At 38.4% G+C, this 277,494-nt stretch overlaps 1 protein-coding gene, 1 long non-coding RNA gene and 1 pseudogene across 4 annotated transcripts; all 3 read right to left on the bottom strand.

Moving 5' to 3' along the window:
* Positions 1-41,960: 41,960 nt before the first annotated feature.
* Positions 41,961-243,881, bottom strand: LOC139776783 (uncharacterized). Its single transcript, XR_011719175.1, has 4 exons — positions 243,144-243,881; positions 242,662-242,704; positions 155,080-155,209; positions 41,961-44,675 (listed from the first exon to the last, which is right to left on the bottom strand). It is a non-coding gene; the product is annotated as an uncharacterized lncRNA (long non-coding RNA).
* Positions 243,882-253,524: 9,643 nt separating this feature from the next.
* LOC139776782 (maltase 1-like) lies at positions 253,525-256,574 on the bottom strand (annotated as a pseudogene).
* A 186-nt stretch (positions 256,575-256,760) lies between these two features.
* On the bottom strand, positions 256,761-259,767 carry Hbg2 (alpha-glucosidase). Of its 3 annotated transcripts, none has more exons than XM_071713696.1 (4): positions 259,599-259,767; positions 259,409-259,514; positions 258,010-259,315; positions 256,761-257,427 (listed from the first exon to the last, which is right to left on the bottom strand). In XM_071713696.1, the coding sequence occupies exons 3-4, from the start codon at positions 259,254-259,256 to the stop codon at positions 256,932-256,934; spliced, it is 1,743 nt and encodes a 580-aa protein (XP_071569797.1). In that variant the 5' UTR covers positions 259,257-259,315; positions 259,409-259,514; positions 259,599-259,767; the 3' UTR covers positions 256,761-256,931. The 3 variants fall into 3 exon arrangements, with proteins under 3 accessions (XP_071569797.1, XP_071569798.1, XP_071569799.1); XM_071713697.1 differs by having other exon boundaries at positions 259,409-259,508; XM_071713698.1 differs by lacking the exon at positions 259,599-259,767 and having other exon boundaries at positions 259,409-259,530.
* Positions 259,768-277,494: the final 17,727 nt, after the last annotated feature.

The raw sequence follows: 277,494 nt of genomic DNA, 5'->3' as shown, positions 1-277,494 counted from the left end.
AACTCGCAGAAGTGACAGAGTCGGCGAATCCCGTTATCCTTCCTTTCTCTCTCGGACTTCTTTTTACTTTTCCTCCTTTCTCTCCTCAACCCTTCTCCAACGCTTCCTCCGTCCCTTTACCACCATTTCTCTTGCGTTTCATTCTTCTCGCTCGTATCTGACAGTTTGCACCCTCCGCTTCCTGCGCCTTATACGCGCCATTTTTTCCTCCACCAGCTCACTCTTTAGACACATTTCGCGATCTTTTCTCGGGGCGTCCTCGCGAGTCCCGACCCATCCTTTTTACTTTATGCGCCTCTTCAACAGCAACATGCTCGGGCGCGCGTAGACCGCGGAAAACGCAAAAGGATTATTTGCGCCGCAAAACGCCACGATTATCGCCGGAAGATATATTCTGAAAGAAGCTTGTGCTTCCTTTGATTACAGAGCGTGCGCGATAACGAATTTCATACAGAAATTGCATACAAGCATCAGATATGCATATACACACATACACACGCACGCAAACACATATATAATATATATTATATATAGAAAGTTTGATTTTAAAAAGGCTTATCGAAAGGTTTCTTTTCTTGTTTCACTCAACGTCGAAGAATGATCAGTTTGGCTTGATATCGTTTCGCGCCCTGAATATGATTTATTGCAACATTTTCACCGGCGATTTATCATAGGGGATCCTTTATTTCTGAAAAATCGTATTTATTTTATTGAAGATAAGATTATATAATGTTTCTCGATACCTATTAAATTTTTAACAAATTTACAAATAAAAGATTATTATACATCCAAATTAGTTTAGAATTAGGGCTTTTATGTCTTCATCCCGCGCTGCTGAATATCGCTCTGTGTTTACCTAAGTACTGTATTTTGTAACAGAATTTCCATAGAAATGATGCGAATGTACCGAGCTGCATTCCTGCAGTCGTACTGCGTAACTGCTGCGGATGCTTCAAATCGTGAGTGGACAAATTGTCTACCTCTGGGTGTACCAGTATTAAGGGTATTATCTTCGCCCGTAGAATAAGCGCGGAAGTAAATAACTGGTTGTGCATATAATCACTTTATATCGCATACGCGATCATTTTATACATAAAGTAATGTAATTATATTACTGTATATTTAAAATATCATGTAATTACATTTTGAATACTATTATAAATTATGGTGAAATAATTTACTGACGCTAATAAATCGTTCACTGATAATTTCATTATTTTAACATTTCTTTCATGAATTGTTTCATATTGTTAGTTTTTGATGTATCTATCGTGGAAAATCAGTAATATGTACTGAATATTTGAAATAAATTCCTTTTTTTTATTCAGCATTGGCAGAAGGACTTTATTGATGGAGACAGTAAATTTTTATTTTTGGTTAATATTTAGTCAAAAATAAATCGAGATAAAAATTGTTTTTAAATAAAAAAATCAATTTAAATGTTTGGACTTTTTGGAAATTTGCGAAGTTAAAATTCGAGAGCTTTTCTTGTCAGAATGAAGGATATTTCTGTACAGGAGATTTGTTTCTATATAATCTATCTACGTGATATTGTTATATACAACTTATATATAGTTATATTTAACTTATCTGACTCATATACAATACAGTTTCTAACAAACTTAACTGCCCAATAGCCTCGAGGACTTTGAACTTCGTGAAGAGAATACCTCCAGGACCAAGACTTGTGATAAACTAACAAGAAATCAATTACTACTATATATAGATATACATATATATGTATATGTATTGTCTCTAACATTAATCATCCATACTTTACAAAATTGTAAAAAAACTTCTATAAAATTATCGTTGATATAATTCTCGTTGCCAGAAAATTTTCGCGCATTAAATTAAAGTTATGGGGAACATTAAAAATACCTATGAATACAAAAAACATAAGATTTATAAATCTAATGGACATTTTTATAGAAAAGTGAATTAAATAAAAAATAATTGGTATAAAAAAGAAAAACGCGAAGAAAATTTGAAAGTCTTTATACAGTTTTACTGTTTTTATCGGGACCACAGTTTATTTCCGCAGTTAGTAAACGATCATGAATGCGCAATCACGACTTATACCTAAGTAATATCTCATAAAATTCGATATCGCAGATTGAGTTTTCCACTCAACACGCCAGCTTGGCTCGACTCATGGGGGTAGTTCAAAGTGGGCCAACAGGGATGAACGGTATTATGAGAAAGCTTTTAAAGGACTTATAAGTTCGGTTTCAAGGTGAAAAGCAATAGCGTACTGCATAATGCGCACATTCCAGTAAGAATAACTATTAAAATATAAGATTATGCTAATTAATATCAACTGCTAACTAATTACTTAATAAGATTCTAAAAAGAGAAATGAAACGAATTGTTTTTAAGCTTGAAATACAATTTTTCGATAAACACTCGTCTAAATTCTGAGAAGTAATTTACTTATATTATTACAGTTTTGTAATAATTGTAATTACTCTTGCGCATTTTTACTTTTAGATGATATAATGTAGAAAGTATACAACAATTTTTACTATCATTTTCAATTTATTTGCACAAATAAGCATGATAATAACATTTTGTTTTATTTATCATCAAAATGGTGAGTTGATACAGACGTTAATTTTAACTTTGCTATCGTAGCCGTTCACGCATCATTAATGCATACGCAGTTACTATTTCATATTGTTGTATTTTGAACTTTAGTTTAAAACAGATCTGTTCGCAGATGTTCCCATCAAATATAGCTTTATAACTTTCCATCCCAATGAGAACGATCTTTGAAAATGATAGTTGAAATTTCATAGATCGCTAGTTTAGATCAGACAAGATTTTAATTCTGGTGAATTTGCTCAGAACTTTGCACTTTGCTATAACATTGTTCTTAGCAGATAGTCAATTTCAAGACTTTAATTCTTTAGTACATTACTATTATTCGCTTTATTCACCCTTGTTAGTTTTAATAACAGAAAGATAAACGGAATTAAAAACGTTAATTGAAAAAGAAAGGAAAAGGAAAAATGCTTTAGCCGGATAATAAAATAATAATTGCTTAAAAAAATGAAAATAGAATTCGAGCTAAATTGTTTTTAGCTAACCTAGGTAGCTAATCTAGGTCGAGAACAATTCTGTATAACAATTCTGTTTAATAAATATATAAAATATATTAATACATTTTAAATGTACTAATATTAAATAAATTATATACAGAATAATAATATTTATAATAAATAAGAGACTATGTATTCCGCGTTGCGGCACATACCTTTTTTTTATACACCACTATTGGGATTTCCTTTGAAATTTCATATTTTTCTGGTTTGATACTCCCGTATCACATTCTTTATTACACGGATACATTTTGTTTGAGACGCTCTGTATTCCACATGCGTCGCAGTGTTATTATTCCAAAAATGTTCCGGATATATCGAAGTGCACCCTTCCCTTCAACCGCAGCTGATAGAAAAATCCGACATGACCGACCCTTCGGTAGATTTTTGACTACCAGCTCGCCCTTCTCAATACGCAGGTTCCCTCACATCGGGAATAAGGTAGAAGCTTTTAGAAAGCTCTGCAAGATAGACATCTTCTGGCATACGAAACATATGCAATGGTGAATAGCCTAGTCACATATCTCAATGATTATCTAAGATACCGAGAGAACGGCTTAAAAATGTTAAAATTGCTTGCAGAAAGAATATATCATTCGTGTTAATATACGATTGTTTTAAGATGATAATAATTTTTCTGTTTTTATAGTCGCTTTGTACTTTTTTTCGTAAAAAAAAAAACGTAATGTACAAAGAATTCTTATCTTGAAAAGTTATCAAAGTACAATATTAGCTTGCCACGTATTATGCGACGGTCTGTCTGTTGTTGGCCTATCGACGTGGAAATGCGCGTTGCGAGTTATCAAAGACAAGAATGTCAGTGAGTTCACGGCACGAATTTTCCATGAAACGCGGGTTGACTGAAAGGCTCGGCTGAGATTAGGTCGGTGGCCAATTTTCGTACTCTCTTTCGACTCACAACATCTTTAGCATTGAAAAGAAAATTCGTATTGCGAGTACTTTAGCATTTAGGAAATTTTTAGCTATACCATCAACATCGTCATTTATATATTTTCGAAATACAAATGAAATTCCATTAAATATTAGGATTTATATATCTTAATGATTACTATTTTTTACGGCCAATGATTTTATAACGACAGCACTATATTTATTATACATATATGTGTCTATTATATATTTATATTATAATAACACAAATATAATAAGAGTAAAGCAACGGTAAAAAAGACTTTAAGGATTGATGAAGGATCATATCGTAGTACGAAATATTTCAGACGATATCCTTTTCCAATCAAAGAACTTTTCATAAATCTTTTTCGCAAGAGTATAAAACATTTTTATTGTTCATTTATCCCCATACTCATTTATTTATAGCTTCAACATCGATAAAGAATGTTGTTTTTACAGACCGCTCCTTTATATTTCGCTTACCATGATTAAAAAATAAAAACGTAATGTGAACCGGTAAAAGGTAAAAGGTATAGTAAAAATATTATGTTGTTCGACTGAATCAAGGAAATTGCCGGTGCCGCGCGGAGTAGAAACGTTCGGAAGTTGCAAAAGCAAACATTCCAGTGCCTGTGCGCGAGTGGCATTTCGCGCTTATCTCGCGGTATTAAAGCGACCCTGACTTTTTCCCCGTCTTCGTACCCGTCGTCCTAGTCGCGTACGTGTCACGTACACGCAAAAACTTACGCCGCCGCCGCGCCGACCCGCCGGGAGCGGCTACGGGCTCATTCGGCCGGAAGTACCGGACATCGGGTGAAATACGATTGCACACCGGCAAACGTACGGCGGATGGGAAGAATGGAGACGCGGGATCGCGGAATATCGGGTGGTTGAGGTTGTAAGGTTGAAAGAGGGAAACTGAAAGAGATATATCTAGAGAGAGAGAGAGAGAGAGAGAGGGAAAGAGAGAGACAAAGAGAGAGGAATGCACGGGATGATCTCCATGCACGCAGTGGCACTTGCACTATTTTCCCCTTTTCGCTTTGTTTAACCGGATATCGCCGGTTCGGCCCGCAGTTGTTATTTACGTCGAGCGATGAATAACAATGAACGGGAACGTATATTAAACGTATCTATAAATTCGAGTACGGCGCGGCGTGACAATTTTCGCTAGCGTCGAAACGGGGAAAGATGGGCGCGTCGATGGCGGTGACGGCGACAGCGGCGGCGACCGCAGTGATGGCGATGAGAATGCATATAGCGCGAGAGTGCATTAAAAACGATCGACTGACGGAGCGACGGAGGAACGGACGCAGATAGTGCGCGGCCATTCGAAGGATCGTTTTCCATGCTCGCCCGTGTTCGCCCGCCCGTGTCCTTCGCCGCGTGTTCACAAGCGTTTTCACACGAACGAGCGACGCGTGCTGGCATTGTTCGGGCCAGACAAGCGTTCGCACACACGCTTGCTCCTTTTTCCCCTTATTTTTCCTCACCTCTGTATAATGTCGATTCCTGGGAAAACTGGAGTAATGGAAGGAAGCGCGCGGGGAAAATAAGAATCGAGTTGGGAGAGCTCGCTATTGACCATAAGGGTATACATCAGAAAAAGGGAAAGATATTGTGCCACAATTATTCGAAATATAATATCGCAAGACGATATTAAGGCTCGAAATCCTAAATAAACGATAATAATTACCGGTATTAGAATTCTTGTTTTTTTAAGCATGATTATTCCAAGTTAGTGTGACAAACGTCTGTAACTCAACTGCACATTTTCGAGGCTCTTACTGGTTCTCAGAATGTTCCAAGCACGGGATGAAATAAAAGTATAGATTGATATGGCAAAGTATGGTTATCTGAAATATTCTGAAATCAAGTTATAGAGAACAATCCTTACAAGATGGCATATTAAAAAAATATATGAGAGCAATTTTTTTATATTCATTTTAATAAAATAACAGTATATTGTAATTTACAAATTATTTGTTAGTATTCAGTGTCAAATATATGTAGCTTGACATTGTAAATTGGATCCGCGGTTTATTTAAACTTTTCATCTCAGAATAATTCACACAAAGTTGACATATGGAGATTCTATTGCCGGTCATCCCGCGTAATCATCGAATCCCCGGTATCGCCGGACCTGTTGTTGATAATTGCGAGCCATTGTAAACGTTGCGAACGTGCGAGGAAAGAGCAGCAATTGTTTAGCCCCGTTTGCGGCGGTCAGTATTCAAAATCGCCGTGCGTCCGAGGCTACAAAGCGAATATTAACTTGCACAATATTTTCGCAAGGTACTTCATGAACGTATTTCACCGTCCGCTAAAATCAGACCGATGAAATTTCACCGATCTCATCCCCTTTCTCCCTCCTATCCTCCCTCGATTGTGTCTCGTCGCGCGGCAGGCAAGCCACTCCGTTGAATATTGATGTAACATCGTGTGTTGTCGAATGGAATGTCACGGCAAAAGAACGTGCCGCCTATGTGTTCCACATATAGATTAGGGGGCCTGATTTTATTAACGTAAAAGAAAAATAAATTCTTTCTAATCTAAATTTAAAATCTTTATTATTTCAGCGTTTTTGTGTATGGCGCAACATCTCATACAGATTAACCGTAATACTGAAAGAGGAAGCTAATATACCCAGTTGATGGTTAATGTTATCTAGTTTAATTAGCTAGCGGGCAAAGTTTATTTTCCAGAAAAATTATGCAATACATCGTAATTCATATACCGCATAGTCTGCGTCATCACCATTTTCTTTTAACGATGAAACATGCAATTACATATAAAGTTTGAAACTTAGAGATGGAGATTATGACGTTACTCCGGAAGTAACGACGTCGTTACATCTTAATGCTATACGTATTCGTGTGGAGGCTTGGAGGCTTGTTTTTATTCTTTTATTTTATTTTTTATCCGGCACGGTATCTGTAGCGGCGAAGCGAAATAAAAGAAACTTACCAGATGAGATAATAAACGGCGCGGATTATCGCTCCTGCTGTAACGGTGTAAACATCCGGACGGACTTGGCTCCGGTCATTTTGTAACATTTATGATAGGTGCGTATATCAGGTCAAGAGCTCCGTGAAAAATTTGTTGCTAATGCACCGGTCATCTATCAAATACTGCGCCGTAACACGCGGGGATGACGCGCAGAACTGTCATTTCGGGTACATCGTGTGCTCTCACACGTCGTTTTACACGTACGTAAATTTCACGGCGTTGTAAAAGCACCCGGGATGACACGTAAGATATTAAAACATTAGTCTCCTTCGCCGTCGTAAAGTTAAACAAGCATTTTCGACAACGTTATCGTTGTTACCCGCGCGCGTTTTGTAACCCCCGAAAAGAACGATAATAACAACTTCGCTCTCGAGTTTAATGACACGTCGCATTCTTCCTATCGTCGACTTCACGCTTCGTCGTCTCACATGTCCTTTATCGCGTTACCCACTTGTTCCGCAGGTATCGTGTGAGATACTTTTCGTCGCCCGACTAGATTACCGAGTGGGTCTTAAGAGTCCTGTGGCAGTTCGAGCCGTACTTCCTTCGCTCCTGCAACAAAGCCCGAGTTTGGTGCGGAGTTTCTGAGTAACAAAACCAAGAGGAAAATTTTAAGAACTGTTTTACTGCAAGACTTTCGCTCTTTCACCCGTCTCCTCGCCTATCTCCAATTTTTATTTCGCAAATTCTTGCTTCTTCAATTCACTTCTTTGTAAATTCACGCATTCGAGGACTCAGAGGCAGAATAATAAGAATCTTATGCCTTAAAACAATGTTTTTTTGTAGTTCGCGCTTTTTAGAAGCTCGATTTAATCCTTTCCCTTCACGTACCCGAGGTACAGTTTCGGGCTTCCTCTTACGAAGTGAGGGCGAAACCACGCGACGTTACCCTCCTCATCTCGTCTCGCTTCTGTATCTTACTTCTTCACCTATATAGCGTAATGTCGAATAATAAGCAGCCAAAAGCACCCGGCGTAATATTACGTCGGATCGTGTGGTAGATAGTGCGCCGGTACCTCGTCTACTAAGTTCCTTTGCTTAAACGGGTCGTCTCGCCCGAAGGGCGGCTTATCGTGGCGGACTGCAACCGCTGTTCGAAATTTCTCGGAGCGCCTACGACTCTGCCGTACTCTCTCGTCGTTCGCAAAACCAAGTTTCCGTCCGTACAAACGCATCCAGGGAGTTTCCAGCGAATTGCGAGCGGGACGCGCTCCACGGATGCGGTTGTGCTTGCGAGGGCGGACGAATCGGTTCAAGTGGTATTTACAGGGAAAATACGAACGGAAAATATCATGTCTAAAAATATTTCACCGACCGGCGAGTCAGCGTTCCGTATCGAGTCCATTTCGAGGAAAGTTCAAAACAATTATTTTATTTTACGCGTTCGAAATTGACTATCGCCCAAATATTTCTGTAAATACAACGCGTATACGCGTACTCCTTTAACGCCATAAATTAAAACGATACAAATACATCGTGACATTTATGTAAAATACTTTTAATGCTCGCGTACTATGGATAATATACGCACATGGTTGTGCGAGCAGCCGTGCTTCTATGCCACATAAATGTGTCGCGTGATTTATCGTTAAGCGCATATACGCGCGTATAACGTATAGGCAAACTCATCGGCAGATAGGATCACATGATTACCTTGCTGTGGATCAGGCACAATACCTGGAAGCAATGATGCATAATACAAAGCTCTCGCTTTTGCTCGCATCGATCGAGCAATCGCGCGATCGTGTCTTCCTTCCTCTTTCCTTCATTCGCGACAGTATCGCGATACGTCCACAAATAATGCGCCCAATGGTTACAGTTTACCACAGATTAAACCGAATCGCGTAATTGCGCTATTGTGAATATCATTTATGCGCATCGTGCGAATGTCGCCTGTGTCACCGACACAAGTCACTTCCGTGACTTTAAGTAGCTATTATGCCGTATCTGAGGTATCTAAATAGCGTTCGTGTTACAAGGAGATTACGCGGGTCGCATTTTGAGAGATTGTGCGTGGCTGAATAGGCTCGCCCTGAACCCAGCAAAGTTTTAAAAGTTCTTTTGTCGTAGAGTTCCTTTGTACTCTCTCTTTTTTGGAGAATCGGAGTTTTACTTGGTGAAGGTATATCGATTACTTTTTAAATAGTATATTGCAAGAGTAGACTGAGTCAAAAAGGAAGAAGAGATGGAAGAAACACAGACTTCTAATGACTTTGACTTTTATTATTATCTCCGACAATTCAATTCGGTCAAGGTTTCGATTATATTTTTTCTTTAATGAATTATTGAAGTCTATATTTCACCATCGATTTGTTTCAGTAACGTCTAACAGTTTTTTGTCTTGTAATATTATACCGAGTGAGGCATCTAACTTGCACACCTTGAATAACTTGTAAATTATGTATGAAAAATTGTTACATGATTTCGAGAGGGTCATTATATAATATATGTGGTTTTTTAAATAAGTGGAAGCGTTTCAGACTGCGTATCACTTTCAGTCGGCAACATAAAAAATATAACATTCTATTTAAATAACGAAGTTGGCCTTCAAATCTCTGAGTTAGGTGCCTCATATATGTTATTATGCTACTTGAAATTAAATAATATATTTCCCTTTTCTCTTTCTTTTATATACATTTTATCTTTTTACATAAAAATGAGTTATGATGTTCTCCAAATCTCCGAAGTCTCATATATCTACATAATACTATTATGCATTAACAAAAAACACGTAAAGTACCACAATCTCGCTGACCAAGTTTTCGTTGAATATGGGATTAAAAACCGTTACACATAATACCTATCGATAAAGATGCGGAACGGCTACGTACAGCGTATCCATTAAACTCTCCCATTCTTCGCGTCGCGTATCTCCGCGTCGCGGTCGCAGCACGTGTTTCTCTGCCCGTTTTGCGATTCCGTTTGCGTGTTACGAAGCGCGTCGCTTCGGATCGGCCACGGTTCGATGGCCGTGCCCGGATAGCGACGCGAGCTGGACAGAGCCGCGTCGGGACATTCGTCTATCCGCTCGGGCCTCGGTCGCTCATGCGTGCTCGTATGTGAAACCCGGGACAAACGGGCCGCTTTGTAAACGCGAATTTCGCTTCGTAGCCGACGGTCGACGCGGTTCCGGTGGCTTCTGTTCTGTCACGATTACGCGCTTCCGTTTCGCACGGCGCGATCGTTCGTGCCTCACTGCGAGAATCAACGCGCGGTCGTTATATAGATACCCCTCTGACAGGGCGAGCGGGATACGCGATGCCTGACGATGGGTCGGGGGTTGAATGACGATGGAAGGTTGTAAAATGGAGGAAGGAGAGCAATTCGAGCCGCGCGTGGCCGCGACCGCAGACTTTTACGAGCGCGCTGTTACCGAGCTACTTTGATAAGTTAATTGAAGCATTCACTACGCATTTCGCGTTTTACTAGGTTCTTACGCTATCCAGGTTATGCTGATGCTCTGATGGCCTGATTGCGTAGATATAATAGGGACGTCCATTTCTATGAAGATTCCATGACAAGCTAGCAAGACCTAGCTTCCTGCACATCATAATTTTTTAGTTATAAGCGATCAATAGTTTAGCCGAAATATAAATTGATAATTATATTTTACATTCTATTTAATTTTTATATCTAATAGTAAGTTTTATTATTGATATAATTTTAGTTTATAAAGATTAAAAACTATCTAATATGAAGTATGAAAAAGAGTTATGATATGTGATTTTGATAAGAAATAAAAAATGTTAAGTATCTATTATTAAAATTTAATAGAAGTAAATAGAAACTTTCAGTTTTTAGTTGATATAAGGTTAAATTAATAAATTTCTTTGAAAAATAGAAAATTTTTATTAAATAAATAAGAGAGAATTTATGATATCGCGCGGTATGGTCTGTAATTAAATTCCTAATGTGCTTTTATTTTAAAGTTATTTCTGTAAATCTTTCACAAAGTGTTACCTTACTCTTGTTACATGGTCAATATATTTATAAAAGAAATTTAAAAAAAAATCACTGAAATAGCGCACCAACGATTATTTGTAGTTTTTTCTCTGTCTGGCGAAGAGATTTATGATAAAAGTTTCGTAGTGGGTATATGTACACATGTACAGAATCGTGGTATTTACTTCTATAGTGAACTTTTTGCTCCATTTACAGAAAAACGAAATTAGTGGTCCACATTATTGGCTCAGTTTGTAAAAAAAGAGATAAACGCAGAACTATTTTTTAAAATTGTAATATAAGAATTAATAATAAGTATATGAATGTACGCGCGCGAATATGTACAGAGTGTTTTTATCGTAACGGTTCACACGATTTTGAAGACACTTGTGACAATTTAAAAAAAGAAAAAGATTATAAGGAAAACATTTATCTGCACATTTTTCATGCACGCTACCACTTGCAATCTAATAATTGAAAAAAAATTTTTTGATAAAAATTCAAGATTACTTTGATTTCTTTAAATAGCACCGTAGGACTTTTCATAATATTGTAGGAAACATTAAGATGAATTCAACGCACTATCGAATATGTTACTTTTATTGATGTTTAATATCAAGTTTATGGAAAATAACAGTATATTTAATACGTATATTTGAAAAATATACGTATATACGTATATGGAAAATAACTTCCTCCGCCAGTGATTAAAACCAAAATATTATTTTATTTTTCGACTAACTGGCACAATGTAAAAAGAATGCACTACGTTTCGGCTCGAGGTTTGAGCCCTTCTCAAGTGCGGTCTAATCGTTTTGTATTATTATTTAAGCTCTGACTAAGAATAAAAACATTGTATAAATAAAATATGTCTGAAGACTGCTTGAACTGTCTGAAACTATTTGAAAACTGTCTGAAGTCTTTAAGACTGCTTCGCGAGAATTTCTTCTACATTTACCAAATAACGTGTCACATTTTCTCGAATTAGAATAACGATTCATTGCTATTGAAACAACGATTAGTATTCACTTCAAAAGAAGATTTGAAGAATATACTGATAAACCTTCGTTGATATTGTGTGTTCACAATTCGAACATTATTTTCAGACGATCTTCAGCATTTATATTTACAATTTTTTAATTTTATGATAAACACTTTGTGTGCATATACATATATCATTAAAAATTATATTAAACATCACAAGCAAAGAGCATATTAACGGTTTCTCTTAATGATACATTCGTGATTACTTTTGGCGCCTGTTATGTGATATGCTCTTTGATATCTCGCTTCGAGTCGTTCGTCAGCTATCTTATATTTGGCCTCGTAAAGTATTCGCTTTAAAATATCAGCAATTAATTTTCTTTATCATCTAATTTATTCAATACACGACCTAGAAATTTTCTCATTTTCAACTAATACAGAGACTCTCGTATATAGTGAGTTTCATCGCCACGAAACATCTTACGAGAACCTATCAGACAGGAAAATCGCAACGAAAGGGGTAAAGGATGGCGCGCAGCTACTCGTTCTGAATACCGCAAAGTCGAGGAGTTGACTCTCGCCGGTTTCTTCGTAATAACTCTTTTGGCGTCTACAATTAGTGGTTAGTCCCGGTTGCTTGCACGCCAAGCACGTCTGCAAATGCTTCATAAAGCGTTGCACTCCGCCGAGGAGAGGTCGAGGTTCCAGGCCCGAGGCGTGCTCCACTCCGTCGTCTTCTCGCAGGTTAAGCCGAGGTAGTTAAACGAACGAAAGTAAGACGACGAGATGATGTGGGCGGGAAAGAGAGGGAGAGAGAGAGAGAGAGAGGGTGATTAAACGAGGTGAGAAAGTATATGGTCCACCGAGGGGCGTTGGCGCCGTTGCAGGCAGGCAGGTATGTGGCTCTGTATGAGGGTACATTCGCCAGTTAGCTGGCGCCAACGTAGACGTTAACTGACTTACGCTGCCCGCGGGGCAAAGGCCCCTTCCACCTCTCGGCGTGAAGGGAATAACGAGGAAATAATTATGAGAATAACGTGTCAAGATTTTATGGTATCGCCCGCGGAGGAGAGACGCAGCTGCGCTGCCGTCTATGCGCGTAGTTCGCGCCCGGCACGTTTCTCAGTTCGACATGACACAACCGGATTTACGACGGTCGATTTGCGAGGCGCCGAATCCGATTAGGGATTCCGAGAGAGAGGGAGGAGAGATGTATATTCGATAAAAAGCACAAGTGCGGTTGACAAAATCTAAATCTTTTTTATTATTCTCGAATATCTCTGAATTCATCTTTGTTGCAGCATGAGATGTAAAGGGCTCGCGAGGTGACTCGATGGTTTGATAAGTAACTGACCTACTGAGAACGTTTTTGTGACTCATGAGCGAGATTTAGCGCTCTTCTTCACTGTACACGGAGCGATTAATATGCATTTAACCCTAATTCAGCTTTATTTCGTACTAAATGCGAGGTCGCGTATGAATTACAATCACTTAGAAGGGCAAGAGGGTAGGGCACTTAATAATAATTACCGTGAAAATTATGGGGGGTGCTCGCTTTTACTACCATAAATAAGTGAGAAGGGAAGAGGGAAGTCATTTTTGCACCCTCCTCTCGGCTTTTCCGCCGGCAGTTACCTTTTCCATCCCCCTACTTTTTGTAGTACCCTCTCGTTTCTTATTTTAATCTCATTTTCCTTTGTATTAACTCTAATTTATGTCATACACGTGCTTCTAAAAATCTCGTGTCTGCTACGATCCTCCTGAAACGTTCGTAATACGTATCCTCGATTCGTTTTGTTTATCCCCCCTGCGTTATATCATCTAACTTATACAGACTGTGTCACAAAAATATTGCCACTCCTCTCAACTGCAGATACGAAATAAGATAAACGGTAGTTGCTTCACCGTCGGAACAACGATAGCTTTTGACTTATAAAAGATATGAAATGTGAAGGGATTATGGCAACTGGCAAGCATAATATAATTTAGTTTGTGCAAATTAGATTTAACCGTTTAATACATTTCTAAAAAAATTTACGCGTTCTGTCCAAAGGACGTGTCTTTCTTCATCTCATATATATTTGAACTTCTGTTTCTTCATTTTTTCCTCTATATCTTCACATTGACTCAATAGCGTTATTTTCAATCAAATTCTCAATCTTACTTCTTTTAATTTATCTGAGCAACTGAGTTGCAATTTCTTTCGTTGCAATGTCGAGATCTTCATTGTTCGAAAATCACGCGTCTATCATGCCTGCGATTACGAAACGTCATGGATCCTCCCTCGTTGTCTCGATTTCTCGCGCGATTTCTACCCAAAGAAGCTCGTCTCTCCCGCCGCGGAAGGGAAAAATAATGAGGATAGAATGTCGGAAACAATCGTCGTGGCTCCGAGCATCTCACGTTTCTTCTTTACGAATGGTTTATTGTGCGGATAGGGGCCTGCCATGACGCGGCGACACCCTTAAACTCTCGAATTTCAATTTTTATCAAACGAGCATGACAGTTCATAAACGAATCAGTTACCGTCGCCAAGCACTGCCGAGTTGGCGTGATCATCTAATTGGTTTTACAGTCGACAAGTTTATTATCGATTTTCATACTGCGCGCGATATTTCGAAATAAAGATTATATGTAAATACGCTTGAATATTTAAAAACAGTTGTATTTAATTTAAAGCGTGCATGTTCTTTTAAAACATGCAAATAAAAGGCAAATATTTAATATAACTAAACGTGTAGAAATCGTTGCGCATTTCGGGGAAAAGTTTTAGATCGCGAAACGGTATAGGTAACGAATCAACGAGCTGAAAACATTCGATCTTACATTCCATCTTTCCTTCGAGAAGAACGACTGCGATAGATCGTGGGTGTTTATCGATCGATATAGGGATGCCTCATTGCGTTCGGGCCCAATGGAGGAAAGATCGCGCAGACAAAGCTATCGCGCGCTGTTTTGGCACAACGATCGCTTCCGTACCTACGAAGTTCAATTTAGCAGGACGTGTCTCGAAGTTGCACGAGCGAAGGAAGCCGGCGTGAGCACTTACAAAAGCTTCGCGCTATTTTACGAGAGAGTCGTGAGAGCACCATCGCGCTGCGAATGCCGGCAGTTTGAGTTTTGTTCGGCGCGCGCGCGAAAAACGTTCGTACGAAAAGCATATAGACGGATCAGGTGTACCTTTCGCGTTTCAAAATACCCTCGGTAGAATTTATGATTCCGCCGTGCGGTATTTTCACGCCTTGTTGAATTTCCGCGCGTCCTTATCTCCGCGCGTTTGACGCAATGCCGCGCGATCGGTCGCCGGAAGATATTGGCCGCGGCCGATCGCCGGTAAATCGAAAGCCGTTTTTTTTTACGGATGCGCGTCGTGAATATATTCCGGATGCGTGCGTGCAGCTGGCACGATACATGGCAATTCGTCGGAATAATATCGGGAAATATTGCTCAACCGCCGTGCTCTCTACGGGAATTGGGTCGAAAATAATCCCCCCCGCGTTTGTATCGCCAATTACGCGCGGATTATTTTCACGTGAAATTGGAGGTGCGCGGCGAATGGCGTTTGTGGGAAATATTCAGAGATACGCTTTTCCCTAACTCTCAGTTTGCGAATAAGATAAATAGATTTGTCAATTAAACGTTTTGGTACTATTGATGATATGTATTATTTATCAGGATGATAGGTAGATTTTACTTAATTCCTGTGCTCAGATCTTTAACTGATATAATAATGAATCCGAGATGAAAATATTTGGCTAATACAGATCAAAATTAGCGCACGATTTTTCTAACACTAACTTAATATAGTTCCTTATTTTTTAATCAATCTCAAAAGTGAATCACATATTATATATAACATCGTTGCAGAATCACGATGTTACATAATCTTGGAACGAACGGTTGCGAGGTCCATATTGGATCATCAGCGGTACAATTTTCACACGGCTATTCGCGATAATCGTTCTCGTCTTCTCTACCGTGCTGTTACGAGATTGGATGTCTGCGCTATCTCCCGCGAGGTAGAAAGAAGGAAGATACTGTCGTCACCAGCCGGTCGAGCGAGCGAAATGAACTTTATCACACAGCTGGGATCTCCATTGGAAAACGTGAGGCGCTGCGCGCGAGAGAAAACCTCTATACCTCTATCCTCGCTACCGTCGCCCTGTCCCGTCGCCGTCTTGTCATCCTAAGGTGCTCCACTTCGGCTTCGCCAACGTGACGCGCGCGCGCGCACGCTTCGGCAGGGTCAGCTGATGTAAAAATATTTATCAACTGCGTAGCCGTGTTAGCCGGCCGCGGCGACGACACTTCGCCCAGAGAAGGTTGGATGGTGCACTTGAATTTTGTAAAGTGCACTTAGTCGACAAGAGCTTTCTTTACCAGGCATGTCGGCGACTTCTCGGAATGATTCCCTTTCATTTCTTCCATCGTTCCCCCCTCCCCTCCTCCTCTCGGCGGAAAATCTATTTTTCTGCGATAGAACCTCTTTCTGTCTTGTTTCCCAATCTATCTATCCTTATCTCATCTCGCCGAGAGCGGGAAAGGGTAACGTTGAAGCAGACCCAGGTAGAAAGCCGCGGCTTTTCAGGGATAGTTATCAGATCTGAATCCAATTCGCCATTCAAAGCAACGAGAAGCGCATCGGAATGCCCTTTCTTTTTACCTATGTTTCGTTGCTGCAACATCCCGGTCTGTATCCCGGAATACAGAAACAATGTCGACGATGATCCACGCTCGAGGAACTCTCGATCCAGTGACACAATGGCCTCGTACCGCCGTGTCGACGCGTTGGTGACTGAATTCTTTTTTTTTGTATAACACTCCACGTATGGGAAATGAATGAATACACGTACGATGGAAACGAAGAGAACGATACGTCGACCGTGTCTGACCGTGTCTGACCGTGACGGATCGACGAGGATTTGATGCCAATCCAACAATATGACGACGAATTGTCGTCGGTTCCAACTGGGTTGTCTCACTTCGTAGATTGGTTCGCAGATGTGCCAGATATACGAATGCATTTATCTTGGAACTTGGAGATTTCTAACTAATGGAAGTTTACATGGAATAAAGAAATATCGACATTAATATAAGAAATGTACGCGTAAACCAAACTCATATTTTTCACTAGTCAAATAGATCGTAAGTAAAAAGAAAAAGCTAATTAAAAACCTTTAAATTAAAAACATATTAAAATTAACACCTATTAAAATTCTACCGACAATCTCAAAGCGTAATTATTTCCATTTTTATACATTTCAGATTGTTCTGACATCATTCATGCAGAGTACGCTCCATGTTGCGTTTGTAATATATAAAACGCAACACATTATATATGTTATCCAGCGTGTGTAACTTTCGTGAGAAAAGTGCATTAAACTCGGCACAATGACTGCCATCGTTGCTGGTTGCCATCCCTTTGAAACGGCCAGCTTTGAGCCTCCGACCCACGAGTCAGTCGACTATTCAACTTTCATGCAAATGTCCGTCGCGTTTAGTCGCAAATATCTCGAGCGACCACCCAAGATACCGTTCTGGCCGAGATATGCGCGCGTCCGCGCGAGTTCCGCGGGACAATAAGAGCTACGAGGCGAAGAAGGGACAGAGATAAAGCCCCAGGACGGAATTTACGCGGGATTCCGGATAGAAAATAGGGCCGGTATAAGTCACGGATATAAAGGTTAAACGAGACGGCTCTACCGGACTGGCGGAGTCGTTACTATTACTTCCGAGTCTCTAGGTTTTAGCCCGCGCGCGCAGTTTTCGGAGAGAAGCGATTCCTCTCCCCCGCACGTCGCTTGTACCTCTTCTTATGTCTCTACGTTTCTCGCCATCTACTACCGCGAGCTTCGTCTCCATCGTCCATCTCCGTTGATGTGCGCGGTAGCCGAGCCAGAACGACGAAGAGGAAAGCTACATCGCAGCGGCGACGAGGAAGGAGATAATGCGAATAAGGGACGGACGTGGGGCTCCTAGCCGGAAACTTTCGACGAGAAGTACTCTCGGTTGGTGGTTTTTGTAAGACTGGGAGAAAAGCGGGCTATATACCTTCGGAATATCCACCGTCTTCTTTCGCCATCGCCGTCGTCGTCGTTGCTCGCGTCTTCGTCGGCGGGTGAAGCTACGCGAAAATTCGGCACCGCTCCAGTTAACAATCACGATTAAGATCCTTCCGTGGGCACCGCCGTACGAGCTGCGGACATTAACGGGGAGATTAACGTTCGCTACGCTCGCCGTTACGAGCGTGAAAACCAAGGGGGAGACGAAGGAAGCGAAGATCTCGTTTCCACGGGCGATAAACGAAGTATGCTCCAACGCGCCCGGATTTCGTTCCGGCGAGGAAGACGACGGGTGTATTGGGATTAAGGGGATGTCGGCCGCCGCGCGGTTAAGATGGTTTAGGAAAAATAGAACGGTCGTTTGTGCCGATAATGACGGCTGTTTTTATCGATTAATGCGTTAGCCTGCAAATCGGTATTTAATAGATTATCTTCAGTTAGAGAGGTGGGGAAAGGAATTCGATACGAGAGATAAAATTTCAATAACGTTAAGCACTTTATAAGCGCTTATTATTAGCTTTAAATACTTAATATTCATAATATGTATTTGTAGGAGAGTAACTTTTTCCATTGCAACTTTTTCATTAGAAATCAAATCTTGCTTTAATATAATCTATTACATAGCAATTTTATATATATACATATAACAATTTTGTAAGTTTTATGTGCAAATTTCTTAATTCATAGAAATTACAAGTTTCTTTTAGTTTTATTATTTTCAAAATTGGCATGTGCGGTAAAATTTATCATTAGATTAATTAACAAATTTAAGAAATATGAGAAATACGTAATGTACGGCCATTGTTTGTAAATTGTACATATCGGTGTAGTAAGAAACTTAATTAAATTATAAATATTCTTAATATGTTGAAGACACAACTTCTGTCAAGTTACATCCGCACTACTCAGAAGTTGCTCCATTCTTCAATCCCAGGTCATATTAAAAGTTCTCATCCATGCCAGGAGGCACTAGGGTTTCATACTCGTCACTGCCACTTGCAGTTTCTCTGGTTCATGAACGTTACGAATCACGAATTATTATTCATCACCCAGGCCGGTCACGAACGTAAACGACTTTATAGGGCGGTACGAAATCTCGTAGTTTACGACAACCAGTAAAATTTCTCAGCTACCGCGAATACTTCTAATTTTCTTCGACATCTCCGCCGTCAAGGGAAAAACAAGATAAATTTTTTATTCTCCTACAAAAAAATCACGAAAGTAATCGAGAAAACTCACTTTGCCAGTTGAGACGTGTGTTCACGCGTGAGCTTCGTGTGGAATCGATCGTACGAGATAGGAAGGACGGTGACAAGGATGGTGATAATTCGCCAGAAAATCTGAGCAAGAAATATTCGTGAAAAGCAGGAACAGGCGGTTGGTTTATGCGCTTTTCGCAACGTGAATGTAATGCGTGTGCGTGAAGCACTCTAATACAACGTTCTCGGTTTGTTGATAGAAATTTGGCAAAATTTTATACCGATGTGTAGCAAACCATTGATTCACTGACGTGTACCGTTTATGTAAATGCTCGCTACAATCTTCGGAATATGAATCGGAGAATAATCGCCCGCCGGAAAATAAAAACAACCCGGAAGACTTTGTTTGATATCACAGCAAGTATTGCGTTCGCGATTTCCTGTCGACGCGAGTATTACGGAGTGTTTTATGATGAGGAAAAGAATTCTACTGCTGCATATTAAAAGATCCCCCTGGATTTACGTTGAATGTGTAAAATCACGAATAACTTCAATATTCATGAACTTTGAATCTCTTGGATAAATCGAAATGAATTTGTATAAGAAACAAATGCGCGTGAAAGAAAGGCGACGACAACTTTCGGAATCTTGCATTATAAAGAGAAAATGAATGTAAAATATTTACATACGAATGAACTATGTAGAGAGAACCGTGAGAATAAAAAATGCAATTCGGAAGATAGAGAATAAATCGCAGTTTGTGAACAATATACGATTAGTGAATCCTGAAAACTCATTTCGATAGTATCTTTTTAGTACTAAGAAAAAACCATCTACTTCGCTTCGACATTATATGTATAGTTTGCTGAACTCTTTATCGTAAAACCATCGGCACTCAAAAATTACGTTACGATTTTTACTTCGACTTCTGCAAAGCTGACATCATTCGGGAAAAGATCGAGAGAGGAAAGTAACGGCGAATTTGATAAAAGAGACGTGGGAGATGAAGAGGAAATAGGCAAATAGGAGACGATGGTGCCAGCGGCAATGCGATATACATAGCGATGAGGTAAAAAGGAGTAAGAGTCATATATTCTGACATGGTCAAAAGGAATATCTTTTGTTGGTTCGCGGCCGGTTTCAACGACGGATTGACATTTCATTTGAATAACGTTCATCCTGTTTTCATCGTTTCCTCCGTGTCTTCGTATACCCTGGTGACTTGCTCCATCGTATCCGTATAATCCTTCTCTGACTTACCACATTTTTTGAAGGCAGTCGCACGGAAGGTATCCTACTGACAATGAGTCGAATCTATTCATCGCCGTGCCACATCCCTCGACCTTATTCGTAAAGGAAGTTATGCCAGAGCTGGATAATTGCCTGATCGATATGTCATGTTCCCTACGAGGACATATTAATTGCTTTCACTAACAAATCTGAGCTACAGAAGACATCAATTTTTCCAAGATGTAAGGAGAAAAATGTCCGGCGAACTTTATGACAGAAATGTTACATGTTTCAGTTTTGTTAACATTAATAAATTAATATATATATAACAAATAATATGAAATTAATTAAATAAAGCCTGTTATATTTATTTATTAGGCCTATTTGTGATAACTCGATTTAAAATCAAAGATTACGTGACTTGATTCTTGGTGAAAATAGACTTTGTTGGACATGAGTGTCATGCAAATTAAGTTAAAAAGTGATTTAGGCAGCGCTCTTCCTGCGACTAAGGTATAACTTTCCTTTTCGTGTGGCAGATGCATTCTACGACCCCGATATATATATACATATATATATGTATACAGCACGAAGATTATGTATCGCATACACAACCGTATCGTTACGGCCGATTGTAGCACAGCTGCTCCATTTTCATATCATTCGTAATATCTACGCGATACATACCGCTTTCGATTTGATTTCGTTTGTATTAAAAATAATACAAATACAAATATGGAAAATATAAACATGTTACATTATATGGAATATATCTCTTGTAGAAAATATTTTTGTATATGAGGATTGTCCAAATGAAATAGACTAGCTGTTTGAGTGAAGTATAATTTATAAAACGGTATAATAATATGTACGCAGATACACACAATATACACTGTTGCTGATAGTTACATAATATATAGACACTTCTCTAACATTTAGGCAGGTGTCCCACCTCCAATGACATCACTATTCACGACGTACCAATCTGAATCTACATTTCATTTGGATGACCCTTATAAAACTGATCTCGGGAACTTTATTATATACATGCGCAATATATCTCATTGTAGTTTAATTACTTGCCGCGTTAATCGCGCATAATTTTTCCATAAATCGTCCGTAGTATTGCCGTAATTGCCGCATATCAAATTTATTGACTGCATAGGCAAATTTCCAAATGAGAGGCATGGAGCGTCGCCGTATCACAAAGCGCGACAGCTCACTCGTTGAATAAACAAATGTACTCTGGTGTGCTATGACCCACTATTGCCGTACTACGAAAATGCCGATTAAATCCGCTTTCGATTATCCTCTTGCGTTTGTCGAATTTACGTTAAGCTTATTATAATATTAATTCGTGCAGACCGCGAACTCGCGCCGGAGTTTTCTCGCAGCTATAAATCCTGACTCGTGTCCCGCTTTTGTGTTCCCGCCGGGCTAAATCGAGTTTTGTGCGTGTCGTTTGCATCTCGCGATCAAACTACATTTATCTCCATCTGGGGCAAATGCACGCTGAAAGAAGTCGAGGAAAACATGACACATATCGACTCATCCGTGTCACGTAATTTGAAAAAAGTGCTTCACCCTGATCGCTGTTTCAGAGCATATTTCTCTCTTAGATAGTCGTATATTATAAGAATTCAAATGTGAAGACACGCGCTGACACTCGAATGCGTACAGATATTAAAATTTGTCGAGGATTTAAAGTTTAAATAAGTCGCAAAAATATCACGCTAACGTTATTGCATGCTAAAATAAAGTAGTGATTTACTCATGAAAAATCATCAGCGCGTCATATTTTTATGCTCGAAATCTTTCTTTCTCTCTATCGAATAATCAAAAGTTTTATCCGTAGAAGCTAATATGATACGTTGTTAAACGTGGAACGCGAAATATCGGGGTGTGCGTCTAATGGCATACGGCGAATAACGTCTTGATCGCAATTGCCACGTGTGCGGTTAACGAGTTCAGGTATTCCGGCTGTATGTCAGAATTTTGATAGTGAGCCGCGCGCTCAACACGCACGTCCGGCGTGTAATGACCCTCGAAACGTGTCGCTGTCAAACACGACTTGACCTCCGTCGAGTGGTGGGTGACGGTCGAGAGGATGTAACCGCCCGGGATGACTCGGACCCTGGGACGTGCGCGTGATGCACGTGTGACACATGCAGCTTTGTCCGCCCGTATTCGTCGCCGCTGGCCGTATGAATCCGCGGCCGATCGGCCAATAATCGTTGGTCACGGACTTATAATTGATTCAACACGCGTGCTCGATCATCGATTCGCAATCAACACTGGGCCAATTGTCCGAGTTTGGGCCGCCCGCGCCGCCGGGCAGTTTTGTCTGATCTGGCATTATCTACTGCTGAGCCATTCATTATTGCTGTCCCGCGCGATAAGAAGCATCCATGGTTCACGTCGGTGAAAACGGTTGAGTATAAAAAGAGTAGCCTACAACTGCATACCGCGAAATTTATATTAATTGAAAATCAATCAGTTACAAAATTAAAATTTCTATAATTCATTATCGAATATTTTCTTTCGAAAAGTCACTTGCAATAAAGTTAAACGTGTGTCGCAGATTTTGTAAGTATATATACGTGTGTATACAACACATATATATGTATTCACGCGAAACATTTCCCGTCGTATTGCAGCGGGGAAAGTTTAATTGCCTCGATAAGCCCTTCTGAATCGACAGTTTCGAAGCTATTCGAGTCTCGAGGTTCTTCAAGACCGTCGGAAAAGAAGGGTGTGCTCGAATGCTTTGTCGGTTTGCAGCGTGTAGGTTCTGCAAAACAACTTTCCCGGCTTTTTCCACGGTTAGAAAGAAAACCGAGAAATGCCCGCTGTGTGAATCGCTCGTTCGCGAACGGGGGGAGGGGGCTATCGCTATTGGCATTTCGTTTCAGGATCGCGTTACAGCGAAAACGCGTAGGGGCGACTGTGATGTGGTTGATGCTTTAATTTACGCGGTGCTATCCGTCACGCGGACCGACGAGGGTAGTCGCGATGGAGATTTGGCATGCAAAATAATTATTCGGCGGAAACTATGCGCGGCGCGGCAGCCGTGGCGGCGGTGAGCCGAACAAAAAAGAACTCGAGGAACTGCTGACGAGCGGTAAAAAAACTGACTGGGAGAATCTGCGAATACCCCTTTCGGCCTAGCCGGGACGAGAAAGGAGGGAGCCTTCAATTTTCAAGCGAGATTTATGATGGCTGTTCGAGAAAATTGAACACGGACCCGGGAATCTATAATCTACGATGGAGAAATGGATGCGCTGGGTAGATAATAATCTACAGTGGACTTTATGTTGCCGATCAATAACGGCCATCGAAGGTATTTATCTCCCGGGGGGCAGGGGGGAGCGCGGGGAGAAAAGACGAACGTCATATCGATTCGGCGGACATTCAGGTATCAATTGGGGAACTTATTGAAAGTTTTAAGTGAATTTCATAATGCGGTTAAAAGTTTACCGCTTGAACGGCGGCGTTCGGTCTGCGGGAGACAAGTAATTTTCTCGGAGATACGGCCTTCAGGCCTCTGTGAGGGCGCGTAAGTTACAAATAAATATTTCGCAGATGAGATCAACTAGAATTATGGCGTAGCCAAGTAATGAGAAAGCGTAAAAAGTTTGATTCTCGGAGGAATTAACCAATCGCGGAGGCGACATCAACCAATCGCGGATTTAATTCAGTGCATCTCCATTGTCAGTTAAATTGTCGATTTTCGCGTGTACCACATATCGTTACAAAAAGTGACTAAAAGTGTAGTCGCAACAAACTTTGCTGCTTCGAAAGTAATAATCTTCCTCTAGGGAGAGACTAACGTTCAATTTAACCAACAGTCTTTAATCTTGCAAGTATAACTAAGCTTTTTTGATACTATTTTCTGCCACTATCGCGAAGAGGCTAGCGATTTAAGCTTAATCGACGTGAAAAGTATACCTATAGTTTCGGTAGACAAGAAATCGGGTCTTCTCCGTTAATTCTGCTAACCGTCAAAGGATCCCTTATCTTATCCGGAGCGTCACGGTATAATGGGGAACAGCATATCGTCATGACGTTTCGTCGTATCCAACCGATACGCAGATCTTAGGACGAAGGATCGAGTATTACCGACGCTCCGCTGGCTGCAAACTACCCCGAGGCGCTATTAGGACCAAGACAACAATCCCCAGTTCCGGTTTCTATGGTTCGAGAGCTTGTACTTTGGGTCACGAGCGTCCGTGAGATCGTAGCGTCGTTTCGGCATTGTACACGAAATTAATAATCGCGAAGCGGATAATATTGAGATTTCCAGCTGCATCAAATAGGAGCGCCTCTGGACCCCGCATAATTGCTCCAGCTAAAGTGCTCCTCCGGTCGTCGGTCGTGATCCTGCGAACGAGATCCAACGGGATTTTCGTTCTGATGCATGATATCAGAATGCGCTAGAGTGGCTGGAGCGAAAATAGCCGTATCCCTTGTCGGGAATTCCAATATTCTCGAATGATGATTCTTGTCTTTGTCGACGCTACTTGAATTCTTTACGTTATATCAAGTTACATTACTTACAACGCAATATGTTTTGGATGCGCAACCATATGTTTAAAATGATTAAGAACACTCCAGATATTCTATATATTTTGTTTATATTTAAAGAGAAATAACTATTAATATTTTTTGAATTTATTTCTGACATCTGTAATTGAAAGAATATCTGGTGAGTTTGCATACATAAGTGACTTTATACTCTGAATTCATAAATGACAATATATTCTTCTATATTATGACATTGATTAGTCGATTATTTAGTTACTGCAGCGCAAACATCATATTCTTTTCTCAAAAATGTATTATTCATTGAAATGCTCAGTGAACAATGATTCTTCGATTGATGCAACAAACAGACGTGTCTAGATAGCAGGTGTAATGGAAAAAGCAAAATTGATTTGCCGGCGCAAAGTTTGGCCGCGAGAATCAATCAAATCCTGGCATGTCTGATTTCTGCAACAATTGGAGCGTGTTGTTGGGATGCAGCCACAGTAATGTGGCACCTTCACTCTTTGTGCTTTTAAAGAGGTAAAATCAAATTTACAAAATTTTGTATTAAATCTAGTCCTCATATTTAGATAAACACACGTTGACTTAATTCTTTCAAATATTCTACTTATTAATTTTCCTTTCATGATTTCTGCTGATATATTTTTAATGTAAATTTTAGTTAACTCAGTTTTATCTTATTCTTTCATTGTTACATGGATTTCGGTAAAGAAACTTAAGTATTCGATAAAGATCCTCTTTGATTGAACATAGAACAGTCATGACAGACGGCCTGCTTTCTGTAGAGCGCGGCGCGGCGGGGCGGAAAAAGGATACTCGCTCTAGGGAGTCAACGCACCATTCCGACGATTTTATTCTCAACCGCGATGAAAGGCGAGCCTCGAGCCATCTCATTAAGCTCCCGGAACGTCCGTTTCTTTTTACGCCTCTTCAAGGACGCTAGCCTTTATCTCGCGAGGTTAGTACGACGATAAAAGCCCGTGCAGGACTCGCACCACCTGATTCGTCGTAGAAGAGTTGTTTAGAAAAGAAAGTACTTCGTTACGCGGACCATTGTAGTCGGCCCTTTTCAGGAACGGCGCCGTTAACGACGCCGTCCGTCGAAGGACCCGATACGGACTTTCGAAATCAGAGAGCAGCGATTGCTTTTTACGATGATTACATAGACGCGGTATATACTCGCGAATATTTTAAGTCGTCGCAAAAATTCCGTTGGTTTCTATAAAAATGGCGCTTAAACGGAGTGTTGTAAAACGCAAAAGAAGGGTCCGAAGAATCTATAATTCTTACTTTAAAAGTTAAATTAATTTAAAAGTTCAAAGATGAAAGTCTGAACATGTTAGTTTTAGACCAGGTCAAAGATGAAAAATTAGCGATTTCTGAATAAAATAATTTTATAAATAAAATGAATGAAGATGAAAATATAATCAAGATGTAAGGATCTGACTATCAATTTAAGCTATCTCTCATCAGAGACTCTCATCTGAGAGTTTTGTGCATTTTATGAGAAGCGCAGCTAATTTTTTTTAGTGCAATAATTTGATATTGAATATTTGAATAACGATACATCTTTAATGAAATAAACAATTTAAAATATGAGTAACTTAATTTTCTTCATATTCCAAATAAATTTATGGAATGTATTTCGAACTGATAAACTGATATTTTCGGATAAATAATCTGCTTCATACATACCGTTTATTAATTTCTCTCATTCGCTGCACGTGCTTTTAGGCTTTTAATAAATCCCCCGGATGTCGAAAGTATCTCAAACGCAGACACAATGTTGTTACGTTTCGTGTTGCATCGCGGGATTCTGAGGGCTGAAAGCGACGATAAATAAATAAATGCAGTTTAAATGCATTGTTTACGGCAATGCCGTAAATATCTCTTGGTACGCTCAATAGTCTTGGAGGAAATTGCCAGCAGCGTGCAGTTGCGCCTGCACGCTACATCGCCCGCGGCAAACGAAGTGGCGTACGAAGCGAACTTAAAAATTCTTGCAACGTTTGAGACGCGGGCGTGTAATGGACCGTAATTTCTCCTTACTACAGTCGATTACCTTATTGTGCACTTGTTGCTCTAGCCTGTGCTATTTGTTTCCCGGCTGTTAGCATACCGCCGCTAAAATAATCCCGCGATAAAACTCATCGCGATTCTTCGGGGATCGCTCGCTGCCGTTTTTATTCGCTTCGCGCGCAACGTCCGCGCGCGCGAATGCTAAATTAAACGGGACGGGCTTAATGGTCCGCGACACGTTGTAAAGCGCTTTTAATTCTTTACACCGCCGCAGGAACAGTCGGATTACCGTGGCGCGATCTGACTAACGACGCGGTACATCCCAACGAACGCAAAAGCATTCTAATCGGCGTTTGTTGTGGCGAATTCGGAAATTCTCGCGCGCGGCAAGACGGGGCCCGACTGATAAATGAATTGCTTTGAAATGTGCAAAACTGAAAATTCGCTCAGTACGCAGTTTTTAATTTGCCGGTCGAACGGGCAGCGCGTAGGAAAGGGAAAGCTGGAAAGCACATTGTTCCCGAGGAACAATTCATTCCGCGCGCACTCGGCTACCGTGGATTGATCGGCGAAACGGAGCCGAGTGTTCGGCGGAGGAACAGCAAAAAAGAGAAGATGCGTCGCTCAATGAACAGATCGAAGTGAAATATAACTAGCTGCGCGCCAAATGGTGCAGCGTTGCGCGTGACTTTTAATTTTCCACTTCGGATAGCAACCTCCGAACGACGGGCTGCACGTCACGATCAATATAAAGACGTTTTTTAGCTTCCTATACTATGAACAGTTTGTAAAAGATAGAAACAGAGGTAACAGTTTCTTGATTAAAATGTGCCCTGATTAAAGATTTCCGAGAAAAATCAAATACTTCTGACGTAGAAAGAGTATTATGATATAACTTGAAGCACGCAAGAAATGGAATTGATTTGATAAAAAATGTGAATAACAGCGTTTTATGAATGATATTTTATATATGGAAAATATGATCAATTTAAAAATACGTAATATATATATTGGAAATTGAGAGATTGCGAGAAAATATCACGTCAATAGAAATAATTGAGGTCGAGCAATAAATCAATTGCATGGCTATATCCACGTAATTTATCGTGGACGTCTGGTATTTGTAAAAATAAATATATTTTAACTTGATATAGGTACTCGATTTCAACCTGCTACAACCGTAACCTGTGAGAATTATGAAAATTATAACATAATAATTAACATAGTAGTTAATATAAAATTAAACGTATAATTATTCGTACTATGTTTGGTCCCAAATTATACGAACTTTAAATAAACGTTATTCATTATTTGACCATCATACGTGCAACGTTATAGTTAAACGGCTAAACAGCATCATTAAACAGCCGAATCTATTTTCTATATATTTCCCTCTTTTAATAGAATTACAATGACGATTAACCGAAAGTATCTTCATTATGGCGATAGAGATTCATTTGTAAAACGTTTACGAGGGAGAAAGACGAGCAAAATCGAGGGCATTGCGAGGCGGAAAAAAAAGAGATCTTTTTCTTTTCCAAATATAACCCCGTGGTCGCGACGTTTAAAGCCCGCCAATCTCTCGATTCCGGCTGTCCTCGCGATGTAGACGTCGCGATGTCGCCCGAACAGACAACGATCGAGGGGTCGCGCCGCCGCCGAGTTCTCGTGTCATGGAGCGAGAGAATGAAGGGAAGGTATAGTCGAGGGAAGGTCGCGCTTCTTACACGATTTCTTACCGGCCCGCTTCCATTCGTCTTCTCGTTCCCCAGAGAGTTCGATCCCACGGCCGTCCTTTCTCTCGTGAAGCTCACCTTTTTCGAGATCCTCCCTCCCGCCGATGCACGTCACCCGTGGAAAATTCTTACCGCGGGGAGAACTTCGGACTTGCAGTTCTCTCATTTGTTCACGTCCATCGCGGAAATGGCATTTGGATATAATTTCTCTTACCATTTTGACCCGCGAACCCCATCTCGAGGTCCCTTCTCCATTGTCTCGCAGGTCATCGCTAGTTATCGGGATTGTTAATTCGTGGTTGATGATATATTTGAATGTCTTGATAATTATATAATTACATAATTTATAATGTAGTTAAACGAAGTGAAACGACGTTAACGAAGGCGCCACGGCGTGGAAAGGTGGAGATTGATTGAATAAGGATAATCACCGATTTTGATCTGCGATATTCGACGCCGAGGACAATCGATGTACTGCTTCGTTTCCTCTTCACTATTTCATTTTTAATAAATGACTAGTAAATCGCGGAAGAAACAATCGATAAGATTAAATGCTGAGACCGCGATATTGCTGTAAAACAGAAAATGTGAATGGATATGTGCTATCGGACTTCTGACTTGAGGAATATAATTACAAGCCTTTTATGATAATCATTTTGCTATTTTTATATTTTGTTTGGCGTCTAATGACGTCGGCTGAGAGAAAAAGTAATGAGAATGCAGTAATGAATTAACATTGTTACATTCTCTACACACAGTCTTTAATATTCTTTTTAATAAAATAAAATAACAGGTAAAGCTTAGATGAAATGTACACCGCACGACATTGTGAGTCAACGCCATCCTTCGAGCAGATGCGTCAGAGTCACGTACCATACTTAGCTCTGTAAATTTTGCATGATTTTATTTTCTTTAATGACGAAGCGACAACAAGAAAGATTGGGCGAATTAACGAAGCGCGCTTGCATTGTTAACTTGCCCATTTGCGGTAAAGGGGTTGCCCATTTTCGACCGAGCGGGGGGGGGGGGGAGAAGTATGATGTGTTTGCACACGATGAATTAAACGAACGTCGCCGCCGTAACATTACAAGGACTATTTCGAAACATCGATTGCGTATCGAGGCCACGTCGACTAATTTATCACCGATCGTTTATCCCGCAGAGCCAATTTGTCGGACCGTCAATTACGAAACAATCGACGAACAATTAAGCAATCGCTCCGCGGAATCAATTGATAACACGTTCGGCGTAAGGCACGGGAATTTTAAAAATTACGAGACTTTTGTCTCGTTTGGCTCTAAATGGTTTTACTTATTGCGCCCGATTGTCTGAATTTGATTACGGATACGTCCGGGGGCGTGTTTTCCCGATGTGTGTTCCGCCTCGATAATTTCATCCCTAAAAAGGGAGAATACGCGAACTGGCGAATGATTGGATAATCGACTTGTGGAATAACGAGAAATTAATCCGATAAACTGCTACGGGAAGCGATTGTGAGCCAAAGACTTTATGAAAGCTGCTTTTGCTTATTTATATAAACAATTGTATATATTTAATTGTCATTGCGAAATGAGAGTATCCTGCCTTACAATCATTATGCGCGTACGTATTACAGAGAGAGAGAGAGGGTGTGTGTTGAGAACAGAAAGAAAATATGATATTTTCAAATTGGCAATTTAATTAATGATATACAACCAACAATGTGTGACGTTATGCAATCTATATTTTATTGTGTATAATTATACAAAGCGAAGTTTTCCGCGGAGGCGGAATCGGGGACGCTGATTAAAGAGGAACTCAGAGGATAGTGAGGCAGAAAGAGAGATAGGAACTTGTGCGCCGCCGCTATATTTCTGCGTAATGATCTATAAATTTGCAAGACGTCAACTCGCAGGCTTATCACACTTCACGACTTATCTAGCGTATTAAAATTCATTAGGACACATTATCCGCTTCGGTACAGAATAATAAAGTGAGAAGAACCATAAATTTCACTGAATATCCTCACAGCCGCCTACACAGACGTTCAAAGAAGTGCAGAATTGTATAATGCACTGGTAATTCATGTTATCGCAAAGAGTAATACAAAAGATACTCTTGTAAGAATCCTCATAATCAAGTTTGTCTGCTATAAAGAAAATGTTACTGTTTTATTATTTTTGTTTTATGATATTTATTTATACACATATACTTGACAAAACCAGCTGAGCATATTTGATATAGATTATCGGATGTGTCGCACGTCTTTGACGCGTGAACATATCCTCCTTAATATGTATATCTTGACCTTTCCTTTTCTACGAGTTACTCTTCTTTGTCAGGTTGATTAAGAGAGCCCCGTCAAGGTAGCCGGTAACTTTAGCAAGGCAATAATTCTGCCCGTTGCAAGTCTTGCACGTCTAGTATAAAAGGAAATAAGATCCTTTTATTTTCCGCGGTTCATGAATTTATGCTAAGATCATCAACATGACTTTCACGAAACGAATACTTGAGAGTACATTGATTCTCTGAATAAAAAGTTTTCTGTTCTATGACAAAGAGAGATAGAATATTATATTGTATCATGAGATAGGAAAATACTCAGGAAGAAAAATCTGATATATAGAACAGCATACAAATAATAATATCTGCTTTAATCGTTACATAGGTCTGTTATCGAACGACATGTGGTTTCTACGTGGATAATTACCTAAAATTACTCTGTTTCTAAACACTATGTATTATGCAAGTTATTAATGTGAATTATTACTACATTGAGCATATAAACATATTGTCAAATAAATAGTATTTACAAGTTATAAGACAAGTTTCAAAATTTTAAGATAATACTATGAAAAGAACAGGTTTTTTTCTTTGAGAAATTTTGTATCATTATTAGCTAAAAGTTGGTAGTTTGATACGTTGGAAAGTTGATGCGACTAAAACGCAATTTTTACGGATCATTGTTCGAAATTGAAGTAGAAAAACATATAAAATTTGCTTTGAAATCTGGGTTACACGAAAAGTATGCAAATTGGTTTCTGGTTTATGTATCCTCCGAAGAGCACTGAAACAGTTTAAGAGCGGATCCCTCTATCTTGATAAAATAAAATATCGAATAAAAAGCTACATATGATATATACTATATGTGTGTATGTCTCTCTCTCTCTCTCTCTCTCTCTCTCTCTCTCTCTCTCTCTCTCTCTCTCTCTCTCTCTCTCTCTCTCTCTCTCTCTCTCTCTCTCTCTCTCTCTCTCTCTCTCTCTCATATATATATATATATATATATATATATATATATATATTATATGTGTGTGTGTGTGTATCTATACAGATATACGTATTTAATTAGAAACATATTTTCCGTTATGCGTCTGAAATTATACGTCAGATTATTAATTAAACGTAAGGTTATACTTGATTAATACTACCCGCATATTTCTCCGCAATAGGATAATTCTATCATAAATATGAAACATGATGCATGTCATATTATGCTAAACAGATGCAATTTACATGCCGTATATGTATGGTGCTAAGCTAAATAGGATAAATTTTACAAAGCAACATGTTATTTTGTCATAGGAGAAAGAGAAATAATGGTACGTGCTCCACGAACCGCACTAATTATCAACATTATTTTAATGTCAGATACAATATAATACTGAAATTTAATATGCTACTATAATTAAATATTCTCTCAATGCTCACGATTACCATCGAAGTTTTCTCGAATCTATTTTTTCTTTCTTTCTCTCGTTTTGTTTTTAGTATCATAAATATTTAGTTAACAACTCAACTAGTTATTTAATTAGCTGGATGACTTATCGGGGCTATCACTCGCTGTTACTTCCTTTCTGCATTCTTTTATCGTAATTAATTAACTCGATTGATAAACTTAAAAATTCGCCATAAGACATACTCAACCTCAACACTACGAAATTAATCCCAGCGGGACTCATTTCGAGCTTCGCGCTAATAGTTCGGCGGTATCGTGTAACACCGTCATAAATTAATCTCGGACGGTCGTTACGGTACCTTCGAATGGTCCATAGCCACAGGGACATGATCATAAACGGCATATCGTGACGTACATGCCCCACGTGCATCTCTAACTAAATAAACAACGCACGTTCAGCTGAGAACGCTCTATTGGCTAAAAATTATAAGTATAGTGAGTAATAAGTACGCACGGAGTCGCTTGCTATCTTTTTATCGACAATTATTCAGATATTAAAGATGTAAGAAATCAAATTACAGAGATTATCGATCTCAGTGAGTTCAACGAAGTTACATTAAAAATTGCGTTGAAAGTATCGAAGATAAGTGGAAGGTAAGCAATAGTGAAACTTGAATGACCTATTGTAAAAAGGTCGCTGCTGGTAATACGCCATTCGCGATCACATATAGCTGAAAACTACGAGTAAAGTACGAAATCACGTTTCGTAACTTTGCTGAACACATTCTGCTATAAAATATACTGGTTCGTATAGAGAAAATACAAGTTAGAAGCTATCGCTCACCAAGATTTAACGTATACGCTGATATTGCGTGTGCAGCAAGATGATTGAATACAAATTTGGACATATCTATTGCGAGCTGCAGTGACGTCGCCAATTAAGAATCATGCAATAACCCGACGATAGTTGATACTTTTGATGAGAACCGTATCGTATCATTTAGTGAGCAAATATTTGTACGGCGTGAAACATCAATAGCGCGTGCATTTATAACGTATACAGTGCTGCACACATACGTTACGATCGAACAATAATATCTCCATATGATGAAAGAAGCGAGTGCTTTCTTCTTGCGATCATATACACCTACATGCTTATATGTTACAGCTATAAATCTACATCCTGATATAAACTGTCATTTACACAATTTGAACAGCTTGATTTTCATTATATTACACTGCAATATTATTATTATTATATATACTTATAATAATGTTTTCCAAATAAAATTTTAAATCTTTATTTCTTTCTTTAAAAACGCTGTACATACAAGTACATATTAAATTATAATGTTTTTGTCTTATCTTTTCTCTACTTGAAACGTTTAATAAATAACGAAGACAAATCGTTGAGTTGAGAGAAATAAATTATTTAATGATATTCGCGCCCCGACTTTTTCGCGCTCAAATCTCACATCAGCGAGACGGGAATGATTAAAACTGAACAATGTACCCCCTGTCTCCTTCGGTCGTGGTTTTTCCCCGGCCCAAACACGCAAAAGAAAGGGGGAGAGGGTTCGCGAAAAAGTTTCCGGCTGAAGGCAAACATAAGCGGCATTCTACGTAGCCGGCAAACAATTCCGAGGGAACACCGGTGGGCCGTTTGCATTACTACTCCAATCCCCTTGAATCCGCGGGGTAAGAAGTTCAGCGATATCTCGAAACTCGAGGGAAATATGCTTATAGCGGGAAAACGGTAATCGAGCGACAACGCTAAAGCGAAATAGAACCCCCGGCTCCTCGTCCCTCTCGCGTATCGTCGCTCTTGTCGTCTCGTACCCTCTTCTTCGACGGTGGCGGTTCCGCCTTCGTCGAAAATCAAGTCGTTTGAAACTTTTTACGCGTCTCGCGGTCGAACGGTCATAAATGTTGAAGCTCCTAATCAATTTCGTCCATAGGAGGTAGAAGCCGCACTTTGCGTTTCGCTGAGAAACGCATGCGCGGTTAAGTGTAGCCGAAACTTTCTCATGGCTTTCGCTAAATTGCTTATCGACTCAGCATCTTTTTCTACGAAACCGCTGGATAGCCGAAACAAACGCCATAGATTCGGTTCGGTGGCGGTCTATCCTATTAGAGTTAGAGCGAAATATTATCGAGTGGAAATTATTGAGTACACGATATTCAGTGCTCGAGGCGATAAACGTGGCACCTGATCCGTAGATCGTACTTCTTTATTTTTCAGATATTATATTGTATAATAATATTTAATTTTAGAGAGTGCATAATAACTTATCGAAAGTACATGCGATTTAATTGATTGTAAATAATAACGACAGCTAAATCTGGAAACTCGAGGGAACGTTGGAGAACATTTTCCGAAAATGTTGTGGAAGTTTTCTTTACGTAGTCGCGTAAAGAGAGCGGCGTCAGCTTCGCGACCGAGGAAACTATATTTTTATTTTCGCAAGTTCGTAAAACGCGGAATAAACTGCCATCAAAGCCACGTGAGGTAGGCGTGATACGAGAAGCCTGTCTAAGGAGTAAACTTGAAAAGTTTATTTTTCGGAGCAGGGGAAGAGATGTTCGCAGCTTCGGCTTCTCCGCCTTTGCTATCGGCGATTGGAGGATAAGACGCGAGGTGACGCATTCACACTTGAGAAAAAAAAGAGACGAAGAACCGAAGAGGAGAAGACGTGCGGCAGTAGTACACACGCTTGATAAGAAGACAGCGAGAGAACAGCGACGGCGATGGACGCGTGACCGAAATGGCCGGTTGCCAATTCCATCGCGCATTAGCGAAGGGGTGGAGAGTGTGATTTGTGAGCGTGGCGGTCAACGATCGTGGACGCGCGTATTTTCCGATGCACGTACTGCAAGAAAAACGCGCGACTCCCACGCTTGCCGCTCCGCGCTTTCTACACACGGACAGCAATAACGAAGTTATACTGGCGCGCGGGATAGACGGGATAGACGGGTGTGTGTGGCGGGTGAGCAACGTCGATGATGCCGACGTCGAGCTGCAGACCCGACAAACACATCAAGAGCGTATACCGTGGGGATTAACCCGGGGAATTTATGAGCTCTCTTTTCGCGTGAAAACGTATATCGACTTGCCGAAATGCTGAGAGAGCCGGAACTACCTCTCTGAACGGGCGAAAAAATCACTACCACCCCCGAATACGCTCCCGTGGGAACGTCGGGAGGATGTACATCGTTCTGGGTAAAAACACTTCTGACGATTCGCAAGCTTTGTATTGCTTCGCGCGATGCGCATAATGTTATAGAAAGGATCGTTATCCTAATGGTGGGCATTTTTGCAAAACGTTTCCTGGAGGGGGTTCTGTTGTTTGTCGTTGCAAGTATTTCCGTGCACGGATTAAATACTATGGAAGCTATGACAGTTTTATTGAAAATAAAAATTGCCGAAAATAAAAAACAAGTGACGTATAGCAAAAGTTGTTTATCGAGCACAATCGAAGCAACTCATGCGTTTGACTTTATAAAAAAAAAACTGTTATCTATTATGATACCTTTATGATGCCCTCCTTTCAATAGAGAAAACCGATAAAAACGTACAGTAGAAAATTTTCGAAACCTGCTTTTCATCATTTTAGATTCAGAGGCTGGAGATTTCCTAAATTGATAAATTTTTATAAAACAATGAAGAATTTAGAAAGTAAGAATACCGCATACTTTCCAATGTTTTAATCGTGCGATAGCTACACGAGGTGCTTCAAATTTAATGCCACGATAATGCCTTATCGACACGCGCGTCGAAATGAAAAAGTCAATAACAGATATTTCCTTGCGTGACAAACATAACTTACGTTTACACTTTTTCCCGGGACACAGTCCACAAATGGGAATGCTAGAAAACGCGTGTGCAAACATAAAGGATGAACAAGAAGGAGGAGACGGGTCGCGGGAGGATAGCCGCGCAACTGGCGATAGCAGAAGAGAGATATACTCGCGTCTCGCCGCGCCGCGAGAAACCCGAAGCGATCGGTATGAATCCTGTATCGCCGAGCGGGGCCTACTACGAAGTCTCGTCATGTTCGGCACGAAGCGTGGAAGACGTTGGGAAAAGGGGGAAGGGTGGCATACCAACGAGACCCCGCGGTAGCTCGGTATCGTAGACCACACCAGCGTACCCCCATCCCACCATCCGCCGTCGTCTCCTCCGTATCCTCCAGGAAGGATCCTTGCGGAAAGGATCCTTGTGAGCGAGAGCGGCGAGCGAGAGGATTCGCTGGCCCGCTCCATCCCGCGCGCTCACGCTGGCGCTTAATATTAAAACCCCTTATATGTCCTTCGTGTGTTCCGCGCTCCACCGACGGCATAGATTTACATAAAAGAAGCTGCAATGAGAGAAAGAGAAAGAGAAAGAGAGCATCACAAAAGGATGCAGCGCATCCTGTGTGTTGGTATGAGGCTTGTCTAATATAAAGTTAGCACCGCAAAACCGATAGATTTTTACCACTAAGACCAATCATATGTGAGATATCATCATGAAATTCGTGAGATTCATGAGATAACGTGGACGTTATCGTGCATTCGGTCGCAATGTCCAAGTTTCGCAACATTCGCACCATGTGACCGTACTTTTTAGAGTACAGGATAACGATGCACTTTTACATCCAACCTTAACAAGAATAAAGAAAGAAAATTGAAGTTATAGTATGTTATATAATATATGTTTACTACAAAACGGATAAAACCATGAATTATATTATACACGAGGAAATCACTAACATTCAAGTGGGTTGCTGTTGCGCGTGTTTGTTTCAGCACTGACGTCTGCACGTTCGGAATTCGCGCCATACGCCGTAACAGAAGGAAAAGTATATAACAAAATCGAATTCGCGGCAAAACAGAAAACGCCATTTGATGGGGAACACTCGCGCTCCGTAGCAAGCTGCTTTCCCGCTGAATATTGGAGAATGAACTGATCCGTTTCATTTAATTTGCCGGCTTCGGATCAATACGTATATACGTTAGATTTGCGTCGAAATATCAGAAAACGAAAAATTCGAGCGGGTAGATGGGAGAAGTTATTAAATTAAAAGAAAGTCCCATACATATAAAATATTGCAGACAAATTATATTTTCTGGAAATCACTTTTCAGTGATAAAAGTATTGGTCGTATCAGCTATTGGTTTGCGGTTTATTGTTCACTTCTACTCTGATAGCAAATGGTTATTGATCTACTATCATATTTTCGAAATCCCATTGAAAATACATATAAATTTGTTAAAATTGGAAAGTTTGCTCACGATAAAACTGTGCGCAGTGTCCGAAGAAAATTATATGTTCTATTTTGATCGTCGATATAACAATTCATATTTATATCTCATTCACAACTGCACGTTAGAGCAGCGAATTTTCAAAACCCAAATACAAGCCATATCGGCTCGTTAACGCGTCTCTACGTTGAACGTGGAAAAAGACGGACTAAACTGTCCCATTTACTTCGCGCCGAGTCAAATCGACGCGGAGAGGGTGACAGGTGCATCCGTGATGAAATTTCGAGCGACGAGCGCGCAAGCCACGGCAGCTGCCGGAATATAAATTCCGCGTGATCGCTTCGTGCCGACGCAACGTCCTACGTGCGCTAAGCGCGAAAAGTCTAGCCGAACCACCGTTGTCCGATCGCCAGCCAGCCTCTGTGCCCGCGACAGCGACCGCGGCGCGGCGGGCTCAGTGACTTAAGGGATTACAGGATGCCGGATTACATGCCGTGCAAATAATTCAAAGTGCTGGATAATAAATTCTGACGATACCGAGCGGCACGACGAGCTTGTCGCGCGTGACAAAATGCGTAGAAGAAGCACGATGTACATTGGATGTCCAAGGATGCATCGCGCCAATCTACAGATTTCTCAGTTTGAAGATTTTATTTTCAGGAACAACTCAATTAAATCTCGTTTCTTTCATAATTTTCAACGGAAAACTTTTTAGTATACCGAAATGCGAATAAAAATCTCGTTGAACAAGTTTGAACTCGTTTGAAATTAAATAGAAAATGGAATTTTATTTATTAAATGTTACATAGCGTTAACTCACGCGCAATTAACCACGTTTGACTCTTAAAGCCTACTTTTCCTTGTTACTCGTTAATTTTTGATATCGAGAGTCTTTATATAGCTAATTAACTATTTAATTGAATTTTTTATACATTTCTATCTCTGCAGCAATAAAGTGCTTGTTTATTACTAAAAAATCGCCGAGACAATTAAATCTATTTCTATATGAAATCAGTGGGCCTATTAGAGAAATTGTTCGATAGTCGCAGTAAAGGGAAAATTTTAGAGAAAAATTAGTGAAATATGTGTAAACAATAATTCTACTATATTACATTGCAAACGTATATTTACCGCGCAGAGAAAAATTGCATTGTCGCTACGCTTCTTTCTTTTAGGGATGGTATTTGATTTACCATTCGCAACTCTGCACGTTGCAAATTCCAGCCTTTGAGGATTTATTGTATTAATGCTTGTTACGGAGATTCGTGCGCGTGCCCGTACCACCCTCCATATTCCTGCAGCAATATTAACGTGTCCTCCTGGGAAATTTTTTTCCGCGTACCGTACACATCCACACTCGTAAACGTTTGCCGCTCGTGAACCATTGAAGGGTTGTTACGTTGGTATGTTTGTTATTAACTTCCGATGGCGGCCTTTGAGAGACACCGCTAGCCTCCTGCCTCCACCGTGTTTCAATTACAGCGCGGGAAAGTCTGGACCGTGCCATGCATTCTAGCTAAATTGCATTATACGTATTTAGGAGTTTTGCCATCAGATACCTAATGTTTATTAAAGACGATATTTGCCGGTTTGCATGCACCTCGCCGACTCTAGCTGATGATAATTCGATATACTGAGTGCACGTAATGCGGTTAACGTTCTAGCGCAAAAATCTGTTTTCCTACTGCGACTGCGCGTTGTTATTAAAGTTGTACGATCGGCTGCTCTTTCCTTAATAAAATGCAATTTCGTCTTAATTTGATTAAACCAGCACTCTTATTCTTTTATCGTTGCTTTTTCTTTTTGAAGAAAAGTGGCATTTTTAAGCTCGTTAAAGAATATATAATCAAGCTTTATTGAAACTTTTAAATTGCAACACGCTTTGTAATAAACATTATACATATATATATACATTTTTTTCTTAACTTGATTAAAATTTTCTTTGCCTGGAAGATGATATTGTACAATATTTAACGTTTTATGACACCATCTTCTCTTCGTGTATACTTATGATTACGTTTATAGCATTTTATAAAAATAAAAAAGATTCTATGATTGTAAGGTTTAAAAAAAAGCGCGTTTTTTTAACTCGTTCGATTAAATGATTTATTTTCTTGCGAAACAATGTTACACTATTACGTACTATTACGAAGTTTACGTACTTTCGCTTCGAAAATTGCTTCTTCCCCGCTACTTCCCGTAGACTATCGTCGTTGTCGAAAGTATACTTAAACTACCGAGCAACTGCTCCCAGCACTTATAATTACTTTCCGCCAATTAATATCCCCTCGAATTAGTTCAACAACTTGCAAACATTTTGTATATACCGCCGCGCTTTCTCCATCGCCCTGTTCTCTCATTTATTCCGCAACCGACTGTCTACCGTCTCGCATTCCATCCGAGAACTTCCGTTCACACGTTCGGTTCAATTTAGCAAAACGATCAGCAGGAGACGCTGAAAACGTACCGAGACGGTGGATGCGCGAGCTTATTCCAAAGAGAATTGCCAGCGACTCGATAAATATGGAATGACGTATAATCGGGCGTTTCTTGTTTTAGAATATTGCCATCGCGGATTCGCAAATAATAACGCGAACAACCGTTACACGTTATAGGAATAATTATTATTAATTATTGAATGTTATTATTCCAGTCAATATAAAGTCGAATGCAATCTACATCAATTATACGTCACACTCTTTGCATAACATTAATATTGCGTCGGTAATTATTCAAACGTGATGATATTATTGATCGCAGCTGTTTCAGTAAAATAAATGGAATATAGGTATCCGGTATCATCTCTGATAAAAATAAATAAAACGTAAAATAGAAGTATAGACTGCAGCAGGTCCAATCGACCTGCGATCGATCGATTGCACGCGTTTCTCACGCGTATACGTTGATTATTTATTTATTTGACAACATAATTTTAAACATTATTTGATTTTCAAATAATGCAAGCGTCTCAATTTGAGCAATCCCGGCTCCCAGAGTAAATTGTTATTTTCTGTATAAATACGCAATGCGTTGTATTCGCATTTTATATCGATAATCTTCAGTAATTTATCGAAGCAATAGTCAATAGTCAATAGTCAATAGCGAAGCATAGCGAAGCAATACATCCTGCGGATTTGGCAAATAAATCCCACGTAAGCGTTTCTCGTAATATTTTAATGTATGTCAACGAGAGTTAGATTTGTTTGCAAATTGCTGTTCAAAGAGTCGAGAGAAAATATTCAAATAATATACATGTTGATAATCTCGTGTATTATGCTGCTAAATGCTGAAGAAAGGGATTATATAATATTATGTTATTATTTACTACGCAATAATCGATTCGTACTTTTATTCATTTCGCTAAAACGAAACTCGCACGATTAAAAGCATCATCAAAGATTACGCGGAGCGCGCGTAATAATACCTTCTTAATTCCGTACGGGAAACTCCGCTCGGTTTTATTAGTTTCTTACCCGTGTTAATATCCAATTATCGCCACGGGCAAACTCCAGCCGGTTGAACTTGCCAGTTCCCGTTGCGGCCATGGAGGACACGTTTGTAGAAACTTCGTCGACGTACGGAAACCGCGAGTGCGTGAGCTCTCGGTGTATACGCGCGTAGTGGTGCAGTCGGCCGCAGCATACAACCCCCTCAGGCTGCGCACCGCCACTCGCATCCCTCTCTCCGGGTATCCAATACCGGGAGCCGTGCTACCCTAGGACTTCGTTAATTCAGAATTAATACCCCGGCCGGTGCACCCAACCCGGACTTGAATCCGCAAAGGAAAGCGCGATTCGGGTTTTGCGAGATTTGCGAGGGTTTGAGTGATCGTTAAAGGCGGGTTCATTACGGCTGCTGTACGGCGTGAGTTTAACGTGCGAAAACGCGGGGGGGGGGAGGAGTAGGAGTATTGATTTTAATTTATGCGTTTTAATATTCGCCCTGACCGTTCTCCCTAGCGCGATATCGTGGAATGGCAAATGTTATGCGAAAGATATTCTACCACGCAGTTTCCTCACGCATCTCTTCCCCGAGCGTAAAGTTTCGTATTCGCTTTATATCGAATTAGAAGTTTTCAATTGCAGAATTGTTTGGAATTTACAATAGTGAGATACATGCAAAAAATACAAAAATACGCTTGCAGTCGTTATAACGTAGTTGTAGTATTGTCATGTTTTTTTGTAAACTGACACGTGTTGCCGAAAAGTAATGAGATAAACGTGAAGAAATTTATGTCGACAAGATAAATTCTTAACATAAAAATCTTTCTCTGTAGGATAGGATAGGATCCGTAGATTTGTTATTCGTGCATTTATATCCTCGGTGGCATTTATATATTTTTGTCTTCTCAACACAATTGCTCTAAAGAGATATACGGGAACGCGGCGAGCAATCTGCAGAGAAGAGTCCATCCTTATCCGCAGAAACAATTCCATCACGAGGGAAGCACATCTTTCCTCTCCGCGCGCGCGCACACACACATACACACATACACCCGCACACACATACGCTGTTTAGAATGCAGATAAAAATCTATTGGCTAGTGTTCTTGTTCCATATTCGTGTAAGCTTTCACCGCGATATACCGCAGAAGAATACCGCAGACTTTTATTATATTTTTTTCCCACTTTCTTCTCTCTTCTTCCTTCTCTGCTGCCTCTCCTTTCCTATTATCCTCGCACCGCTATAATTTCGGTATTTGAAAAGGACAACCGACTGACGGAAATTTTCTACATAAGCATGCTCGGGAAAACGCACGTCAGCATTTTTCTCAGTTTCGCGGAGATTAATGTTTAAATGTTAAACGACGCTCGAGTGATAGCTTTAATTAAAGCCAATTTTAAGCTGAACTGATAACGGCATGTATAAAATCAAATATAACTTTAAAATATATATGAATATATTATAAAATGCAAAAAATTGTTTGTAATACTATCGTGATAAATTACACATACAAGGATAGAAGTTAAGCTTACATGAATAAATATATGACTGTGAATAAATGTATAAAAATGGTTAAACAATGTCACTTTCGATTTAGGCATTTTATCTCTTTCGACAGACAGACACATTATCATACCACAATCTACTTTAGTTATTCTGAATTTCTGGCAGTTCTCCCTTTCGGTACACCGCAGTCGTCGTAAATTTCGCGGGACGTCAGTAATGAACCTAACACCTTGCCATAGCATTAAATGAGATTATATGAGATTGCGGCCCGGACAGGCTCGGACAAAATCAAATTTCTGCTGAAAGGACCGCCGTGTGTACCGATAGTAACCGCCGGAATCGGAACAAGCTTAAAACGAACACCTCGCTTGCACGTCCAACCACGTCTGGGCGCGGCGTCAAGCTTCTCCGCTTCTCTCTCTCTCTCTCTCTCTCTCTCTCTCTCTCTCTCTCTCTCTCTCTCTCTCTCTCTGCGAGTAAATATTGGTCTCTATTCCGTTGTAAATTTACGCCCTATTATCGAGCTCGTGACGTATCTATTCTAAAGTGTACGATGTTAGGTAGCGATTTATGCCTGACTCTATAGCCTCCTAAAAGCGAGTGGTTAACGCGGTCTGCCGAGCTCTTAACTCGGAATTACTATCGGTTTTGTTAGTTCGCTTTATTAATACGCGAATTTCGATATGGATGATGAATAATGATGTACAACAGCAACATGTGATGAATAATCATTCAAATGCAAATTAATGTAAAACTTTCACTGTTTTCGTTTCTCTAAAATAATCATTTAAATCATTATTAATTAGTAACGCATTTCATTTAAATGAAATACTCGAAACGTCACCAAAATGCAGCGGTCGTGAATTCGTAATCCGTAATTCGTTTAATTAGAAATAATTTCAACGTGCATTTAATGTATTTTTCCTCTTCGATTCGACATTTCGCGTTTGAATAACACGCCGCGTTATCGAACGAACGTGAATTTTCGATAAATCGAACGAGCTACGCGGTTTTTCGCGGTGCTAGCGCGATTATGTAATTCCCGTTACTAAGTTACTTTATTCCCGCCGTGATTTATCGTTAACAACAGTGGTGAGTACCGCGAAATATAAACATTCGTTCGTCCTGTGATACGCCGTCAGTAAATCATCGTCTACGCGACATTTTCAGCTTCATTTCTCCAGGATTCCCGCGCGTTGTAAGCGTAGGCGATACCGGAGCGCATACCATCGGCCTCGCCATAATACGAGAGGCGAAGTTACGGGGCGGCTTCGTGAGCGGCAGGAGTGAGGCACCGTACACACTAAAATATTCCCAGACCGGTTTAGTCCACGTGCCCGCCGGTCCGGACCCCATTGTTTATTACATCCCGGATGCGTTGTTTGCTGAAAAAGTTCGCCGCCATGAATCAGGCCGCTGCCAGCGACCATTGTTACCGCCGTACTTATCCAGCGCGAGAACGGAACGATGCATTCTCTCCAGCGAGAGTCTCCACGCTTCTCGTTTCCTTTTTTTCTTATCTCAGACGTCCCGCCGAGGACCTGGAAAACGGGGTCACCGTCAGGATATTCCGCTGTTAACGAGCATTAATTTCTACCATTCCCAAACGATTACGATCGAGGAGCGATGCTTGAAGGCTATTGACTGACAATGATTAAGGTGGGCGTTCAATAAGAAGGGAACGCGGTTTATATATCGTACGATCGTTTTCGAAAGAAATTCGGAAGATGCCTTTTCCTTTCGTTTCCGTTTGCCTACGCAACAGAGAACTTCCATATGGTTACGAGAGGAGGCTGGAAAATTAATCGTTCTCGCGGCAGAGTCCGACCATAAAATCGAAAAGTCGTCCCATATCTTAGGTATTAGCTTGACGTATTATTATGGAATTGCCGTCACGTGCGCGTCGACGGACGATCGAAAACGCATCAGGCGACTTCTCCTTGTCTGCGAGTTAAGTCACTCCGACGACTTGGTAACAGCCTTCTTGATCGACTCTAATCCTAAAGAGTTTCCAATATCTGATAGTTCGCGGAACGTCCTTGATCGGCATTGTGCTTAACTCTCTTCCTTTTTTTCCCGTCCATCTGCAAAAAGAGAAAATTCACAATCTTAGCTGGGATGAAATTTTACGCCGTGCAATTACGAATCATATTGCTCTCGATCAAACTATTTTATCGAGAGCAATCGCGGGCAATCATTGTCTGTGCGAAATGCTCCATTTTGTTCAAGTAATGAATTGATCTCACTCGCTGTGTATATTCCAACAATGATCTCTTCGCGTTTGAAACGAGATAATTTCTGGGACGAATTATTATATTTTATGAAATTTCACTAAATTGATTGTATTTTATGTAACCGGTCGTATAATAAGAAATTTTATCAAATTAGCGTAATATTTCTACTTAGCTTAATTAAAAAATAGGAAAACAGCGATTATTTTACACGGTAAATTTATAATTATAATATCCGATAAATTTTGATACGTTGTTACATCTGAAAGCTGCCTTTTCTAGTAAGAAACAACGCAAACTAGTCTGCATTGACCTCCACAACTGAAACAGTATACTATATATATTAGACAAAGCGTTCTACTTAGCACAGACATCTAACACACTATTCCTGACATTTCCGGCAAATGATTTAGACAGTTCGTGTTAAGATCCCGTGGTACCCACGTAATTTAGGTCTAATTAACATCGCTCTCACAACGTTGCAGTATATATTGATATATCGTAAATGTATTATATAACATACAGAAGAAGTGTGTACACGTGCCTGTAAAAGTAAGTTTTCGTTTATTATATCTTATATTATAGATAGGATATACTCTTTCTCTATGAATCACAATTTCACAATATCAGAATGTATGACGATCATTGTATTGCTAATCTGAAGAGACGATAGCAATATCAAACGCAAGAAAAAACGAGGGCATGATTAATATTATGAACATATGCTTTAGGAAATATCAACACCGAGAGGTCAACTCAGCGAGGACTATCTCGACAGAAGGATCAGCACATGGTCGTTGGTTGTGTAACAATGATCGATAGATCGATCACGCAGTCTGTTTGTCGGTTTGAAGGGTCCGTCATTTCTCGTATTCCACGAAATTCGATAGGATTTGCCCGTCGCATTCGTCGGCGAAATCCGTGGAAAATCCGTCGGGGGAACTCGCCGGAAAGAGAGAGAGAGAGAGAGAAAGAGAGAGAGGAGGGAAGGCGAACGAGGAGAATTGACCTCCTCCGCCTGAACATTTTTTTCTCGCGCCAGTGGCATCAGTCAACAGTGATTTTCAAGGTATGTGACTGCGGTAACCGGGCACGTCGGCGCGCCCGTGTATTCCCATGGGACAACCGAACGAAATTGGACTTCACGCCTGGCTTCAGAAGTGCGTAGCGTAGAAATATACGACCGAAGAGTCTGTCGATTCAGGCGACGACATAGACTCTCGTCCCCGGCTTTTGTTTCTCCCAACAGCTCTCCCACTGTTTGGTAACTCATCGTTTTAGGACGAAGCTTCGCTCCGTGGCAATCCGATCTTAAGATTTCCCTCGACGGGATACAGAACAGAATTTCTAAGAGTTTTACTCGAACACGCGTAACTTGGACTTCCAGTGCTATGCAGAAATCGATCTGTAATAAGTTGTCGCGGATTCCTTGTAATTTCCTTCATCTACAAATGAAGGAATCTTTCATCTTTAAATTCATCTCCGATTTGAGCTTCATTTTCGCCTCGGGGCGAAAGTTTGTCCAACTTCTTTAATATAATTTTTTGACGTTCAACTTTCTCTGGACATTCTTGCAATAAATCTGTGGATAAAGACCCCTGTTAAAGTAAAGTAAATTTTCATTCCTGAAGCGCTTAGATGGCACGCGAGATTGGGGGACACCATGTGTCTGCTGCGTCTACGCTTAATAAAAGGTCATATTTCGAATGCACGTTGACTCCCACTATGCCGTCATCCTCGGTGGCGTACGTATATTCTTGCGATCCGCGGAAAATGAGAAAAATGTGAGTACCCTGTTGGCGCAACGCGATGAATTCTCCGAACAATTCCACGTTCGGCGAAGCTCATCGGCCTGTCTTTTCGTGCGATCTTGCGTTAGCGGGATATCGTCGGATACGGTCGACTCGTCATCTTAACTGAGATTATATAAATAAATAACGACGCGCACTGTATGCTGTTTTTAACTTTGCGAATCCCTTCTCGTTTTCGCAAAATGCATCTTCGTTTTTCATGAGGTGAAATCGAGAAAGCATGAGCACAGAATGACGAAACGTCGGAGACGTCGGAGAGAGCAATGTGCGGACGATCGCGGAGCGAGCGCGCTGCATTTATTCATGTTCGTATTTATGATCCGCCGCGGTAACGGCAACCGAAGAAGAGCTCGCCGACATCTACTCGCTGACGTTTTCAACGTATCGGCTTTGCGATGCTGAAATTTTGCGAGAATAAATCCGCACTGAGGAAGAAACGGCCGCGCCGGTGTACTGGTCTTCCACTGCGGGGGGTCGTCGGTCGCGACAATGTCCCGAGAACAGGCGACGAGATAGACAATGGCCGGGTTGATGAAAATTACAACTCGAGACCCGCTTGATTTATGCGAATAATTTCGAGATAATTGAACGCGCCGGCCCGGCCGGCGCATCGTTCAATCGCCGGTGAAATTCGGTGCGCAATATTGTGAGCACGTTTAAGAGAGCAGAGACCGTCGTGACGGCAAGATTGAAGGGAGGGAGGTTATTGGTCCTGATACCAGGTATGTTTACCTGCAAAATTTCGAGCGACAAACAGAGGAAACGACTATCCGTTGCGACTATTTGTACCGGGCGTCTTTCTTTCTCTCTAGAGAAGCAAGCACGAACTCGTACTAGAGACGCGAAACTATCAAGACGACGCATGCTATCGGGTATACAAAGCAATCTCGAAATCCGCTTCGTCGAAAATCCCACTCGTCGAGTTTACCTGTAGAATGTCACGTCTGTCGGATATGTTTTCTGCAGGGGAAATCCAACTTCTATGTATATCGAACTACGTTTTCGATGATAAAACGTACGTCGAGTACATACTCTGGCAGAGGAGGGAAGGGGTGTACACAAGAGACGGCGAGAGAACAGGGAGATGCTAACGGACTAGAATGAAAAGCAGTACAGCAGAAACATAAATCCACGAAACGATCATATTGCGCTAAAGTAGTGACGTATTGTATAATTGTAATCGATACTTTATGACAAAGTAAAGTATGTCGGGGATGATTACGACGACAGGCCGTATGAAAACCGACGAGGAGAGTCGCTGTAAAAATTTTATAGGGCTATAGATCGCGGTTGAGATTTCTCGTTGAATTAGATAGGGACGAGTCAGGTCGTAGTTTCAAATATTGCCAGTATGAACGACCCGGTCGGAGATATTCAATATCTTTTGAAGAAATATAAAGTTTCATTTATTAAAATTAATCCAGCGAAATGGGAATTTTTGTCACCACATAAAAAATCGGTAGGGAAGATGATTCATCTGTGGAGGGCGACAATATATCTATGTAGTTTGTGCTCCGTGCGGCTTGTTCCGGGTTTTTGTAATCAAGTTTTGTGATACAATTGTGATACAATAAATGCGATACGATTGACACAATAGATAAAAATCTATATTCCTTTTGTTACAATGTATCGCATTTATACGATATTTCCATACGGCATGAAGAGAGAGAGGGAGGGGGAGAGGGAGAGAGAAAGAGAGAAAACTGAAGTCTTGTAGTCGTGTCAAGAGAAGAGATGCTCTCGTATAATTCGACAAAGGGGAAACTTCCCTCGTTTCTCCGTTTCAAAGGAGAGAGTCTAATGGAGAGGAGAAGCGATGGGAAATACTCGAGATCGTTCCGCAAAGATGAGACTCCGCGTACAAACCGGAGGACTGATTCGAAAGTTTCGGGAGCGCGCGGGTTGATGGGGCAAACTTCCTCGACCCTTCCCGTCGCCCTCGTTCCGATAATTAACTTAGAAAAATGTGGTCTGCCGTCGTTGAACTCGCATGAAATCCACCCCTAACTTCTGCCTAACTTGACCCTTACCTCTCTCCCCTCCTCCGCGCCGTCATCCCTTTCTCCTTCGACCTCTCGCCTTACCTTTATGTCCTCATCAAGCGCCGTAACTTCCGCAGCTTTAAACTTAAATTTACTTCGGGTGACCTGTACGCCTCGTTGACCCTACTCGCGACTTCCAAGCGAAGTTCTCTCATCAAGCTCCCATTTTAGTCCGGGTTCACGCGCATTACCGCCGCCTGTCCTCATTTTATCCCCCGTTTTATCACTCGCAACAACTTCGCGTGTATTGGCCGTATCAGGAAAATGCTGTTGGCACAAATAACGCTCGATAACATGTCAGCCTCTCTCTAACGTTCTTTAGCTCCTTCTTGGGAGAATCCTGCTTGCCTAGAACTCACGAAGAGACGCGATATAAATGCGCTTCTTGCTTTAGATAACTCACTGACATAAATGCAGGTTTCCATAATGGGCGAAGCCAGCACACTCGACGGTGTACCGCTTATTATGGTGTCACCAACCGATTAATAGCTGGTATAAAATAATGTACAGTTACAATGGAAAAGGCAAGATTTTACAACACATATAAGTACTAAAGTGTACTTTATCTATGTCACAAAAAAGGTAGTAAAAAATAAAAGAAGAAAGAAATTAAGAGAACGTTATTATTTTCAAAAAGATACAGATTATGTAGATATTATAAATCGCAGAAAATTATTTATTTTTTGCAACAAATATAAATATTAATTTATAAAAATATGGCAAATATCGTGAGATATTACTTACTGCATGATAATGATTGGTATTTAAATGGAATACGTAATTTTCGATAAATATCCCTGAAAATAACTCGATAAATTATGCAAAATTTATATTGCAGATTTATATTCGCTTCCTATAATAAATATTAACAAATAAAAAATTTAAGATAATATACTATATATCCTCCATCAAACATTAAATTTGATATACTAATAAATCAGAAATATATAATTCTCTTGAAAAATTGATAAAACTGAAGATTTTTAAACAGAGATTTATTTTTCCGATAAATTAAGATATCATATAGCATCGTATTTTTATTTCAACTTTTTTATAACTATCAAATCCTCATTGTATACACGCGGCGCTCGTGTAAACCGTGCATTCTTTTTCCTTTAGTGCAATACGAAGTTATATTTAAATAATTTTAACGCGCTCGATACCATGTCATGCTCTGTCGAATAACTTTTTTGCTCCGCGTATTGTTCGTATGAAGCGTATTGTTGCCTTTGCAATTTTTCAATTTCACGGATACGGTCCACCCCCTTTTACGCCCGCGATGAACGACGTGAAATTTTGTAGCTCCTGCTGCCGCTGCTGCTGAAGTAATTGGATATCGTAATCTCGTTATACTTCGCTAGCTGGAAGGATCGTATAAAATGTCGAGGTGAGTTTCTAAACGAGATTAACCCGCAGATCGTGCGGATTAGCGTGACGGGGTTTGACTAGTGACTCTCGATATATATATGACGCTGGGCATCACGTACGCCATCATATTAATTTCCTTCAATTATTCACAAATTATTTTATTTACAGTCAAATATGCATTAACGAGTATTATTTACAAATTATTAAATTTGTAATATTAAACACGTATATTTATAATATTTTATAATATAGATATATTTATTAATGTTACATGCCTCCTGCAGTTTCCAGTTATTACTTCTTTTTTTTTATCTAAAACTTTGCAAATATTGTTTAACTTATGTACACGCTTCTTTGCATGTAAATACAATCTGTGGGAAAAGATAATTTCAAAAGACGTTATCTCCTATTACGAAATCGATTACAATTCGTGTACCTCGGTGATATTTTTATCTGCATGCATTCTATCGAAAGACAACTTATTGTCTCGCGAGTCGAGGCGAACATTGGCCAATGAAGTGCACGAAAGTACCTGGCAGAAGAAGGAGAGCTGTTCTTTCGGTAGACACACCAATAATTGCCTGCCTGGCGAATCTTCTTCGAGAAGATGTTCCGGACATAATTGCCTTTGTGCTAGATAGATACAAGACATTTGCGCTTGAAAACTTTCAGTTAAAAAGATTAAAATCGATACAGCCAGATGTGGGATATTGAATGTTGAAGGATTTTATGTAAAAAGAGGTCTTTCTTTGAGCACGCTGTTTTATTATCGTTATTGCAGTTAATATTAAATGTGATATAATAAGTTTCTTGTGAACTTGTCATAAATTATAAGAAAATAGAAAAGATTTCAAACTGTGCATAACGCGAAATGTACAAAATTATAACTCATTATGTTACTAATTAGTGTCATCAGTCTGTTTTATGATCTTTGCAGTTTAGAGTTTCGAAACGTGTAGCTCTCTAAATAAGATTCCGATTTAATGTCGCCAGTTTTTACAGCGCTCGCATGTGTCTCTGGCTTTAAATGCCCGAAGGAGACGAGACAATCTAACGGACAATCTTTTCTGTGAGGCTTGTGAAAGCGACGAAGCGAGCGGATATAAATGGGCGGCTCGCGCGTGCGTCTGTCCGCGTGAATTGTCTTGAAGAGCGTGGAAAAATCTCTAAGGAGATCGCGCGGCGCGTACACGGCGCACCTTATGGCCCCGTAAGGAGCCGGCGTCGCGACCCTACAAGCCACGTGAGAATTCCTCTCCCGTCCGACAGAATTCCACGCCACTTTTCCCCGACGTTTGCTCGCCCGCGTCTTTCCCTGCGGCCCGTGCCGGTGGAGAGGCGAAGAGACGTAATACGGGACGCGCCTCATCCTCGGTGCTAACACTCCAACTGGGATTACCTTGGGACTCTTTTGCCGCTCAACGTAAAAGATATTCCCGAGGAGACGAGGAGCCACTGCGCGTGGGCGCGAAGCCGCTGTGTATTTGCGAGACCACTAGAACGAGATTCGGACAACGGTGAATTAATTGCATAACCGTCTCGTCGTGTGTTGTGTAGCGCGCGGACTTAACCGGGACAGACATGAGAATGGGTCTTTTCAGCGGAATTAGATTGGACTGACAATGATGGGATTGTACCCGCTGGTCTTGAAGAGTAGCTGGATGATTCAGCCCACGACAATCGTCATGACGGAATCGCGACAGGAAGAAAAGGTCATCGACTGCTTGATAGATAGGAGAAGGTATAATTAACAGGTGAGATCGCGGATCATTATGATTCTGACGTCTCCATTGGAAAAACAATAGCTCGGTGGAATACAATTAGATGCTTCGTATGTTTCTTGAAAGATTTTGATGATTTGACATCGTGCGTGGGTTACTAATCGCTTGGAGTATAATATAGTTTCTTATTAATTGTGATTTTATATTGTGTTAAGAATGTCTTAAGTTTTAGTAACACAAAGATTTAATCGATGTCTTTAATATTTCTTATGCATTTTGCGTTTTCGTCAAACACTAGATTTCTTTCCAATTATATTAATTTTAGTGGACGTAAAATAAAATAGGAATCAAAATCACTTGGATAATATCAGTCCAACCAACACGATGACTCAAACGGAAATGGAAAATGCGTTAGGCCATGAGCACGTAAAAAAAAAAGTTACATAAATCTTTGCTGTCGATATCGAATAGTCGAATAATCGTCGACGAGCACTTCAGGTGGAAATACATCCTCTTCGGAAATCGTTATTTGAGTGTGTCGTTGCGCCTGGTTCCTCGTCGCAACAGGGAGATACTCGGGGATGATAGTACATGTTCGAACAGAGTACCGGGTTTCAAGCACGAGGCGTCTTTTCCCCCTTTCTAGTAAAAATCCAGTCGAACAAAGGGCGGAGAGGAGCGCACTACCACCTCCTCTTTTCTCTTTTATTCGGAAAAGTGAAGAAGCGAAGCGCACGCACGTATATACACGCGTACTCACACACGTGCGCGCACACGACGTTGACGCTGGTGAGAACAAATGTCAGAAAAATGAAGCCGCTTGCCGCTTTTCCGAATCTCAGAGGCCGTAGACAACGCACAGTTTGACTCGGCGAGTATTCGCGTGACAGGTCGCCGTAAATAATGGACGATAGGCCTCCGGAGGTGCGCGCGAGGTACGAGCGTCATCGTCGCTTTTTTTTCATCCTCCCATCTACCTGTCGCCTCCTCCGTCTCATGACCGATTTCTCTTTTTTTCCATTCCTTCCTTCTCTCCTTCACCGTAAATACCCTCCCTTCCGCTTTTCGCACCATCTATCATTCCGCTCTGTCCTACAAGGGTGTCCCCCTTGAAATGCGGGATACACGTTTAACATCAGGAACCAAAGCCGCTGTGTGTGTCTCTCGGGGGACAGCCGAGAAACGGTCGTCAGCTGGCGAAAATGTAGAAGAAAAGTGGACGCGCGGCCGGGTCACCTCGGCGTGGCGTCTGCTTCGACGTGTGTCGCCTCCGGGATTTTCTCGGGAGAGCCCACGTTCGACGTGTTATCGATCGAAGGAAATCGCTCGTGCACTAAGGTGTTAAGTAATATCGTTTGTCCCGGTTAGCTATCACGGTGTCATTTTTGATGTCGAAGATATTTTCGGATTTATGTGACTGTGCATTTCTCCAAAGATACGTTTATTCTTAATTTAATCTCGTTTAATCTCGGATCCGAAAATGTACTTTTTTTCGTATGATCACGTTAAGTTTATCGCTTGAAATAAAATTTCAGAACATACAAACAAAGCAGACCGATCAATTATAGCCGAGAATTAAAATAGTAGTTTTACGTTTTTGACCATTGTGATGTTTTTATGTAATCATTATATTGTTGAGGATAAATAAAGAAACATTCTCTCTAAAAAATACGAATTATTCATCTTGCTCTGTATTTCGTTTCGCTCTTCGACGAAATCAAGATAAATCAAAAGAATATCTCTCAAGAAATCAGAAATCACCGATGAACCTCATCATATTACATCGCTGCAAATAGTGTATAGGTAATGAAGTCAATAAAATGTAAAATTCGATTACGTATTATCGAGATGTTGTGAGTATATATAACAAAAGTACAAGGAAAACCGCGTAATTATTTACTTAGCAATGTACGATATACAATATACGTGCATTCGTACATAAGTACATTCGGTATCGATGTCGAATTGCAGTCGATTGGACAACCAATCTATTTTCCCTGGCGAAAGCAAACGTATTTCGAATCCTATGCTCTCGTACATGCGGACCCGATTAAGCTTAAGGATACTCTCGGTGTACCCGGCTGATTTCACCAATCCGTGAACCATAAATCTTACGTACCTCGGCGGATTAAGTAGCTTGCTTTATCGTCGTCTGGCGTGAGATCTCAGAGCTGGAGAGTCGCCGATTTGGGATTAGCTTGGCGGCATTAAATCAGGAACACTCGAATCGGTTCCGTATATCGGACTGCTAAAGCTTCTTCCGCAAGCAATAGAAAATAAAGAATGGCGCCGATTGCTACGTTCCTTTTCCGCGTACAGCATACCGTACCGTTAAATCTGCAAGCAAGACTTGCAAGCACAAGAAATTACGCGCCCGGGAAAAATTACTTTGCACAAATAAAGGAACATTTCTAGCAATGAGAGATCCGAGATTATATTCGCGTAAGCTCAGGATATTGCGGAGAAGCGGCGCGAAACCGAGATAGACGATTGGAGGGAACCGAGTCAGAAGGCGAGGGCTTAGGCGAGGCTCATTTTGTTCGAAATTACGCTCTTCTGGCTAATTATCTGGCACCGAAGTCATTAGTATTGCGTTTTCGCGATGGCGAGCAAACCGGTAATACAATTTACATCGCGGGATTCGCCGGGAACGTACCGAGCACTAACCAGGAATCTCGACGGTGCTCGACACACCGTGACACGCCGGGGCTTAATATAATGGAGTCTTGAGGAACCAGTAATTACGGGGGAATCGAGGTCGAGAAACGATTTACGGCTGAACGAACGGCCAATAGCCTTCCTTCCGTGGGAATACGAAAAGGGGTGTTGCATTTCCGTCTGGCCACGAAATGAATCTTCGCACCCGGCTGCCGCGATCGATCTTACGGAACGATTTGAGAGCACCTTTAAGGATTTAGGAGACAACGAAGAGCAGGGGCAAGACACCGCTTACGGAAAGCCGCCGGCTTTCCTCTCTGATCCGCTTATGTCGCTTGGTAAAAGTACCAATTCGTTTATTATGGATGAACGAAGAGATACGTTAATTTATATATCATTTTATGTGAGCAGCATGTTATTATAATCTCGTATCATGTTTCTTCATCTTAAGTTATCCACATTTTAAAATTTTATAATTAAATCTTATAATTAAATAGAGAATATGCCATCTTCGATCGGGCTGAATTTTAGTAGCTTAATAATAATACACAATTCAATTCGTAGTGTCAAATTATACTCAATTTGAGTCATTTTTAATTATTCCTATAAGTCGCCACTGCTCCTGCTCAATATGTCGTTAATTTAACTAAACCAATGAAGTTAAAATAATATTGTTGTGTATTAAAATAATAAACTTCGACACACATGGCAATTAAAAATAACAAAATGTTATTCAACTCAAGTATTGGTTTTTTTAAATTTTATCCTTTAATATTTAACAGTGTATTTCTGTGTGAATTTTGTATACTTTTTCTAATTCCGCGCCGATTATTTGTCAGTCTTGACATAGTTTTTTTATTGGAACAGTAAATCCACATATTTAAATCGATAATTGATTTAACTTTTGATGCTAAGAGGTATTGCTTTTAAATTGTAAAGAATTTGTTGTAAAAAATATCACCTCAACCAGAGTTCGAACTTGGATCTCCTTACAATTCATAATGGGCATCTTTACCAAATTGACCAGTGAGGCATGTCTCAATAAGAACTGTGAAATCGGCGCGTAGTTTGCTAAGTTCAAAAAAGTATACAAAATTCACATAGAAATACATATATCATGCATTATTAGGCTACTAAGATCCAGCCCGACCGAATATGGCAGCTTCTCTATTTAATTAACAAAATATTTCTTTAATTAACAATAATATAAAGTCAATTATAACAATATGGGAGTTATAATTACCTAATTAAATATTAAATAATGTAAATTTAATTATTAACATGTTATTACATCATACAATTTCAATCGCAAGCAAGACGCAGCCGAATAGAGAGTGAGATCACAGGTTGATTGCCTTTAAAATTGAGGGAAAAGCATTATTTATCATCGCGTAAGTTTCTCGACGCGGACATCAAATATCACATACCGAGAGAATCCAGGTCAACCGAGGAAAACCATTTCCGCGCGTATCGATCGCGGCGCGCCGTTATATCGTTATTGTTAATCTCACTATAATCGTTTTTCGACGTTGTTTTCAGAGCGCGGGTGAGCTTCCTTCCGCGAAACGGCAACGGGGGTGAATTTGACGCCCGACAAACTGGCTGCGAAAGATTTGACGATAAAAATGAGGTAACAAAAATGGACGCCATCTCGGCGAACAACGCGCAGATGAAGAGACGGGGAAGGAAGAACGACGGGTGGAATAGGTAAAAGAGAAAAAGGCAGGGCTTCTCTGGGTTGGGAGTAACAGAGCAAGGATAAAAATGAGAGAAAGAATGCGAGCAAGAATGCGAGAGAGACCGGGATAGCGAATAGACGCATCGGAGGAGCTTGAAACCAATAACTTCGCGTTTCGGGCAAATGGGCCTGCATACATGTGCCAAGGCACAGATTTCGGTGCTACTAGTGGCCGAATCCGACTTTTAAAATTTACAGCTGCGACATGCGAGATCGAGTTTTGATGGACTATGAAATCGCGATTTTGCCTCCACTACCAGATTCGATTTGTGCACGATGCGAAGTATTCAAGGCCAACGTGGCGTAAAAATCGTATGGATTAGTTTGGCTATCGTATCGAAAATACTGATAATAATATAATTTGATAATTAACCCGGTAATTTAATGTTAATTACACAAATTTTTCAAATGTCTGATTAACTCGTTTACAATGGTTATCTGTAAAACATCAAACATATTTCGGTAGTTATTATAGTCAACTGTTCCATTTGAGATTCGAGGTACCATAAGGGTTACTCATTTGATGGATACGGTTTACAATAAATGTGACCAACAAATCTGACAGATAGATAGACAGAAGCTGAAAAATCAAGAATCGTGAAAATCGCGATTCATGTGTCATGAATGCCGCTTTCTTCTCACTCGATGGCAACATTCGGATGTTGTACCATCAGCGACATTCGATGCAAAAACGGAAAGTCGGCGAATGGCGACGGGCCCCTTCCCCGCCGCGGTCGCCAAATACAGCTCGGTCCAGCACTTGCTCATCTACCGTTCCCCAAAAGCATCGTTCGATCCTGATTGCTCTGGTGCGACCCATATTTCGACATCGACATTTTGATGTGACGTATGCGAGCGACGGAATAACGCGGGAGTTAACAGCGGAATAGGGAATAGAGAGGATAGGGGACTTTTTCCATCGGCTCAACACCAACCAGAATATTGCATCCATATATCCATATCTATCCGCAAGGAAACATTTTTAATTTATTTGTATAATTGTAAACGCAATTTTGCTACAATAGTTACGCTCATCCGTGAAACTGTTCAGATATTGTACACTGAGAAAAAAATTTTTCTGCATTTTAGTAAATATTAGTATGCATACAACTGTGACTCCATTTATTAAAATAAAGAAAATTTTTCTTTTTGTTAGTATATGTGTATTTATTGAGAAAAAATATACTAATAAAAAGGAAAATTTTCTTCATTTTAATAAATGGAATCACAGTTGTATGCAAACTAATATTTACTACAATGCAGAAAATTTTTTTCTTAGTGTATTAATTCATCAGACTTTATCTTATTTTAGATTATTATTTCCCTATTATTATTTCTGTCTCTCTTTCTTAATTCAATTGTTCTTAATTTCATAGTGTTTTACAAATTTACAATCGCTGTTGAAAGATATTTTCTTTTAATATTATAAAAAAATATTAAAAAATTAACTTTTTGAACTGCAAGTGCATATTTATCAAAGAACCATGTTTCTGCATTTGTACATTCAATTGATTCTTGCCAGTATGACGAAAATGTACAAAATAATTTTTTAAATGAAACACGCACATTTAGATTGTATATGTATGTAAAGAATTCGCACATTGCGCTTTACGCGGTGCATTTCTGCAGCGTGGAGTTTGTTTACGGGAAAACTCTATTTTGGATATTGGCAATTTTACGTTGGAATGTATTGTGGCCGCGGGCTGATTCACGGAATATTAAATTTCTCGTTGAAAAAAAAGAAAAAAATGTGACGACACAAGTGATAACTACGATGGCCTATTTCCCATACAAATTATCTCTTTGCTACCAGCCACTACTAAAATTCGTTTGAAAAGTCAGCGTTTTGATATTTTTTAAATTAAACTTTTTCTTTCCTTTTTTACCTTCACCGTACGCTTTTGCGCTACGCGTTTATTGTTGCCGAGTAACTTGACACAACGCATCTTTTTTGCCTGCGTATAAGATGGGAGGATATACTCGACGGTCAATAAATTAGAACAGAGATTGCCGTCGTACAACAAGCAATTTCCTCCCTCTCTCCATAGTCTGCCGTTGCACCTTCGTATATTCACCGTCTAACGCCTTAGCGAGATAGTTAACGCGAACGTTGCGATACAAGAGGGTCATAAAACCTGGTTATTGCACATCGTGCATAGATTATAACGATCGAGCATCGCTCGACCATATCGGAGACGATAACATTTCTTCATGTGCCTGATACCTAACTGCTGATGCTCTTCCCACATGAGATATGATTAATTTATTTTTAACAAGTATTTTGTCTTTAATAGATCAATTTCTTTAAACACTTTGACTTTTGTTTTACTTGATGAATCGGTAAAAGAGCTTGGAAAATATTTTAGAAGAGAAAATAATTTAATATGTTGCAAAATATATCACAATAATGCATAAATCAACGGTATTATTGTATAATAAGTCTTTCGATATTTGGTTTAATGTATTTCTTTTAGCTATATGCTGTCGTTTCCGTTATTATTCGTTATCATATTCTTCCGCTCAATAATCTTTTATGATACGTGCATTTTAAACTAGTGGAAATAGCCGTGGTATGGAAATAGCCAGACGTACGCATTTAATCCTTGTACAGCACATATTTACAGATGCGTTTTCACAAGCGTATATCTGTTCGACTGCTTCGTAATTAACTGTAATATCCGCACGGGGATCCAAAGCTGAATGTAATCGCTACGATTAAACTTGGATGAACACAGAGACTGATATTGGATACCCGCCGTCATTGGACGTAATGAGATGGATTGAGGGAAACTTAGGAAATAGTTTCGCATCTATTACTTCTTAATCGGGGCTTTGGCACGTCGCGGTTGCGAGTCAGTGATATAGAGCAAATTTATCGTCATCGCGTGGAGTTGTCCTAATCTATTTTAGAGCTCTACTATATATCTCTCTCTGTACAGTTAATCTTTATTGTTAATCATCGATTTTCCTTATTAGAATGTCTTTACTTTGCCCATCTTTAAGTATACTGTGTATTTGCAATTTCTCTTAATAAATTCAGCCAGCTAATGGCGTGGCCATGACTGTCGAGTTTGAGCTAATCTAATGGTTTCTAATCCCTTAAGAGTACGGGACACGCGATGATATATCTCAGTTTGCAAGCTTGGAATTGCGACTTAAATCATGCAAAATAGCATCGAGAAACGTACCTCGCAAGATTAATTATTTTCCTCTCCATTTCGGTGCTATATTTATTGTTAGATTATTATATACAGATTTATCTTTCCCTTTTACGATTAAAGAAATTTTAACATCAATAAGGAAACCATATTTTTATTTTATATATACATACTGATATATCTTGTTTATTACATATAAAAAATGCGACACATTATACGCGGTAAAATAGGTTTGTATATGGTGTTCGTAATAAAAGTGCAAAGAAATGGTGTAAACGCCGTGAGTAATATTGTTGTCAGCAGTCACGCCGAATGCAGCGGCGCGAGTCTATATATTCTTACTGCATATAACATGTAAATATATAAATAAAAGCAGGATAGTAATGATAATGCATGTTCAACGCTTTCAGCGCGCGCCAACGCGAGCTAACGCGAGCGTAGAAAATGTCAAGCCGCATTATAGCACGTAGAAACAACAGAAGGCAGATTTTCCTCGTCTTTTCTCTAAATCTGTATTCATAATGTTTCTTCTTAATCAAAAAATTTTAATTCCTACATAGTGAACATAAACAAAGAGATAAAAATAACAATGTTATGACCAGCTTCTCTAGTGCAGTTTGCAGAATTATTTTATGCTACGTTTACATAGGTTACAATAGGGTACATTGTAAATATTTTGAATGTGCAACACTATGTATTTATAATGTCGAAATGGTCGATGACCTTTATTGAATACCAAGAGAATCAATTTCCGCTTAGACATAATAGCCGCAGGCTTTTACAGGGCGACACGGTAATTTTAATGCTTCACGTTTAATACATTATATTGAAATCAATCTATGAATAGTATATTATAGTTGGTTATACAGAGATGTGTTTACCCTCATTTTATGTTAATATAGATTTAAGAAAAAATATTTGTATTATGTTAAATAACTTTGAATTTTTTAAATCAAAATATTATAATAAAAATAGAAAATTTACTTAGTATTGCAATTCACACTTGTTAAATGAAATATATTAATGTTGTTAACGAATCTTTAATTAAAATTTAATCTTTATTAATAAAAAATAAGAAAACGGTATACAAGAAAACATGATATATCATGTAATTAACAATTACTATACTTTATGACAATATACGTTCTCGTATTGTTTTATTATTAAATAATTGGTTCCTTTTACATAATTTTTCTATTTTCTTAATTAGCCAGGAAATGTTACACAACGGAGATAAGACTAAATAAATTATTTTATCGAATTATTTTATTTTTCAAATTTGCAATATTTGCTTTAGATCGCGATACGCTTTAGATTAACAATATAAAATAGAAAAAATGGATCTCTCTCATTGCTTGAAGTGAAAAGACACGACATAATACATTTGTCGTTGTGTAAATCTGTAAAATTGATTTGGTAACTCTATCCAATCCGCTATACACGATACGATACAGACTTTTGAGAATTATCCGATTTATCTGTAATCTGGCAAAAAAGCTGACTAGTAAAGCTGGTAAAATTGCACTTTTGTCTACCTATAAGCTCTCCGATATTGTAGACACATATTGATTATATTTACTGACTATTATCTTGTTTTATATCTACACTCAACCCGTGGATCGAGTTATAGGAAACAAGATTTTTTATTCAGAGCAATCTTACGAATTGAAATATAAAGGTGATTCCAGACGATAATATTACAGTAATTTTAATAATGTAAACTTATCAAGAGCACTTTTAGCTATACATATCTTCATGTATTAATTATATGTTAATTAACCACTGAACATTACTATACTTATTTTTCTCCTACACTTGGAGACCACTTTCAAATAAAACCAATTATCTCATTCTGATACGATAAATCACGTGCAATTTCTTCATTTTAATTGTTTTCGGATGAGTCGTCCGTGCTTTTATTTTTTAACTTAGTCATTTGCAAGATGACAACATCACGAAAGATTAGACGTTCATCCTGCAATAACGCGCACAGGCAAATCGCGCGCACGCCGAGCACTAATCACATCAGATATCGGGAAGGACAGCGAGCTGATCAGATTGGAGAACGCGGCAGGTAGCCAGAGGCAGGTAGCAAGTTACGTACTGCCGCCGCAAATGCGGCCCATTGCGGAATTTATGATTTGTAAGTGCATAGCTCCGCCATTAACCATGAAATAGTTTCCGGCTATCTGCTCCGTTCCATGCAGCGCGAGGCAGCGCGTGGATGCGCTCGCCGAACCGACTGGCGCATAGCCGACTGTCCTCTCGTATTTCCATCCGGTTCACTTATCGGCGTTGGCATTATTCGAATTATTAAGCACCCTACGCCGGGCTGCAATCGACGACCTGCTCCTATCCCCCCGCTACGGTGTTCCTATTGTGCGTGCAACGCACCAGGTTTTTCGCTGATCCATTATACGCTGCTTTTCACCAGCTCTTAAACATTATTTCCCTGCGCCGTTATTACCCATTTGTTTTGCCGTTCATTATTTTACCAATGTGAATGTAAAATAACGCGGCAATTAAGAGATCGTAAATTGAGCGAGATTTGGAATCGGTTTAAATATGCCACAATTAAAAATTCATGTAGGCGGAACGGGATTTTTGTGCTAATTGATGCACGAAAATTTATCAGTTGGAGAACAACAATGTGAATATCTTATAAAATAATAAAATATGCATATCGTAAGAACGTGTTAGAAATAATATGACCTTATTCTCTTAGAAAAATATTTGGACTTTGCATTAAATTACAGAAAATGGAAATACACCGAAAATGCCCGCTTTAATTAAATATTGAAAAAAAATCATCGTTTTAATAGTTAAATATTAACAAACGAAATAAATAATAATATTATATACTGAAATGCGAAAACATAAATAATTTTTATAAAACATATATTCATTGCCTTATTTCTATAAATAAAAATTGTAACTAAATATACAATACGAGAATTATATACATGTCTAATTTTTTTCAGACTTATGATATTTTATGAGACACAGGCCGCAGGGCGAACGACGAGATGCGATCGTAGGGATCGAGGACAAGGGGAACGGGGTAAGTCGGCGGAAGTGGCAGCGAATGTAGCGTGAAATCGTAACGGAGGAATCGCAATAACTCTTCCAAAGCGGTTTAAAGCCGCTCGTCCTGAGCCCGCTATGGCTGCGGGAAAGTCGGCGGAGTCCCCATCGGTGTATCGAATTTTTTTCTCGCGCCGTACCCTCCGCGTACCACCCTTTCCCTCGTCTCTCCCTCTAACCCTTTCTCCCCCTTCCCTTTCTCTTTTTCCCTATCATCTCCTCGCCGTTTTTACGATATTGGCGCAATCCTTGCGTTCGGAGGATGGTTGTATTATATTTTCGGTGAAGATCTCGCAGCCTCGCAGGAAGGTCGAGGCGGGTACGCGTTGCAGGGAGGATGTCGATGCAAGTGCGAACACATCGAAATTGGAAAACCTCGGTGAATTTACCGCGGTAAAAAGCGAGTACGAGGACGACCGTTTTCCCCTTATGACCGGCGCGGCGGCGTCGGCGGTGGGCGATGGATCGTAAGGGCGAGACGCGAGGGACGGTGGTTCCAGCCATTAGGTACTGACCATTGAAAATCCTGGTCACGTAAAGCATCTCACGGTCGGGAAGGGTAATCATAAATTCTGAACGGAGATTGCACAGCAGCGGCGCAAGCTTGCGACTGACGACGCTTTTCTTCATCCTGTGTGTTGGGAAATCGCTTCGGAATTTTCTTACGCTCCGTACGGTCTGCACGTGCGACAAGAGCACAATGCATTTATACACTTGTATACCAAGTGATTCTTTTAGCACGAACGTTCCGATGTAGTTATGTAAAAATATACAAATACGTAAATATAACACGGATAAGCCTGAGATTATTGAAACTAATGATGAAAAGTAATTAAGAGCGATCTTTTAATAATGGCCATTGTAACATTGGTAAAAAAATCGTTATTAATTCACGCATTGTCCCATTTATTCACATAAATTTAGATTTAAAAAAGTAATGTCTAATATTTTTAATGATAAGGATTATATACCATCAAATTAATATCATAAAAATATTGTTAAAATACGATATCCATAAAAATGTAAGTAATTATGAAAATTAAGATTACAATTACAAATACAGATACCAGAAGTATATTGAACTAAATATCTTGTACGAAGTTTACATTTAGTAATGCATCGATTTGCGTTCCCGCGAAATCACAGCTATTTGCCTGTAAGCGATTCAGGTCAAGTACAAACTAGAGATGCAAACTTGCACCTAAGTGAGGCACTTCGTAAATGCAAATATCCTATAGTCCCGATCGAGCACCGCGCTAGTTGCCTCTAACAATGGAAACTACTTAAGCGCCCGATTATTGCGATAATGCGCTGGAAGAACAAGTTCGCTTAAACTTAACTGCAACGTTAACACGTTACGGGTTGGCATTGGGATTTAGTAATGCAATGTACAATGCAAAAAAATACAATTTGCCAGGTTATGTAAAGCTGATCTCTGTTTTTAATGTCGGACTGTACAAGATCTCCAGTGACGCGCACGCACATGATTGAAATACGTTTCTATCCAAGCGAATAGAATCTGTATCAATCTGCGAATGCAGTGGTCGCGGGGCTCGTGGTCAAAAAAAGGGCTCGCAGTTTCACCAATTTTTATTTTCAATTCTCTATCGCTCAACCAATTCTTCGGCAACTGACGGTTTCGTTTGCGTCGATGCCAAGTTTTGGCAAAACGTGATTTTTACACAAATCAGAACTTTTTGAATAAAAAAATAGTTTTTCTCTTGTATAAATATGTAGCCTCATAATGTCTTCTTGTGTTTTATCGCTAACTAATACAGAAACTTCATATGGCCAGTTGAAAGCATTTTATATGTATGTACTAAAATGCATGTATATCAAAACTAAATATTTCTGATACGTATAAATACATATTCCATTTATTCGCGTACAAAAAAGGTCTTTATGTGCTTTAGAAAAAGAATACCGGAATCTGCATGCGATTCACTTTTGATCGGTGTCTCAGCAATTCTATATCATTCCCTTTAATACTTATCTGTTGTTCCCGTTGCATATTTCTCTTTAGCTTCCGAATTGCATACTTTTTTAGATTACTACCGATCTGTCTTTTGATCAGTCAAGTACAAGTAAGATATTATTTTGCAGCTATATATATATAGTTTTACCGAAAAAAAAAATCAATATAACAGAGTGAGAGAGGCGGAGGAGAGGAAAGGACTTTATGAAATTTCATATATGGGCACGTTTGAACAATATTTTCCTGAAAGATTGCGCTTTAATCTTTGGAAGCCAGCAGCATCAGGCGACTGCTATCCTTGTTATTTCCGTATTGTTTTAATACAATGCCAAATATTCTCGTTTTAATATTCCATCAAAAATTGTTCCCTATATTATAAAATCTTCTGTTGGATTTTAAACGTATTATTAACTAAACATGATTTCATGAAGTTTCTCAATTCATGCTGTTTAGAAATTATCTCTCCTATTGCAGGGGAATGATTCAAAACAGGACGTTATAAGTCACGAGTGTTTACAATGCCGAGTAAACGATATTTGTTGTCCGTTGATAGCGGATAACAGTAGCTAGCAAGTGTTTGATATCCATAACGAGTACTTGTACACCTGAGACTATCATCTGAACGGAAATTAATCGTTCATAGATCGATACCAAGGGAGGGCCCAAGAGGCGGAGGGAGGGAATAGCGGCTAGTCGGTTTAGCGAACATACTAATCCGATCAAGCAATCTCTGCGATCTCTCCCGTTGCCGGACCCACCAATTGCATCTATACACCTGCCGGCTGTGCTACCCCTTGGCACCACGGACATCCGTTAATCAACGCCTAATTAAGTGCGTCAGCAAAGTCCAGTGGTTCATGCTCGAACCCAATGGAACCTCATGGCGTTTATGTCGACCGTGTATTCTGTGTGTGATATCGAATCGCTTATGGTTTATAAATCTTATACTGCAGCTATTGACACAATTTTATATAAAGAAGACACTTAACTATAATTAATATTAGCTATTTTCTCATTAATTAAGTTTTTCTAATACGCTTCAACAGTTAATAAAACAATCGAGAATAGTACGGTATCGGATAACATTTGTATTGTAATATAAATCCACAAATGTAAATTATTCGCGATATATATTATTACTCTTTTAATATAAACTGCAGAATTAGTTCCTGCGAGACCTGGAAAAACTTCGGTAAGGTACTTCTTGTTCTATCGACTTTTAGAGAGAAAAAAAAGATTTATATAGATTTAGCTCCAGAAATACTTGCTCGAGTAGCCCTCTAAAACTTTATGTTTGTGTATCAGAAGAAGTACTGCAAGTGTGTGTGTGTGTGTGTGTGTGTGTGTGTGTGTGTGTGTGTGTGTGTGTGTGTGTGTGTGTGTGTGTGGCCTTCCTCGAACAGTATTTTAAGCGAAGATATATTATACATACATTTTATACGTACTTATATTTTATTGAACGCAATTCTTTCACATAATTGCTATATAATATATAACATATAAAATTTGTAACTTTCTCTTATACGTGATATACCAAAGAAATAAGTGTTATAACCCGGATTGAAAATCTTTGCGCATCTACGTCTACGAATTTATTTTCTTTGGAGTTAGCAAAAGTTTGGTCAAATCTTTTAGGAACACACATTGCAGGATATCCTCATAGATATTTCAAAACTAGGACAGTTAATATGATTTTCTAACTTGGAAATAGAAAGGCGTGTCACGTATATTGACATATATAGCACACATATTTTTTCATCCTTTCTTAGCCGCCAATGTGATATTGATTGTTCCTATTAGAAGAATCAGTAATAGATTTGAGGTTTGAAATGTTTACATTATCGTCAGAATCATATTCGCTTTTTTGCAACGTGAATTTGATGACAAAGTCGTTGCCGTTCGTTATAAAAAATAACGGGTTGACCGGGTTACATGATTTTTGTCGCCTATCGACCGACGTCGAGACGAGTGCTAGTCTTATTACATGCAACCTTCCGCTACTACAAACGAGACGCCATTGCGGTTTCGTCGCGCCGCCGCCGCCGCCTCCGCTCCGCTCCGGAACACGAGGTGGAGGCGAAAATTGTCTTGCCGACAATCGCAGGATGTGGTCGATTAACTGCATCGTGACGTGCATGTCGTTTTCGTTGTCGACGAGGTACTTCCACGGGCTTCCTCCGGAAGTAGCACTGATGGGAAACGTCGACCGGGCTCAGAAAAGATAGATGCCGGGATATAAGCGGGCGACAAAACAAGGCGCGAGACGCCAAGATGAGAATGGAAATCTTATTTTGTCTTATCAACGTCTAACAGCGTCGGCGGTGGCGGCGGCTATTAACGCGTAATTTATGTCCGGAATTACGGCGAAATGTCTTGCAAAACATGCGGGATATTTCCGAGATTGTCGCGTGAAAAACCGAGATTCTTTCCTTTTATCATACATAATGTTCAAAAATAAATATTAAGATACGTAGATAGGAGAAAAGCTAATGAATTGTCAGGTTTTCATGCCATTTCTTTTTACACAGCATTAGTTTAGATTTTATTTATATTGCTTCGAGAGTTGCGTCAAAAACGGAGATTGGTGGAATTTTCAAAGATATGAATTACCTACATTTTTCCTCATGCGCATATTTTACCTTTAATTTTCAGATTTTTCCGGTACTTTACGAGTCTCCTCCACTTCGAGGAAATTCAGTGTACGCAAACACAAGGCGACGCGCAAATTTTTGCTCCGGAGCGCTCTCGTTGCCCTCGCTTTCGCGTTGCGAATCTATCAAACGTTGCTAACAATGTATTGACATTGCGACGTTATTGATTTATCAATCTATCTCGGGACCGAGAAATGATTAAATATCGTTTCCTCTCTCAAAGGAATGGACGGAACATTCCGTCCTCTCTGGTAAACGAGAGATTTAACTGCGCTATTCAAAGACCGCAACGAGAACAGCGCGGAATTTGAAGAAAGTTGAGAAGAGGACAATCGCGCGACATTCAATTTACTTTTTGCAGCGGTTTAGCGAACGTAACTATAATTCGGAGCGAGAGAAGAGGTTGAATTCAATCGTAGCGTTTCTCAGATGATTAATCCGACACCTCTATTCGAGATGGCCACGAAGTTCTGATTGTGACTTTAGTCACTTGATAGTCTATGCATCTACGATAATCCGCGGTATTCTGTTTCGATTGCCCGCGCGTTACACAGTACTGATATATACTTTCCTAAATTTACGGGCGCTGTTAAGCCGGGTTTACACACGTTGGGCGTGGAGCCTGTATGTCGACGACGTTTATAGAGCGAGAGGCTATTGAAAACAAATGATGATATTACTTCATGAAGGAGACTAATAGGAAGTCTCTCTCTCTCTCTCTCTTCTTTTTTCCCCTTCTTTCTCTCTTTCTGAAATACATTTTATCCCCCTTCCCCTTTGTATTATTTTGCTGTAAAGTATAGGCTGAATCTCTCACTGACAATAAGATAATTTCAAGAGATGCATTATTATAGATAATTTAGCATTAATATCATATAAAATTTAATAATCAATAAACACACGCCTCCTAACTACTTCGTATTTTAAATTGACATCATTAAATTGCTATTAACTTTTTCAAGTAGTTTTAATAAAACTGCTTGAATAATAAGCATACATCTCGCGAATATGTTCGTAGTTACTGCGTGTTTGAATAATAATAATTTCATTATATTTGATACGTGATATTAGCTGACTCTGTTAATTAAAACAAAAGTTATTAAAAAGAACTCGTGTAATCATTATTGGATAATCATATAGAATTTTTCAATATATTATTACGTCGCTAATAAATTATTTTTAAAAATCAGTACATATATCTTTCACATAATAGTAACCAAAGTATTGAATTTTTACGTAATTTATCATAAAAACTGAAGTAGTCCATATACTAAATAAAATCTACATTACAAAACATTACAACATACCACTCAAAGATCAACAACATCGGATTTCTAATTTTAGATTTTTCTATGCCTTTGCTCTTTCCTGGAAATGCTGTCAACTCCGCAATACATTTGATGTAAAATCCGGATTTATAATTCCAGAAATCCAATGCAGATACTCGTTATATTATTCAAAGAATGATAAATTCAAGAAAATAAATTCAAGAAAATGAAATCAGCAAATAGGCTTTGATTGATCTCAATATTGTTAGGCAAACTATTTCAATTTTGAAAGTAAAATTCAATTTAGCGAGAGAGAGAGAGAGAGAGAGAGAGAGAGAGAGAGAGAGAGAGAGAGAGAGAGAGAGAGAGAGAGAGAGAGAGAGAGAGAGAGAGAGAAATGCAAGAAAGTATCTAGACCAATCAGCTGTGTACGTTGGAAAGAACGGGGACTTGATAAAGCGAGACTGCAATTTTCCTTTATTTATATAGCCAGTACATTGTATCGTAGATGCTCTATTTTCACAATGTACAGTTCTTCAAGCTTACAGACGCTTTACATTAGCCAGGGTTTAGAACACATTCACTATTTCGCTAGTCGGACTCGTATTACCCGCAGGCACGCGGACGGCGCCCGCCGCCCGCGCCCGCGCGCACAATTTGTCTCTCTTCCTGCCCGTAATCTGCACATCTCGTGCTCCCTCATTCTCTCGGCACCGCGGTATCAGGAAACCAATTATAAGTGTCCCGGAAGTTGGAACGAACTGTGGAAGTTGTGTGTAGGAAATTGCGAGGTGGGACCAACATCGCCACAAGCAGGGACGGAGACGCGAAAAGAGCCCGATGCACATCGCACACGGTACGCGGCGCGGCGCGGACACGAACACAGGCGCCAGTTTGGACGAACAAACTCGGACACTTCGGGGGACCGCTGTAATTTGCAAGCAGACGCCGCCGGCCGAAACCACACGTACAAGATTACACCGCGACGTATCCCATCCGGAGATTACTCTTCAATGTTTCGCCCGACGCGCGACGTGGCGACGCGACGGTGAAGAAAACGGCATGCGAACAAACCTTTGCGGCACATCACGTAGTTGGTAAATTCCACCCGCTTAAATTACTTTCCGCTTAAAACGAATAGTGATTGCAAGTTTATATTAGTCATCGACCTACCGACATCCTTCTTGAGTTTCGTACTTTTGTAATATTCCTGTTTGTAAATTATTCATTTTTATTTTTATCATAAATTCTAATCTATTCTATTATATGTCTATATGATAAGAATTATCTTGGCGATGAGCGATTTTTCAAATTTACCATTAAAAATATCTAAAAAGCATTTTCCTGCACAACTTGTGTAGTAACATTAAAATAAAGAAACGTTTCTTTTCAGGTCATCAAAAATCTGAATTTTTGATATTTTATTTTTCAGTCATAATATTCTTTCTTTATTAAATTTTTCGACACGAAAACTAACAATTTGCAAACGTGAGCATCTTGAAAATGTTCATGGAAAAAGAAAGACCATAGTTCCATCTTTTTGTTTACGGAGAACATATGGATGCGATTGCGCGGCGAGTTCGAGTACATATGTAGACAGGAATTTAACTGTATTATTTGTATACAAACGTAATTTCTAAATCGTCATCAGAAATCGTTTGATTACTTACCATTAGATTACGGTGGGATAAAGCGGATTTCGCGAATCCGTGTTTACGCACGCACTGTGCTCGCGTTCTAATTCGTTGTGCTACGTGAAAGAGCAGGCGATCCATCTTGCCTTCGTTAGAAGTCGTTCATCGTCCCAACATAAATCTAAGGTCGGATGTTCCAGCTTACCAATACTCGATAAATCGATTTTATCCTCTAATTCGGATAAAACGGATGAACGACATGTTCCTCAAAAGTGTGTTATCACGAAAGTGTAATGCAGTTCTATAAAGATAAAAATATAACTGAACGTACCATTACATTTTTACTTTTATCACAATTTCTAATCTATTCTATTATATGTCTATCTTATAAGAATTATCTTCGCGATGAGCGATTTTTCAAATTTACGATTGAAAATATCTAAGAAAACATTTTCCTGCACAACTTGCGCACCAAATTTTTAACATTTTATTTCAAGAGAACTGTTTTTCCGTAAGTAAATCGTATCTTTGAAAGTAAATTGCGTCGAGGTGTAAAAAAGTTACGTAATAAAATTATTGCATTTTCCAACCAACCGCGCAATATCTTCGGAGGTGGCAATCTTTGAGAGGCTATAACTTGAAGTGTTCATTAAAGCAGCAAGAAATGCTTTCCCTGATATTTCTGGAACGTTGCACAAGTCGAGGGAAAGTTAATACAGAGGCGACACAAAGTCCCCCTGAGGATATCATGTAGGTAATACTTGTCGTAATATAACCACTCCCTTAGGAGCAATTTTGACTCACTTATAGAAACATCCCTGGAAAGGAAATATCTCGTTTACGATGTAAGGCGGCTTTGAGTTGTAAAATATTTAATTCCAGTTAGTTTTGTGAAGTCTACGGGAAAATATCATTACGATTTTAACTTAATTACACATACATCATTCATACGCCGTTATTCGTCTGTATACTGTCATAGGTATTTACGTAAAGTGACATTTGTACGGAATTGCAAACGGTTTTTGATTGTAATTGTTAATATCGGAAAACGGGACAAGTTTTCATTCTTTATTATTTTCGTGCGGAAGCATAAGTAAAAACTGTTAAGGCTCAAAGGTGCAAACGCGAATGACATCGTATGGCAGTTGAGAACCTTCTAAAGCTTATGGAGTACAGTTTCAGCTTTATAGACGGAGTTGGATTAAGCCGCTTTAAGAGCCTACAAGTATATAATCCTACTATAGAAATAATTATGCTCGTAATTGTCATGTCTTTGTGTTGCGTGTCTCCTCTTCGATATAATAGCGATTGCATTTGTATAGAGAAAGACGAATTGCAGATATAAAATCGAACGATATCGTGGTGCGAACAATAAAAAATATAATAAAAAATAACCGCTTGCACGGATTGATTTTAAAATAGATCGCTCAATTGATATTTGTATGTGACACGATATAAATATTTCTGTAGCCATATCAATTTCCGTGTGAATTAAAATGGTGCAATCGTCATTACAGTCATCGCGAGAATCTGTGAAATATTTAAATACTAGCACATATTGAGTGACTGATTTTAGATGATAGTTTTACGATATTTTGCGTATGGCGAAAAGACTATGTTGCAAGAATTCAGACATAAAATGCACGCATATTTTTATTTCTCAAACTTTGTTAGACTTTTTAAAGTTAAATTTTCTGAAACTCCACTTTCTTGCTTTTTTAAAACTTATCCCTCTTACTACTTAAGAAAATTTCGTAACCGTGATAAAGAAGAAGTAAAATTTTGTAAGGAGCATTAATAAATTGTAATACAGTTGGCTTCAAGCTATCATAGAAATACAGAAACTATTCTCGTGTCAGTTTACATCCCTGTCGATTGCAGCAAATTGCATTTGGCCGTTGCTTGGTGTAGGGAAAGCAAACGATAAAAATATATACATATATACTTGGCCTATACTATGCAAAGTATACGAAATCGAGTGTGACGTAACCGAGGAAATCGAAACAAGTTGTTCTCAGGCGATGAGAATTATCGATTACATATAGATGCATAGGTTGCTGGTCTATTACAAATAATAATGCAATTTGATCTAGAAGTACCAATAGAAATACTAATTGTCTTCTAATTTCTTACAGCATTTTATATTACGTTTAAATTCAACAAATTTCTGTTTTATTTTTATTTAATATTTTTTTGTTTTAATTTTGATTTATTTTTTTATTTTGCTATTGTCGATATTCAGCGAATAAAATATGAAAAATAAAATATAATCCATTATTTTTTAGATCTTTATTTATTTTAAGCTTCGTTTAATCGACGTTTATTTAGTTTCATTGAAAAGCAAACATTCCTTAACGAGAGCATACTGTGAAAAATCAAGAGATATTAAATACGGCAGCTTCAAAGAAATAACGCCGACAAAAAATGTCATGTGTTTCAATATCGGTGTTCAATATTTTACAATAAATAAGCTAAATATAGTTCTTTTATATCTGTATATTTTCCAAATACATACTTTTATTTCATGTTGTATGTATTTTTATATCGAATCAGCGAGGTACAAATTTGTGTAGAAAAATTGCTTTTCAGCACGATTTGTTCCCGTTAAAATCATCCAATATAAAGTCAATATCTATTTTAAAACCCGACCAGCTGCGATTTGACCAGGTATGACATTGGCGGCCGCATTATTCACGCGCCGTAAGTGATTCCATTCGTGTAATTGATTGTTGAATAGCTCTGTACAGATGATACGGCATCACCGTTTACAGACGCCGCGTAATACACGCGAGGGAAGTTATTTGTCCGAGAGCCGAGCTTGTACGCTGGCTTTCGCGTCAGTCAAGTGATTTGAATTTTCGCGAAAATTAATCCCGACTTCTGGAAGCGCACTTCTGGAATATCGGGCGTGTTTCGCGCGATTCATTTTCTATCTGAAAACGTACCGCAACAACCGCGCGAACAATTACGATAATTAGATAATCAATAACCGCACCGCCAGCCGGATCTCGTTGTTTCCGTTCCCCCTCACCCCTCTCGTTCGGTGCTAGAGCGCGTCGCTATCGTCCGAAAGTTACGGACTTTTAATGAATTACAAAACAAAGCCCCTCGCGCTATCGAAAAGTTTCGCGCTTGTCTTCGTTTCGCCCGCGCGCACCGTCCGCCCCGTTTCCCCGATTTTGCTCCAGCGAATTACGCGGGATGTGGTCCACCACTCGCGCCGTTCTCAAAGTTGTTCGTCGCGCCGCTCCGTCTGAATTTTGTCTGAAAATTCGTCAGGGAGAATCAAGTGCCAGATGCAAGCGGGACCTACGGTGAAGTCGCGGGAAAAAATTGACTATGATAAATGAGAGGCGATGTCGGCTCTCCTTACAGATTTTCTTGGCTGTATTAATACCACAGAGCTGTCGCTGTTACAATGAATTTTCTGGAACGACATTTCAGAATACAGCGAGGAGAGAGATTTAGGTTCTTTTACGTTATGAATATGTGAAGCACACTTGTTCAAAATGTGCAACACGCGTAATTCTAAAGACTCTTGTAGTCTTCTGTGGTAATTTATTAACTTCCACGTTTCCATGTGAGATAGTGCCTCGCGCGCACGTAATACTTTTACGTAATGAAACAAGAATAATATATTTCTGATAATGTAACGAAGTCTTTTTCACAAATTTATTATACCTTAAATATAATACCTTAAATACCCTAAATATAATATTATCTATTTTGCACATCACGTGAATTAATATATGTTGGAAATGTATATCGAGCGGGGATTAAACCTAATACGATTATGGAGCATAGGGAGGAGACACCGTCGCGAAAATAGGATGTTGACCATCGCCAGCCCGAGTAATCGGTCCGTAATTAATTAATGCATCACCCATCAGCCCCTCTAATATTCTAGACCGCGTGAGAGCTGCGGACTACTGATAACTGAAACAATTCGGCGTTCATCCTTATATAACGTACATATAAGCCGAACAATTCGTTCCGCTTCCGTTTATTATCCTTTGATCAAATATTTGATTCATTTGAGAATAGAAGCTCATAATAAGATATCCTTATATATCTTCGTCATACTCTTACTCAATTACTCGTAATCACTAATTGATTCGCATAATTAATTTACCACCGAAAGAGAATCAGTTGCCATAAGTTAATATTTGACTTGCTTTAAATATTCTGTTATTTTATGGTTATTATCATAATTTCAGCTTATCACAGATTTATCAAAAGACTCGAAAAAAATAAATCATTCGTGAATGAATCAATTTAAAGTACAAGAACTAATAATAAGAAACTGATTGATTCGTATAAGATCTCTTGATTAATTACAGAAACATAATTTAAAGCCTCTTATATTCAAATACAAGTTTTTGTGAATTAAGTATTGATAAAGATTATTATTTAATTATTATATTCCATGTATTCACAAACGAAAAATCATCCTTTCTCTGTGATTACTTAACATTATTTTTTAAGCGTTACAGAACAAACAGTTTAAACGAGAAAATGCAGACATGTGAGTAAACGGACGTATCCGATATTTAATAATTACACAAAATGTAGTTTATTTTGGTCGGAAAGCATAATGCTTGTTTCTTTATGTTATTACAGATACATTAAGACCGGAACCCTTACGCGCGCAATTAAGCGTGTTGTTTTGAGACGTCCTACCCGCCGCTGTCGCACAACACACCCATTGTATACGTTTAATTAAGCACAGCTGTTTTGACACCGGAACAGATAGTTTCTGCGGCGCGCGGCGTTCGAAGGCAGTTGATTTAGCTGAAACATCTGCCGCGTACGCTCTATAAGCGTTCGAGATGTACGAGCGCTGTCGGTTTACCGTTGATTTAAAGTGCCCGGACGCCGCGCAAATTAAATTTTCAAATTTTTTTTCTTCTATACAGCAACCACTCGCCGCCGGTGCCTCCGCGCATAATTTATGCAGCACCGCGTGCACGTACGCCACGGGGCGAAATGTCCGCAAAATGCAAAGCGTATGCGCCCTTCCCCGTCGCGTCAACAAGCCGCCGATCAATTGACACGAGAAATGGAGATGTGTTCCGGACTTAAATGCCGCCGTAGGGCGCGCTTGGCACGTTTAAAATATATAGTTAAATTGTACAAACAATGTGTGCGCTTCGAAAAAATTCATTCGGAACAATTTTGTTTGAAATTTGCAAAGACAAATAATAATGTCAATCAATCTATCATCATTCGTTGTGGAACGAGTTCTATTATTCTAGAAAAATTTGCCGTCCTTTCTGGAAGAAGAATATTACTTTTACAGATCTCATTAATATGTTATAAATAATTAGTATTCGGTTCTACCGCAAATTAACGATTATCTCATATACGTTCCTCTCTTACATACATGTTTCATATATCTATATGATATTTATATAGGAAATAGTTTTTAAATTAATGTAAATTTCTGACTGTTATATTACGCAAAAGACGTAAATATATTAAATTATTGGGATATCGAAATTATTGTGTACGAATCTTGCTACAATGATAATTGCGAGTACGATTGCCATTACGATGATTACATTACAACACGGCGGTAATTTTAGGGAAATTCGCGCTAACATTATGTGGTATCGAGAGAAACTAGTTGTGAAATTCGACTAGTTGTACGTTAGTTGCAGCGTTTCTACAATTTCCCGACCAGGTTCGACGAACTTGCGCTTGAATAGGTTACATGTAGCGACGAATGTATGGATGAAGAAACTTTCGGTTCTCATGATCGCTTTGCGGACTTGAAAATCCGAAAGTTCTCTGAGCGCAGTAAAGCGAAAAGCACTTTTATTATGTTAACGTGGAAACTTTTTACTTATATCCATTTCGGTACATATATATAGTAAGATCACGGGTTTTAAAGAATACAATTTAACTAAATAAGATAAGTATGCACATTTTAAAGGCTTTCTCACAAATTTCATTGAAAAGTTCATACATTTTATACGTAATGTATATTTAATATCTTCTATTCTCTTATTTCTTAATCTTATCTGCGAAATTGTAATACCGAATAATTTAACACAAAATTGAAACTTGTTTGAATGATGTGAATATTATTGTGTGATATGCCATCTAATTTGAATTCAATATTAATTTTATATTAGATCATTTTATCATTTATATATTATATTAGAAAATTACACAAGTGTAAAAATATTTTATCGACCGTAAGTATTAATGAAAATTTATTCTATTTCAAGTTTGTAAAATCGTAGGGCAACGACATCAAATATTAATGTTCGCCAATAGATGAAACTTGGCAATTTGTATTATACTATTTAAATCCAATTTAAATTATGTAGGTACAGGAGCTGTGTCTCTTCATCCCCGTAATACTTCTCAGATATCACGGGTAGAGGTAAAGTAAATTTAAAACGGGCGCGATAAAACGGGACATCTGACAAGACGGAGAAAGAACGAGAGAAAGAGAGAGAGAGAGAGAGAGAGAGAGAGAGAGAGAGAGAGAGAGAGAGAGAGAGAGAGAGAGAGAGAGAGAGAGAGAGAGAGAGAGAGAGAGAGAGAGAGAGAGAGGGGGGGGGCGGTGAGGGTACGTCTTAAATCTTCAAAAAGCTCCTTTTAAGTTTGGCTCTTCAGTTTCCGAGTGAGTTTCCGAGTATGCGTCTGAAGCGCGGTCTGATTAAAAGCCTCGTGCTAAATTGAATACAAGAATTCCCGCTTCCCGCCCTTGCTGTGAGACAGGGTCAAAGGAGTCACAGGACCGATCGAGGGAGAAAGCGAGGAGACGACGAGCGGAAATTATTGCAGTATATAATGAAAGGATGTTCTCGCTGTTATCTCGTGCACAAATATTGTCGTTAAAAAGACATTTATTTTGCAAATCACGTGGAGAGCGTTTAATTTGCGATATGCGCGATAAAAATATTCTGCTAAATCATCGATAAATAATTTATGTAATCTAAAACTATACAAACAAATGTTTAGATATAATTATTGAATTAATAAAGATAGCAAAGAAATATAATGTTCGAGTAAACATTTGCACTATTAACTTGTGCTATTTTTGTTAAGTCGATTAGAATACAGAGAATAGAAGCGATGAATAGAAAATTCGATACGCAGATTAACCAAATAATGTATTATCAAAATTGCCCGAAATCGCGAGAGACAAGTACGGAGAATATAACAGTATCTTATTTCATTATAGAATATTTTCTGGTATATTTATCCTTCGTCGAAAGATGAATAGTGCGTTAATACAAATTAAATTTCTGCTACATAATGAACTTTCATGTCACGGCGGCTAAATTGTTTAAGTATATTTACCGTTTTATAAAGTATGTACACCGCACGTGCAAAGATGGGTGTGTAACTGAAATTGAGGACAAATAGGGGAGTGATATTACACATGCTATTTTTAGAGCATTCTTTACTACCGCTATTCATCGAAGATCCTTGCTGCGTAACGATCCTAACGCGGAGGAATTTTATTGTCGGGGGAGAAGCAAACGCAATTGCTCATGCTGTGATATTACATTTACACGCGCTTTCATCATGATACGAGGGAAAAAATTTTCAATCGGTCGTATATTCTTTTGCGCCTCTCTTTTTTTCCTGTCAATATCATTCAGGGATGCGCGGATGTAGCATTCGACGCGTCGGAGGGGAAGGTGGGAGGGGAGGGGGAGGGAGAGTCGCGCTGCAATGCTCTTGTTACTACACGTCCCGATAGATGCTCGTAAAACAACTCGCGGACGTGATCGAGCGAGTTTGGGCGACATGTGGGTATTTTTATGATCCTTTGACGAGCTTTTCAGACGGTCGAGATTTCACAGCTACCGTGATAGGAATTGAAAATATGTACTGTGCTAGATGCACTAATTCACGATCATTTTTCAGAACGGGTGTAGAAATACACTTTCAAAAACATTGTATTTTCTTCTTTCTATTGTTTGGATGGTTTGTTATATTAATGAGTATTACATACAAAAAAGAACCACTAATGATTTTGCAATAAAAAGATTAGTAATTGCCATTCTTTTTCTTCTTTCTTAAATTATTTTCTTATGATATATCTTTTTACCCGCATGAGTTTCAAATTCCACTGCAATGAAACTAAAATTAATTTCTTAAGAGTTTTTATAATATAATCATATTGTAAAAAATTTTATCACATGCAGAATATATTTGTTTGTTTCCGCAATTATCTATTAAACAGTCTAATCAGCATAATTATCATGAATTTATAAGTATAAACTGTAATGCATTCTATCATGTTGAATAGACTTAATTAGGAGACTATTAATTAATTATATTTTGCTTTAATACCTTGGATTATGCATTTATACCCTTAGTCCCATTATATAGACGTGAAAATATACATTTTAAATTTCTGTTTGTTGAATACTTTATTCCTCGCTAATTTCTATCATAAGGCAACTATATTCCGTCATAAAGCAATAAAATGAGCTGCTTTAACAATGCAAATTATTTCTCAATATTGTAAATTTCTCAATTTTATAACATATTTTATAACGCATGTTTTTGTACATAATTATACATATTTCAGTTTGCAAAATTTCATTAAGATACCAAACTTATTACAAGTAGGTTAATATTTCTTTTAAAAAAATCCTACTGTGTTCTTAACACAGTTAAGAAAGGAAACGAGGAAAAAATAAATAAATTTGGATACGCGAACATGTTTCGTGATGATGTTGTAATCCTGTAAAATGTCAGCAGTGTGAAGCGGAAGTAAAAATTCATGTTCTATCTGCGGTACACGAAATCTCCAGTGTAAAAATCAAAACACACGTACTCATCACGGCTTGTAGTTCCGTTTGCAGTAGTCACGTACTACAAAGCACAATTGTATACATGTATATATACTTTGCGAATATCCGGGGCAGCGGATATATTTGGACCAAATTTTTCGGTAAAATTTTACTATAATATATATATAATTGGAACACTGATATGTGTGTGTGAATATTGTGCGAAGAACAAATTTAATTCATACTTATTACGGGCAAGGAAAAGGACTCGGAGAAAAGTTATACTCGTTTGTCAAAAGCATCAATTCGCGATTGCGCGACGAAATCCTTCAAGAAACAGTTTCAAAGTGAGAGCACGAAGTACACTCTATATTTGTCCGTTGGCCAGTGGTAGACTCACCAAAAGTGGCACTAAGTTTAATCCCGATTTACGGCCACGGATTACACGGAGCCTCGAATCGCATCAAACGTAGAAGCTATGCAGGAGTGAGAGCCGAGAACGAGAAACAACGCGTCACTGAAATGCTGTGAGAGCCTTTAGTGCTAGACTGCGAGAACTGTTACAATTAACGTCGAAATAACGAGATATAATGCACCTAGTCAAGATTGAATTTGCAACAGCAATTTAATCATATACATTAAAAATATAATATATTAAGAATGCTCATCAGGTATCTTGTTTAAATAGAAGATTATTTTGGAAAATGTAAGATATTTTATAAACAATAACAGCAATAAATTTTCTTTTTATAAAATAGTATATACATATACCTATGGTACTCTTCCTTTTAAATATATTTCAATTGGCATTTTAATATGAGAGACTAATAATGTAAAACCTAAAAGTAAGTGTTTTAATAATCGTAAAAACAGAAAGACATAGCAGATACCGCAATAGAAGTGCACTCTCGTGAGAGCGACAGCTGTATTAAAGCAGCTGCTCTTTAAAATATCAGCGTACTTTTCCAAGGAAGGGTCGTTTTCGTGCGGAGAAGCGACCAAGTGAAATTTACGGGTTTGTGCGTTCGAAAGTAAAGGGTTGAATGTCGGGCGAGAGCTCAACGACCGACAGTGATGGCTAAATTATTGCGATGTGCAAATGTTCTCATAGTCAGATATAAAAGAACTATATAATTTTCTGTCTCAATATATTATGTTGGTGTGGAATCATGTAATTTTAATCACTCACATAATTTTAATTACTCGGTTAAACTGATTATTACTCACAAAAGCTATATATTTATGTACGAAAGTAAGATAAAACACCCTTAAAACAATAAAAGTCTTTGGCGGATCGCAAACATCATTGTATATATTAGTCGTTATTCTTTGTATGTCAGAAAAAGTAGGAATAATATAATCGCTCGAGCAAGGACGCTCGCAATCTTGTAAAAACTACTTTAGACAATAGGTAATTGTGTTTCATGATTATGCTCTGAAGGAAGATATTATCATTTGATAAACACGTTGAGCTGCATTTTATCCCAGAAATTATTGTTACGTAAACCGAGAGGATAAGCCTTGTTCACAGCGTATTGTGCTTTAAAGTAAGCACGTTTTACGTGAGAAATGGAAATAATGCACGTTTATTGCGCACAACGGCAACATGCTGTATACTATATTATATGGGATATTTCTCCGGTTTGTATAGCGGTACATGTATGTAAGTTAGACTTGTCTGCGAATTTAACGGATAGCTATACTCCTAAAGCATAATGTAACCAGCTATTTCAATATTCATGAAAGATGCATAATGAATTTCGCGACTATGCATCAATATTTCTTTCGCATATATAATACACACGACGCTATATTTATTTATGTAAATGTAATATATAAAAATTCAATGTGTGTTTCGCCGATTTATTTTAGTGCAGGGAAATTCTCATCGTTTGCATTCTTAATTACAAAATAAATCAATATCTGTATCGTCGCTCGTTTCTATATATAATGGTATTCTCATTTTTCTTTTTAGTCTTTTTAAATTTTATCCCAAAAGTTAGTTAAGTCTTATTTAAAATTAAGTAATGTGAAAACCGCGCTATATCTGCTATACTATATAATATATGTGAATTTCAAGAATTACCTAGAATATATATTGTTTATAATCAATCCTTTTGAATCTTATATGCTGTCACGATATTGAATATTTACAAATCGGCTTTTAGAAAAGTGGCTGGCATGATTATATCAAGCACGATGCTCTAATGGAGCAAAATCTCAAACATCTATTACCAAAAAATTACTTTCTCATTTATTCGCGATATAAAAGGAAAATGTTGAATTTACGATATATGATATTTCATCTCGAAATCACGTTTTCTTAATTATTGTCAATTCTACGATTACAGGATTTATCATTTTATTATTATTATATAAGTAATTTTATCTAAAATTATCAAGCAATTATTTAATAATCTCTAATTTTGGGGATATTTGTGGTGAACAGAATTATGGCTTTACTGTTATATATCGTTACAACACAAATCAATCCTGAATACTTGGCATACCATTCACATTTTAGAACGAGAAGAACACAGATATGCATTTCGTTGAAACATTTTACAATGAAAACTCCGCTGCTGCTATTCATTCCAAATGGTTCGATAATGAAGGATGTATAAAATGTGTGGATGTTTTAACATAACAAAATTTAAATGCGAAATAGAAAATGAGATGGGAAATGTGAGTTCAGCGAAAAATTTTTAAATCCCGAATTGAAATAGGATCTCGAAGTTACGAGATATGAAGTTATCGAGAATAATGTATAATAATAATCAGCTCTCTCTCCCTCTTTCTCTCCCTACGCTGGTTTTATTTTTCCCCTCATTCCTTTTACGCGCTACCGTCAATTGATCAGATTTGTCGCAGTATCTATATCAGAGATTTTTGAAAAATTCTGCATGAGAGATGTGGCATGTATCGTGCTGAGATAGAGACAGATTGTCGCCGAGAACATTCGTTAGACGAATATCCATCTACGTCGCTCTTTTTTTCCCTTCCGCCTACTCTTCGCGAGTGAGTCTGCACGCTCTCTAGTTTTCTGGACCACTGGGTCTTAGACAAGCGTGATAGAATATAAAAGCAAAACGTATCTCGATCCCTTGCTCTCTCCTAGATTAAATGTCGGGCCTCCCGTTCCCTTCCTTCTTCTATCGCACTACTTAACCGCCCATCCACCCTACCTAAGCGCCAAGTTCTCTTATCTGTCCTGTATACCGTGGGCTTTTCGCCTCTGTCGTCCCCTTAGTCGTTCTCTCCCTCGATTCTTTCTGCGCCTATCCGACTTTCCTCTCATTTCTCTCCTGCGACGCTTCACGTAACGTCGTATAACCGGACCCATCGTACAGCCCATTTTAAAGCCTCAATTATCCTTCAAGCTCTCACATTGTCATTGGAGACACGAAGGTCTATGAAGGAAAAAGGGAAGAGAAAGAAAAGAGAGGGGGAGGGGAAAAATGAAACGTTATGCGATCATTCGTCGCTCGACGTCTTCGAGTCGCTTAATACTTCCTCGGTAGCATGATTCGTTTCGACGGGATCTCAAAGAACTTCCGACCAGCGTGGAATTACGGGCGACGCGAGTCGTAGATTAAATTCACTTCTGGGCAAAAGCAATTTTTCGCTTCGCTCAGTGTCGACGATTTAATGCAATTTGCACTCTAATTAATATAAAACGAAGTCTGAATTTACCGATCGTTGGCAGGACTACCGGCTGAGACGTAAATTACGTCAATTTTGTATGAAAAATTGTTTATTTCGTGTGCAATTAGTCTTACTTAATGCCGCGTAATTAATTAAACGCACCACTTCTGAGCGCCATGTTATTCATTCATTTTAAGAGACTCTTTAAACGTTATAATTTGTAAAAAATCTCGCGTCATGATTTATGAAAAAAAAAATAGGCCGTTTTGCTAGTAAAAATACGTACACTTTATGGACATAAGTAATTTAGTATTATTCGAAGTATATTAGATTAGTACACATAGTATTTTTTCTTAGAATATCTAGTGAAAAATAACATAATATTTGCGCGAATGTTTGGTATCTCTCGTTCAAAACATTCAAGGAAAACAATTTCCAATTATACAGAGCCGTGCGTTAAACGTAAATTTTTTTAACATAAATTGAAAAAGAATTACTTTTTCTTCTGCAGAGGAGTGTGTGAGTTTACAATTCGGTGAATGCAAGAGCGCGCGCGCGCGCGAACCGGAAACGGGCAATGCAGGAAGACAGGGACGCGCGCGACGAGCGACGGTGAAAAATGCGCTGCATCTGAGATTCGTCTTGGCTCCTGGACGGGAAAAATTTTCTTTGCGGAAACTTTAATTACTTCCTAGGGATTCATTACTCGATGCTAATAGACACGTGTTAAGTTCCTCTTTTTTAATTTTTAAAGTTCCGTGTCATGAATATTGAACGTCGCGTGACAGCCGCTTTCTTTTTGCGTTTAGGAAAATGTGTTACTGTCCGGCAAATAATTTACGATCTTATCCTGGTGGATAATTTGCGGCGAAAGCTACGTGGAACTGTCCGATAAATATCTAAAGTTCGTCTACAAGTTTGATAACGCGATGGAATGTAAGGCATGCCTGATAGGAAAGTCGAGAACCGATATAAATCGATTGCCGTGTATATGCATACATACGTGGATCATCTAAAATTAAGTTTCTCTCGGTCTAAAGTCACACGGGAACGCATAATGTATAATTAAAGATAAATAAAGAAATCGTTAGCGGGTCTAATTTAATGATCTTTGTGGCAGCAAAATTTAAAGCAATTGACCAGAAAAATCACATATGTATGCAAGATACAGATAACGATTTAATTATATTCATATAATTTTCCTTTCATATTTCGATAATACGACTAGGCGATGACAATCGATATAATTACAGAGAGTCGAACTTGCGCTTGATACAGATGAGTAATACAATCAGATAATTAAGTGGCAGTCGCGTGACAGTGCACAAAGGGTTAACCGGCCGCCACGTGTTAATAGCGAGTGCACGTTTACAATGCGCAATTACCACAGTACAAACCAATGCGCTTATTGCAACAGATAAATGATGTGTAATCGTTAGCTAACGGCTCGATATCAGCTTCTGGTCTAACGATTACGTGCCGCTGTCGATTTGCGAGCGATAATATTGAACGGTCTACGAATGAGAAGAACGAGGAAACGATAACGATCTAAAGTAGAAGGAACTTGGAAATCGTAATTACGCGGAATCACGCGCAGCTCAGCTTGCAGCCGCGCGATTGAGACGGGATATCGCGTTCCCGGTATACGGTCAGTTTCGATCGGCATGCAAACCACACTTCCGTACGAAGTATTTGTAATGATTTGTAATTATTCATTGCGTCAATAATGAAATAACCGTATATACATCGAGTTACACTACTTGAAAACGGTAGCACTCGATTTCATAAGTATTTCGTACATAGTAATTATGAGTTATGTCGCAAACTACATATAATAAACGGAATATATCACATAGATAACAAGAAATAGTGAATAAAGCACTGAATTTTTTTAACAAAAGGAATTTCTAAAGATTATGACAAGCTGAGAGTGCAAGGAAGACTCTGTCTTCCAATTAAAGAATCATATATGATGCAGGGCATTAAACATGTGGAAATAAATTACAATTGTTCCTCTTTGGGGGTCTCGAGCACGGGGAAGAAACCGAACGGTCGAAATCACGTCCGACGCGTTTATTAATTCCTGATCAGTCGGCTGTGAAGTATTGTACACCGCGCATTTGCATACTTCGATAATCCGTTATTCGACGAAGTGCGGGAGTAATAGCGGCGGGCGCGGCGATAGTCCGCATACCGCAGATCCGATCGATCGATTTTCAATTAGCTTCAATTAAACTGCCGTGCCCGCCGCCGGAAATTTCGCCTAGTGAGATCCCGCGCGATATACATCTCGGCGGGGTCAAAGGTTGAAAGTGCGCGCGTCGAGAGCGGCGGCGGCGTCGTTCGATGGGGTAATTAGAGAACGGCGGGAAAAATCCCGGCTGCCCCGAAAGAGAGTCCCGGTAAATGTGGAAGCCCGCATTTGTTCTCGCGTTTGGTCGCACATTCGTATTTCTACGTTTTAAGCTCGCGCCCCCCCCAAAGCAAGCGAAATGCGTGAAATGCTCCTGCTGGAATACGCCCAAGAAGTTTCAAGACCGCGTGCGTAACGACAGTTTAACGTTTTCGAAGTAACCATAACTCTTTATACTTTCGCGGAGAGCCGAGCGTTAGCACAATTTCCCCGGAATTTATTGCAATCATAAACCTGTAAAATTTCGTAAGACACGTCAGAATTACTCCACTTTTCCCAATTCTAATTGCAATTAACGCCAGAATGAAATAGTATAATTATAAAATAAGCACATTCAATATACTATTGTATATCACATTCGTTACTATTTATTCATTGTTTCTAATTATAATTAGGAAATATATATACATATATATATATATACACGTAATTATTTGTACTGTCTATTATCGATCAATTCTTAAAATTTGTTAACGCGTTTCATGCATTATTTCACTAATGCAAGCTTATGAATGACTATAGAATCACGCAATTTTGATTTGGAAGACCCTCTTCGAGTTGTCAAAGAAAAATACGATCGTTTGAGCAATCAGCTTATATTAAAGAGCCGATAGAGCCGGAAGGAACGGACGAACGTGGAGCTAGTTATTCGTAGTTCGACAGAGGATTCGGATGAAGTGGCACACTAGCTGCAGTTCAGATAATGGCAGGGCCAAGTTCATTAGCATGGCCCGGTCGAGAGCGAGTCCTATCACAGTATCCTGGCGAGCATAGTCCGCCTGTCCCTAGCTTATGGCGGCGCTTCCCGTATTCGGTAATAATGGGCCGCGTCCAGGTCGAACATCGACCGTACATCGTTTGTCTGGATTGTACCGGTAAAATATGCGCTAAACATTTCCGCAAATGCGTAGCTGCTATCACATACGTTGATTTCTGGAGAAACGCTCGAAATAATACGCAATATACATATAAATGTAATACATAAAATTTCAGTTTTTAACACAAAATTACACGTATTGAAATACCATGAGAATTTCAACCCGAAAGAGCGACACGCGTACAGCGAGCTTCTAATACATCTCATGACGTTCGATTTTCAACGCTCTGCGGAGTCAAATCGAATCCTCGGATTTTCGTAAGTGGATTGCAACTCGGGGAAACGTTACTTACTCGACTATAATTACCGCTTTCTACTTTCGTCTCCCGTCACTCGTTCGTTCCGCGTTACAGTCGTAGACGCCGAGCGGTAATTCGCGAATTATTATCGAGCCTGTTGTACGGCACCGCGTGTTCGTCGTTAGAAACTTCCATGTGGATGCGATTAATTAACACAAGAAGGATATCTATCCATTATCTACTCTCGGATTATGAGGCGCGGGCTCACATGTGCTATTGGTTATTGTAACGTGCTACGTCCATGTACTGTCGTCATGATGTCGGCGGATCCACCTCAGTCATGTACGTATACGTATACTAACGCTGTGTATCAAGTGATAAATGGTTTCGCCTGGCGTTATAATAGATGCTAAGTTTCATGAAAACCTCATTTTTCACGCGAGGAGTGCGAACGTTCTCCGGCGGCTATAGCGAGCTTAACGCTCGATACCGAAGTTACGGGTAAGTACGATAAAGGCGAGCACACGCCAAATTATAGATTGATTAATCTAAATCAATATAAAATCACGTCGCTTTCAGATTAATGGCGTTTCAAGATTTAAATTCAGAGATACTCAATCTTCACCTTCGTTAACAACCCGTCTTTAGAATTTTACTATAATTGATATAGAGTCCCGGCTTCTCTTCCCGAGGAGATGCGTAAAATTTCTAATACGTTAAAGAAGAATTCTCGCAATTATTGCACGAAACGATAAAAGTCAATTCCGTTACATAAAAATGTCATTAAATATTAAATATATTAAATATTGTATTTATTTACGCGCTAAATTTTATATCTGATTCTATGAATATCAGTATCTCAGAATACAGAATTTTATACAGAACTGCAATCAAATATCAGGTGGGATCTTACGCTGCGCGTAAGATATCTAGCATTTCGGAATTCTTGTAAAGACTGCATCAATTGCATCGTGTCGAAAGGCTCGCGACGAAGACCTCACACTCGCGACAAGCTGGCTCGACATCGAGCTTCTTAATCGTTGACGCGTGCCTCGGCGTCGCAATATTGCCGATCGCTCTCCTCTCGCCACCCTGTCGGAGGGCTGTTCCTCGTGGCGCATCGCTGCACAAAGGGAAACTTCGAACAATACGTTCCATCGACGCGAAGGGGGTGACACCGTGAATCGCGTCCAGGCGTTTGTTGGACTTTTCCACTTATCACTGGCGTGCTTCTGCAGGCTCCCACAGGGACGCGACAACGCGAGTGGTTACAGTGGATGGACGCTTGCCTACAGTCACCGTCCTGTGTAAAACGTCGCGACGAGACTCCGCGAGCTTTGATCTACCGGTGTCGATATCACGCGCCACGGAACACTACGCGCTTCGCGTTCACGCGAGTTTCGGACGCGAAGACCGGAAATAAACAATCGACGTACAGGAAAAGGGGTGCCGCGAGAGGTGAATGACGGCGAGAGAAGAACGCCGGAGCGTCGGCACGTACGCGGGTTAAAAAGAGAGTACTCTCCTCGGTGCCGCGCAATGAACGCGCGCGTGCCAAGCCGGACGTGCTGATTTCCAGGGACTTTGATGAATTCTCCAATTCGTGCTCATTAAGCTTCCCGAAAGCGTCGATGTTTTAACGTGCAGTCGACGGCACTGATTTATACCTATCGCAATGTTTCATTTTCTTAACATGTCTTAAAGCTCAATCGTACGAAATCACGGAACAGTGGTAGCTTGAATTCAGTGAACAAGCTATTTTATATGATTGAACGATCATCGGAAAATATTACATATATATCTTGTAAGAGCTAGAATTGAAAATTTTCTATAGATCGCACAAAGCTGATATTAATAATTCAATTTTTCATTCCGATAATTCAATTCGTTGATAATTCAACAGATCATAAATACTTCTAAATGTAATACTCTGCCATTCGGATTAGATATATTCATACAAGAATCTCTTTTTTTCCCATCGATATTTTTTTTATATTTATATTACAACAGTACAAAGCGCGCGCTATTTATTCTTTTACACTAAACATTTTTAACGATATATAATTATCTACTCTCTCAAAAATATTCTTATATAAAAATTTAAGAAAGAGAATATTTTGCGTAACCTTCTAATTTAATATTCGGACAAATTGTTAAATGCGAAACGAACCTCGCGCAATGACACGTAAGCAAGATGACCAGACAACATCGAGGAAAAGTGGCTTCAAGACTTCGATACATTCGAGTTCGAGGTTTCTTAAAAAATTATCTAGGAGTAAGAATAATGTAAGTGTCCAAATAATATCAGACGATTTGTCTTCCATCAGCAAATAAGTGGAAAAAGTCCGTTCTCTTTCTGTTTTTCATTTTAAAGTATCGCAACGGCACAATGAGAAATGCAACGGAGAATGCAATCGAAGCTAAAGCTGGGAGAGACCCAGCTTGTTTAAAGTTTCCGTGAACGGCGGAAATCTTTGGAATCTCGATGAAAACTTCTCACCTGGAAGCACGCGAATCCAAATATCGCACGCGGCGCGCGCGAAAATGACACGCCGGCGCCGCACCCTACGGAAGTTCCAATTAGAGTGGCGTATCGTCCGCTCGAATGAACAAAACTCCTCAAAACTTTTGCCACGCGCGGGATAATGTCATATTAATTAGCGCACTTCCATGCGGGGAAAGCACGGTGGCGCAATCGTTCGAGCAACTCCTGCAAAATAACTCCTAGTTATTGCTAATGGGAGAAACGTATAAATGCAACTTGCATAACTTGTTGAATATCACTTTATACAGAAACTTTCGTTTTGAATTCAAATTATGCGAAATTTAATTTTCAGGATAAACTCGGGGATATAACTAATCTTCCGTATGCAGCTTTTACTTTAATCGTTCACACAATGGCGCGTACACGTTGTAATATATGTAAGCTGAACTTTTCACATATTTTTGTACGCGCGAGATCACGCGTAATTGACAGCGGGATATGCAATTCTTACTTCTTGGAAATATCGATAGATTTGAGAAATTTAATGGTCGGATCAGACACGTCCGGCGCACAGAACGACAAGCAGTTACTGGCGGGGCGATACGTCGAAATATATGTATAAAGCTTAACGAAGTATTAAGAGCAGAGCACTCCGCGTAAGCCTGGGATATGCGCGATGGCGCATACAGATGTGATGCAAATTAGCGTTTAGTATAAGCCGCGCTAACTTCGCGAGCAGCATAGCTCGCTCTTTCTCTCGATAACCTTTGACTATGCCTTCGACATCTAACGCTGTTTAATATTAAGTCAGTTTCTAGTTTCTACGGTTTCCTGAATGCGGTAAATTAAGGAAAATTTCACGATATGTTGCCATGTTTATGGAAACGAGCGATTTAATCACAATAAAGATATAGTTCTAATTATAAAGTCAAATGTCTCTTTAGTTTATCTATATCCAATTATTTATCCAGATAGTCAGCATTAAAACAATTATTTAAAGGTAGGCTTACATTAATAAAAAAAAATATATGAATATTTGAACGTTAAGATTTCCGAATACAGCAAAATTTTAATACATACAATATTATATCTCTATATATAAAAATATAAATATATTGGTCATATCAAACGTCAGATATTATTATTTAATACTTTAATCGCTAAGCGATTTTAAAGATAGGATAATCCAGTCTCTATAACTATTGTACATCAGTCGAATTATATCGTAATGACCACATTACGATTCATGTGCATCGCATGTACATTTGTCATCTTCGCATTACAACAGGAAATCCTGAAGTTTATACGGACGTTCGACAAGTTTCCGTGAGATTCAAATTACGGCAAGCCATTAGCATGGTTTCACTAATGACATACTTATCATATGAATGCATGTCACAGAGACTAGGTCAGTCGTAATTTCGGGCGTATGCTACATTATGTTGCCTACTGTGTACATGTACAAATACTATTACAGGTATATTAGAGGTATTACATTTGCGTGACGCATGTATATCTCTGAAAGCATGTCGTTCCTCCAGATGACAATCGAAAATATTACTTAATGTATAACGGAGATACTATATGTGAATAGTATAACGATCCAACAATAATCCCAATATTTACAAGTTTGATATTAATGAGCACAATAATATACATATATGTGTATATGTATATATACAGAAAAAATAATGTTGTATTAACAACATTAATCGATTAATCTATATAAAAAACTTTATTAATTTAATAACAGTATTAATGAGACAAATCATATTTTATTAAAATAAAAGCATACTGTGTTTATTTCATTAATATTGTTATTAAATTAATAAGATTATTTTCAATTAGTCTGCTGTTAATATATTATTTTTTTGTGTGCGCACGTGTATATATGTTAAAATAATACATATATGAGTGTTACGGATCACACGCATTCATTATTCAAGTTATTCGATTTTATGAGATCTCTCAGTCTTTTAAATTTGTTGCCACTTTCGGGAAACATCGCCCATAAAACTTTATTTTCTATAATTACACTATTTTCTGTTTTATGAAAATTATTATAAAATATAAAATAATATCATTTATTATTTCAATCATATAGCGTTATAGACATAAAGTAGTTTTGTTAATATTATTTTATAAAACATTCTGATTAATGTTCTCGATTTGGTTGTACAATTCTCTTAATCACGAAGTAGAAATGGGGCTTACCGATGTACAATCAATGGTGAAATGGAACTCTAGAGGCAGAGAAAGGGAGCTCATGCATATATTTACGCTTGAAAAATTGCACGACAGAAGCAAACATACGGCAGCGATTTAGGTGCGGACTACCGAAATGTACTGACTTTGATGTCGCCTGCCTTTGATTTATTTTCAAGTACTGCGAATCGATGCGAATAGGCTTACGGGAACGTCGAAAATTGGAAGGAGGAAATCAGACGGCTGATTGTGGAAGAGGATATTCGACAGAATGGGAGTACCTCCGGCGGTATCGCGGCGGAAGGACGGTTTCGCAGGCAAGTGCACTACTATAGACAATGGATTCATCGAATGCGAGATTGCCGAGTTTGCAGGTAGTACTTCGAGATTGGCTGCTTAAGAGATAGTGCCTCCGGCACTTACCAGCACCAACACAAAGAAATCAAAGTTAAACACGGACTGTCGCGCTGCTTCGATATTTCGTCGTGGCGCTTTGTCATGCAAGCGTGTGTGACAGAGTATGTCGTGGCGTAAATTCCACGTTCTCATTAAAACACGAATAAATTTCACGCTCTCCATATTTTGTATATAAAATTTTTTAAAAGTTCACAGTTTCCACATCTTTGATAATATATCGCGTACACTTTTGAAATGGGATATTTTTACGCTAATTAATCATTTTAAATTTATTAGATACGCGTGTAAATATGGAAAATTGATTTAAGTGTACAAACTGTTATTTATTAAAAATTTACGAGTTTGAGATTTCATTTTTTGTAGCACATCCACGATATAAATATCAAAGCTTGTTCATACGATTCCACGTTATTGCACAATAACGCCAATAAATTTACATCAAACAAGATACGTGCGTTGACCTGGATAGCCAATTTCGGGCTGAGTTTGGTTTTTATTATCTGCGTATGCGCATAACTAATTGCCACTCGAACGAAGCGGCAGCTAATAGCAGGTGCGGTAGAAAGCATACATGGACGTATCCAATTTTCCGATTGAAAAATGGAATTTCAAAATCCGCGACCAAACTACACTGTTGGATTACACGTATTTGCATACGCCTGAAATAACCAGCGCGATTTATATTCGCGCGAAAAACAGATCCGAGAAACGGTTACAAAAGATTGCTTTGTACGACTCCGAGTTCTCCGTGTAATTCAAAGTAAATTGTATGAGAATGCAGTTGTTGAGAATGCATCTGTGTAGCGTTTTAAGGTGAAATCCGCAGGGAAAAAAAATAGCAAAAATATTTTCGAGATAGCGCCCGTCCCGAAATTACTGTACCAATGTAATGTAATAAGAACATTCTATGTGCGATTCCGCAGTGAGCACGAATTTTACTATCGCTCGATTAATCTAAGTCACGTTGTCAAACAAGTATCCCGTTTCCCCGGATTCGCTGGAACTTTAAAATGACGCGGACGGGGGCAAACATTTTCGTAGAGTAATTACGAAGAGTTCGTGGAGCGTAGATAACCCCGACCGTCGCAGCCAGGAGAGTCTTTTTATCCTGAACTTGAAAGAATTTACTCGCAATTAAAAAGATTGAGAGAAGGGAGACTTAATTTATACATTCATTGTCAATAATGTCAATAAAAGTCCGTCATCTTTTTATGGTTTGTTCATTAAATTAAACAAATCTTTCCGACAATTTTATCACTTGGGAAGCCACCGATGTATAAAATTTTTAACAATTGTAAATTGTTTAATTCAAGGGAGACTATAACTACTAATGAATCAGACTCGTTTTGAAATCATTACAAATGCTGAGATATAATTCGCAGTTGTTGTAACTATGTAGTGTGTACAATAGCTTCGAGATAATTGTCGTATTAGCATTTACGTCTTTGGCATTATATTCGTTGTTATAATATCCACATTATAATCAATTCTCTGTTTGAGAGATTCTACATTGACACGAACAATCGGCTTCGTAGCGATAATAGACGCCGTAGCGTCTCTATTCAGCCGGCATGTTTAATTCTAAATGTTTGCGTTCAACTCTTTGTTTACTTCGCGTGCATATTACACATTACGTAAAGAGAAACTTTAGGCAGCCACACATCCTGCTAAATGTTTGCCCGTACGTTTACAAGCCGATTGAACAATGGCAGTTCTGGAATTATTCGCGTATACGTATTCGAGTCGGTCCAATTTTTGCGATATAAATTTTCACCGACCGCACCAGCATTTTATCACCAGGCGTATCGCAGAGACGACGCATAACGGGTAAAAACGGATGGCAGAAATATTTAATCGGAGCGACAGAAGTTCTGATATTTTTCAGAGACGAAGTTTCCTCGGGGAAGCGACGGCCGCGACGTTGACTCGTTCCACTTGTACATATATATATACGCGCGTATAACGGAGTGACAGCAGTCGGGCGGAGGCAAGTCGGTCGCGCATTCTCCAGCGACACGGCTGCTTGTTTCTGACACTATCCACTGGACAAGGGAGTCGTCGTGGTGCGCGGGGGAACCGGCGCTTTGACATTGCCCGGGGGTAACTCTGTAAACAGCGTACGCGGGACTTTCGCGGTGGTGCACTTAGGAGAGCTGCGCGACGGAGTTACCCGACGGGCGGGGTCAGGGGGGTAAGACGGAGCTTGGGCCAACCAACGGAGGTGGAAGAGGATCGCCGCTGGAGTTGAGCAAGGTAATGGATGGCTCATAACCGAGTTACTTACGTATCACGGGCTCTACGTCTTACACAACCGCCCGCGCCACCGCCGCCGCCGCCGCCGCCGCCGCCGCCGCCACGGGATCGTCACGGAAGACCCGCACCGGTATCCAGTAGCGTCTCTGGTCGGAGCGGAAGTAAAAATTCGTATTAAAGTTTGCCCTTCCCCTCTCGAGATAATGCGAGTGTTTCATCTTCGTTCCGCGCGGCGATATCCAAAGGGGGATGTAATGGAACGAGCGCGCTTTGTTCCGCGCTTCTTCTGCTCGGCGCGCATCCGGCACGAGCAGACAACTTCCGGAGTTCCGCCGTTACGATTTGATGGAAGACTCCGCGGTCGTGTCTCTATCCGAGGCCGTCTTTCGTATCTGGGAGATGATTGAAACTGCGACTACTTCTCAACGGTATTGCGTATCGAAGGATACAACTTACAATACGTACTTTCTTATAGTTATTATTGTGAAAACTTCCTCCGAAATTAATGTACGCTGCGCTGCATATTTGTTAAGGTTTATAGGTATAAATCAGAGAAGAAAAATTTCATTTTTAACTTTTACGGCGTTCAGTACATTTTTTTAATTACCATGATATAATATAAAAATACTCGATGTTAATTTAATAATATATCAATTATATATGGATTAATGCGTTTGTCAATATTTGAAAGTACCATTTATTTACTTTAAAACGATATAATTTGTTTGTCTCTCATTTATCATTTCCCGCGTTTTATGGACTTTTTTAACCAAATTTGTTTTTTTTTTTCCAATAATGGTTATGAAAGGTAAAGAGTGCGGTCGTGTAATTAAAATAAAAAGCATTTATGAGTGAATTGGTGAACATTAAATCAAAACGACGCGTCCAATTCTAGATTATAATTTCTTTCAACTTACGATTGCCGTCACGTATCCATAGTCCATACGTCGCTCCGCGGACTTCCCATTTTCCCTCGAAGCAATCAGTACATTAGAAGATTGCCATTTAATTTGCGCCGGTGTGCGAACGGAGTTGTTTCATCAAATGAAGGGCGCCTCCGTTCTCCGCCGCCACTAGACGCGCCACTCGCAACGTGTCCACGAAAGCGTCGTGTCCATGTGACGCGTTCTCTCTCGGCCGCCTTGACTTCAAAATCCCGAGTCCGACTGCAAACTTCATCTTCTCATGCAACATTTTTTAGCAGCGCCACGTCAAGCGTGCAGTTTAGACATCGTCCCTTCGCTGGGATACGTGATCACTCTCCCGAGAACGGCTGGTTCCTCTCCATCTGTTGCAACGCAGGCAAGGGCGATCCCGCCTTCCGCGTGTGTTCACCGCACGCAGCAACGCTACTTCCTCATGACATGTTGAAGGTGTATATATGTACGGCGCGGCGGGAAGCGGAAGGCGAAACCACGGAAACATGGGAGATGGTCTGCATGAATTCCAGGTTTCATGTCCGGTTGGATTCTACGTATCGCGTTCACGCTAGCGACCTGATTAATACAACGAATAATGAATGCGATGTATAATGTATAAATTCGAGAATTTCTCTCATTTCACCGTAAAACACACACGGTGTCTTCCTCGCAGCAACTCTGCGCGTGTCGATCCGTTTAATGAATTATATTTTTAATTTATATTCTGATACGGTGCACAAAGTAAAGTATACATAATGGGTTTTATTTTATATAAACTCCCAAAGAGAGAGAGAGAGAGAGAGAGAGAGAGAGAGAGAGAGGAGAGAGAGAGAGGAGAGAGAGAGAGAGAGAGAGAGAGAGAGAGAGAGAGAGAGAGAGTCTTGCATCATATTTTTAATATATATGGTAATGTTGAATAAACGTCCTATAAAGTTTTCATGTTTCGGTAATGCAATTTGCTTTCGAATAATGAACACCAATCAATTTTTATAAAACCAATCTATATCGAAGATAAATGTCATCAATAAATTATCAACTTTTGGAAAAGCCACGTTTTATTTCGAACGCTTATATGACATTGATGTCAATCTATATATCACGTGACAGCTGCAGATACGCAACAAATGTGATATGCATACGCAATAAATGACACTCTTTGAGTGTATAGTATACTATGTACTATTAAAATATACCTGCAGCTTTTCATATATTTGATAATATTACATAATAAAATGTAATTATATTTTTTTATTTATGTTATTATTATAACAGTATGCTCTGTTACTTAAATATATTTACAGATTAATATAATCAATTTCATGTAGAATTAATGAAATAAATAAATTGATCTTTTTTATAAAAGTCTATATAAAAGTCTATGTTTCAATTTTAAGCCTTCTTATGTAAGAGCCACATTAAGATTCAAGAATACGTAAAGGCGTTATCACAGACGAGATATCATTATCGTGGTGACACAGTGAATACTTTCATCGTCTGCATCAGCGCGGTTGCCGATGAAGTTATAAAGTATACATAAGCCTCGCGCATCTCGAGACCGTTGCTTAGATATTCAGTGCGGCGTCGAGAGAATTGAACGAACGATCTCTCGTCAGGAGTAAAGTAAACTTAAGGCGAATAGGAGCGAGCGAAGTCGAAGCATCTCGCTCCGTAAGATCGAATCATAAATCAACATAACGAATTGGTTGGCATGAGAAAATATAACGTTCCGTTGGGAAAGAAAGAGAGGATTATCTCGATTGATCTTTATCTTGAGGTATTAATCTGTCATGTAAGTACAACTTTCCGATGATTACGATAGAAATGAAAAAAATAACAAAGATATATTATAATAAATTTGTTTTGAAAATGTATGTCTGAAACACGTCAGTTTTACTTTACTTATTATTATTAGTAATCAATAATTAGTGATTTAATTCTATCTTCCCACACTTCCAAATTTTTACGGGCTTCCCACACTGGGGTACAGGCTACCCCACGTCGTATATTTAGCTAAAACTATATGAAAAAATCAACTGATTTTGTCACTTTTTTCCATCGATACGCCAGACATCAAGGAATATGCCTATGAATAAGAAAATATGAAAAAGACAGTAGTTTGGAAAATATTCGCTTGTAAAGAAAAAGTAAATTCTCGAAGTAGCAAACTAGAGAATTTTACCTGGGGTTACAGTGTGGGAAGCTAGGGTTAAAATTATTAGTAGATATAAGAAATTTGGCGACAGTATTAAAAGATTTTATTGCACATTAAAAAATGTTGACGCAATAAAAGTAAATATACTGATCGAAAATTTTATGAGCATACATTTAATGGAGAAAATGGGCTTAAAAGTATTTAGATTTGAAGAAAGGTCCGGGATATCGATGAACTACTTCACGGTTAAGAGAATAGACGGAGAAACGTGGCAGAAACTCGATTTCTTAGCAAATCCACTTTGTTCCGAGCTGGAAAAACTATTAACTGGCTGTTAAAGGGACCACGGCGTACGCACCAACGACGGTGCAATATAATTTATCGCCCACTATCCAGGAACTACTTTTTCTGCCGCAGCCACCGTTGCTACCGCGGCCGCCAAGTTTTTTTCCGACAGCACAGGCATGGAATATTAAATCTCCAATATTTCTTCATAACGCAGACGTACTCCGATCGCAAGTTTCACCCTTTCCCTTGGTACGTGCAATTTGTTGAAGTTACTGTAGCATTTCTCGATGGCGAACTCGCGATTACTAAGTTTCGCCTGGTATTGTAATTAATCCCGCGCGAAACGGACAATTAAGAAAATTATCTGTATGACTGTGCGGTAAGGGAGAGATATGTACAATACTCTATTTGACATAGAATCCCTATATACATACGTTTAAAAATGTTTGTATTTTCTTTTTCAGGATTTTCTGTCGAATTACTTTTATTACTTCTCGGCTTGAAAATCAGATAATATCGATTCCTCTCAATGTTAATTTTCTTACACAAAATAAAGAAAATATTATTTAATTTAACAGTTATTGCTGATTACAATACAAAGTATAATATTGATAATAGACCGTAATTATTACTATTTACTACGTCAATCCTTCTAGCGAATATTATTTATATAACGAATGTTTGTTGACTTCAACATTTCACCTTCGTTTTCGTGCCTTTTGCCATGCCTTTATTCATCTCAGCAAAAGGAGGAAAACGAGTTTAGCAGGTGTTACCCCTTGTCGCTAGAGGCAATGAGGCAGATTCAACGTTATGGCGGTCCCGACTTCCATTTTCATACATCAATGGAGGCGCTAGCCAAGCATCGAAGTAGATTCTAATGAAATCAATTTAGGCGACAATAGCATTAATTACGGACTGCATAAAGGTAATTATCGATTATTTTAATCGACTCGATCTTTCGCGCCGATAAACTTATAATCTAGCTGCGACGAAAATAAACGATTACTTACAATAATCGACGCGCCTTAGAGAAATATTCTTTATTAAATTTTTAAAATTATAGAAAAAATGTATAATAATTATAAAAGAGTAAGTGTTAATTATATTTTAGTATACTGTGTAAATAAATTTAACGTTCGTAATTCTTCGGCAAGATTAAGAAATGTAATTAAGAAATTGTAAGCAAGTTTCATTTTATGTACTTTTAAAGTACTACATATAGAAGTTAAATGCAGTAACATTATAAGGTATTATCTTATTATACAGGTATTTCATCAATTAACTCCAAACGACACTTTAAACTTTAAAACTCATTTTACTTTTCCAATCTACGATTAGTTTCTTCATCCACTTTGTCCCATTTATTGCATATCGCGTTAATTATAAGGAAAATAGTGAATATACATATACGCGGTGCCGTCCTCGTGCCTCGTAAAGTAAGAACCGATTTACGATGGAATACATTTTGCACGCGAAGAATGCAATTAGCGAGCTTTAATCTTACACGTTTTAAAAGAGAGTAAAGGCACTAAGACGATCGTTCCATTGAAATATTCCTCGCGGAATTGCTGCGAGTCCAACCATGCAGTTGGTTTGTAGTTGGATACATTGCTGCAGTTACGGGCTAGCGTTTCGAGCCAGTATTTGAACGGGAATGTACCTGGTATTTATTCGAAATAAACGCTGATGATACTGGATGTGTTTTCTCTTTCTTTTCCTCTTTCTCCCTCTTTCTTTTATCTTTGCCTTAGAGCGTAATGCGTAATGCGATGGCATATAGCTGAGTAACCCGAGCGGAGAAACGAGATATAGCGGTAAATCTTTGCAATCTTCGTCGGATCTTAATAAGACAACTCTTCGGGCGATGTTGACGACTGCACGCATAGGAGAAAATAGTAGACGGATCATGGGAGAGAAGACGGTGAATATGGAAGCGAGTAAAGCAGAAAGACTATTTCCCAGGTGGAGGAGCAAAAGCTTTTATCCCGTTAATTTTATGCAGACGGAGCCAGCCTCTCCTTCGATTCAGTGGAAGAAGGGTCAGAAAGAAAGAGAGAAATACAGAGAAAGGGAAGAGAAGAGAGAGAGAGAGAGAGAGAGAGAGAGAGAGAGAGAGAGAGAAGAGGGGGAAGAAAGGAGGAACCTGTGGTAGAAAATGGCTCTAACCGTTAATCCAATTGGCTTTTGCGAGAATTAAGATCGGTCGTTCTCATTGTCGCATATATACACGCACATTTTCGCACTTGTAGCGCGAAAATGTTTTTACTTCGGCAGCAGTCGTATTGTAATTAGGTGGCAATTGCATAAAACATTTACAAAGCTCCGCGTGGAGAATTTACCTCGCGCCGTAAATGTTTCACAACAGGCGTTACACAAAAATAATAGTTCTCTTAATTTCGTCGGACCATTTTTCTTCTAATTAATCGAGTAACGCGGATGTATATTCAACTCGTGCGTAAATTTTTGAAAATATTGCGACGATAATGTGCAAAAGTTATAGAGTTTTTAATAACAGATGGCTATTTTTCCGATTAGCCATTACAATTTCATCGGGGACGTTTCGCGCGTTCGACGTTTGCGCCAGTAACGAATTTGGGCGATGGGCGACGTATGCTCGATACGCAAAATTCGGGACGGATTTTGCGGGAGTTTCGAGAAATCGCACGAGATTAAACGACAAACTTTTAATTATTTCGCATTTCGTAGCGAAATGTTTAATCAGCGAAAGTGGAGCAATACTGCCGAGTCGCATGATGTATTGCGCTTTTCATCACGATTCACAGCTTGGCGTAATGCGCTCAACTGAACGTAATTACAAATTGCAACACGTACCTCCATTTTAGGAGCAAGTGTTTTTTTTTCGCACCTGCTTCGCGCGCACTGGGGACTAAATGTGCTGTCAGGTTGCACGCCATTTACAACGCTGCAGAAACATTGTCGTCTTACTTTCTGCTACGCGTTATAAGCGAAAATACAGTATACTTTATTATAATGAGAAAAACATATTTTGTATGTTACTGTTTCCCTACACAGTAAAAAATAATACGTAATTTTAACATTTTTTACATGTCCCAGAAAGTTCTCTCTAAATTTTAAGTTAAAATGACTCATTCATCGTGTGTTACTTGTTGACAAATTAGAAATGTTAATTAATTAACACTATACTTTACATTTATATTTGTTCTTTTGACTTTATTTTTCAAGTTATATTAACACATGATATTAATTATTTTACAAATTTTACTTGAATTATGTGTAATAGAAACATTTAATTTTAGTAAATTTTAGTAAATTTATTTATTTTGTGTGTCAAAGTTTACGATTATTTGAAAATTTACTTTAACTTTTGTTTATGTGTTAAAACAACTTTAAGACGTGTTGATTTTTTAAAGTAATTGTGTTAAAAGAACTCAAAATAATATTCAATTTCTAAATAACATGTATAAAGTATTAAGTTATCACGTTGACATAAATGTAACACATGAAAATGTTAAGAAAAAAATAACATAGTTGTTGTATGTTAATTTTACATTGAAATAATAATCAAATCTTGGTAACACAAGAAAATTATAACTTATGGACCGCTATGTACACACGATTTTTTACTGTGTATACAAGGATACTTGCATCAGCAAATAAATCATTGTAAACGATTATTGAATGTTCGAATATAAACTTTTCCGCAGATCACTTATTTTCTATTCCTCTTGCGAGAGTTACAACCATATTTGAACAACTTTTATAAAGTTCGCGAAAATAGCAAACTTCAAATATCTTCACTTTCTGATAATAAATACTCGATCATTAAAGATGCGTGCCATTCTAAGTGAAGAAGTTAATTCACTTCTCGATGATGAAAACTTCCAAACAGCCCAATAAGATACGAAATCGAAATTGCGTTTAGTGGAGAGAAGCGCCGACTCGCTTATACGTCGACCGATTCAATAAGAGCATGATGGAAAAATGTATTGGCAGCCAAAAGTTCGAAACGCACGAATGTTCGGTCGACGAAACTTTTAAATATCCATTAAAACCTGTTATACTTCTTCCGTGCTGTGAGCCGTAAAATCAAGTGCGCTTACAATTTGCGGTCTGTTGACGTGCAACTCGCGCTGCCGTTAGCTTCGGCAAAAATTAGATTTGGACAGCCATGTGTAAGGAGAGAACAGATCAAGATACATTAGATTATTCGCTTAAATGTATTTTACGCGAGAAAAGTTTCTTGTTTACCTATGTTTTTTATTTGTTGTGCTTTTTATTTACTCAATTTAAAATGATAATTTGAAAAATGTTCAAAGACGCGGAATTTTATGGCGAGACGCAGCGCGAGGTCTCAGAGTGGCGTTTAAATGCAAAAGCGTCGTACAATATATATCAGGGAAAATATATCAGTAACCATCGCGTTCTCCGCTATAATTGAGATTTCTTTATCATAGCATTCGCGAGCGAGAATGCTCGTTTCCGACGCCCTTTGTTCGCGCACGATGCAGTGGAAGAGTGCCGTTATCTCGCGACTGGTAAATTTTCCTGAGTTACAGCCTCGAATCCAGTCGGGCCGACCCGTTAATTAGTGACTGAAAGAAGAATAGCCGTGAGACTCGTAAATTAAGAACAATAGGGGGAAAATACGTGGTAGACACGGCGCGGGCGGCGAGATGGCGGCGGATTTTCGTCGGCCAGCGCGCGCATCCCTCGAACAACGATACAAATTTAAAAAAGGGGATGTCGATGAATGCGACGCACGCTTTACGGGATAGACCCAGTGCATGCGGCTCTCGAAAGCGAATAAAAGCATAGTCGGGACAAAACAAGGACCTTTTTGTGTTTAGCGACAACTGGAAAAGCAACAGCTAATGACAAAAGTATGTAAACTAGACTCCCTGTTGATTCACGTGTACCACAAAAACCCAATATATCTGCGGATGATGTGACCATTAACTGGCGCATACAAGTACCTAATATTCGTATAACGCGCGCATCAAGTTCCGTACGAACGTGTAATCAACTGTCAATAATAACGGTGTAAAAATCTCTTATTATGTTCGCGACGAGGTGTCATAAAAATCGATAACTCTCGCTCTCAATTCATCCCCCGTCAACGTCGCTGAAACCACGATGTGAAAATTGCACGTCTCATGAACCGTTGGTGAAGAGTTATTTTTGCGTCAAGCAGCTTGCCACTTGACGTCGGTTCGCCGGAATGCTGAAATTTTCTGTTAAAGACTCCGGCAGCGGGGCACACACGGCGCCTAACCAAATATTTATCGCGCGATGGCACGGGCGCGACCCGGAGCGAAACGAAGCATGTAGATTAGTCGGCAGCCGAATCAGTAAGCTCAAAGTGGCAGACCGTACTTTGCCGTACGAGAAGCTCGGGATTACGTGTGCCAGGAGCGTGAATCAAATGCGCCGGGCTAACTGAATGCATCCGCAGTATTAGATTCGAGCGACGTGCGCACGAAACGCGACGACGGAACGAGCTGGCGAATTCCAGCTCTTGTGTTCGGGCACGCGAACGCCGAGCTGCTCCCTTTCCCGCATCGTCGCGAGATGGATTTCTTTCAGGAGCGCTTTGGTTAGCCTTGTCGACAGATGGAATAACATATGAACACACGGTGTCTCTCGATTTACGAAGTTTGACGGTGCATTCGCGATTCCCGTCTTGAATTTCAAACGGAACCTCTTCTTACCTCGCGCCAACGAAATGTCGCGATATCGATTTCCCGCAAGCGAAAGAGAACCGTGAGCAATATTCATCTAAATTATCAATTAATAGAGTCTATTGATTAACTGCGTAAAAAATTTCATATTCATCAAGATACACAGCGACTTTGATATAAGGGGAGAAAGGTTTTACATTTTATAATTATAAAGCAAAGGCAGTAAACAAGTTGGAAGAAAATTATAATAGTAGCATAATAAACAAAGTTCCGCTCGCAATACAACATGCAGATTATTTTCGGTAAGTTCTGCGAGACGCGCGGAATATTCCACGCTCGGTTCAGAACGATTTCGGATATATCGAGGAACGGGAAAATCGGATGATTTCTTCGTCGAGGAAGCGCGGATGTGTTCCGGAAGACAAATATTTATCTCCTTTGTGCAGCTCGCTCGTGATATATAGGGCGGGGTACTGTCGAATATTTTCGGCCAGCGTCGAATGGAGAGAGCACCGTTACGGCAAAACCGTTCGCCGCGATGTTAAATAAATCGACCCGGCTCGTGTCTTCTGGGACGCGCATTCTTGCATCAGCACATTTATTATGAAAGTTAATTACCTCGCCCGCGCGGAGAACGGGGTAAATGTTCGTTTGCGCGCGGGGAGCGCCGAGTTAATTACACCTTAACCGTATTCGGTATCGTAATAATGTGTGGAAACACACCCGGAGGATATTTGCTCGAGTTGCTAAACTGTGCGAACCGTCTAAGTATAATGAAACGCTCTGCATTGCGAGATTAGGAACGAACGGTAAAAGCCATTCCCCGCCGACTCGAGATTGTTAAGAGTCCGGGGGTCTGTTATTAGCCCCGCGGCGACGAGCGCACGTATGTGTCGCATTGCGCGAATTTGTTTCCGCGTTCATTTGCCGTGAATGGCGAACACGCGGACGCTAAAAACAATGCGGTCGGATAATTATCGTATGCGTGATATAACCGAACGAACATTCGCGGTGCAAACGGCGGGTACAGGGTGCTGTTTAATTCACGCGAGATATTAAAGCAATGTGTCATCCGCGTTCGAGTTCACTTTATCCAGGGCTTTATCTCAATTTCGATAAATTCCCGAAAGCACACGTTTAAATAAAGGAATCCTGAAGGGACTCCCGCTTCCTTTGTGTTGGAAGAGTCGCAAACGAGACGTTGTAAGTATCAGAAAAGAAACTTTTCGAGAGACGAAGAGACAACTAACAGATGTAACGATTCTTCCACTAGAGATGCTCGTGTAGATGTTCTTTACAAACGATGCGTCCGTACTACTTTCCGATTGCATAAAACGAATTTAAGAGGCACTTGTAACATTTTGTACTTGCGCATTGTGTGTAACTTGTCATTGTATGTTCTATTGCGTAGCCAGAAGCCACATTAGTAAACTCTACGTACACTAGTTAAGTCATCCACCTTCTTGGAACTCATGAGTAGAATATGTAAATCGAACCTTTATGCGATATACGAAGTACATAATCCAACTTAAATTAAACTTCAGGAATACAGACTGTATTCAGAAACGCGCCTTTTCATTATGTTATTCCCGCAGGGAAGAAATATGCTTGAAACTCGTTAAGAATGTTCGAATCTACGTGTAATTTTATCACGGTCGTGATAAAGCGTTGATCAAATGAGATATTTTTTTATCAAAAGGTTTAGAATGACTCTCAGAGACGCGTATTTCGCCGTTACAATCAATCTAATCGCCAGCGACCGAAAGCGGTCGAGATGAGAGGGTTGGTTATCACCCTCTCGTGGCGCGGACACCCAACGTGCTCGCCACTTTTAGCGCGCCGCGTGTGAGCACTCGGTCAAATGTCGCTGCATTATTTGTGCGCTGCGGAAGAAGCGAGAGGCCAGAGAGGAGATCGCGGGGAACGGGACGGGAGAGGTGCTTCATATAACGGATATACGAGGGGGTACATCGATCCAACCGCAGCTCGATTGCCAAACCGCCGACTGCAATGCAGCCGTCCGCCGCCACGCCGCGCCGGTTGCAGTTGCATCAGTTGCATCGACGTCGGGTAGCAGTCGGTCGCGCCGTTGGGAAATTTAATTTCGCGTAGGCTTTGCGCTTCACGCTCGAAATGTAACCACGCCGACGATCGTGCTCCGTCGCTCGCGACGGATACGCGAGTACGACGATACTCTCGTGATACTCTCGCGACGGATACGCGAAATACGTGGAAAAAAGTCTCCGTCGACGCCGTCGCGGCGAAACGGAGGATGCGCGGCGCATTAAAGATTCCTCTCGCAGAAATCCCGCTCGCTTCCTTCCGTCCTTTCCCATTGCGTTCAAACGCAAAAATACAAATTTGCCTCGAACAATCTCCACGTGAATATCCGGTAGCGCTTCCTCTTCTGGTCGTCGATTAATATTTACTCTCTGTTTTGCGATCTCCGAACAATTAATTGTTAGCTACAAACGAACAAATACGTATAAAACCCGTCGGAAATTCCCCTAAGCGTTCAACCGAAAGCGGAAATTAGTAGTATCCGCAATCGTTATGCTATCCTGGCTTCGTGTACGCGATAATTAGATATTTACTTCTAAACTTGGTTTAGTTTAGCTATCACAAAATTAGAGCACAAATACGCTAATTACATTCATTTACTAATTATTTGAATTCCAGATAGATTGGAAAACAATTGAAATCACATTATTAGATCGCGCGAAAACATATGATCCCTTAGCAAATAAGAATATTACTGAAGATGTATATTATAGCTAAATGATGAATATTGTAAATTCTTATTTCATTCCTCGATTCTCTGTTTCTCTCCCAATATTTGTATACATCGCGTGCACTACACCCCAGAAAGTTCCCACTATTCTTTACATGCAAATCAGAGATACATTGTATTGCTTTCAATTCGCCACTTCTCTACCGATCGCTTTTTCTGTTAACTGATTCATTTTGTCTCTCCTCGCATTTATTTACCACTTCTGTTCCACATTCCACAGTTGCAATCAAGTCGCAAATGTAAATGTAAATTGCAGAATGTAAATCGTATAATTAGTATCAGTATAATTCTTTAAGTTTCATGTTACGACCTTTGTCATTAAACGACGAGATATATTTAACAAAAGAAGACGTTACAGGTTTGATAGAATTTCTTGATGGTACAATTATATATTTCTTTGGTACAATTATACTTTTCCGTAAAATTATAGTGTATATAATATGCCATTTAAAAATAAGACATGGACTTTTCTACCGATCGCTTGTTCTATGGGCCAAGTCGTTTTATTTCTGCCTGCATTTATTCGTCCCACTTCTGTTCCACATTTTGCACTTGCAATCAAATCGCGAATGTAAAATGCAGAATGTAAATCTTACAATTAGTATCAGTATAATTTTTCAGTGCTGTATTATGAACTTTATCGTTAAACGCAATATATTTAACAAAAGAAGATATTGCAGGTATAAAATTTGCATTGTTCAATATAATTGACAATATATGTACATAAATCGTATAAAAATAGGGCATAAATTTCTGCATAAAATGAACAATTTAAATGCAGTCTATTTTAAAACTTGCATGAAAATTAGGGGATTCTTTTAAAAAGAGTCATATAAAGAAGGGATTAAAAATTTATAATCACAAACGCAATAGGTCGATCAGGCAGTAATAGGTTGACGGGGAAACAGATCGCAACGCCCTTTAACTTCAAGCACGCGTAACAGATAGCCAAGCGCGCGAGGCGTATCGCACGGGGTGAATTCGCGAGAGGGTGGTAAGGGTGGTTTGTTAAAGGATAACAGAAATTTCACCTGGAGCTTGCACGCCATTTCCGACAGAGGGAAGCAAAAGTATGATCGATAGCCGGGGTTGATGCTGCACAACGTTCTCCAAAGCGCCCTCCGAAGCGCGAATGTCTTGAATTTCAAATTGCTCCCGTACTTCGTCTTTGTTCTATAAAATATTTTCAATTTCAACTGTATAATTATATTTATATATTTAATATAATAATAAAATTAAAATTATTGTACAAATATAATTATACATCTGACAGTTATTTCGCGTAGTCTATACTATTACACTCGAACAGGATTATTTGAACGTTTGACGAAGTGATACCGAAGATGACAGATAAGATTTAAAAAATAAAAATATATTACATGCACGTTTTGAGGCACACGAAAAAAACGCGTTAAAGTAATGAAGGCAATTTTCGATGAGGAATATGCACATTCTCGCCGGATAGTCATATGGATCTGCAGAAGCGGCTGACTAATTCGATGAAACCGAAAGGGATCCACGGGGATTAATGGACTATCCCGCAAGTTTTACGATCACGCCAGGACGACCTTACAGCGTCGATTAAATTACAATAAGCTCCGTTCCCTTTCCGATCTCTTAATTGAATTGCGATGGCGGTGCAGGTGAAAGTCAGTGAACCGGGCCGCATTAAAATAACTACCGCCTCACACGGCTGGTACGTAATTGCCGTCGATAATTACGTTCCACACGGTATATTACACGTCAGCTATGTCGCATTTCCGCGCCATAGAATCCCTGGGTTAATTCGATCTCCGTGGTTACCGCGAGAATTTGACCGGAAATTTTACGAGAGTCCTTTTGAAGGGAATGCACGTTATCGATATAAGGAAATTGGTTGCAGCGATAAACCATGCGACCCCGGGCTGATGGATTCACCATCTACCTGCTCCCGGTTTCTTGTTCGTAAAAGGATTATTGATTGCTTTATAAAGCTATGTTATTTTGAAGCAAAATAATGTATTAAAATTTAGAGCGTAAAATTATATTTAATGTGTTTTTAATGTATTTTATAAAGATTTTTAATGTACATTTTATCACATTTATTCTGTAACAAGATAAAATTTAAAGAATATAGTTAAACAAGTTTACATTGCATAATTTTTATTTAAATTAGAACGTAAATAGTTTTCTTAATAAAATAAATCAACGCGTTCTCCAGCTTTAATTTGTTTAATGTTAAGTGCTTGTGTGTGAGTTATGAAAAATGATCTAGGGGGAAGATGTTATTTTTTCATTTTGAAGTACAAATTAAGTTTCGAGTCGTTAACTTAAACGTAAAATATATTATATTAATAAAAATACAAGTTAAAAGTAACGCAAATAATACATTTAAAGAATGAATTAATTTCGTTTCGGATTATTTGATGCAAAAGAAAAACTTATATAAGAAACAAAATTATTTCTAATGATTAAATATCTCAGTAATCTTTTGCTAAAATATCTTTTTGATGTCTCTTACCTGCGTATTTTTCATGCACTCAATATCCGGTGTCGAGATTTATTTCCTTTATCGCTTTTCATTTTAACTGCACAAATAAATTGTAGAGATAATACAATGAGATAACATCCAAGTGGAAATGTGGGAAGAGGATACGGAAGGCTCGCGATGAATAACATCAAGGAGTTATTAAATTATCTGAAACTCAATTACATACTCCGCGGCGGACTGCGTCTGTACGCGCACTGCCTGTATTCGGGAATTCAACCCTGCCCTATTTTACGAGCGCTCCGTGCCGTCCAATTATATCACGGAAAAACTAAGATGTTATTACCATCAGGACAGCGACAAAGGAAAGGCGGGGGAGATACTTGGGATAGGAGTGTCAACTGTAGTGTACACAGGCGCGTTCGGCTAACGAGACTTCCGCCGCATTTTCAACTAACAAGTCTCCATCTCGAGTAACTGGCTCAATTTATAAAGAACTTCAGTGATTGATAGACGATAGCAATTCAGCCGTTTTTGAGGAACTTGGGATAATTTTAGAGGAAGAATCGGACACTTCCATGACACACAATCGCGCGCGCATAGCCGCGTTTCTGCCGGAGGCCTCGTTACAGTTTCGACGAATGACAACTGGAGTATCAAGATTGCACTTCTGACTTTTCATGATAATGCTGAACCAAGATTTTCGATATCGGACAAAAGTTGCGAGCCAACTTCCGCGAGCAGTGGCAACGGTCGGAATGGCCGAGATACGTAGATATACGAAAATTTAAGGGATCGATCGACGGGTACGAATTCAGCGGACTTCCAAGTTCTTGACTTCATACTCTTTTAATTCGGGCATTACGTAATTCCCTCGAAAGTTTTGGGATTTTGCGCGAACCCGGATATCTCGAGAGAATAAATCCGCGATAAATTTCCGAATATACTTTATTATTTAAATAAAGTACTGTATCGTAAAGTTTTATTTCACCGATTCAGCAAACAAAGTACAATGAATTAATAAAGAATAATAAACATTTACTCATATATCGCTGTTGAATTTCGCATTCTGTAATAACTCGAATTGTATTTTTTAATTAGTGAACGCATTTTGAACGTAAGAATGTTTTTGTCCAATGTAATTAATCTTTTATTATAATTTATTGATTCTCAATTACGAACAATGCGATTAAATTGTTGGAAATGTCGATTACAAAAATATAAAATATAACTTCTCTATATTTATAATTAAAATTTATAATTACTTATTCTTATGCTCTTGCTTCTCTTCCTTGTTACTTTTTAACTACTAGGTATTTCAGTCGCCCGCAACTTCATGTAAAAGTACACCGCACAATGCCGAACAGGACTTTCAGTCGCAGACATTACAAACTACTGTCTTTTCAGAACTTCGTATGAATTGCTTTTATCTTATACATTACAACATTGAGATCTTTTTGGTAAGACGGGAGTGGGGTAAAATTCTTATCGTTCCAAGATTACGCGACATCTTGAGCGCTCAATAGAACGATGCTTCCTTGAATTTTGAAAGAGAGAGACTCTCTCACGTCTTTATATTAAACTTCAAACTACACGATACTTCTAAACTTTTCTTCTCATTATATTATACTGACTAACGAAATTTTCATGCATCAGCGTTGCTCGATTTCCATGCCGAATTTAAAAACAATTTACTGCGATAAATGTTTTTTTCCCCAAATATTTTGTACTTTTGCTGCTTCTTTGCATTGCAGTTTTATAGAGCACACAACAAAACATGAATCATTAAGAAATATCGAATGTAAAATTTTGGACAGAGCCATTTATACATCGACTGACATATCTGATATCGCGCGAATCCCACCTCGCGGAAACACAGTAAACTGCAGTAATTAAATACTCGGAAGCAATGCATTATTCGATTCGCGGAACGCGTTCATCGTTCGTGAGACCATTCGCTGCTTTCGAGTTGGATGAGCGCGGGAAACGCAAATACCAGGTATCTAGCAGACCGGCGATCGAAATGTCAATAGCTCTCGCGCGAAATTAAATGTCAGGCTGACGCACGAAGTAATCGAGAGAATGGCGTCTCTTCTATGTATTCGCTCCTTATTCGAGTACCACCGTTACTTCAAACGCAAAAAGACAGATTGTTCGGCTCGCTTTTTCATGTCGCGACAAATTTTCGCCCCTGCGCGTAATCATATCTTTTTTCTTCAACGCCTGCCTCGTTTGAGTGATTCGATGAGTGATTCATGAGAGACAGACATCAGGCAAAGAAATATACGATATAAAGTTCTATTTGTTATCCTCTAAATAATAATTGTTAGTTATATTTTTAATCTTTTTCATATCCATCGAGGACAGTAGTTATAATAGTATAAAATGAGATTGTATTATAAATCATATCTTTTGCATAAAAAATGCAAATAAAAAAACATAAAGGTGCTCGAAAAAAGTAGTGATAAAATAAAAAAATTACGTTTGTATTACGTTCGCTTCCCTTTTTCCCTTGGATAAGTATTATCGATGTGAAAAGATCGCTGCATTAAAGTTTGCTGCAAAACCGATATTGTTTTCATCTGCGAGAAGAACTATGTTACGTTATATTCTTGCGAAATGTTTACCTGGAAAATGTACAACCCATCTTTTGAGAGCCACCCTATTGGAAGGTGTCTTGAAAAAGTTGTTCACATCGCCTTGGGAGCATCGAGATCCGTGCCGCAAAGAGCGATGGCTTCGCGGCAAGAAATCACCCTTAAGGCTTCCATATAACCTGCCTGGCGATTTATGTCAAAGAAAATAAGGAAAGATTTAGAAAATATGTCACGCTATAAATATCACGGTCTAAATTTAGCTTAATGCTACGTTGCCTTTTCGTTTTGTGTATATGTCACGGTAAAGCCGCGTGTATAATGCAATTATGACATTTATTTATGCCTATCTGTATTGATTTCTCAATACTTCTATTACGTGAATTCTAGTAAAGATATTAATGAATATAATAGAATATAATAATAAATGTAATGTTGAAATCTATATGTAAAATATATATTATTTCTTTATATCTATCTACAATTATTTATTAAAATCTATATAAAAATATTTTTGTTTACAGTTATTTCTTTCTTAAAAAAGACGGAGACAAATAAAATAGAATAATCGCGACAATGTCTTTCGTTACGAACTAAAATTATCGAAAAAAATTGATTTTACATATAAAGATTATTATATTTCAATCTTCCTGTGGTATAGATACAGTATATCAACATATTGATTTTTTTATTTCACTACTAAATATATTTAACAAACTTAATTTGCATCTATAGTAACGTAATTAAACCAAAGAAAAGATATTAAAGATTTTTTTTTTGTAGTTTTTCTTATTCCTTATTGTATATCCTTTTCATGTAGATGCATTAGTTGTATTTGCACAAAATGGGGAATATGAATAATTCGCATGAATTCACTGAATACAGAAATAAAGCGCAAAAATGTTTTATTGCATAAACGATGGCGCCCTAATTTCTCAAAAGCTGGCAATCCAAAGGAGGTATCATACTCAGTAAAATAACTCCAACCTAATTCGAAACCTGGCAATCCTTAACAGCCAGTGATAGCTGCCATTTACAAAAGAGCTCCGGACCAACGTCCGAAGTTTGGCACTTTGAATCGAGCCATTTGGCCCATCTTTCCGTACATTTGCAAGTGGCCCCGGCCACGAAGCCGCGATCGATGCTATCATCGTTTCCGAGGAGAGGTAACTGCAATCCCATTCATTATACGTGCTATATGCAGTACGTGCATACATATGGCCGAATCTAATATAGAAACGTGGATCTGACGATGAAATTGTAGTCCCGTAATAACGCGAAATCTTCCGAAAAATTCCGGTAGAAAGTTAAAATAGTCATAATAGCATTTAACTAAAATTAATTACTACGTTGAGAATAAAATATGCTAATATATTTCTAATTAATGCAGAATCGGTGGTTTCTTGAGATTTTATTTGATGTATATTTAGATGCTAGAACTATTATTTCACTAATTTTAACATACGCTAAATGTTTTGATATTGATCAAATTAAAATTTTGTTAGTAAAGTAATTAATTTTAAACATTATAATGTCAAATCTAATTTCAAGTTTCCATTATTGTTAAGGAGAAACGTCTTTTTCACAGGACATTGCATCGTCTTCGTAACGTTGTAAAAAAGATCGAGTGACGTCGGTACAATATAAACAATTCTGCAATGAGATAAAAACAATTCTGCAAGTTTCTTTGATGCAACTTTTTAAAAGAGATTTTCGATCTTCCGGTCTATTTCTTTGCTACTGTTAATCCTACATCAGTTCTAACATGAAACGAAGACCAGCTGTTTACAATTTCAAAGAACTAGCGGCAATCATCGACATGCGAGTGAACACGAGTTACGGTACGCTTGCGACAACGACGTCGTATCGTGTATCTTGAAGGCGTTTTTCTTATATTCATCATACCTTTTGTCACAAAAAGAATTTATAAGCAAGTTAACTCTTTGCTAAATGAATGTTGGACGATCTCGCAAACTCACGAATTTTTACCTCGCCGTTCTTTCTAGCAGATAATTTAAAAAGCATTAATTCTATAATTAATTCAGATTCCAGAGTGTCATCGATCGCAGTCGCCATTAAAATGTTGAGTGCATGTTAGAAAATTTGATTAAAAAATCCTCGTTGGGAAATTAAAGTTTAATGTTAATAACGACTAAAATATCTCAAAATCGATATTCTTAAAACTTAAAAAGTTATTTCTTTCTGTGGATGTTATCATGCATAATACGCAAACTTGGTAATCTAATTGTGTTATTTTATAATTTACATCAGAGTGAGCTGATAATTATTTACGGACGGTGTGCTTGCGAATAAGTGCATTCAGTTAAAAGCGTTATACTCTGTACGCTCTACATTCAGTCTGCGTGCAAACTAAATTTTGCAACTCCATTTATTTAAATTTTCCAACTTCGACAAGAGGTATCGTCGCTACTAACGCAAAATTCGTTTCATTTTCCATCACGTATGCCCTCATTTCGTCGCGATTATCGCATCGATTATACCAACATGCGGGCGTTTTTATTTCTTCATTGTGTTCGACGTAGCCTGGCCCGCTATTTTTCTAGAGATACACAATAGTGATCGGTTTTAATTTCCTTTGCCTTTTGGTCGCGCCGGCACTGCGGAGTTTTCTCATTCCGGAGCTTTACAGCGAGCAGTCGTACACACGAGTTCGTGCCGTGGAGCTGTGATTCAAGCACTTTCGTGTCCAGCAATTTGATACCAGTCACGTACGGAATACATTTCGAAAGAATGCAAGAGGCTGCAGGCAGGAATACTCGCACGTGCAAGAAAAGGCGTGTGCAAGTAATGAGGCTGCGTTTATCTATGATAAAACAAAATTGTTCCGACATTATACGCAATGTATAATGATACTACTGGTATTACAAAACATATGTATAGCGCTCATGTATTAAGAATTCTGCATTTCAAAGAAAGTTAGATTATTAAAAAAAAACAAAGTGACAGATACTGTGTGTTGTGTATTAAAATTAGTTTTTAAAATTAACTGTACAATTATTAATTCAACAATTTTTTGTATCTATTATATTTTTTAAATTTTTTCCTCCACCTCGCTTGGCGATAGAGAAGGGAAAACCTTTTATTTTTGTAATTGTGCTATTTTGAATAAAAACTTGGACAGACCTGATTACAAATTAAACGTACATATGTATATAAAAAATATATAAGAGAAACAATAAAATAAAATACATGCTTCTTTTTTGTAATGCTTTATATCGACAAGCTTTCTTTATAACGCTTTATATCGAGTAATATATCAAGTAAATCAAATAAAAAAGATCTGTCCAGCAATTTATATTTTAATATAGTCTAGACAAGTACTGTTTATTTATTTAGTAAAACTTAACCGTCATATAAATACATTTTTCGAATTTAATTCGCTATTCATCGTCAGTTGACGGCATCGTTGGTTGACGGCTTAATTTTTCATATCATCTGTGTGACCTGATCTCATTTTCATCTTAAGTGGTCTAGACTTCAGGGTTTAGCTGCGGTATAAAATCGTGAATTTTGAATGAATATGAAAAAGGAAAGACTTGGTATAGTTAGAGAGATCTAAATTTGCTGCACTTTTGTTGCCGTTACTTTGATAAATCCTATTTAAAATTTTTTTCCAAGGTATGTATTTGAACTTCTTAACGGATAATCTTGTAAAAAGAGGATAACCACAGAAACACGATTTCGCGCATTGAACTTAAATTAAAAAATATCCTTTGCAAAGAGCAGATAAATCCGCGCATTTATAAAGAAATACTGGCTTTAGTTCATGACTATTTCACGAATTTCGGTTTCTTTATAATAATGGAAATTAATTTCTACAATTACGTAATTTAATTCTCTTAGTTTTCATGCATGCGTTGAAATGCGTTACAATGCGTCATAAGGCGCATTTTAATCAATAATAATATTAATATTTGTATAAACGATGATTAGAAGTGTAATCAAATTAATTAAAATATATTGACAAACTGAGTTTTTCTTCCCAAATCTTTATTATACTATCAAAAATTCCGGAACGGCCAATTATTTCGGAAAGTATTGATTTATTGGAAAAATGTTTCAGATAAAAGTTGAAGGGTTCAGAGGGGTCAATCGACGATAATTATAATTATCGAGATATCGTAAGCTAAATATTGAAAAAGTTACCAAGTTTTCCTTGAATATCTCAAAAAGTATTAGGCAAATAAAAAAATATTTCAGACAAAAGTTGTTCAAACTATTAGTAGAAAAAGATGATATATTAAAAACTAGAGGTTTCCATTTAAAAAAATTAACTTGAGCTCTACTGGGCCCAACACGGTCCCCGGACCCAAAATAAGATCATCTATTAGCCCCCTTTAAACCCTCCAACTTTTATCTAAAACATTTTTCCAGTAAACCAATACTTTCTGAGATAATTGCCCGTCCCAGAATTTTTGGTACGCATAGTATATTAAATTATGTGTTTACATTGGTAGCTTAAACGTGTGAGCTGTCACATTTGTACAACGTGCGCATGAAAATGTTATTGCGCGCGCGTTTGGCGCACACTAATAAGCGATATGCATGCATAAAAACTTTAAAGGGGCTTTACTCGATACTTCATATATGTGGTTCATATAAGTGATACTTCTGTTGTTGTATACGTTTTTGTCTCTTCTTAAAATATTAACTGTGATATTTTTTAAAAACACATATTTATTTATAATTAAAAAATAAAGAATAAAATTTTATGTATAATATATAGAAAACTTTTCAATTTGGATTTAAGAAGAAGAATACATAATTTTATTTCTTGAAGTCCGACTGCATTTTAGCCTACCCGTATCGTGTGTGTGTCCCTACTGTGACATTTTCAAACACCGAGATACACGAGCGACTTTCTCCGTAAAGTAGGTACTTCCAGTTCGGGTTCCTCATAAACCCTGCCTAGAAACTCCTTGGCAATTAAGCCGATTACGGAGACCCGATTAACTAAGGTTTCACGTTAAAGTTTTATTCTTCACTTTTCACTTTTTAAGTAGCAGTTACCAAAAAATGCATCGATTAGATAGACGATAGCAATAATTATAGCAATAATTATAGCGATAAAAGCATATTATTCTTTCACACGTCAATATTATTACAAAATATATTTTAACATAATAGCTGTCATTGCTTTATTAATAAAACGTGTATCTTGTGTTATTTAAATAATAATTGGAGCTGTGCATTGTACATATACATATAATAAAAAATTTTTTTAATGTAATTTTTTACTTTAGTGCATATTTTGAAAATTTAAGACGTAAGATATATTTCAATAAATATTGAGTACTAAGTAAGTTAATATGAAAGAATATTTTATGATTACCAAAATTGAGAACAATAATTTTCCTTATGTTAGTCACAATCACCAATATAGATTTGTCGAAAATTTAACGGTAATGTAAGAAGATGCGAGAGCACGCATAAAAGATGAAGATTATTTCCAGGATAAGCACACGTTTCCCCGGCCACTGTTTTAGTGAACTGCATTCTAAATAAGTCTTTGTAAGAGTGTATTCCGGAAATTATGTAATCAGGATAAGAGAAGGATTTTCCTTCCTTAATGTATATTTGAAGACATCTATTTTAATAGAAAATATGAAAATCCATTTATAGAAGAAGGATGTACGTTAGACTTAAATCAACATTCAAATTATGACTGAATTAAATTATCTGCATAAAAGACATTGTTATAAGTTTGGCCTTTACTTTAATAATTGCAAAATAGCTGGGGTATTAAAACAGGTTGACTTTTTCAATCTTTTGACAACCAGTCGATTGACAAAATTGGTCGAGAACGTAATATCTCAATCTTGTGATGCACCTCTCTAAATTAGCGCTATGTGTTATTTAACTGTCGACGCTCTCAACTGATCTGTTGTAATCAACGTAGCTCTACAACCGGGCGGCAGAATGTGACAAGTGAAATGAGAGAATTCGCATAGAAATGTGAAACGATGGCCGTCCCTTTGATCTTCCGCCGGCGGTTGGATTAGGTCGATTCGATTTTTAGGTCGTCTCCACTCGAGCCTCTCGCTTTGAGCTTCGATTCCTCGTACTTTGTGTCATACGGCGCTTTCAAGGTATCGATGCTTTTCCTAGCTCGATCCCCCACGACACATACCTTTGCGTTCAGCGCTTTTCATTAACGGCGAAAAGCATTCCGCTACAGAAGGGCTCCCGCAATTACTCTGAGACCGTAAGTGCACCGTGCAATAATGTGTGCTTATTCTGTGAAGCATGCGTACAGGAAAAAGGCGCTCCGACTCTCTCGCGACACTGCATAATATTTTGAGCGTTTTATAATAATATCCGTAGCGGCGCAGAGCACGATGCAATTTCAGTTATCTTGCGAAGCGCCGGCGCCGTGTACAAGGAAGGGATAATATTAAAAATCGTTAAACGTGCAAAGCGTAGTTTTGAAGAAGAAGGTATATTAACATTATATATTATTTCAGACGATATATATAATATATTCCGAAATCAAGAGAATAAACACGCTAAACTTGCTTTGCGTGCCGACAAGTAAATACAAACAATCAATTGTTGATGATCATTCATATGATGCAAAACATGCATTTGATGCATTGAGAATTAATGCAATCCCGAACTATTTGCAATTGAAACTAAACGATGCGCATGTATCTTAATTAAGATAATATAAGATACACTTTAATAATATAGTTGTTTGCATCCTATGTGGGGAACAGTTACGCGAATAGTTATCTATTTTTATTTAACTGCATTCGAAAATCAAGCACCGAAGATCAGGTACTATATCCGGCGCGCAGAAACGTTGAATTGTCCATTGTCTATACATGTTACGATTGTTTATTGAAAAGTAGCGAGTAATAGATCCCGTTGAATAAAACACTTTTATTCGGACTGTCTATTGACACGTGCCATATAGCGACGAAACGTGGCTATTATTTTTTTTTATCCAGTGACGTGCATCCCTACGTGACTGTCCACCTTTAGCTTTGCGTGTTCGTCTGCCATCATCTATATCTTTGAGTGTTTTTACATCCAGCGCTAAATGAAATTTGTCGTTTGTGCGAAAAGTGTGCAAAGCTACACGATCAATATATAGGTACAAAGAGAAAGAGAGGGAGAGGGAGACAGAGAGGAAAAGCGAAAAGGGGGAGGAAAAGAGAGAGGGAGAGAGGGAGGGGGAGAGAGAGAGAGAGAGAGAGAGAGAGAGAGAGAGAGAGAGAAGAGAGAGAAAGAGAGAAAGAGAGATAAAGCCAAGGTCTTCTCTCGTAAAAAAATTTTTTGCGCGTACAGTTTATTCCGAAATTCTGTTATATATCAATGCATATGGATATACCACATTCTTTATAAAATCCAATAATTATTTAAATATCAGCAATGCAAACAATTCTATTCTGCAAAAATTCATTTGTGAATTCAAAAACCTGGTTTAAAGTTAATATATATAACGTTCTATGGTATATTTTGACAATATCTAATAAATCTTAAATACTTTTATATTTCATGTGAAAAAGCTATTAAATCTATTTGATAACTTTATCATGAAATATTATCTACGTCCATTTGCACTATTTTTTAATAATGTATACATTTGTACATGATCAATGAAACTTCCCTAATTTTATTCAACGTCAATATAATTATATTTTTTTCTTAGACAAAGGTTTATATTAGTACAAAGTCCACTTGCATTTCCGAAAAGTTTCTGAAGGAAACTTTGTAAATGTTCAGCGAAATTACGGAGTTTGATCCTTAAATTTTCTCGCCTTTGGGAAAACGTTTCTAAAGTTTCGGCTTTGCAGAATCTTTCGACGATCTACTGCATTGCATTCAAAGTGGTCCAATCGTTCACTTGGCTTTCAACACTTCTAAAATAGCTATCGGCCTTATTCCATTTGAAAAACCGAAAAATTTCCACGCTTTAGATACTGCCAATTCAGCGGCATCAAACAAATAACGTGGTTAACATTGAAGTAAAATTTTATATTGTAATTCAATATCTGTTATCTAAACCAAATGACATTACAGCGACGTGCATTGTAAAATACCGAGAATAAGTCAATAAAGGTTGGCATACCGACTGAAACAATAATCGTGTTTATTAAGTGAGATGTTTGATGTACATCGTCAAATGTATGAATAGCTATCGTTAATTGAGACAGATTAATCAGCGTGGTATACGATCGCGAGGTATCGCCACAATAAAAGGGACAGATATAAATAGTGCGATTTGATTGATGAATTAATCTGATATTCTGATATTCATAGACTTTAAATTTCAGCACGCGGAAAATGCGAAATGACAAATAAAATGGCCTATTGTGTTTTTGCGCCAGAGGAAACGCGTCAACGTGGAACTGCAGTGACCAATTGTTAGCAGATACCACGGAGTCTGGCTGAAACCATTTTTCACGACGGGACGGCTCATTCATTTACACTCTACTCGTAACAGCTTTTGTCTCGGAGTGGCGGCGCGATGCTCAGGCATAGGCGTTTTTGTAACTGATCGATAGAAAAAGTCGAGCAACTTTAATAGCCGCCGACACCGGATATAAAGAACCGAGTGGCGCGGCGGCTGAATTTCTGCTTGCTCACGCAAAAAGAACGCTCGCCCCAGAAGGAAATGACTCGAAACGTGACCTTAAAGTATCTTAACCGCGGTGAGAAATCGCACGAAACGTCATGGAAGATCTTTCGCGCTTTTAGCCACGTCAATAATAATTCAAACACCCGTTCGTGCAATCGCAACGTACTAACCACGAACTATCACTCCAGGGACTAATTGGTTTCCTTAAGAAGCCATATCGAACACGGTGACGACTGGTTGCCCGAGAGCCTGCCATCATTAGAACAACTACATCCCTTGTGACTTATGCTGTCCGTTTCAGAAGGGATGGGTCGTCGGGTGGAATCGAAACGCTAGCTTCACCGCTATCGCTCTCCGCACGACACGGCGGTGGTTATCAGTGACTACTTGCCGGAGCGAGCAAACCCAACGCGGCGGATATGCAAAGTTTGACGTTCGTAGATGCGCTAATGGCCGAGCTGAAACGAGTCTCTCTCAAGATGATAGCGCCATTTAACTGGGTGTTCCCAGGGATAATATTCCATTGAAGATTCTCTAAGGACACGGCATCTTGCGCCAGAGCTCCAAGTAAACGCGTCGTCGCGGAACTTGCGCGTTACGAAATGGTTCTATAACAGTGTTACATTATGCTACAGATGTTACAATATACGAGAACATTAATTAAACGGAACGCGGCGCGCGGGAAGTGGGAATATCGGAAACAAAGCGGTTCGTGAAAAGCAAAGAGATGGAATGCGCTTGATTTAATGTGAAATCTACTATAAATCGTTCCGCGGTATTTATTAATGTAAATTGTTTTCAGTGCTCAAAGGATTTAATTAGAAATTTCGCCGTGGGATTACGTGCACGGGCAACGGTCACGAACGGTCCGTACGCGGGACGAGGTATTCCCAGTTCATTTTCATTTCTGGCAGTTATAAAACTTCTCGCAGTGCAGAGGAGCAAATTCGCACGGGTCTGTCGTAGACTCTCGAGCGTATCAAACGTCCCTATTCAGATTTCATCGGGCACCCATCTTGATTTATTCGCGGCGCAAAGTATGGTTACATTTAGAGACCGGCGGCAAAGGCGTAAATGACGATCGATGGTTAAGTTAAGCCTTTCCGGAGCGCTTTCTTTGAGATGTAAATCACGATGCACCCGTCGCCTGAGAATGAAGACGCGGCGACCAAGTTAAATTGCGACGAAGGACGGTCTCAGGTCTCATTGCCAACCGCCTCCATAACGGGCTGTCGATTGAAGCTGCCGCTTAATGAACTGTAATTGTCGCGAGCCGTCATCGATCGAGGATTGCCCGGGGAGCTGCGCCGGTGGAAAATGTTAAGTACTTAGTCGATTCTTTCGCCGTAACTTAAGAAGTCAACCACGAGAAATCTTCACGCGAAACGCAAACTTCGTCGACTTTATCGTTCCTCTTAATTATCTTTATTGCAATCGCGTACGAATTGCGTATAGAGTCTCAAAAAACCCGATCTCGATTTTAAGAATATAACTTGTTCAAATAACTTGGAATCGAAGAGATTGACTTAGATTTTCTCTGCAAAAGGCACAATAATAATATAAGAATTAATAATAATAAAAATTTCTAATATAAATTTCTAATATAAATTTAGATATAATGTAAATATAGATTGTTTATAAAAAAATTATTATATGTATATTGTACCGTGCGCATCTATATTTTTAGTCTTTTATCGTTTAATAAAGTCTCGTGAACTAGCTGTTGTGTGCCGAGCATAAAAAAGGTGGTGACCGCAAGCGTGATGAAAAATTTGAATTTATATTGGATGACGTCGTTCGCTATGGCCTCGATTTTCAATACGTCTGTATAAGGAGCCGCGGCTTTATAGCAATGAACTCCCGGGCGGAAGTCGACAAAAGATACAAGAATGAATTACAGTTCCATTCTTCGCGTTACGTTAAAAATCGCTCGCGCTACGTTTTCAAGATACAGTACGTCAGCTTCAATGAGACACCTGTTATGCCGCGATATTAGATGATTATCGCAACCAGCATCTGCAACCAGCAAGACAATAGTTGCATCTGATGTCGGGACACTCGGGAAACGTTATCGTTGGACACTCCAGTCGCATCCTTTTATGCGAACGACCATGCTATGCATACGAGATGTACTTATCAAAAGCTGCGTAGCAATAGTCTTGACGTTTAGAAGTCTAAAAGTGGCTCTCCCCCCCTCTCTATCTCTCTCTATCTCTCTATTTTCCTCCCTGCTGTTTATCAAATATAATTCTTAAAATTGAATTGTTATAATTTGTATAAAACTTTGAAATAAAAATTATTTAAAGAATTGTGTACAGTTATATGATTTATGTGATTTTGTTAATTGCGCGTATAAAAAACTGAGAAGTATTACATCATCGTACCGTGCATGTTTATCAGATGACGCTAGCGCAGACGCTGTTTTTCAATTATTTCCCCTCGAAATTTATCTAAATTATAATAGAATTAAATTGCCACAATATTTGCATGCAGAATGCGCATACCTGCGTATATTGCACTTTTTGTCGCGTCAAAGGCAATCGCGCGACCATTTCTAAAAGCAAGCTCGTCCAACATTTATGAAAACGTTTATGCAAACTTTGGAATTTAAATGCAAGCGGCAACCAGTTTCATCGCAAACATACGTGTAATAACTTCGCCGTCGCTCACTTGGATTGATCGCGTTATTAACAACTCTTACTTAAAAATGCATTTTTATGCATATACATACATGACCTACATATGTGTTACCCTGTTATACTTTTTATAAAAGGTCGGCTAGTGACATTAATACACAATAATAACGTGTAATGATGTGCCTATAAGATAATTGTAACTAAGAATCATTGTATGAGGCATTAAACTAATGCACCATCGTGAATTTAACAAGATATACTTGTTTCTATTGTTGAAAAATGGCGGTATTTCTGTTAACAAAAGAGAAAATGTGATTTACCTGGATATCTACCTCCTGACTAACAGAATGCGCGTAGTTCAGCTCGTTACACAAGAAAGTAAGGAACAGAAACGTAGAATAGAGAAAAACGATGGAGAATAAAAAAAAAGTAAAATACAGAATAAGAATAAAATATACGATCGCGGTATTCGCGTATAGGTCGAAAGCAAAATAAAGTAACCGCAACGTTTTATACGTTGGCGTTTATTTCCACGATTCGACTCGATGTAAGTTATGAAAGCAATTCCGTTTTCGACGTTTAAAAAAGTTATTGTTAGAGTCTAAAATAAACATAAATTGTAGAACTGTTATATAATAGTTTTAGATTTTTTTTTCATTTTCTTAAAAGTCCATTTTTCCCCGCTATATATTAAAAAATACAATTAATCTGTACCAATAGAGTACTTAAAAACTGGCCTATCTATAAAGTCAAAACAAGGTTGACGTATCTAACGAATTTGAGTTGGCGTCCGAACATGGATTTGATTTGTACGGAACATTAAGCCTTCTGCTTCGACATGATTTGCAGACGAGAGACAGCACATCAATCGGTCCCCGCGACATACGCCTATCGTGGCATTCTTCATGGAAAACATTCCAATAATTCACACAGGGACAGATCGAGGCGCGCGCGACCCGTTTCGCGGCTTCTAGAAATATAAAACGCGTAATACATCGTCACTCTTTCTCGTTTACGGCTCTAATTTTGCAGACGATACGCGCCGCTATTGACGAGGTTTGACAGGAGATGCCGTGGCTCGTGGTACCACCAAACGTGAACGTTGCGTGACACGGAAATGCTTACGTCATAAAGTTGAGGCCGTGGTGGTGATCCACCGATCGCCAAGTCATAAATATCAATCGGACAAATGCACATAAATTCGACGTATTGATCAACGTGTCGATAAGAAAACAGTTTCGCCTAAAAGCACGAGAATGAAATCGAACTCGTTTCGGGGAACCGATACTGGACGGAACGATATATATCGATAGTTCCGGGAATGATGCGCTATAACAAATAACGTAGAGCCGAAAATGGCGTGTTTCAAGAGATTAATGCTATGCGTAAAATTGTTTGAAGGATCTCGAATAGAAATTTGAAAGCTGTATTCCTATAAGAATATATAAAGAAGCACATTACGATGAACAAGTTTCTAATTTCTATTTGTATAATACCCTGAAAAATTAGAAACATCTATCTACTTCATTTGCGACAAGCGTGTATATTAAATCAATTAATGGAATTCATGTATGCGAATCAACAACGCGAACCAGCAGTAACAGTCGACAATCACAGATGTTAACATCCCTTGAATATCGCGTGCAACAGTCAAGCTCGTCGATCTAATGCACGCACTCATCATTTAGAGCCATGATCTGATGACAAATTGTATCCGCTTATTATCGAAAACACGAAGTTGCAGCTTGTGCTCCAGTAATTTACACAGTGCGCTGTCGCGTTATGTGTCAGTAATCGCTGTATCTGAGAATCGCCATATTCCGGCAGCATCTTCACTTAAATCACATCAAATTTTTTGCCAAAAGTATGCACACAAAATCCTATCTAAATCTCAGCGATACAAAAACGTACGAATTTTAGAGGATGTAGAAAGCAAGCACTCAGGGATTCAAGAACTGTACAAGGATTCACGGATCTAAGGATTGAGGGAACATCTCTTGGATTTCGAGGAACGTTGCATCGCAGGAGCGCAAGCATTTGTAAGAACCAAAGATATCAAAATCTACCGAGCATCTTGGATCGATGCCAGCAGATTCTACGAGCCTTAAGGGCTCATTTCGAAGCATTTCTTCCTTCGGCTAGTTCTTACATAACAAATACGTGATTAAAACGAGATTTATGTTCACGTACGGGCAAAGCAGTACGGAAGTATATCTTACACCAGCGAAACACAAAGCAATCTAAGCACTTTCCTAACACCAGCGAAACACAAAGCAATCTAAGCACTTTCCTAAAATATGTAAATTCTGAATATGAGATATATAAAATGGAGATATACAATGTGTATAATCCACGTGCGCAACACATGTACTTATATGAAGAGAAGTCACCACGCTCGGACACGAGTAATATAGGACTGAGGAGGAGGAGGAAAATGGAGATACCTACCTGATGCGGAAAACTAAACTGGATCGCGAGCAAAAAACATGGCATGAAAAAAAAGTTTTCCTTCGAAGTAAGAGATTTCACCGTACACAGGCACTGAATTTTCCGGCGGTTCTCAGATCGCAAGACAACTTCGTAACTCTTTTCTACGGGGAGTAAAACGACGTGGTTTATGTTCCGTTGTTCATCTAAGATCTGGTAGAATGCACATTGACTGGTTGGACGTGCCTCTCTATCTATGTGTCTTCAAGAATTCCGCTTTACCTGTCAGCCAGGATATCGCCAGTGTCTTGGCACCGCCACTAAACGTGACTCGCATTCGCGCCTCTTCTTCCATCCCGCACTTTCGCTTGTCGCGCGACATTATCCAATGTCGTAAAACTGAAAGTCCCCGCAGCTTCGAGATATTCCGCGAACGGCTTTGCTAGCGGTCTTCCAAGATAAACGAGAAACGCGGAAAAGCTACTGCCGTAAAATGCAGGCTGACAAAACAGGATTTAGAACACGGTTATTCCTTTCTCTTTGTAACGAGTGATTTTTTTTTAAACTTTATCGGCTTTTCGTTTATTTCTTACTTCTTAATCTTGCACCGACATTTTGCGTAACTTGTAAATTAATTATTTATTCGTGAAACTGAAACAACTAATCGGATACAAGATAACAATTTTCTTCATATGAGAATACTAATTGATTAGAAATTCGATCATGTCATAAATTAATATCATGACGAAGAAATCAATATTTTCAGTTGGAAATCTAATGGAAAATCCAATAAATTACTCTGCAAATTATTCTGCAAATTATTCTCCAATTTAATCAGACAGAAGAAGAAAGAACTTGCAAACTGTTATATATTATTGGTATATATATATATATATATATATATATATATATATATACACCAATTTATCTATATCTTTACATCTATAAGACTGTATATATCGACAATCGAGTATATACAGACAATCAAGTTAACATGCTTCTATGTAAAATATCAAGTAATTTAATCAGATAAACAATCAAATTGGTATATATAGAGTAGTTGTCATATTAAAATCTGACTGTAATAAATCGTCAGTTAATTTTTATTTTTAGAAAATAAAATGCATATGCTACAAAGACTAATGTAAGTCTTTCTGCAAAATCTGAGAATTCTGAGAAATTCACGGGATTAATCGGTTGTCTTCAGAACATCTCAGATTTCAAAATGCAACTGAACAAAGACGAAATCAGATAACATGATGTTCTTTGAACAAATACGTAGCATGTAATCGCCCGAGAATATCCTTTGATGCTAGCTTAATACTAGCGTGTGCAATCCGTTGTGAAATCGATTCAGTACGCGATTACATCCGTGGTCAGATCGCGAGAAAATTGCCATAGGAATTTAACGTATTTAAGAAAACTTTTTATTAAAAATTCCTATTTATCTTATAAAAAACCGTGTTAATTTTTAATTGTTAATACATATGCAAAATTTTTGTAAAAGTTTTCCATTGTACAAGACAAATTGATATTATTTAAAAATGGTAAAGTCGTTGGTAAAAATATCACTTATCGACAAACAATAGCTATTAATAGCTACATGGCTATTAATAACAAAATAGATAAATTATATATAATAAAAATAATATACAAATCACACAAAAAGTTTAAAATAACATTTTTAACAAAAGCTATTTAAAATATCTTAAATTTTTAATAGTAATATTTAAAATATTGCTAAAATATTACGAAAACCTGTCGGATCATTTATTTTATAAATAAGCATGACACACTTAAATGTACTTGTATAGTTGGAGATTATTCAGTTAAAACTTGGCAACGAAATTTCAGTCACGAAACTCGGCAACGGTCATGACAGAGACCATATGGAGCACAATGTCTGAAAGTGCCCTCAACATCCGGCATCTATTTTGAATTTATGGCTGCGTATGTAGCGGCGCCGGAAACAATATTGACTTTTCCGTCGGTGGAAATTTAAGGGCTCTCCCGCGCTGTGTCCCAGCATGTAGCGAACTTTCACCGATGCGTCCCGCCGAATCGCGAATGTACTCTCAGCTCGCTATTTGGGACGCCGGGTAACGGCAGAAAGTTTTCCCTCGGAAACGAAAAGTGCGACCCAATACGCGGTAATAAATGCGGCATGAGTCCACGGGGTAGGCGCGCGTTTAACGTTTTCCAACTGGGTCGCTTGCGCGAGTTTTCAAGCTTCGAGTTTGCGAGCATGACGCGAACTCGATACGTGAGTGCGCGTACGCGTTACTATACCCGAATCGATACAGGAGCACATATCCTCGCAATAAGAAGTCACAAAGTTTTAACATTACGGTTATGGGCTATCAGGCACTTAGCATATTAAAACTGCTCTGCGGCGAGCTGCCTGCGAACCGAACGATCGTTGGGAGTATCTTATCCGGTGTCTGTCTGCGGCTATTCGCGGCTATTCTCGATAAATTCTCGGACGCAAACGTGCCAGAAGCAAATTTGCGGCTGTATTAAAAGCCGACGGTTAATGATAATTGCCTCGCCGCCATCGACTTATTCATCAGCCAGTAAACTTCGGCTCACGATTTAGTGACGCGCGTAATTAATCCGGGGTACTCGGCGTTTTCTTCTGAAAGTCTTAATGAAGCAAGTTTAGCATGCAACGACAAGTCGCCTGCCATAAAAAAAAATAGCATCGAAGTCCTAATTGCGTACATACTTTGTTATTTATGAAAAGCATTGGTACACGAAGTTAATAATCGATGCTATTAGTATCAGCTACGGATTATTGCTAGGGCAATAATTTAATCAGCACGAATATTTTATATTGTCAAGGGATCCTTATATCACATAATTATTCACGATATGCGAAATGTATAAGCTATCTCATTATTTATAGTATATTTTCTACTACTAGAGTATTGAATTCTGGTGATTGAATTGCCGATGCAATAAATAGATATTCAACCATATAAATACTTAATTATATATATAGATACTTAACTATATATAAACGAATAATTGATTATATAATGGAAAGGCATCTATAAAAATGCAATTTAAAATCTTTCTGCTACATTTAATATACACATATATTTGGGAGATATAGGTAAAAATTAAACTCAATCTATTAAATAATTAATTTTAACATATAGGCGCCCCCGAGCGTTTGAATGTCCGTTACGACATTTTTCTCCTTTCAAAGGCATTCTTCCGATATTGGAGCACCGCGGGCGGATTTTTATTTTCGGGACTGTCATCCACGCGCGAACAATAGCACTTCCTCCCCTGTCTTTGCCCCTCAGTTTCCAGATGAGCGATTCGCGCCGGGATTTATTTCTTCCCCCGTGCATTGAGAGCAAAAAAAGACGGACGTATAGATACCCGCCATTGCACAGGGACCGCAAGGTTATACTCTTTTCTATTCTGAGTCCTATCCATCTTTTGTCTAGATATGAGCTATGAAAAGATAATCGTTACAGGGAGTTCGATTCTTCGTATAGATAAAAGATGATTTAATGCTGGTAAGTTAATTATGCATTAAATTTATCAACTGATGTAAATAAAAATATAATAAAGTTATTATGTCATGCGTACACAACAATTCTTAACGCAGTACGAGCAGTATAGCAATAAAAAAATAATAAAATTTATGATGAATATAATTAACATTGCTATGCATTTATAATACAATAATTCGCGTTTTATTTGAATGCAACTTGTACGCATTAATATTGTTATAATTATCATGTCAAGAAAAATCTTAATGCTCAAAATTTCCCCTTTAATGATTTTTCTTCTCGTTTGTCTATCCTTGTTTCAACTTTATAATTATCCGAGAGCATATCCTGGATTAAGTACGTAGCGTGTATACTACTGGGACCCGATGAAGATTGTAGAAATCCTTGGTAACTTTGGACGGCGTACTATTAAGAGGTAGGTGCAGCTAGATTATCAAGGCGTCCATACGATGGTACAGTTAAACCTTCTTGCTATGGGATTTCAGCTACATAGCCCTCCGGTAAAATTATCCTATCGTACTCCGTGTCTAGCGGAGAGTCCAGGTTTTCGAGATTTTGCTCGACCTAATCTTCGCTGAAAATTGTTTCTGCAAATTTCCAAGACCGACAGAATAACGGTCGGCGGATGGAAATAGTAAATTTTCATTATTTATTCAAGGATCGTCTATTCAATCCAGCTGCCTGCTACTTACCGACGCTTTGAATGGCAATATTCAAATTGATATGGATATTATAGAGATCATAAAACCGAAAAAGTATGGAAATATCGAAAGCCGTTAATGCAAAAACGAGAAATATCGTTTCCATTAAAATTGGCAAATCAAAGAAAAAACTGTATAAAATTTATTGATGAATATTGATGAAATCTCATTTTTCTTTCATATTTAAAAGAATATACGTTTCTTTATTATCGAGCAAAGAAATTGTCAATACTATTCTCAATAATTTTTTTATTATTAAATAAATTATTTCTTCGAGCAGTTCTATTAAATATTATATTTATTTATATCGCGTGTATTTACGCGATACATGTATATACGTATATTCAATACGATATTTAATAAATCTCGAAGCACTGTTAAAAAAATATCTGAAATAAATTATTAAACGCACTTCTTAAACATATGTCGAGAGAAATGAATATTATCCATTGAATAAATTGCAGAGGTATCCCGATGGCGGAACTCTGGAAGACCCGGTTTGCGGCCTGCGAAACTGCCACCCTCAGCTTGCTTAGACACTGTGCAAATAGTAAACAATTAGCGATGCGTCCAAACTTCGTATGCGGATTTAGGGTAAAGATGCTCGATGGATCTATTTGCGTGAGAGTTAGCGTAAGGCAAATCTGTGCTGAGCTGTGTCTTCGCATACCGATACGGCGGCGCCTACGTGATGATTAATACTTATCAGTTACACAAGCTCGAAAATGCGCACGGAGATGGAATATGCATCAGGCTGTACGAGGTTTCCGAGCGTCTTTGAATACACATTATCTCCACGAGGTAATTTTCCATATGTATAAGCGTTGAGCGACAAGATCTGTAGCAATCAGATGCAAGCGTTTGAATTGTAATATTTTAGCGCGAGGAAAGGAGGACGAGGGTTGTCATCACATTTCGCGGAGACTAACACACGGAAAGTACGGTCGCCAAATTACACGCTTGTTGATACGTTGTGCGGTATCGCGGGCGTAATACGTCACCATTTTGCATTGAATGTCACACGGCGTGATATACTCGAATAAAATTTAATATATATATACATATATACTCATATATATGCGTATATGCGCACCAAGTATTCAGTATGAAGTATCGATTTCCAACATTTCCAACTTTCCGTACTGGTCACGGATAATTCGCGTAGAAAATATCAGATATTATCGCCTTTAAACTTGTTTCCATCGGAATTGAGCTTGGCTAACGTCGAAGCTTCGCGGGATATGCATTTCTCGTGATTTGACAGCTGTCGAGTTTTTACCAAAGCTAAAACGGAAACTGCGCGAACGCGACTGACCCTTTTCTGCGACAGAGATATGTCATCTAAAATTAATAAGTATTGAAAATTAATAAGTATCGAGAAGATATCTGTGTCTCTCAGCTCGAACGATCAAATATAAATTATTCAAACTCTCACATATTCAAATTATTGGTTACATAATAAAATAAAACTTATAAAACCACGGTATTAATAAATGTGCCTTGCGTTAGTCACATGATTACAGACGATTTTAGCAGAGAAATAGCCTTTAACTTTAATCATAATAAAAAAGATATAAGCTTTTAGAATGAGTAACGCGAAATACCGTGTAATTTCGTGGCTTTGCGACAAGTCTGTGTAGAAATTCGGTCGTTTGATAATCTTGCTTGTTGTTTTAATGCGTCCGCATTCAATGATTTACAAAGGATGTCGTACGTTGAAACAATATCGTCTAGTCATGCTGGCGCAATGCGCATAATTAACATCGTACGTGACTACGTGAGCGAATGGTACATCTTAAATGTATATTTATCTTGACAGGGAGCTACGAATGCGAAATTATATTATTGTATTAAGCGATTAGTGGCGTGCCGCATGTAACGCAAATACATCCTGTCTCACGATTATGCACGTCCACCGTGCATTCCGAGTACCGAGGGGGTTGTGATTTATGCCGTATGCAGATGCGGCCGAAGTCACTCCTCTTGAATGCCATTGACCAATGGAACAGTGAGGTGATAACAAAGGTAACTTGATCAAAATGCATCCGCACAGTCGTAACAAATTACTACTCGAATATCTCGAGTATATTGCGGGAATTCATACGCCGCACGTATTTCCACGTGTTAAGAAACGTGGTACTTATGTAGATTACCCTGTGTCAGCTTACTGATACCCTTTTTTATCTACAGGCGCAATTTTCAACCAGTCTACTCCGACGTTATTATTATGTTATTACCTCGCGTGTAATTCTACTCGTGATTCTGAACGCTGCGAATTTCCATATTCAATATTCAGTCCTGCATAAAATAACTAATATGTAGAGACGCGCGCGAGAGTTCGATGAAAAGAGAAAAGCAAGCAAAAAAAAAAAAAGACAGAACGCATTCTCAAGCAAATTACCATTTTAAACGTGAGAGCTAATCTTGCTCACGTAAAACATAACGACGTGCAATTAACATTTAGTCAGAAGTAAGATCATGTGCAAATAACCCGGCAATGCCTTGCGCTTTCGCATCAATGTGGGTTTCGCCCACGTCTCAATCTCTTGCGAATGTAATCCTTCAAGTAACGGAGACAGTTTACCACTTTGAGAGTGTCGGCAATAATGCCGCAATCTGCTGAGCGCAGAAACAAACGCAGCGAGTTTGCTCACGGCCGGTCATTCTGATGAACGGTTAAATTGAAAATTAGTCCCACCTAGCTGTTTTCCACGGAGGATTCCGCGCGCTTCTCTCCCCGGACAGTTCTCTCTGCCGTACAATTCAATTTTCCGGGAACACTGCCGGAATCTGGGCCGCGCCACAATAGCAGCTTCAATTTTCATTATAATCAGTTTGAACTCAGTTAGGATACCGTCGGATAAAAGCCTAGCCCGTGTTTACGAAAAACAAGTGATACATTGTCGATACACCAAGGGGAAATGATGGCAAAACTCTGTCGCGCTACATCGTTCTAATGTAGGAAAACTGATAAATACTGTTTAGCTATAAAAAAAACAAGCGCAATTTTTGGTTCGTTGCTTTTATATCGTATGCTTTTACAGCGTAAAATATAAAAATAGCGAAAATAAGAGATGCATGATATACACGATATGCAGGAAAAGAATATAATATTAAAAATTATTTATTCATCAAATTATTTGAATATGAATGGATTAATGTGTAATTTCGATATTAAATCCACATTTGCTTCGATAAAAATATCGCTGAATAATTGTTAAAATGTTATAAATGTTCAACATTCAGAAAATATAAATAATGAGATAGATATTAACGCAATTTTTTACAGAAAGCAAATAAAATGTAAATATTTTATTATTTTCTTATAATTATACCACTGTTTATTAGGACTAAAATAGATATATCTTACAAAAATTTACGTAAAAGTTCTCGAGACTTTTTTCATAGATTTTCATAAGATATATTATGTGACTTGGAAGTTATAAGTTTATACTTATCAATTTTAATTGTTCTATCCTTATTAATTTTTTTTCCCGCACCATCAAATATATCGCGCGTGTCTAATTTTCCTCATTGAATTTATATGGTTAGCACCTAGTTATTCCTGTCCAAAATTTCTAAATAGTTTCAAATGTTTAGTCGCAATACATATACATATATCACAGTTAATTTAGAGCGGGGAACAGGCTCCCAAATGTAAATTGCTTAAATGCTTCATGAAGTTTGTATTATGCACATTATCACGTGACTAAAGATAATCCCAGCGGTTTGATGGGAATATTACAAAGCGCAAGATTATTATTAGAAAAATATTATCATTTTTTAAATATATATCTCATATGCGTTATTATCATGCGCTTATTATTTCATTGCGATATACATTAAGTATATATTAAGATATTGATTTTTTTATGTTATTATACATCTCTTATTACGTATATAAAAATATTACTATTATGTCGCTTATCGAATATTATCATTGCGGTATTCTGCAATGTAAAATTCATTCTGTGCAATTACGAGCTGTACATTACTACGATAATAGATCTTCGTGACATCCTTTAATTTTCCATGTCCCGAATATTTGGAAGCCAGTCTCATAATCGATATACCGTGCTCGGTCACGATACATAAATAAGCTTTGGAACATCGATATACGTGTATATGTAGCTACATATATGTGGCAAGATGTAAAGAAGAAAGACCAGGCAACACACGATGACAAACTTTTATAATCATAAAAATTAATGCAAGATTAATCAACTCGGAGTTACATTAACATTGTACAATTATTATACAAATATTAAAACCCTGTAAGCTCTTTTTATTTAAATCTTCACGGCAATTAAGTCTAGTGCGTAAAATTATTAGCTTCAATTTTACTTATCCTTGAAATGTCGTTATAATTTTTAGGCACACACAAAAGGTGCCTTATTACTTGGTGGTACGAGCGAGTTTCTGCTTAATTATTCAGATTATTCTAGTCACACGCATATCATTATCGCGGAAGAGCCCCATCAGAACTTTGAAGATCTACCGAGAATCTGCTCACTACGGCCAGGGTCGCCCTACTTCAACCCCAACTTGCAGAAGATGTCTCTACCCTCTATAATCTTCAATCGTTACCGTAGACGCAGCTGACCTCTTGGACATTCATTGCGTAAATGGAGTCTGTAAAAATCTTCTGTCTTCGTTTTTCAATATCATTTCAGCTGTTCAACGGTCCTCGAAAGCACGTATTTCCCACGCGCTTGCTAATGATTCAATGCACCCGAAACTTCTCTCTGTTTCTATTACAGTCAATTTCACAATCTCTCTCCTCTCTTAAAGAGATATCTCGTATACTCATACATTTTATATATGTTACATGCGCAACAAGTTAATGCTTTATGGATATCTATCAATAGAGACTTCGTTTCTATTGTATTCGCTCTCCCTCTCTCACTTAAAGTGTAGCAAAAATATTAAATAATATTTAATATATGTGTGTGACACCCTCTTCTTTAAATTGTAAAAGATAGCGTTTTTTCTGATGGCGAACTTAGGGATAAAATGGGGATTTAACCTGAAAAAAAATCGCGACTACATTTTCTCGGATTATCATATCACGGCTAAGCTCGACGTTCACGATTCGTATAGCATTACGTTGCGACGTCCGTCTTTGCGTCTCGCGGATTTCGAAGCGTGCGTTATCGCCGGTCCCTCGTCCTTCAGAGGATTCAAGCTCGCGCAAGGTAAAGCCCGCGCGTGCTGCGCTGCGAAAGAGTTCGCGCCGCAAGGGTATCGTGATACCGGTATCTCGCAGTAATATTTGATATACGAGACCGGAGCTATACGGTTGCCATATTTCTGCCGACTTTGCGATCCGTTTTAGTTTTTCGTACCATTTGGAAGGCTTCCAGTGGCGAGGTACCTCGCGTTGCTCTGCGCGCGCGCATTGCCGCCGCGCCGCGGCTAAAATATACTCGCCTCAACATGTGCGGAAAACGTACGAGCGGATCGTACGTTACTCGCACGACCGGGTAAAGGTAGAATACTCGTGCCTCCCACACGGGCGTCAGTTTACGTTGTATTTGTCCACGTAGAGCTTTTGTGTATCTGAACGGCTGCCAAAAATTCCCCGATCTTACAAATCTGTTTCTCAGCCTAACTAAACAGTTTTGGTCACCGCGTCTCCCCGACCTCTCTCCTCCAATCCTGTCTGTCGGAAGTGACTCGAGTTTCAGCTTCCTCCATTCGACAATCGTTCGTGCGTTTTACGCAAATAGCAACTGTCAGGTTTCTGATGAAGTCTCTCTTCCTGCAGGTTCTTTAACAAAACGTGATTGGTTGGAATAAAACTTCCGATTTAGTGCGAGATTTAGCGTGCGTAACTATGGAGTAACTTGGACATTATTACGTTCGTTGTTTAATTCCGCGGCACGGAATTCATTTTTCACCGTATCTTAATGTTCCATCTGCCATGAAATAGGCTAACGATTAGATTCTTGTATTGTTCACGCAACGTAATTCAACACCGCTTTTAATCCGAAAATTTTATACGGTAGCGATATTTTCCAACCTTGTAATTTAGGATTATTTCTCTTGGATATAGATCATATTGTCTCGTACGCGGGTGCTTTTATCACTGTCTGATAGCATCGTTGATTTTCCTCGCGCAGTTATTGCCGAGTTTCCTACGGTTTTCTCGTGTTTCGAGGCAGTTACCGGTGGCTCGCTTCCGCAACAGGCATGCCCGAAGTAATCGTCCCGTGCGGCTCGTTTTTCTCGACTTCAAGCCATCGATCGTGGCAAGTCGCTCTACTGGCGATCGTGAATAGGCGATGAGGAGAGGCACGACATATTCGAGTTGCGAGTATCATTAAATAAAGATGGATCAGAAACAACGTCTAATGTGCTCCCGAGATACCAGAGAATCGATATAAACTCACGTTATTATGCGACATTACGCAAATGTTGTGCGATTAACGCTTTTACATGATTATCGCGAAATACATTTATCATACGCACGAATTAATTCCGTTTATCGTGCGGAATGTACAAGTATTTTATAGAAAATATAGAAGGAAGGAAAAGTATTGCCCTTCCCCCGTTGCAGTTCCCGTTTCTTTTCTTTTCTGCCCTAGATAATCAACGTAGCAAAGAATTATATTAATGATTGTTCAATGATCGTTATACACTTTGAAAGAAGGGAATATCGCTCCAGTCACTAACATTAAAACAAAAGAAGAAGATTAGCAGACTCGTTATTTCTGTTATAAATAGGAATAAATTTAAAATACGTTGACGAGCGTATTTTCGCGCCGTTTGTAAATTAGCGAGACGTGCACGAGAAGCGAGGCTCATGTTTTCCTTAGTTCATTGGTTACAAAGCTGATGAAAGGACCGTCCGCCGCAGGCGCTGACTTCTCGAGTCACTTTGATTTAGACAATCTTGTTTCGCAGGCAAGCTCACTCAGAAATTTAAAATAGTCGGTACGAATAAGAGAGAGAGAGAGAGCGAGAGAGAGAGAGAGAGAGAGAGAGAGAGAGAGAAGTTTGCGCGTGTCGGTGAAATCGGGCGGCAGCAAAAAAGAAAAGTTAAAGTGAGAAGCTACCGCAGAGCGAACACTTGCAGTTGCACCGTCTGAAGTATGTACTTGGCGAATACAACCCGCCTATCTCGAGCGCAAGACATTCGTAATTTGTATCGTAAACTCACTCAGCCAAGTTCTCAGGTAACTTGATTGATTCACCTGCGGGAAATATTACAAAAAATAAGATTGTATCGCGGCGAGTTGGTTCGATTACCTCGACTTATAGATGACAGCAAAATATTTATAAGGATCGTCCGTCTGTATAAAGCCGTAAATTATAATCTCGTTAAACGTACTTATTTCAGACCGAAATAAATGTATCGAGGTAAAAATATTGAATATTTTCTCCAAAACAATCTGTCAATCGTGGACAATTCCCGTAGAGATATTGATGTAATTAATATCAAGTAATATCTAAAATTAATAATAAAAAACAAGTTCCTCGTGTTTGTCCGAAAGCGGAGCGTTCTATAAAATTTATTGAATTCTCGATCAATTCTCTCTCTACTTCGTATATTCTCAAATTTACTCGGTTTATATATTTTTGCTGTAGATTTATTTTTACAACAACCCATCGCCGTTGAAAATAGGGCGCGCTCGCCTGTCGCCGGTTGCCCTTCAAAAAGTCCTCGCAAAATGAGTTCGCCCGAGTCACACGCCGGTCTCGATTAGAATTTCATCATGCCCGCGGTTATGCTGTTCCCTAATGGCACAATGCACGGGCCTCGCGCTGCGACAGCGCGCGCCAGTACCTCGAAATAGAAATTTCTCACGGGTTGTCTGGATGGCAGGCATTGGACTCAGGTGGTTGCACGCTACATCGATTATCGAGGCGGTACACGTTACCTCTCTCTACTGTGGCCGCTTAAGGCCGCTTTCCTACTGTTGGTAGAATGACAGAGGAAGGCTGGGGACGGGGGAGAGGGGGAGAGGGGGGGGAAGAATCGCCCCTATTCCTAAACTCCTCAGAGACGATCGCCCGCATCTAAAGGGATGCATCCCCGCGCGCGGCACGTTATCCCGTTAACCTTCGCACAGCTCCCCCCATATCCCCACATCGGCATCGTACCGCAATCCCGTTTAGCCTCCGTCCCCGAGAACGCCAATTGTCTATTGGAATTTGATAATAGTTCGTCGCCGCGATGTAAAATTCATGAGGCGATCCTGGGATTGTAACAATTGAGTATTGCCGCGGGTTACGCGCGCGCGAAGTTAGGGTTTGTATCGGATTCCAGAGCGGGCGCATGACATTCTCGTCTAGCCAAGGGGCAGAGGCGGATGGGAAACCAGGTCGAGCCATGTAACCCGGCATTAACCGACTTTCTTTGACTTTTTTCCACCCGCGAGGAAATGCATGTCGTGTTACACAAGGCGTCGGTACGTGTAAAACGCGTCGGATTTCGATATATTCCACTTGAACGCCGTGAAACGGCGAAATGTATGTATCTCCTGGAATTTCAATGCGCGCGGAAACTCCTCAGGGTGCATTTCCGCTGAGAGAGACTGGTCGTGAAGTCAATGAATTCATAGATTCGGTAAAAATAAAAAAGAACGTTCGACGTTTTTGTGCATTTTGTATCGAGATTGAATCTGACAACGAGATGAGCTTTCGGTACGATACAAATATTCGGCGCAATACTTTCAAATAACATATATAAGTTAATTAAAAATATTAAATTATATAATTCTTCATGTTGTTTAAATTAGGGTGACTTAATGCCAAAAGATGTAAAGATAAATTTTGTTCACTAACTATTAATAGAAACAGGAGAAAATATCATATATTGATAACGATTAAAAATACTATTATATTCGAATAGGGAAATGCAACTAATTGACCATTCATCTATATTAATTAGCGGTAATAATCGGATTATTGGGTATATTAAATTTTGATTGACGTTGTTATGTATTTAGAAGCTGTCTAACATCGAAATGCATTATGCGTCACGTTTCGTCGATAGAAGGGCATTTTGGATGAAACCGCACAGTGTCTCATTCCACGCTATTATTATACGTCAATACTTTGCGAAACTGCGGTTGGAACGGTTCGATGTTTCACATCAGCTTTTTCTAAAGAACTCCATTTCTACCTTCTAATTCCATCAATTTCTAAACTTCCTATATCAGTTAAATCATTTTCGACGTACTAATTTTCTTCGGAACGTCGGTAATCGTGTATAATTTCATTAAAGCGAATAATAAAGTTTTAGAGGTATTATTACTCTGCGCACAGAATGTAAAATATGTTTTTGACATTCGAAGCTTGTGAAATATTATTACACAATTTTAATAAGCATTTTTATTGTCGTTTTCCGTGATTACAATTGTTATAACAACTTAACAAAAATAAATCCTTGCCAAGAAAAAAACAAATCGATTTCGTGATAAACGCGAAGTGTAAGATCATTACCAGCGCCAAGTAATAACTTCGCGCTTATGGAGCCTCGTGCTACGATTAACTTTTTAATTCACGACGAAAAGTATCTGCTCTGCTTTCGATCGGCCCTTCGCCACGCCGCGCGCCGGTGGGTGCCTCGAAAACGCGAGAAAAAGGCTCTCTCGACTTCGCGGTTCCACTGGCGGAACTACTTCCCAGGAACCGCTCGTGCTATCGCAAAAGAAGGATCGGCGATCGCGTGGCGAATACACTTTATGTACAACAAAAAGTACTCGCGCGCGCGAGGATGAAGAACCGGCGAGAGGGCGGGGGAGGACGAGGAGGGGAAAAAGGCGATCGGAAAAATACGGCGAAATTGCGCTCCGGTAGACAGACCAGCCCCGGTAAGTTGGAAATAGCGAGAATACCAATGTGCAAAGCAGCTAAGGCCTGGCGCTCACGGTCGTACCGCGCCTTCCGAGCTGCTTCCGGGTGGGTCCCGCGATGGAAGCATTCGGGACACGTAGAGTTGCCAGGCAATACTTTGCCGTCGGCGAAACGAGGAATTCGGTCAGTTTGCAAGACACCTCACGCCAATGCCTCTCGCTCTATCCCGTGCCTATCCCTCGAACGGTCACTTGTGGATCCGCTTGATGCCGGGAGATCCATGCAGCCATTAAACTGATAGCACGAACCTGCGCTTTATCGTCGTAACAAGTTTACAACTAATTCGTCGTTGGCATAAGGCGACTAATAAATATTTCGCAGATAACGTCGCAACCGTCAGCTTGTATCTTACGACGCTTCGCAAGTTACACGGGTCTTGATTACAGCTCCTTTAAGACAACGAGGATCGTGAATATTTCTATCAATTTTTGAGCGATAATTTTTTTTTTCAACGAAAAATAAGTGATTTATTTTTCTGGCGCACGTTTGTAAAGAATAGAGCTGTCTCTTCCACGGCAATCAATTGAAGTGGAGACAACATTTTACGTCAGGGTACGTTACGTGGTGCCGGCGGATTACGTGCTCCATCGAGTTTGTCATACGAAGGCGTCAACCGATGCTGAATTTGGTTACACGACGTCAAGCTGATTAGCGCATAATGCAATCAACACCCTCATTGAAGCATCATAATTCCCGATATAGGAACAGCCGAAATCGAGCCAGTATTACCCGCGTCCAACCCCATGAGCCAGCTGATAACGCTTCATAATGCCAGTAATTATCGCCAGGCTAGGCGCCATCGATCATACACAGCCTTACGCGATGAAAGCCGGACGTATCGTCTGTAAATTGTCCTGTATGAAAATCATAGCGACACGAAACGAATCGGCTTCGCTATGCACACACGCGCATCAATCATAACTCGTGAGAGTGGTAAAAACCTGTCAAACTGGCTGACGTATCAGCTGTATTTAAACCCTGCTAATTTCCTCCAGCAATCACATCTCGGAAACTTGAGTTCCCTCGGAGTTACTAATTCCAACAGAAAAAAATGAGATGATTCGAGCAGTTCAAGAAAATGGAAATGACAATCGAAATTATGATAAGATATGCGATATTTTCAAAGAGAAATCTCCCCAACGAAATTATAAAAATTTTAAATACCGCCCGAACACGTATAATTTACATTAAATCTACTTAGCTGAGAAAAGTTTAATCTTCGCGGCGCGTGGTCTTTTAAATTAATCGCGTTATTTTTTCATTTGTAAACTCATAATCTGTGCCGCGCGTGGTACTGAAATAGAATATTATAGCCGGACCATATATTCCCATAATGTGCACCGCGCACGGAAAAGTCCGAAAATCACCCTTGTACACAGGCATAAATCGTCAAAACGGTCGCGCACTTATCCCCGTTGCCCTTCTCCGTGTATAAGTCAAAAATCGTCGGTTACAGCCGACGCGCATTATCGTCAATCGCACGAAACAAATATTTTTCCACGGGCTTCGAGAGGAGGGAATTCTTTCTCGAAAACACGCGCGGCGTTTGACATTACGCTCGAGTGTGGTGACAATCTCTTTTTGTCGAACGATTGCAAATATCGACGGATTTGCGGAATCGTCGGTTAAATTGAATTGCAAAAGAACCTGTCGTCGTGGCAGCCTTTCTACCGAAAGCGTGCACGCCGGCACGCGTGTTTGCGCACATGCACACGCACATGCACGCACGCACGCACGATCGCGATCGCGGTCGCGATCGACGAGTTACTCGTCACCGATCCTCCCCCGTATTCGACAACAGAATCGGTCTCCAAAAAGCCTCCGCTTTCTTGCGCGAACCTTTCTCCACCCTATCGCCGTTCTCCATTACCGAACCGACGCCATTTGGAATTCAATCAGTCTGTATGTCTTTCCTATGAATAATATTGGCAGTGTATCAAAGTCGTGCAGATGGCACGATCGCGACTCGAATAATCGGACGAGAACGTTGTGGCATCGAAAACTGTTAATACTACTGCTAGACCGCCGATATGAAATTGATTTATAAATCAATCGGACGTATTCAACATGCTATCGATTTAATCCCTTAACAGTATTTTTATAATATATACATGCGTACACACCCGGCAATAAGAATTAAATTGCGAATTTATATTCTTGTTTGCTTTGTTGTGCAATTAACTATCTGTATTAAAAATATAAATCACAAAAATGTAAAATTTTTCCACGCGTACATTGGAGATGAATAAAAAACACATCCATAACTGAAAACGGAGTTTGAAGTTTTTGAATATCCTTCTATATTGAGAAAATTATTAGAAAATAAACAAACTACTAACGTTTATTGTATTGTCAGCGAATAAACAGCGGAATATTTCTCTAATAATTATTATATTTTATTCTTAATCTTTATGCATGATATTAATTAATAAGGATCGATAACAAGAGGCTGCCGCATTAATTATACGTATAAATGAAATTTTAAGCGAATTAATATACCTCTTTAGAAACGTTACGATGGTCCTGGTATGGTAATATAATAGCGATATCATCAAAATTTACGGGAATTTAACTCCGTGAATTCAAATTCGTGCCGGTTCATTTCTCAAATACGGGCCACAGCAATGACAGCCATTAATCAGCAACGGCGGAAGGTCAATTATCCAAATGTCAATGATTATTAAGAATTTTAAATCAATAGAATCGTCCCGCGGCTAACGTTCCATATAATTGCTTTATGCACTCGGTAATTAATACGCGCGCGATGATACAACGTTCGAACCAGAATGTTAAAGAGAAATTCGCATATAATTATATAGTGCTATATGTACATTACAACGTTACATTATTACATTTAGAAACGGATCACGCAATTTATGATATACAAACTATCATCTGGGTTTACATTGATATCACTATCTTTAAAGAATAATCGTTTTGATATTTTTATACTAAAAATGGCGAAAACAAGCGATTTGTGTAAAAAAAATATCATATATTTTTATGTAGGAAAAATAAAGATTTATCTTTTGAGTCTCCGAAACGTATATTTGCCCAGAAATATTTCGTGTTTGCTTGATCCACATATTTTTCTCTAGATATAATAAAATCGATAGAAACCAAAGTAATAACATCTGTACCTGCATAATGTGTCGAATATGTACAATATCGACAGGATCGTCAAGATTCTTCACGGTAAAATAGATTACGTGTTACAGCCATTGAGCAGTTTTTTATATATTACGTTACATCCTGTAAAGGTTCAAGCTTATATTCCTGCCGCGTTCTCGACGGATCGTCAATCTTCTTCGAGCAGACGATAACTACCACGTCTAATATCCCATCGTTCACGAACGAAGACCCGCTCTTATCCATTGAAACAGTGGCCATCTCGTCAAGCGGCGCTCTCGTAACTGGCTGACTGAGTGCAGAAGGGCGTATTCCAGTCCAGGCGTTAGTTCGCGATATCCGATCGGGACATCGCGCTCGCACACAGTGTGAGCGGGAACGCATGACAATTATGTGAGATTAACGGTACGCGTAATTTTCCCTCCGCGTCCCAATCTTCCTGTCCCGACAGATATCTGCCGAGTACCGTTGGATCCTTTGTCCCTTACCGCCGTACGATCGGTTTTGCGAAACCGTAGATACGATGAGAGGGAACGACGGCGGTTTCTGATTTTCGATCGATTGCACCGCAAATTGTTACCGCAAGCTATACCCCGCGCGTGGAGTGAAGAAGATTGATGTTCAATACCGACTAAAAAAAGGCGTGTATATATATTGATGTAACTCGTATGTACATATAAACCACTCGTTTTACGATCGCTTTGCGATCACTTTGCTTTACGTTCTACATGAATACGGAACACGATATTGTCTCGTTCAATATCCACTTAATAATTTCCGCGTTAAAAAATTTCGCGAACTATTTTAAAGCGCGTTCTGCCGTTTCAACGCTATTAAGTCTTGGACTACCGTCGCATATTATGTGCTTATGTAAATTATATCTTAATTCATGAGTGGAGAATTTTTTAAGTGTCCGACTGCAAAAGCGCTGCATACTTGATGTGAAAAATTCTAAAACGTCCAGGACTACGGAAAGTGGAGATAAAGTCATGTCTGTGAAATAGCGCTTCTTAACGCGAGATTATTTTTCCCCTGGCACACGATAAGTCGCGACTCTCATTGAATTTGGGTCCTCGCTATAATTAGTCAGTGCTACAAAGCGCTCGCCGCGAAAATCTAATGCCGAGCGTCGCGTCGGTCGTGTCGAAACAAAATCCGCCAATTTGGATGAAAACCGCCGGAGAGGGGGCCCAGTTTACGTTAAAGCGGATATATCATCGCGACTCCGAAACGTCCAGAGACGCGTCCTTCTTTTTCGCTCCGTCGCGATTCGAATAGCAAAGGAAGATGCAAGAGGGATGTTTTCCACACCCATTGCCTCCTGCACGAAGGAGTCCCCGGCGAAACTACGGCGTGTGGAAATAATAAAGCGAACGACAACGAAGGAGGCAGAAGGGCGCGTTGGCTATTCACCACTCTCCGCAGTCTCCGCGTTCACATTTATTACGCCCCCCCCCCCTCTTCCTGTCGCAACCCTTTTTCTCGCATCGTATGATGCGATATCTACGTAGGTGCGAGCGCAAACGTGTGCTTTACGTGTTCATGCATATGTTTATGCCCGAGATTACGAGCGTGTCTCCAAGTCGCGACAGACTCATACGTGCATTTGTACGAGTAAGCAATATATCGTCACTTTACGAAATTAAGAATTCCACTTTGTAAGCTTAAAATCCATGCAATGTCGGATAAATTCTGTCCGCTAGATGAAAGGAGCGACGTTTTTACTGGAACAATTTCCAATGGTCCAGCGGGATTCGAACCCGGATATCCTATATAATTATATCCTATATAATTTGCATAAATCTCTAGAAAGAGTACGCATTAATAAGTTAAGGAGTAAAACTCATTCGGAGATGACGGAATATGCTGACGAAAAAAAAATCTTAATCCAATGAAATTTTGGAGCTTCATATTGTTGGATAATTGACGGACGAGCGGTGATTAAAGAACGCCGCATAATTAATGCGGCGAAACTTAAAAGTTTCTCGTTCGAGACGTAATATGCATGTATAATGTGACGGCTAAGTGTCACATGCCGCCGTGACTCGAAAGTGGTGAAATTTGCACCGGCTGTAGACGCGACTTTAAATTTACATTTGAGAAATCCCCGTCGCGAGAAACGAAAGCCAAACGACGGTGCACGTCGGCTAACTTTTCCGCCGCACTGACAGCTCGACATTCGAATCCCTGAAAATCCTGTGTAAACCCTCCGGCAGCCTTCCTTCAAAGAATTCTAATACGCGAAAAGCAGGCTACTAGTGTACTGACAACATTCTATCATGAGCGTCATACATGTGTGAGCGTTCGCACTCGAAACATTTTCCCTTCCATCCCTCTCTCTTTCTCTCTTTCGCTCCCTCGTTCTCTCTCTTCTCGCTTTCCTCTTTTTCTCTTTCTGGAGTCTAAAGTCGCCTAGACAAGATCTGAGATTTACAGAAATAAAATATAAAAACAAAACTCCGTTTTACAGAGAACAGCATAAAGTTTCAGTAACTGCTTAACTTAGTTTGTATGACGATTCCAAAGATACTGTACAGGTCAGATTCCTCGATAAATCAATACGCCGGACTGTATGAACAAAAGCTGACGTGCAGGATTGTAAGTTTTCTATCGTCCAACATAAATTTCTCACATCGTAAATCGTACATCTTAACGCCCTAAATCCTAAATCCCAAGTTGTGTATCTGTACAATAGAAAAGAGAGGTTCTACATAACATCGATAATAAATTTTAAAACAAATTGTAAAAGTTATTTATATATAATTGCCATTCTCTCTTCTCGCTGCCACGGAAATTATTCAAGATTCAATCAAATCGCGTAATTCAGAACCGCACGTTCAACGTTTAGCATTTCCCGACTCGGGGAATTAGGAGAATCAGAGAACGGATTATGAAGTCATGATAAGTCGCGGAATATCCGGCGTGTTGTTACCGAATGATACCGAATGACCGATTTCCATCGCGAGGCAACGAGCGCATAATCTCAGCTTTCGTTGGCGTCGGTGCGCGACCCCGGCGTGCTTTCGAATGCGCGAACCAATTGCGCGTCGTAAGCTCGAGTCGCGTGGTCGAGAGCTTTGAGAGTTAGTCGCCGTCACGGCAACGTAATGCGAGTCGCTACCGCGATGTTATATCACCGGCGTGGATGTTCTCCGTAACTTGATCAGCGACTTTACAGACGACGAGTGCGGGTATTAGTCGTTAATAAAATAGAGATGAGATCGATCTGAGTCGCGAAAATCTCCGACCTCCTCCCGGACAAAGCAACGTAATCATTAAAAAATTTATCCCTATATCGAGAAGCTCGTTTTCACCTTCGATTGGTACAGGATAGTTTTGTGGATATAGTTTCTACCAAGTGACAAGAGATTACCGCTGGAACGGGGTACCGGAAGCGCGTCGATACGTGGGAACCGGGTGAGTACTCGCATGATCGACCAGAATCCTTTTGGAGCCGCGTGCCGGCCGGCTCTTATTTGTCAAGCTCGCGTTTATCCTATCAACTTTCATCGGAGCTTAACGAGAGCGTACAGGACGTGGCGGTCGACCGGCCGTACATATCGATCAGTCACCTGTCACCCGTAGAATTCAATTAATATTCACGAGGGCGGCCGACACGTCACAGGTGCCATTCGACAACCGACGAAACTATACGTTACAGATTGAAATGAAAAATATCGCGGGGACGGCCGGTAAGGAAAGCTCGTGCGGGGAAGCGCAATTTTATCATCGCGAAAGAAACGCGGCTAACGAGAACGAGCTAGATGGAGAATTCACATTCTGAACACGCATTTGAGCCCCGAAATATAAAAAGAAACTCTTCGAGAAGCAGTTTACATCTCTCTCGCCGCACCTGTTTGTCGTTTCCACACGTCTCGAGACTTCTTTTTCGAGACTCCTCTATTTTTCCTATTACACTTCAAAACCGGCCAGCGTCTTAAAAGCGCACTACCGGTTTGCTTCAGAACGTGAAATTCTCTATTGCAGTTCGAAACGGTTGAAGCTAAGTGATTTCAGGGCATGTTCAGAGCGAGCGTTGTAGAGAAAATAATCATTTTTGCGAAATTTCGACGAGCTAGCCAGCAATCTAGTGAAAACCCGTTGTTCCGGGCACATCTTGGACAACGGCACTACAATACTCTCTATGCATTTCGGGCCAAGACCATTTCAGGCAAGTCCTTATAATACCCAGCGAATCCGTTTTCGTATAACGATCCCCAGAGCATTCGGTACGGCGAACGGAAACGAAGGAAGGGAACCGGGGGGGGGGGGGGCAGGATAGATCTATGTGCCGCGTTGTGGGTAAGTCGTTTCATTGACTACCGGAATATTCCGCTCGGGCTTCAATTTGCGAAAGTTTGGGCTCGGGCGGCTTGGCTGGGGATAACTCGCGATTTCAAAGGCGGCATTCGTGTTAACATAGCTCTCCGGTGGGTGACGGCGTCGCGCAGGCTGGCTGTATAAATTGCTTTTCATCTTGCAGACAATGTATAGACTGTGGACATTTAATTTTGAAAACAAATAGCCGAGAAACTTTTCGCCGCGGTTTGCGACTCGCGTGCGAAATTAAGCTTCCTTTGTACCGCGCTCTCCACTGATCAATTAAGCGCGAGGGGGGTATCGCGTTGTTGTGACTTCCATTAGTATCGTCGCGCGTCAAACCAAATTTAGGGTACGAGCGAATGGTGCTGGTTTATAAACTGTAGCGCAACAAAACTGATTGCGAGCGCTTCTCTTAGGGCGCACGAAACATTTATATCGAAACATTTCTATCGAAACATTTCTATCGAAACATTTCTATGTGTAGAGTCATTGTTTACTGACGGAAGAAATAAAATAAACCTTGCGTCATTACTGATTATTTCATGACGCATTGATTGATTTTGTGATATTATTTGCACGATAATATATGAGTCGCTGACGTGTGCAAAGAAATTTGAAAGTGAAGATGAATATTATATGCACATATCCATTTTCTATTATGGATGGAGGTAATATAATCTTCAAAGAGACTTGAGAACACATTATTCTATTCTCTAAGAAAACGACAAAAAATTTATTACGTCGAATAGTGATGAAATTCGATCGTCGACGTCTATGGAAATCGTTTTAATTCTGATCTCAGCGAATCGATACCGGGAGTGACTGTGTCCACTGGTTAAATTGGTTCCGGTCCCGAATATAATGCGGTCCTGGAATTCGATATCTGAGGAATCGATTCGCCTGTTTAAAGACTAGTAGGAATGAAATATTAACCCGGCGGAGGGGGGGGGAGGGACTCGGCTATTTGAAGATCGAAATTGTAATTCCAACGATTGAAACTTCTCTCCTGCGGAGAGGGCGGAATCTGTGCGGCCCGGCGAGGAATGGGAGGCGAAGAAGATCAAGACGCGGAAATTCCATTCCCTCCGTCGTCATGTGACGGCCGAGTTCGCGTTCGAACTTCAGGCATTATGTAACATCGGAGCTTTTTATGAATTCCCTAGTTAAAGAGTAAGTACTTCCTTCCACGCGACTAAGTTGCCCGCCGCCGCGCCGTGGGTCATGAACCTTCGCGATTGCTCCCTGTATTTGTACCCAAATTGTCTTCGTCGGTTAACCGTCGTCGTTTGCGTGAAACGTTGCAGCCGGCACCGTACTAAATATCGTACTTCGGCTTTCGGCTGTTTACGCGCAGTCACTCGAAATGCTAATTTACATGCCGGGAACAACAATGAACGCGATACATCATGTTCCAGAAATACACTACGGAAAACCCGAAATGACGTAGCAAATAGTGAAATTCAATGAAACAGACCGATACTTTGTATCCAGCGCACGCGGGGCTAATTGTCAACATTAACAAGAGTTAAATTAATGGCAGGGGGGGTTGCGAAAATGTTTCGCGATTAAAATTCCAGCATGCGCGCGCGCGTTTACGCTCGGGCGTACAGCCCGCGAAGTCCGGAAATTCGCACGGGGAGGGAAAGGAGGGAATCGGCAAATATTCGACTTTTCATCTCGGTAACGCAAATTGCTACCCTCGACAGGCTGGACATTTCATTACCGAATTCCCCGTGTGATACGTGCATCGCGCGTGTGGTTAAACCGGGACCTCACGAGGATAATTCAGTCATCCGTTAATCGAAAAAGAGACAAAGATGAATTGCCGCGGAGGATCCCGTCCATCCCGATCGTCACGCCTTGTTTCCAGGGGCTGTCAGGCCTCGTTACGCGCTCGCGATTTATTCGCATCTGTTTTGCAGCATGTGTATCGCAATACAGACCTCGGCTATATACTATATAATATATAGCACGCCAGATAGCTAATATCTATATACAAGCGATAATATCATCGCAGATCAAGAAGTGAAAATTGAATACCTACAAGTAGTATAGGAGATATGGTTGATATATATTTTCAAAATTTTAAAACAATTCTTATCATTGTTTATACATATGCGAAGATTTCGTTATTATTGTTAACTATGCAAAATTAATATCGTAATATTTACGTAAGAGACCTTTTGCTTTTCTGCTCTCCATACGTCTGTCTGAATTTCCACAGTTCTTATTTTTTGAAGATATGATAACATAACACGAACTCATCCGGATATTGGACACAAAAATACTATCAGTACAATAGTACAAAAGTCAGTGATATGTAATATAAGCACGTGTCCAATAATCTTCGAAACTTGCTAGCTATGTCAGCGCAAAAAAACAAATTGCATAATTGAATTATGTAGCTAATAATAGAACTAATTATTTAGAGAAAGAATTTCAAAAAAGTGATTTTACATATATTGTTATTATAAATTTTATTCATATTGCCTCTCTTTCGTATAGTCTTCTTTTTCTTTTTTTATATTGATGTTGGATTGCATAAGGTGGCTGGTATATTTTTCAGCAATGGACCTCGACGTTATTATGTGCAGTATTCGTATAATTGAAATAAAAGTTTAAAATTATTTAAGCAATTTTAATGCTTATCAGAGCATTTAAAGGGTATACAAAAAGCATAAAGCTTTTAAATACATTTTTATTTTAATATTTTACAAAACTAATATGTAGATTTCAAATACAATGGAAAGCTGAAAAACACCAATTTTTTTATGCAAAAATACTTTATTAAATTTATACAAAACGCGAATTAGAATTTGATGTATATCCAAGATGTAAATATGAATTCGGAAATATGAATCTGACTTATTAGGTATGCATACCAGTTATTCAATAGGTTTGTTTCAAAAAAAGCTTAAAGCTTTCTATGTACCTACAAAACATTTTTTTTATAAATCTGACAAAAAATAGTTTAAAATAGTATAACTGGTTAAATAATATTATTCCACAATGTGTTTCGAAATAGGGCTATTATTTAAGTTTGAAATTTACTGTTGATTAATGATGAAAGATCGTGATTGAAATTAACTGTCAAGTCAAATGATGAAAGATCGTGATAATGAATGCATTACTGAATCAATGGAACCTTAATACACTTCAATGAGACCTTAAATACACATTACGTTCTTCGAAAACACAATGACTATTACACGATACGGACGGAAAATATTTAATGAGAATACCGCAGTACGTTCCAGGCATTTCTACGAAACAAATTATATCTTGAATTTGTTTCGCTTGCATCCATCATAAGAATAAGGCGTTTAAGTCTTATAAAGGAAACATTTCATCATCGCCGGGTATGCCACCATCGCACCCTCGTATTTCTACAAAACATTTTCTTCCATATACAGCTTGACGGCTGCAGTAACAAGTTTTCTTTCCATCCCTTCATCTTTCTCGCTCTCGCGGCGCGAGATGATTTTATTAAATCCGTCTCGGATATCGTTTGTGACATTCGAGTATAACGCAATCTTGCGCGTTGCTCAACGAGACAAGCAAGTTCTTCTACTACTTTGATCTTATTGCTTTGATCAAAGATATTATAAATCGCGCAAAGCAACTCTACATTCCAATCAAAGTTGATTTTATCAAATCTCTCCACTCTTGCTCTCTCTAAAAAAAAAAAAACAGAAGGAAGAAAGAACTAGCGAGATATTTGTGCTACTATAATATATTCTGAACAATACAGATAATCAACAAACGTTTCGGCCATTACTGTGGCCTTCTTCAGTGTCATTATTTTTATATAGATCTAGGTATTTATTTCTGCATCTTTTCTTATTATTGTAGAAAAGACTGAAGAATATAATAAAACAATAAGTATACGAATGTTTTTATAAAAATAAGTAAGAGAAAGATATGCGTTTATTATGAAGGAGTACATAATTTTAAGAAAGAATTGGAGGTTTATTTTCGATATTTATTATATTTCGAGATTTAATTGGTGTCGTTTGTGATCCCATCGTTTGTACGTTAGTAAATTCGGCAGAAATAAAATCTTTAAACAGTAGTAATGTAGGTCGTCTCTAGGAATCTGCTATATATATTATTGCGCAAATAATTTCTCTTTTAGATTCCGCAAGAATTTCTATTTGACCAGTCATAAATTTTACTCCTATCGCTGGAAATGAAAAATCTCGAAAGGCTACTATTGCATGCGGTTGGGCAGGAGCAAAATCTAGGAGAATTTGACGACATATTTACTCGACATGATTCCTCTCACCGCACGTACCACTCTTTGATCCCGTTCGCTTCCCTTTCCCCGCCATTCCCCCGGTCCTCCATCTCTCGTATCCCTTTTTCGCCTTCGCGATTTGGTTCGAGCCTCCTCTCAGGAACGCTGTATGAATATCCCGCCCCCTCGAAAAACCGAGGCAATCCAGGCCAAGAGCTAAACCACTCGCGAGCTCGTCTGACAGACGTGTTCGCGAGCAATGGCACGGCATATTCTCGGCAGCGCGGTGCAACGCAGTGCTCGGGCGCGATAGTGTGCAGTACGGAAATGGGAAAACTTTTAAGGCACCTAAGGAACACAAAGTGCTTTTGTGAGCGTTACCTGTTCGCGCAGGTAACATCGCGCGTCTCGTGTAACATTCGCGGCACCTTCGGGGATACGTAATTCCCGGTGCACGAACGCCCCCCCTGATGAAAAATGGCCCTCGGCTTCATCAGGCGTTCGTTCACTTGCGAATCGCACATGTGTCGGAATGGAGCATCTCTCGCGACTAGCGCGATGAATCTTGGAAAATCCATCAGCGATCTACTTATATAGATAAGATCTTGTCTATCGAGTTGCACAAAAGTGCTTAGGTGCAACAAAATTATTTTCAGATCTGTATCTAGCTAAATTTTTAGATACTTCAGCAAAACCGTTCTTTCCGTGCAGACTAATGCGCGGACTGCGAGGTGATTTAGGATGCACCGAATTCTCTGAGAAAATTTAATCGATCCGACGTTCTCTTTCTAAAAACCCCTTGCATCTCTCTACTTAAAAAAGCAATTTTTCGGCACGTCGGCTTACGCCGTAACTACGCCAAGGCGCGAGTTATGACATTCGCGAGAACTCCGGGGGGCTTGCATTTAAAATATTTCATAGTTTAAGCAGATAGCCCCACAAACCCTTTAACTTGTAACCAGCCGCGGCCGTTCGCCGCACACCGACGTAAACTCTCATGAATTCGCAAACAACCCCACCGGCACTCGAAACAAGTTTCTCCCTCTGGTCCGGTTTCACAACGCTTCTTTCTGCCGCGGTCAAAGAGAACCATCAGACATTTCGATGCAGTTCCACTATCGTGCTTAACGTCGGCGAGGGAACGAGCGGAAACTATAATACTAACGGCGAAGTTTTCGCGAGCCGCATCGCTTCATTACTTCTCGGAGTGGTGCGAGCTCTCGTCTCCTTGCGTTTACATAAAGGCATCATTACGCACCCGCTTGCTCCGAATGGGACGAAATCGCGGCAGTCTTTCGTTTAGACTTCTTTTGTCTCAGTTATCCTGCTTTGCGCAACAAACGTGAATTAAGATCGGCTTACGGTGAAAGCTCCTTTATGGAGACGCGTCTCTGTCGCGAGGGTAAAGCGAAGTATCGCGGACACCCACGTCTGTCTTTTTGCACGATCTTACTTCTCCACTTTCGTCCTCCCTAGTTTTCCTCTCCTGTCACGTCAACATCCATCTCGATTCGATACAGTTCGCTGTAAAATGTGATTTATCAGTTACTCGCGTGAGCGAACGTGTCGAATCGAGTCCGCTCTCGCTTGTCCAAGCTTTTTCCCTCTCGTAGAAACAAAAGTATTGACATAAAATATTAAGACCATTCGGTGAGACACGGCGACGTCGACGGATTTCGCCTGCACGGGAAATATTCCGAAAAATTGCAGTATTCTCTATAAACTGACGAAAGACGTTCTTTCTTCGCTGTAATTAAAAATGAAAATAATGTATAATAATTATAGAAGGAGAGCGCTCTAAGATATGACATATAATAATATGACATGAGAAACGACGTGTGAGAATGATGACATAATCCATTTTAAAATATTTTACTAAATATAATATAATACTTTTAAAAAGCTCCACTTAATATATTTTCCTTAATTAAAATGTTTCTAAAATCAATGCATCTTGTCATGACATTTTCATTATTTTTTTAATTAGACGCAAATCCATAATTATTATATTAATATATAATTAAATACAAGTTAATAAAAATCTATTAAAATTGAATATTTTTATATGTATAATCTTTATGTGAAAATTTGTTCATGTCTTTCATGCTGAATCGCGAAATAAAGTTATAATCACCTTTAGTTTGTGATGCACTTCGAGACAATAGTAAATGATTTGTAAAACATTGATAAAATTAAATCGTACTATATATTGTATAAATGTGTTTTGCCACCTGCACGATCGCCTCTCTACTCATTGTACAGCATTCCGCATCTACTCAGCAGCAAACTATCGGATATTCGATTGAGGTCAATCAAGAGCGGCGCACTCGTATAACGGTTTTCTGTTGCAGTTCTCCAATTTTGCAAAGGAAGAAAAACGACGTTTTTAGAAAAACGTGAACTTCCTCTTTATCCCGAGGCAGTAGCGCAACTTTCCAATTGCTTTTCGAGATTAGTGATTCCCAATATTTCTTCGTTCACTATTCGGAATTTAATATCACTTCTTCTTAAGATCGAAATAACGGCAGATACAATATAATGGAGTTGTATCTTATCGTATTTCATTTATTCTAATCAATTTATATTAATAATTATACATTTTGGAAAATATTATTTATATCTTCAAAGAGATCTAGATATATCAATAAAACAAAATAAATTATTGTAATTTGCTGCAAAATTTATTATATTTTACTTGCATCCAGAATAACCGAATTATTCTCAGAATCTTGATAGGTACTGACGCGTGGAAGTGAATATTACGCAATGTGAGGCTCGAAATAATCAGATTTGCCCACATAGGATCGCGAGAACAAACGAGGTAGATTTTGTCATCGAAGGTGAGAATCATATGAAATAGTCCTTGGTGGTGCCCGAAGCTCCGCAATTCGATTCCAGCCATGTTGAGGGAAGGCAATGCTAAAGCCGCAAGTTGGCATGCAATTTAATACCGGCACGAAATCCTCGAAATTATTCGATTACGTGGCTTGCTCCGAAGAAATTTACCGATAATGCAGGACTGAGTGCATCTGCAGGGAGTAAAACCGCATTCCAAAAAAATATGAATGCAGATAACGTAAAATGTGCCAAGTGCACGCTTGGAAATAAAATTATACACGCAAAGAACCGCGCTCCTTTTCTCTTGTCCCTCTTTTTTTCGGTCCTTTCCTCCGCAACTTTACGAAATAATTACAGGCGTTGCGGAACAATTCCTCCGCGCCAAGCATGCGGACCGCGCGCTATGCTTCGCCGCAACATATTGCGACAATTGTAATAAGGCTATAGGGATAAACGATTGTCCGTGGTATGCGATATGGGCCGCGGAACGCGTTTCTAGCAGGGCGTATATATAAACAGAATTTCAGGGAACGTAAGTGTGTAATGCATGCCATAAAGCGGTTACATACCAGCGCGCGTACGGTAAATCGAGTTTAGTCGAGAATATATCGACATAAGTGTTGCGATGTGACAAAGCGGTTCCTGTGGCAACCGATTATTGCAAAGCTATTTACATCATCCTCGACACGCCATTACTTGCGCTACAAACTTCAATAATATCGATATAATATGTAAGTGATGGTGTGGGTTTCATCCAACTTGGCTCCGCGTTTAAACGGTTGCGGTATTATCGAATGTAAACTCGATACCTTTCGATGTAACTCGCTCGTAACTAAGAATGAAATGTCTTAAGACGGAAATCTCGCAATCGTTACGTTATCTAATCGCCTTTATTTATAATCGAGATGAAAATTATCGACATGTGTGTCGCTTAACGTTTAATATTATGATTTTTTAATATCTTTAGACAGCATGTCGATAAGATACAAAAAGAACGTACGTTTTTTAATACAAATTGCTGGCTGAACAATTATCGTACCTTTGCACGTATCGTTGCACTGCAGATCTGTCTCGCGTTGTTTCAAAGTTTCGGTATATTGGCCGTGACATTGGGTCACAGACGCGAGCTACGAACGTGTCGAGTTCGATATCATCTACCTCGGAGTGAAATATATCTAATTTGCATGTAAACGAGCAAGAACTAGAACTCTCGGCACTTACCAAGGCTGTTCCACCACGTTAACTTTAGCGTGGCTACAATGAAACGCGATCGAAAAAATTTCACCTGTAAATTTGTCCTAAATGCGATGGCTCACGCCGTCGTGCGATATTACATTAATAAAGGAGAAAGTTTCTTGAAAAGATTTTGATATAGCTATAGCTATTAATAAGATAATAGATACTTAATAACACGATGAATATAAATCAAGACCATTCCCCTTTAGTTATATATAGATGCTTTTATTAATTCAGAACTTATTTTTCCTTAAGAAATATTTAATTCTGAAAAAGAAGCGACATTTAATTAAATCTTTATTCAAAATTAACTTTAAATTACTCAATAAATCAAAGTCTCAAATAAAAGAAATAAAAGTAGTCTCCAAAAAAATATTCTAAGAGAAGTATGTTTTATTTTGAACTTTATCATATACGTCATTTCATTGCTCGAGTCAATTTGTAAGGATTTCTCGTAAGAGTAAATTATTTATTTTGCAACTATATATATTCAAAGTTATCTTCGTGGTGATCTTCCATTGAAGATCAAAGTCGATGTCAGGCATATACAACCATGGTTCCGTATCACATCCTGATTATATGTAAGACTTTCCCGAGACGCGATATTAGCAACGCTCTGTTACCCGTAATCGTGAGACTACTTGTAGTTAGCGCCAAATTCCTATTCAGAACAGCTAACATAGTTCTAACATCACATAGAGCGGCAGAACAAGCCGGAAATGCCAAGGAACCGGTACAAGATCAATATCAAGATGGCGGTCTCTTATACCTGTTAGCTCGGAAATTTCGCCGTGCTGTATCGGCGAGATAGCCCGAAGCCAGAATGCTCGGCAAATCCAGATTTATTGGACACAAATTTCTCGGAAAACGAGACGCGACAGCTGGAAAGACTCGCATCGATAAAACTCGGACGCGTTATCGAGTCGTTACTGCCGCCATGTATCCAGCGCATTGTTCGCACTGAATAGAGATTGCAACCAGTGTGAGCTTAATATTAAATATAATATAATAATTATATTGACAATAAAATAATAAATATTCTTTATATATATATATTTGACGTGGAACGTCCCATATATATATCTACAAAATTTATTTAAAATATTATACAATAAGAATATTAATATTTGTGTGTAGATAAAACACACTCTCTCTTTTCGTATTTATTTACATTACTTGATACAGCGAGATTTTGAATAAACGTATGGAATTTTCGCGGATCTCTGTATCCGTTTCTCGCCGGCGAACAGTTGTACAAATTAGATTCGTAACGCGTCGCGAGAATATCATCGACGTGTCTGCGTTGCAATCTGTCAATTTACGCCAAAAACATGCGAGTTTACCTTGTCGCGGGAATTCACGATACGTATTCCTGTGGGAGATAAACAGGAGTTCGTGACAGTACCCTCATCGACAAGGGTTGCTTTACAAAGATGGATCGACTATACTGACCTACAGCGATGATCGACGAGCCGCCCGCAACCGCGCGCAGCCCATTCTCCCTTCGCAGCTTCCGGGATCGGGCTCACCTGAGACTCCTCGGGAAAGGGAGGCCAGGATCACAAGGAATCGCGTGTGCATCCTAGAAAAAAGATCGAGAAATGACAGATGTGCATCTTACGTAAAAACCTATGTATTTCGCACGATACTTTTTCTTTCGACGAGCGAAGGATGACAATCGATTACTGTGTATTCGCGTGACAAATACTATAAGTGAACAGCGCACAGTGTATAACATTGTTCGCGTAGTCTTCTAGAATAATATAAAGATAAAACAATTATATATATCACGTCTAACATAATAATTTTCTGCAGTGTTCACGTAGTAATTATGAAATTCCAATAAAATAGCTTATTATAATTAATATAATTAATAATATTTGATTATAATTAATAATGTTTGATGTAATTAATAATATATAACGTATAATATTAGATAATTGAATAGATATCTCAGAATTAATACGAAACAAAATTAATTAGATGTTTAAAAATAAAAATAAAACTTTAAATACATTTTATGGATTAAAATTATATACATACGCGATGTTCTTATCAATATAGAAAAATTTTAAGATATCAGTATACGATGTCGCATTGCGCAGGAATTCTTTTCGAAAAGAGTATCGAAACAATAGTTTACTGTCTAGTTTTCTGGACAATTCAAAGCTATTTATACATATACTTGCTTTTTCAGAAGATTATATTTCATTCTACAAGTTCTTTTATCGACCTTTTACTATCAACATTTAAAACGGGGTCAGCAAAATGTTTATTAATCAAATTAGAAAATATAAACTGCTTTGCTATTAAGATATTCAAATCTTCCATATTTTATTATTAATAATTTTTAACGAAGTTAATTTATTTAAATATAAAATTAGAAATTTTATAGTCATTATTGTATTATGTTTTCCGTTCTTTAATATATTTATTTAAAACCTAATTATTGATTTCTTTATTTTTCTCCTTATATTTGTTTCAATTACGAAAAGATTTATTATTATCGATTTGTGAGTAACAGTTTTATTTATTCTATTCGAAATTATACTATCAAATATATACCTACTGATGTAAAAAATAAAAAATATATTTCTTATATTTATTTATTTATTTTGTTGACATAATTTATTTTGTAATCTGACTCTACATATTTTATAAATAACCGCATATTTCTCGATTTTGAGTCTCCCATGGCACAGCCCAATATCAAACTCCCAGTCGAATGCCAGTTAGGCAGTCAAAATGTTAAATATAAATCACGATAAGAAAAAGAAGAGAATGATTATTACATAATTGGATAAAAACACATTTGTATATGTGTATTCTGCAAATAAGTAACTTTTTTTTTTTTAATGGAAACACTTCATGTGCTCGAGACATTTATTCCTGGCTACTCAACTTTTGAGACATTTTACGTTAGATATAACTTCCGGCATATATTTATGTTTCGCATAATCAACGTGGTATTTCAGAGACACGTCGTGTAATAGGTGCTGTAGATGAATGCAACAGCGTTAATAATATAGGCAATTATGGATCACGCTAGTATTAAACAGAGTTGTGGTTGCAATTAATAAATACCAAATTACATTGACAATGCCTAGTCGCAATCACAATTACCATATTCTAGTTACACTTATGCTCACAATAGCAATAGCAATAATGAACTTTGCGGTAGCAATTTGTAATTGTAATAGTATGTGAATTTTTTAGTGAAATGAGGAGCCAACAAGTATAATAAATAATATACATTACGAATATTTCTGCATGCCCTTTAGAAAATAATAGAAAGTTTAAAAATGTGGTGCTTGTTTTATAGAAAACGTGTCAACAAAGATTATACAAACTTTTGTTAAATCATGTTTGATTTAAGGAACATGCGTGTTTAAGAAATAATGAAATTCACGTTATTCCGTAACTTTTTATCGACTAGGGAAACAACCTCGGAAACGACTGATAAGAATACGAGAATCTCGACGATTGACGGTACACTAACGAAGCACATTCGCACCTTTGAAGTTGAATGTACCACGGTACAATGCGATGACTAACAAAGTAGCGATTGTTTCGCGAGATAATGCAGTATAGGGGCCGCTTTAAATGCCACGGAGAGAAGAGTTAACGAGTAGCGGTGTGCGGCGCGCAGCACAATGCGGAACTTTCCACCCTATATTCAAAACTGTCACATTCGGATTCACGCGAATGGCGACGTTGCTGCAAAGTTTACGCGCTGCTACAAAGTTTCGCAGCCACTCAAGCCGCTATCGATAACCATTGAGCGCAAGATGCGGTAAATCTACTCCGCATATCGCGCGTCTGTCTTGCGATCGTGCCTCCTTTGCTTCTTTCTCACGCCATTTCTTTTGCAGATCTAACTCGTACTTTAAAACAATACAATTCTCCCGAGGCGTGGAATATAAAATGTGCTTTTAAATGTTACCGTCAGCTTTTGTGTACTTTTTCTCGTCGGGACGTTTGTCTGTTTATAGAGGAAATATTTCCTTCAAATTATTCTTCTTAGTTACCTCGTTATTTTGATATGCTCTGTATCAAGGTAATTCAATAGCATTTAATATTCCTTAAAGTCGTCTAAAGTTTGATATAATTGCGCATTTAATCACCTAATACACAAACGGATACCAATCGATACATTATCGCTGTTATCCGACTACGTTTTTCCGCTGTATAGAAATCGCTCTTCCACGCTCAATTTTCAGGCGTTAGATGAAAAATACAACGAATCGTGATCACCTACTGTTGCGGGCTGTATCTCCGGGAAATGAGGGATTGAAGGCGTAGAAAACGATGACTTACGCGAGAAAGTATAGAAACGTAACATCGGGACGTATTCCACGCACGCATATTACTCCGGCATCGATTCCCGGCGCGCAATATACGCGCGACCTTTCAAAAGTTACATAATGTCGCACGCGAAAATGCCTCCGTGAGAGGATATGCATCAACAAGTCTGTAGAGAGTGTGCACTCTATCGGTCTCTGAAAGCGAGCGCCGACGCAAGTAACTCTCGACGACGACGGCAACGACGAGCCAAACCCGTGCTCCAACTTTCGCGAGCACGTACGATACCGACGCCGCCTGAGGCGTTGCCGCCACCATTCACCCCCCTTAAGAAATCGCGGGGATCTCACTTCATAATTTTACAGTCCCGTCTTTTCTCCTTAGCGAGTGGCCGTCACGGTAAGGCCGCAATTCCGACCGGCCGAATCCAATCTGGCGCGGGACAATATCTGAGATTACGTCTGCACGGAGCTCGCCGCTAATACTTCGGCAGCGTGAAACTCCGCGACGCGACGCCTCGTAAAACCGTCTTTGTACCGATCGCGCTTTCCGAACCAGCTGTGGCCGCGCGTCTACAATCCTACGACTAATTTCGTGAGATTTGATGCTTGGCATTCCATAGCCTGAATATTTTCAATTGCACACACTGCCTATATAAATTTAAAACATTAAACATATCAATTATTTAGAGATTTAATAACACTGTTCAACAAAAAATGCACAAGAACCAGAATAATTGTTTCCTGTAGTTTTTTTTTGGACGTTGAATGTTAATTAACAATATCTTTTTAACCATAATCGACACAAGAAATTCCTTTTAAGGGCTGAAAGTCCTAACAACATACTTAATTTTGATTGCAATAAAACTTCCCCACACTTCATCCCATATAGGGTTTTACAATCGGCCCAATACTGGGCCAGTATAACTAATACAGTATTAGTTATACTGGCCCAGTATTGGGCCGATTGTAAAACCCTATATGGGATATCGTAATTACAATATCAGTGAAAATACACTAAAATAGCCCTTTTTACAACTTTAACTGCAAAGTTCTTAAAATTGTGACGTGATAGAGCAATTTGGTAAACGGGATCGTATTCAGTATCCAAAAAACTATAAGACACGATTATTTTCGTTCTTGTGCTCGAAAAAAGAAATAATTTTTGATTGAACAGTGTAACATATGATAATATTGATATTTAAGAAGTTTCACACTAAAGCTTTATATTATAATGCAAGTCTTCTTGAGTATTGAGATTAAAAGGATATTAAAGAGACATTAAAATTTGAGAAATATTTTAGATGTAGTCCGTTCAATATCCCGCACATGCTATGGATTTTTAATATGCTTGCGCGAATAACATATTATTCAGGTGTGAAGAGAGGAATGTTCGGATAATTACGTGCCTTGAATATCAAACTTCTCTCGGGACATTCTTCGCACCAAGGTCATGCGAAACTCCAATGTTGGAAATTCCAATAGAAATACCAATGACACCCGCGAAGTAATTCGTGGCTACGAAGAAGAGTGATTCTGCGGTACGTGCTTGTTCCGATACTGTCAGCTCTTATATTGATACTATCCGGGAAAGATAGAGATAGCCACTTGCTTATTTGCGTGATGGACATTATACGCGAGGATTATTTACGGGGGATAACAATTTACTGATCTCCAATACCGCGCGATAGAGGTTTCCTGTCGAGTCAGGAAGAGCATTATCGCCACTCAGCATTGGATATTCAAAATAATCCGAGTTATTTTTCGCAATACTCGATCAATACATCGATAGTACAAATTAGTTGCCTTATCACGTCAGTTAGTATACCTATATACTGTATACAAATTTTAAATTCATAAATTATAAAAAAAAACATAATTAAAATTATTTGCAATTTTATCAGTAATTGTGCAAAATAGCATCGCTATTCACATCGCTGCTGCTCTACATCGTCTTCTTCGTTTCTTAAATAATAAAAATTGTTCTAATAATTTAAATTGTTCCATTCAAAACTTATCGTAATATAATTCCTACTTTGATGCCTTTTAATATGTTTATGATGATAGTATATCGAAAAGAAATGTAACTGTAATCAAACATAAATAATCAAGCAAATTTAACTATTTGAAATGTATTATGAATAATGTTGCAAAACAATTCTTTCGCATGCTAATGCTGACGAGAAAAGGCGACTTTTCTTGCATCAGGTCTGCCACTGCATATATTCTTTTCGAGTGTAACTCATAAAAAATCGATGCGTTGCTTAAAGGCTTAAAAAATAAAACTTTGGGGCACTTTATATCAGGCACGTTCGCCAAGTTAGCGATCTGTCGTTACATCACTCCACACTATTAGGTGTGTGACTAAAAAGTAGCACGGGGTATACACCTCGTTGATGCATAAGGAATGCGCTGTAACATTTTGCAAGCTTATATATAGCGTACTCTGAAATATCGAGCACTGGCGGGCGCAAACTACTCTTGATGACGTTACAGAATCGACTCTACAAGAAACCATTTAACTTACACGTGTAGTGCAAAGATGCTGACTCAGGATTACGGAAATCTTCGTAGCAAGCAAACCGTGTGTCTTGAGAGAGAACAAAAAAACGAAACAGAAAACTATAGAAAGTTTTCCAATTAACTTATTCTGAAAGAATTCGGAGCGACACGATATAAAAGCGTCCCGTAAACTCATCCAATGGATTCGATCGATCCCCGCGCCCTTTAAGTCTCGATAAATATAACTATACGTCAATACTGTAAATGAGAAAACTTAAAATCCGAAAATACATCGTGCAACGTAAAATATAGAATTTATACAAGTCTACACAAGAAATGGAAAATGTTTGTACATGAGATATGTTGTATATAAAATAAAAAAGTTAGTGCAAGAAAGCCATAGCAGTGTTTATGGGAATACAGATTTGCTGCATCTCACATAAAAGTACGAAATGATTAAAAGAATAATAAATTGCGGTTCTATAATGCACGAGCGGGAGAAATAAATTTGCAACAAAGATTTTTCAGTTCGAAAATGATATACGGTGTAACGTCACCCGAGCTTATATTTCTTGCGAAATTGTATTCAGCTGGGCGTAGAAGACACGGTAATGCAGTTAGTGTAAATTTCATAAAGTGCGTCCGAAGAGTGCGCGATACTGTAAACTCTGCGGCAGCTTATATCGAATTTTCCCGTCTCAACGGCAACCTGTCTCATCATATAACGCGGCGCGCTTTCTTTATGTTGAGACACGGATCTTAAGCATAAGTTTCCGGGAATATACATCTTCTCTCTTAAGCTATTCGCAGTTGCGCATAGAATTGCGCGCATTTGTACGCCTCGTATAGCGCATTTATACGCGAAGTCGGACGTGTACATTGATGTATTATCATTACGCTCGTAATATACGCGGCGACGATATTTTAAGCGTAGAGACAAAATCAATTTCGTTCAATGATAATGGAAAAAAAAAGAAACGTGAAATTACATATGAATTTGATTTTATGTGTCATGCACTTTTAACGAATTATTGGGTACGCGCGGTCGCGTATCGAGGGAGTGTCACAAATATATAAACCCGCATTACAAAATTTCGCTGCGTGTGGTATAAATCTGCCGTAATAATCACCGCATCTTGGAACCGCACGCTGAAATTAATTAATAAATTCTACCATGATAATAAATCGCGCATTAATAAAATGATGCATTTGTGCTCCAGCGTTTTGCACACGGATAATTTTAACAACATTAGCCGCGATATAATTATCACTTTATCATACATTATTGTTTTACAAAAATAACTTTGTACGAACTTCTATTATGCACACAGTGCACACTCGATGGATAAAAACCGTCCATAATCGGCAGAATTTATTCACGCCGTATTTATTAGTGCGAAAATTGAAAAAGGTATCAATAATATATCCAATCTTTTTTTTTCAACTCAATGGAACTATTTTGCAATTCCATGCGATTTATTCCACACGCTGCCGTTCAACTTTTTACATAACATCCAAAAATATTTTCGCTTGTTACATCATCACTGCATTTAACCGAGAAACGCTGCGAAAAGTAATTGGATTCAATTAACGACAATCATACAATGTCAAAAATTTAATTGTCCCGGAAATATCACGTCGATAGTGTCTCTCTGGTCCGTACGGTGACACAAATGGATCACGAAGCTAAACATGTCGAACGGCAAAGATTAGTATTTGTAATCCTCTTAGCTGTCGCGCGCATGTTTTCACATAAAGTTTAAACTCAACACCCGGGCCATCAGCCGGGGCACTGCCTTTTTCGGCACTGTAGATATTTCACATGCCTATAACGCTATGAATTTTTAAAACGATATTTCGCCGGACCGTGGACGACACGACGGCCGACAGCGGCGTACAAACACATCGATATTGCGCGAAACTCGTCGCGCTGCAATTTCGACCGGACAGCAGAGAAGTTTCAGCGATCGCCGGATGTGGAGCGTTTAATCGCGAGATATCAATGCCGGCAAATTGGTCGATAAATTATTGTTGCCGTATCGTTGATCTACCCGCGTCCCTTTCTGTGCGTGTAACCGCATGTTCCTCGATTTTTTTGAAAATGGGTCACAGTTTTCACGCCGCTCAAACTTCGCCCGCGAAACAGGGTGTAAAGCCGACAGGACGGTGTCTGCTTCTATCTCTTTTTTTTTGTATTTTCATAGTTATACTAATCTCGCGGGAGCTGCGCAAAATGAAATCCGCTCGACAAAATATAATGAGACGCGATAAGGCACGCCTAAGCGTTTCCGTTAGCAACTCGAGAGATTAATAATGCGAAAGAACATCACGTTATAACATCGATCCGTTTATAACAAGCCGCTGTATATTTGAAGCAATTCGTGTAAAATGCAAATATGCCAGCGTTCCAAGTTCCTTTCGTTTAAGTCAATAATGAGGTATAAAATGTATTTCGAAAGTTCAAGCTTTTTCTCTCATTTAAAATAAATTTTAAAGCGAAGCAACAGCAGAGTTTGCAGACGTAATTATAAATTAATGGTTGATCTAGTTTTACCAATAAACAAAATAAATATAATAGAATTTTGTTTATCCACTTTGCGAGTAATAAAAACCTCAATTTCATAACTTCTGTAAGTTGCTGTTTACAATTATCGAAAAATCGATAAAATATTGCTAAACAACCAAGTACAATTTTTGAACGTATTTATTACTACTGTTTATTTCACACTTCCTGTCAAAAGATTATAATAAAGAAAAATTGTAATTACATAATAATATGTATAATTTTTATAGCAAATCTCGAAAATTATACAAAGATTATAAAGTAATATATATATTTAAAATAAAGTATATATTTAAAATGGCGAATAAATGTGCGGTTTATGTATTTATTTTTTACATCTGCTGTACTAATACATAAATGTAAATTTGTGGGCAGCAGTTAATCAGATGAGACACTTTCATGAATCGCTTAAAAATTTAATAACTGAATATCCGGTTAAGCTTCCATTAACGAAAGGCGCGACGCTTCTCATGCATTATGATCGACGTGTTGATCCACGCTTGCCGTATATTATCATCAACAAATATTATCGTTATATTTGCATCAGCTTCGATTCCGCTATCCGTTATTATAAATGACTGAAAGCGCAGGTCATCGCAGATAAAAAAGTCAGACGCGTGGCGAAATAAGAGCGCAATACCAAATATTATATTTCCCAAAAATATACGATTATAGATATCCGTAATTTATTTTATTTTACACAGTAATAAATGTTTAATCTTATTATGAAAATTTTGAATTACTTTCTACAAATGTTCTGTATTTTTCTGTCAGAATAGCATCGCTGTCACGAGAAAAAATGTCTCTGACAACGAAAGTCTTGCAAAAGAAAAATATGACACAAAATTTGAACTGTCTAACAACATTCTTTTATTGTTTTTTTTTATTGCCGCATCTATTTCAATGGTAAATAAACGCGGAAGCTTTTTGTGGATTTTTGTAGAACACGCGCGGGATCAATTTCGCGGTGGAGAGATCCCGTGACCCGCCATCCGAGTTCTATATATTTAATTTTACTTGGAATTCGTCTGTCACTGACGCCTGTCTGAATATAGCTTTCTGCGGTTCGCATTTACGCTTTCAGTTTTACTGGAGCCGACATATATCCACGCAGTCAACGATAACAACCTCGGTTGTAATCGCGAAAAGCTGCACGCTCCCGCGAACATCCCGCATGGCAAATCTGTTGGATTCTCTAACGAGTAGGTAGGTACCTGAGTTTCGCGATAATCACCGAAAATCCACCGGCCGAAACGAAACTCACGCGCCTCGTGGCAGACAACAACGCGCTTATGCAGATTGTCGCGTAATTGGCGATGCGAAGCGTGCGATCGTTTTGGCAACATATACCGGCAACGTATAACGATTGCCGCATGGCAATTTGGGAAATAAACGGGAACTAACAATAAATAGAGTCGCGTTGGCAATCAATATATCGCGAATACTGGGTATAGGATAATTGAGAACTTATTTATGCGATATTAAGACCGTTTTCTTATTGTCAACTTTCTTATAGCTTAATTTGAGAAAATCCATACGGAGAAACGTCAAAAGAGGTCATCATATATCGTAACTTTCTGCGCATTGCGAGATCTAGGTCAAACTAAAGACTTACATAAATGAACTTCCATCTATATATGAACGCTGCTTCGAGCCCAACAATTTTGGAACATAATTAAATAGCCAGTTATACGTACGTCATAAAACTATTGTTTCGTGAGCGAACCACTCGGTCCGTTTGCTTATCGATCACCATTATCAAAAGTAAAAAGCAGGCGGTCAGCCTCGTTCAAGGTTCTTATCGGTCCACGATATAATAGATCATATTTTCCGTTGCAAATTAGATACGAGCACCGGTATAATCCTCTAACGTCCTAAGCCGTTATTACATATTAAAAACGGGTCGGCGACCACGCGCTCTATCGTGTTCGCCTTATCGCGCTAATTCGTGAATCGATCCCGTTTCAGCCTAATTGCAAGAAACGCAGACCGCACGAACGCGCGCGAGCTTAATTCTCGACGCGCGCATACGTCGTTAGGGCGCTCCTGCTCCTCGCACCCTCCACCTCCACCTCCTCCGCCTCCTCTAATATAATACATATTTACGGCGCACTTGTACGTGATGTGCTTTATGAAATCCTAAGGATTTCACAGTGTCAGACTAAATGTGCTTTAGTGCGGTGAGATACGAGCGCGAGGCTTAGGGATGTACAAGGGCATCGGACGGTGTTACCCGTAACAACCGGACGGCGGTAACGATAGGGAACCGTAGCGTCGAAGAGGCTGTTAAAATGAATAGTTCGTGGATATCGTTTGGGACCACGCCGCCGCCATTCCGTCTGTACGAAGGTACCAGGCTCTGTTTCAATTTCAGCCGCTCGGGTCCGGCGCGTACAACCGCGATTGATTTCTACGCCCGCCGTAACAAGTCCTTTCGACGTGTTTTCGGAAATTGGCCGACGCGACCGTAACTCGATAGAACGCCACAGGTTATTTTCGCGGCCGGTGACGTCCTATTTGAATATCGACCGCGCCTAATATCCGTGGGACTTTTAGCCGCGAGAAATAATACGGCGCGCCGCGTGCGCGCCTCGCTTCTCTCTTTCAATCTTCTCCCCGCGCGATTGATATCTACTTTCGAGAAAGACGGACCTCGATCCACTCAGCGTACACACCTGTTTCGCCCTTTTAACTATTTCATTCTGTTTGACAGTGCCATGAAGAAGCTTGAGAAAGCTATTTTTATAGAATTTTATATAACCGGAAAGAAATCTTAATAATCCACTAACGGTACCGTCTCACGGGAGTTGTCCGTGTAAGTGGTGGAAATCACATCACCAAGATATTTAAAAGGGTGCTAGCCGGACTTTCAGAGCTTAATACTCCATCTAAATGCTGATTCTTTCAAAGGTTCATTATTTGTTATAATTGTGCGCTTAAATTGTACTTAGAGGAAGGTTGGAGGGTACCCAACCTCCGAGATAGCAAGTGCCGGCACGTTTGTTACTCCATTTTATAGTCTACAATGAAGTAGAGTGCGGAGGAAGACGCCAGTTTCATGGAGACTAATCACTTTACCAACAAATTTGCCCGCTTCCCAACTTGCTGTTCCAAAATTGTACCCGTTCCACAAAGCAATTGCATAATGCGAAAACGGAGCGATAAAGCAAACGTAAGTAAATTTATAGTATCGAAGTGCTACGTGGAGAGAAATGGAACGTTTGTCGAATTGCGTGTAATAATAGAAAGTAAATGTATATATTTTATTTCCTTCTCTCTTGCAACGAATTACGTAAGGTTTAAGCATAGCTCTTAAAATTGAGAAAATGAGAAACTTCACGCGTTCATGAAGATCGATCGGTCTACGACCAATTCTAAAACACTAATCAAATAACTTCTTTGAAAAAAGAAGAGTGTACGCTTTATACAGCTTTCCAACGAAGAGCGCGTCGTACTCGCAAACACTCAGCCCGGAGTCTCTTCTAAATAAACGATTCCAATCAAACAGCCGGTATTGCTGCTTAAAAGTCCCCAGCAAACATCGCGGCAAGTGCAGCGACGCGTGAATGTGAACATCACATATATCGAATAATAGCAACGCAATCATCGACTAGAAAGCGCTACGCTCGACTTTCGTTTCCCTTTTAACGTTTGCAAAAACTAACGAAAATTACGTTCATTTCCAGACAATAAAGGCAATTGCTCTAAAGGATATTGTAAGAAGATTTTCTAATCCACAGGACGTTCATTACAATTAAACTATTATTTAGGATCACTTTATTATACATTTGCAATTTACTAAATCAGAGAAGCATTTTTGATTTTTGAAAGCGTTTTAACACTAGAACTAATAAAGCAGCCAGAATGATTGCTTTGTAATGTTTTTCCAAATTTACATTGCACATTCTGAAGTTTTCCGTTGCAATTTCTAAATGATAAAATCGATCAATTTAACTTTCCCTTTTCAGAGATATCTCTTTTTTAAATATATACATACATATGTATAGTATATTTAAATAGTAGAAATATATACGTTAATCGTCGATGATTCTAGTGTTAAGGTATGGAAAAAAGTTACTATCCTAAAGAAGTATCTCTAGTACAAAGTACCATAGAGCTACTTGATTTACTTTATAGTACATACAGAACTTTAGTCATAAATATTCTGTGCCTAATCCCTAGGCACTCTCTACATTCGATTCTTGAACGAGATCGACGATCCTCTCGCACGAGGCGCACGAGTTCGTTCATCGAGATCCATTTTCCGTCGCTTCCATCTCGTTCTGCGCCACCCTCCCCGACGTCCGTCGAGTCGGTATCCTTCCCGTTCACAACGTAGGACTCCCAATACATATATGTATCGAGCACGGGAATAAATCAAGAGGCATAAAACACGTGTGACCGAACGCGATCGAACGGCCTCATTCGCGAGAAACGAGGGTAGTCCGGCCGATGCTCAACCTTGCGAGCAACGCGGTATGGTTACACGCGAGGCTGCGACCGAGCAATTAGGCGATATTCGCTATAACCGTACCCTAGCCTTAGCATAGTTTTATTCTTATTATAGTCTCGCGTCTCGCGGTCTGAGAATCCGCGCCGCATTAGCTCGTACGTTTAGTCGAAATCAACCACTCGCGCCGCTTGATCAAAGATCCATGAAACCTCGAATCCACGAGTATATCGTGAGCAGATCTGCTCCTATGCATCGCGGCGGCATGCCACCGAGGCTTGATTTATCGCGCGGGAAATATTGGCCGCATCGCGCTCGCCGACAGCGCGGAAATGTATAATACATCGGAGGAGGAACGGCCGCTCATTCTCCACGGACGATATAAAGCATGGCGAATACCGATAGAACGGCAATGATGCATCGAGGAAACAATGAGTATTTATACGATAGTGATGGTGATTCATTTAAAGAGAAAAGGAGTGCGCGCGCGCGCAGGAGGAGAGAGAGAAAACAGAGAGGGAGATTATGTCTGGACTGATCCGTTCGGAAAGCGTTTACGTTATTTTACCTAGAGTCGTCGAAGTTTCTACTAGCATGGAGTAACGCACTCTTATGCATCCGTGTTTACATTCGCGGCCGTGAAGTAATAAAAGCAGGGCGCAAGTGGAGCGTACCACTTTCACGGTACCCGCGCTTCTAAGACTGATCGATACGTCGTCGGAGGCCGTGACACCCTCGCGAAGAAGTATGAACCTCTTTTTCTCTTCACGGGATCAGGCGAAAGAAACATCAATCCGCATATACACCAATGCACGCCAGTGACGAAGCAATGGTATTTAGGTAAATGGATATTTGACGATTGTAGGGCGCTAACCGGTTTGCCAAACAGTTTACGTTCCATCTGATTCCATTTTATTACATAAATTATTTTTATTAATTTCTTATTATTACATAATTCTTTTTAATTGTGGATAAATTAGAACCTCTTATTATATTATATAATAATTAATTAATAAAGTAATTTGCATAATTTAATAATTTATTAGATCAGGATATTCCTTATTAGGTCAGTATCTCATCATCTAAAGGGAATTTAAATAATTAAGAATCTAATTAAAACTATAATATAATAAAACAATCGATAATGTTTTACAAAATAAATATTTCCATTAAATAATTACAACTTTTTTATAAGTATTATTTAAATTATATAGTCTATAGTGAAATTATAAGCTTCAAATAAATCAGATTAAAGAATATACTGTTAAAGCATAAGATTTAATATAAACGTATGTTAAAGTATTAATGAATTCAGTAATAATAAATTTAGGGATCTGGATTTGGAAAGGATTGTAGAAATTATATTAATAATTAAAGCTTGGTAGTAAAGTATAAATGACTTACTTTCACATAAAGTATTTTAATCGATTGAAATCTGGTTAACAAGATCTTTCTTCAAAGATAGATTGGAATTAGAATAGTCTTTGCACCAAGCGATCTCACGCGAAACAAAGATTTTAAAACGGAAACTTTGTAACTTTGTTGTTCAGTCTGGAATGACGCTATGTAGATTTGCGCGAGTCATAGCTGCACAAATGACGAAAGTTATTTTTCTTCGGAATATATTATAATAACTTTCGCGATTGCTTGCGATACAGCAGATTGCGTACACGTTGTACAATAAAAATATTTAATAGTCTTTATTCGCCTCTGTTAATTTATTTATTATTAACTCTTCAAGTTTGATCTTCGGAAATACGCTATTAAAGGATGATATAGCGATCGTAAAACAATTCGTACATATAAAAAAAATGTTCACTGATATAACATCAGAATAAATAAATGAACGAATTAATATATAGAGAATATCCTACATATATTTCACTCTTGGAATTGCCATTTAAAAGGCCGCAACTTTCTTATGATAAAGAATATATCATTCGCCAAAGTGGCGTAAAGAAAGAAACTTTTGTAATGTCATAGTTTGCCTTCTCAAATATGGACATTCTTTATTTGCGGCCCCATTTTCTACAACCCCATAAACCTCCACGAAGATAGCGGGAGGTGAGCAAACCCGCGGATATTTCTTGTAAGTGATATGTACAAAAGGGGAGGTAAGAGTAAGCCACACACGAGTGAACGTGTACACGAGCTAGTAAAGGGTACTTGGACGTTTTAGGATCCATTAAATACCGCAAGCAGGCTGTAAACGTAAAACAGCCTTTCCCAGACGCGAGTAGGCGAGGATGGAGAAATGTACTGACGGTTTCTTCAACGCGGCAACCAACGTCCCTTGGGAGCCGAGATAAGGTTTAGGTTCGGTATCCAATGTCATCATATCGACATTGGAAAGGTACTTTTCCTTTGTGCAGTCCTGGTCAAAGATATTGAGCAACAATAGAATGTCCTTGCTTATCGCCCCTCTCTCGACATGGTGCTAAGAATCGCGCTGTCTGACTCGAGAAGTTATCCTCCCAGTTTGCGGTGGATCGCGTCATAAACATCAGCAAGTCAATCTAAAGCATATCGTATTGACTGTACTATCGCAACTCGCATTTACTTCGTCGATCGTGAAACAGAATCAATGAACAACGACACAGGCTACGCCAGATTTTGCTGGATATCCGCGAATATCCATTTCGCATCACAAAGTTCATTTTTAAAATGATATAAATTTTTTACCGAGCATTTTTTACCCTCTCGCTCAAACGTCCGTGGCGCTCGAATTTATGATATTTAAAATTGTGGAAATTATCGAGGAATAACACGACGGTAAACTTACTCGCGGAAATTAATCTTGCATGAATCAACAGTGGAGAAAATTTAAAATTAATAATGTTACATTATCTTGTCGCGAATATGTATTTTCTACAGGATACGCTTAATTAAATTTGTATAATCTGCAAAAATAATTGCAATGTAAACATGCAAGTAATTATATTAATAGAGTCAGTTATCTTCTATTCATATTGAAATTTTGTAAATTAAATGTCTTAAAGTATATGAAATATAATAAAATTAATCTGAATCCTATATCACTTTAATAAGTAAGCTCGAGCCAATTAAGAATAAAAGATTTTAAAGTATAAGCGTCAATACTAATAACATAGTTTTCAAGCCAAACGTTATTAGTATTGACATTCCATTACTACCAGCATATTTCTTTTAGTCAAATATAAAGTGAATTAAGGCCTTATTCCGATAAAGTCAAAGATAGAATATCTGGGTCTGTGTGCCGTAGAACAGACACGTAACCGAAAAACTGACGCGCTCCTTTTAATGAGCAAATGAGTCTCTTTGTTCCCTCGTCTATAATTACGTACGTGACACATGAACAACGTATGAAATGAATCAGCGAGCCACGAATAAAATGCGTTTGACGTATTATCAAGAGCTTAACCATGTTACAATGAGAATTAACTATATCTACATATAATGTACATCACGAACACAGACTGATTCTTTACCGTTTGCGTTTCGAATTATAATCTTCGCGGCTTTTGCGAAGCCAGAAAACCATAATTTATGGAATAATAATCATTTTGCATTCATCACGCAACATTTTCATTTCCTACAAACAATTAACATCAATTACAATCCTTTAATTAACAAATGTCATAATTATCACATAACCATTATTGTTACTAATGTGTGATTGAAAAAAAGATCAGATACGATGGCAGAGCAACAAAAAGCGAAATATAAAAAGAGCTTGTTACGTCAATGGCAATTAACCATCTCGACCGTGTTGAAACACGAACGTGAATAATTGTGCCGGTGCGTCTTTATTATCCACTTCTAATTTATCTAAAAAGTAACGCTAAAATAAACCAAGAAAGAAATATATCGCAAAAATAAAATTGCAGTAATCCCGACAGCGATCGTTTCTTGACGCAAGAGACACTGGAAAAAGCATAATATGTCGACATGTGAGTGCAACATTATTCATTATGATGTACCGAAAATGTTCCACCAGCGCGCACGTTCGCATCGATCTCAATGAGAATTAACTTTAACCGCGTCGCGGTAATGCATCGAATGACGTCGCCGGCAATTCTATGCGTGATACAGAGCGCGCATATAAATATTCCACGGTGCTGTGAATAAATTCAACGAGACCGCCGGCTACATCACTATTGGTTTCTACCATAGTCTAACAATATCTCGACCCTACCAGGTTTAACTACGTACCAGTTCCAATTTCCGAGGTGAGAGCACTGCAATGCGACACTCACGTGCTTGTCTTTAACCGGTGCGCGCCGCCACGCACCACTCGTGAGAAAACGACAATTCGGAAGAGATAGAAAATTATTTTCCTTGCCTCGCCTTTCCGAATATCTATCTTTTCTTTCCCTTTCTTTTAAGCTTCATGAGGAGTTTGCAGTCTCACGAAGAAACGTAATTTTGTTTTCTACAATGCGCCTCAAAAAGTCTAATGATGATAAGGCAACGTTCTCCAGTGAATTTCTGCACAATTCTTTGTTCAAAAAATAAATGTAAATTGAATTAACAAGGAACGTCCAGAATCGATTTGATTCTCCTGTGAAATGTGTTATTAAACATAAAAATCCAAAAGACATATATCTTATCACTATTACAGCCCATTTTGTGGTTAAAAGGAAACAAAGTTACCTAATGCTTATATTTGATACTAAGCAATTAAACGATAAGATAAAAAGATATTTTAGACAAAATTTTCATGGTTTTTCGTATACTTTATATCCGTGTATCTAGATTTTTTAAAATAGTTTACTTCCAGTTTCCAAAATTACATTTTACAACAAAAGAGCGATATAACTACAAAGGAGCGATGCATATTTTCAGCTTATATCTCAAAAATGCAATAAAAAATTACTGTAAAATAATTTTATCATATATAAATAAATTTGGTATAAAATTGTGTTTAATTTTTATTCATAGAAGAAATGTAATTTCACAAAAATAGTAATTAAAATAGCAGTACTTTGAAAAATATTAAGTTTTTGGAAAATCTAAATACATAGTCATAAAGTACATAAAAACCATTGAAGTTTCGTTTAAACATTCTCTTATTGAGAATCGAATATAAGCGTTAGCTTTGAGAGATTGTTTCACTCTTTAAATCTCAGAACAAGAAATAAAAAAAATATCTCTTAGATTTTTATGTTTAACAACATATTTCATCAAGAAAAATAAACTCGATTCCAGATAATTGTAATTTCTCGTGTCAGTAGAAAAATATATGCATATAATAAGTCAGAGATACGGATGGCAGAAAGGAAATTTCGCGATTGAAAGTTGCGTGATATACCGGTAAATTGAATTTCTGATGGAGATACATGAGAAGCGAGATTTTATTAAAGCGTGGATCTCCATAACTGTGAAATTTTATTCCAAATGGAAAATATAAAAATATCGTTTATAATTATAATTTACAAATAAGCAGCTTTTCTTCTCTACTATTAACCAAGCGTTGTTTCAGAATTTGTAACACAAGACATATTATTTTACTCATCATCATCATTTTGCTATTGTTACATAAATCTTCTGGCAAATATTGTACACGCCCGGTAAACAAATTTTATATTTATTTATATTTATGTATAAGTACATATATATTTTTTATATGAAATATTTTTTACTGGTATAAATTTTCATTAACATCAATTCAATCTTTTAGTAAATATAAGATGTCAAAATTATATCTAAAAATTTTCATAAACAGTACCACAAGTGTAAAAACTTTATTGGGCTTTTAAAAAGTACATCGAATATTAACAAAATGTGAGAGACTGATAGAGTAATCAAATTTGTCGACTCTTAATCAGCTTATTAAAGTTACGTTCAATGACTGTCGCCATTCCTCAAAATTCATGAAGCATGGAACCAATGTACATCGGCGCCGTTAATGAGAGTGCGCGTCGAGAGAGAGAGAAAGGAAGAGAGATAGAAAGAAGGAAAGAGAGAGAGAGAGAGAGAGAGAGAGAGAGAGAGAGAGAGAGAGAGAGAGAGAGAGAGAGAGAGAGAGAGAGAGAGAGAGAGAGAGAGAGATAACGGTAACTAATAAATTATTAATATAAGTTTCCGATCGCCGCGAGATATGAGATACTACGCACGCCAATAAAGCTATCGCGGAATCGCGCTACGTTGACATTTACATCGAATATCCATTTCCGCTCTCATTGTTGCGTCCATTCGAGTGAAAACGGCTAGCGGGTGCGCACTAATTTGATGACAGCACCGCGAACTTTATTTCCATCGGCCGCGCGTTAACCGCGAATATACGGAAAACCGGTGCCATTAATATGCCGTGCTGTGGAAACGTTATCTCTCGGTGATTTTCCCGCCCATTGTGTATCGCGACTTCAATTTCCATTTCTTCCGCATAATAGAAAGCAACTTCTCATTGTTGCACCCTGGAAGTGGTAGACAATAGACCCTTATAAAACAACATATCCATCCTGATGAACTGTAACATGCTCGTAAAAAATCTGTAATTTATTCTCTGATTATGGTCAAACTAAAAAATATATATATAATTAACAACCTTGCTCTTTATATTTTTAAAATGTAATTCCAAAAATAACGATTGTTTCGAACATTATAATATTTGCTGCAGTCTAATTGTGCTGATAAACTAATTATTATACAATAGTTTGGCATGTTTGTTACTTTTTATTTTAAAAAGAAGATTGTAATTCTTTTCCTTACTTTCTTCATTAATGGTCATAGCACATTACAAGGACAGGTATGAGCTACGATATCTTCAAACAAAGTAAGTCATTTCCTTCGGCTTAAAAAAAAAGGAAATAAATGTGGTTTCTTTAAACGCCCCTCACGCGCATGTCATAAATAATGTAGGTAGTAGGTCGTGTGAGCAGTACTGCGCGAATATTAAAGAATTCCCAAGCATTTTCGATGAGGAAAAGCCCCTTTCCCACCCTCCAAGAAAGAATCCACAACTTCAATCCCCTGAAAATACAGGGCATTCCTGACTCGGGGAATTTTTATAAAAACGCATAAAAGATTCAATTTTACGCGCATATAATAGCTTCAAGAAACTATTTCAAGGAACAAGGCTCACAGGAACAAGACGCTTTATACCGAGCGTACATCTCATTCTCTTTGTATCCGCATATTTCGTGTTGCGACCGATCGATACACTCCACCGGGCATGTTTTTTGTTTCATGATTTGCTGTCGCATCATTTCGCTTCTTCTTCGCTCCTTTAATGGAATAGCCTGACGCTCGGGCGTCAGGACCTCCGCGGCACTTCCCTCCCGTTCGCCAAGCGCAGCAAGTTCGTACGTCGATTCGGCCGAGTGTGTCGAATAGAAGAAAACTGCCGGTGAATCCTGCACGGCTTTGCGGAATTTGTTTGCCGTAACAAAGCCGCGCGCGTAGCCCTGACACGTTAATTGTTCGTTGCACCATCGTACGCCCGCGTTTGATTTATTTCGTTGACACGCGCGACACACGCTCGCAGAGGCGAGCGTGTATGCTCTCACGAGGTAGTCCATCGGCATGCAAATCTTTCGCGGGACGAATTACTTTCGCTACAAGTGCGACTAACGGTGATAAATTGTCGGACAAAATGCAATCTATCCAACATTCAAATCTCAATTTAGACTTATGTAATCAGGACGGAACTAAAGGCTTAGAAGGTCTCAACTTTGTAATTTCAAAAATATAATCCTTTTAGACTCGAATCTCTTTGTCTGTTGAAAGAATGATTTAAATTTTGTATTGTTTGTTTTTGATAAAATTATATAGATATTTTCGAAAAATTTTCACAGATAGATGAAAATCAGTTAAGATTTGGCCGCGGATAGCTTAATTAATAAGTTTTATTTTCATAACACATTTAATTTTCACATACTCGTTACCTCTTGAATTTTTAATTATATTGTATTCTTTGGTTTATACTTCTTGCATAGAAACATGTATCGTGAATTTATGTTTGTCTAAATATTTACATTTAAAGCGTTTTTATGAAACAATTTCTTGTTGAAATTGCTATTATATTTTGTATTCCAGAATGTAGAAATATTATTTCAAGAAGATGCGTGTGTACTATGCTTAAACAATTTTATTAAACCTTTAATAATGACACAGTGTCACAAACTTTTAAGACTATAATTCGTGTTTGAAACATAAACAGTTCAAGCAACGAATATGAAATTATTAGTTTCCATTCTCACAGAAAATTTAACAATAAGATATTACACATTGTGAAAAAGATAGTCATCTAACAATAAGTGAGTTTATTAAATATTTTTACATTTCTTTTTTGTAGAAAAGATGTTTTTAGTTTCCCTTTAATCAGTTAAGTCACGAAGATTATACACAAAAATTTCAATCTCGCGTTGCGCGGGTATAATTAGTACAATCGCTCTGACAGGAAAGAAATAATTTCCATACATTCGAATGGCTGTTTGCGCGTCATTAAGCTGTTTCCATATCGTATAACATGATAGTGGTGCCATAGTGATGAGGCAACCACATAGCTGTACTCGAGTTACCGTCCAATTTCATTGCGGGTCAAATGTCCCTATTATTTACTATAACATGCAAGTACAATTCGTGCAACATGCACGTGTTTCGAACAATGTGCATACACATAACTCGTACTAGCATTCATTTATAGCAGGCTCTCCAAATTTTTCTACGACTCGATGCTATCTTGTATGTATATATAATTATATGCGCTTGAGGCGCAAGAGGTAAACTAGTTTGTGAAAGACTTAATTTTCATTAATTACAAATGCAGAGAAAAAATGAGAGAGAGAAAGAAAAAGTAACAGAAATTCCTGAAATTTTTCAACGATTATATATTTTAAATATTAAAATATTAACAACGTTATTAAGCTGTTTTATCGAAAAATATATTGAAATACACGGCTTTTCTGCAAACATATAATCGCATTTTCATCGGCTGCAAAAATATATTAACGTGCGCGATATAATAAAGAGTATATTTAAAATTAGACAATTATAATATGGACTTATAGAAAGTAATAATAATTAATAATCATTTTACGCGTTCGAAATTTAACGTGCATTGCACGACATTATGCAATTCCTTTCATGTTCAAACACAACGTTATATTGACAGAACTGTCGTTTACAGTATGCATTCCACACGTATCGCATTAAATAACTTGATACCATAATCGTTGATGTAATATTATATCCAGTGGCACGTACTCACGCATTATTCATTGAACCGATTCTTGCTATTATTAAATTATTTAATTCCATGAATGTGCGTAATCATCAAAATTAAATTTTAGCGTTATACGCACAATAATTATATCTATATATATATGTCGATAAAATCAGATTACTGTTAATTTGTGGAGAGTTCAATGCGATTATATGTCGTTTTTACTAAAGTATAGCGGTTTAAAGAATATGATTTTTCGTAATCCACTTTTTATTTATGGTAATCTATGCTCATTTCTAACTAATAAATGCTGCCGCCATAAAATTGAAAAAAAATGAGAGCAGTAGTTGAGAGATATATGTATAGATTATAGAAGTAGGTTCGAGTAGATAAATCTAAGTACATTATTCATCGTTGTATTGTGAAGAAAAATAAACTCAATTGATATAAAGAGGAAAAATAAACTCAATTGAGTATAAAGAGAGTTATTTTGTTGAACAAAGCAAGGAACATAACAATAACGCCGATACTCAGTGACACGTAACTGGCAGTTATGTGAAAAATTCTCTGCTCTCTTTTTCTTCTTTCTCTCCCTTCAGAATTCGTGATAAAGAACATCGAACAAATTGCGCGTCAGAAAACATAGTTTTCCTTTTTTTTTTTCGAGAAAGTACAAAAATACCTTTATGATAATTGCGCGGTTGCGTGCGAACTTCACTGCACCAACTTCAAAGATTCAAGCTGAAACAATTGAAAGGCGTATGCGAGATAACGGAATAGAAAAATATTTGGTTAAGCCGGCTAGACGAGCACGTACGTACGACGAGTGTATGTACGTACGAAAATTTTTAGTACGAGAGTAAAGTCGAGTCGAGATTATAAAAGCGCTATAAATGAATAAAGCGTTGTACTATCAGGTTGAGGTTACCCATAAATCGGTTATACAAGAACGTAACAAGCGCATCTAACTTCTACACTAAAAGTTCGCAACAAAATTCAATCATCAGCGCCGAAAGATTCCGCAAGTCTTCTCGCGGGATCATCACTGTCAAGAAAATACGTGAAAGCAATCTCGCTTTTACGCAGATCTCTTCGCAGATTACAAATCCGTTCAATCCAACTCGAACAAGTTCCCGACACAGATCAAATCTGAACTCCATAGCAATTTAGAATCTCTTCCATCATGGAGATGTAATAAGCTTATGGAAAATTCTGACAAGAAGCGCCGCAAAACATGTCAGTTAACGCATAAATTTCCTTTTTTTAAAAGTCCTTAGGAAAAATATAGATATTTTACAGCATGACAGTGAGAAAAAACTCGACATTCTTCCATAAACCGTTCCTTTCCCATTTTGTTAAGTATTTAACTAGTAAAAGTAAATCTCTCCTTTTTGTATTAACTTTCGTGTAACCTTCTTTGCCTTTTTGTATTAACTTTCGTGTAATCTTCTCTGCCTTCAAAATCTAAATTCCAATATTAATTATTTAAGCAGATCTCGTTTTATCCTGTAATTCACTATGATTATTATCATCTATCAGTACATTAAATTATCATATCCTCGAGAACCCGAGAACAGCCGATGAAATAGAATATAGAGCTGTTTGAGTCTCAACATACATATATCTTGGATCCTTCTTTAAAAATTAGTATATCTCAAGATCTCTAAAATATAAAACGGCAAGTATAGAAGGATAAATTTGGCACATGTCAAGTTCAATTACATGGAGTATAATCTTTTGATTCGTTAGAGTAATACTTTTGCAAAAATATACCAACCATAATAACGGTTTGTGCTTGAATCAATATCGCTATCAATTTCACGAAGCGTGTTTGTAATTACCATCTACATTTTCGTACAAACCGATTTATACGTTTAGATGTACCTATATATAGCAATTGCAGATTATATATTATATATATATATATATATATATATATATATATATATATATATATATATATATATATATATGTTCCAAAATAACCGAAGTAATTACCTTCAAGCTAAAATAGCATCGCTTCGTCTATCATACTCTCGATGAAAAATGGCACTGCAACACGCACGTTGCATGCTGTGGCATCACGGTATACAAGAATTCCAAAATCACACCGATATCACTACCGATGTTAAACTTCAAATTATCATAAATTCTTTATGTTTTGTGCCTAAGAATCGTTTGAAAAAAGATTTGTGTTTAACTGATAATTTTTATTACCTTATTGTTTACATGTTCTAGAATTAGATTTATGATTCAATAACGGCAATTCTACCAATGTACTCTCTAAGTCTTAATAAATATATATAATGTAAATTTAATTAATTTTGCATTCAAGATTTTAATATAGAAGTGATATTTATAACAATAGTTTTAATACTTTACGTATCATATGAAAGTTTCACTAAATTATTGTCACTGTATATTGAAAAATCAGTAACGTAAATGTTAAGTCAGAAGTAAAAATTGCTATTGCAATCAGTTGTAATTCAATCAAGAGTTAATAATATCGATAAATTTAAGAGTATTGAAACGTTGAAATTTTATGTCTCATATTTCTTTATAAGCGCTATTTCCACGGCATGCCGTTCCATTTTATTACTCTTCCATATCTATAAAATTGCTCTTGTACTAAACGACAGCATAGAGCACAGCAACGTGATCGCTCAAGGGTTAAATAGGATTGCAAAGAGATTTGGGCGTTTTTTTTAACGTTTATGAATATATATTACAACGGAATACAGGGCGCTACAGTCACACGTGTCGCTTCCACGATAAGGGTTCCGAACCTCCACGATTTTGCATAATTCTGTTAAGCAAATGACCAGAATAATAACTCGCCGCAAGGCATATGTGACATTCATGCTGTGCTCCGAGCAAGTGCTGAACGAAATTTAGTTTCGTAGTTTACACGGCGATAGTGGAATATTTATACGAGTGCGCCGGATGAACGCGCTTTTAACTTTCCACTGCGTGGTGTCCCACGATAAGACTCCTTTGCACGGATTGATAACTAAATTTATAATTTCCGCCCGTATAACAATGGCCTTCGTAGCGGATATATTCTCATAACCATGGTACATTGAGAAGTAAATGTGGGAAGTAAATGTGGGAACATTCTAAGAATGGATGAAATTGATCATTATTGACAGCGGAAACAATACAACGTATTAGTATCGACTCTTCGAGCCGGAAGGGATTCGACCAACGCTATAAACTGTTTCGAACATTTCAATTTATCGGTTCGAGTATTGGTCAGCTGTAAATAGCATGCTCGTTAAATTTATGTATCGATAGTCCGTGTCCAAAAAAACGTAATGGCTGTTATTTGTTAATGGATGTAGTATAGAGATGTAATTTGTTACTGCTAAATAAAGATTTATTCACTGTTGTGAACTGATAATACAAATAATGTCATATTATATCTCTTCCTGTCTTACATATACTATTTACCTTCTATTTTTCTATGTGTAAAATTATATAAAACTTCTAAAATTTCATAATTATCCAAAACTTATTATATTGCAACTGATTATACCTATCCATATAAACTATATTGTTTTTCTTTGTTGCACTCTTTTATATCACCTTTTATGTCACCAATACACATATTAATTTAATTAATTTTAATTAAAATTTAAGAATTTTAAATGTTCCAAGTTTCCACGCTTCAAATTTCAACAATATTTAATTAATTATAACTATATCAGTAATATGCAATTAATTATAATTTTATACACACTACCTTTGAAAGTTCTTATATATAACCGAATACAATTTTGCTCTTGTAAAATCAATATTGTAAAATATATCCGCTGTATTCAGTTTAGGAGAGAAATATCTATATATCCATTTTTGCAACCCGTAATTCATTTATTAACTCGGACAACGTCCAAATACAAAAAATATAGATTTCGAGAGATAGATTAAGTCCACGATACAGAGTCATCAATATGAATTTGAAACTATTGCTCGCAATATGGGGGGAGGGGGGGCTCGAATCGACCGGCGGCGCATCCTCCACTTCTGAAATTAAACTTCGTTCCCAGGCTTTCTAGCAGTGCCCAGCTCAATAACGCGCTTTCGTCGCTCATCGCGGCTGTGCTCCTTTCAAAGAGCTCTTTGAAGCGCTCGCACTTTAACGAGCATGAGGTCTGTCATCCTGCAAAATCGAGCCGATACGCATCATTCATCCTACCGTAATCCGCGAGTTCCAGAAGTTCCGCCGGTCGTTTCACCCTCGTACATCAGTTTCTGCATCCCCATCTTACAGGCTCGTTTAAGTGCGCGATGATTCGAAGCTCGGTTATGCAACCGGGTCTGAAACTACATTCGTGTCCCGCGCGTTCCTGTTCGAAACGAGAAAGATATCATTCCCATTTCGAGTTCCCGATAATTCTCTCGGCGATTATCCCCTTTGAAGTGATACTGGCGAGCGCTCGTAGTTTAACGAGTAGAAATCGGAATCGTTCGACCATACACCGACACAAAATTTACTTCGCCACTAAATTTGCACGAAGATAGTCGATTCGAAAATTTTAAGTTCAAACGACTGCGGGCTTCATTTAAGAAGCGATCTGCGCTGCTAGCGTAGGTAGATATAGGTGAATATATTAATGTTATTTCTCTTGAGCTTATATTTTAAATTAAACTTGTATGAGATACCTATTATGTATTTAAATACATATGCAATGTGATTTATTGCAATGAATTCAATATTTAAAATAATACGAATATAAAATAATATAAAATTTTGGAGTTAAATAAAATTGTTTGCATATATATAACGTTTTTTGTCCCTTTCTGTAAAACATACATCTCTACTGTTATTTTAACTCCTTTCGTTTTATTTTTGTTTGCTTTGACATGAAAATTCTCTTTGGTCTGGAAAGGAATTTTACTTTCAACAAGATATGAAATTAATTAATACTGTTGCATTAATTCGACCTGCTTTTCCTTAGTTGTTTCATCAAGAAATTGACATTGCTTCGGAGATAAGCCGCGTGACATTTCGTTTGAGTGCACGCAGATATAGTCGCCAGATACAGAGGTACAATTGTACAACATAATCAACCTCCTATTAATCCTTGGACCATTTGCCCGTATGAACTAATGACAGACCTAGAATTGCCTTTGCGCATGTACGTTGTTCGGTGTTCCTTCTCCCTAATAAATCAATGGCCACGATACGCTTTGTCGTTAATTAGAGCATTTGTAATCAAACCTGCCTTGCCATGTAAGCACTAATAATCTTCCGTTTGTAATTTGCATATCGCGTGTCGTCCAAGCATCTATGCGCATATGCCCCAAAGTGACTTGTCCAATGAAATGTTGCGTAAGGTGTTCAGATACAAAAACTATCTCGTAGGAATACGCGAATATTTAAATTAACGTATTTAATAAATTTCCATTTTTGACAACTAACAATAAAAAAAGCGTCATAGATAGACATATAATAAAGAATATGTAATAAAAAAGCATTTCAATTAAAAGCTCGATAAAAATAGAGTTATGTAACTGTGCAAACTCGAAAATCAGGTTACAGATTTACTCTAACAGTATGTTACATTGAAACCTAGTGGTAGCCTCACAAGAAGAAACGACACCGCGCCCTTCAAGTCTCGACATTCTCCGTGAAAATCCAATGCTGTTTCGCGAAACGCGTGCCCATCCGAGCGTTACTTCTTGGCTGCTCACACTTTAACGAGAGAATCCACCCAGCTTAGTGTCTACGCAGTAGACACGTGATACAGATATGCGTCAGTGCTTGGCCCATATGTCGAGGTCGCGGGGCGCTTATTATTACGGGGCTTTATATTACATTGCCGCTGTTGCACCGTAAGTCTGTCTATATCATTTCGTCGCACTAAGTACGACGTGAATATGCATCACCCGTTCCGCGCTTAATTCGTCCTGTAAAGGCAGATCCAGACCAAGTAAGTGAGTCCTGGCGACGTCGTTCGCACTCGTCGAAACAAGTTGTTCATCCGTGTTTGTCCGCATTCGTTTGCTTGTTCCGAATTCAGCTTTACGCACACGTGTAGACAATGCGCGCATAAAACTGACTCCCGAATAATTCGCGAGTCAGATTCAAATTAAATTAATTAAACTGCTCGCGTTTCGAGATATTGTAAAATCGCCTTCTTCGTCGCGACGAAATTACCGTCCGCTGTATTAAGCGCCTATTTATGAGAAACGCTTTCACGTAACTTTGATAGTATTGGCCAAAGATTCCTCGGTCTACGGTAGATTATGGTGTGGCGAAGGGGGCAAGGACGCGATAACTGGCTGTACTAATGAAAAGCGAGGGAATATATTATCGCCTCGGCGGCATATCTCTCCTTGTTTGAGAAGACGCGAGAACGGAGAACGGACGGGGGTGGCGTCGCGAATCGAACGATAATTCATTTTATAATTAATACTACGGCAGAACTTAATTAAGACGACCTGAAGTATTTAGAGTTAGTGCGACGTAGATTTTATGATACAAAAAGTTCATTGCACCAAAATCACGGAATTGCTGTTCACGTTGCTCGTATAATTACTACGAGCGACTTCTATAGCTTTGGAATTTAGCAATATGATTGCGCGGACGAGATTAATTAGCAATTAAAATTTGCTATCTTATCGAGTAATTAAGAAAGTGAAAAATAAACCAGAAATTACACAGAAATGTGCAAACTCGATGCGCGTATCTCTTCTAAAAAAATGTACTATCATAAAAATGTAAAAGTTATAAAAACTATGGTAAAGAAATAAAATCTTCAACTGACATCTTAAAGCGACAATCTAATAAAAATTAATGTGTACAGGCAGCAGACATAGATTGCCCCAAGACATTTTCTGTAACGTATCTGTGTGGTTTATTAGAGCATACTGATACTTGATGTATATTACTCTATGTGCTTCCTCTCCCAACCTGGATAGTAACAGTCGAGCCGAACTGTTACTGTTTATCTCGCAACTCGAATATTACTACTGTCCCTTGTTACAATTGACCCTAAGCTCCTTTGCGCTTCTAGACATTCGTATCGAAAATGCAGAGAACCGCAAAGCGTTAATGCACAAACGCTTATGTTTCTACGAACAGCACGTTCCTATAACGAACGTACACGTGCTGTCAAAATACCGCGCCGAGCATATGCAAAGCGTCGCAAAGCGAGAATATAACGGAGATGCCGCGGGACTATATCCTGGGAATAGCGGAGACCTCAACCTTTCACATCGTATAATGAAGATGTGTTGTTACTTAAATAAGTAAGACGGAATTTCGTAGAAGTGTCCTTCAAGATATACGTTTATAAATGCAGAAAAAAGATCTCAAGTCTTAAATTATAAATTAACTTCGCTTTCAAGTTTATAGTATATAAATTTATGATAACAAGATTATATACGATGTACAGGGGATTCACGTTGAACCGCTCCCCTGACCCCTAAATCGCATCAGAGGGGTAAATGACGCGCGATATTTTATTCATAGCCGCGGTAAAACGATCAGAGAAATTGGAGATACCGATCGCGAGCTGCGTCTGGCATGACAACCGGTTGACGTATCGTGAGACGGAGGGATGTATGAAAATTCAATTCACGGGAAACGGGGAGGGATGCTTGCCCGCATCGGCTTGCTGCTGCCGCTGCTGTTGCTGCTGCTGCTGCTGCTGCTTGTGAACGGCTTGTATGTAAGTGTGGCTTGCACGTGCAAACTACGTAAATATATATACGACACATGCTGTACGTGCGATATCGGGAGACTGGTGCACGATACTGCCTCTCATGTGATCCTGTATCACGTAGCCTCACCAGATTTTCCTATGGAAGCGTACTTTTTCCGCGCGAGCATAAGCACTCGGTCGCTCACGTGTAGAGTTTCTAGCCGGTAGTTGACAGGCTATCAGCGGTTCGTCATTACCGTTATCAGTTTTCCATCGTTACCTGGCATGTCGATGGAGGATCAAAAAATAACCTCTCCTTATAAATTTCAACTATATACGCTTAAATGGATTTGAAAGTGATTTTACTCAAAGTGATAGTAACTGACAGATGATGTAGTTTATGATATCGTCAATTCTATTAGCGATTTCGTTTTGAATACTTTACAACTTTAAAATATATATTTATATATTTTTATTTTTATTTCTTTTATTTGTCTACGTTAAAATGTGGGAATTATTTAAAAATAAACTTGTAGATTGTATACGAGATAGAGCGACAATACACATAGCAAGATCGGTGCGCATTTCACTAATTACGAAACTTCTACGTGAAACTGCTACGTACGTACTTTCCAAACTAAACCTAATTATTTACAGGCCGTCGCAGGCTCGCCGTACTCGTTTCCTCCGCTATTCATTCGCGGTTTACTTGTTTCTTCCCTCGCCGCGTTATCGGCCCAGGACCGAATTCGGATTATTGCGAGAGGTGCGAGAGTGGACCGTGGCAGCGCAACTCGACTTTTTCGCAACTCGAAATCGGCCCCCAGGTGCACCGGCCAAATTGAGTTCATCCTTTCCGAAGGTGTACCGCAAATTGAACGGCGCTCTAATGATTTCCCGTTTTCCCAGCGCGGTGTTTATGGTGTATTTATGGATTGTACGTACCTTCCTGCGGCCGGCAATATATCCGTGCACGCAAGGTATATATACGTTGCCATAAAAGGGGTTTCGATTATTTTCCTATCCATACTCACCCGGCAGTACCTCTCTGTATGAGATGGTAAGGTGTTGTCGGCGGTGGTATGGAATAAAGTAGCGGCAGTGATAAACGAGGTCGATAAACCGGAGGGACAAGCGTGGAAGGAAACTAAACTTCCGACGACGAACTTTATTAGCCTTGTGGGACTGAATTATTAATATCGCGTCGCTAAAAAGAAAGCTGACTTACCACTCAACCGCATGAAAGTGTTTAAGGAGTCCGCTAACGATAATTAAAGGTAATAACAAAATCCATGAATAAACCACGAGCAAAGCGCTTGATTCATGATACTGGAGCTGCGAGATAATAAATCGGAAAAGAGATGATTTTATAAAGATTAAAAATATTGGATATTAATTTTTCTTTCGTGAGTATGGTACTTTATTAAAATTGACTTATTACCTCACGTTACTCTCGTTAATTACTCCCTCAAGTTTGTTTTTTCATGTATTCGACCTTATTACTGAATCGATTTCATAATGGGAAAATTATTTCAGATTAGTGAGAACGTCGGGTGACGAGATTATAATAAATTATTGAGCTAATTAATCCAATTATATAACAAATGTGATCATCAATGTTCAAATACTTCAGTTTCCAAAGCTCATGTATGTATAACGGAACGTATTCGTTACTCGATAAAAATTGAATCGCGTAATGACATGTGTATATCGTCATCAACATTAAATCAAATGTTACGAAATCGCTAGCACGAAATTATGTTTAAAACTGCAAAGGAGCTTTCTCTGAAACTGAAGAATCTAGTGTGGAGCAAAGAAGAAATATGTATGTAAGGTTGTAAGATTTTTAAGAAAGCATGGGCTTTTCCTTGTTTTGTTTAAAGTGCAAGTCCAGAAGAAGCTAATAGAAAATCGCGATGAGAAAAACGAGCTTACTAGACTCCGAATAAATGTTCAATTTATTATTTTATTAATTTATTATTTTATTGTACATAATATATTCTTCACGCTGTAAATTAATATTTTTCCCTCACTCGTTCAGACATCCTAGAACTTTACCCGTGCGATTTCCCCAAGAGTAACGCGATCGGATGTCCTTGATTCCTATACATGGCAATTTCGAGTATGAACAAGCGAGTGTATCATTTCCAACGTCTTTTCGTTATACACATACGGTGATCCCCCGTACGGCATGGTTTATAGCAATAAACTACTTCTAAGTTGCAACACGTAAGCCGATCCCGCCTTCAAGAGACGCTGCGCGTACTTGTGTGCGTGCACATGGACTCGCACGAGCACGTGTCTGTGGTCCGGACGTGACTCGTTGCCCGCAAAAGGGATTGACGATGAATGGAAGGAAGTGACACGTCGAGTAGGATTGGGAGAAGCTTAAGCAGGGAAAGAGCAATAGAAAGAGAGAAGAGAGAGAGAGAGAGAGAGAGAGAGAGAGAGAGAGAGAGAGAGAGAGAGAGAGAGAGAGAGAGAGTTTCCTTTGAAAACGCTTTGCCTTTGCATATTTCAGACGCGACTTACAATTAGTCGAATATATTTATATTTCTATTCGCGTCGCGGGCTATGATCGAATTAGATACTGTAGATATACTGGCACATATATCACGCGACGCGATTAAACGTCGTTATATTTCGTTCTATTTTGCCGAACGTTATATAAGTACTTTTAGTTTCGGGACACCTTCCAAAGACCATATTTCTTCACAGATAAACACGCCTACAATTTGTAAGGCAAATTGCAATCGTTTTCGCGACCGGTATCGGGCCAAATACGTAAATTCCTTCTTAAATGGCTCATAAGACATCCGCCCGCGTCGAATTGGGTACACGAAGGGAATGAGAACGCCACTACGCTTGTCTTCCAGCTCTCCCTTCCTCTCTCTTTTCCTCGCTCCTCTTCTGCAACAGGGGACAGCCAAAGCGCGATTATCCGACCGCGAAATTGTTCTGAACGCCACTTCCTGGCTCCCTTCCTGGGCCCTCTTCCCACTATTTTACTCGTTTGCCCCTTCTATATCGTTTCTATCGCCCATCTACCAGCGGCATCAAACCACCCTTATACTACTCGTCGCCGAACCCTCTCTTCACTTCCACCCGGATTGTTGTTCAACCACCCCGTGGAATATGGTATCTATAGTTACGACAGAGAGAGTCGCGACCAAACGCAACGCTGGAGTACTCGCGTAGGGGTTGAAAAAGGGTTGCAACCGAGAGAGAGAGAGAGAGAGAGAGAGAGAGAGAGAGAGAGACTCGTTGCAGAGGAGTGGCGAATACCTCCGCAGAACAGCACAAAGCATCGCAAACAATGCCTGAGGATTTAGACAGTTGGCGCGATCAAAATGGCCAGGCGAACCACCGTCGCACCCACCTATTCACCCACCCCGGTTTACCCTCCTGCGTATGCATGCAACACGCTTTTGGTTTTATGGACGCGAGTGGGCGGAAAAGCGATCTTCTAAAAACAAAAAAAAAGAGAAAGAAGAGAATAAAATGAAACGCGCGGTAACACGCTGGAAGAAAAATTGTTCACGTGGCCAACGAGCGGGAAGAGTCGCGATGAGAGTGGCGACCGTCTGCATGCAGTTGCAGCTGCGTGCTGCGTCACCGCCGATGAGTCGGCTCCTATTTTGGTTTTCCCGGGACCTCTCCGTCGCATCTCTCCGGCGACTTTTAACCATCAAAGTTTGTACGCGAAATTAAAATTCTGTAAACTTGACAAGAAATTTCGCTATTTTAATCGATCAACATGATTTTCAATAACTAGAAATTTTTATATTAATTGCTTTTTCTTTATTACTTTCCCAGAAACTCTGCACGTCTACTTCTATTGAATATGCAGAGCGAAAATTATTTTTTATTTTTTTTATTTTTTAGTTTCATGTACATGCAACGATAAACCTATAAAATTACATAAAAATCTCATAGTATCAAAATGTATTAAGCTTATAAAAATGCATGCATCAGAGAAATGTGCAGCATTGATAAAAGCAACCTGTATTTTTTTCACATAACTGGCTAAACTTGCAAAGCTCGTCGGATTTTGTACTGCTCAGCATCTTTATCGATTTAAAGTACAATACGAAAATCTTTTGCTAGATCTCGGAAAATCGGATTACTGTTTTTAATCGGATTAGCTGTTACGCAAATTAATCCTGTATCACGAGAGGCAAATCGAGGTGAGGACGGCGTGTGTCGAATGGATGACTAGTAACTTTTTATGTTATCACGGCTTAGATGTTCTCGCACTCTGTCGGGAAAAAACGCGTTAAAAAGCTCTTCACTCTTCCCTTATATTACTTATCATGCGCGAATTACTCGGCGTTGGTATTAAACGCGCACACGTCAACCTTATAAAGTCACGGCAGCAAATTTCAAAAACCCATATTAACTTTTCCGTCATATGTAACGGGAACAATTCTGAAATAATGTGTAAAATACAGATTAAAGAGGGAATCCATTTTTCCAAATTCTTCCTCATTTTCATAATTTACAGAAAGGTAATAAAATATATTTACAAAATTCGATTTACGAAATTGTAAAGAATAAATAAAACATTATTTTGTTTGGATAATGATTGACATAAGAGGAATATTAAACTAGGTTTACGTTAAAATAAAATTTCCCATTAAGCAAATGGATTAACGCGAACGTGATTATAAACGCTCTAATTATGAAATTATACACACACACACACACACACACACACACACACACACACTTCAGTTTGGATCTCTGCTTAATTTTCCTTACATTGAAATTCATTAAATTTTCCGCATCGCACGAAATTCAGACATACATTTGAGACATTGACGAGTCTTAAAGGATATACAGTAAGTTTTGGGATCACGAACCCGTAAGTTTGACGTGCAAATTTACTGTAACGCGCTTCCTTCACAAAGTTACAACTATAATGCGAAGTTACCCCAGTATTGCTCAAGACGGAAAATCTATAATCGAGTTTTCGAATCACGCGTCCTCATCTTTTCGAACTGCGTTTATTTCTACTTCGTTTTCATTTCTGAGCGTTTCACATAGCGTAATCTCTAAGTATTCCGAACTTTAACAAGAATTTAGAAAAATTAATTTTCTTTAATAGTCAAATAAAAACTGAAGAAAATAAGATTGTCATTTAAAAAATTTATTTCAATCTTAACGTAACTAAATCACTCTGTCATTCAATAATCATAAAATCTTATTTGCGAAACCTTCACGCATCAACTTATTAAGTGTTCGTAAGTTTTTAGCATGATGAGAGATATCAAATCTTGTCAGTCTTTATATCAAAGCGTTCACTTGATTTTTATTCCGAAAAAATGAAAGAATAAAAATTCCATCACTGGAGACGGCTAAGAACTTTTCGACGACGACGTTGTCTATCATCTACCTGTCCGATCGATCGATCATTCACTAACGGATACGACGTTGAGTATCACTCACATCACGTTCCCCTATTTTATACACGCGCCGATATATAATACGCGCGGTTCGCGTAGGACACCGCCGCGCCGGGCCCCCGTGTATTACACGCGCACGTATAATAATGATCGATAGCGATTAGAGCCGTCCATCAAACGGGCGACCTGGGTGTCGTCGATGCCGTGGATGCGCGAATGCAGAAACAGGGGAGTATACGCGGGCATACCGAATGGGATGACCCATGTATACTTATACGAACATCGCTTTGCGCATGATTGATGACGAATCCCTCTGAGCCGGATCGACAGTTTCACGCATGGATCCGTTGCACTTGCGGTTATTGTTGATATGTCTTGGCAGTGAGCATGCAGGCTATATACAGTAGTCTTGGAAAGAACTTTAATCTCGTTAGCTCCTATAAAATTGAACTAAAATTAAACGCGCCTCTTTTATCGATTTACTCTAGTCTCTCACTCTCTCTTTCGTCAACAGCTTTTTAATTGATTATACGTCCTTGTGCAGCTGTATGCAGATCTGCCTAAAAGCGATATGCAACATTTATCTGCTCGTCGCGTCAATTTTTCATGCCTGCAATGATCAGAGCTTGTGAAACAAGTATAAGCTAATCTCAACAAAAATTTCAAAAATAGCAGAAAGTTAAAAAAACAATCAGTCAGACATAGCGTAATTGAAACATATTTAATATGTATTTAGCATCACTATTTTCTGCTCGCAACTTTTGAAGTTTTTATTGTTAATATTTTACGAGACAGCGTGATATTGGCAAAGTTGTTGTAAATTCAATATTATAACTCAATATGTTGAAAATAATGTTGCTTGGTTAAGCATATTTGACCATTTTTACTTAAGATAATATTCAATTAAATAGTATTTTTACAAATATGTATTCCAGCGGTTTTATCATCAGAGAAACGATTGAAATATAATTCGTTCATCATTTACTTTATTAATCTAACTTCAGAGTGCATTTAGAATCAAGAGCACGTCTCTCGAAATATTTCACGTTAAATATGCGCGAAAGCAACGCACGATCGACGAAACCGGCCTGTGTCTTCTTACGTGAGTTGTCTAATTGAGTAGAGGCACAATTATCGTATCGTCGTAATGACTCTAGACCGATTGGATTTCCAATAAAACAGATAGCGAGAATTGAAACACGCAAGAGCCTCGAAAGATCGATATAAGATCGATTCAATTTTACTTTGGCGATAATCACTAGAAAAATACATAAGTAATTTAATATTTTAATATACAGGCTGCTTCATTTTTATCGAATATCGTTGCGATTAAATGTTTTTCAGTTAAACACGATTTCGCATTTCCTTGATTAAATTTTAAATATATTTTTAATTTTAAATGTAAGTCAAAAATGTTCTCTAGTAAAAACGAACTAATCTGTAGAAGCCTTCCGTCGTCGATTCTGATCGACTATTCTTTTCTTTTAACATGTGTTTATCTTTAATTATTTATCGTTTTTTTCTCTCATATTACATTTTACATCAAGATACTATACAAAACAAAAAGTATACAATACATAAAAACGTTCAGAATGTAAATAATAACACAAAATTTGGACAACTTTTACATGGCTGTAATCGATATTAATAAGACTGTTTTCTTTTTACACAAATTTAGATTCTATCTTCGATTTTATGATATTTTACTCAATTTACTTAAGCGAATAAGAGTCTCTATCAAAATCATGTCGTCAGACATGGCAAATAAAGAAATAGCTGCAATCAATTTCAGCAAATTCTTTTTCATAATCATATATTAAATAATTTCTAAATGTAATTTTTATCTTATACCTGCTAATCCTGCTCCAATTCTGCTGCAGTCTGTTAACAACAGAGACATTATAATATTTGTTTTCGAGAATTTGAGAAAGACTGAAATAAGCTATTAATTATACAAGTATGAACAAGTGCATTCAGTTATTATTTTCTTCTGCATTCTGCATTTGTACGTTTATTTCGAAAAATTCTGTTAATTACGCTGGTGCGCTAATTAATACAAACACGACAATCGTCTGTCATTTTATTCCGCAGCGCGCAGCGCTGCATATTTTCCTATCCGATGGAGTAGCAGATATATAGAAGTAACAATTGTTTATCTTCTCTATTTGAAAAGATGATATTATTTTTCGCAATATCATATTTCTTAACTGAAATGACAAATAAACTTCGTATACTTGAAAATACATATTTACTAACAAATAGCGATATTCAAAAAACTTACTTAACCATTTTTCGTCACCGCTCTGACGTTGTGCCTTTACAAAGAGAAGACTGGTCGTAGCGCTTTAGAAAACTTGCAAGGAAGGAATTGTATACTATTATTCACATAATTTCTGAGGTGGATTTATAACAAGGTTCAAACTTAGCGGTCGTATTACGTTGGATTTGTATTGAAACTGCAGACATCGACATCTTGCAGTCACTCGGGCAGCTCGGTGTTTCAGTATTACAATCGCGAAGTGGCAACAAAACTGAATGTCTCTTACACAACAGTGCAAATACATCTCGAAGATCTCGGCAAGTATCTTAAAGAGGGTATTTGGCTGCCATGCAAACACTCTCGAGCGATAATCTCCCGTCAGCATCGCTTCTTCTCTCAAAGCAAACGCGAAACGTTTCCTAAGAGGATTGTTATACAAATAAACACAAATAATGCTCGGACGCATCGCAATTGCGTTGATAGTTACACGGTTGTGTATAGTAATATATTAACCTCAAACAAATACTCTATAACGTCACAAAATATTAATGCTAAGACGATTTAATGTGCTGGAAACTGAACTAAAAACAGTAATCCTATATAAAGCAAAATTGAAATTTTACGTAATTTAGAGTGCATTTTGCTTTATTTCAGATTAATATCTATCTGAAGAGATATTATTTATTAAATAATATTTTGCATACACATATCTATATCTTAAAAAGTCACGATATTTTTGTGAGAGTCACATGCTCCTATCTTGAAAGGTAACAAAATGTGCAAAAGTTTAATTAGACTTCTTATGCAATCCCTATAAATATAACATATATACGCAGTACGTGGGATTTTAATAGCATTATACCGACGGCGAGTACGAAATGCAGGTAGAGGAGAAATGGAGATGAAAGCGAATGGAGTGTGCTCGTAGCTTGATCGCAAAAACTTTAATCGGTTTACTGGACTACCCAGGCGGACCGATGCGAGATAATTGAAATCCACGTGGAAAGCTAGGGGACCCTCCGGAGATTGCCATTAATTAGAGCTATAGATCACTCGGCGTGCTTTGTGACAACCGGCCAGCTCCTGAACCCTCTCTACGGCAATCCGCTCCCTGATTCGTCTTGGTGGGACGACGTTTGCTCGACCAGCATAGTAACATCACCGTTATAGTTACGTGCGCTAGCAACACGAACCGATAGCGTATCTGGAATTATGTAAGGTTTGTACGCGCGCTATGACGTTGTGTGTGTTTGTAGTTAACCCTTAAATGCCACCCGGGGTCCAGTGGACCCCAGACCCTTTACAATGATATATTTTCAAATGTTCCCGCCAAAAATAAAGCTTATATTTATTTATTTATTATTTATTATTTTTTTTATTTTGGAGCCAATATTTTAACGTTGGCGATCTTAATTTTTTATGCTATGTTGAAATTGAAATTTTAACAATATAAGCATTTTATTCTCTTTTCTAAGCCTTGAACAACATTGAAAATAATTTTCATAACTAAATATCAAAAAATCAATAAGTAAGGAGACATTTTTCATGCTGGGGTCTTTTAGACCCCATGTGTCATTTACGAGATTCTTGAGAGGTGTGGCATTTAAGGGTTAAAGAGAGAGTGACAGAGAAGAAGAATAACAGACAGAGAAAGAGACGCTGACGTAATAAATTAATTAACTGCATTCGTGCACTACATAATCTAATTTAAGGTATTAAACACTTTTGGATATCTATTATATGAAGCGTATTTCTACGACAAACTATATAATTATAATATATTAATATATGTATCGTCAAGTGAATGATGAAATAATAAATTTTTCATTAAAATTAATAAAGATAATGAAAACAATAATGACATTAGCAAAATCTCAATTAAATTAAATTAAAACTATAACGAAAGCAGATAAAATAACAATACAAATAATTTATTTAAAATTAAATTAATATGCGGAGAAGCGCTGTCTCCAGTTAATTTTATTATTTCTTTGGCAGAGCATAGATTTGAAAAACGCCGTTGGAACATAAGTTTCGATTTTTTGTAAGGATTGTTGCGACAGAGCATGCATTGAATGGGGAGGACGAGGAGGGATGCCGTTGTCGCGCGGGATTTGTTATTACTATCCGCTTTACCAGAGGTTACAACGCCATGCGCTCGTAGGAGCTCGATATCGTACATCTTCCTTCGAGCGACACGGATGTCTGCCGCGTATTACTACCGCAAACGACATGGTACGGACAGGAAACCACGGTGCTTCGTATCACCGTTACGAGACGTTTCTACCGATTTTCCTATTCATGAATCACAACTGAATCGTATCCCTTCGCGTGTTACTCCCGGGACGGACTAATAACGCTTTCAACCGGTTTCGCGCGAACGAGCCGCATCAGGAATGATGAGATAGTTTAAAATAAAACTCCTTAATTGTGCAAAGCTTTAATGAGAGAACAATTGTCAACGAGCATTTAATTGTTTCAAGTGTATAAGCATCAGACATTCAATTTATCGCTGTAATTTATCTTTATTTTTTATATTTGACTGCAATTTTACATAACAGTTTCCATATAAATTTTAGAGAACTCTGTGCATTTAACAGCTACATTTATCAGGTGCATTTATTTCGAGAGATAGATATTATACTCTTTTATAAAAGATAAAGAAAATGAAGATAATTGATTATGTAATTTTAATCAACATAAGTCGACGTGCTAATGAAAAGCTTATTAATAATACAAGTTTCTTAATAATGCACATTGTTATTTATTCTTTCAATAAGCAGACCAAACTGTATCGAGATGCTACAAGTCGATTTTATATTTATAGAAGTACTCAGCCAAGCGATCGTACATGCTAACCGAATTAACGGCTCAAATATAGCTCGGATTCAATAAAATCTCCCTATCAGAAAGCTGGGGGAACCTATCATACCCATTCTGTTTCGCGCCCTCCTGCTCGTACCCGGCGTAATTACTGTCTAGTCGTTGTTCTCGCGAAAACGAGAGAACGTTACATGCATTTTTATTAACTGCCTCGACACGAGCCTGCAGAAAGGCTCTCACCGAGGATAAAGGATTGTCAAACGAGTCCATAAAGTAGGGTTCGTCGGCGGATCGTCGGCGCCGCTCCCGACTATAGCTCCGCTATTGCATTATACAACATAATCCTCGATATAGCTGTAGCGATACGCTCGATCTACCGGGATGGCGCCGAAGAAAGAGAAACGGTGCGGCCCGGCGCTCGCAGTTTCGAGCTGCGCCGAACTGTTATGGAAAAGCTGTTTTTTTCATTAAAGTGTGAACGCGATCTTTTTCGAAGATGCAAAAGACCGACTCGGGAATCCTTTGGACGGCGTTCGTCGTTAAAATTGCGCCGGGAGGACGCGATGGGAACGCAGCGACGAGCAAAGCGATCCGGGGCGGTTGCCCGGCGCGGCGGGGGACACCCGGGCAGACAGGCGGATGTTGACCGAGCAGCAAAGAAAGAGAGAGAAAGGGAGGGAAAGAGAGAGAAAGAGACAAGAGAAAAAGGTGAGGGAGAGAGAAAGAGAGGGAGAGGTGGAGAGAAAGAAGAGAGAGAACAGGAAGTTGCATCGACCCGATGCGAAATGCCGTGTTAATGTGATTCACGCTGGGTACCGGTTATCCAGGCACAAAAGAAGTCACCTCCGTCGGCGACGCATTCGTTTCGAGAAAATTGTACGGTGTACTCCGCTTTGTCCGGCTGTCCGGCCGCATGCCCTATTGCACCTTCTGAATTGCGGGTGCGAAATAAAAGTTGGCAGCGGTTATTGCTTTTTACGAGATGCGTTCGCGCCGCGATACGTGTTACGGCCGCCATAGCCGTCACCGCCGCCCTTAACACATCAATAGTTCGGTTGACTGCTACGAAACTTTTTTTCCCCCGCGAGCCGCACGAATGAGCGTCGCTCGCCCGAACTGCTTAATCGCCGGGGTTTTGCCGTTTTGTTCGTGCGCGCAGAGAATCCTCCGTGCTTTGTAGTCTCGTTAATTTTAGTGGAATAACGATGCGATGGCGAGACCGCGCGAAAAGTTCTGTAATAGTAATAGTAATAATACAATTGTAATAACATAGTAATAATAGTATAATTATAATAACATGGGTCGGCTGTTGTTATAAGTAACATGTTTTAGTTAATTAAAGCAAAATTATATATATATTTACATATATATCTGTGTGTATATATAAATCACTAATTATAATTTATTATGTAAAATACCGCGAATTACAGATCACGATCCGTATATAATATTGTATCATATTGGTGCATGTAATAAATGAAACCAGATCTTTGTCGTATATCATGAAGCAGATCTTCGCCGATATTCCATTTAGCATACCGTTACTGCATAAATCTAAACTTACGGCCAAATGGATCGGCGGCTATTCAGAGAAAATGTCGGCGGTGCACTACTCCGCGACGGTGAAACAGCTGCCTCGTATGGCTACGAAATAAGTAATGTCGACTAAATTGCACATATATCCAAAGTAAAGTGCGATCGGCGATCCGATTTATAACGGCTCATATATGTAACAAATGTCTATTCGCATATTTTACGTGGAAAGTGTTAGCCCAGACAAGAGTGCATTACGTTTCAAACTTTGTATATACATATATGTATTTCATAAGCAGAGATATTGATTTATTTATTCACTATATAAATGCTACGTATAATAATTAAATTATTAATAGATTAGTATGTGTTAATATTTAATGTGTTTGATATATATTCCTAATTTTATCATTAATGTAATAATATATAGTATTATGATAATTTCTATTATATAAACTTTTTTTAATATGTATAATGCGACGAAATATCCTTTTACAATGAGAAAATGAAAATATTTAAAGTAATTCTCTTTCTCTTTTTCTTACCAAATAATATTAGGAAGTATACTTTTCATTTACTATTCAAACACTTCCTCCATTTCATAAGCTTGACAAGAAATTAAACTTTAATCTCGAGAAGTTTCACCGTTGCGGTGAAATTAATCAAAATTAGTTTACTCTACAATTCGGTACCGAATCACGAACTGCAGCCCGGCGTCATTTTCCAAGTGTAAACGAAGCACAAAGAGTCTCATTAAATGTTTCTTCCGGCGGGCAGCGATTCTCTGGCCCGCCACACGAACGAAAAATAATCCCACATACCCGTCTGCAGTTTCTCTGCTAAAGCCCACCTGGATTTTTATGAAAAGTCGACGATTCTTACTGCCCGTAATTATATCCGTCCCTCATCTTTGTATGGAAAACCAACTCGCCGTAATTAAAGGTTTTTTAGATTTAATTAATGCCGCTCTCCGTATACGCCAGCCGCACTTCACACCCGGTAAAACGGCACGATATGACGAAAAAAGAGCACAAGTGTCGCTCTCCCGCGATGTGTAACACTGCTGACGGCATAATTTCCAGTCGGCAGGACGCGCACCGTTAATATTCTTTCGATTCGCGAAACAATTCCTATACGGGACGTCAGCCGACGCCGGCTACTCGAGGGAGAAACGCAGGAGCAGTAATCATCCTCTATCCTGTAAACGTCCTTGCATTCGACAGGCGTCTGCTAATCCACCGGCCCGGGATCAAATTGGAATTGGCCGTGTAGTTTAATTTAAAACTGTTTCTTCCCTCTCGCACCGACACACGTACACACGTACGTATGCCCCGATGCGATCAGGTCTGTCACGAGTTACTAAACGCAAGGGTGATTTTAGTAAAACGGATATGAATCTCTAGAGAATTTTTATAGGATTATATTATACTTTATAATTGGTTACACAGACGCATCTTGATTGCCGAGATTAATAACTAAATCTTATAGCTAAGTTTAAGTTGTATTTAATTACGACTTATAGCTCTGGCTTATATATAACGTTTTTTATTAGTCGACTTACAAACTGTATAAAAATCAATATACAATCTAAGACACACGCAACAAGGTATTTTTAATCAATTTTTTATCTTCGTGCTCGCAAATCTTTGTTGCAAATTGTAATTAAGATACAACCTCAGTGGGCGATCGCAACCTAGCTTCTTAAAGCGGCTTCTAAGGATCTTAAAAAACAATAGAACGACAAATTAATATAGGATATACCGCTTATATACAGTAACATTTTATACTGTGCAATAATACCAATTTGAAACTCGACGTATAGATTGCACTGCAAGTGGTGATATCTAACGGTATCGTCATTAATCTGTTCTCATTAATCATTTGCTCATTCTTTTTCGCGCCATGGCGAAACGTGAAATAGCAACGGGTCTGTGCGAGGGTGTGTAAAGCCTTCGCACACGTGTGAGAGCACATTTTTTTTTTTTTTTTCAGTTCGCAGCGGAGCATCAATGGTAGACGGTGACGCTATCGTCGAGAAATTGAATCGTTCGGATGGAAATTCGCGGCCGTATACATGGCCACTCGCGACATATGTATATGCATATATACGTGCACCTGACACATTCACGGCCTGCATATATTTTTTTTCCCTCTATATACATACGCAGTGAAAAATACGGTATAGCGTTCAGATCTGATGAATATGAGTATCAGTTCTGAAGATTTCTATCTTCTTGTGTCAAGCTATCAAAACGCGGCAGTTATTTCTGCACTTTATGATTTCTTTCTAAATATTTGCATGTAATTTACGACGGAAATCTTGATGAAGCGATACGTTTACCGCGAGAGGAATGGAGGAAAAATATACCGATATTTTTTAAACTGATAGAAAAACATCGGTTTTTCGAAATTCCACGATACTTCAGTATTTGAAATATGTCAAATCTATTATTAGGTACGTTCTATGTTCAAAACATGCGCATTTAATATGGGAGCGTTTCGATCCTCGCAGGCAATCAGTTTTGTAATTTAAAAACAGGAATTGATTCGGGCGATCATCCCCTGGAGTGTCAGAGAATCTAGATGTGTTTTTTTAACTGCCCTCGAGGCTCCTACAGTTATTCTCATGCAAAAATACTATTTTCACACGATGTACGTGCATACGTACCGTAAAATATCAAGTAACGTACATTTCCACAATACGCACGTACAGAATAGGGGTGATGTATATCAAGTCGCAGTTGCATCGTAAACGCGTCACGTTTCGTTATGCCCGAGTTTAGCCTACGTTTGCGTAAAATTTTTCCGTCGTGTTCTGCCGCATTTTACTGCGCCGGAATTTTCAAATTTGTTCTCGGCGCGGCAATGTCGCCAAGCCGCGCAAAATCACGGGCGTTCTACTTGCGAGTTTATCTACCACTCATAATCTCATTTCGTCCGCGTCGTGTTACGCTCATACAAATTATTATGTATATAGCACGCGCAGATTTTATTTATGTCATAGAAGAACAGTTTTAAAGTTTTAAAATTTACTTTTATCTGAGCAAATTAGATTTCCTATCAATACTGTAATTGTTAATTTAATGTGATAGACTTTATACTATTCACAAAATATTCAATCTTTAAAGAGATTGGAAACATCTACAGAGCCAGTCAATTTGATATTTTGTTTTAATATTATCAGTCTTATCATCGGTAACTTTTGTAACTTGTATTGTATCCAATTTGCTCTTCCAAGCTTTGATTAAATTTTATTTATTCCCTTACAAGTCGCTCTGACATTCATTACGTGTTTAATATAATAAATCCTACCTTCCGTATGATATTTATAATAATATAAATTTAATAACATTAATTGTAATTAAAAAATAAAAGGTAACTATTTTAAACGGTTATTCGACGTTCTCATTTCTCTGATTGTTGCAAAAAGTTGAGAACGCTCGAATTGAACCGCGAACATGGTTAAATCATTAACATGGAAAATTATTGTGATGGACATGAAACACCATCGTGCTCGGTCATTAATTAAATTGTCCCGCTTTGCGTGCAGCATCGTGAACGTCGACATTTTATCCGGCAGTTTCTAACGTTTGCGGACACTTTTACGGGAGTTCGGGTGAAGTTTCCCTCTTTTTGGAAGTATTAAAATTGTCACATAAACGTGCACGTTAAGACGTAGTGCACGTAGCGCGTATTCGCCTACGCGTGCATGCGGCCGCGCGAGGATACAGCGTGTATGTACATATATCAAAGACGGTGGTGGATGCAGAGCTCAGTAGAGCAGCCACGTGGTAATGTATCAAGGTCAGTAATTTATGGCAGGACGGTTAAGCCGGCGGCCGCGCCGCCTCCTCTCCGAGGGAGGATCTGAAAGTCAGATCTGTGCTCCCTCTCCCTCTCTTCCCTCCTCGCGCGCTCGCTCGCTCGCTCTCTCTCTCTCTCTTTCTCGTGCGTGCACTCTCTCTTCTAAGAAACTCGCGACATTACAAAAGGATCATCAAATAGCACGGTGAATTACGATGCTCGTAGCGTCGTTTGCCACAAAACATTCGGCCACTTTTGTTAGGAGCCGGCGGAATAAGAGGGAGTCGCGGCTAATTTGTCATTAAGAGCGATGCGACGCTCCACAACATGACTTTTCAATTATTCACGACAACGCGGTAGCCACTTAATACAGCGCGATTTTTGCTCGCGAGTTATTCCATCGGTCTTTATTTACTTTAAATACTATTATATCTTATTGAAGTTTATGTCGCAATGAGTTACGCAATAAAACGAGGCATTGTTAAGCATTCAGAAGTTTATCTCAAAGAAAATTTGCCGGTTCCTTAATTGCAAGCTCGTAAAAAATGCAGTTAAATTGATGCCCTGAGTATTTACGAGAAGATTACCTAGAACGGTAATTGGGCGCGCATTTATAACTGAGATGTTCGTGATGAGATGGTACTAACTTTTACCGAAGAAATGCTAAGCATCAAAACGAAGACGTATAAAACCACTTCTTTACTTCTTGAAAGCTTCCTTAATTAAATAACGCTTATGATTACACACGTAGCGTAAATATCATAATATCTAGCATGTAATGCATTATTGAACGTTCATGTACTTTGTTTAATGTAGATGCAAAAATAGTGACAATTTACTAAATTTTTTATTTGATTCCATTTCACATATAATACTGATATAAACAATAACATAAAAAATAATAGATAATAATAACATACATAGTGCGTATTACATTTTTAATGAAAATTATGATTTAAATAATAAAATTTTCAATATATATTACAAGATATCTTTTGCAATACCTTTTTGCATGCCTTTTCTTGTTTATAGCTATTGTAAATTATACGCGATATAAGACGGCATTATATAGGGGTATTCTTATCCATGTCTATTAAAAAATTCAATGTAAATTTACAATTTTCGCGCAATAATTAGTTTTTATAATCAGAAATGTCATAATTGCATTATTAAGCACGTGCTATTTACAGTTTTAGATAATTCAAAGCACTGTATTATTGAACCGTCTAACTGCAACAGACGACTTTCCAAGTAAATTACACAAATGACTTTAAATTAGTCTACCCGACGGTCTGACAGGAAATTATCTAAATGAAATGGAAATTTGGCACAGCGGTACGTTTTCGAAAGTACATTAGTTCTACTTGTTTATTATTAGAGATTTAAAACAACGTTCTATAATGTATCGTTGGAAATAAATGAGATGGTAAAATTCAATGTATAAATTATACTTTGTTGCCAATTATTTAAGGAGACTTTAGACAGCCAGATTAATCGAAAATAAAGCTTTTTGGAGGAATTTATTACAAAGAAATGAATCGAAACCGAGGCTTGTCTTTTAATATAATGTTTATTAGGATCATACACTATAACAAAATAATTTTTTTAGTTAAAAATATGCATTAAAAACTTTGATAATAATTGAAGAGAAAAAAATTAAACAGGCTCGTTTCCGACGAAAAACGAAAAAAGAGCTGTTTGATTTTTTTCTCAAAAACTAGAGTTTGCACAGACTTTTTAAAGGTTTAGTCCTAAATTATACATATTGTGAACATGCTCAATTTTTTCAAGTCAATTCTGTATTTGAATTATCACTGCAAAAGAAAATAAGAAACGGAGAAAAATGCGTTAAAAATTTTTAATGCATATTTTTAACTTAAGACATTTTTTTGTTATAGTTTATTATCCTAATAACCATTGTGTTAAAGGACAAGTTTCGGTTTCAATTCATTTCTTTGTAATAAATTCCCAAAAAAGCTTTATTTTCGATAAATCTGACTGCCTAGTCCCCTTATGTCCATTTCTATCATTGTAGATTAACTTTAATCTCGGTTTAACGTACTTTCTATCTTTTTCTAACTCTTAAAATTAGAAAAAGATGAAAGGTAAATTAAACCGAGATTAAAGTTAACCTGCGTTGATAGAAATGGACATTAGAGGACTGCAAGAATCAATACTAATAGGAAATGGGAAATATATAATATTATCTCTTCCGCTCAAGATAGATTGTTTAATAATATGAATTTCCGGAATCAATAATAGAATTGCCTTGAATATTCTCGATATGCCCGAATTCTAAATTTGTCCATTTAGGGCCGATTGTTCCAACTTGTTGGTAAGCTAACTAATAGTTAAATCATATGTCTATCTTTGTCTAATGTAAAGGATAAACAAAGATATATATATGATTTAACTATTAGTTAGTTTACCAACTGGTTGGAACAACCGGCCCTTAATTGTATAAAATTCAATCTAGATTTCCTTCGATCTTTGGGTGAATTTAGTTTCATTCATTTTTTTTCTTCCTCTTGTAATATATTCACGAATACAATCCAAAGAAGGAAGTTTGGTGGACTTCAGCTGTTATTATTATAAAAAATCGTGAAAATAATCACAAACGCGGAGGGCTGCGTGTCCCATTCCCCATGTGCTTTCGCGCTGCACTTTATTTCGTCATGTCTGAGCAAATTGCGGTCTGAAGCAGCCGCCTTGCGGCGTACCCTGTGGGACTCAACGGGAGTGTACCCCGCAAAGGAGAGCTATACGTGGCACATGCACATACTTGCCGTCGCTAAATCTCGAGTCTGCATTCCATAATCCCGGCTTCCTTGTGGCGGTGACGTTACCTCGTAAAATTCTGAGGCCCAACAGGCGACGACAGCGGGCGCACGAACTTCTGACAGGCGACCGAAAACCAGGATAATATAAAGGTGAAGGCATCCGCGACGGCACCCATCTCACCGAATATGACACCGCGTCACGATGTGCACGTAGCTAAAGAGAGCGTCTATTCGCGCGGAACAATGGTAATTCCGCTTTCACATCGTACCACCGACGCGATAATTTTCATTGTGCGATTTTTTTTTTTTTTTTTTGCAGAGGTACATATCAGCTCGCAATTTTTGAACAGCAAATTAAATGAAAAAAATTACCTGCTTTTAAATCGTAAAAAGCAAAGTGTTATGCTCGCTAAATGAATAATATGAAAGAAATGTAATACATGATTTATTTATAATAGATTATTTTTGTTCATACGTGGTGGTAATTTACTTTAGATATAAAAAATTTGTTAATAGTAATATACTTTTGTACACATACATTTATAAGAGTAAAGTTTCGGATCTAGACCAGACAAACAAGTGTGAACAAACATGAATAACCTTGCCGTTCAACTTGCCGTTCGCATTAACTGAAATAAGTTGTTCATTCATGTTTGTTCGGGCACGTTTGTCTGGTCTGTATCCGGCTTTACGTGTAGATTTAAATAAGATAAGTACGAGGACACAATTTTAGCATAGCAAGTGTGCGTGAAAATTTAATACAGCTAACGTTTGCTCTCTTGCTAACGCGATTTAGCACCTAATTTACTGCCTTAATTTGACATCTGCATTATAAAGTCCAGTCGCGGCGGCCTCATTTTCGCAGACAGCACAGCCAATTTATCCTTCGGGAATTGCTATTAGTCGGATAGATTTATATATTTGAAGCGGAAAGATTAAAATTTACTTAGCTTCATTTATTCTAACGCTGAGTTAAGAAAAATCCTCGCGTTCCTCGAAACATTTTATCACGCAGACATTATGACATTAATTCTTTGTAACTAATGTTACGTATTATCTATCTTTATTTTCAAGCTATTCACATAAAAGAAATAACAAAAATAATTATTACAAATACTCGTAACAATGAAAAAACACTTGGTAAGGACATTGATTTCGCCGTTAATAATGTAAAAGTAATAATCGTGTGAAAAAGAAGAAGATAGGGAGAAAGAGAGAGAGAAAGAGAAAGAAAAAGAAAAAAAATTCTTGCTTCTGATGTCATAATCCGATATAGCAATAACGGTCCAGAGACCTCAACAATCGACAAATCTCGAGTATATCTGATAAAACCGAGAGCGCATCGCCATTCGTCACAAATCCTGCCAGCCGAGCAGATACGGCTGGTACGGCAAACTGGTCTATCTTAAACTCGTAAGTGACGGGGTTCTAAGCGCTAGTGGACGCGCGAGCGAGAGTGAGTTAGGTCCCTCTCTTTGAAATGCCATCCACGAACTTGGTCTGACCGCGGGAGCACGTCGGAAAATCAGATCCTCGCTGGGAAGTGCGAGGCTCTCTCATTCGCCGTACCGATTTTCGAAGCAGACACTTTCGCAGACGCGAGCGAAAACTTTCCGTCCGTTGTAAACGAGTCGCCGGTCGCCAGAAGTTAGAGTCGACGTATACACTGCTACGGAAGCTCGTTTGTCCTGTCATAAAAAAATTGCATCGTCGTAGGAAAACATTCGCCCATTATGGTTTCCAACGCTTTGTAACAATTCGTTTCGCGAAAGTTCCACTTTATTTGCTGGGGCTGCTGGCGCCGCTCGGAAAACACCTTAGTTTTTTGCCGCTCTTTATTAATTATACTTAATTATCATCTCGGGGACACGCACTCCATCTCTGACGGAATATGCTTTGTCATAAAATGAGTTAGAGTGAACGCAGGGAACACATTTGTAAATCGAAAATTTTGTATTCTCTAAATTTTGTTATTCTTACAAAATATCAAAAACATTTCAAAAAAATATTATACAAAATATTTTTCATATAAAAAGATTGATAAAAATTACCGCCAAGTGTTACCAATATGCACTAAGTGTTTCTTCATTGTTATTTGTATAGTCATTTTTGTTATTTTTTTGTATAAATAGCTTGAAAATAAAAATAGATAATACGTAACATTAGTTACAAAAAATTAATGTCATAATGTCTGCGTGATAAAATTAACGGTTTACAATTCGAGAGATGCCTGTATTCAAAGATTTCGATACTTCTACTCCAATACATCACAATACTTTAATTCTATTGTATTTTGTAGTAGTAATAGATGTTCGTGGTTTTGCTGCTCTTAAAGCAGATTTAATAATAATCTGTATCATCAATTAATATAATATCATCATTGGTAGTTTATAGAGGTAGACACATTAAACTAGCTAATGCAGCTAGCCATACGGCTTTTTACTCTCTCGCTAAACGGAGATTTACTGCAAGCGTTATTTAACCGCTATTAACAGCGACCGTTTCGTATTCTAACCGCAGCAAAGTGGTAGACGCCGTTTCTCCGCTTCGTGCATAGGCACGACGAGAACGTTCAACGATTCCGCTCGTAATTTATTTAACCCGCCCCGGGCGACCCCGAGAGGATAACGACGGATTTCAACGAATCTATTCTACCTTCGTCTTGCGTCCGAGATGACAACGGGCTGCGCCACATGCTATAACAAGCGCTCTCGCGCTTGTACCTTGACGGAACGCGTCGCGACGCTAATTAATAGAAAGTAACTGAGACGTGATGCGCCGAATGGCGTGACAGCCGAATCGTCGAGGGCGCGAGTCGTCGACGGAAGATCGTTGCGCGACAGGAAATGCATATTTCATTCGACTGGAATGCAAATTTAGCAGCGCCTAACTAGAACGTGTGCGCGCACGCGCATAGCGTACCTACACCGCGGTCGCATTGTCCCGCGATGTAAGAAAGAACGAGTCGGAAATGGAAACGGCGGGCGAAGAAAAGACGACGGTAGGTCGAAAGGAGAGACCCAGCCAGTGGCGGATAGCGAAATTAGAAGGGCGAGAATAGGGGAGGGTATATAGGAGAGAGAGTTAGCGTTAGATAGGCGGCAATTATACGCGGCCCTGGAGACTATACAACATCGGGGGACCACGCCGGGTACTTAAGTCCCGCCGAAATTTCGCCCCCGGGCGAAAGTACTCCTCATGCATATCCACGAGGAGCGTGAACGACCTCGCCTCTCCTCCCTGAATCTATGCAGATATAAACGTGTGTGCGCAGATTGCAGATACGCGTACATATGTTATCGGCGCTGAGATTTCGGTCGCTCGCTGCCCTCCGGCCACGCCGCGTAATGCATTATACAGGGTCCGTCTCGCGGTTGCATGCTGCGATCACTACAATGCCGATGTATACAGAGCTGACACGAATATCTTGCTAACGGTGAGATCGAGCGTTTTGCAATTTCATTTATAAATGAGATTTCCTTTCTTAGAAAAGGGATAATATGCGCGATAAGGGCAATGCCACTGTTACACAATAGAGCTTTGAATATGAATTTAAATGTAAGGTTTTCGTTTCTTGATGGCTTTTATATAAATAAAATACTTCTGTATGTTATGTAAATAGAAAATAACTTCTTGCAGCCATTTAAAGCTTTTAATAATGTAATCATCGATTTATTTATACAAATCAATTAGTTATATTTAAAATCTAACTGTTTTAATCGATCAATATTACTAAAAACCAGGCAGAGAAAAAGAGAGAAATTAACTACATATTTTAATTATAAGACCGAGAAATGTTTACAAATAATAAATGTGTAATAATAAATAAGATATTTAATATCCTATTAATTTTGACATCCTATTTATTATTACAAATTTATTACTTGTATATATTAATTATTTGTAAATAATAAAGAGCAAGGTAGAAATAGTATAAATACAATTTTTAATCTAAAAGTTGTTTTATTATTGTATATAATCTTGTTTTATTTTTCTATCTTTACCATACTCTATTTTTTAACAAAATTATCGCTGCATATACATGCAACGTGTTTGTTCAAAGCTATTCTCATAGATTTTTTGCAATTTTCAGTAGCACGACACGTATCGCACAATTACACAGTTTACACAGTTCGTTCCGTTCATAGTGAAAGGAAAGAAGAAAGGCGACGACCAAGCTGAAAGAGCAGACAACTGCAGCTTGTACAAGCTTTCCTGTTCCCGCGTTCTTTTCTTATTCCCCATAATAGAATCATACACGGAGAGAATTTTCTCTTAAAATTTACCCTGAAATCACGGTAGTTGTGGGACAACATGTACCACCAAGAATTTTATGCGAGCTATTCTGATTAATATCTACCATAATAAAGAATATTAATATCTATTACATTAAAATATAAAATATGTTTGATTAATTTTACTAAAATATATCTAGGAAATTTCAATAATTTTTCAAAATTTACCAATCTGCTTGGTAATTTTTATCACGTTGTTTGTAAAATGTCTTTTGTATATTTTAAAAATTCCTTGGTTGCCAAGTTGTCCCAAGTTTGTAGTGAATTTAAGGGTAAAATATAATAAAAAATTCTCTCCGTGTAGTTCTATTTGTTTGCTCCTCTCTCTGTTTTCAATATACACGCATCGCCTCGTATTCAATATATGCGAAGTCTATTTTAAAAGCTAAAAGCGCGTGTCTTGACAAATAAAGGAACGAGAGTAATATTCGCGTAAAATTAAAAAAGAAGAGAAAAAGAAATAAGAAGCTGTCAGTTGCGCTGACATGAACGAGATTTTCCAGTTTATCTCGGAAAACCTCGCATGGTATAATACGAATACGTGTATTAACCCCGGTCTCCCCTATTTACTACAGTTCCGATTAATTACATATTGACAAATTTCCGCTATACGGTGTGCATGAAAAGTAATATAAAATAGTATTAGTTAGTAATAGTTAATATTCATCGCTGTTAACGATTAACTATTAATGTGAATCAATGAACGGGACCAGTCGTTTCTGTTAACGCATTTATCGAAGTTTAGAATTAAAATATTGATTTCGAAAGAAATATATTAGTGGCTATAACATCGCACAATAACAATTCATTTAATAAAATATTAATGGAATATCTATTACGCGGCATATTATGTAAAGTTAGGTTACGATTTACAATTACCTTTTCTAAAGGAAACATAATATAGTATTTGCATATTAATACAGTCAATTCCCAAATAATGTATTTAATAAATAAATATCAATAAATACGAACAATAACTGTTATAAATTTTAAATGAAGCCTGGGATACAATAGTCTTGATACTAAAGTTACCCTCTAATTAAAAATCCGTCCAAAATAATGATAAAATAATGGCCGCGTTCACGTGTTAACGTGTAAACTAAATATTAGATTAGATAATTTTGTCGATAATATTCTACATCTTAAATATTTATACACACGTAGCTCATCAAGAATTTATAATGATTAAGGAGAAGAAGAATAAGCTTGTAGCTAATATAAAGTTAACCGATTTACTGCAAAACACGCGCAATCTATCCCTAGATCTACCTCTCCATTAATATTAATTGAATATGAAGGAACCAGTAAGAGAACGTAACATATAATATAATTATAATACGTCGTCTAATTATCGCGATGTATCCGCACGTTCCGCCTTGATGGCTCACACGGAATATCGTGTTCGCGATTAGCATGCATATTACATCTCGTTTCGGGAAAGGATGCTCGTTGATTTCAACCGCCATTTCAAACAATGTCAGCAAAATTTCGGCGTACCAGCTGTAAAGTAACTCGACGGATAAAAAGCGATTTTATAAATGCGAATTACATGTACTTGCATATATACGTATATATATATATATTTTGTCTACCACTGAGCGAGCGTCATTTTTTTCGCTGTTTACGAACAACACGCGCCACTGAAAATCGTGGTTGACAACTTTGCGCGGCAGATCTCGATCATTTTCGCAATCGGCGGGTGACAAATAGGCGATCGAGCGGTGCAAGCACGCTCGAATGACGATGATAGCCGAGGTACAATTAATGGGAGTCCTTGCGGATGATATTCGTGCGCGTACACGCGCGCACGTTGTACTCGAAAATATATGGTGGCGGAATACGAATCGCCGGTACAAGCTCGTAACGTATTTCATGACGTATGAGTGTGCGTATCGCGGCGCAGAAAAAATATTGCCGGCGCGTTTAGCTTACGGATCTTTTCCCCGTCGCTTAATTTCCGACAACGTTGACGTGCAATTTTGCCAATCCCCCTCTGTATTAACGCTTATCCGTCAGATTTGAAATGCGATTTCGTTCCGTTTATCGTTTTATTCAAGCGCTGTATCATAAATCGCATTTCTATATACTGTCAACCTCGTTCCATGTATCAATCAGTAACGACATAAATCGTGCGGAATGTGGCGTTTAATTGACTACACGGATGATTATTGGCAGAGTGATATTTTATTAGGCTTTTCAGATGTGTATGTATTCAATCAAAATGCAAAATAAAGACTACTGAACTCAATTTTTGCAACATTATCGGTACAATTATCAGATTACGATTAACGAAACACTAATACGAGTCACCAGCTCTGTCATGTATCTAACTTACTAAACGTATCTCGATTGCTTTGTATTCTCCTCGAAGGAACTTGTGTCTCGTATTGGATTTACTAGCATTTCTATTATTTCCCGATGCTCGTAGCTTCGTAAAAGAATCGTGTTTCAACGAGTCGTTTTATTTATTTAACTGGATCACTGCTACATATTGCGTTGGAGATGAAGAAGTCTTACAACTACGCGTATTGCATGAGGATGTTGCTAGTTAGAGCGAATTCACATTATTATGGAGGAGACAGATATGTGCCGTGCACTCCAGAAGCGACGGACGGATGAGAGTATTGTGAAGTAAAGGCCCAACGTATACACGTTTCAAAGTATCGCGTCGCGAAGAATACTGACAATAGTGAAAGACATAGCGCGTATGTAGTACATACGTCAAATAAGAAGATGAAAACTGTTAAAGAAGTTTTATGTACCGTGCCGAGGAACTTTGTTTCAAAGATCGACGGTATCGTATACCGCGCCATTTTATCCGGGAATACAGGACCGCTGAAAGACTTTCACGGGAATTACAAAGTAAAAAGTGGAAATTATGTCGTCCAACTCAACTACCGTGTAAGAAAGGGAAAGAATAACCACCGGCGTCCCGTGCAACACACGTTGCGCAAAATAATTTTACAGCTATATATATCCAGGATGTTTCTGGAAACTCGCGACAAAAGGCTGAGAGATCTTGTAAAATTGAGTGACTTTTGTTAAATAATGCATGTTCGGCAACGTTTCTTTAATTAAGACGTTAAACATCAATTTCCGTTAAACATTATTGATGGTTACGTATTTCCTGTCCCCGACACAAAATCGCGTGATGTAGATTCAATCATTACAAGTCTCTAGCATCGTTCTTTGTTATAAATTCATTCAGTCGTCACAAATGATTATAATTACATATACAGGAAGTTTGCAGACATGCCAGCTAACGCTTTAAAGAGACGTCGCTGAACACGAGTTATTTAATAAAAGTTGTTCAGTTTGACTGAATCTATCATCTTTCTAAGTTATTTATCGCTACTTGCCGGAAACACCCTATATAGAACACGGAAATACATCCAAATATGTTTCTCATTTATGTTACGCAAATTCTGATTTAAATAACAGCTTTGCAGTTGTACGGAACAGTTCTGGTTGACTAAGGTCTCGGAGCTTCCAATAACTGGGTTAAATTATATTATTAAAGGGCGAAACATTTGTACGGAACTACTTGATTCCTGTTGAAACCTCATTCAACGTCTCAACAGTGCAGTGATCTGCACATCACTAGAATTACCATAACGCAGTACTCCGGGTAAATGGCGGCATGTCCGACAGAGAATTACGTGATTCACCATTGCGTTCTACAAGACGAAATATATGCAGAATATGTAAAATATGCTCTTATTAAATATGCAGTGTACGCAGCAAAGTTCGGAAAGCGTTCAATTTTGCGATGTTCCTTTATATTATCCGTTGCCTATTTAGTCACGTAAATATTATTGTTGCATTAACGTAACACATCAACTTATCGATATTAAGTCGTGTAAACATTACGAATTAGCGTAAAGACTATTTTAAACGTTTATTATGAAATTATATTCATACTCTTCTGAACTGTATGACAAATAGCTTCGAAAAAGGAATTTATTTACATATTTAAGAACACTCTATCTTTCTATTTATTTCAGAAGAACGTCGCGTATGTGCGCACAAAGGAATTTAAATGAATCTGTATTTCACTTTAAGAGCGTAATAATTTTATAACGTTCTAATAACTCGGTTCTGTAAGGCGTAGAGGACGCGAGTAAATCTTGTTGAAACGATAAACGAAGTTCTTACTGCTCGGTACATTAAATGCAAAATGGATTTGTGAGTGTGAAAAGATACAGAAATTAACGATGCGCTTTACTAAAGCGTGTCTTAGAACAGTAATGTATCACGCGAGATCGAACTAGAGCAGAACACGAGCAGTCGAAACGTTCCAAAGCGTATCGTTGCAGCTTCGCTTGTGAAAGGCAGGGCGTTCCGGAATGAACAGAACTTGAGTACCTTATAGTGACTCGACGATAACGAAGGATGCGATTTACAAGCTCAATCAACTCCCAAAAGATTGAGTAGAAGCACGTTCTAACTTAGAAAGAGAGAGAGAGAGAGAGAGAGAGAGAGAGAGAGAGAGAGAGAGAGAGAGAGAGAGAGAGAGAGAGAGAGAGAGAGAATTCGATATTCCACTTTATCGATAAAGATTGAGCCATAATTAATAAATGTATTGTGAAAATTGTAAAGAATTTCATGATAATAATTTCGACCTCAATTATTATACTTTCCAACCTGAAATCCGAATTATTTAAACTGGATATGCGACAAGCAAAAAAGGTTTTAATTAGACGTCATTTTATTGAATATTGGCTGATGAATCTAATTTTATTGTCAATAATGTGATAAAATAGTAAAATCTGTAAAAAATACTTTTAAGATAATCTATGAGCCACACCAAGAATTTCATTGACTAAGATGAAGAATAAGGAAAGAAGTATTCAATTCTCATTTGCTACACAAGATTCAATACTAACAGAGAAAAGCTTTAGCTTTCACGAGAGTCGAACTTTCTGAATAACAGCAGTCGTACTTTTCGCCTTGATTACTCTGAAAGTAATAAAAGCCCTAAGTCGCGTTCACCAGTTCAATTCCTAAATGATTTATTAATATGCCATTAAGTTTCCAAAAAGTGAACTTTAAGGTTGGCATATAAGATTTTAATTTATTTCGCTTTGAAACTCGAGTCATTTCCAAGTTCGAGGTTATGTATATAGCTAACAATCATAAACTCGATTGTTCGTTGCTTAAAGATTGAGATTTAAAGTGCAGATTTAAACCAATAAGGAATCAAGAAATACATTGGAGATAAGGCAAAGTTACAATATGTCCAAATATATCTAGATGATTATGTACATAATAGTAATAGAAATTATGCTACGTAAATTATATATTGATCGTTGTACACATTTATTAATTTAATTAAAGATGATCAATATCGTTTAATATTAAGAAGAAATAAGAAATCAGAAAATTCTTTTTAGTAATATATTAAACTGTCGATTGTTAACGCAAAGTTATTATAGTATTTAAAAACTATAGTTATTTTCATATCTGTAGACATTTCTATATTAAGAAGTTGACAACTCTATTATCTCATATTGATCTAATCAGAAACAAGTTTATTTCTTATACCTACCATGATATGTCAATTACATCTTTCGCCATTTAAGTAAATAGATTTAACGAACTAATCTTGGAATAAGAATGCATGTAAAATGACACGACGATCAGCAATACGACAGATATCGCTCGGTAATCGATAACGATGTCACTAACTATGTCACGTTGCATGCTCAACCGACAACCACTTTCGTTCGAAAATATAGTCAACCTCGCGAGCTGAAGGCAAAGAATTTCAAGGCAATCAAGCAGACCCCCAACAAAGCTTATCGCAGTAATGAAGGTACAGCTATCAAGGTATAACGATATAACAAGGACTTTGATTGACGCGAAACGGACAGCTAAATATCCAAGATGAAAAATTAACGCGAGTCGCGGACTGAGCAATAGACTGAGTACACTACGAAGAGCCCGAAATAATTGTGGCATATATAATTTTTAATCCTACATATTAACGTTTTGATAAATTTACGGACTTAATAAATTTAATACCCTAGTATGCATTCTATGATAAGTCGCTTAAGTATCTTTTAACGTATAGTAGATATATATATATATATATATATATATATATATATACCTCTTAAGTACTGATCTTTATCAGTATTCATTAACGTCAGTGAAGTTCTAAGAGTAATTAATAAATTGAATAAGAAAAAATAAACAGATATTGTAATATGCAAATGCACGCGTAATTTAACATATGACATACTTAAAAATTCAATTCTCGTAGATGTGTCTTGTGTTTAAATAAAAATATAAAAAATCAATTTGTATATTAATATCATAGTCAAGCTGTCTTATTAGAAATTTTTTATCAGGATACGTTTCGTAATTATAAAATTTTGTTCTATCGGAAAAACACAAAATTCTTCTAACATATACATATTTATTATTCGTATTTCCAAAAATATCTTTATATCTTTTTAATAAAAACAGTATAGTTAATACATTCACCGCCAAGCGTGTTTTAGCTGACTTTTCATTCACGTCAGTTAAAAAAAAATTATTTTATATTAAAAAGAACAACAAAACACTTATATTTATAGTAGTAAATTTATAATATTGAATTGCACAAAAATATACTACGTGATATATTTATTTGATAGTTATCGATGACAAAGCGTAAACGGAAAACAGTGTCAGTCACCGGTGACTGTCATGGCGATGAATGTGTTAATAATATTCGGATCTCGGACATATTTTATAAAATTTGAAATAGATTTTCTAAAATAAATTTAATGATAAATTTGTAATTAGTTACCCTTTTGCAAAAATTTAAATTATATCGATTTATTCTCATGAAATTATTTAGCGTTATTAATTAAACATTTTTCTCCAACGACTCAAACGTCAAGAATACAAATAAGTAAAAAGTTTCACGTTTAATTAAGAATATGTGCTTTACGTGTGCGGAATTTAAAATAAAGTCTTAATTAGGGATATGTTTTTTAGCATCAAAAATTCAACAACGGTGCAAAAGAATGACGTGCTGCAATTAAGTTTCTACTCACGAAAGATCGTCCGCGAAATCACCAGATTCCAGAAACGCGTTCATCAAGTTTGACGCAGATCTCGAGACATCCGGTGTGCATGTAATGAGAACAAATTGCACGGGGCTCATAAACACTGGCCGGTAAGGTGTCGCCGAGGAAGGATTACTTGATGCTAGGGCAGTCGGCACGCTCGCTGCCATCCAGCCGGTGTGCCTCGCCGGGGCGCCCCATTCAGTCGACCAGGCAGTAGGGAGAGTCAGCAACGAGTCAGACGAACGAGCGGGCGCCAGTCTACCGTGGGCGCACCGCGCGGCACCACGTCTCTGCTCCGCGAACGGGCGTTAGTTTCTGTTGGTATACAGCGACACGTCCGGCATTCTTTTATTATAATTACGCAATTAGTACGCATTGTCACAGTGATTATTTTGTCGTACGTGATCGAACCGCGGACGGACGCGGCAGTGGTAACGGACGTAACCGGACGGACCCCCGAGTGTGTGGTGAGATACAGTGTGCGTCGAGCGATGCGGTGCCGACCGAAAGGATCTATCCGTGATCTGTGATTACATAAGAGGTATGTGTGCCGTACGAGTGATCGTATCGCCCGCGACGTCGGGTGATTTTGATTGATATCATTTCGCTTGTTCACGTCCCCCGTCGACTTTATTGAAGAGGATGGCGTGCGCGCCGCGACTTTTCGCGAGTTTCGCTCGCGTATCCGGCTCTTCGTGGATCCAATAACGGTGCGTTGCGAATCCGGTGATCGATGCTCGATGCTCGGTGCGGAGGCGTCCGGAGCATCGGCCGGCCGCGCTACGGTGCGCTACGTCGAGTGTGTCGTGTGCGGCAGATATTATTTTTCACGATTCCGCGCACAGATAGGTTACGCAAGTTTTTTTCCTGTGCGTTACATGAGAAATGAAAAACATCATTAAACAATGCGTATCGCGCTCCGCGAATGGATAAACAAATTCGATATCCCGTGAGGAGTGTCACAAAACTGCTTCAATATTTTTAAGATAATGCAGTCGCTTAAAAGCCTCCTCCAAGTATCTCGTTTAGCGCGAAGTAAGGCAATCGGAATAACGTTTTTATTATTTTGTATCGCGTTAATTTCGCTATATTCAATAATATGCAGGTATAATAAAGTGAAAGCAATTTCCTGTAAATAGATTGTTCTACCCTTTTCTCTGTATAATATAAATTGAACGGCAGTCACTTTTTAACACCAACAAAAATTGGAACTTACAGAAAAATTAAGCGAAGGAGATAAAAAGGAGATAATTTTATTTCTTCCGAGATAAACCAACATTACCATTCATGAAAGCGAGGAGGATCTTTAAAGACGCGGTCTTGGTTGGTTCTTCAGATTAAATCTGACACTCGCAGAGGATTACGTTGTGATTGAATTAAATTTAAAATGCGCGAAGTGATATTAGATAGTTTTCCCTGATTCTAGCAAGTTGTGTTAGTCGCTAAGCAAAAATGACAAAGAAGTTATGCTATTTTTACATTGTATGCTAAGTTTTCACTTAATTAATTTTAATATTTAAAATTAACACGTATCATATGCATATCAAATATCGTTTAGTTTATCAAGAAATTTCTTGAAAAATATTTATTGATATTTTTCAAGTAATAGTAATTCCGAAATATTGGAACACTCATTGTTTATTCTTATAATTTAATTTATAATATAATTTAATTTATTCTAGAAGAAAGATACGGGAATTAAAAAATAAATTAAAGCTTTCTGCACTTCTTTCTATTGAATGCTTATTCGTTTTGTGTAAAAATAAGAAAATACGGTAATGATGATAGGATATATGAATTTTCTCATTCGAAGTCTGATGCCGATTTCATCGAACGTAAACCATCAGAACTTTCTGGCTGATTCATATTGTAAAGCAGTCACGCTCTGGATATTTAAGGTGATATTCACGTTTCATGGATATAAAACGAGAGCTTTCAATGTTCATTGCCAGTTACACTGACTTGCTACAAATCATATTGAAACATTTCAATGGAACTCAATGGGTATACGATAAGTACTTCGACGCTATACATTTCGCGTGGAGACTTTTCTTTTATTAATGATAAGTCAAATAAAAGATCAATCTACTCTTTTAATAATTGCATAAAGAAGATATTATACATACATATACGTACATATATATGTAGGTACATATACATATGTATACAAGATACTATATAGAAATTATAATGCATTATGCGCACATATTTATTGTTATATTAAATGTTGTTTTAACGTTTAATACAACAAATACTTTTATGCATAATATAACATAATTCAATTAGTAATTTTTTATATATATTATAGTTTGAATTAATCAATAATTTTCTGATAAATATTATAATCTGTGAACTTAATTAATTTGAATTTATTGAAGTTTATACATTTGTTTTTTCTTTTAAAATTTTTATCCTTTTTAAATATCAAATATAAATAGATTTAGTCACTATTTATACGCATTATTTTTCCAACGACGATTTTTGCTTATCATAAACTTTATAAATTGTTATTGACACTGATATACTAGCTTTCGATGTGCTAAATTCTCTTCACAATTACAAAAGTTTTATATTAGACTATTAAATGACAGATATATCAATCTCACATAGACAAATCAAGAATGAATTCTCTTTTGCTACCTATTTTTAACTTCATTAATTAATATTAGAAATAACTAATCTTTCAAGTAGGATACAAAAGAAATTATGTTCATGTTGAACATAAAACAAAAAAAGACAGACTTCTCGCGTAAATTCGAATTAAGGAGATCGTGATTTATATTGAAAGTATGCAATTCGATTTCCGTCTCATAATTTGAGACAACTTAAAAATATTCTACGAATATATCATAATAACAGTAATTTTAAAGAATCCGCATGCCGATATCGTGCCGTTTCCTTGGATTCTGAAAAACAGCAGACGGTCACATTTCCAGCTCTAATGTTCGCCATAAATTCACGCGCGTCACCCAATTTCTCATCATTTTAGTCATCCTACGGAGATGTGGCCCAAGTGCTGTTACATTTATATCCTGATTTAGATTCGAGAATGCAAGCGCAATTCAGACCGCGTATCACGAATAGACTTTCAAAACTCGGTAGGATTATCTGAAATTTAAACAACGGGCAGATTTTGATCCTCGCATCCTCCTCGTCGCAGGTTAAACAAAAGGGTCAAATTAGTTTGAATTCCCACGAGGCTACTTCCGCCCGTTATTATACTGACCGAGGCAATTCCAAATACAGTATGCAAATACTAGAACGCGTGACTTTTGAATTTGGGCATTCCGCATGCGTGGAGCACTACGTCGTGTACAATGCACGGGCGTGCTATTAACAGTATTTGTCCTCGACAATTGGCTGGCGATATTATCGAGGAAATACCTTCGCGCGAGCATTTAGTCAAATACTCGTCAAAGGGATGTATAGGGAAATTGTCGTCGAATGCCGGCAGCCAATCCGTCTTCCATTATCCTCCCTAGCAACCCAGTTTCTGTCGCAATCTGTCATTCGGGAAAACGAAACAAAGTTACGTAACCAAGGCAGCGAGGCGAAACTTCACACTGAATTGAAATCACGACTTAAGCCTCAATTTTCCTAACAAAGACATGCGTACATAGGGAGGAAGGCAAAACTTAAAATATCTTTAGATTCTATTAAATACGTCATTGTGGTAAATCCTGCTCGGAATACGAGACGATGGCAACGCCGCTAGGGGAACGGAAACAAAACAAAATCGTTGGGAATCTCACGGTTCTTAAGACAAATCGACTTTCATTACTGCTCCAATATTAGTTTGCGAATCATTAGTTATAGCGTGGTAAAACCGAAGATTGATATTGATTACGGAGAGGGTATTTTAATATCAATTTATAAAAGAAGAAAATCTTAAAAAAAAACCATTGGAAATACTTCTACGCCCGCTATAGGATATAACGTAACAAAGGTAAAGTGTTTCGCCGTAACGCTTCAAGGATTTTGTTTATATTTGCTTTTAAAGTATTTTTAGCGAATTTTTTTTCATGACAATCGAAAATATTTTATTTGGCCATGCAGTACGAACCTACTAGTGAACTAACATAGAACGAAATACGGCATTAAAATAAATATAGGCTGCGAATATACGTATACTCCGTTCAACGAGAGATCACGGTTAATCAAACATAAATAACGATAGGGCACAGAGCCGCAACAAGGTGTTCGCGTTAAATTATTTTTATTTTTAATAGATATTGTCCAACACGATTAAAAATGAAAATAATTTAACGCGAACACCTTGTTGGAGTGTATAGTAAAGATATTTAGTAATAAAAACAAGAGGCGAATTCCTTTTAGTCGCAAATTGAAAATCCTAAATATCAATAATCCTCGGGATGAGCCGATGAGTCTAATAGTTCGACATTTCGGTACAATCAGATTCTAGAGAAATATCTTGCCAGAGGGCAATTCCAGAATTCAGGGAACAAACGCAAACTTAGTTACGTTAGAATCGCGGATGAGACATGTCAAACAATTTAGCTGCGACTGCAAAGCTATGCTATAGATAGATTCTGGTAGCTCTAGTCAAACTGCACGGCAAAGAACGGACACAACAAAGAGAACGCGATGCCTCTAGCTGTGGAAAACGATCTAACTGACCGAAACGAATGGGATATGCTCTGCAACTCAATAAATCAGTATTTACTGTATAAAATTTCTTAAGCTAGACCGGGCTACTCTTATACATAGGAAGTTCCTGAATCACATTTCACTTCCGACCGCAGATTTGATTTTAAATCCTCCCGCAAATAGATCCTTGCCATCGACCGTGCACTCCTCGAGCGTCTCGTGTAGCAGACGTATAAGCAACTGCTCATAAAAATGCATAATCTCGAGGACACTCTCGTAACATCAAACACAAGAAGTTTCAGGCTAAGAAGTTTCGCCGAAAAGTTTCCCGGATTATCGGCGGGATGGCGGAACATGAAATTTTCTCACCTATTCCCGTGCGCGCTAAAAAGGATCTCTGACAAATTAAGCTGTACATGTTTCACGTGTCCATCAAAACTTCACCCTCGCTTAACTTTTACGGCAAATCAAGAGAAACCCCTCGCGACGAATACGAGAAGAAGAAGAAGAAGAGGAGGGATTAAAGATAAACGAAACGGCGGTGGCACAATCACAACGAAACTCGATAGAAGTCTAAAGGATAGAAACAAATAGGGATTATCGCCGTAAGTGTGTGTAGCGCGCTTATAGTTCAAATCTGTGTAGCGTATCCGTTACAGCATATCGTGTGAGCCAAAAATAAAAGTAGCGGAGCATGCAACTGTGTTCCTAATAGCGTTTCTATCCCTGTCGGGCGCGACGTCTGCACCGAGATCGATACATAGCTACGACGAAGAGGAAGGCCGTGCGTTCTTTCAGGGTCCTTGAACACGGCGAGGTAGCTCTTTTGCATATACCTGACCTCCAGTTTCCATAAACTGCTATATACTTCGCTATAGCCGGCATCAACTATAATTCTCGTTCGATCTGGCGGCTAGAAGTGCCGTATTCATCCTCATATAATCGGACGCTTCTCGGAATCGATAGAAAATCTCTGTCAACACAATCTTACACCACATAGAAGATAAGCTACATGAATATTCACATTATGAATACACAAAACTTTGTATTATATTGATTACGCTATAATTTCAGACACCTTACGCTTATAAAACAAAAGAGAATCTTAATAAACTTTACACTCTCAATGATTGAAGCATTATTTTTATTTGTTATATCGAGATAACGTAATGTAGAAATATTATTTGCATATAGTTTAATTGATATTAATGCAAATAACTGATTTTAAGGATAATATTTTGATATTCTTTTTTAATTCAATCAGAAATACATATAACAATTGTTCAGCAAGTAAAAGGCGCAAATGCTTTGTTGAGCGCTTCTAAATTTCGTGTGCTGTTCAGTTGGAGGTCAGGATTAGGATCAGCCTGGTTTAGTTTAGATTAGGATCAGGTCGTTAAGCTAATAGGTAAGTCGTAGATTATGTAATTAATAGTACGAGCAGTTCAAAAGTTTATTTTTGTGATTAAAGTAGAAAAGAAAAGTCTTTCTTTCAAAAATCAATAATATTGTTAAATTATATTATTTTCTATTATTATTATTAAATTAAATTTTAGTTGAATTACATTTATTGAATTAAATTACATTATATTAATTGCTAATCGCTATTAAATTTTACGAATTAAATTATATTATCTTAAATTAAATTTAAATTTTCTCTATATTCATAAATTTTACTTGATATTTTATTACTACAAATTGGATATAGAGTAATATTATTACTCCTTAAAGGACTTATTTAAAAAGAGAAATTAGTTCAAAACGAATCGATATTTCAATTACATCAAACGTAACGTTCCAGTTTCCCTGACGTAAAACCGTGATGGTTTTGTCTATTCGATTGATGCATTTACTGGCAGATAATTTATGTGTAAATGCAGCGGCACCGCATTACCAAGGCGTTACCGCGAAACATTCTTCAATAATTGCGAATCGGCTAATCGAACAGCATGACACTATAAAAGCGGTTTATCCCGCATCGTAACGCTCAACGCTTAAAGTCGCGCAAGATTTATACTTCTCGCCACGGAAATATAACGGACGATAAATTTAAGCCGGTACAATCCCTAATCCGACAAGATGAAGAACCATTACGGGGCAGCCGGATACAAAAGCGAAAAGAAACAGATACAAATAATGTCTAGAGGAAAGTTATATTGAGTGCCAATTTAAATGATAATTTTCGGAAAGCGAAATTTTTCCACTTGTCCTTGGAGATATTTCGCAGCCACCATTTCAATGATAATGCGCGAGAGAAAAAAGATGTTGAATTATCGTGTTAACTGATATCTGCTGGCACTCGCGTTGTACCAGCCAATGAATTTAAATACCGAGCTGTCTTTAATTCGCGAAAGAAAAAAACGGCAATTTCTCGAACGTGTTAATATAATCTGAGATAAATGTAACTCCGTTTATAATAACGCTTTCCAAGAAGTAGCAACAAGTTGTTAGACGCTTTATAATAATCAGGAAGTTTGTTGTTCGTTTTGCGATAAGTTGGCCGTATAGTTCACGCAACATCGATACTATTACTTCCAGACCTTGTATACTGTGTCGCGTATACAGCTATTTTATAGATATTCAGTTTCCGATATAACATTATTGTTTGTGCTAGTGGTAAATTATATTAAATATACTTTTTAATACAATCTCTCTCCACGAGATTTTTACACCCATATTTATACCACCAAATTCAAAGTATCATGAGAATAGAACGCGCGTTTTATCTCTGTAATAATTAAGACCTAAAACCATCACCCCTTCGCCCGATTACATCAGTTTTCCCTCAGGGAAAAAGTAATAAAAAGTAAATGTTTTTATAATATTTACTCGAACTCGCGATCAGCGTATCTTTGGCGTTAAACGATGAGATTTTATTGCGGGAGGTTCCCGTGAGACTTGAAAGCGTAGAAATTAAACAAATTCCACACTGATTACATGTCGATTTCCGGATTTTTATAACTTCAAAATACCCGAACGGAAAGTTTTATACAGGAACTAAACTGAAATGCAAATACACAAACTATCGCGGTGGAAAAAGCGCAGTGTACGCGTTAATGAAAATCTAATAGCATGCAGGATCCCAAAAAGCGAGTTTGTTATCATACGCGATAAAACAAACAAGGTCTGGAAATTACAAGGAAAGCCGTTCGGTTGACGCGACCGAGTTGTGTTTGATAACCGTCTGCTTTACCGCAGCTCTCCACTGTCGCGAGCATAAAAACACATCAAGGTACACACATACTTTATTCGATGTTGATCGACGGTGGGATATTGGCGTGCATAAATGTGTGGTGCATGTCGCGTGCGCGCGCGAATACACGCGAGCTTCCCCATTACGTACAGACCCGCCGCGGAAAATTCGCTAAGCCAGCAGCACCTTTCCGGCTCCGTTTTGCTCCGAGAAAAAGAAAGAGAGAGAGAAAAAACAAAGAGTCATAAAGGATATATTTCCGAAGGACCTTGAGGTTTCGCGAGCAAAGGGATATCCAGATGGAATTTCATTCGCGGTTCCTTATAGAAAGAGAATACCTTACGCCCGCGCTGCGCCCATTATATCGAAGGATAAAAGTTCAACCTTAAAGCGGCGGCTGCCTTCGAATGGCCCTGTGGATTTCGCGAAACAATAATACGCGCCGTTCCTCGTTTCATTAAGCGACCTTCCATCATGGAGATTTTGCATTATAACATAACGGGAAGATATTAGGAACACGCTTTACTCCAGAATTGTGCAAGAATGACGATGCACGACTTAATTTTCGACTTTCTTCCGTTGTATTGAATGTGAATTCGCTATATTTCGCCTTTTTCCTTCTTCGATTTTGTCATTGTGTTTGAAATTTACATGTACATTATTAAGCAAATCGGAATATTTCTGCATACATCGATTGCGCGAGTAAGGCTAAATCTAAAGGCTAAATCCTTGGCCGTAAAAGCAAAGCCGATTTGGTTTGGTTTAATTAATGTAGGATCAAGAATTCCATATGCTCTCCGCTAGATTACAGTTCTATAATATAGACAGAGGAAACTGATCTGAGTAAGCGCTCTATATAATCGGTTAGAGATTATATCATCTGGCAAATTTTTATATTAAACTTTTATATAATTTGTTGTAAATAATATAACATGATGTAAAATATTTCTTATATATAGCTTTCAAAATAAAATAAATGAACATAATTCATAGAGGATATCGCAACTAATAAGGTAGCTAACTCCGAAATATGTTATTTAGACAGATGTTTCGTTAGACTGTCATATCATAAAGGGACATCTAATTGAAACTATGTTAATTTACATTAATTTTGATAGCAATATAACCAGTTACAAAGATTAGCCTTTCCACGATAAAAGTTGCATCCTCCCGAGATAGAGGAAAATGCAGGACTTTAAAAATTTTAACAGATTTTTTCGCATTCATAGAGAGTGTTGCACACGGTATCCCCTTGTATGACAGATCCGGTAAAATGAGAAAATGGCAGGGGGGGTTCGTTGAACCTCGCTTTTAATAATTAACGAGAAAAATCTCGCCGAGATTGCGGCAGCGATACGCGTTTCTCCGTAATTCAAGCAACACCACTCCGCAAACGTATTTCTCCGTAAGCTCCTCTTTAAGCTGCATCGTACTGTTTATGTGACCTCGCACGCCGACGAAAAAGCTCGGCCAAGCTCGATATCGTGTTTCTCAGGGTCTCACGAAACTTGTGCCGGGCGTACAATAAAGATGCCTTTCTCTCCCGTGGCCACTTCCCTAGACTTTAAAACTTACCGGACCGAAGTTTTTCCCGCGTAATTAATTACGTCATTAGAGCATTTTTTCATGTCACAGCCAACCGCGTAGCAAAATGCATTTTTGCTGACAGCCATTATCTTTTGACGATAATGTCAAGCGACGTGTCGTCATCCGAACGAAGAGTAATTATTGATAACACTTGAGTAAAATCCGATTATCAGGAATTTTTGGTCGTAAATTATTGATCTTAAATCTTTTTCTTTTTTTTTATTATATTGCATAGAACTTGAAATAATGATTTAAAACTAATATCATTATTTCGAATTAGACTTAATGTAAACTTAGATATGTATTAATTGCTTATCTTATTAATTTATTTCTTTTTTAAATCAGATATTGCTATACTCGACTTGTTTAATATTTAATAAATTGCTATTACATGTATATCGCGATCATGTATAGAGAATACCAAGAAATTAAAATTTATTTAACAAACGATAATACCACAAATACGTAAAATATAGTTGGAGTGTATCTAAATACATTAAAATATAAATTACGGTGTGATATCGAAATCGAAATATGCTATACAGCATAGGTAATGATTATCTACTTTACATCCACTATTTTATAACTAAATTGCGCATTAACGCCATATTTCCACTTTGATCAGCGGCAAACGACTCGCTGGACGTATAAACGAATTTTGATAATGTTTCGCTACTTTTAGAATTAAATGATATACCACATGCGAGATGGTTTTACCTCAAACGCGCTTTATGCAAAATGTGTGTGCGTACATTTACAATCTATTATATGTATATTTACATTAATGTCGATAAAATTGGCAGATAAGTCTTCAAATTTTATTTTAAAAAACACCTAGTCTTTAAGCAAATATAAGTGACACAAGGTTGATTTTTGTAAAAGAAGGGAGGCGAGGCCTCCCTTAGTGAACCGTGCCGGACATAAAAGGAAGGGTAGTTTATTTACTCTACACGTACTGATATATGTTGTTTGCTCGCTATTCGCTTTTGCGCACGCAAAGAATATGAAATTAGCCTCTTTTATCTGAATAGCAAGTCCAGCTCGTGACCATCGTGAATCAAGCAGTTGAAGTTATATCACGCGTGCAATGTGCAGTCTACATAAATCATGAAACAAATGTTCTAGTTTTATTGGCATAATACAAAGCATATTGTGCAATATATCAAAAATTATTTTGAATTTTCAAGAAGAGAATACATGATTAATGTATTCAACGTCACTGCCGTTTCACAAATATCAAGAGAATATTCTTCCTAACGTATAATTGGCACTTTTAGCTAGCGCATAAATTTTATAAATTTTATAAAGTTAAATTTTATTTAATTTGAATGTTCTAAGAACCAAAGCTGATTTAATATTTAATAATAATTTTTATTATTAATGAATTTATTATAAGATTTTAAATGTGATAATAAAACTACATTTTTATAAGGTCTACGAATCTTTGCAAAAAATTTTGCGATATGCCATTTATTATCAGACTTTCATTAATCACATTTATCCATTGTCGTGCTTACATTTTAAAAAGATATTCGAAATACATATATAACTGCTTTATTATTTTGATGAATTTCAGATAAATTATAAAGCGTAACTCGAAATAAAAGATGATGTTTTTTCATATAATTCAATAAAATCTTAAGTTTAAAATAGCTTCTCAAAACTAAATGTATCTTGTCTGAAATCATAAAAAATATATTTAAAAATATTTTAAATAAAAGTTATATGGCATTTAAAAATATTCGAACGCTAAATATTCGCACCGTTATATAAATGCCAATTCGCATTCAGAAGTATTTCATGCACGATCTAATTAGCATGATTTTGACTGATAAAATGGCAAATCGGTGATTTCTTCTTCGAAATACATTCTCTAATTATACATGTTATACATATGTATACCACATCTCTGCGGAATTTTATGTTACGAAATTAGTTTCCAATTAATATCTCGTCGCATAATTAATAGTTCAAAGCAGCTGACGCTCGTATATCTTCGTCGCAGTCCCTCGTGGAAATTTCATGTTATCAATGAATTTATGTCAAGCAGTCCATGAATCTCGGTCAGCAGCCATTTAATACGATGCACGTTCGTGCGACCGAATGTTATGGCGCCCGGACCGACTTAGCAGCACGTTTTCCGAACTTGCTGTTCAATTGCTCACGAGTTAGTTAGATTAGTTCGGGGCATATAGTTGGCCGGAAGCCGTCGGCACTTTAGATTGACTTGAATATTTGACAACGCGATGACGACATATGCAATTCCCTAGGCGGACCTTTGCCCGGAATACCTGCAACGGCCGCGATATTACAACACTGATATTACAACGCCTCGCCCCTACGTACGTTTCAGGGGTCATCGATTACACGGGACGCTGCGGTGTTGCACGCTGACCTACCTGGGGCCTTTATGGCTCGCTTTTATACGAGTTTGTTTTACGGCATGCATAATAAATTGATGAGGCGCTGAAGAAATGCGGGCGGCTAGTTAATGCTTCAGAGGATTGCACACACATAACTGCGCTCGAATAAGTTATCGATTCCAAGTTGTATGTCGCGATAGATGAACAAGAAAGTCCCCCCTCTCCCCTTTCTCTCACTCGAACTGACTTTTTAGATTATTAACAATACGAATATGGTTTCGATACCCTACTATTCTAATATCTTGCGTTTCAAAAACATTAGCATATCAAATATATTAAATTTCAGTAAAATGTGAAGAGGACAAAAATAAGAGGTAAAAAACAAGATAATAGGAAATAGCAAAGCTAAATCTAATATCCGTATCTCCACAATCGAGATTTTTATAATTGTTGTTTCATATAGCTACATTTTTATCTTCCACGCATTGTTGCGACCCATTGTTACACGAAAATGCACAGCTATTCATACCGAAGCACGACGTATTTTATCGACGTTAAAGCGAAGTGCCATTATACAATTGCAGCTATGCACGTATCGATGTTATGCTGGTATTATCCCTATATAAACATCGTCATTTTTCCGTTTCATGTCTGCACCTGTTATTTATTATGATACGGAACAGACATTCCCATATCCGTTGCATGATTTTACTCGTGGGTCTTATCAATTATCTCTTTGCTGCCGGCTCCAAAAGGTATTAATATTTTCAATTAATAAACACAACGTAAAATACATTTATTCTTTCTGGCTTTTATCGTTATTAATATTATTTTATTTGGTGGATTTTACTTGGTGGACTTTACTTGGTGGATTTTACTTGGTGTTACATTATTTTCAGTATAGCGATATAATAATACAATTTGCCAAACGTAATACTTTGACATAATTAATTCTGGCTTCTGTCGTAATACAAAGATGTTTGTAAGATAACATGTAGTTTGAGATTTTTCCCTTTGTAGCGTCGTACGGAAGATGTTTCTACAATAAAATGACGAAATCACGTATCACTCAATGAAAGAATTTTAACGCGACCTGTAATGAACTTCATGCTCAATTAGCAAAAAAGACGGTACTTGCAAAATCCATTTTTATACCTCGTACGTGCTGCTGTTAGCGGACTCGGCGAAAGGTTTTTAACCACTTTCAAATTCTTACTGCGACTAATTTAGTTTCATGCCCACGCATATTTTCACAGTCACGTTGAACATACAAAATGGTTTGCCGGTTCGTTTCCACCGTACCAAGCGTCTGACACGTGAGCAACGTGCGTCTCAAATTCTATTTTAATAAAAGTTCGTTAAGCCGTTCTGTATGTGTGTGTGTGTGTGTGTGTGTGTGTGTATCGTAGGGTATCGCGCTGGGATTTTATATCTTTTCCGACTGATTTGCCGATATCGGCAAACAGTTAAGGCATGACCGATTTCTAACTCGGTAAACGGTACGCCCAAATACGCGAGATGCATTTATAAAATACTCATAAGACGAAAAGTGAAGTAAACTCGAAAGAATACCAACATGAAATTGTATGGCGAAAAATAGCAGATTAATATTCTGGTTAAAATTACGCGATAATAACAACGTTTGCATTTGTGCTCCGATAAAATATGAACTGCGCAAATCGGATTCGACGAAATCCCTTTTTGCGTCCACGCGATATATATTACTTTTTTATTCAACTTAATTATATATGAGCGTTAGCAAATAATTTTCACCATTTATCATATTGGAACGACTGCGTCACGCCTCTCAATAATATATGAATAGTATGCTCTTTTCGTGCTTTCCATAATTGCACTTTTTAATAACATTGCGAACCTTTAGGGAATTATTAAAATTTGTCATATCGTACAAAAAATTACTTTTTTTTAGCTATTTACGATTTGTACATGTGATTTTGGCTCATTATGAACGTTAAAATATGCTTTAGGATAAATATCTAATAGAAGAAAAATAACGATCGCTTAAGTATTAATAATATACACGGGCATTATCGGTCACTCGTTTTTGGTATATAAATCTTTGATTAATATGCGTTATTGATGAGAGAGAGAGAGAGAGAGAGAGAGAGAGAGAGAGAGAGAGAGAGAGAGAGAGAGAGAGAGAGAGAGAGAGAGATGTGACAGTTCAGTTCCGTAATGATTAGCATCCTTCGTTTTTAAATGGAATTAATTGATCTTGATTCATAAGTAAAAACTTTGACCGTTTAAAACATATATATCATTTATAGGTATCTAGAATTATTCTCTGGCATAATAAATTTTATTTTTTATTGCGGTTCGCAAATATCTACCGCATTAAATTTCTCCGAAAATTTGATCAAGCTGCAAGCATGCTATTATTTGTAAAACACTTTAATTGCGTGTATTTTTGTGTGTATATCAATATATATTTTTTAGGGTATATCCTTTTTTCTCTTTTTCATCACCAATACATTTATAAAAATAGAAATTGACCAAATGTGACTTGTAATGAATATTTTATTTACCAAGTGTGCTGTTATTTAAAACAGCAACTTTTGTGACATTTTTCCTGTGTGCGACGAACAGCATAAGAGAATTGCCTACGGCTATCGTCGACACAAAATGTTCCAAACGAAACTAAAATTAACCGCGCGGCCAAAGCGAGACCCGAAGCCCATTTCAGCCGGCGGCTAACAGCGCTCTCCTAATTCCGTTCTCCGTATTTCCAGCGCTAGCGATGAAACCCAGATCACGCCGAAAATTAGTTTTTCTATTGCATTAGGGAAGAAACACTTTCCGCACACTCTCGTCCGGAAGAAAAAGGAAAAGAGGAGAAAAAAAGCATCGAGACAATTTTCAACGATCTCACAAGCTCGAAATGATCACGTTTCCTTGAAATTTTGTTAATTATTAGGTCAAGTGATATTTAAATATCAATATCAATATCTATTTCTATTTCTAAATTTTTGAAAGTTTAAAATATTACAGTTATGGCGATTATGTGTTCGGATAATCATATTGCTATCTCGCTTAGAGTTCGTTAAACTTTAAAACACTTTATCATGTCGAGCGGCAAGTGATGTTAGTTTCGCCCGCATGTGAAAGGCTAATCCTTCATTACATTTCCTGCACGGAAAATAAAGGATCGTATCCACGAAATCAAGAGACGCGTTAAAACAACTTTAACTTATTCGCAACACTTGAGAAAAATTTGAAAGAAGGCACTGCCTTTTCGCTTTCTCGTTTGAACTAAATATTTATTTTCTATAAGGGACAGTGTCGCATCTGCGAGTGCAAGTCTGGTCGTAAAGGAAAGCCGAGAACAGGTTCGCCTGCTGCGAGCGTGAAATACAGGAGTGCGGACTAAATTGAATACGTCGAGTTACCGTTAAGCGCTTCACGTGCATTACGGTTTTATTCCCTCTCAATCCACGGCGATGGACGGAAGAGACCATCGAGCAGTAAAGGCGGCGTGGCCCGCCATTGTAAGTTCACTCGAGATCGGCGAAAGGCAAGAAAGGAAAAAGGAATGAAGGGCAATAGACAGGTTCACCTCAGTCCGTCGTCGAGAATAGGGCCGTAAGATCGCAAGCTGTGAATGATAATAAAAAAAGAAGTGTGGGTGTGAGAGAGAGAGAGAGAGAGAGAGAGAGAGAGAGAGAGAGAGAGAGGCGACGAAATCGCAGATTTAATAAAGGCCGCTTGAGAGCGCGCTAAGCGAAAACCGATTTCATTATAATGTTCCCCACGCCGATTCGTTCGTGTGTGGCACAAGCCGGATGCTGCTGACTCTCGTGAGATCGCGTTTCGTCGTGTTTTCTTTTACATAGCTCTCTTTATTGCCAGTCGTTTTGCTGTTTAGCTTTATTTTATTTTTTATATTTTTATTTTTCGTACGTAAAAAAGTGCGTGACACGACACGTTCGTGCCTCAGAATATTGTATAATTATATAAAAACAGAAATCTCAGAGAATGCAAAGCTAATTGCAAGATCCATAAAGGAATAACGCTTACATGAGATTAGCTAGTTCACATTAATAATGCAAGCGAATCTAAATTGGCGAGTGGATGTAACTGGAGAGCGATTCTGCAATAGCACATACACATACACACATACACGTTTTCCTCGCCTATATGGGAATGCCATAATGCCAGCTATCGATGATTAAGAAAGTTTCATCATAGCTGGAAGGCCTTGATTTTCCATCACTTTCGCATCCATATCGATCACATCGATAAAATCTGAACAAAGTGCTTCACATAACATAATAATTTTGTTTCATCCCCGAGACGCTATACGGAAAGAACGGTTTTGCTGAAGTATCTAAAAATTTTGATGGTGCAACAAAATTATTTTCAAATCTGTATCCAGCTAAATTTTTAGATACTTCAGCAAAACCGTTCTTTCTGGTGTATCACGTGCAGTAGCAAGTACGCGCTAATATCATATCGCGTCATCTTTAATAACACCTCTTGCAAATTGACAACGTAATTTTGTATCATGCATATTACATTTCAAGTTTTCTCTTATGTAGAAAAAGCTACAATAAAGATCCACAAATAACTTTTGCATAGACTATTAAAAGTCGAAAAAATTTAAATTTTAAAGGTGAAAGAGGAAAAAAAACACTATTTTTTCTATAATATAAAAAATTATGCTATTCCTTTTATAATATAAAATCATAGTTACTTTAAATTTTAATTCGCAAGCTAGAAAGGAAAGATATTTAAAATTGAATGTTGGAAAGCTGAAATTTATGTGCAATTGAATTTTTACTAAGGAAATTAGAATTGCTCGAAGAATTCACAGATGAAGAAAGTACACAGAACATGGAACACTTTGTAGATAGATATATCAGGTGGCAGATCAATCATGAATTTAACACGCAAAGTCTTCTTTGAAGGGCACAAATTCAAATGCAACTAACTCGCAAATTCAATTTTATTATGGATTATACTTTAACATGACAAATTAAAATTTTTTTACAAAAGATTTTAAAACGTATTTTAAGAATCAGAGGAATGCCAGTCGTTGGAAAATTAAAAACCACTGTTCTGAAGAATTACAAAGGACGGTACGCACTTATAAGATAATATTTCTCATAATTTTCTAGCTGAAGACAGCGCGCGACTATGCTGCGCCGAGCACTCGGGATTTAAGCGCGAATAGTACGAAAACGAGACCGCGAGGATTACATATAATGAACCGTATGTTAATGTGGCGCACTTTTGTACTCATTCTCGACTGAGACACGATTCTGGTGCATAAATACCGCAAGGACGTAAAGGAAACAAGACTAGACTGCCGCTGACGCTCGGAGCGCAAAGAGCACTGTCGGACAAGACGGTAAACAAAGACGTAAATTGCGAATCCCGACGGAGTTGGAGATATGCACTCTCATAAATGAGATTTCAGAGTGAGTTTCAGTCCGCGTTTCAGTCATTAAGGACTAAGCTACTTTGCTGATGTTAACGCATCTACTAAGTATATTACGTTCAGCCTCATGCCTCCGCTGATACATTACGCTTCTATCATTGATCGTTTACAACGCGGGAAGCAAATTTGGAATAATATCTAATCGTAAATTTTCGTGCAAACGTGAGTGAATTTTAGACAGCATGTTTATACAATCGAAATGATACATCGGTTCGCTGATTAAGCGAATGAAAATTCAGTTAGTGTTGCATTTTATCTACCAATCGCCGTCGTTTCGAATGGTATCGATTAGTGAACTAGAAAATTAAGAGCGAAATGTATGATAATCACGTCACGAGATTGCATGTTGGTAATGCAAATGACGACGTGCATATTAACATATTTTTATTTTAACGTAACGTGCTCGCTCCTACTCAATGCGGCTTGGACGTGTCCAATTGCACGCCAGCATTGTAGCAAATATGTTAATTCGCTAATGCTAATGCCTTTTTTTTTGTTGGTAGGCTCGTTATTTTGCCTGCTCATTTATTAAATTTTCGTAATTTTCAACGAGTGGACTCATTAAAAAGGCTATTCAATTTTAATCAACGTTTAGACGTGTGTAAATTTCACGTACCACGCGACAGTAATGATACCCCGACTCGTTAATTAAGTACACAGAAAATCATATTACGTCTCTCAGGTAGGGTCTCGCGTAACCGCATTGTTAAACACATAATCCTCGCCGCACCGAAATTTCTGCCGGGAAAAGAAAAAATAGGGTTGAAAGCCCGAAAATATATCACCACGAGCGATTGTTACGAGTGATCGGATTATAGGAAAGCGTTCCGCTACATGCGCAGATTACGATACGTAGCCGCGTAATATTGATATGCCATGTTATCGATGGTATCGCGTATACGCGCTGGGCAACCGCGTACTCGCTAAATCACCGAGTGAAACAATGCATTCGCATTCGCGCTGTTAAAATCAATTAGAGAGGTACGTAAGCGTCCTAACAAATTTGTCGGGCAGTTTGTGCGCTTATCTAGTTATCTTACAATTAACTTCGTAATTAACCGGTATTATTAGCACAGAGCGTTTTCTCGTTAATAACCAATACGACGCGATTCCCTATAGCTGCTGCAAATAAATAGCTGTAATACCGCTCGTCATGTTTTTAACATTAAATATCAAATAAAGTTAATATGAAAATTTTATTTTAAACAGTGATCGTGTTTATAAGCGAAAGTATTGTTATATCAAAGAAATTATACAATGGTCATATATTATTTTATGTTCGATGAAAATATCTAAATTTTTGTATTAATAGTCGTGAATAATAGAAATGAGACTCCTAGCGATTTTAATTGCTTGACCGCACATAATACAGATTCCTCAGGATTCTAAATTTGGAAAATCGATAATTCAGAAATTCGGGAACTTTTAAGCGCAGTGGATGTAGTGGATAAAATCAAGCACGTAATTTTATAAGCCAGAAACGCATAATGGATAATCTCATATCTCCGACCATCACTTCTCCGCTTAATCTCCAATAAAACTCTCCCGTCAGATACATCAAGAGTAATTTGCATCGCTCCGCGGAAAACTCTTCGGAAAACAGGAGGGCTTGCAGCCGCGCGAGAAACGCGGCGCATTAATTACTTCGTTTCGCAACCTCTTTGACCGCGAGTCGCTCAAAGGCGCGTAATACTTCGAAGGGGCATAAGGAAAGAGAGAAAATCTCAAACATAGCTTACGGATCTTTCGCTCGTTCGTTCGTTCCGCAAAACGCAGAGAAATTCAGGCGAGTAATGATTTACGCGATAGACATTTCGAGGAACGGCGCGATCCATCTTAAGACGTCAAAGTCCCGCATACTATATAATAGCGATACACGCAGCTTTCCGTATCGTCGTTCCGCCCTCTCTCGCACTTCGCCTTGAGATGCGCGGGAGAATATATACCGCCGTCTGTGTGGAGAGACATCCGTCATATCTCGTTCGCCGAACGGTAGTGCGAAGTCCCCTCCTTTGTGTCCCGCACGTTCGCATATTCCCGCGTAATAAACGCCGACGTCGCTTAAGTCGGGAATCACGTCGATGATAACCGATTTGACGACCCGTAAAATTAGTTTCCGTTTTCGTTCGACCGGACGGAACCGATACGTACCGGATATGGGGGAACAGCAGATGTATACGCGCGCAAACAAAAGCGAATTGCGGTCTTGCGCGAGTAACATTCGGTGAACTTCCTGCAATATATCTGCGGTACGTGCGGGTGGTGCTAAGTCAGGACGTGTAAAAATAACACGATGTCACGCGCGCGTTTAATGAATGCGTGAGCATCGCGATACTGGGTCTACGCCGTTATTTCGCGGCGATTGTAATGTTTGGAGAAAGATAAAAGTATTTTGCCGGGGCAAAAATAATGAAGGAGCGGTAGGTGCGTTATAAAAATAGAGAGAGAGAGATAGAGAAAGGGTCGGTACAAGGAACGTTACAATTGTCACTAAAATATAGCAATATAAAAATATAGCTATATTAAAATACAGTTATAACCATATCAGAGTATATAGTAATATTAAAATATAGTAAAAAATTGTGGACATAGATCTTTCGTTCTAGAGTCACGAATATTGTTATTTTCATGCTTCTGCTTTTTGCAGAAGCATTGTTTTTCCTTAAACGCCACTGCATGGTGATTTTGTACTACAATGTTTAATGCTACGCCGATTTCATCACAGAAAATCAAACCACGCAAACAAAATCGTCTGCATCAATTATAATGTAATGGAGTACGAAACGTGTACAAAGTTATCGACGGATAAATAATTGAAGAGTTAATTGTATCGTTCACGTATTGAGCTCTACACAAAATCTAAAATTTTTGATCACAGGAGAGACGCTATGTTTTATAATTAGATATATTGTAAAATTGTATAAGTTCATATAAAATTAAAGTATTAATTTTTTTTAATCAAAATAGGTATTTTTGACAATGCACGCAGGAAAATCTACGTATGTATCGCAAAACACAGATGACTGTACAATCACAAGTTATCTTGAGTAGCGTGTCATTCACGTACTGCTTCACGTTAAAAGTTAGAATGACATATATCAATTGTAAGAGATAAAAAGCTGAGACGCACCCAACAAGTACGTTCAAATTCAGAACAATAACGTGTCGTTTCAATTGCGCATTTCCGCGCGGTGGATTATGCGGGTAACTGGACTTTAAACGAACAACACACATATACACGTACAAATCCGATTTTCAACGATTCGAATCATGAAGCCGTTCAGCTCCAAAATTATCGATATCTCACACGTAACATACGCGTCGACGTATAATTTCAACGTATATAGTCTGTTAATACACACATCTTCGAACGGGTTGCAACTCCAACGTTGCGAGCGCGACTCGACAGGGATATTCGATGTTATCTTGTATTCTGATTAATACGCTGCGAATTCGGAGGCTCAATTTTCATGCACGGCGCTGCAATATCTAGATTAGAATTATTTACAAACAGCCGATATCTCCGAGGTTTCAAGCAAGTCGGGCATTTCGCTGCGATTACCGTCGCGGGGGGAAGAAGGGGGAGGGAGTGGCGAGAACGGAGATGAGGAGAAGGAGAATGTAACTGCAACGGCGAATTAATTACGCGCGACATCATCGCGTTTCCAGGTTCGAAGCTGCGAGGTGCAGACAGTTCGGTGCGGAAGCTTCGACGAGGGGATTTTGCCCTCCGACGCCCGACACCGAGTCTATTTCCACCCCCACCTCGCTGCCGCTGCCTCGCACATTCCGCTACATATTTGATTTATCTGGAAAGTTGCTGCCCCAGGGAAAAGGGCATGTACGCTAGAATTGCTTCGGAAATACACGGCAATCTTTTCCCGATCGTTGCTTTGTTCGCAACATGCGTTATCATTCGTTCCAGCTGCAGTTCCAGCGCTTCTTCAAGCGCCACCTTGATAATGCGCGAGTGAGTCAGTCGACCGGAAAACAAATCATAATCTCGATTGGATTGAAATTCACTGCGGTGAACTTTTATTCTCCTGTTGTTCTCTTTATTGCGCGCTGCGTCTTTCCTGTCGCGCAATTTTTCATTTTTCCGCGATAAACGTTGATTATAAATAAGAATCGAGGGTGGTCTTCGAAAATTTTATGAATGCAGCAATTGAATGTCGCGCGGTAATCAAGTGCCGGAGGAGAAAATAATGAGTTCCTGATCGTGATTGTGTCTCGGCATCTTTAGCAAGAATTGTGCTATATTTATCGTGTCTTACACTAGTAAACCGATTTCCGCTTTTTTCATTTTGCAGAGAAGTATTAGCGCAACGCTTCTTCACGGCACTTCGCCACGTCGCTTTTTCGAGCGTACTTGAACGTTTCCGCTTGCGACAAAGGATCAATAACGAAGCGGCATTAATGGAAGACCGAATACTAAGAAACAAATTGCATTCTTTTCTGTAATATGGACAAAAACAAAATAAGTTTGTCGGTTTTTAATTGACTACGTAGACTGCACCAGAATACTGATTTCTTAATTTTTAGACAACTTATGAGAATTGCGCTTGGTATCACTGTATCTATCGTTATTTTTGTGAATTATTATTTAAATCAACTGTTTAATAAATTTAAAACTACTTGAGAAAGTATTTCACATAATTCCCTTAAATTACCAAGGCTGAGCATTTCTGAGACGCAATTATACATTATCTCGCAATTATAGATTTAATGCGTAGCGCATGATGATACAGTTTAATCCTAAAACCACATGACACGTCACACGCGTCATAGGGATGATTGCGTGTATCGTGACAGATCTTCATTGTTACAGAAATATCCGACGTAGCAACAATGTGTCACTGTCCAGATTGCAGATAGTCCACACAAGATAGCAAAACCTACGGGGGTATAGCGAATAGCCGTAGCCCTGCAACACACACGTAAACCACACGCCACGATTAGCGAGAACAAACTAATTTCCTATCTGGCGTCCGGTCCACGCAAGTAGTTATATCTAAAGTCAGCGATCTCTTATCGTTATGTATCCCGTTGGTATTAGGATTCGCGTCGTGCTGAGTTTCGCATGATATCGCCACATCTATTGAAAAATTCGATCGTGGGAGCACGCACGTTTATATGGATAAACCAAAAAAAAAGAGTGATGATATATAAATATTGCGGAAACGCACGTGCATACACGCGATATCGTTAAAAAAAAGCTGCACTCTTCCGTGCAATATGACAACGCTCTTGAATTTCGAGGATCGATATAATAACGATAAATAATCGGGAATGTAGAATTACGCATCCCGTGTTTTGCAAAACAAATATTTCATTAAATGTAATTGTCAGTTAAAGTAAAATATGTGATATCTTTAATTAAGATATTGATATTTGGAAATATCGAGGGCTGCACATGAAGTGCACAATAGAAGATATTGGATCGGGCTAACGCGCGATTCCTGCCGTTCAATTTTTTGATGATTATATATATATACGCTATGCAGCTGCCGCGTAAACATGCAAATTGGAATTATTTGATGTTATCGTTTTGCACGTGGACAATGCACCATGCAGAAATAATTGCAATTTTTTACCGCGGGCTTGAAACTTTCGCGTATATATACGGCAACGTGAAACTTTCAATTTACTTGTTACCAAATGAATCGGTCGAAATGACCGGAGTGGAATAACACCGAAGCACTATCGCGCCATCGTGATCTCTATTTCTTTCCTACTTAATCTCGAGTTTCTTCTTTTAGCTCAAGTCTGAAGAACTCTCATTCAATATCGGAGCCAAATGTCGGGTAACGATCTCGAAATGTCTTTCTTCTAGTCCCTGGAGCACGCTTGGAATTCTACCACACTCCACTTTCACTGTCCGAAAACTCACGAGTAATAAACTTAAAATCTATCGCAATGAATCTTCTCTCACTTCGAACCCGTCCGAGTTCTATTTCAAAAGGTCACGGAAGCACAAGTGGATTGATTTCACATTAAGATTTAAAAGCGCGTATAAGTCATTACGCTTTACGCTTAACTCTCGCAGATTTATATTTTATCATCTCAAATTGATCTACCAGATATAAAGCTATTTGTCTTTTAAAACATTCAAAACGTGAAGTAAATTTTACTTTTCTATTATACAAGGTAACATCAGTTAAATTCAACTAATATTATCACTTTAATCTTCTCTATATTGGTAATAATATCATTATTACTAATTATTAATTATTACACCGGTTGATAAAGTGTACTTCATTTTGCTATAACAAAAAGCTGGATAATTGAACTTAATCTGATTAAAATAGTATTCATGTTTTCATGTAGATTCAAGTACAAATTAATTAAATGTATCGTAAAATAGAATGTTAATCCTTCAGTCACAATTAAAAATTACTAAATACTTCTTCGTTAAGCCATCCATTCATACACAATTATAAAGAATGAAATTAATTTCACACTAGGGCCAGAGAAAGGTTGAAAACTTAAAAGCTGTGAATGTATTAATGACGAAAATTATATTTAGCTTCGTTTTCCTTTTAAGTCGCGTTTTTGTTAATCAGATTAATTATTTATCTATATATAAAGATAATTGTATATACTTGAAACAAGTGATACACAATTATAGCATTTTAAAAGCTATTTATTTGAAAACTAAATTTTACAGACTAACACATTTTACTTTTATGCTTTTTTTTAAGTAATATGTTTCAAATGCAATATTAAAAATTGAATTTCATGCAAAACGAAACAATCAAATAGCGCATTGTGACAACATTCAAAGTAATTTCATTTTTAAAAACTACGTAACATATACCTATATGTATATACATACATATATGTATGTAGACAGTCTGCAAACAGTGTTTTATTATGTTATTGGCCGTAACTTTACAACTTAATATATGCCTGGGGCAACTGCAGGAATAGAAAAACGCAGCTATCTCTTTTATGAAAAAAAATTGTGTATAGTATTTTCATACTTTGTTTTCTGTAACGTTCCGTGTAGATAAAAATTTATTTACTCCTCTATCGCATGTTTAATATGAGAAGCAAAAAAGCTTTTAAAAATTTCATGTTTAACATGTTTAATATTTTGATGGTCAACAATATAACGGGCGCTACTATACTGATACGTGAAAAGCTCGGAGCAAAAAGGTTCATTATTTTTAAATTTTATTTTATATATTTTTCTACTTAAAATGGATCTTGCAAATTATGAACTTGGCTCATTCCCGCTTCGAAACTTTAACAGTTCAGTGAAGTAGAAACTCATGTAAAACGCAATTGATTATATCTGCGAGTTATACACGACGCCAAAATGCAGAAAACTAATAAGAAGAACTAGTTTAGACATGTCACTCTAATTTTTCTTTGAATAATTTTTGGTTAAATTTTTGTGTAGTCTGGCTTGTGACAAATATTTGCCACAAAAACCCTTTTCTATGGCGAAGCTACTTCGGCATAACATATTTTGTATGTATTATACAGAGCGTAAACGGTGTGTCGTCATTGGCACACGTGCTCCAAGTACATTAGTCTCATTTCACCGATGGACATTTCCTACCGGTCCATCCGGCAAAAGTGGCCGCGTCCATCCATCCGTACTGCATCATCACCGCTCATGAAATACGACGCAGGTCCGAGATCCGTGTTATCATCGCACTAAATCATCCAGACATGCTACCGAAGCGTGGAGTCTCTTTAATGTCTCTTTATATGCAGGCATCATTAAATTACCCCGAAAATTATTATCTCCGTTACTATCGCGAGAATGTGTAAGAAAACACAGCTGAGTCATTCGCGTGAAATAGCACGCGACTCGAATTTTGATACTTCGAAAAAAAAAAACTCCTGGCACGCGAAACTGTCGCACCGTGTCTTGTTAATCGCGAGATATGATCCTCGTGGTTATTCTCATCTGGAGCACTACCAAACTATCGAGCGTGGCAGCTTTACTTCATAAACCAGTCGACATCGCGTTATGATAATAGCGTTATGAATAATATATGCGCCATAGGCGTAGTAAGAGCATATTTGTCATCCCGCGTGTATGCATCTAGCAATAGAGGTTCGCACACCGGATATTGGTTATCAAGGGCAGCTATAATCATATGGGAGTTCTCGCCGATATTGCTACTTCAGCGTGCTGCAGTATGTTTTTCTTTGTATCCTCAAACGTGTGTATCCTGAATATAAATTTCACGCCCACATTTCGTGATTTTTATATCGTAGAAAAATGCGCGTTTCAATGAAAATAATTATTTTTTATTTATAACAATATTAATATTTATAAGTATAAAACGGTACAATTTTATTCGACATTGAAGGCTTTCCGAAATAAGACGAATATAAATCAAGAAGGAAAAGGAGCTCCGGATGTAAGAGATTACTTTTGATCTCCGTTAGTACGTAAATAATGACTATATATATGAAATTACATGAATATGCTGACAAAATATTCCGCGAACCAAGAGCGAAGTCTGGCTCCTTTGAGATCCGAGATAGTTCGCTCTGCCACGGGGTATTTGAATGTCAATCGATTGATCTGAGTTTCGCCTTCGAATATATGAGAAGCCCGAGATGAAATATCCTGCGAAATATCCGCGGAAAGGCAAGACAAAGCTTGTGCTGCATCAGTCGATGTAGCGCACAGATGTCAGTGACGTACGACCGCATCGATTGGTGCACTTCACCGACTGCAGCACAGTAGGCTAAGAAGCTTTCGCTTGAACTATCGATGCAACGTACCGTATAAATGTCCTAACGATCTCTTTGTTTCCGAACGCGTAACGAGAAATCCGCGGAGCCACTGACATTTGATCCAAAGCTTGCAGGTACAAGTAATAACACAAAGTTGAGTTCTATGTAGCGAGATATGCACCAGACCCCGTTTGTCGATAAAACATTTATTTACTGTCTGTATATAAGCTGGATCAGATTTCTTACACTGTTATTCATCGTATTTAACTAACATCTAACTAGTTTTTTCTAATTAAATAAATAAGTGCCTCAAGCACAAGTAATTTCTAAGTGTTTTAAAGATTTTACTAAAATATATACGTAATTTTATAGGTAATAGCCAGAGCGGGAGATGGTAATTTTATAAAAATTAAGGAAATAAACTAACTACACGCATTATTGTGAATTACGTGTTTGTTGCTGGTTAAACAGTAATTTTGTTACGTCACGAGAGAGAATCTATTTGACTTAACACTATAACATGAGAAGGACTTCCCTAATCCAGAAATTAGCCGTCACAACCACGCCCGTTTCCCGTCACGTATACAACATATGTAGAGCGATTATTATATGGTAATTAGAAATTAACAGTACTGATGAGCTACACAATAAATACATTTACGAAGTGGGATAATCGGATGAAAAGAAAACTTCATTACGTTGGGAATAAAGGATTATGCATTTTCATTACACAGCATAATTAACATATCCAATATACAAATTTTTAATGAGACATTCGGTTAAAATTTCAGCGAAACGAGCATGCGGAGATTAAGTAAAAACTGATTGTTTTGCCTAGTAATGTTACAGGCACAGCGTTTTTGAGTTTGAACATTTGAGAAATTCTAAATTATTCACGGAAATGGGTAGACGTGCGAACGAAACAATGTCTCGAGCCTATCAACCGCAAGCGAGTCGTTAATGGATAATGAGTGAGCTCACTGTCATTCGCCTTTATTCGCGCGTCACGTAAAATGGACGCGTCTATAGCGAGCTGTTGAGGGGTGAATTGGATCTGTATTTCCGTACAACCGCGCGCGAACGCTACAGCTAGCTAGTTGTGCAGCCCGGCTTAGAATAGAATTGGAACCGAATTTCTATCTCGGTACACCGTTTTCCGGAGCAAAAGTGGCTTTCCCGGCGGTCTCCGCCGCAAAAGAAAAACGAATGCGCGCGGATGTAAATCCTGCCGCGTACGACACGAATAAATCACCGAAAAAAACTTTTCTAGAAGTTCATTCAACTCCTCCTGCCGACATTCAGCGAGGATAAAAGCTCACTTCTCTCCCCCTCCCCTTCCCGGCTCACGTGAGCGCACGGCACCCGCCTGTCTTACATTCTTACACGAGAACTCTTGCATGAAACTCATGTTATACGATCAGCGATCTCGCACTACGATCGGTAACAAGCTTCTCATTATATCCCCCCTCCTAGTCAAATTTTGCGATGTTCGATACCTCGCAGCCATTGCAGCCGCTGCGTATTTATTTCGTTTTTTTTATCCGCGTGTATTTAAATCTGAATTATATATCTCGCTAACGCGAAATGCGCTATCAACCCTTTCATTTTACGGCGTTCTTTGAAGGCAGAAAGAAACTTCGTCGGGAACGCTGATTGGCGGCGCGTTGGAAAGAACTGTCAGCGAGTAAGGACCTACGGTCGCTTTTTCTTTTCCCTCCCATTCCCTGCGGACGTTCGAGCGAACTTCTACCGTGGATGCGATTACCATTTTATCGAGTCTGATTTGCGAGCACTTTACACGAACCTTGTTACTGCATGGGCATTGTGAACGAAGGGCTGCACTTACTAGCATTGTCGTTGCTCCTTCAAAGATTTAGTCGGACCTAGGTGGTGGGAAAAGGAGGTGGGAACGTGTGGATGTAAATGTGTAAATGTTGCATGTAACGTAAACCGCGCACACTTACACGACGTGACACGCTATACCACGGTATATTCGGGCGTTTGTTATCACCAGGTACCGGCTACGATCGATCATGTCCGGCGAAGAAAAATACGGGTAAGGCTCTGTATCAGTGATATCAGAATGGGGCCAGCTTCTGCCGAGAAGCTGCGGTTCCATTCAGGTCTCACTATCACTGATTGTGAGTGCGCGTAACCTTGTGCAGTAAAAAGCCGGCAGAGGATAATAAATTATAAAAATATTTTCTAGGCTCCAGTCTACCCATTTCCGAATCTATCCATTTCAAGGCAATAGATTATACATTAGTCATTAGTTCACTTGTAATATATTTGTCTATTCTTAATCTTGAATGTTTTAATTTTGTCTGTAATAATTGTAGGAATAAATAATACCTATATTTAAATATTTCATGAGATTAATACAGAATTTTATCGCTACATTAATTATCATTTATATATAATGTCTAATAACTGTTCGAAAAAAAGACTGTTCGCGATTCTTTCATAATATCTCATTTCTCATTTTATTTACGTAGATAATATAATTTTTATAAATCTATTGCCTCGACATTAAATGAAAAAAATAACTCACCGGCCGCGATGCGCAGCAGCGGAGTTCGAAACCCTGCGTTGATCTGTAACATAAATATTTTCACACATTGAAACGGTGTCCACAAGAAAATCAATACTTGAACTAAATAATTATCGCGCCCGCGTTAAATTTTTAAGACTTCATTTTAACAGATATCTGATTTTTAAATAATAATACTAAAACAATCGCGGCCGCCGCGAGCGGTTGCGTATTTCCGCATTAACTCTTTCGCATAATTAATCGTGCGAATAACCGCGAAAAATCGTGCAAGTAATATTAACGATTGAGCGAATAAAAGAGACCCAACGTTCGTGACGTAATATTCCTTCTCGCATATGCCAGAGTAGCCGGAGTTAAACCTCGAGCGGTATTGTACGAGTAACGAATATCACGTAACGGGCGAATCAAGTGTCGCGCTTGAGAAAGTATTAACGGAATCCGCCACGGAGCAACAAAATAATGAACGAATAACTATTACTCACCCCACTGTCGCTCCGCCGTTGCCCGATGCCTCCCAGGCCTCCTCCTCCTCTTTTCGGTCGTCCGTCCGTCGCACTCACTCACGAAAATATCGTTCAAGCACGAAAATAACGACGCTTATGATCGCGCGACATTTGCACGGCACTCCCGGTATTAATCTCGCGACGCGGCGCGTACTTTCTTACACGGTGACGGGAGAATCACGGCGGAGAAGCTACGAACGAAACTATACGATCCACTTGACGCTCGCGGCCCGTCCGCGGATGTCCCGCAGGTAGACGATAACATGGCGGAGATAATTTCGTAAATCACGCGGCCAACTTCACTCGCCGTTTCGCCGGGAGCAACCGTCGCGGTCGGCGCGTCGCGAGATCCGTGCTCCGAAAACGACGCGACGGCAACTTCATTCCGAAGCGGCGCGACGCGACGCGAGTCAAGTTGACGGTTGAGAAAAGCGAGATCGAGATCATCCGAAAGAACGTGATCGATAACATTTGATATATCACACTTTTGCGTAATCGCCGAATAGCCGGACCCAACGATTTATCTCTTTCGGGACGGGATCGCGGCGCGGGCGACGCGGGCGACGCGGGCGACGCGGGCGACGCGGGCGGCTCGGCGCGCAGCGCGCGACACAAACAAGTGCTGGGCCTGGAGTGGGGGTAGGCTCCTACGCAACGCATCCTAATTCGCACCGTGGTAGTCACCCCACCCCCACTCGATCCTCACCTCACCGTTCAAGTTGCCGAGACGCCGCGGCCGTTAGCCGCGTTCACGCCGCCGCGCCGCGCCGCTCGCGGTCCCAGGCCCATTTTACCATCGCCGCTTTCAGATTGTAACGCGGAGTAGTACACGAATTATATCGCAATGCGTAAAAGTAATCTCGGCATTACGTTCGTTGTTCAAAGTGCGAAAAAGTGTGCGGAAGCAGCAAGTGTGTATCGTTCTCGCGACGGTTGCCCTGGCGAGTGAAGTTGGTCGCGCGATTCGCGAAATTCTCTCCGCCATGTTAAGCGTCGTCTACAATATATACACTCTTACTCCTTACTCCAGGCTTACTCCACGTATTGTAGACCGGCCTTTAGCGTCTACTTGCGAGACATTATGGGCCGACGGGCGTCGAGCGGATCGCATACCTTCGTTCGTAGCTTCTTCGCCGTAATTCTTCTATCGCAGTATAACTAAGTACGCGTCGCGAGATTAATACCGGGAGTGCCGTGCGAAGTGTCGCGCGATCATTAGCGACGATATTTTCGCGCGTGAACGATATTTTCATGAGTGTTCCGACGGAGATGCGACATCGAAGGAGGACCGAGGAGAGGAGGAGGAGGCCTGGGTGGCATCGGGCGACGGCGGGGCGACCGTGAGGTGAGCAATTGCTATTCGTTCGTTATTTTATTATTTACTTGCACGATTTTTTTTCGCGGTACGCGACGAACACTCGTGTTGCCGAGAAGCCACGGCCTCGTTCTGATATTTGTGGTATGTACCGGATGCGGCATAACGCGCGAATCTTCTGCAATTGATTACGGAGGACGGAGGCGTCGGGATACAATGGGTAAACAACATATTCCGTTGAATTTCAATTTCGTGAGTCGATCAATGTTTACCGGCGTCTCATCGTTTCGGTATCGCGAGCTCGCGCGCGCGCGCGCGGTGTGTTTGCACGTGACGAATGTACTCTCGGTAATGCGCAAATAAATCGATTTCAATCATAAACAGCGGTTGAATCGCACGAAGGAAACTTTCGGCAAACAATTGTTTCATTATCATCGCAAATTAATACAAACACGTGTCGATATGCGTATTATTGCGGGAGCGATTCCGGCACGCCAATTCCCCCCGCTAGGTATAATTTCCAATTTATCAGTAAACGAGATGGGCATGTCGGTCGCGGATTCCGTAATGTGGATTTTGTACTAAACTTGCAGGTACTTCCCCAGGAACGAAAAACACGATAGGGGGGAACAGGGGCGCAATTACGCAACGCAAAACTTGTATGAGGAAGCTTTATTGAAATTTCGTTATTCGATATTCCTTTTTATTCCGCGACTCCGAAATAAAATTCCTGCTCTCTCGGTCTCGCGCGACGCGCACAAAAGGAGAGCGGATCGCTTTCCTTGTACGTTTATACGCGATATTACATATATTAAAACTGTCCTTTTGAACGACGCATTGCGTATCTATAATTGGGATAGTTCTCCTTTATTAAGCGACAGCATTTGTCATCCAAACACGGCCAAGTGGACCATCGTGGAGTGAGTGCCTTCCGTGTATATAACCGCGCTGCACGGTTAATAACAAGTTTCGTCGTCGAAACGGCGAAGAGAGATACGAAACACCGGCGTCCTATCGCGTCGCATTGTAAACTGCAAACGTACTCGTGAACTCCGTCGCGGCACCTTCTCTCAAAGACGGTAGACGGTAGACGCTAACGAATGGCATGGAAACGAGGCGCGTAGCTTAATCCGAGGGATCCCCTTTTGTATTACCATACCGCTGAGTAACGGTAATAAAGATACGAGAGGGGCGGTAGCTATATGCTTAGCGTTTCTTCATCCCGTCGCGTCGCTCTCGCCGAGAAGAACGGCGGGGCGTTCTTTGCGCGAAAAAACCACCGGGCAAAATTCGCCGACGGGCAATCAGGCGTAATTGCGCGCGGAAATGCAAAACATAATCACCGGCGGAATCCTATTTTTCCGACTTCTTCCGGAAAGCAACCGGAAGGGTCGGTTGAGGGGTGGGGGGAGGGCACTAGTCATGCGAGATTCGTAATTACGCCGCGTAATTACCAGATAATAGATAGGCAGGCGAGTATCCTCGTTTTTCTTTCGCCACACGTCGGGAAAACGTGCCGCCGTCATTGGGTGCAAAGCGCATGCTGCTCCTTTAAATCTTCCGGCGTAACGAAAAAAGGGGCACTTCTACTAAGTGAATTTTAAAGCGGCCCGCAGAAGCCCGTTAGCGGTGGAAGTTTGAGGTTGTTGATAACGACCACATTACGACCACTTTAAACGATCGATGAAATTCTGATAACGACTCGAGAATACCAAGGCAGAACTGCAGAAGTGTGAGATTAACTAAAATAATAGGATCTATTAAAAATTACGATCAGCTAAGTTTAGAATATTTAAATAAAAATATATTAATAATATTATATAGAAGACTTCGTATTTAATATAAATTTTTATTTCGCGATAATTCCTCAATATGTAATTGTTTTTCCTCTCTGTAAAAAAAGCAGTCGTATATTTCCTTTTGATTAAAATGCCAGACCCTTTTTCGATATAAACAGTCCCTTTTCGTCTGGCCGTTTCACTGGTAAATCGTTCGCAAACTTTTTCGGCGGTTCATACGAAATCCCGATACGTTGATTCGCGTGAATCCGCTGATGATTACCGACACCTGCCCGTGTCCCGCGTGAAAATCCGATTAGATCCGGTTTAAAATCGATGGTGACCGACGCGGGGATCCATTCGCGACGGATACGAACCGTGTACCGGCGAGGGTCAGCGCCGGCGTCAGCGCAGTGGTGGTGGGCAGTTTGGGGGCAAGCGTGTTTGAACTCGGTCGAAGGGCGGATAGCGTGTTGTGGACGGGGGGGGGAGGGAGGAGAGCGAGACGGACGTGCGGCTTGCAATTACCATTCATTACTTTGTTGGGGCCAATTGACATAACTGATTGGTATTCGGCACCCCGTGCCACCCTCAAAGGACCCTACCGACCGTCACGAAGGGGGCTAATGTAGTTAAGTTGCGCAGCGAGCTACGTACATTTCCGATCGCATCGTCCACGTACGTTCACGGCGTCGCACTCGCAGAGTTAAATCACGAGTACAGCATTCTTTTAAGAATTAATACGATTTCAAGCGTGGCGAACCTCGCGGATCGTGCACGAAGATCTAATCTCGTCGCGTCGCGTCGGAGAGATATGTGCTTTCGCTCTTTCCTTTTCAATTTATTTTGTTTCTGTCTCTTTTTTTTTACAATTAGTCTTTCGGCAAGCGTAGCTGATTCCTAACCGCTAATTTAATTTAGAACGTACCAGGCTTTTCAGTCCATCTCGGCTTTCTCGAAACTTGTCAACTCTGTAGCTGTAAGTTTGCGTAAAATTTAATTCAACAGAAAAACGCGCGATAAACGCTGAGATAATTTTAAATCTGATAAACTGATGTATATTTATGATTGTCATATTGAGAAATCGGTGATGTGTTATTGTTTTATCGTTCTGCAAATAAATAATATTTTATGTTTCCATCAATCTAAAACCAAAAATCTTTTCTCTCGTTGCAGAATTCTTGCGTGGCAGGATGGTGTTGCGACGTAGGTATTCTGCGTAACGCGCACCGACAACTTTCGGAGGGCGCGCAAAGCCAGGTAAATAACAATGAGTCTGTTAGTAAGTAACTTTGTAATAATTGTTAGGAAAGTAATATTTGCATCTCAATTACTATGCACAAAGTGTAGCGTGCATATAACGTTACGTTCGCTGTAATCGATATACCTTCTTATACAAGTTGCGTTAAATCGCTATAACTCACCGTTAATCAATCTTTCAAACAATATTGAAGTGATTCGAGAAACTTATGAATAAGTTAAGTTAAAATAAGATCAGTACGTAAGAACCTTACATTTTAAATCATTTGCCCCCCGAAACGACGAATTTTTACCAATGCCCGCGACTCCGATAAATATATAAATCTCTAAAATCAAGCGTTCCTTTTTATGATATATTTTTTCTTCTACCTCTCGAAGCTCTTATTCCACAAATCTAACCGGCCATCACAACTTAAATCGAAATCTTTTTCCTTGACCAAGCACTATTTCTGCAAGAAGGAGGTACACGAGGAATGGAAAGTCAACTGATAAATAGTTCCTAATGTTTCTCCGCTTCGTGTTTCTCCCTCTTCGTGGTACGACGCGCCGAGTACACTTACGTCTGCAAGAATTTCGGGCTCGCTTAGCTCCGTTCTCAAGAGAAATTCTAACTTACCGTTAAAAGAAGCGAAGCGAAAAATTCTGCTTCATTGCGAACGGATGACATTTCCCTTCGCGGGAGGAAACGCTCTCGGCGGCATTCTGCGTTCCTTATCGCGGCAATGTGGAACCATCATTTCCCTGGAAAAGCCCTTTTAGAATGATCGCAGAATGAAAGAACGGATATTTAAAGGAGCTGCTAGAATTACGTTCCAAGCGCCACGCCAGGCTCGAAACTTCGCGGGAGAGCGAGTAAAATTTGATATAAATTTTAATTAAAACGATCCGTAAAATAATTATCACCCTGAGCAACCTTTTAACATGCATTATACCTACCGTAATTACGTAGAATTTTTGATCATACGTATCCTATTGCTGATGGAATTTATCTAAAATTTATTTTTGTTAAAAAGATTGAATTGATAATTTATTTCATGTGTTGCACAATTCAAAATAACAATTTTTGTGATCAAGGAATCCTATTGAGCTTTTTCAAGACACATTTAGATAATATAAATACTCAAAAGACTATAGCATACCATAGCCTCTTAGATAAGTTTTCAGGCGTCGTTTAGATATTTCTTAATGTTATTTTCCTTGCTATACGATACCGTTCCACTGAAATGGCGTATGTATAATTTCTTCGATATTTTATCGAGTATAAGAAGTGGAAGTTTTACTTTAGACGTTATCTCATGATAACACGTTCTCAGGAACGCATTGTGGAAAGAAATGTATTTCGAAGTAAAGCACATTCAGCACTGTGTAACGTTATTCATTGCTGCGCGTCAGCTGTTTTCAAAGTCGACAGTACAGCGTCTTCGAGTGAAACGGACATGTGAATGAATCTTAAAAATATTCATGTTGAATGGAAAGCCGTTATGGTCAAAATGCCGTATCGCTATATCGATATAAAATGCAAGGTAATATCGACCGTAATTTGTTACAATTGTAATTCAATTAACTGCATATCGTTTTTCCTCGTACTCTCAATATCACTTAAAACGATTGCGACTGTTCGATTTTGCCGAGACTCCTAGATTAACGCTATTCTGTTTCTCACACATAAACATCGCGGACAAATCAAGGCTTTGTCGCGAGGCGCGGTACAACACCGGAATGGCACAGTATTGCACGTCAATGACAACGTTTACACGACCCACTTTACGCCGGCTTAGTGTACTAGCTTAGTGTATCTCGAGTGTTAAATGTAGTATAGACCGTGATTTTACGCTGTGGTCACTACACCCGTGTAATTACGTGTCCGTACTAGAGGATGGATGTAAAGTCGCAGTATGCTGGAAACGTGAGAATTTCGAATTTAAAAGTCACCTGATATTTATTACGAAAAGGAATGTGTTTGTTTGAGAGAAAATACCAAAAATAAACTTTGAAAATAGTATGGAGTTTATTTTGTCGATATTGATAATTTATATAGTAGTCTAAATCTCTAGTAAGAGAGAAAACACACGTACACATATGTAACGCATTATATTATGTACTGCGAATACTTCAGTATCATGAAAATAATATAGAAGCTTGAGAGATATCTAAAGGATGTCTGGAAAACTGTATATGAGGAATTATGGCACCTTATAGGTCCATTAGATGTCTATATAAAGGTGTATTAGATTTTTGTATTGTCTCGATGCCTTTGTAAAGCACAACAAGGTTTCCCAGATCACGAAAATTGCAATTTCGAATTGTGCAAAAAAAACAAAAACACAAATAAATTGTCAATTTAATTTCTCTTTTTTAATCCAATTAATCCGATGTTGGGATGGTTTCCCTTCGCGCTATGCCTGAATACAAATCGACCGCCAGCCGATGACTCTTATTGCAAAACGGCAAAACGATAGAAACGTGCGCTTCAAAAGAGTATTCGATACGCACTGCATTGCACGTATCCATTGCACACGTTTCCCTTTTCCGCATTTATTTCCGTTCATGTCGTCGAATACACGCGTGCCGATGTTCAATGAACGTATTAAAAACACGAGATATTTATAAATCGAAATGGAAAAAGCGATTGCGTTATCATACGTCAAAAATTCAGTCAATAATGCGCGAGTAACATCACCGGGAACAATGAAAATAAAGTTTAATTGACGTTGCGCAACAAACCCATGTGCCGTACGGCGTACATACTTTCATACGAAAGAGCATTTTTACTGAATTGTATTATTAATAAATATGTCACGTTCAGATCCTGTAACATTCTGGCAAAACGACAACGTTTCGGAAATTCGCGAGTATATTATTCTGCAATATATGTGAAACGATTAAGGATAAGTGAGACGGGTCTACAAAGTTTCAAAAGTATCCTAAATTTTGAATTTCTTTGGAAAGAAATGCTATTGTTCACTCTTACTCAGATCGATATCCTCGTTCCTTCCTATTCTTCCGTGTGCAATTAATAATTCAATTGCATTTGCACGCGGACGGAAGAACCGTTAGCCACTACATCGGATTTGACACATTATTATTTCACGGAAAAGCTAATTAATATGTCGACGAGGTATGCAAAACAAAGCCTCATTTTCGCGATCGATCAATGATTCGGGACAATGTAATTATCAGCTCCATTTACACCATTGACAGTGATGATTCATTATTGGGTAAGAGGTGAGCGGTGAACGGACCATATGCGCCGCTATTTTTATGGAACCATTATGAAAAGCTTGCCTAATTCAGTCTGATGTCATTAACGTCTGCGATTCGGCGATAAATTATTCAGGATAATTGGATTCAGGGCGTGCATAAAATCCACTTAGTATATGGCGCCCATTCAGTAAGGGGTAGTCGCGGCACATGCACATAAAAAGGGGGAGAGGTCGGGCTAATGCTCGGACAGAGATTATTTTATGCTAGGCTCTATATGGCGCGCGTTATAAATCGGCGCTATACGTGAATGGCCATAGATAGCGTGGTGTTTAATAGTTACCCATACAGCATATCGTGCATAATAATACTATTCAGAAGTTACTAATCCTCCTGTGAGCTCGCAATTGTAATCATAAAAGTGACGTAACGTATCATAATTCTATGAAAATATTAATTTATTAATATTGCCTAATATCATCACTCAGATTTATTTAGATGACATTTTTTTACCAGGACTGATAATAAAATCAATCTAACACACATGCATAATAAAATCAATCTAACACTCATACACATGCATTTCTACTTACGTATTCCGTTCTCAGTTTTGTTATCCGCAGCATTTTAATAATTGCTTTGTCCGTTGCACGCCAGTTACTTTGTTACTGTTGAAGAGGGCCTTACAAAGATCCGTTTGCAAATACGCCGATCTTTAACATCGCAGATTGCATTCGTGCGTCTTGCTGCATTATTAAACGAAACGCGAAACAATTTCTACGAAACGAAGGCGCGCCTATGTACACCACCTCAGTCGTTGCCTCGTACTGCAGTACGCACGGCATACAAACAAACATTCTTCATTTAGAATACTTTTAAATATCAAAGAGCGCGCATACTGGAGGCAAGGAAAGAACGCAATTCTCCGCGGGCTGCCGCTGTCCGTATCGCGGACTGATTTCTGCTTGGACGTTCTTGGATCCACTACCTGCAGGAAGCTGAAAATAAAACTAGAAAACGAATGTGTGCAGCAGAGAAAGGGCACGCATGGAGAAATGAGAATATGCGAATTAATTAAGAGTTTGTGAATTACCAGCGGGGGAACTTGGTACGGCAGCAGTACAAAGTTCATACCAAATATTCTCAGTCGCGGTCCGCGCGGTCGTATGAACTCGAAAGAAGAAAACGAAGAGAGATAGCGCAGCTGAAGATGCGAGCTCCGCCGCGCCGATTCGCCATGCTCCGGCGTATGCCGGCACATGCACGTTATACATGCACGATATACAAACGAAACCGCTGCAGAGCGAGAGTGGTGCATCTCTTCCAGCTGTCTCGGGGACGAGAGAACGGCGAAGAGAGGACTCCGAGACAGAAGAGGTTGAAGAATGTGCACTCAGCGTGATTGGTGCTGCGCGCCGGTGCATAGTGCCGGCTGTCGGCATGAAAACTCGAGAATTTTCCCAACTACTCATGTGCACACAGCACGAGGACGTGCGTGCAAGCTCTGCCTCTCGCCGCGTGGCGTCTTAGCTACCTTAGCTGATCGAAACTATCGGCTTTCCTGTCGTAAAATCTATTTTCTACCTCCGCACTCCGCTTTCCTATTTTCGTTCTAGCATGCGTATAGCGAAAAATATGTAAGTTTCAGCAGTCAGCACCCCTCGGTTAAACACACAGACTTTTGCTAGACGAACGATTTTATACTATGTATTCTAGAGGAGTTTCGACAAAATTGTGATAATATTGATTAATAGAATACCTTAGTTTACACAGGTTTGTCTCAAAAGTGATAATGGCAGATACGTTGAGAAAGAAACTTTTAATTCTGTTGATGCATTTTTCACGCACCAAATTTTTAATCCTTTTCACAGCACCCAGTATTGTATTTTGTTAAGCCGCTTTAAATGATATCGTAAATCAGACAAATCCCCAAATTCTGCTTGTCTTGTTATATTTGCCGAACAACAAAGCGAATTTGTATTGGGATTTTACAGAGAGATTTTCCAGTAATAAAATAATATTCGGCATGTTGCTATTGGTTTATTCGCGTAGATATAAACAACAAACAACGCTCGCAAGTTGTAATGTAAATCGGGCTGAATAAAGCACCGTCAGCATTTGTCAAAGGTTAATATTTATCGAAAGATCATTCTCACGTTGCTATTGCAGCCACCACAAAATCAAATGTTATCACGATTCGGAACTATGCGATTGTAACATGCTGCCATTTCGTATGTTACAAGAAAATGTAATATAATTAACTACTATTATATTTAGTGAACTGAATATAATTTAAATGTATACTAAATATGAGCATACACGGGTATAATTAGAATTTCTCACTCCTTTAAACACGCGCGTTTGATATCTATTCTAACGTTTATTTTACAAGAGTTATTCCTTTCGCTTCGGTAACTGTAATAAGTAATAAAAGTTATATTATTTTTATTATTTATAAAAAAACATAGAATTAAACAATTGTCGTTTTTATTTTGTGAAATATTTTTCCACCGAATATAAATTACATGGTCTTTATTAATTAAAAGAAAAAAGAAAGTCGTACTTTCAACAAACTCACATAAAGCCTTAATAAAAATAAATGAAATCGAAGTTAATATTGTGTTACTTATAAAAAAAAAATTAATTGTACAATTGAAAAAATAAATTATTACTTTATTATTACTGAAGAAAACTGAATTAAGAATTCAATCTCTAACTTTTTAGTATGGATTTACATAGGAAAAGATTTTTTAAATAAATTGGGCAACTTCTTTTAAAAAATTATTTTACTAAACAACAACAAATATGGAATCGAGCACATTTATTATTAATAATTAACCGTTAATGGACAACCAATAATTTCGGCAAATTTACTTTCACTGTTATCTATTATAAAACATATTTCTTCCTCTAGAATATTTGCATTCGCAGTTTTACGTAAAACGAACTTCTAAAATAAACTTTATAAGTGGCTTATGTATGTTGCACATAAGTCCAAAACTTCGTGTTACCGGACGGTTATATCCGTGAACATAACATAGGCAGGAGTTTAAACCAAATCTGCTGTGGTGAGCACAACGGAGGCCGAACCGAGCATAGTGATGCAAGTCGTACCTATCGACGTGCGATCCTGCCAGCATCTCGGAATGCACTGAGCACATAGACTATCAACTGCTCTGGAATATTCATCCGGATCCTGGAGTCTACGGCGGTGACCGGCGTGTCGGCGAAGTTAACCATAAGCGCCACGACGGATGCACCGTGTCGTCGTACCACTCCTAGGATTTCCTCGGTGACCAACACGGTCTGCAGGGAGCCCCGCTCGACAACGGGTTTCCTTTTCAAACACGACAAAGATTTGAATACATTGTAGTGCAACATGGCCTTTTGCGCCGCCAAATTTAGAGTCTTGTATAATTGCTGTTCACTGAAAGCTATATCTTTTTTTTTTGCTGACGCTGGTGCTGTTGTACCATTGAAAAGACGTTCTTGCTAGGTCTCTCGATTTTAAATGATATCACAAGTGCATTAAAATAAAAAATAATATAACGCTAGTAGAAGATAACATCTTAGATACAAGAACATTTTTAAAAATATTTTTATATATTAAATGAAAGATGTTCTTTAAGAAATATAAATGCACTACAAAATTAGTTGATAAAATTTGAAAATGCGTGAACCATTATATATTAACACTTTTTTGTTAAATAACGCGTGTTGTACAATACAAAGTTGTAGAACTGGTTTTAACATTGTTGATGAAAATAACAGAAATTTTAATAGAATTACTTTTTAACAAATTAAATTAGGAATTCTTATAATAGAGATTACGTTGAATATATTTACATCATTTAATTAGCAGTTTTTGCAAAAAAGAGCATAATTATACAATATAATGATATTATAAAATGCAAAATATCTAGAACACTCGGAAATAAAATAATGCATTTATAGATATCATTTCAAATCTATTGTTAGATATGTGATTTTGTCCAAGTTTATCTTCATTCGTGATACCCTGTCGGGTCCAGCGACACATCCGATAGGATCCTTGGTTTCCACGTACGTGAAATTCTTATCGAGCGTACTGATCTCGTCACCGTTGTAAATCACGCTCATGCCGGATAAAATGGTCGCCAGTATGGAAAGTTGATCGACTCGTCGAATCTGGAAGTCGCGTGATGATTATCATGATTGTTGTCTCCTATCTAATTCGCAATATAGGACCGTTAGGTATATTGTTCATCAGCGATCGATGAGACGTTTGAAGTCGACCACTTTATATCAGTCGCCTTAAGTGATTATCCAGTAATTCTTTCCACGTCTTGAGAACTTCTTAAGTCTTGAGAAGATTTCGCGTGTAAATGTGATCCAAAGTTTCATAATCATCGTCTGATATTCTTGGCACATTTTTTTGAGGCTCGTCTAGATAACGTACATCCTCAAGCAAGTAACTGATGGCATCAATGCGAGAACATCCGCATTCCGATCTAGCTAGAAATTCAACACGTTCTTCATTGCACGTTGCAATGTAACGCTACGATAGTTGAGATCTGTCTAAGTAACGTTGAACTGATGCAGATGGTTTCCGTGCCGAGTTTCATTCCCAGGCGAGGTCTTGGACGACACTCAACCAGTTTGGTGGTTTCCTAGTGTCGTTCACTATTAGCACGTCACGCCAGATATACTCGTAGGGCTTGATCCGTTGGACGCTTTTTTTGAATTATTTGTGCTCGTGAGTGCTGTGGTTCGGCACGAAATCGAGGATTACTTTTAGCCCGAGGGACCTTTGTCTTCGCCACGAGTTTGTCAAAGTTAGTTAAAGCATCGTAATCCTTGTCGACGTCAATATAATTAGCGGTGTCGTAGCCAAAATCGAATTGCGGGCTAGTATCTGTAGATCGTTGACAGCCAGAGCGCATCGGCGCCAATGTCCGTGATGTGTTTCAATCTGCTCGTGATGTAATTCAAATCTCCTATACCGTCTCTATTACTGTTCTTGAAACTTCTTAGATAGACTTGGTACATCATCGTTCTTGGTATAGCACTATATTAATGCTTACCCGTTCTTTCGACTGACACGGAAGTTAAAACAACCAACGCTGCACTGAAGATACACGAGCGAAACATAATGACTGATTCGATTATCGAATCTAATATGCTTTTATACATGCGACAATTTAATATTTAAAAAATTTATAGCTTATGTCTTTAATTAGAATATCTATTATTATTTTTATTCGATAAGTTCATAATTGCAAATAATCGCATCCAGAAATTACTGATAACGATATAACATTTATATTCTTTACGATAACGTCATGATAGCCTGATACTAGATAAGCTTCTCTCTTATATAATTGTTTTTATAATATCAAGAAGCACCATAATTTTTAATAAAAATATTTATTGCGTTTAATAAAAAAAATTACTGTAATTATATCGTTGAAATTTATGTTATAATGAGTAAAAAGTACATAATTGTGAATTGGGACATTGTTTTGAACTTATTCTACAAAAATGTAATTTTGCAAAATAGAAATATTTTATATGGATGAATTAATTTGTACAAATATGTAATGTGAAAAAGTTATGTACTTTAATATACTACACATAGAAAAGAATAATTAAAATCGCGCTTTGATATGCCGTAGGATGATAATCATTTTCATTTAATTCTGCCATAGCAATTAATTTAAAAAGTGTACTTTATTTAAAAAAAATTAGTATAGAGAAAAAATAAAGTAACATTTTGAAGTAGCGACAATGGAAAATTAATTATTAAGATAACAAGAAACAACTGACAATGAGTTAAAAATTCAATAAATATTATTTTAGCATAAATTTATATTTATATTCTTCTGGATGAGATTATACCTCATATACTAGAAAGCAATCAAAGAAATTATTCTTATTCCGGCTAAAATAAAATTTATTCTATCAAACAAAAATACACATTTACAGATATATAGATGAGCACTAATTACATTGATTTGAAATGCTATCATATAATTTTCGTTGCAATTAATAATAACACAATGATACCAACAAATTTATTTTTAATTGTTTCCTGTTACAAGATACATTTATTAAATACTCATTCTCAGATTTACATGATCTGCCCGCAGAAAATGTGTTTACGTCTATACATATATATCCGAAAGTTTGCTTTACTGAAGAGTTATCCGTTAGGACAAAATAAGCAGAAATTTACTAAAACAAATCTGCTGTGGCCAACACAATGGAGGCCGCACCGGGCAGAGTGACGGAGGCCATATTGATGCGCGATCCTGGAAGCAGTTTGGAGTGCACACTAGGTGCATAGACTTTCAACTGCTGTGGAATATTCAACCAGATCCCAAGGTCGACGGTGACCTCCGTGGTATCGTCAAAGTTCATTATGAGCGCCACGACGGAGCTTCCGTGTCGTCGTACCACCCCTAGAACATTCTCAGTGCCAGTACAATCAGCACAGTACAACGCAGTCTCCAGAGATCCTTGCTCGATGACAGGCTTCTTCTTCAGTTTCGCTATACGTTTGAACATTTTATAATGAGAGACAAATTCGGCCTTTTGCGCTGCCAAATTCAAGACCTTGTAATTGTTGTTCACCGGAAGCCACGTTTTTTTGTTAGTAGAGAAGCCGGCGCTAGTGCTATCGTCCCATTGGAAAGGCGTTCTTTCCGGATCTCGCGATTTCAGAGGATATCTAAAAACGCAATGACATTGAGATTAATTGATAAAAACATACGTTTTGAATATATTTATAGAAACCTATATTAAATGTAATACACTTCCTTCGAAATGCAGATTTACTATGATTTGTTAACAAAATCTAAAAGATAGCATGATTAATTGTGCATATAATTGTAATTTGATTTAATTATTTTTTGTCTGACTGAAAATAGACGATCAGGTTATAATATATCTATTGTAAGTAAAAGCATCGTCAATTTTTTAATAGTTTTTGATGTATACAGTTAATTGATTTGCATTAGTCAAATTAATTATTAATAAACGAAGTCACACAACTCTCGTGACAATAACTTAAATACGTTTATACAAATTGACAAATCATTTTTGGGATAATATTTTGTATATAATTTTTTATATATTTTTTATATAATTAATTAATACTTCTCTCTCTCTCTCTATACTATTATATTCCAGATAATATTATAAAACGTAGGAATCACAAATGAAAAGATATATTTATAGATTTGAATTGAAATCTACTATATATATTACATAACGATCGGATTCTATTCGAATTCATCGTTTGTGACAATACCTCTCGCGTCCAGCATTGCATCCGGCAGGATCTTTGGTTTCTTCATACGTGAAATTCCTGTCAACCATACCGATCTCGTCGCCATTGTAAACTACGCTAACGCCAGGCAAAACGATCGCCAGCATGGAAAGTTGATCGGCCCGTTTCTCGCCAAATCTGGAAGCCGCGCGATGATTGTCGTGATTGCCCACTACCCAATTCGCAACGTACTGTGGACCGTTAGGTACATTGTCCATCCAACGATCAATATAGCGTTTGAAATCGGCCGCGCTGGACTTGTTATTTAGATCACCCATAAACATGAAGTTAAACGGCACCGTCGAGCCTGATTTATAATACAATATAGTAAGATCGAAGTCCGTATAAGCCTCGGTCAAAATCATTTTCGTGTCAGCGTTCTTGTTATGATTGTCCATCAACTCCCTCCAAGTCTTGAGAACTTTATAAGTTTCATTAAGATTTTTCGTGTAAATGTGGTTCAAGATGTCGTAGTCGTCCTCTGGTAAACCGGGTATGTTACTTCGCGGCTCGTCCAATAATCGGGCATCTTCGTACATGTGGTTGATAGCGTCAATGCGGAAGCCCTCCACACCCCGATTCATCCAGAAAGTCAACACTTTCTTCATTTCTTCTTGCACCGCAGGGCTACGATAATTGAGATCCGGCTGTCCAACAGCAAACTGATGGAAATAATACTGCTTTCGAGTCGCATTCCATTGCCAGGCAGAGCCTCCGAAAACGCTCATCCAGTTGTTCGGTGGTATTCTAGTGCCATTTGATGTTTTTCGCCCGTCATGCCAGATATAGTACTCATCATAGGGTTTGATCCGATCGACACTCTTAAAGAACCAATCGCTCTCATTAGAGCTGTGATTCGGTACGAAATCAAGAATTACTTTCAATCCGAGAGACTTTGCCTTCGCCACGAGTTCGTCAAAGTCTTTTAGGGTGCCGTATTCTTCATTGATATCAGTAAAATTAGATATGTCGTAGCCAAAATCGTACTGCGGGCTCTTATAGATTGGTGACATCCACAGCGCATCGGCGCCAATGTCCGCGATGTGTTCCAATTTGCTTGTGATACCTTTCAAATCGCCAATGCCATCTCCATCGCTGTCCTTGAAGCTTCTCGGGTAGACTTGGTATATCAGACTGTTCTTATACCAATCCTTACCCGCTTTCTGGGTCGGATCATTCGAGTTGACCAAAGCGATCAACGCCGCGATAAGAACGCACGAGCGAAACATAATTGACTGTGATTCGACTTTGATTGCTTTCTCCAACTGCTTTTATACCAAGCGATAAACTTTTGAAAAATTTAAAAATATACTATATTATATTATCGATTGATAAGCTCGTAGTTCGCCCGCATCTAGAAATTATCAGTTGATAACGATACCTTGCATTCTTCGCAATGACGTTCATATCAAGAGATATCAAATGGTTTCATGCACCGTTTTCATCGTATTCTTACTTTTATCTCAAAATGCAATAATTACCTAAAACTTACGAAGATACGTTTTTACTAAAAAAAAAAACGCCTTCCAACCCCGGAAGGGGAGTGAATAAAGAGAATTGATTGAACTTACGAAGATAAGTTGATAAAAATATTTGCTGAAATAATCGTTGCTTGAACTTAGTTGCAAGCAATCGATACTATAATTCTATAAAACATTTAACGTCCGCCGCACGTTTCGCGATGTATCGTTGATTACGCTATTTCGCGTTACAAATTTCGAGATAATAATGCACCACAGATTTTACCACAAAGATTCCCAACAGGGGAGCTCTCTGACACACGTCTTGGCCACTCGGCGCATCGACGCGCACTACGAGAATCGATTTTGTTACACTATACTTAAGAAATTCGCGGAATTGCACGACCCTCGCGCTATTATAACTTGCTCTTACTTAGACAGGAAGAGATTTGCGGTTTTTTTCCCGCGAAAAGCGCCGACCTCTCGCTTATCGCCGCGCGTAGACGTCGTCTTGCAGCCGGCTGATAAGATTTTTCGATCTGCGGCCACTTGAAAAATGGCAAACATTCAAACCCGCACCATCTCGCGTGCGCGAGGCGTTTATGCGTGTTGGCCTCGTAACTGCTATCGCGACCTATGTCTAATTATACATGTGGTTTCCCCACCCGCGTTTCTTACTTTCTTATACGGCATCGTCGCGAGGGTCAATTTAATCTTTGCGCGAGCGTCGAGCTTTCCATCAGGAATAAATTTGCTATTACCGCGAAATAACGTTGACATCGTTGCAGGATTCCTTCTTCTTTTTTTCTCTCTAAGTTGAAGGCCGGCATTTTTCATCGCTCCACACGCGCGTCGAGTATTCCAGGTACGGTACGAAAAATTTGCTTCTATCTCTAAAATTCAATGGCGATACTCTTTGAAATAAACTTCCTCTTATAATATGATAAAGTGCCATCGTTCAACATTCTCCGGGGGAAACTATAAAGAACGCGGTGAAAGTCCCGATACAATAGGGAAGAGAACAATTCCCTGCGAAAAAAAAAGTGAATCGAGGTTGCGAAGTAATTTATCGTACATCAAATGCGAAAATGATATTATTATCTACGACGGGCTTACAATGCCTCATTGCTTTTCCGTATTTTTATTCGATACTTGATAGATAGTGAATAAATCAAGTAGAGGAAGCAATACGTGAGGTGGTGTTAAGTGTACATCAATAAAAAGATTTACGTTCTTTATGCGGAGTCTAGCACTATCACGCAATCTGAAATAGTCTTACGATCCAACTTGCATAATAATTCCTGCTATGAATATATACCGTTTTACACGTCTCTTTATAAAATCGTCTGATAAATGGAAAAAGTCTTGATAGAAACAGCCTTCTACATCCGTATTCCCTTTTGCTCTCTCGACAGTGTCATTGGTACTTTGAAACACTCACTCCTAGAAAGGCGGCTTGCGCTCTTTGCGACTCTTTGATACATTTTGTCACAACATTCGCGTTTGACATAAAGCACGTGTTAGACCTCTCAATGAAAAAAGCGGATACACCTTTCTCATGTAATATAAACATAATTTTATTTATTAGTATCAATGAAAGAAAAGATGAAGAAATTGCTGCATACACAAAAGATTAATAAATTAATGAGAATGCGATGAATGAAAGTATAAGTTTTTCAAAAATCACCGGTTATAAATCCGAGTGCTACACTGCAAAAAAGAAGTGTTAAATCAAGACTTATATTCTTGTATATAAGCAAGAATCTATAATGAAAGGAGACATAAATTGTGTAAACAAAGAAAACTTGTTTGACTGAAGGTATTTTTTTATGTAGTTTAAATCAAGAAAAAGAGTTGAAATAAAAAGTTGAAATTCTTATAAGAAGATTATAGATTCTTGCTTATATACAAGAATATAAGTCTTGATTTGACACTTCTTTTTTTTCTGTGTAGACATTTTACACGGTTGTGTTTACATACATATATAGGCTGTATCTTCAGAAATTACATTAAATTATACGAAATCGGATAAGTTTAACCAGATAAGAATGTTAAATCAACGAGTGGGAACGCGGAAAATCGCGCGAGTTATGCAGAGGGGAATAAGTAATAAAGTGACAACGTGTAAATTGGTCGCGGATTAAAAGTACAGACTCTAAAGAACATAACTGGCAAAAACGTTGCGTTTTACGGAATAATTTACGGTTACGAATGCAGCGATGTGGCCGGAAAATATTACCGTCAGCAAGAATTCTCATACGGCTACCGCGGCCGTGAAGTTTTGTCTCCGGGTGTTATTTATATGGGTAATTTTCTTCATGGCTTACGGCCAACTTAATTCATTCATTATCCGAGCGGACGATAAAGACAATTTCGTTGAGATGATACATCATTCTTATTAGCGGCGCTATTCCCTTTGTTGACTTTCGTTGGCTCTCAAGTTTATCAAAATTCCGGATTTGTCTCACGACATTATTTATCAACCTTTCCGCTAGCATATTAGCATGCCCCAGGGAAATGTGTTGGCTTACAGACACTTACCTATACATATAAACATTTTATTTTCACTTGATTAAGCTTATCACACGTGAGTATCTTTACAGTAAAATGTATTTAGTAATTTTTTACTAACATTACAACAAAAAATATAGAATACAGTAATGTATTTTACAACCTGATCTTACGATCTTGTTTGCTAACAAAATTTATTTAATTTTCTTTTTTTTTTTACGCAAATATTTTTTATTGTAATAAATTCATAGAAGTAAAAATACGCATAAATATCGCTAGAAAAATGTCAAAATTTAAAATATTTTAAATTTATAAATAAATTTAATAAAAGGAGTAATGCATACTTTTATTCTATACTAAAATCTCATGAAGAGACAACCGACGCATTAGACAGAATGAATTAATAACTGAATGAAGAAATAATAAACGGGAAAGAATTCCACGGTTGAAATTACGGTACGCGTCAAATACGAGATGCTGAAAGGAAATCAGAACACGATCGTTTCCCGATCTCAAAAATGATACCTCTTCACAATCGCATCGTCTCGTGACGAAAACCAATTTCCGACGCGTCCGCGCTCCCATCACTTAATTTCTTAATTAAAGCGAGTTCGCGTTACGCGAGTTTTATTTGCAGCGTAATTTTCCGACCAGCGCGATGAGGCGGTATTTAAGTCAATTCTCGCTGTGAGGAAGCTTTTCACGATGTGCGATCGTTTTGAAGGACCGACGCGACGTAGGCGGGCACTGACTTGGCCAGTGCAACGAGGCCACCTTATGTCAGCCACCCTCGGTGCGATGGGGTAGTCAAACAACCCCCTCGCAGTTTACAGCCGTAATTAACTTCCCAGGTTATTAGCCCTCGTTCGTGGCGGGCTGCTCTCTCTCTCTCTCTCTCTCTCCCTCTCTCTCTCTCTCCTCCTCCCTCTCTCTTCTTCTCTCTCTTCTCTCTCTCTCTCTCTCTCTCTCTCTCTCTCTCTCTCTCTCTCTCTCTCTCTCTCTCTCTCTCTCTCTCTCTCTCTCTCTCTCTTTCCAGTAGTCAGTCTCGACAGCCTTTCTCGCAACTCGCTGAATCCAATGGGCTCCGTCCGGCTGTGTCGGCAAGTTTATCACGGTAAACTTCTGCGAAGAAATGTTTTTAGGAGTTGCTGAAAGTCCGAGATGCAGGGCTGAAGCCATCGTATAATCATTCGGCGTCGCATGGTAGAAAAAGGGGGGAAACTACATCCGTGGATAACGAATGACTCTCGAAACTTCCCGGATTAGTCAAGATGTGTATAATCACTCGAAGAAGTGAAATCGTCAAATTAGCAGATTCTTTTGGAAATTAAAATTGATATGTGTCACCTAATTTAATTTTTAAATTTTATTAAAAGTTTTTCTCGATCTGTCTAAAACCGTGGTATATTGTTTCCGTTGTGGCGAGAACAGACGGCATCTGTTGCATTTGCAGGCGATCGTCGACAGATAGCTCGTTTTTCTAAAATTCATGACATTCCTTGCATTTGCGGCGCGAACTTTCGTATCTAGATTTCGCTGAAGAATACTCCGTCGTCTAACTTTGGATAAGCCTGAACTGAAACTATGCGGACATTTTAGTATAATTTAAGGCAGTTTTCTCGCGTCACTTTCCACATCATTTACTTCCCAAAAGAAGAAAATAAGTTTAAGAATAATTTGGTTATTTTCTAGGTAAATAACCAAATTCTGCATTGATTGATCAGCGCCTATTTTATTGCGTCTTGCAAACTATAGCGCAAATTATTTAAAATTTCGGCAGCGTACAGTATTCATCGATGTAATAAGTGTTACGGTTGCATTATTTAATTAAACAAATGCACGGCCTTTGAGTGGTAACGAGAGCGTAGTGAACAACAAAGGTAACATCATTACCTTTGTATGAGTTGCGAATTGTAATTTCATACTAATTTATCAATAAATAAAACAATATTCCTGGAATTACAAAATACATTTTTACTTAATACACAATAGTATATATTATTATCATTTATTTTCAAAGTTTCGGCAATGCAATTACAAAATTTGTCATATACTGAAATTTATTAATATTCTTTTGCAATCACAATACATGAACAGCGTTTAATATAAACAAGTAAATGCAATCTGTTTATAACAATTATATTTAAAGGTTTTAGCCTATTCGCATACTATGCGCGCAATAACATAATGTATTATCTTGTCCAATTATTATTTATTTGAAAATTATTACTATTTTTGTATCTGCCCAGACTTTAAAAGAGATAGTATACCACTTTTTTTAGATTTCTTTTATTACTATTTGTGGAACTTCAAACAGAAAGAGAGAAAGAGAAAAAGAAAGAATAACTAAAAAAAATGGAAATTTTATTTCGCAATATAATCATATCGGTATTACGACAGAGGTAACATCGAACGCAAAGGGTTAAAACAGCTACAGAGAGTTGAAAAGGGATATTTCTGATTTCCGCTCGTGTCCGCTATAAAGCTAACATAACTTTGTGACCAACTCTCGCTACATTCTATGTATATATATATATATATATATGTGTGTGTGTGTATGTGTGTGTATGTGTATAGAATGTAGAGCTATATATAGCTCTTTAAAACTTTGCGCCAGCCGGACGATATCTCGTAGAAGCACATCCGTGGACGTAATTCAAAGCCGCGGATCAAGTTTGCAAGAGATCTTTCACTCGTTTGTGCCTTCCCTTCTTTTTTTTCTTAATAATTATACGCCTCGCCGACGAAGACCGGTCGTCGCCTCTTTCCGGCCATGAAACTCAGGAGACGGTTCCTTCTCAGTCGACGTCACCAACTCCTTTCGAAAACTTTGCCGAGTCTCGATGTAAACGACTCTGAGGCACTGTCTCAGCACCTCATTACACGACTAGCGCACGCAGCCGTCCCGTAGTCTTGTAAAGGGAAAAACCGGAAACTCTCGCGAGAAAGAAACGAGACGGTATTAGGCCGCGAAGAGGGCTTTGAGTCTCACCATGTAGAAACACTGGCGAACGGACGGAAAATAATTTTGCGGAATTAAGTAGTTCGGTGTCAAATTGTAATTTCAACAATGACACTCACTGCGTGCAAAGTATAGCAAAATTAAAAAAGGAAAAAAGGAAAGGAAGGACTGCGCGATATTTTTGAGTATAGAGAGAAAAATTCTGTTTTTGAAAGTTACAGTAATTATATAGCCAATTATAAGCAACTGAGCGGAATATTATGAAAGTAATCACAAAGTTAGACACAATTATTTTTGAAATTTTCAAATAGTTCTTTTAACTCACGTTGAATTGAGATTTTCACATCTATTTTTCCTGTCACACGAAAAGATCTATATTTTGTTAAACTACAGATATTTGTACACTACGACAGAGATTAATAAGTTTACTTCGTAACTGCGAATGCTTATAATCATTACTCGATCGTAAATGAGTAGGAAGTATTTGATATGATTCTGCAAAATTTCGGCCAGATTAAAGTCGGGAATTGGATTCCGCCGGCGCGCTTTATCAAATGATCCGATTAATTTATAAGAGAAATTTCGTCAAAAACGCAAGCGCTCTGCGAAATGTAAGTTATCGATCCAGTCAGAACGCGATACTTTGACCCTCATCAGCGGTACGCGCTTTAGCTTTTCGCGTGCTTTGTGGTCCCGGTGATTACGACAGGGTAACGACAGTGTGAATTTTGTGCAAGGAGGACCATTTCGCGGCAGGATTTCTCGTGTCCGATAAGGACGAATGGGAATAACCGATAGCATCCCGTATATACGCACTCCCGGAATAAATCGGCGTGCGGTGAATGGCCGCGGTATTTATCCCCGACAGCAGGGAAAGGCGCTTTTCATCCGCTGATCCGACGATCGCGCGAAGAAGTCTCAAGCCCGTGCGGGACTTCTCCTGCGAGCTAGCTTCCCCATGAATCGAGTCACCGTCGAGGGACGCCGTCGACGAAGAATCGCGCTTTAAGCCGCGCGCGATCCCCTTTTGTGTCGCCGCGTTCGGTTGGCCCGGAAGAGGAACGACGCGATGCCGGAAGGAAGGAAGGAACGTAAGGGTGAGGACGCGCTGATATTTATGAGCCGCCGGCGAAAAATGTTTCACGGATCCCGGGGGATCGGCGGTGGCCTTTTCACACCGACGACGATGCGGCGTTGCGTCGCATCGTGTCGGGATCGCTTATCCTTCCGCGGCGAACGAGAACGCGCGGAAAAAAGAATACGCCGTCGGCGACCGTCTGAATCGACCGGTCGACGCACACCGAGAGGAACGAAATGTTATTACATCAATCCGAGCATTTCATTACGCGACGCGTTCACGTTCGCGTTCGCCGTCGAGGATCGGTCGGAACGCATAAACTGCTCTCGACGGGGGCATTCCCTGCGATATTCCGTGCGATATGCAGCTGTATCAACGATAAAATACAGGTCGAACGCGCGCGGAAAGCTAAAAGAAAAATATTTCTCTTACATTACCGTTGGTTTTTTAAGGCGACGTGCGCGGCAGTAAAGACAGCTCTGTATCGAGACAATTGAAATTTTATCATTTTCAGAGAGTTTCGCCATGTCTACAATGCGTATTTATTATCGTGGATACGAGACGAGTCGCAGATCTTATTGCGATCTTATCGCGATTTATATTATAACTGGCACATTTATACATTTTCTTCTTCTCTCTCCTGTTTGTATCAACTGAGCGTGTACTTCGTGCTCGCGCCCATCGATAAGCCGCTGTTTAGAATTTACCGCGTGACAGATAACTGTTTTATTAAAGAAACGGGCGTGTTCGGTTCGCGCGGGTCTTTAATTATCCAAGGTGCATAATGTTAAAATACCGTGGTCGGAGCATATCCATGAATGGTATCTGTTTCAGAGATAATCATGTCTCACGTCGCGTGGGTTTTCGCCTCGGACTGTGCCCGCCGGCCCTCGGCAACGTGTCCCACAAGCGTGAGCAATTAAAATAATTAGGAGGAATAATCTCGCGCGAGTGAAATAGCGTGCCGGTACTCGAGCTCGAGAACGAGCGCGGGGCGAGCGAGCGAGCCTGGACGGAGCCATAATTAAAACGTATGGCAGTGGTAATATACACACCGCCACTCTAATCCCGCACCGGCATATACTTACTCCGTGCACGCACTTTTAGAGTGCGGGGAACTTGCGTGAATGACGGCTCCTGAGCACTATTAATCTCCTTTTTGTTCAATCGGGGCGAGCTTTCTTAACCCTTAATACGCGCGATTTTTAATTAAAAAGTTATGCCTGGATAAATGTTCGGTGACATTACCGCGGCATGATGAAACCGAGAACATCTCACAGCCTCGCGAACTGATAATTTCAATTTCTAGTCTAGAAACACGACAACGAGCAGATTCCGGTCGCAATCGAGCGACCTTTGCGTTCACCTTCCAGGGGCTCGATTCTCGAAAAATATCGCATACGATATGTCATGAATATCACACTTTGCAACCAATAGCATACATGCAAAGTGTTATTTTCTAGTGATATTCATAAAATATCGTATACGATATTTTTCGAGAATAAGGCCCCAGAGCCGCGGAAAGCTTATATATTAATTCATTATTATAGATTCACTTCGGCCTGGTGCCTCGATAAAATCGCGAGTTCATAATCCCGTGATAAACACATTCACACCGTTATCTCGTAACGCTCCGACGTAACGCAGAAAAAGAAAACGACGGTGGAGATCCGAACGACGCATGAATAATCATCGTTCGTCGATGCGGAAAAATAATTCGTCGATCGCGAGAGCGAGACGAATGATAAATTGAATTCGGCATCGAGCACATTCACGGTCGCTCGCTCGCCCGTCGCCGATTGACCGTCTCACGCATCGCGCGAGGGAGGAGAGCTCCGTAACGCCGGGAACCAGAGATATACGACACTTTAAATATACGGCGGTCCGCGCAGCGCTGCTAATCGTAACGAGCGTTGTGCACTGTGCAAATTGGAGGATCCTTAATGGGTGGCGCAATTAGCGATACCGATGGCATGTGACGCACGCACGCACGTACGTATACGTATATGCACGTACGCACGCGTCGCCGCCGCCGCGCCGTTCCGCCAGAGGTTTCGGGTTACTATTTCGCCGATAGCTCCGATGTACTACCGGCTGTACGTGTCGTGGTGCATCGGACGTACCGAGGCGAAAAAACCCAATGATCGATGTATCGAAAATGTTTGCTCGTAACAGAGAGAGGCGGGCACACCCGCCTCTGCTCGGCCAAACGGTCGGAACGAATCGATACGCTTAATGTGCTGACAATAACTTCGCTCAATCTGTGTCATCGATCGATGCCTGCCGGTCGGCTCGCGTGGTTGCACCGATAATTACGCGGATGCGATTCAAATAACCGAGATGATTGGCGCGAGGAAGGATATGTGCAAGTGCGCCTCGTTACTTGCGCGCATCGCCCGCGTTTGCGAAGTATCGATGTCGGGGAATCGGGGAAACGAACAGAGACGTATATGAACGGATCGTTACGCCGATCTCGCGTTTAATTCAGCAGAATTTTTACGAGTGACTCGAATAAAAAACGATTCTCTTCAAACGTCACGGGATTATCTCGTTGTAATTTATGATTATTGAAAAGTTCATGTAACAGAGTTAACTGGTAATTAATGCATAAACAAAAATATTATGTTTTAATCAATATTTTGCTATTGCAAAAGTTCATTAGATAAGTTACTTGATTATTCTTGACGTTATGTTATTTACATTGTTGGAATGTTATTAAAATAATTGCTACTATTTACTGCTTGATTTACTGTTATTAAAATAAAAAATGTTATTGTACTAAAGAGTTTAGAATTATAATCAGAGAGAGAAAGAGAGAGATATGGTAATATATTATTATTCCTCCACGAAAAATTAAATCGAAATTAGGAAAGCTAATTTACAGATTAGCTTTAATTGAAAATGTGGATACACGTGGCCGTAAATGTTATTTTGTTATCAGGCAGCGTTTATCGATAGCAACACCTGTTAATTATCTAAATCGAATAATCCTATGTATTGGTACAGCTATTTAATACGGGATATTAAGTTACTTTATCAAGCATTTATTGATATTACACATTTATTCGCTGAGACTAAACAATCACAGTTTAATCGAAATCTCGCTGACAAGCTGATGAAAATAAAAATTCCGTTTAGTTTGAGTAATCAAAGCGCGAAAATAGGGTTAATCTATAATTAATATCGTGTATAATTTATTATTTTATTAATAGAAACATTAGAACAAATTGAGTTTAAATTTATACAAAGAAATATTTTTTTATATTTTATAGACGTTATTTAAATGTTGTAGTAATTGGTTAGCATATTACAGAAGGTATAGTAGACAGGATAATGTGTGTTGTTTTCACTTAAATTGTAGAATTTTTTTAATTTGTTTTTTTTTTCTCAGTTTTACCTTCTCTAATTTGCACCTATATAAATGTATATTCTCCCCGAATATCTGCATCTTTCTTAACACTAACTTATTTAAAAAGAACAACGATTTATTTCCAGAGAAGTTTTCTCATTCCTGTAGTGGATACGTTGTAGGGTCTCGTTCATAAAAGAATGTGCTTTATTAATCAAATCCACAGTGGCGAAAGACGCAACCGCGTCTTGATTTCACCACTTTAGTTATCAATACTATGTTATATAAACAACGTGGGCACAACGCTAACTATGTACTCACTTGCTACCGAATGGTTCACATTCCATTAATACGCAAGCATTCAGGTGGTTCCAGTATACATATACATTATTGCAGAAGCACGTCGGTTCACAGGCACAAAGCATATAGGTACGACGCGGTATTGTCAGACACGCATAAACATGTTGTCGAATTATTGCTTAATTAGTCCCTTAACCCCTTAAGAGAAGATTAATACTCTACTTTTCGGGTACAAATTGGTAAATACAACATACAAACAAAGAATTATATGAAGGAGAACAAAGGAAAATACAAATATATAATAAGTTATAAAGTATTTTTTTATTAATTAATCTTCTATTAACGCAGAAGCGGAAATGACGAATATCATAAGTAGATATAACCTTTGATATTAAAAATGCAAACTTCCGACTTGCTGCTGCTGATGAAATATTCTAACATCGGGATAAACATGTCGTGACTGAAATTGATGGCATGTTAAGAAACTGATAACTGGAAGTCGTTGTAATTAACAACCGCGGTGACTTAACCGGATATTACCTCGAGGAAACGGCAAGAAGTTCTCCTAAGGGTTAATCTCTTTAAGATTGATTAAACGGAAAGAATTCTCTTCTGCCAGAGTAAGAATAAAACGATCGTGGGCATTAGGAGCTCATTCAACTTTTAAATTCAACTTATATTGAATTCTACTTATTAAACTTTGACATTGCGGGAAGAAATGAAGAAAGTGCATTCTTATTTCCGCGCGCAGTCGATTACAAATATATAATATTATATAGAATTACGTATTTGCAATCGTATGCGGAATAAATATGCATCATATCCCGCGGACAAAAAATAAATATGTTTCTGTAAATGTATACGTAATCATAACAATTTTGCTTACGCAAGACACATGTAAAATTAAAATGCATATCACACATATTTAATTCGAAAATGCAGCGAATGTTTCCGATTAAACTTTATTTTGTTTATAAAATGTTTAATTACATAAGTAATAATATCTGCTACGAGAAGTTGTAGCAGGTAAATCATGATAAAAACAAAATTTATTTTTCCATTTTATCTCGTACGTTAATTAACGGGTACTATAGCCGTGGCTTTTCGTCGAAAAGAAAATGTAATTTTAAATGGTTCTTATAGCTAAGATGCACGAGTTAAAATCTGATTACACTTCTTCTGCTTGATGAAACTTAAAGTGGTGGAGCTAAATTACTGCTTAGACGGTGCTTAAAGTATAGCCATAATCTGATCGACTGTCTCTTTACGCTGAGACTAGCATTTACTAACAGAGTGGCTTTAATTAGACTTTATGAGACATAATGCACTTTTTTACGTTTCGCGATTTCAAGATGAATAATGAAACATATATTTGTTCAATATTTTATTCAATAAATAAACAATGGATGAGTAGTAAAATATGAACAATATAACAATATAACGTATTATTTCTTTGTATATTTAATATCTGTCTATTTGTATGTAATATTTGTATATTTAATACTTTCAATTACTTGAAATTTGTACTATACATTAACAGAAATAACATAAACAAATAAATATGACATTAAAACTTAAAAGTACAGGGTTCATAAATACAAAGCATATGCATAATTCTCTTAGCTATTGATTTCATTTGAAAGTTGTACGTACAAAGTGGAGTATATTTTTATATTCTAATTAATTTCCTTTCTTAGACATTCTCGCGCAACGCTTATGTATAATCTAATACATATTCATCGTGCTTGAAATTTTCATTTTTACATTAAGGCATTGTATCAACTAACGCCCTAATTCTGTCGCGATACTTGAATATATTTGAAGGTACATGGTGCCGACGAAAAACGTTATGATGACACGAAAAGCACGAAGCTCACAATGTCGTTGAAATCTGCATATTTGGTAGCAGTAGGTTTATGAGAATGTCACGTAATCTTTAAACTGATCTTACCCATAAATAACTTCCGCGCGTGCATGTGGCGATACACATACGTGCAGTACTTCTACGATTTTGTGAATGGCCTAGTTTTAATTCCAGAGGTTACGGAGCATTTTTTTTCTATTCAGCTTTATTTTGCATATACCAATATGTAACTCACACAGTGCTCAACTTATAATCGACTATCTTTAAAATATTATTCAATAGACGGCATGTAACGCGCTAAATTATAATTTAACTAATTTTAAATGTTACATGAAAATTTTATACACATATTCTAAAGTTTGTAAAACTTTTCTTACATTATTTAAACGATGCACAAGCTCGCGTAAGCGAAAACTGTGATAGTGCGCGAAGTTCAGTTATGCAAAGCCGTCGGACATTTTCCTTGGTGAAACGAATGTATCGTTATGGATGAAGTGTAGCGAACTGCAGTAAAGTGCAACGATGTTTGCCCGCGGAACCGGAAGTAACGCGCGAAAATGTGGCGACGATATGCAAATTGTAGCGATTTTGAATCTACCGAACAATCGCAGCGAACTCTAAGACTTTATGGTAAAATGCACGCAGCTTTAATGACTACAATATTTTAAACCTCTGCGCGACTTACGTAGGTATATTAGCGACGTTTTCGAATAAAGTTTCGTAGTTCTTATAAACTTTTCGCAATTTAAACTAGTATGTTGAAGGACTAAAAAATATTATCTGCTTTCCATATAAAATATTTCGGTATGAAAAGTTTTATACACTTCTCTTGACGCGAGTATAAAATACCCCGTGTACGGAAATACATTTTCGATAATTTTTGTAAATTACATTTAATATCGCGACGTGCTTTGAAGCAGACTCGTTTGACTACTAATGGAATAGCTGTACACCCTTTATTAATAACGCCGCAAATGGAAAGAACGCTTAAAAATAATGCGATTACGGTTACGGATAGAAGAAACGTATATGCGAAACAGTACTAAAGGACACAGTATGCACAAAGCGAGATAAAAACGCAGCCCGGTATGCGCGAACGTTTGCATTTCCCCGCTTGAACAAGGAATTGATAATACGGCGTAATCCCATTTTAGCGCATTATATGGAAAAAGAAAGGGTAGATGCGAAAATCGCGAAAATGGTGACATCCGTTTCGTTTCGCGTGTATCGTTTCCGCGCGGTACGATTTTGCTCGCACGCGGGATTACTCACGGCCGGCTATAAGCCCAAGTAATACCTAGAAATTGCATTATTTAAATGGCAGAATCATATGATTTACGCGCTCGCGCCGCGGCCACCAAATAATTTCCAATAAAAGCGCAGCGATCTCCGACGAAATGCGGGCAAAAATCTAATTTCGCTAATACCGCCAGCAGAATGTCTCGAATCCTTTTTGCGTTGTACGTTGACGACGAGAAGCCGAGAAATCTCTGTACGATTTTGCGCGCACGACAGATTGCTGTAAATAAAAACGTCCGTAAGGAAAACGCGAAAATGTCATAACGGTTTTTCTTTCTTTCGGTAAACCGCTTACGTAGCAGTACGAAAAGAATGAAACGTACTTTTATCCCTTCTTAAATCACCCTCCTACTGGTTTTTAAAAAATACTCCGTATGTGTATATAGAGAACGAAGGTGTTCGAGAGAGCACCACGCGCACGCTATGCGTTAGATTTAACGTTTAAAACACATATTTTCCGTTTACGTGTGCGCTCGACGACCGCACTACCCACTATACGCAATAGTCATTATTTTACCCGACCGCATCATTAATGCAGCGCGGAGAGAAAACGCTGCGTGGCGCGCGCGCAATTAGCGAGACACTGATTGGCAAAAAGCATTACTTTCTTTAATGTTATTATTTAATATTGTCGCGAAAAGAAACAATTTTGAATTGCCTTTAACGTAACGTAGGAATAATGTATATTCTGAAAAATAATACTGCGATATTCTCAAAAGAAGCACTTATGCGGGATAATGCCGCCAATAATTTCGGATTACGGTAGTTAAGGTGTTTACGGAGTTACTTTAGGTAGTTCGCTACTGGCCGTAATTCACGGAGTCGCATGATTATACGTTGCTAAATCCTTGGTATTATCATTTTCGCAAGTTAGCTTATAGAAGTGATTTATATTTTATAATATACGGTCTCCTTTTCCTATCAGTTTGGGAAATATTCCAGAAAAAGTTTCCTTGTCGAATTTGTAATTTATTTGTGATTCATTCACTTAATTAACTCTATATTGCTTAATATGTGTTTCTATGTCCGAATCTTTTTTGCTTATGACAAAAATTATATAATCGGCAAGAGAATAATACTGATAATTAAATCATTAAGATTTAAAAAGTATGCATATGAAACTTTCAACAAGTCGCATGGTGTTGTTGAAAATTAAGTTTTACCACTCCGCCAAGAAAATGAACCCCATAATAGGGATATAACTGTGTGCAAATGTTATTTACCAAGCGTGCGTCGCATACTCGCAAAACTTTATAAATACGACAGCAAGACGATTGGAATATTAACTAAACGATACACTATGAAACCGCTCGGTCCGCGACAACATCTCTTTGCGGGTTACCGTAAGTGTCATTGTGTACGACAACATCTGGCAGCCCGCTGGAGTTCAATTTCAGCGGATTCAAGTGACGAACGTGCCGAGTGTACAGCAGTAGATATACAGAAAGTTTTCAAGAGATGGCGAACAAAATTAAAAGAGTTTTCACCCGTTGGACCAGTATGCGACAAAGCCTCGCTTTTCCACGATGGACACGATCGATGAGATAGTAACGCTGAAAAGGTTTGAACGACTCATCTCAGGCACCATTTTCTACGTCGTTTCATTTCAACGTTAATAACACTTCCGAAAGATTTCAAGTTGATTCTCCAACTTTCACGGAGATTTCGCGCAAATATTTAAGCCCCAGTACGAAAATTTAGAAACGCGCTGGGTTGCCTCAGGGAAATTTTGCTGATATTTTTATGACACTTTTTTTGCGAAATAATATTTTTGCAAATCGCCATCCATCAAGTAAAAAAAAAAAAAAACAAGTTTTCAGTCATCGGAGACAAAGCATATCGCGATTGTGTTGCAAAACAATATCGTGCGTGCCTTACAGTGCAATCTAAAGTGTCAGAATTTGGTGAATTGTTTTAGTGCTGGCATCAATACAATTCGTAATTAGTGGGAAACGAACATCAGCTTTAACGGGACTATTGTTCGTTCGCTAAAGCGACGTTGAGCTCTGTAACAATGGCGCATCGTGTACGTGTCGTGCGCAAAGTGCATACGTACAATAACTAAAAGAGGCACAATCAAACTACCAGCAGGTACAATACGTAAGTTACAGCGTTAAGATTGATTCGTCGATACCTCGGCACGTTGTGCACGATGTGATATATGCTGAGAAATTACGACACACATCTTTCGTACGGAATCCACGATACCGCACTACCATCGGATTGATCGCGTAATAGCTACCAATTAAGTTCACCGTTAACTAAGCGGCTGCAATTTTTCGCTCTCCACTTAAATAATCGAATTACGCTCATCCAAGTCATTTTGCGTCAATTACGCCACTCCGCGGCATACTCCTCACAGACAAATTGTTTCAACAGTGCGCAATTCCGATACGAATTTCTTCCTTAAACCTGCCTTAAATTTAAGAGTATCTTCTAATATTTGATTTTGAGAAAGGTATCGCAAATACATTAAATATATTTAAAACAATATTACAGTACGTCTCTGATCATTATGCAGCTGATTTTATTTACGATCCCGAAAAAGTGAACATATTGTTCGAGATGTGTATTGCATATTTCCTTCAGATGAAATCTAAACAAGTCCCATTGGCTTTAATTAATTCATTTATAATAAACAGCTATAATAACAGCTGTTCCCTTCGGGATATGCAACTTTCGAGAGAGTCGCGTTCGCGTCGTTAACACCGAGCAGTGAGATAAGATTCAAGTGTCGGAAGCGAGAAAGACGAGTATACTGGTCCACAGAATTCTGGATCTGGTAGAAGCTGTCGGTTCTAAAACGGTAATAAACTCCTTTCTCTTCACCATCTATTGTTTTACAAACTTCAGCGTTTGGCGACTGAAGGAGTGCAGTAGTAAGATAAAATAACACACTCTGAAAAGTGATATATAACACCGTAAACTGTTTAACTCTTAAGTTTGCAATATTGCCGACCATGTACTCTGACTCTAATACGATAGAACTGTAAATTTTACGAGATTTTTCAACATGATAACCGCGACTATGAGCTTTCGACCAAATATAGCGAATATGCAACACTTTTCCGCAGAAATTATCGAAGTAACGTTTTTTCTATAATATATTCTCTGAAACATTTTATAAAACAAGTATATAAATAGTAACTGGAGATTGAAATGTTCCATTATCCAATGTGTATGATCTATTTTTCCCTAGAAACAATATTTCTATACGGAATTATTTGATATACCTTACAACGGTGAAACCACAACGTTCAGTGTTTCTAATAATTAATATGGTAAATGAAATTGAAATTCTATCTTTCGACACAAATATCATTTAATCAGACGCGTAATAAAAATACAAACAATATTCTCTTTAAATAATAAAAATAGTCAGAGTAAATAATTAAAAACTTAAAAGCAAGCTTGCTTTTTTATAATTCTGTTTTAATTTTAATTTTAGTTTATATGAGAGATAAGCCTAATTTTCAGACAATATTAAATAATATCAATTTAAAATAATTCAAAATCGAACTGTTATACATACAAATTTTCTTACATGTTTTTTCTGTTTCTTTTTAAAAAATCTTAATAAAATTTGAAATTTATAAATCTTATTCTGAAATATATTTATTTCTATCTTTTTCGTCGAATGTATATTTTATGTTTAATTTTTAAAGATAATCTTCGAATAAATACAATATACATAGCAAAAAATGTTCGCATGTGAGAAATTCGCGTAATGTTTAAAGAAAATATTCTATTCTAAAAATAACTCTTTTAATATGTCTGATAGAGAGTTTCAAGAACGTAATAACACGACATCAATGGTACTCTAATCTTTCGTGAGTACATAACGCGTCCCTGTTGGCGCGGCGGCGTCGTGAGCTCGCGCTTCTCCGCCTGAATTAATTAATTAATCGATCCGTGCCGCCGCCGCCGGACCGCGTCCCGCCGGGGAAAGCGTTCTTCCCCACAATTTCCCCGACTTCGCCACTTTCTAGCGTCGCGACTCGCGGCACGTATAAATCATAGAGCTCACGGTGCTCCCGTGGCTCGCATATAAATCAAAGCCTACGGCGCGACCACGGGTGCACTCTTTACCGTCGCGGGCGTTGGGTGCGTATCTCCGCGATGTCGTGCACGCCTAGCAAAATTTGCATTTTCCACGGAAACATATGGCATTGATAGCGGATTGTTAGTTTTACCGTCGCCGTCGCCGTCGCCGCCGCACCGCAGTCGTGCGAGCGGTTACGTCGAGCGATAGCTTATTTCGTTCCTGTATCGGGGCTTACGTGACGAGAAGGCGAACAGCGTTCCAGACGTCGTAAAGCTGATGGATACCCTGGTACATCCTATCAACCAGTCCATCCGTAATTCGAACATCGGATGCAGTGGTACCGTGTTTCTAAACGGATCAATTTACTGAGTGCTCCCTCGTCTCTTCTCAAATAATTCACTAATAAACAGCACCAAATTTTAAATAGCAACCAATCCTCATTTTATTTTATATGACTGAAACTTAATTTTTAATCCTTCGTGTTCCAGAGAAGAGAAAGAGAGAGAGAGAGAGAATCTAGAAATTAAAGCTGATATTTTGCGATTGCTTTTACATGTATATGTGAGAAAATGTATGTATCGAAGTTCTCTAATATAAAG

Source organism: Temnothorax nylanderi, unplaced genomic scaffold, assembly GCF_030848795.1.
Source record: "Temnothorax nylanderi isolate EJ_2023f unplaced genomic scaffold, tnyl_v1.0 TNYL_tig0128_pilon, whole genome shotgun sequence".
Taxonomy (NCBI): domain Eukaryota; kingdom Metazoa; phylum Arthropoda; class Insecta; order Hymenoptera; family Formicidae; genus Temnothorax; species Temnothorax nylanderi.
The sequence above is the reverse complement of the archived record's forward strand: the minus strand, read 5'-3'. Positions and strand labels throughout refer to the sequence as shown.

Excerpts from the sequence above, each read along its gene's own strand:
- Hbg2 (XM_071713696.1), bottom strand. The coding sequence starts at position 259,256 with ATGTTTCGCTCGTGCGTTCTTATCGCGGCGTTGATCGCTTTGGTCAAC. Across the intron at positions 257,428-258,009 it reads TGCAATGCTGGACGCGAGAG|ATATCCTCTGAAATCGCGAG; the intron begins GTATTGTCACAA and ends TTGCGTTTTTAG.